General features: G+C 41.1%; 3 protein-coding genes across 3 annotated transcripts; 2 read left to right on the forward strand and 1 right to left on the reverse strand.

Moving 5' to 3' along the window:
• Positions 1-37,541: 37,541 nt before the first annotated feature.
• Positions 37,542-121,264, reverse strand: myg1 (myg1 exonuclease). The gene is made up of 7 exons (XM_039746812.1): positions 120,946-121,264; positions 115,139-115,251; positions 110,377-110,539; positions 96,349-96,498; positions 71,196-71,318; positions 55,381-55,562; positions 37,542-37,786 (listed from the first exon to the last, which is right to left on the reverse strand). The coding sequence occupies exons 1-7, from the start codon at positions 121,207-121,209 to the stop codon at positions 37,597-37,599; spliced, it is 1,185 nt and encodes a 394-aa protein (XP_039602746.1). The 5' UTR covers positions 121,210-121,264; the 3' UTR covers positions 37,542-37,596.
• A 9,887-nt stretch (positions 121,265-131,151) lies between these two features.
• Positions 131,152-141,336, forward strand: LOC120526438 (C-type mannose receptor 2-like; the record flags this gene model as incomplete). Its single annotated transcript, XM_039749609.1, has 4 exons — positions 131,152-131,206; positions 133,842-133,915; positions 138,139-138,492; positions 141,227-141,336. Coding segments are annotated over exons 2-4 (492 nt in total), but the record flags the coding sequence as incomplete, so codon positions are not given.
• Positions 141,337-150,022: 8,686 nt separating this feature from the next.
• LOC120526439 lies at positions 150,023-226,600 on the forward strand. The gene is made up of 13 exons (XM_039749610.1): positions 150,023-150,278; positions 160,317-160,574; positions 167,369-167,716; positions 168,848-169,105; positions 172,059-172,406; positions 177,091-177,348; positions 182,076-182,420; positions 187,285-187,542; positions 192,079-192,429; positions 200,523-200,780; positions 217,924-218,196; positions 221,260-221,339; positions 226,106-226,600. The coding sequence occupies exons 1-13, from the start codon at positions 150,023-150,025 to the stop codon at positions 226,190-226,192; spliced, it is 3,378 nt and encodes a 1,125-aa protein (XP_039605544.1). The 3' UTR covers positions 226,193-226,600.
• Positions 226,601-238,559: the final 11,959 nt, after the last annotated feature.

The raw sequence follows: 238,559 nt of genomic DNA on the forward strand, positions 1-238,559 counted from the left end.
TTGCAGCCTTGTGCTAAAATCGTTAATGTTATTTGTTTCTGTCATCAAACAACATAATACTCCAGTGTGACGAAGCAAAAACAAGATTTTAGAAATGTTTGCACATTTATTAAAAAAAAAAAACAAAAACATATTGACACAAGTATTCAGAACTTTCCCTCCGTACTTTGGCAGCCATTTCAGGCTGGAGTCTTCTTAGATTTGACACTACAAGTTTAACACAACTGGATTTGGAGACTTTCTGCCATTCTTTACTGCAGATCCTCTCAAGCGCTCGGTCAGGCAGGATGGAGACAGTTGGTGGACCGCTCTCGTCAGGCCTTTCAAGAAATGTTTGATTCAGGTTTGGGCTCCAGCCAGGCCACTCAAGAACATTCACAGTGTTGTCCTGAAACCACTTCAGTGTTGTCTTTCCTTTCTGCTTAGGGCCATTGAACCTTCAGCCCAGTTGGATACCTAGAGCTCTCCAGGACAGGTTTTTATTACTGTACTTTGCTCTACTGAGCTTTCCCTCAGTCCTGTCTAGTCCTCCAGCCCCTGATGCTACCATCACCATTCCTCACTTTCGGAATGGCATTGCACAGGTTGATAAGCAGTAAATGGTTTCCACCAAACCTAATGCTAATCTTGCTTTCATGAGACCAGAGAATCTCCTTTCTCACAATCCGAGAGTCCTTTAGGTGCCTTTTTGCAAACTCCAAGGGGGCTTCCATTTGTCATCTGGCCACTCTTCCATAAGTCCCAAACTGGTAGAGTGTTGCAGTGATGGTTGTCCCTCTGGACGTTTCTTCCATCTCCACACAGGTCTTCTGGAGCTTAGCCAGAGTGTCAAGCTTGCACAGGTTGGATGGGGACCGTCAATGGACAGGTGTTTTCAGGTCTCTCCAGAGATGTTTGTTTGGTTTCAAGTCCAGACACTGGGCCATTCAAGGAGATTCATTCACAGAGTTGTCACTAAGAGACTCCCTATGTTGTCTTTTCTCTGTGAACCTTTGGTCCAGTCTGAGGTCCAGAGTGCTGTGGAGCAGGTTTTCATTAAGGCTATCTTTGTATTTTGCTCCTTTCAGCTTTCTCTTAACCTTGTCTAGTTTCTCAGTTCCTAATGTGTCCACCACCAACCTTCTCAAGTTAAGGTATGGTATTGCGCAGGTGATGAGTGGTGCCTGGTTTCTTCTAAACATGATACTCAGAACTGAGGCCAAACAGTTTAATCTTGGTTTCATCAGACTAGGCCCTTTTTGCAAACTCCAAGAGGGGTTTCATGTTCCATGCGTCTTTTATTGATGAGATGACTCTGCTTGGCCAGTCTGCCTTAAAGTCAAGATCAGTGGAGTGTTGCACTGGTGGGTGCCCTACTAGAAGTTTCTACCACTCCACACAGATCTGGAGGTCAGCCAGATCAGTTTCCTAGTCACCTCTCTTACTAAGGACGTTCACTGCTGATAGCTCAGTTGGTCTGAGTGGAAAGCTCTAGGAGTCCTGGTTGCTTCAGAAGAGTTTTGTAGCCTTGTCCAGATCCATGACTTGACAGAATCCTGTCTCTATAAACTCTGCAGGCAATTCCTTCGACCTCATGGCTTGGTTTGTGGTCAACTGTGGACCTTCTGTAGACAGATGTGTGTTTTTACTAAGCGAGCCACAGGTAGACTGAACACAAAGGTGATGATCAACAGAATGGGTGGCAGCTGAGCCAAAGTAAGGGGTCTGAATACTTGTGTCCTTTTATTACTTTTTACAAATTGCACCCTTATCCAACCTTGTTTTCACTTGGCCATTCTGGGATATTAAGTGCTGTTTGATGAGGTAAACCATTAATGTAACAGTTTTATCGCAAGGCTGCGACATATTAAAATGTGAAAGAGTCTGAAGACTTTCTGAATTCACCGTACACACATACAGTAAATAAGTCAATTAGCAAGCAGTCGACGGGTCTTACATACACACATGGAGATTAGGCAGTACGGTAATAACCACAGAAGACAGTTGATTTATTCTCAGATGGGATGACTTAACAAGGTTTTATTATGTTATAGATTTATATGCTAAATACAATAATAATACAAATTTTATCATGGAGGATGTTCTATCAGGCTAAAAAAGGACATAACAGCACTAGAAAAGGTCCAGAGAAGAGCAACAAGGCTCATTGCAGGACGACAGGGGATGAGTTATGAGGAAAGATGAAAAGAGTGGAGCCTTTACAGATTAAGAAAAAGAAGATTCGGAGGAGACCTGATTGAAGTGTTTAAAGTTATGAAGGGAATTAGTCCAGTGGATCGAGCTGGTGACTTTAAAATGAGCTCATCAAGAACACGGGGACACAGTTGGAAACTTGTGAAGGGGAAATTTCACACAAACATTAGGAAGTTTTTCTTTACATAGAGAACCACAGACACTTGGAATACATGAGCAAGTAGTGTGGTGGACAGGAGGACTTCAGGGACCTTCAAAGCTCAACTTGATGTTATTGTGGAACAATTAAGTGGATAGCACTGGTGAGCTTTTTCGGCAGAGTGGCCTGTCCTCGTCTAGGTTGTTCTAATGTTTGCTTTTCATAGGGTGCAGAGTACCACTTTCCAAAAATACTTTTTGCCTGGAGGATCCATGCGGACGTATCCCAAACTTTTGTCAGTCAGTCAACCGTTGAGTAATTTTCCTCCCTTAATCCAAATCAGGAAGTTAATCCCATCTCAGAATCATTAGGCATCAGTCACACTCTTAAAAATAAAGGTCGCAAAGTGGCTCAGAACGATGCCATAAGGAAATCTACTTTGGTTTCCAAAAGAACCATCCACATGGAGATTCTGGAAAGAATCTTTATGTATTTAGATCTCTAACAAGTTTGAAAACTAGCCAGGAATAGATGATATCAGATTTGTAAAATGACTGAGTTTCTGATTTTAAAACGACTCTCGCTGTATACAGTCACACAAGCTACGTTTGGGTTTTCTTGATCTTTTATATACTCTCAGGTTGCCGGCTAGACATTAAAGACGTCTATTTTGCCCACAGAAGTAGGAATCTTTTCAAAACCCAAGTAACCAACTTCATATGCAGAGGAGCCTTCCCAGACTGTTATGGTAGTTTGAAGAACCACACAACCCAGTAAAGTGTCATTAAAGAGCCATCATTGTTAAGAATGCTGGTACACTACTGAGCCAAGATGGGATGCAGGCCCATGACAGGTCACGTTTGCTGCATCCGGTACTGATTGATTAAGAACACCTTACCCGCCCTGTAAGTGGGGCGCTGCCTGTCTTGCTGGACACTGCCACTAAGGTCTGCTTTCTGACGGATGAGCCTCATTTACAGGCCTGTCGGCTCTGATGAATTAGCAGGCAGGTGAGTAATGGTCGAGGATTTACTCAGCAGCCGCCTGCTTGCCTGTTTGCTCCTTGTCGCGTGTGACTCACAATGTCGGCCAGCTTTCTGCTCCGTTATTTTCTTTTCGATGATTCAGCCTTTGAGGCGATACTACTGCTATTAAGAATCGGGAGTGGTCTCCCCTGGACTTTCTCATCTACTCAGATATGGGGATGGATATTTGAGGAGTAAACTGCAAGACAATGATTATATTTTTATATTATGTACATATTATATTATCTACAGGACAGTAGTGAGACCAGCTATGTTACAGTATATGGGTTGGAGACGGTGGCACTGACCAGAAAGCAGGAGACAGAGTTAGAGGTGGCAGAGTTAAAGATGGTAAGATTTGCATTGGGTGTGACGAGGATGGACAGAATTAGAAATGAGGACATTAGAGGGTCAGCTCAGGTGGGACGAGTCAGATAGACAAAGTCAGAGAGGCGAGATTGTGTTGGTTTGGACATGTGCAGAGGAGAGATGCTAAGGATAGAGGTGCCAGGGAAGAGGAAAAGAGGAAGGCCTAAGAGAAGATTTATGGTTGTGGTGAGAGAGGACATGCAGGTGATGGGGGTGACAGAGTAAGATGGAGAGGACAGGAAGATACAGTATGGGAGAAGATGATCTGCTGTGGCGACCCCTAACGGGAGCAGCCGAAAGAAGAAGAAGATTATGTACATTAAAGGGCCATCAACAACAAATCAAATTATATAATATTATATTGAACACTTTTTAGAAAAGTTCAGTTGAAAAAATGCAGCTGCATGAATAAAAAAACAATCGAGTATGTGTTCAGGTAAAGTACCACTTCTGGTCAGTGGAAATTGCTCAAAAATTGATAGAAATCTACGTTTTGTAACTAATACTTGTATGCAAAATTTGGTTGACCTCAGTGAAAGCGAACTCACACAGACAGACAGACATACAGTAATTCCAAAAATGGTATTTCCGGACTCAGGGATGTCTAAAACATCGGAATTCAGCAAAATCTCGATCTTTTGGACGATTACAATGCTTTTCCCTACACTTCATATACGAGAAAGAAATAATAATTTACTTCCCATCACATTTGTTTTTTATAGCCGCTACTGCACATGGTCTCACAGGAATTTGGATTATAAAAGCAGAATACATTTTTAATGAGAAGAAAAGCGACAAAGTCGCTGTATTACTGACATTAGAAGAGTCGATAATAACAATAATGGGATGGTGCCGCTGAAGGGGGTGGCACGATAGCACAGTGGTGGCAGTGCTGCCTCGCAGCAGGGAGATCAGGGTTCACGTTCCAGAGTTCTCCTCCGACAAACCAAAGACATGCAGGTTAGGTGGGCTGGCAACACTAATGTGGCCTTTGTGTGTGTGTGTTCACCTTGGCACCCTGTCCAGAGATTGTTCCTACCTTGCCCCTTATGCTTGCTGTGATAGGCTCCAGCCCCCCAGAACACTGCTGAGAATTAAGTGGGTTTAAAAGACGTTATGATATGATATGGTGTGGCTCAGTTACTACTGCTAGTTTAATGTCACTCATAACATCCATCCATTACAGAACCTGCTTTGCAAGGCACATTCGAGCGCATGCCCACACTATTTCATGTGGGGTCTGCTTCAAGTAATACAGCACATAAGGATGTGAGCAGAACATGAGAGGGAGCGGGCTCTCACGTGTCAAGTCAATGGACCACCCTGCATCAATAACAGCAGTAATACAAAGAACAGCGAGCTGCACAGGGTGGCGCGGGGACGCAGAGGCTCGAATGGCACCTAATTACAGCACTCGCTTGTTTGTTTGAATTCCCCCCCACAGTCAAAAGACAAGCCGGCATCCTGACTGCAGACTTGATACTGTCTCGGCGTGAGCGAGCTTGTGCCCGTCATCTCCTCCGTTGGGTCAGCCTGTCATCCTTATCTGAATCTGAAGGAGCAGATGACTGATGTTGGTCCGGAGTTGGGAGCTGGTCTGGGCTTTGTGACTGATACAGCCGAGATAGGCCTGGGTCTGAAGTGCCCCTAAAGTAGTGGGTGAAAGCTACCAAGGTCGTGTTTAGATGTTCTTAGGAGATAATAGTCAGTTGGCGCTGTACTACCAAGAGATTGTGAGAAGTGCCGGTACTGAATATACCCTGACGAGTACAAGCCCACCTCAAACACTGCCCTGGACTGAATAAGTGGGTTCATAAAACATAATAAAAAGGGTACCCAGTCCTGGGATTGCCCCTTCATTGCACCTGATGCTTCGGGGGTAGACATCAATCTCTAACAACCCTGGTCTTAACAAAGCACTTAAAGCGATGAATTATTAATCAGATCATTTGCTGCGCTCGCTTAACTCTCTGATGGACACTGTGAGCCCGATTCTGGTAGAACAGACAGGCATACTCTAGACGGGATGCCGGCGGACCCATTACAGTCTACATTGGCACGTACCCTGGTAATAGCTGTGATGTCATCGCAGTGGTAACCGTGACTGGAGTGTTCAAGTAGTCTTTGTTCTGTAGATCCCAGCAATGAGCTCATGGCGTATCATTAGTGTCTTTTGTTAATACGAGGGCCGTTTCTGCACTTTTATATTTGCGTTGGTAACGGTGAAGGCGAGAGGAGGAGTGATTGGGGGCGTCTACCAGCTCTGTCTGGCAAGCCGGCTGCCCTTGCAGTTTACTTTAAGAGTGTGTCTGTGAAGATTCTCAGTCATCCAGGTGAAATTATCTGGTAGCTGAGTCGTGGCAACTGGACTTCTTTCTTGTTAGGTAATAGCGAATGCAGCAGTGCAGCGAGGAGTGTCCTGAACTGTACGTTGGAGAGACCAAACAGCCGCTACACAGGAGGATGGCCCAGCAACAGGAGGAGGAGTAACACCTCGGGGCCGGAATCAGCTGTGTACCTCCATTTGAAGGACATGGGACACTCATTTGAGGACATTAACGCCCAGACATCGGATAGAGAAGACAAGTGGTTTGAGAGAGGGGTGAGGGAAGTCAACAACCCCTCACTCAACAGAGGTGGAGGCCTTGGGCATAACCTGTCTTCAATTTATCAGGCTGCCCTTTCCTCCATCCCCAGGAAAATCAGGCCTAATTTACACCTCCACCAGGTGGACCACTAGGAGGGGCTGTCAAAAGGTGTGACGGTTCCATCGACCCTAATCAGGGCATGTGTGAAGTGAAACTAAGTTGGAGGATGAAATTGTGCCCTCTAACAACATTCCTCAGACCGATGAAGCTGCTTGGATGAGCAGTGAAACGTATCTACCTAACAAGAAAGAAGTCCAGTTGCCATGACTCAAAAACCAGACTTACTATAAGAGCTGTCACCCTGTGGTGAAGATGGCTGCGATTGCACCAAAGAGGAACAACATTCTGTCATACGCTTTTTTTGTGGGCAGAAGGTGTGCCGGGAGGACCAATTCATCTCCGCATGTGTGTTCAGTGTGCGGGATAAAGTTCTCTCTCGTAGAGTCGTCCAGGAGTGGATTGAAATGTTCGAAAATGGCCGGACTAGTGTGACGGATGCAGAGCGCTCCGGACATCCAGCTACAGCCATGACCACCTGGAATGAAGAAAGAACCCTGATGTGAAAGCAGCGACGCATCAGTCGCTATGTGTCCAACCAAAAAAATGTTTTTTGATGGTATTAAAAAGTTATGATGATGCTGGGAAGATGGCATCATAAAGGAAGGTGACGATGTAGAAAAGTGATGTCATCCATCCATCCATTATCCAACCTGCTGTATCTCAACTACATGGTCACGGGGGTCTGCTGGAGCCAATCCCAGCCCACACAGGGCGCAAGGCAGGAAACAAGCCCACCGCAAAAGTCATGTCATTTGTTTTTGAAATTCTTAAATAAAGTGAAAAAAAAAAGTGCTGAAACTTTTTGAACATCTCCCGTAGAAAAACCACGGCCACATTTGGGTTTTCTTGATCTGTTGTATCCTGTTAGGTCACGTAACAGACATTTGTCCACAGATTTGGAACCTTTTCAAAATCCAAAGAACTAATTGAATATGCAAAGACGCTTTCCCAGAATGAAATGGTTCTCTGTCAAACAATGGTTTTTAAAGGAACCACCAACCCAACGAAGTGCCAGTTTAGAAACCAGTATGTTCAACAGTGCATCCATTGTCTATACCCACTTTTCCAGAGCCTCCAGGGAAGCTGAAGCCTATCCTAGCAACAATTAGGGTGCAAGGCAGGAACAATCCCTGGACGGGGCCCAAACCCCAATCTTTGAACTATGGGAGAGAATCTCAAGTGGACACGTGGAGAACGTGCAAACTCCACACATGAAGCAACCAGGATGTGAACCCAATTAGTGCGGCACCATGCCACCTCCAGGATTCAGAAGCATTCTTTGTGGAGTTTGAAGGTTCTCCTCTTGGCTCTGTTCATACTCTTTACATTAATTACATGACATTATCTCTGCCTTGACCTCATAGGAGTGAGTCTGAGTGAGTGATTTCTATGGTGGCCTTCTTCATGATGGGCACCGACCATAAAGTGGATAATCAGGTTGAAAAAAACAGAATAGATGGGTCTTCTTTCATACAGTATTGCTGTTGTTTTACATTGCAGTAGATAGATAGATAGATAGATAGAAATGAAAGGCACTATATACAGTAGATAGATAGATAGATAGATAAGGCACTATATAATAGATAGATAGATAGATAGATAGATAGATGTGAAAGGCACTATATGATAGATAGATAGATAGATAGATAGATAGATAGATAGATAGATAGATAGGAAAAACACTATATGATAGATAGATAGATAGATAGATAGATAGATAGATAGATAGATAGATAGATAGATAGGAAAAACACTATATGATAGATAGATAGATAGATAGATAGATAGATAGATAGATAGATAGATAGATAGATAGATAGATGACACATGGATTGCTGTCAGTTTCATTACATTAATAGTATGCATCGTTTTCATTTTTTTCTTCTCAGGGTAGTCTGTTTGTTTTTATATAACTCCCATTTTATGTGTGACAGCAACAGGAGATGTAAAATATGTCAAACTTCAAAAAGAGTAAGCATATCACAAGAGATAAAAACATAATGACAGTCACGGCACCGCTGTGGTTAGCTTTGCTGCTTCACGCATACAGCGTCCAGGGTCCATATGGCGTTTGTGTGTTCTCACCGGGAATGTGTAGATTTTCCCACACAGGGGTGCAGGTTAGGGTTAACTGGTAATCCTGAACTGGCCCAGTGTGAATAGACTGGCACCCGGTCTAGCACTCTTAATTAATATTGGTTCCTTAATGGCATTCTACTGAGTTATGTGGTTCCTAGTAGCTCCATTGCTTGACAAAGAACCATTTCATACTGGGAAGAAAACTTTGCATTTGAATTTGGTTCGTTGGGCTTTGCGGACAAAACACATCTTTACTGTACATAATAGACAAGAAGGCTAAACTGAACAGAGCCTGAACGTGGCCTGTGTTGTTGTAGGCAGTAAAAGTCCTTCCCCACGATCCTGCTCTAGAGAAGTGCATTTAGAAAATGGATGCGCTGTTGAATATGCTGGTTCTAAACTGGCACTTTATTGGGTTGTGTGATTCCTCAAAGAACCAGTCAGTCATTTTCCAACCCACAGGGTCACGGGGGTCTGCTGGAGCCAATCCCAGCCAACACAGGGTGCAAGGCAGGAACGAACCCTGGGCAGGGTGCCAGCCCACCACAGACAAGCTATACAGATAATGAAAAAAGGACATTGTGTGGGCCCAATTAATAAGATTTACACATTTCAGTTGTATGACAAATTTCCATCATAATGAATTTCAGGTCAAAATTCAGATGCATACAGAAGCAGAAACATCAAAACAAGAATGAAGACACACAGGACAAATAATACAGCCAATCAATCAATCAGTCATTGTCCAACCCGCTGTATCCTAACACAGGGTCACGGGGGTCTGCTGGAGCCAATCCCAGCCAGCACAGGGTGCAAGGCAGGAACAAATCCCAGGGAGGGTGCCAGCCCACCGCAGGGCAAACACACTAGGGACATTTTAGGATTGCCAATTCACCTAACCTGCATGTCTTTGGACTGACACGGGGAGAACCCAGGAAGCAAACCCCGGTCTCCTGACTGCGAGGCAGCAGCACTACTACTGCGCCACCGTGCCACCCCTCAAAGAACCATTGCTTGACAAAGTAGCATTTCATTCAGGAAGGCATCTTTGCATATTCATTTGGGTCACTGACCTTTGAAAAGGTTTCCTAATCTGAGGACAAAACAGAAATCTTTAATGTCTAGTGGGCGACCAAGCAGGACACAACAGATCGAGACAACTTGAACTTGTCTGCGTGATTGTACGCAGCGAGGGTCCTTTGAAATTCAGGAAGCCATCGGGTTTTCACAAATCTGTCACCATCTATTTATGGACATAGCTACAAATAAAATCAATATATTTTCTTTCTGGAACCTTCAAGTGGATGGCTTTTTGGCATTCAGAAATGCTTCCCCTAGGGCATCACTCTGAAGAACCAGTCTGGCACCTTTTCTTTTAAGAGTGTAATGTTTGTTCCTGCCTTGTGCGACGTGCTGCCCAAATAGACCCCCATGCCCATGTGACCCTGTACTGGCTTAAATGGTTCTGAGAATATCATTTACAGGTCACATACAGCAATGGGCAGAGTTTAAGGGAAGGTCAGGGACTGGGGGGGGTCTGCCAACGGATCCACTATGTTGCTAAAGTTCGTCTCGAATAAAAGGCATTTTTTCCTTGTGTTTTGTAAAGGCCACAGTTAATGAAAAAAATGTTACTAATCTATGAACATGGAGATGCAGTGGTAGCCTTGGAGTAAGGGGTCTGGGGACCACTCCCTGGGTGCTCCTTACTGAATGGGGGTCTGTGTGGGTTTGCCCTGCTTTCCTCCCACAATCCAAAGACATGTAGGTGAGGTGAATTGCTTAATGGTCCCCAGATATGTGTGTGTGTGTGTGTGTGTGTGGTCACACTGTGATCAGCAGGCACCTGGATTGTTCCTGCATGTGCCCATTGCTTGCTGGGATAGGCTCCAGCTGCCCTCCTGACCTGGATTAGCGAATTTAGTGGCTGCCTGGATGGATGGATACAATAAACCATTCCAACCAAAGCAACTCTCTCTTGCATGTCGCTTATCCTTCAAACAGATTGAGGAATATTCTGAACGATTCCACTTACAGATTAGCTTGCTGCTTCCAGTTTAGCTCAAGAGAGGTCACTTCAGCCTGTACATTTTGGCTTCAGTAGTTTTATTCTTTCACAGTCTGATAGCTGTCCCTGTTGGCACAACATAATGATTGAAACGTTAGTGTGCCAGCGCCCAGCACTTATGCCTGCCAGTATAAACAGCGGCGGGGGGTGGCGGTCTGAGCAAATCTCCATCACACTGCACACTCACCGCCGTGACAACTGTGGATGTTTTAAAAAACAAAAATGCGAAATCGGTCTCTTTGGTGAAGCAAATAAATTACAGAAAACGCTCCGACTTTCAAATCAGTTCACTACATTGTTCCCAATTTTACGCTACAAGAACATATTCCTAATTTGATAAAATAAGGAAGTGATTATGTAGTCACAAAATAGATCTTGTCATAATAAAAATACGTTGGCCAAAATTTAAAGGCGTTTCCTGTCGTTTAGATATCATTAATGGTATTTGTGTACTTTTTTGTAAAGTTTTCCACGTGTTAATGTGAGACTTGCTTCCTATTGAAAATTTATATTACGAACAATTTTGTATATTTGACGTGCATTGTGATGTAAATATGTTGCAGTACAGCTGATACTTTATAAAAATTTATTTTTTTATGGCTCGGCCCCTGATCCAAAATGTCAGGAGTTAATCAAGTAGAAATCCAGTTTATCGGGATAACCTCGCCAATGCACTATAAACGTCACAAATAAAACTCGATTTATTTAATCAAGTGGCTTCCTGTTCGGTTTTACATACCTGCGACACTGGAAATCCGACGCGGGCGTCACATTTAATGAGGTCTTTTACGCCTTACGCATCCTCTTCTCGCTTTTATTGGGGCTTATTAGTGCTACCCAATTAGCGCGATTTGAGTTCGCCTGAAGGCGGCCCGTCCAGGACTGGGTCCTATCACGTGCATGCCAGGAGGTCAGTGGTCCTCCGAGTCTGAGACTAAAGACGGACGTGCGGGGCAGTGTGTGTGTGTGTGCCCGCGGTCAGCGCTCCTCACATATTTACTCGCTGGAGCATAATCAGCTGCCAAAATGACATCAGGCGTTTCAAACGGCGATGGGAAGAGAATGCAGGAGAAGAAAAAAATCCCTGGGAGACACGGAAAGGTTTAGTATGGAGTTCCAAAAATGGAAACGCTAATCCTGTTTATTTATTTGTTTACTGATGCTTCATTGCTGGATGTGTTTAGCGATTGAATGAATATGAAATCCCACCCATCTGTCTACCCGCCTTCATTCCACCGAACTGGGAAAGGAAAGGCATCACCCACGAATAAAAATAAATAAACAATGTTATTCTTTTTTTTTTTTACTCAACGCCACACCAATGAATTCATATTTAATAATGAATATGTTGTCAAAAAATGTTGCGTGCAAGCGGCGCTTTTCAGACTTGCGTGGAGCCTTCACCGATGGCCACGCGTCATTTTTGTGACAGTCGATGCCATCCTCTTTAAACACTTGAACATCAATAGAAACAGGACAGATAGATCATCATTCACACTTACTCTCCGTCCATTATCGAACCGGTTTAATCCAGTACACGGTCGCGGGGTTAAGGGATCATTTTTGGGCATAACATTGCTCGGAGCGGCAGCCGGCCTAATTACTCGTCGCCAATTAAGGTAACAACGGGCATATAAAAGGGGGAAAGCGCACGGAGACATGGGGAGAAGACGCAGACTCCACACAAAACACCCAGGAGACAACAGGGCTAGTCACCGAACAGCATCATTAAACACAATGGGACGTTAAATAAACCGGCCCGGTGTGCGTTACAGTGCGTTACAGTATTTGAGGGTCTTCATGTATAGGGCCTATTAAAGATAACGGCTCGTCGGTTTAGTGTAGTGCACAAGGCTCCTCGCTGTGACTGTTAATACGTTTCTGCCATTCTCATTGACACTGAAACGGATCCGCATAACAGATGACCCAACATCAGATTTTTATTAACATTTAAGACGCCAGCGCCCTGCATGGCCCATAATAAAGACGGAGCAGTGGGCGGCCGGTCTGTTCAGGTCACGTCCCCGGTCTGCATTCTCAAATTATCGTGGGGTATGGGAGGTCTGCTAAGGGTTTTGTCTTCCTCTCTTGACTTACCAGCAGGCCTTCTACCTTATTACACGATACATTACCGTTTACGCAGATATTGATCAAAACTGGAACCTTTAGGAAACAATTTTTAAATAAAGAGATAATAAAGGGTGACGCAGAAAGTAGTGCAGATCCTGCTTTCTTTGTGTCCGCGTTTGTTGACTATCTGCATGTAAGGTATGAACGTTTTCCCATTGTCTTCACGGGTTTTCCTGCTATATAGATCTCACTGTTGGATTATTAATCAGGCAGACCAGGCAGCAAGGGACCTTGTGGTTTACTGCAGAAAGGTTCGGCGCTGTTAAGTCAACTCAAGAGTTGCAGGAGTGACTTGATGTAACACCTGTCATTTCCAATAAGTTTGAAATAATAAATTCACAACTGAGAAACTATTCCGACTGGTTATTGGAATACTACACCCACCCCTGACTGTGCGTTAATTTGCGCGGCGAATAAAAAAGAGGTAGAATGTGAGTGTATGGAGGAATATTTCGGACAAATTAAATACGCAAACAAATAAAAGTACTGTGAAATGTGACAATAAATAAATAATATGAGAAATGTGGGTATAAATAATTAAATGTGTCAACGAAATATATGTATTGTTTTATGCGTTTATTTATTTAACTGTTTCTTCATTTATTTACTTCTGTGATACGCACGCAACATGAAATAAAATCAATCAATCAATCAACATTTATTTATATAGCACATATTCATACAAAAAAATGTAGCTCAAAGTGCTTTACAAAATGAATAGAGAAATAGAAGACACAATAAAAAATAAACATAAGTCAACATTAATTAACATAGAATAAGAGTAAGGTCCGATGGCCAGGGTGGACAGAAAAAACAAAAAAAACTCCAAAAGCTGGAGAAAAAAATAAAATCTGTAGGGGTTCCAGACCAAGAGACCGCCCAGTCCCCTCTGGGCAATCTACCTAACGTAAATCAAACAGTCCTCTTTGTATTTAGGGTTTTCATGGAAGGACCTGATGATGATGGTCACGAAGACTTCTGGCTTTCAGTCCATCAATGTTGGTGCATCATGATGCTTTGAGTAGGTGGTGGAAATGAAATGAAAATGAAAAATGAAATGCAAGTTGTTACTGTCAAGGACTAAAGCCGAGTGGGCGGGCGTTAGCGAGTACGATGTTTTGATTGGTGAATCGTCGGCAGAGTGGACGAATGCGCTTTGCTTAATTAGCGAGTTTTGTGGGTGAGCGTGAATGAAGTCGAAGACGTCCTGCTGCGGAGCGCTGCTGCCTCGCAGTTAGGAGACCTGGGTTCGCTTCCCGGGTCCTCCCTGCGTGGAGTTTGCATGTTCTCCCCGTGTCTGCGTGGGTTTCCTCCGGGCGCTCCGGTTTCCTCCCACATTCCAAAGACATGCAGGTTAGGTGGATTGGCGATTCTAAATTGGCCCTAGTGTGTGCTTGGTGTGTCCTGCAGTGGGTTGGCACCCTGCCCAGGATTGGTTCCTGCCTTGTGCCCTGTGTTGGCTGGGATTGGCTCCAGCAGACCCCCGTGACCCTGTATTCGGAATCAGCGGGTTAGAAAATGGATGGATGGATGGACGTCCTGCTGCCCTGCCCAGGGATTGTAGACACCCATACGTGTAGAGACACACATACTGTACAGTATATTACATGAAGATGTAGTGGCTCAGTGGTTAGCACTGCTATCCTTCAGCTCCCGAGTGTTGTGTCCGAAGTTCCAGTCTCGACCTGGTCAGTGTGGAGTTTCTATGTTGTCAGCGTGTTGCAATCTCACACATCCCAAAATTGTGTGCACTAACTGGTGACTCTAAACTGGCTCGGAGTGAGTGACGACTACCCTGTACTGCTGACCTGTTTGGGTTGACCCCCACCTTGAAGACCACCAAATACTGTAATATACTGTATAACACACTTCCTTTGTGCTCCATTTAGAAATAATAAGGATGAAGGGCGCTGTATTCAAGGCTGATTGACAGTGTGAAATAACTAGGATTTCCTTTTAATAACCTTCATTATTTTTAATGCACTTTGTGATAATTATGACTGTGAAAGCCCCTCCATAAGGTCCGAGGTCTGGATTATTATAGTCAAGGTAGGCTGACAGTATACAATACATAGGGTGCCTTTTCTTGGTCATCATTTTTTTAAGGCACTAATTATGACTGTGAAAGGCACTTTATAAAATCTGTGGTCAGGATTATGTACACTTAGAGTTATTAACTCAAACAAGTTACTATATATCAGGCTAACTGACCAAGTGCAATACATTGGAATACTCCTCAGTGATCGTCATTGTTTTCAATGCACTCTGTGAAAGGCACTTTATAAAATCTGAGGTCAGGATTGTGTACATCTCATTTAGCGTTATTAACTATGAATGGCGCCTCCTTATGCAGGATGACTCCTTAGTGATCATCATTGCTTTTTAATGTACTTGGTGATAGAGTTATATTCTGGATATCTGTGCTAAGGTCACTTAGTGTAATAGCTATGAAGGGCGCTATATAAAGGATTGACTGAGTTTTTGGAAGAACTCAGGGTGCAATCATTAAGGTTCAAATTCTCTGTAGACTCTGGTAATGTTTCCAAACAATACTAAGAAAAGCAGAAAACAAGCAAATTATTTGAATACAAAAATATTGAATAACAATAATATTTCTGCAACATGATTTTTATTGCTGTTGATTCATTATTATAAATATGAAATGACTTACCAAAGCCCTGCAGTGGGCTGTTGCCCTGCCCGGAGTTTGTTTCCTGCCTTGCGCCTTGTGCTGGCTGGGATTGGCTCCAGCAGACCCCGTGACCCTGTAGTTAGGCTATAGCGGGTTGGAAAATGACTGAGTGACTTACCAAATCCATTCATCTTCGTGCTTTTAGTTGTTTTGTGGGTCTCTTTTAACATGATGCAGATTGTGTATGCATCTGTGTATTCACAGCAAGCCTCTTGTTATGATCACATGAAAGGCGCTATATAGCATTGCCCAACTTCTCTTGATTTTTCTGTGGGTCACTTGTAGTGCATCTGAGCCTATCGGTAGATGAACTGACATGATCACTTTTGATGCTCGCCATGTAAGGCACTACATAGAGCTGATCGACCTGCATGCCGCCCACCCCGCCGTTCTTCTAACGTATTAACTGCTTGTTTATAGCTGATTGATTGGGCCTGATCGATCTGCTCAGTGACTGATGGATTGATTCATCAAGCGTGAAGACATGCAGACGGCTCCGCTCATCGCCGCCATCGCGCCTGCTCATTTGTTTGCATGCTTGCCTTGCTGACTGACGAGGTGACTGATTTTTCGACGGGATGAGAAATCCTTGCTGTCGAGTCTCCGCCGCCATGACACATTTCACAATAATTCCGTGTGGCACCCCGTGAAGAGACAGACAGCTGGCAGAGTCTCCAAGGCGTCAGCGCGGACGTTTGTACCGCAGCAGGCAGCCGCCTAATGAATGCGCATTCTGAGTGGCTGGAATTAAATGTTTGCGTATAGCGCCTTTATGAGATGCAGCATCTCAGACTAGACACTCATTACAAAAACATATGAAAGAAAGACAATTAAAAGCAGACATAAAAAGAGCCGGATGAATGCAACCAGATTTGAAAACTTTATGAATGAGCAATAGGAGCTCATTATCTGCCAGAGGTCTACAGCGGCCTCATTTGCTTTCAGCCCAGGGAAGCGACACGTCTGCTAATCTCGTACTCTTAGTCACCGGAGACACGTGCCATGGCCAGTGGGATCTCCATCCATCCATCCATTATCCAACCCGCTATATCCTAACTACATGGTCACGGGGGCCTGCTGGAGCCAATCCCAGCCAACACAGGGCGCAAGGCAGGAACCAAACCACGGGCAGGGCGCCACACACACACACACACACACACACACTAGGGACAATTTAGGATCGCCAATGCACCCAACCTGCATGTCTTTGGACTGTGGGAGGAAACCCACGCAGACACGGAGAGAACATGCAAACTCCACACAGGGAGGACCCGGGAAGCAAACTCAGGTCTCCTAACTGCGAGGCAGCAACGCTACCCACTGCGCCACTGTGCCGCCCCCCAGTGGGATCTGAGACCCCAAAACATTAAGGGGGTCGGCTACAGTGGATTCAGAAAGTATTCAGACCCTTGTGTTTCTGCACACTTTTATTGTGTTGTAGATTTCATTTTAAAAGGATACATTTGCCGATTTTGCTCCATTTATCTACAATCAATAACCCATAATGACAAACTGTGAAAACTTGTTTACAGAAAGATTTATTACAAACTCATTAAAAAATCAAAAACTGATTCAGTCCTTGAATTCAGCAGCACTTCTAGCTTTTAATCCTTGTGGCTAAGACTCTAGAAGCTTTGCATACCCGCATCCTCTCAGGTTCCATTACATTGGATGGGAAGCCCCCCGCCGTGTTCTGTGGGGTTTAAGGCTGGGCTTTGGTTGACCTGTTTTGAGGACAGACGCAGACTTGTCCTGAATGCACTCCAGCGTTGTCTTGGCTGTATGCTTTGGGTCATTGTGGTGCTCAAAGGTGAACTGTCACCCCATTCTGAGGTGGCACGCACTCTGGAGCAGGTTCTCCTCAATGACATCTCTGTATTTGGCTGCATTCAGTCTCCCTTTCCCTGCACCCCCATAATATAATGCTGCTCCACCTTAGAGATGGTATTAGGGGGGTGATGAGCAGAGCCTGGTCTTCATCGGACATAGTGCTTGATGTTCTGCCCAGATCATCAAACCAAAGTCTTGACTCTTGGAGTCCTTTAAGCTCTCATGTATGCTCTTTACTGAAGCAGGGCCATCAGAGTCCTTTTAATGATATTTGGCAAACCTAAAGCAGGTGGGCCACTCTACCATAAACACCTGATTCATGGAGTGCCGCTGAGATGATTGCCCTTCCAACAAGTTCTCCAATCTCAGCAGAGCTCCATTGGAGTGACCACTGGATGTTTGGTCACCTCCCTAACCAAGACCCTCCATGCCTGGTTACTCACTTTGGCCAGATAGTCAACTCTAGGAAGAGTCCAGGTGGTTCCAAACTTCTTTCATTCCATAATTCTGATGGCCGCTGTGCTTCTGGGAACACTCTGAACTTTAGAAATCCCCAAGCCGTGATCTTAATAGCGGAGGTCTACAGAGAGTTCCTTGGACTTCATGACTCGGGCTTGCAGTGTGAATTGTGTGGACCTTCCATACGCAGGTAGACGTGTGCCTTTCTAAACAAAGTGGCCACAGGTGGACTCCAATTAAGTTCGAGGCGCATCTCAAGGAGAAATAAAGCGAACGGGACCACCTGAGCACAAGCTGGAGCAGGGCTTGAATAGTTTCAGCCTTTCTGAAAATATGTTTTCACTTTGTCATTATGGGTTATTGAGAGCTGATTGGTGGGCTGTGGACGCTAGAGGCGCTGTTGCCCCGTTGAACCCACCAGACAGATGTCCAAGATGCACTTGTAAAAGCACCAAGAACATTCTTTAATAATATTCTTCAACAATAGAGCACAAAGCACCGCACACTCCACAATTCTTTAATAAATCAATAGTACAAATAAACAATAACCAATCCTCCACTCCCAGCAGCTCCCTCCCAACTCCGGCTCTGCTTGCTGGTATTCCCAGAATCCTTTTATAGTCCATGACCCAGAGGTATTCCTTCTCCGGGTCAAACGCCATATCCTCCTTCATCAAGTAACCCGGAAGTACTGCGGGCTTCCGTCCTCGTGACTTTGAAGTACATCCGGGTTGCAGTAATGATGTAAATCCCCATGTTCTTTGTGAGCTCCCCCTGGTGGCACCCACAGCATCCAACATGGCTGAGGAAATGGACTCCATGTCCCATGATGCCCTGAGGGAATACGGGGAACCGTTGCCATCCAGGGGGGCTGCCATCTAGCGTCCCAAGGGGATGTAGTGCCCTGAAAAGGCTACTCTTTCTCCTTTTTCTGCTGAGGGACGTCCCGGCCAGAATGAAACACCGGCTGTCCATCACAGGGCAAAATCCAGCAAAGGTATCCATTTCAAATGAAATCCACAACACAATAAAGTGTGTGGAAAGTGAAGGGGGTCTGAACGCTTTCTCAATCGGCCGTATCATGGCAAGGCGGTGGGGACGGATCAGAAGAGAATCAGAAAGGAAGAGTCTGTGAAGGGACGCCATTAAGGCTAAATAATCTGCGGACTTTGCCATTGCAGGCTGTGTTTTTAAACAAAAAACCGGGAGTGCTCTCCCCTCGACATTCTCGTATATTCAGATATGGGGATGGATATTTGAGGAGTAAACCACAAGACTGATTACATTTTTATATTATGTATTTTAAAGAACCATTAGCAACAAATCAAATGAAATTGATCATATATTGAACAATTATTATAAAAGTACAGTTGAATAAATCGGACTCTGCAGCTGTCTGAATAAAAAGTTGTGGCGGACGGCTGGGGGTGATTCCCAGCCGGGACGCCAGGAGGACCGGAGGAGGGCTTGCGCCTCCTCCAGACCACGAGGGGGCCACCACCCTGGTTGTGTTGGGGGCCACGGGTAGAGGGCTTGGAAGCCCAACCCTGTAGGGGCCTGTGGTCACCGCCAGGGGGCGCCCCAATGCCCTGGGAACCCTGGACCTCCACACTTCTGCCACACCAGGAAGTGCTGGGGGTAGAGGAGCAGGGACACCCGGAGGACTTCCGGCTACACAGCTGGTGCTTCCGCCACGCAGGGGGTGTGTCGGCGGAGGCTCCTCAGGAAGCACCTGGAGCCCATCCGGGGGTGCATAAAAGGGGCCGCCTCCCTCCATTGGTGCTGAGGCATTGGGTAGTGCACTGTAAATAGTATTGTAAATAAACGTGTGTGGTGAACCAACATGTCTACCTGTCTGTGTCCGGGCTGTACCTCACAAAGTAAAGTGCAACTTCTGGTTAAAGGAAACAACCCAAACGTTAATAGAAATCTACGTTTTGTACCTAATACTACAAAATTTGGTTGACCTAAATGAGAGCCTACTCAGGTTGTCGTGTTTATACACACACATACACACAAACAGACATAACTCCAAAAACAGTGTTTGTGGACTCAGGGAGGTCTAAAACGTCGGGACGATTACAATACTTGCCCTATACTTCGTATACAAGAAAGTAAAGAGCCCACAAACATGTCACCCTTTGTCACAGGGCTACTCCATGACAGTCATGGTGGTCCTCAGCGGCTGCAGGTTTTCACTTCATCCAGTTTCTACAGTGGTGTGAAAAACTATTTGCCCCCTTCCTGATTTCTTATTCTTTTGCATGTTTGTCACACAAAATGTTTCTGACCATCAAACACATTTAACCATTAGTCAAATATAACACAAGTAAACACAAAATGCAGTTTTTAAATGATTGTTTTTATTATTTAGGGAGAAAAAAAAATCCAAACCTACATGGCCCTGTGTGAAAAAGTAATTGCCCCCTGAACCTAATAACTGGTTGGGCCACCCTTAGCAGCAATAACTGCAATCAAGCGTTTGCGATAACTTGCAATGAGTCTTTTACAGCGCTCTGGAGGAATTTTGGCCCACTCATCTTTGCAGAATTGTTGTAATTCAGCTTGATTTGAGGGTTTTCTAGCATGAACCGCCTTTTTAAGGTCATGCCATAGCATCTCAATTGGATTCAGGTCAGGACTTTGACTAGGCCACTCCAAAGTCTTCATTTTGTTTTCTTCAGCCATTCAGAGGTGGATTTGCTGGTGTGTTTTGGGTCATTGTCCTGTTGCAGCACCCAAGATCGCTTCAGCTTGAGTTGACGAACAGATGGCCGGACATTCTCCTTCAGGATTTTTTGGTAGACAGTAGAATTCATGGTTCCATCTATCACAGCAAGCCTTCCAGGTCCTGAAGCAGCAAAACAACCCCAGACCATCACACTACCACCACCATATTTTACTGTTGGTATGATGTTCTTTTTCTGAAATGCTGTGTTCCTTTTACACCAGATGTAATGGGACATTTGCCTTCCAAAAAGTTCAACTTTTGTCTCATCAGTCCACAAGGTATTTTCCCAAAAGTCTTGGCAATCATTGAGATGTTTCTTTGCAAAATTGAGACGAGCCCTAATGTTCTTTTTGCTTAACAGTGGTTTGCGTCTTGGAAATCTGCCATGCAGGCCGTTTTTGCAGGCCAGTCTCTTTCTTATGGTGGAGTCGTGAACACTGACCTTAATTGAGGCAAGTGAGGCCTGCAGTTTTTTAGATGTTGTCCTGGGGTCTTTGTGACCTCTCGGATGAGTCGTCTCTGCGCTCTTGGGGTAATTTTGGTCGGCGGCCACTCCTGGGAAGGTTCACCACTGTTCCATGTTTTTGCCATTTGTGGATAATGGCTCTCACTGTGGTTCGCTGGAGTCCCAAAGCTTTAGAAATGGCTTTATAACCTTTACCAGACTGATAGATCTCAATTACTTCTGTTCTCATTTGTTCCTGAATTTCTTTAGATCTTGGCATGATGTTTAGCTTTTGAGGTGCTTTTGGTCTACTTCTCTGTGTCAGGCAGCTCCTATTGAAGTGATTTCTTGATTGAAACAGGTGTGGCAGTAATCAGGCCTGGGGGTGGCTACGGAAATTGAACTCAGGTGTGATACACCACAGTTAGGTTCTTTTTGAACAAGGGGGCAATTACTTTTTCACACAGGGCCATGTAGGTTTGGATTTTTTTTCTCCCTAAATAATAAAAACTATCATTTAAAAACTGCATTTTGTGTTTACTTGTGTTATATTTGACTAATGGTTAAATGTGTTTGATGGTCAGAAACATTTTGTGTGACAAACATGCAAAAGAATAAGAAATCCGGAAGGGGGCAAATAGTTTTTCACACCACTGTAAATTAGAACTTATGTACTTATTGACAACACAATATGGTTTTTGGGCTTACATTTAATTCATTTGTTTGTGAAGCTTCAGACATCTTTACACAGCTGCATTAACATTTGAATCGTTGCCTGTTTTCTTCACTGGCCTTCAGTTAATAATGAGGTGCAGCTCTCCCGCTAACGTGCTCCCCTTTAAACTTGTAAAGCATCATGAAGTATCCGTTTTAATGCAATGTTTTGAAAGAAATGTGGGAGAAGGAAGGACCAAGGAGCAGGAGTCCGTCCCGGACCACAAAACATACGGATAAAGTCCTCGGGATACAGAAATCCTTCTTGTTTAGGAAGAGTGAAAGCACGAACAAGCCACATGATTCATGGGAAAGGCGCTATATAAATAAAATGTATTATTGTTATTAGTATTGCGGTGGGCTGGCGCCCTGCCTGGGGTTTGGCTTCAGCAGACCCCCGTGACCCTGTGGTTAGGATATAGCGGGTTGGATAATGGAGGGATGGATGGATGTTATTAGTATGATTTGCTAGGCCTAGTGCCTAATTGTGAAACTACCATGTATGACGCTAGGGGGCGCTGTTACCCCTTTAAACCCAACAGACAGACATGCAGGACACTGGGTAAAAGCACTGACAAGTATTTTTATTATTATTATTATTACCACACTTTATATTAACTTCACCTGTTTGTTGTCTGGTACAAATCTTGTAATCGATATTTAGCCCACTTCCTATTGTTCAAATGATTTGAGATTTTGCACACTTAACTCACTTCTAATGACAATACACGACTCAATAATCAGTTTCACTAGTTGATCAATTAATCCATGTTAATTAAGAAACCAAATTTTCATATGAAGAATAGTTCAAGATTTCACCAAAATCCCGAACCCAAGACAAAAAAGTTGAAAGTAATATACATATATATAAAAAAAATACTTTTTAAAAACCACACTTATATTAAGTTAAAAAGGACACTAAAAAGTAAGTCTCTGATACATCACTCGTAAAATAAAAGGTGGGCGCTTTTCATCAATCAATATTCAAAAAACGCTTCTTAAAATCTTAGAAAAAGCGGCCACCTTTTATTTTACGAGTGATGTATGAGAGACTTAATTTTTTTACTTTTTAGTAAACTTTTTAACCTAATATACCGTATATGCTCCAATAAACGCAGAGTCTCTTATTGTTGCCGGTCTCTAACAGTAGCCGGGTCTTTGATATTTGCCTACTAGCGTACATTGTAAGCGTCTGTATCTTTGCGTGTGTAATACATGCGCATGTCAGCACATTGCATAAGTAAGAAATACGGATAGACTGGTTTCTAAAACTGCTTCATTTTCATGCCAGGTTGACCAAAATACGGACAAACCGGAAAGAAGAGGAAGACGATAGTGAACTGGACAACAACGAAGCCGTCACTGCGGATTTGGACGATGAATAGCAGCGAAAGGTACGGAAAGACATTGCCATTTATCTTTAACAGTCCTATGCAGCATATGAAATTCAAATAAAGTAGCTGTTTGTAATATTAGCCAATATTTCTGTGTACCTACCTGTACCGACACGCGCGAAAAAAATATTGCGTCCTGAAGGTTTTTTATTTTTAATAATGGCCGGTCTCTAAGAGCAACCGGTCTCTATTAAGCGCTGGGAGCCGAGGCTAGTTTTGCAAATAAACGCCGGGGCCACTGTTGGAGCTTATACGGTAAGTGTGGTTTTTAAAAAAGTATTTTTATATATATCATTTTCAACTTTTTACTATCATTTCTTCTCAATAATGGTGCCCTAAGCACCACAGCCACCAATAAACAGGCAAGTAATAAGTACAGTAATAAATACAATTCTCTTCTCCTCCACCCGACTCGGGCTCCCTTGCTGGGTTCCCAGCACTCCTTTAAATAGTCCTTGACCCGGAAGTGCTTCTGTTCTTCCTCCCATGTGACTTGCCGGCACTTCCGGGTCAGCTGGAGAATTCAAGTTCTTTAATCAGTACTTTGGGGCTCCCGTCCTCGTGACTTCCTACTACTTCCGAGCTATAAGAGAAAGCGCGAGTCCCCAGCTCCCCCCCTGGCGGCACCCAACAGGGCTGAGAAACCGAACTCCAAGTCCCAGGATGCCCTGTGGGAATTACTAAAGTATCTATCTATCTATCTATCTATCTATCTATCTATCTATCTATCTATCTATCTATCTATCTATCTATCTATCTATCTATCTATCTATCATTTATATAGTACCTTACATATCTATCTATCTATCTATCATTTATATAGTACCTTACATATCTATCTATCTATCTATCATTTATATAACACCTTATCTATCTATCTATCTATCATTTATATAGTACCTTATCGATCTATCTATCTATCTATCATTTATATAGTACCTTACATATCTATCTATCTATCTATCATTTATATAACACCTTATATATCGATCTATCTATCTATCTATCATTTATATAACACCTTATATATCTATCTATCTATCATTTATATAGCACCTTACATATCTATCTATCTATCTATCTATCATTTATATAGTACCTTATCTATCTATCTATCATTTATATAGTACCTTACATATCTATCTATCTATCATTTATATAGTACCTTATCTATCTATCTATCTATCATTTATATAGTACCTTACATATCTATCTATCTATCATTTATATAGTACCTTACATATCTATCTATCATTTATATAGTACCTTACATATCTATCTATCTATCTATCTATCATTTATATAACACCTTATATATCTATCTATCTATCATTTATATAGCACCTTACATATCTATCTATCTATCTATCATTTATATAGTACCTTACATATCTATCTATCTATCATTTATATAGTACCTTATCTATCTATCTATCATTTATATAGTACCTTACATATCTATCTATCTATCTATCTATCATTTATATAGCACCTTACATATCTATCTATCTATCTATCATTTATATAGCACCTTATATATCTATCTATCATTTATATAGTACCTTACATATCTATCTATCATTTATATAGTACCTTACATATCTATCTATCTATCATTTATATAGTACCTTACATATCTATCTATCTATCTATCATTTATATAGCACCTTACATATCTATCTATCTATCTATCATTTATATAACACCTTATATATCTATCTATCTATCTATCATTTATATAGCACCTTATATATCTATCTATCTATCATTTATATAGCACCTTACATATCTATCTATCTATCTATCATTTATATAGCACCTTATATATCTATCTATCTATCTATCTATCATTTATATAGCACCTTACATATCAATCTATCTATCTATCTATCATTTATATAGTACCTTACATATCTATCTATCTATCTATCTATCTATCTATCTATCATTTATATAGTACCATATCTATCTATCTATCTATCTAGACTCCAGGGAAGTGTTTTGGGGGAGGCAGTGTCGCACAAGTAGCTGCCTTCCTCCATTCTTCCATTTTAGGGGTGTCTATCACAGCCTGGGATTAAAACCTGCAGCCACTGCAGACCTCCAGGACCAGAGTTGAGGACTTCGGCTTTATCAGATCAGTTTGACAGCAGCAGTAGGGAATTTGTCACTCTGCCTAGCCTGTTACTACTGTGACTCTCTTGGCTGTTTTACACAGTGCCCCTTATACTTTTTTTTACACAGTGCCCCCTTTAAAGACGGGGCTTCATAGCTCACTCGCCAAAGGCTTGGCTATACGACCCTTGACTCGAATGCGGTTCAGCCATTACTACGAGTGGAGTGGGATTCTGGGCAGGCAGGGTTGACCACTGGCCAAGCAGCTGACCTTCAGGCAACAAGTTTTAATCTCCGCCACCACAACATGGAGGCGAGCTGGGCATTCGCTAGCAAGTGGCAGAGCGCCAGATGCCGCTGCCTCCTGTGCGCCTGGCAGGAATACCAAACACCTTCAGGCCAGACAGAGAAGAAATGAATGAATGAATGCGGCCCACGGCTGACCTCTGCGGCCTCCCCGATGGTTTATTCACAGGGTTACCGTGTTGGGAAATGAGTGTCACCATGAAAGCAGCCATTAGTGAAAGTAAAGAGATGTGACCGCAAACACGCACCCTGCTTGATGTCTGAGCTAAAGGATACAAACATACACACCAAAGAGGAGCCGCGTCTCGACAGGGACACAGCCGGGTTAGAAGAGTTCATTTCTAATTACTTCTACTAGTTTGTATTAATGGTGATATTAAAACAGGCTTAGTTGTTTTTAATTTATTAGGTTAGATAAACCTAAGGGGAAATTCAGATTCAAATTATGTTCGGTATCCACGGACTACCTTCACTTTGTACACATTTGGTTATGTTGCAGCCTTGTGCTAAAATCATTTAAATCCAAAGTGAAGACCGGAATTTTAGAACGGTTTGCAAATTTATAAAAAATAATAAGAAAGAAACCAACAGAAGTATCATATTGACAGAAGTATTCAGACCCTTTGCAGTTTGGCTCAGGAATGTCCCATTTTGTTGAGATGTTTCTGCACCTGGTTTTGAAGTCCACCGGTGATCAATTGAACTGACTGGTCGCATTACGGAAAAAAACACACACCTGTCTATAGGAGGGCAACAGGTGGGCAAAGAGACAGGATTATGGTGAGGCTCAGATCGGGGGGAAGGCTACAACGACATGTCTGCAGCAGTGAATGCTCTCCATAATTCTTAAATGAAGGAAGATGTTTGGAACAGCCATGACTCTTTCTAGAGCTGACCACCCAGCCAAACAGAGTCATTTGTGGGTAAGAGAGGTGACCAAGAACATGATGGACACTCTGGCTGCGCTCCACAAAACCTGTGTGGAGATGGGAGAAACTTGCTGTGGGACAACCATCACTGTGACACTCCACCGATCTGCGATTTATGGAAGAGTGGCCAGGCGACAAATGAAAGCCCCCTCGGAGTCTGCAAAAAGGCACTTAAGGGACACTCCTCAGGATGTGAGAAATGAGACTCTCTGGTCTCATGAAAGCAAGATTAGCATTAGGTTTGGTGGAAACCATTTACTGTTCACCACCTGTGCAATACTGGAGGACCACACAGGACTGAGGGACACCTCACTGGAGCAAAGTACAGTAATGGAAACCTGCCCAGAGTGATCTGGACCTCCAACTGGGCTGAAGGTTCAATGGCCCTAAGCAGAAAGCAAAGACATCACAGAAGTGGCTTCAGGACAACACTGTGAATGTTCTTGAGTGGCCCGGCCAGAGCCCAAATCTAAACCCTCCCTGGATAGGCCTGACGAGAGCCATCCACCAACAGTGTCTCAGTCAGTCATTATCCAACCCTCTGTATCCTAACACAGAGTCAGCCAATCCCAGCCAGCACTGGGCCCTCCAACAGGGTTTCCTACCTGTTATGCAGTCCTTCCTTTCACACCTCTCTGTGTGTCCTCCTCGTTTGAGACCCTCTGTACCAGGGGATGCCCACACTTTTTTGGCTTGCGAGCTACTTTTAAAATGACCAGGACAAAATGATCTACCTACAATAGAAATGAGATTATATAAATGATAAATATATATACTGAGTATCAGAGGTGGGTAGTAACGAGTTACATTTACTTGAGTAACTTTTTAAAACAATTGTACTTCTAAGAGTAGTTTTACTGCACCATACTTTTTACTTTTACTTGAGTACATTTGTGAAGAAGAAGCGCTACTCTTACTCCGCTACTTTGGGCAACACTCAAATCGTTACTTTTTTTTCCATTAGATAAAGTCTGACAGACAATTTTCAATCTGCTCTGTGTAGCTCACACTGTCAAGTTGCACACACGCCTTCCATTGCGTCTCCAGCTCTGACGTGAGGTTTTGGATGTTCCCCAAGTCAAGGCGCTGCAGCTTTGAGGACAGATGTTGCATTTTTCATTTGAAAGCATTAACTGAGCTAATCATATTGATCGTGGTTTTCTATTAACCTTGCAGCTGTAAATTAAACTCATTCAACATGTTGGTCAGATCGGAAAAAATGCCAAGTCTAGCGGCCATTGACCGTCATTAAGTTGCTTGTATTCTGCATTTTAATGACAAGGAGAAACTCCTTTTTCTCCGGCCAGGGGTCTTGAAATCTCAGCAGGAATTTCTCCCTAGCCATCTACCTCAACGAAGGCATCTTGTATCATCTCTCCATCCTGGAAGGACTTCTTATGCTTAATGATCGAGTGACTCACCCGGAACGATGCTTCGGTGTGTCTACCTTTTGCTTTTGAAATCAGCCGAGTGAAAAATGACGGCTGTCCGATTAACTGCGATTTTAGTTCCCTCTCCTTTTTCTTTCTCAGATCGCTTTTCGGAAGGAAGTCAGTTTCGTAGATTTTATGAACAGTTCAAAAGTGCCTTTCCACATTTTCCTTCTTTGTAATAGCACTGATAGATTGACAGATCAGACAAACGCACTTCGATTCTGATATTATGAGAGGAAAAAAATCCTCTTCCAATTCCACATCCAGCCCATAAACAGCATTTTTTTAAAATCCCTTCTTTAGTCGATATAAATTGGAAGGCTAACTAGATTACAGTAGCTCGCGCGTTTGATCGTGCGTGCAGGATGACCAGTGTGTTAGAAGAAAAGAGATCTCAGACTGGCCACCCTGTATGTCAATCAAGTGGCAAATGCCATAGGAAGGAAATATGATAGACTAACGTTTAAAAAAATTATTTTGAATGCAACGCGATCTACCTGCACTACCTTTCCGATCTACCGGTCGATCGCGATCGACGCATTGGGCACCCCTGCTCTATACAGATGTGCCTCTGTTAACCTGGCAGTTCTGTTCTGTGAATGCCACCGTAAGTATGGACCTCCTCAGTCGTTCACCTGCGCTCCTGAACATGGACGCTCCAATGGCGCTGCGATCTTCTAGGATGTGCCGATACCCTGAACACCCCATCTGTGAAGTCAGGCCATGCTTTGCAGACTTGGGGTCTCCGCGGTGTTACTAGGTATGGTCGATTCTTGGCGCTGTCTGAGACAAAGTGATCTCTGAGCCTCGCACAGCCTTCTCCATCAAACAGATTCCTGTAACGTCTCCCTCAGTTATTCTGAGTGACAGACGGGTCCTTCAGGTTGATTTAGACATTAGGAGGGGCTAGAGGTGACCCCACCCCCCCACCCGAGTCCAGTTCGTAACACTCGATCGACCCCTTGCCAGGAGGTGAGCCCCCATCATTTCTCTTGTCTTTTTCTTTCTTTTTTTCCCCTCCCAGCTGTTTAGAAAAACCAAATCAATCAAGCGGCTCCTATGGAGGGGAGCGCAGGCGGGCCGCCCGAAAGCCGCTCGTTTGATGATTTTAGCTTGAAAACGTGGCTGTGTGTGCAGGAGACCAGGCTTGTAATCGCAGAAGGACAAAGCCTCGCCGTTTGGCAGCCCCCGAGTCTGTTGTTTTTTTTTTTGCTGGGGGGGTCGGACAATATTCATTAACGCCGAACTGGAAAGCGCAGCGTGCGCCATTCACTAATTTGTAGAGGATGATTGTTAATTAAAAAGCAGTTCGGCAGATGCAGAGTTTTGCTCAAGCCGGAGTTAATGAGATAAAAACGCGGCTGTCTCTGGATCTGCCGCTAATTATCCCGCTTTTAAGAAGGAAAATCCTTTTTTGTCTCTGTAACTTAATGCTGTTTTTGCCCCCGCGCCTGGCAGTAATCTACAGAGCAGCAGATTGATCAAATTCATTTTCACCGTCCGTCCTGATGTCGCTTAATTCCCGTTAGTTTTAATTTACTAAATTGTGTTTGTTAATATGGAACAAAAGCAGAAATAAACGATGAGTTTTGACGAGGAGCAGCCACGGAGCCCACCATAGCCAATCATTCCTAATGCACGTAACGTTTTCAAGATCAACACCGTGAACTGCTTACCTCCATCTTGTGTGCCTGCTGTTCTGTGTGTACAGATAGATATGAAAGGCACTATATGATAGATAGATGAAACTTTATTAATCCCAAGGGGAAATTCACATACTCCAGCAGCAGCATACTAATAAAAAAAAAATTAAATTAAATTAAAGAGTGATAACAATGCTGGTAAAACAGACAATAACTTTGTATAATGTTAACGTTTACCCCCATGGGTGGAACTGATGAGTCGCATAGTGTGGGGTCTCCTCAGTCTGTCAGTGGAGCAGGATGGTGACAGCAGTCTGTCTGTCGCTGAAGTTGCTCCTCTGTCTGGAGATGATCCTGTTTAGTGGATTCTCCATGATTGGCAGGAGTCTGCTCAGCGCCCGTCGCTCTGCCACGGATGTCAAACTGTCCAGCTCCATGCCTACAATAGAGCCTGCCTTCCTCACCAGTTTGTCCAGGCGTGAGGCGTCCTTCTTTATGCTGCATCCCCAGCACACCACCGTGTAGAAGAGGGCACTCGCCACAACCGTCTGATAGAACATCTGCAGCATCTTACTACAGATGTCGAAGGATGCCAACCTTCTCAGAAAGTATATTCTGCTCTGACCTTTCTTACATAGAGCATCAGTATTGGCAGTCCAGTCCAATTTGTCATCTAGCTGCACTCCCAGGTATTTATAGGTCTGCACCCTCTGCACAGTCACCTCTGATGATCACGGGGTCCATGAGGGGCCTGGGCCTCCTAAAATCCACCACCAGCTCCTTGGTCTTGTTGGTGTTAAGGTGTAAGTGGTTTGAGTCGCACCATTTAACAAAGTCTTTGATTAGCTTCCTATACTCCTCCTGCCCACTCCTGATGCAGCCCACCATAGCAGTGTCGTCAGCAAACTTTTCCACGTGACAGGACTCCGAGTTGTATTGGAAGTCTGATGTATATAGATTGAACAGGACCGGAGAAAGTACAGTCTCCTTACAGTACATGTGCCTTCAGGTGGTCTCCAGACCCCGTCACTTTGGTCACATTTTGTTACGTTACCAGCTTGTGCTAAAATCATTTCAATTCTTTTGGTTTTTTTTCCCTCATTAAACAACACCCAACACCACAGAATGAAAAAGTGAAAGCAGGATTTCAGATCTTTATACAGAGTTCTCTTTATAACGTCCTTAAAATTATGCCAGCCTAATGGAGTGACCTGTTATTACCTGGTTTCTGTGTTTTGGAGTCAAGGTACAAATTACGAAGCTAAGTTTGGTAAGCTTTTGTTAAAATGTACTAAGCAGTTATATGGTTTTTTTTGTACTTTTTAACAGTATTTTCATTGTTCTTTTCCAGGTTTTCTTGTTATTTTATCCATTATTTATTAATCAGTGGGTCTGATGCTATGGTAGTTGCAGCCTTTCATCATTCAATGTGGTTTTCTCAAGTGTCTGCACGGCTTCTATTTTAATTGTCATTATTAGGATACAACAAAAGAAGGAAGCTACACAGACAAAGGTCAAAAGAACAGAAAACAAATAAGTATTCAAAGATATTGAAAAAACAGAAATGCTTCTAAATAAAAGGGTGAGGCAAAATGAAGTAGCACATTTCTCAACGTCATTGTGCCAGGTAGAGGCAGTCGAGCGGGTTAAGGTGCGGGGGGTCCTTCGATAGGCTGATCCCTTGTAGTTTTCAGTCGGCCACACGCCTTGGTCAGGTGCACACGGTGCTTTCGCTGTCAAAGTGTTCTTCAAAAACAACGAATCCATCATCACTACACAACTTGCCTTCCAAACGCACTTCAGCTTTCCTCCTAATGGTGACGTCCCAAATCGGAAAGACAATTCTTCAGCGGGTGGCTAAATTTAGACATACGGGTACAACAACATTGAACAGAAAACCTCCAGGCTGCCCTCGGACTGCACAAGAACATCTAAGCTGGAAGGCCATCAATTCTGCAGTCTCCTTCTGCCTTGGGCATTCCCAACCCGTGTCTGAGGAGGACTTTGCACGAGGACCTTAACTTCCATCGATACAAAATGATGGCAGTGCAGGAACTCGCTGAGAGAGGCTGGGAGAGTCGTAGAGAGTTGTGGGCGGACATTCTGCAAACCGCTCATCGAGATGTCATCGTCATAATTCCATTTGAATGGTTGTATAAATATGCAAAACTTTCACCACTGAGCTCAAACCAACCCTTGTGAACTTCATCAGAGACCCCCGCCCAGTGAGTGTGTTACAGTTTGGTGCGCCGCTGCAGAATTTGGCACTGTAGGCCCTTACTTTGTTGAGGAGGTGGTGGGCAACGGTCACCATCACTTCAGAATGTTACACTGAAATGCTAGAGAACTGGAAGAAATGGATGTGGTGGAGGCCTGGTGTCAGCAGGATGGAGCAACAGCTCATGCGGCGTGGACATCCATGCAAGTTTTATGGGAAATGTTTTCCGGGGAAGCTGATCTCCGTGTGCGGCGATGTCAGGTGGCCTTCACGTTCACCTGATCTCGCTCCGTGCGATTTCTGCTCAAGTTGAAGGTACATTGTGTGCACAATTATTAGGCAAGTTGTATTTTTGAGGATTAATTTTAATATGGAACAAACACAGTGCTATCAGTCAATCCAAAATGTTAATAAACCTGAAACCTGAATGTTTCACAACGGAAATGTGAGTGTGAACATCATCAGGGGAATACATATGTGCACACAATTATTAGGCAACTATTAGTGTGCAGATTTATTATGCAACTAAAGGAAAAATGAAAATTTTCCCATCTCACTTGTTTATTTTCATCTGTTATAGTGAGAATAATAAACAAACACCTCAAAATTTACAAATAAACATCTCTGACATTTCAAAAAAAAATCAATCAATCAATCAATGACCAATATAGCCACCCTTCTTTCCAATAACAGTCATAAGCCTTTCCATTCATGGAGTCTGTCAGTTTCTTGATCTGTTGACGATCAGCTTTTTGTGGAGCAGTGACTACAGCCTCCCAGACACTCTTCAGAGAGGTGTATTGTTTTTCTCCCCCGTAAATCTAGCGTTTAAGAAGTGCCCACAAGTTCTCGATAGGGTTTAGGTCAGATGAGGAAGGGGGCCATGTCATTATTCCTTCATCTTTAAGGCCTTTACTGGCTGGCCACGCAGTGGAGAACTTCGATGCAAGTGATGGAGCATTGGCCTGCATAAAAATCATGGTCTTCTTCTTGTATCACTGTTTGAAGAAAGCGTCTTCGAAAAACTGGCAGTAGGTTTGGGAGTTGATTTTGAGTTCATCTTCAATGCAAAAGGTCCAACTAGCTCATCTTTAAAAATACCAGCTCATACCAGTACCCCACCTCCACGTTGGAGTGGAGCTCTGTGCCCATTACTGATCCACAGGTCCATCCATCTGGTCCATCAAGAGTCACTCTCATCTCATCGGTCCATAAAACCTTTGAAAAAAATCTGTCTTCAGATATTTCTTGGCCCAGTTTTGACGTTTCAACTTATGTTTCTTGTTCAGTGGTGGTTGGGTTTCAGCCCTCCTTACCTTGGCCATGTCTTTGAGCACTGAACACCTTGTACTTCTGGGCACTCCAGGTAGGTTGCAGCTCTGGAATATGAAAGTACTGGAGGATAATGGGTTCCTGGTAGCTTCACGTTTGATTCTTCTCAAATCTTTGGCAGCTAATTTGCGTCTTTTGTTCTCAACACGTTTCTTGCGACCCTGTTGACTATTTGCAACAAAATGTTTGATGGTTCTGTGATCACACACCAATATCTTAGCAATTCCAAAAGTGCTGCATCCCTCTGAAAGACTTTTTACAATTTTTGACTTTTCAGAGTCAGTTAAATCTCTTTTTGGCCCGTTTTGCCTGAGGAAAACTAGCTGCCTAATAATTCTGCACACCTTGATATAGGGTGTTGATCTCCTTAGGCCACACCCTCCCTCATTACACAAATACACATCACCTGACGTGCTTAAATCCAATAAGCATTCAAGTTAATACAGCTTGGAGTTGGAATATACGCATTAAAAATGATGATATGGTCAAAATACTCACTTGCCTAATAATTGTGCACACAGTGTATACACACTGACCTCAAAACCTTGAAGCCCTCAAGGACGCTATTCCCCTTGAAATGGCCGAACGAGTCACGCGCGCATTCAGAAATCGTCTCAAAGAGTGGATCGCTAATGATGGCCACCACCTTGAAGACATCATTTTTAAAACACAATGGAAAAAAATAATCTATTTTGTATACCCTTAGCTTGTGTCATAATGAAATGTTTTTGATCTTGTAACATTTTTGTGGAACTTCTTTTTGGCTCACGCTGTACTTTATAGATGTAAACATCATTCTAGTGTGCTTTTCTGAATGTAGGAGAAGAGAGGTTAGGCGCATGTGCTGACACAGCGTGTTGCTACACCCACCTCAGGATCTCAGATTAGGAGCCAAGAGCTGCTGTACACCACGCTGCAACGGGGTGAGGTTTTAATGGTGACTGGAGTGCCAATCCTGCCACCAACCCCCAAGTGCTCCCTGTACGTTGGAGGACCTGCCGATGTGGCTGGATGCAGATTATCATCATACCCAGGACAGAGCAATTGCAGGTTAAGGGCCGTGCTCAAGGGCCAAAATGGAGTGAAATCACTACTGGCATTTACGGGATTTGAACTGGCAACCTTCTGATTGCTGGCACAGATCCTCAGACTCAGAGCCATCACTCCACCTGGAGAATAGAAGAGGAGAAAAAAGCCCGGCTAATTAAATTAGAACAATTATTATCACCGAGTGTGAAGCTGATTGGAACAAAAGCTTGCAGCCATAGAGGGTCCCTAGGACTGAGTTGGAGACCCCCGATTTACTGCATAGGTAACCACTAGTGGGCATAAAAGGAAGTTCACAAAAACCTTTCTGGAAAGGAGCTCTGCTTTCAGATTTCACAGCCAGCCTTCCACACACTGTCAGCTGGCAGTGACAATACAGGTGACGACACAATAGTGACAGCAGCACGGAGGTCTTGAAAGCTCAAAACACTACGTGAAGATCATTAGTTGCCATGGAGTACCGAGTGCAGGATCAGTATGAATGACAAGGGGAAAACTTGCAAACATGAAACTTGTTTTAAATTGTTACAGAAACTCCTGCTGGGCGGAGGTCTCAAAGCACACAAGACTAATCTCCAACGTTTCAGAATCTGCAACACATTTGGTGGAGCAAGACCTCATGATCCTTGCCTATGGTGGGTGGTCATTTCAAAGCGAAAAGTACACCCTGTGACATGATTCTTTGTTTAACCCTTTCTTAACATATAAAGATCGGACCTTCACCTTTATTTAAAGGTAATGTTTAAATGATGGAATTGAAAAAAAAAAAAGTTAAATAAATCATTGCAAAGTTAAATTAACAACCAAAAAAAAAAAGTCCTTCCTTGGCTCTCATATCGGGTGTTCCCACCTCAAGTCTGTCCAGAGGACTCGGACATCGACTGGAAGAAAGTTCTTCCCACTCCTCAATTCAGAATTGTTCCAGCCGTGTGATGTTTGAGGGGTGTCTTGTGGGTGCAGCCCACTTCAAATCCCCCTACAGCAGGGGTGTCGAACTCCAGGCCTGGAGGGCCGCAGTGGCTGCAGGTTTTCATTCTAACAGTTTTCACTGCTGATTAACTTCTTTTCCCTTCATTTTAGTAGCCCTGTTTTTAAGGATTCAGTCCTCTCAATTGATTCTTTTCTTCATTAAATGGCAGCCAAACAGAAATGAGATGTGAAACGAGCCGACAGATGACCAGCTAAACTGGGATTTCAAACTCCAACCAGTTTCTTAATGAGAAGCCAATTCTTGCTGTTCATTAAACCGGTTATTTAATTCCACGACTTATTGCTGCTCTCATTCTGCCACAGCAGACATTTCCAAAATGGTTGATTTTCTGTTTCTGATTATTGACCTGAGAGATCAACCTTACCAAGACCATCCATCACCTTTCTTTATGTTCGGATAATGTGGTTAGCTGGTCACCTGTTTGTTTGTTTGTTTTGTGTCACATTACTGTTTGGCTGCTAATTAAGGAAAAAGAAGGAACTAAGGGGCCTGAGCGGAGTTAATTAAAACTAAGGCAAAAGTTAATTAGCAGCAAAAACAGGTCACTAATTAAGAAGGTGGTTAGAATGAAAACCTGCAGCCACTGCGGCCCACCAGGACCAGAGTTTGACACTCCTGCCCTACAGCATGTTAATGGGTTTCAGATCCGGGCCTTGACTTGGCCATTCCACAACCCTCCATTTCCTTAAAACTACTTCTTGATGTGTTTACTGGTTTGCTTAGGGTCACTGTTGTATTGCAAGGTCCACTTTCAGGCGAGCTGTAATCTTCTTTAAAATGGCCTCACAGTATCCTTAAGCACCACTGTGTACAATGAAGAACTGATGGTGGATTCTGTGATGGTGAGCTGCCCGGGCTCTGATGCAGCCACAAACCAGAACATTTCTTCCACCACACTTTACAGATGTTGTCAGGTTCTTCTACTCAAATGGCGTCTTTGCTTTTGCCATACACGTCTTCTGGTACTGTAGCCAAATAACTCGTATCTTTGCCTCATCTGGCCAGAGCACATTGCTCCAGTCCTGGCCTTTACCTCAGGTATTTCAAAGACAAACTATTACTTTGGCCCTGATGCTCTCTCCATGTTCTCCGTGTGCACTTCCCATCTTATTCTAATTTGTTAACGTGGAGAGTCGTGCAAAATTCTGGGGTTCTTAGAGACTCGTTTCAGTGTCTCCTGTTCTGCTCTTGGGGTGAACTGGCTGGTGCGGCCCGGCCTTGGAAAAGCTGGCATCAGTTTGAAATCTTCTCTACTTGTAGATGATCTTCTGGACAGTAGAATGGTTGATCATTGGAGATATTTTTAAATCCCTTGCAGGGAGGTCATGGAGAGCTCGTTTGACTAAAGGCACGGTAAAAACAACACACTTGAACAACAAACTACATGTCTGAAGTTTAAATAAGACCGAGTCACACATAATCCTCTCTCATCACTTATTCTTATCCACATACAAAATGTGCATTCATACAGTGGACTACAAAATGTAATTGTGGCATGACGATTGTAGTATAACCGTTAACAGTTAAATCTTGATATAAATCCACCAAAGTTAACAAAGACAAAACATCTTATGGGGTGTACTTGCTATTTTATATGACTACACAGGCTGCATCAGAAAGCACATAATAGGTTGAGAAAAAGTGAACGGCGCAGACATTGAGGAGGGGACACCAGCAAGGCAGCTTCTGTGTTTGTCAGGCGAGACTGAACTACAAGACAGAGGTGTGTATGAATGTCCCACGGCCCCGTTGCATTTCAAAGTAAAGCTGGTGGATGCTTAAGAGGCAAGGAGATTGGGTTCAATTCCTGGCCAGGTCACTACCTTGGTGGAGTCTGCATATTCTCCACACGTCCAGATGCTCTGGTTTTCCCCAAAGGAAATGGATGTTAGGTTATTCACTCGTTATGGGGCCAGTCGGCTATCCCATCCCAGGCCGGTCCATGCCAAGGCAGTTTCGTGCTCCGCTGGGACCCTTTACTGAATCTCTGAATCACACAGAAGAACACCCGTGCCAGCTTAAAGTGGTGTGTTCTGAGCAGCACCGTATATACAGAGAGACAAGAAGTTTGAAAATGACCACAAACTACTTACGGCACCGTCAATGTATTTGCAAGATGTCCACCTGTCAGTCTTGTGCTGCCAGGAACTCGGCTTATTGTTACAGTTGTTTAAATTTTTATCTCTCAGCTCCATTAAATCAAAGACATGATGGGAAGCATACAGGAGTTAAACCTTCATGATTAGTAACCATTTTTTTTTAGTTGTACTGCAGAAGTTTTGTGAAGCGATTTTTGTTTAAAAATTAAATCTAAAACAAACAGCTCAGCCGAGGGCATCCCACATAGTGAAGCCAGTTGGGATGAAGTGCTAAAGTAAAAGCAGGGACACATTCAGCCTCACAACACAATACTTCAGGTGCTCAATACTATGTAACACATTCATATTTCAGTGTACTTGCAGTAAGTGTAAAAGGAAATCAAACAAAGAGCACTTCTGTGGCTCACATGCCCTCGACACGACTATACAAATGATGTTTAACACACACCTGCTTCGTCTTTTCTTAGAGTTTTATTATAAAAGTCAAGTCCACAAGGCGGCACAAGGCTAGCTCAAGTTGGTGCCGTTGGAGACCGCTGCTTCCTTCAGGGCTCTGCGTGCCATCTCCAAAGCCCCTTCCTTGGTTTGGTTACCACCGATGAAGCCACCAGAGTGAACAAAAATGCAGCCTGGGATTCCGCTGATGGTGGATAGTTTTTCATCACGCAAGCCGCGCCAAGCCTCTGGCAGAGAGAGTCTAAGGGAGAGAAGACATATGGAGACACAGTGGATCAAAACCTCCTACTCTCTAGCGCCTTCACTTGACCAAGACAAGCCTTCATCTTACCATTCTGGCCTTCCTACTAGGAAAACTCCGTTGACGCCTCCAGTCGATTCCTTCCCCGCTAGAGGAGACAATCAACTGTTTCCTTTAATGGCCATCCCAAGCACTTCACAACAATTTTAATAACAACTTTCTCACAAGGTCAAAGGTAGGAAGATGAAATGACTTGGTCAGGCTCACGCGCTCAGGCAGGGTGCAATCTGAACCCATAAACGTGGGGGGTTTTAAACCAAGGCCACAAAAAACAGTGCAGGGACAATGAGGAACCTTTTTACTGGTAGATAGGGGGCTAAAAGGGGGCTTTTGGGCACATCCTATTTCTGCCTACATGGAATGGGAATCTAAGCGTCATCTATGTAAAAAGAAAAAAAAAGATAAATGCTTGTGTGGGGAGTTAAAGACAGGCAGAGGGCAGCACTGAGGTCAAGCGCCATTAAAAATATGAGTGGGGAGCAAGAAAAACACCGGGGGTCTTACAACAATGGATACACCAAAACTATCTGGTGAGCTACCTGGAAGATACAGGAAGTGTAGCAGATACAGAGCGGCTGAAGAGACGTGTGAAACAATCCCAGCAGACACTGGGTGAGCAAACTGCAGATTACTACAGTGTTGTGAAGCCAAGGGGGAACAATTTAAACCCAGGGTCACAACAATTACTATAAGCACCTAAATTAAAATATTATAACCTAAAAAACAAGTGACATTGGTGTAGACACTGAAAAAGACATGCGTGTTCATGGTCATCAATGTGTGTATAATTTATATAAATATATAAGTGTGCACACACACACACACACACATATATATATACACATTATATGTACACTTACCCATACTTACACTGTGGGTTAGGTGTGTGTATTATTTATGTATATATATAAAACATACAGTGCATCCAGAAAGTATTCACAAGTGCATCACTTTTTCCACATTTTGTTATGTTACAGCCTTATTCCAAAATGGATTAAATTAATTTTTTCCTCAGAATTCTACACACAACACCCCATAATGACAACGTGAAAATAGTTTACTTGAGGTTTTTGCAAATTTATTAAAAATAACAAAACTGAAAAATCACATGTACATAAGTATTCACAGCCTTTGCTCAATACTTTGTCGATGCACCTTTGGCAGCAATTCCAGCCTCAAGTCTTTTTGAATATGATGCCACAAGCTTGGCACACCTATCCTTGGCCAGTTTCGCCCATTCCTCTTTGCAGCACCTCTCAAGCTCCATCAGGTTGGATGGGAAGCGTCAGGGCACAGCCATTTTAAGATCTCTCCAGAGATGTTCAATCGGATTCAAGTCTGGGCTCTGGCTGGGCCACTCAAGGACATTCACAGAGTTGTCCTGAAGCCACTCCTTTGATATCTTGGCTGTGTGCTTAGGGTCGTTGTCCTGCTGAAAGATGAACCGTCGCCCAGTCTGAGGTCAAGAGCACTCTGGAGCAGGTTTTTATCCAGGATGTCTCTGTATATTGCTGCAGTCATCTTTCCCTTTATCCTGACTAGTCTCCCAGTTCCTGTTGCTGAAAAACATCCCCACAGCATGATGCTGCCACCACCATGCTTTACTGTAGGGATGGTATTGGCGTGGTGATGAGCGGTGCCTGGTTTCCTCCAAACGTGATGCCTGGCATTCACACCAAAGAGTTTAATCTTTGTCTCGTCAGACCAGAGAATCTTATTTCTCACCATCTCAGAGTTCTTCAGGTGTCTTTTAGCAAACTCCATGCAGGCTGTCACGTGTCTTGCCTCTCCTCAGTGTGTGGAGAGAACCAGGCACTGCTCATCACTTGTCCAATACAGCCCCCACAGTGAGCATGGCGATGGCAGCATCATGCTGTGGGGTTGTTTTTCAGCTGCAGGGACAGGACGACTGGTTGCAATCGAGGGAAAGATGAATGCGGCCAAGTACAGGGATATCCTGGACAAAAACCTTCTCCAGAGTGCTAAGGACCTCAGACTGGGCCGAAGGTTTACCTTCCAACAAGACAATGACCCTAAGCACACAGCTAAAATAACGAAGGAGTGGCGTCACAACAACTCTGTGACTGTTCTTGAATGGCCCAGCCAGAGCCCTGACTTAAACCCAATTGAGCATCTCTGGAGAGACCTAAAATGGCTGTCCACCAACGTTTACCATCCAACCTGACAGAACTGGAGAGGATCTGCAAGGAGGAATGGCAGAGGATCCCCAAATCCAGGTGTGAAAAACTTGCATCTTTCCCAAGAAGACTCATGGCTGTATTAGCTCGAAAGGGTGCTTCTACTAAATACTGAGCAAAGGGTCTGAATACTTAGGACCATGTGATATTTCTATTTTTCTTTAATAAATCTGCAACAATTTCAAAAATTATTTTTTTTATTTGTCAATATGGGGTGCTGTGTGTACATTAATGAGGGAAAAAATTAATTTAAATCATTTTAGCAAATGGCTGCAATATAACAAAGAGTGAAAAATTGAAGGGGGTCTTAATACTTTCCGTACCCACTGTACGTAGACAGGGCACCATCACTCCTTCCCCAGCAAGTCCCTTGCAGTTTATGGGAACTTTTACTTTGCCTTCCTACACAGTAGATGAGCTCTTCTGTCTGTCAGTTTTCATGGTCCTCCTGATCTTGTCTTAACCTGCATGGTTCCCCCTAACTGCCATTTCTTAAAGACATTTCAGAATGTGGAAAATGCTAACAGGAAGCACTCCAATATCTTTTTATTGCCTTGGTCTGCTTTGTAGGCATCAGTTAAGTTTAATTTTCAGATCCTCAGAAGAACCAATGGCTGTTGAGTGTTGCACAAAAAAAGTTTGGGCTGAACTAGAATATGTTAAAATATTTATCTATGTATGCATGACACTTGTAAATATAATACACACACTGCATCAACTGACTAGTGATTAGAAATGAACCTTCTACCAAGGGGACTTGCACTCCGATTTCTCAAATGTATGATGCTTTTTTGGCACTTATTTAAATGTTCTTAATACACAGTGCTCTTTTGTGCTCTGTGTCCACATTTATCAAGAAACGGAAAACAGTACTAAAAAGTATTTTATCAATCTTCGTAATTTAGAAAACTACTTCCACCTTCACCAGGATTTAGGAGAGCTTGTGAGTTGTCCTAAGATACAAGAAGCTGCCAGGAGACGGCATTGCTAATGATGGCCACCACCTTGAAGACATCATTTTTAAAACAAAGTGAAATAAATTTATTTTGTATCGCCTTTCTTGTGCCGTAATGAAATTTATTTTATCTTGTAGCATTTTTGTTAGAGTAAGTGTTTGAAATGTGGTACTTTTTTTGGCTCACCCAGTATTCCTCCCTTAATCCTGGCATTCTTAACATTAAACGATTTAGTTGCTTCAGTTTTTTCTCTCTTAAACCCTGCAATCCTGAAATTAATCTAGCAGCTCTTTTTTGTTAAACTTCCGTTTACTGTCACATGTCTACAGTATAATAAGATTCTTAAATGTACGTTTCCCATAGAGTTGTGACAGGAGAAGAATAACAGCAGACAATGAATACTAAACTAAAGATCATAGATCTAAGAAATGCTCAGGCAGTTGTCAGTCAAGTGGCTGTAGAGGAGCCTTATAACCAGACTGCGCTGGTGCGAGTGGCAATGGTCCTGAAAAGTGCCTGTGCAGGATGGGTGTGCTCTTCAATAATCCCGTTTGCCTTTCTGAGGTAGTGTGCGTTACAGATATCCTAAAGTGAAGATGGCTGCCTGCCAGTAGTTTCCTAAGTTACTTTCACAGTCCGTAGTGACCTCCTTCCCTGGCTTGGTGCAATACCTGGATGTTAAGCAACAAGTCAGGATGTACAGGATGGCACCAACACTATATGGCCAAACATATGTGGACAACCCTCCAAACGATTGAGTTCAGGTGTTTCTTTGGAAGCAAGTGCACAAAATCAAGCACAGAGCTATGCAATCTGCACTGGCACTACAAAGGGTCGTACTGAAGAGCTTAGTGACTTTAAACGTGGCACTGTCATAGGATGCCACTTTTACCATAAGTCGGTATGTGAAATTTCTGCGCTGTTAGACCTGCCCCTGTCCACCATAATTGCTACTATTGTGAGCTGGAAGCATCAAGAATCAACAACATCTCAGCCACAAAGTGGTAGGCCATGCAAATATGGCCTATCATCTGTTGTATCGCTCACCAGAGTTCCAGACTGCCAATGGAAGCAGCATCAGCACAAGAACCACGCATTGGGAGCTTCACAAAATGGGGTTCTATAACCGAGCAGCTGCACACAAGCACTGGATCACCATGTGCAATGCCAAGCATCGGTTGGAGTGGTGTAAGGTATGTTGTCATTGGACTCTGGGGCAGTGGAAACGCGCTCTCTGGAGTGATCAATCAATCACACTTCATTATCTGGCAGTGTGATGAATGAATCTGGGTTTGGCAGATGCCAGAAGAACAGTACTTTCCCAACTGCATACTGCCTACCATCAAGTTTGGTGAAAGAGAGATGATGGTCTGGGGCAGTATTTCAGGTTTAGGCAAGGCAATTTTGTTCCAGTGTAGAGTACTGTTAATGCTACAGCAAACTAAGACATTTTAGACAATTGTGCACTTTCAACAGTTTGTTGAAGGCCCTTTTTGTGATCCACCATGACTCTGTCCCTGTGCAGAAACCCTGGTCCATAAAAACATTGGAACACTCAAGTGGCCTGCCCTGACCGTAACCTACTGAACACCTGTGGAGATGAATTAGAATGGTGACAGCAAGCCAGGTCTTCTTGTCCAACATCAGACCTTACAAATACTCTAGTGGCTGAACGGGCACCAATTTCCACAGACAAGTTCCAAAATAGGCTGTTATGGCTGCAAAGGGGGCGGCAACAACATAATAATAGTAATGGCAAGCTCATATAGGTGTGATGAGCAGATGTCTGCCATATAGTGTATTACAGCTGGTGATCATAGATGGAGACAGAAAAGGTGCAGGTGATCCTTTTTAATAAAAGTCAAGATGTGTTGTGTCCACTTCAGGTCAGCAGAAATGGTAACTCTAAGAAACTGAAATCTGCTCAAGCCTCTCTGGATAGCCTCCATCTTCCTCAAGTCTACATTTCTATGGCTTTTCTGATATTGTTATCCTGGGACCACAATGTCAACAGGCAGACCTCTTCTCTGTAAGCTATCAGGCCTATGATGCCTATGTTGTGAAATGACACTACCAGTCCACAAATGCAATTTCAATTTTCAATTTCACTTCTTTATTGTCATGTGGTGTGTACAAGTACCATGTACAATGAAATGCTTGCTTGCATGTGCCCCTGCAGACAGTCCACATAGACAAAAAAAAAAAAAAAAAGGTTACTGATTTTTCATGAATTGCAGTTGGGTAGAAACTGTTCCTGCACCTGGAGGTGCGCGTCCAAATGGACTTCAGTCACTTCCCAGATGTGAGGTGGGTGAAAAGTGACAGTGCAGGGTGGCTGGAGTCCCGCCTGATACGGTTCACTTTCCTGAGGCAGTGTGTAGTGTGAATGTCATGGATCGCAGGGAGCTGTGCGCCCGTGATCTGCTGTGCTCTGTTCACCATTAAGAGGCCCAAAATCTGGCTGTAGAGAGTGACTGTTGTTTGTCTTCATACACTGTGTGCACAATTATTAGGCAAGTGAGTATTTTGACCATATCATCATTTTTATGCGCATATTCCAACTCCAAGCTGTATTAACTTGAATGCTAATTGGATTGAAGCACGTCAGGTGATGTGTATTTGTGTAATGAGGGAGGGTGTGGCCTAAGGAGATCAACACCCTATATCAAGGTGTGCAGAATTATTAGGCAGCTAGTTTTCCTCAGGCAAAACGGGCCAAAAAGAGATTTAACTGACTCTGAAAAGTCAAAAATTGTAAAAAGTCTTTCAGAGGGATGCAGCACTTTTGGAATTGCTAAGATATTGGTGTGTGATCACAGAACCATCAAACATTTTGTTGAAAATAGTCAACAGGGTTGCAAGAAACGTGTTGAGAACAAAAGACGCAAATTAGCTGCCAAAGATTTGAGAAGAATCAAACGTGAAGCTACCAGGAACCCATTATCCTCCAGTACTTTCATATTCCAGAGCTGCAACCTACCTGGAGTGCCCAGAAGTACAAGGTGTTCAGTGCTCAAAGACATGGCCAAGGTAAGGAGGGCTGAAACCCAACCACCACTGAACAAGAAACATAAGTTGAAACGTCAAAACTGGGCCAAGAAATATCTGAAGACAGATTTTTTCAAAGGTTGTATGGACCGATGAGATGAGTAATGGGCACAGAGCTCCACTCCAACGTGGAGGTGGGGTACTGGTATGAGCTGGTATTTTTAAAGATGAGCTAGTTTTTGCATTGAAGATGAACTCAAAATCAACTCCCAAACCTACTGCCAGTTTTTCGAAGACACTTTCTTCAAACAGTGATACAGGAAAAGACCATGATTTTTATGCAGGCCAATGCTCCATCACTTGCATCGAAGTTCTCACTGCGTGGCCAGCCAGTAAAGGCCTTAAAGATGAAGGAATAATGACATGGCCCCCCTTCCTCATCTGACCTAAACCCTATCGAGAACTTGTGGGCACTTCTTAAACGCTAGATTTACGGGGAGAAAAACAATACACCTCTCTGAAGAGTGTCTGGGAGGCTGTAGTCACTGCTCCACAAAAAGCTGATCGTCAACAGATCAAGAAACTGACAGACTCCATGAATGGAAAGGCTTATGACTGTTATTGGAAAGAAGGGTGGCTATATTGGTCATTGATTGATTTTTTTTGAAATGTCAGAGATGTTTATTTGTAAATTTTGAGGTGTTTGTTTATTATTCTCACTATAAAAGATGAAAATAAACAAGTGAGATGGGAAAATTTTCATTTTTCCTTTAGTTGCATAATAAATCTGCACACTAATAGTTGCCTAATAATTGTGCGCACATATGTATTCCCCTGATGATGTTCACACTCACATTTCCGTTGTGAAACATTCAGGTTTCAGGTTTATTAACATTTTGGATTGACTGATAGCACTGTGTTTGTTCCATATTAAAATTAATCCTCAAAAATACAACTTGCCTAATAATTCTGCACTCCCTGTATACAGAAACCAAAACTGTACTCAATATTCCACACTGGTGCCCCATTCAGGGCTGACTACAGAGTTAACACAATGCTATCAGGATTGGCTCCGGCTTAGCTCCCCTTAACCATGAAATAATTTAAGTTGATTTAGGAATTTAAACCTATGTTATTTTCAATAAAGCCTGGTTCCACAAGGTTTCATGAACTGTGAGTATAACCAAACATCAGGTGAGTTGAGGTGCGCTTTTTATTCAATAAATTGAAGTTTCTCATGGTTTCAGAGGGTGGCGACTTCCTTAAGCATTGAGATGACGGAACTCTATAGGGTATTAGTCTTTTTAACTCCTCCCTCTATAAAGTCTGGTTGATGTCAGTGATTAGTCCACTAGGACCCCAAGTTTTTCTCATGAAGTGTAGTTTCTAGCTAGTCTGTTATTTTTTCAGCTTGCCTCATACTTCTGTTTCTTTTGTGAAGCACTTTGAGCCTGAGAACTGTCCTTTATATTACAATTAGCCACCTCCTGGAAAAGCAGCTCCACCTGCATAGTCGTGAAACAGGACAAACATTAAAAATCAATAAACAAGAACATATCGCTAGCTAAGCAGAGGCAAGGTGCACTCCATAACACCAAGGTAGACCGACTCCCCACTCCGGATGTCACGCTTTCCCCTCTCCTTGGCTTGCGGCCTCTGTCTTGGATTAGCGTGAATATATCACTCCAGCAAGCTAACTATGATACTATGACGAGAGAAGTCGCAAAATCAACCGGAATGTTCAAGCAAATTCTAGAAAAAAAAAAAAACCAGATCTAAATCCGTTAAGTAGTTCTCTTGTGAAAAGCAAACAGACAGACAGACAGACGTATTTCATATATATGGAGATTATTACTAACATGCCTCACCAAAACACCACACAATTCTACCTGATAATTCTACATGTGCAACACTTGGGTGGCATAGTAGAGATTAACACTCCTGCCTCACAGATAGAGTGTTGTGACTTTGAATGGTCCTCCTGGTCATCGCCTTTGTGATCTCCCATTGTCTGCAGAAGCTTTTCTCTGGTTTTACTATGGCACTTCTAAAAGATGTGCATGTTAGGTTAATGGATGTCTCTAAAGTGGTGCCTCCTGTGTGCGCAAGTATGGTAAATGCGATTCTGGAGGGATTGCTGGCTTAAACATATTACTGCTGGCATAAGCTTAATCTCCTCAAGACATTGACCATCTGAACTAGAGTAAAGAAAAATGAAAGAATTGAGTTGGGAAAAGTTTTTATCAGGTTCCCGCAAAATAAAACAGCAATTTGGCTCCTACAAAGCATCTCACTGAAAGGGTTAAGTTAAAAATGATATTCAGTGCCAACACACCAGGAGGCAGACAAATTGCTTATGTCATATTGCCTTAATAATCCCCATCCACAAAGAAAATCTGTTCCGCGGGATTTAATATTGCATCTACTTTAATCAAAATGCAGTAAAGCAGTTTGAGGTCATATCAAGCAAAATCTGTGCTAAAATAACCAAAAAGAAACTTTAATACATATCGTCATCAGAATAAACAGCTACTTAACACACAACTAATTGGGGAAACAAAGCTTTACTGTGGCCTGTGTCAGAGTGGGCATGGCCTTGGCACAGTGGGGTGCAGATCTTTCTTTTCTACCTTGAACGTCCTAATACCACAGATTGCTTAAGGTTCTTTCACAGCCAGGCATAATCACAGGCTTTTAAAGTCAATTTCCTCCTTGTTGCCTGGTCCAGTGTAGATGCCTTTCATTTGCTTATTCTTCTGCCTTGTATGTTGGGAGCTGGGCATCTATGTGGTAGCTTAGCAGTGTCCTTCTAACTTTGTGATCACCAGAGGCCATCCGGTGCTGCAGGCTCCAGTTTTGAAGTTTGTCCTTGACAGGGATTTAGCGTTAAGCAAAGTGTAGAAGAAGAGCCTTGCAGGGAATTTACTTTACAAAATGGGCAGAATGCCATCTCCCACCACGTCTTTTTTTGTTACTTGCAGTGCTTTACTTGTATAGTTAACTGTTGTTCAGCCTGGCTGAATAACAGCTGATAGAGTGCTTTTCTATTTTTCCAATTATAATCATCCAATAAATAATAATTTTTAGATATTTGACTGATCCTTCAAACTTCTGTCTGAAACTTGAAACTACTCCCTTATGAGAAGGGCCTAGGAGTCCTAGTGGACTCATCACGATCAAACTCCTGACAGTTTGGGCTTTAGACACTAGCGAGGCCTCATCTTGAGTCCTGTGTGCAGTTTTGGTGTCCATTATTACATAAAGACACAGCAGTGCTGGAGCAAGTCTAGGGAAGAGCAACTAGGCTGATTCAGGACTGCAGGGGATGAGTTAGGAGGAAAGATTCAAAGAGCTGAGCCTTTACAGTTTAAGCAAAAGGAGATGAAGAGGAGACCTGACTGAAGTGTTTAAAATGATGAAGGGAATTAGTCCAGTGAGTCCAGGCTCTTACTTAGAAATGAGCTCAATAGGAACACAGGGGAATAGCTGGAAACTTCTTAGTGGTAAAATTTGTACAAACTTTAGGAAGTTTTTCTTCATGTAGAGAACCTCAGACACATGGAATAAGTGACCAAGCAGTGGGCTAGACAGTAGGACTTTAAGTTGAGTTTTGAAGGCCTCTAATGTTATTTTGGAAGAGTTAAGTGGATAGGACGGGCGAACTTTGTTGAGACGAATGGCCTGTTCTTGTTGAGATTGTTCTAATGTTTTGCTTGGGATGCAGGGCACAATTTTCCAAAGTAAATGGGCTTTGTTGGTGGATGGTCTGTTTTCATTACATTTTTCTGATGTTTTAGTTAATTTAATAATGTCAAGCATAATTTGCATAACATTGTCATGGTGCCAACTGCCTTGTGAAAGGGCTGCTTTAGTGCTTCAAACGGGAAACACATTTGAGGGGCTGAAGTCCACAAACTGTGTATACAGGTAGTCCCCAGGTTATGGACATCCGACCTACGACTTACGAACAGGGCCGCAGCTGCGATGCATGCGCCTCAGTAACTGCCACTCTGTCACCTTTGGCCTGGGGACGCTGCAAGTGGTGGCTGGAGGGGTGGTGATTTCGCTGCTCGCACAGTGTAGTGTCCCTCGGGTGGCTCCCGGCGGCAAGCAGTGACCCGTGGTCCATAGTCACCGGGGCCACAGCTATCGCTTGTGTGCAGGATGGAGGCTTCCGTAGCTACTGCTCCTGACTGGACGCAGGCTGGATGAAGTGGAGGGGGGGACGTTTCACTGCCCGCCCATCACACACGGCTGCCCCGTTCGTTCTCGGTGGGCGGCTGGTAATGCTGCAAGCGGTGACCCGGTTGTGGCTGAACGGAGGCCATTGAGGGTGAACAGGGCGGCGGGTGGTAGCATTGAAGTGTGCTTCAGATGGCTGCCTGTTGAATGGGGGTGGTGGTGGTGGGCGATTCACTGCTCGCCTTTGGCTGCACTGTGTTCATTTTCGGGCAGCATACTGTAGTGGAGGTGACTGTGAGGTGGACTGGTGATGAACCGTCCCTAGATGCCCCCATTCATTCTCAACAGCAAGCCTGCTTGTACCTTTACGCACATAGCAGGAAGTTGTCTCTCATTCAGTACACCAGGCGTATTGACGACGGGTGCCTTCCTGCTGTGATAGCGTGGACAGTGCTGTGCAGAAGAGCTCATCTTAACCTTCTGACTTCACCCTTCATGAATGTCTCTGAAACACAAATCTGATGCAAGTGCTAGTAATACAGTAAAGAAGAGATAAAACAGCACCATTAAAAATAAAGTAGAAATAATAAAAAGGTCAGAGAGAAGTGACACTCCATCATTCATTGGCAGAGCACTTGGTTACAGTCAGTCAACAATAGCATTTATTAAAATAATGGACCTGTTCTGACTTACCTACAAATTCAACTTAAGTACAAACCTACAGTCCCTATCTCGTACGTAACCTGGGGACTGCCTGTGGTTTGAAATATCTTCAAAGGGGATGCAGAGTTATCGAAAACACCTATGGTAAAGGTCCTAAAGTCTGACCTAGAAGGCCACCATGGCTACAGGTTTTTGCTTCAATCCTATTACCTAATCTTATGCCAATTATTGCTGCTGATGTCATGTATTACACAAGCAAAATGTTTGCACCTAGTTTCACGTAACTTGCCTTTTAAGACTCCCTTAATTGCTTTTTTAATCTTAAAATAGCTCTCTTCTTCTTCTTTCTCCTGCTCCTGTTAGGGGCTGCCACAGTGGATCATCTTCCATACCTTTCTGTCCTCTGCATCTTGTTCTGTTACACCCATCACCTGCATGTCCTCTCTCACCACATCCATAAACCTTCTCTTAGGCCTTCCTCTTTTCTTCTTCCCTGGCAGCTCTATCCTTAGCATCTCTCCTCTGTCCAAACCAATCTTGCCTCTCTGACTTTGTCTCCTAACTGTCCAACTTGAGCTGACCCTGTAATGTCCTCATTTCTAATCTTAGTCATCCTCATCACACTCAGTGTAAATCTTAGCATCTGTAACTCTGCCACCTCCAGCTCTGTCTCCTGCTTTCTGGTCAGTGCCACCGTCTCCAACCCATATAACATAGCTGGTCTCACTACCGTCCTGTAGTCTTAAAACAGCTCATTCTGCATTATTGATTGCTTCTTTTCTTAACCAGCTGCAAATTAAAAACTAGACAAAACTGACAAAGGGGTCAGCATCTCGCCCTCTGACTTGGTCTCGTTTATTCCTTTGTGTTTGTACTGGTGGTTTTTTTTCTTCTTTATCAAGAATCTTTTCAAATAAAATATCTGAAAAGATACAGAAAAATGGACAACTGAAATTCGGTAATCTGCGCCAAGCATCAAGTCACTTGGATGATATCTTTAGAATGGAAAAAGTCTACAAGATGTTAAGAATGACCTTTTGTGTCAGCATGAAAGTCACAGAATTGAACAAGTTCTGTTATCAACCATGCTTGGCTTCTAATTAAGAAAATTGGTTGGCCCGGGCTTATAGGTGCTGCAACTTAGATATCCCTGGTCCAGCCTTTTTAGACCCAGAAAATCATCCAGGCCCTGCTGGTCTTGGTTCATGTATGCACAAAAAAGGGAACTATTGGACAAGGAGTCACAGCTGAGTATTGCAATGATGGCCGAAGCTACCATGAAGCAGCAGTTCTAGGGTACCTTCTGAATCAACTGGAGTTGTAAGAATTGCCAATTATTAGCTGAACTGGGAGAATAACAAAGGTTACTATTAGGAAGGACATGCAAACTGTACCTTTGAGGAGCAGAGTTAGAAAAGCTCAAGAAAAGTGAATGTTCCATAGTGGTTTAAGGAGGCCAAGTGGATAAGCCACTCCACCATCACAAAGAGGGCAAGTCCCATAGTCCAGGGGTCCTCAATCCCAGTCCTGGAGAGCCGCAGTGGCTGCAGGTTTTTGTTCTGACCTGGTTGCATAATTAGAAAGCAATTCTTGCCAATAAAGCACTAACAAGCTATGAAATTAAATTAACTCTGCTATGTCAGGTCATTCTCATATCCTAGATTTTCTTTCCCTTTCTATCATGCAAATGATTTGAAGGCTAAAATGGACGAGTAATTCTCAGTCCTTCACTTTTTTCTCTTCATTTTTCTTCCAAGTATTTAATTAAACCCAATAGTGCAGATAAATACACACAGGTGTAAATGTAAATAAGCTAAATGGAGAAATGCTGCTCTCTCTTGTCATTTGCTTGTTATTGATAATAAGGAGCAATTAAAATAGCTGTTTAAGACAAAATTAAGCAATAAGGGCTCAAAATCACTAAAGTGAAGCAGAAGTGTTACTTTAGCAATAAGTGCTTTTATTAAGCAACTGGGTTGGAGCAAAAACCTGCAGCCACTGCGGCTCTCCAGGACCGTGATTGAGGACCCCTGCCATAGTCCACAGCAGTTAGTCTTACACTATTATCCACACTACTAGATTTTCATTTAAAAACTGTGTTTTTAAACAAAAAAACAATCCTGTCCATACTAGAGTTTTCACATCATTTAGGAAAGCGTCTCTCTCTACACTAAAACAACTAAAAATGCATATGATGTACTCACATTCACCCACACTGGGCCTGTGCACATCAGTGGAAACATTGCCAGCCACAGGATCTGCTCATTCTATGCAGCATTCAAACTGTACAAAACACAATTTAGATACACACAGGTGATCAACTCAACAAGCACCATGGAAAGCAACTCTTCTATGCCCAATATGTTTCAAAATGGTTTTCTTTTGTGAAGGGTGAAGAATTGGAGGAAAGACCTTGGAATGAGCAGAATCCAATCAGGGAAGGGAAGTGTGGTAAGCAGGAATCCATCAGAGAGTCTGCATTGTCAAAAGTCTGCATTTTTGCTGATCCACTTTACAACACTGAGGCCGTGTTATTCGAGGTATACGCTGTGGAGAGCATTTTCAAAAGTTTTGGTTTACAGGGGTTGAAAATGCCAGGGCAGTGTGGCAGAACAGCAAAAACTGGAGACTAATGTCTGTATTTTTAAATGAAAATGGACTCGTGTGAATGGGGCTCTAGTTTCTCTAATCTCAGTTTAGAGCTTTGGTTGCTATTTATTTTTGGTCCCTGCAAGGTTATTATGATAAATAAAAATGAAAATGAAGACTAAAACTATTAATGAAAAAAACATTTTCGTAAATTGAAATAAAATAATTCACAAAACTGAGATGAAAAAACAAAATGATACAAAACTATTACAGTATCTGAAAAGACCAACTTAAATAACATAATAAATCACAAAACTATTTTCAGTTTTAATGACCATATCTGTAAGAATACAGTAGAGCCCACTTTTGCATTTTTCATAAAATTTGCAGGCCTGACTTGTGGTTGGGGAATTTTTTATCTAAAGTGACTAAGACAACATCAGCAATCAAAACGGCTACAAGAAAATGAGAGTTTTTCAAATATAACATTGAAAGTGACAATAGCAAGTGTATGATATTAGATCAGGTTACATTGTCCTCTGTTCAGATTAAGGGTAAAAACACAACAAACCTTAAAGTTCACCTAATAGCCATCACAGATTAACCTACGATATATTTCTGGGCAGAGAAAAAGAAAGGCTGAAAAGTGCAAACAATCAGAGCGCACTCACAGTTTCAATGCCACATAATACAAGACGGCAGACATTAACATCGAGTTTGCATAGGGCAGCAGCTTGGGGAGCAACACCAAAAGTGCGAAGAAGCCCAGGTAAACCCGTGTATCGAATCTGGCATGTCTACTGAGGGGGGCCCAGAGGGGACTGGGCGGTCTCATGGCCTGGAATCCCTAAAGATTTTATTTTTTCTCCAGCCGTCTGGAGTTGTTTTTTTGTTTGTTTTTTCTGTCCACCCTGGCCATTGGACTTTACTCTTATTCTATGTTAATTAATGTTGATTTTTCTTACTGTGTCTTTTATTTTTCTATTCTTCATTATGTAAAGCACTTTGAGCTACTTTTTGTATGTATTGCTATATAAATACATGTTGTTGTTGTTACTGGTCTATGTGACAAGCTGTTGTTCAGAAAACTGATTTTTTCTCTTGACCACAAATTTAACAAGGCTTGTGCTATGATCATAAAAAAATATAAAACACTTTATAAAAAAAAATGTTCCTATTAAGTATCTGATTTTAGTATGGTTCTTATACTTATAGGCATCTACTGACATTAAACAAATATTTCCAAACTAGTGATGAGTGAACCCTGTTGAATTCGCTTCGCCTCAAGTTTGGTGAAATCACAGAAATGTTATTGAAGTTTGACAAACTCTGCTAACTGCTTTAAAGTCAATGGGGAAGGATGAGCTAAACTAGTTTTGAGTGGATTCTAATGGTGCAGTGGCTTCTTAAGTGTCCTTGAGGGCTGGGAAAGCATCTGACAAATATGCTGGACCGATTTTCATGCCCAAATGTGTGATCTGAGCTGTGAGGCATAAGTGACAAGCACTGCGACACCAGGCCTCAGACATCAAAAGACGCAGATGGAATGAATACCACAAATGAAACACAATAAACAGCCACAAATTAGCAATAAGTAAATATAAAGATCATTGAGCTCATGGAGTTCCAGTTTTGGGCTGTCCCAATGGGCCACAACATGTGACTGGCTTGTTGTTCCACTGTTTGAAGTCGCAGTTCCAGGCACAGTGGGAACACATGTTTTTGCTTCCCATATACCTGTACAGATGCTTTACACTTTCTGCTTCCATTAAGGACAACAAAACATCTTGTAAATAGTAATACATCTTTTATTTTTATTATTTAACAGTAGGTGCTACATTTTCTGATATAGGGAGGGGCAGGGCACCTTTAAGGCTTATTTATTGCTGGGAACATGGTTAACTTGCATGAATAATTAGCCATTGGGTGCTAGCGCATAGGGATCAGTGTTGTTATTCTAGTGGCAGTTGTAATACTGAGAGTTTACTATTTACTTTTTTGAACTGAAATCTGGCAGCGTTTCTCAGCCTTGGTTGATGACGTACGTACAGTAATTGGAGAGCTCTTGGGGATGAAACAACCGCAAGTGGCAAAGACTAGTGCAGTTACAAACTGGTAAAATCATCGCACCATAGTGTCAAGCGCTTCAGTGGAAAGAAGTTGCGCACCTCAATAGCTGAAACAACATTTTTTTTCCCTCTTGTGCTTGAGATCCAGCTATGACCATGTCGGCAATGATCTTACAGTAGGCATGCGTGAAAGTTCTGTGTATGACTGCTACTGCTCTGGGATGTCACAATGGCCTCACAAGGCATCACAGGGCACTTGGGGGAAAAAAAAAAAAACAATTGCCTAAAGCTGGCTGCATGGTGAATTTCCAGGGAAATATTTGGCGAACACAATATATTAGCTGTGAAAAACAAATTCCAACGATCAACACTATTCCAGACCTATGAAGAATACAGTCCTCTCATAATAACACAAAATTAATCTCCATAACATCACTTTAACCATACTATGATTACAAAAAATGAAACTAATATAAATAAAAATAAAATGAATACATGTCTTTGTGAAATAAAAACTAAACCAAAACTACCGATACAACATGAAGGCTAACTAAAACTAAGATCAGAAGTGATATAAAAGTAAAAACTAGTATAGAAAGGCAAACCTATAACAACTTTGGGTCCCTGGCCTTCTGTGCTGCTGCTGCTGCTCGCCAAGCCAGATCCTTTCAGCTCACGTTACTCAAAAATGAATGCAAGTGGTGCTAGAGACGCCTTGTCGGTTTAGTATACGGTACATGCAGTGGGCTCCAGTGCCTTGTATTTTCACCACGTGTTTGGATATTTGCGCCATTTCTGTTTACTAAATTGATGCCTAATTGTTCTATGCATGCTTGGCCTCCGCTTTTTGGGCAAACCCCTGATATTGTGCCCACTGTACCTGTGATGATGGTCAGCTCCTTCTTCTGTACCCTTAGAGTTAACATATGTACATAGTATTGATGGTTGACAAATGTATCTTCTCTGGTTATAAATTTCTCGAAATTTGGACTGACAGCCAGGGATAAGATGGACAGCTGGCAATTGCAGGCAAACATGGGGAGCGTGTGTAGCTGGCGATAAGCTCAGATGGAAATGTAATCTTTCATTTTCTTCTGTTGTGGTAGGATTTTACCATCTACTGACTGTATACAGGGGAAATCCTGCTTGACAGAGATAAAAATGAAGCAAACTGATATTAGGCCCCTGAGATTCAGCATCTCTGGAGAAGTGTAAAAGGAATGAAGGAAAAAAAAAAAAAAAAAGGTGAAACCAGTGAAGCTCACGCGCTCACACACACTCACTCACTCACACACACTCACTCACACACACACACACACACACACACACACACACACACACACACAGTAACAACACATGACATAGGCTTGCATCTTTAATCATCTTGTGCTCTGCCACCCTTCCCCCAATGAGCAATTAGAGAACAGCAAGTATGCAGTGCAAAATTGACATTAATTAGGCAGGGAAATGACTTTTAGAGCCTTGTCGTTAAGGTCTTCTAGGGTCCTTTCAACCGACACACTTGGGTCCCCATGGAACTGGCAGTCTGGTTTCCATAGAGAAGACATGAAGTGCATTACACCTCTCGACACCATTGAAGTCAGTGAGGCTCTGGGCTACTGGGACTAATTGCCAGGACTGGGGGGTGGCCACCCTCCACCTTTCTGTTGTCTGTTGCCTTTAGCCAGCTGCAGCAGTTAATGAAAGACTAGCTGACCTACGATTGTACTTAAAATGGTCAAGTGATAAAAGGAAACAATGCCAATAACTGGATTAGCCCAAGGGTCCTAAAGATAGAAAAGCTCATCATTTATTCAAAGCTAAGGTCTCTTTTATTAGCAAGAAAAGTTTCCAAGGATAAAGCAGTATTGGGGGATGTGGCAGCTTACCTGTTCTCAAAAGTGTTCAGTCCATCAGGTACGCACTGCACTCTCCACTGCCCATTCTGGTCTGCAAACAGCACATACTTGATAGGCGGCTCGACCACCAACTCTTTCTCCAGGTTCAACAGGTGCTCCTTCCATGGACACCCACCTTTGGAAAAGACGACAATCTCGCCACTGGCATCCACCTAAAACATAACAGGCCATCATGAATAAGAAACACAGAAAACACCACCAGTTGTGCTAATTTAGTTGGCTAATTGATGTCACATAAATATCTCATCCAGCATATTTCAAGTCTTAATTTTCTCTTAATTATACAGTGCATCCGGAAAGTATTCACAGTGTATCACTTTTTCCACATTTTGTTATGTTACAGCCTTACTCCTAAATGTATTAAATTAATTTTTTCTTCAGAATTCTACACACAACACCCCATAATGACAACGTGAAAAAAGTTTACTTGAGGTTTTTGCAAATTTATTAAAAAGCAAAAAACTGAGAAATCACATGTCCATAAGTATTCACAGCCTTTGCTCAATACTTTGTCGATGCACCTTTGGCAGCAATTCCAGCCTCAAGTCTTTTTGAATATGATGCCACAAGCTTGGCACACCTATCCTTGGCCAGTTTCGCCCATTCCTCTTTGCAGCACCTCTCAAGCTCCATCAGGTTGGATGGGAAGCATTGGTGCACAGCCATTTTAAGATCTCTCCAGAGATGTTCAATCAAATTCAAGTCTGGGCTCTGGCTGGGCCACTCAAGGACACTCCTTTGATATCTTGGCTGTGTGCTTAGGGTCGTTGTCCTGCTGAAAGATGAACCGTCGCCCCAGTCTGAGGTCAAGAACGCTCTGGAGCAGGTTTTTATCCAGGATGTCTCTGTACCTTGCTGCAGTCATCTTTCCCTTTATCCTGACTAGTCTCCCAGTTCCTGCCGCTAAAAAACATCCCCACCGCATGATGCTGCCACCACCATGCTTCACTGTAGGGATGGTATTGGCCTGGTGATGAGCGGGGCCTGGTTTCCTGCAAACGTGACGTGAGAATTTTGTTTCTCATGGTCTGAGAGTCCTTCAGGTGCCTTTTGGCAAACTCCAGACGGGCTGCCATGTGCCTTTACTAAGGAGTGGATTCCATTTGGCCACTCTACAATACAGGCCTGATTGGTGGATTGCTGCAGAGATGGTTGTCCTTCAGGAAGGTACTCCTCTCTCCACAGAGGACTTCTGGAGCTCTGACAGAGTGACCATCAGGTTCTTGGTCACCTCCCTGACTAAGGCCCTTCTCCCCCGATCGCTCAGTTTAGATGGCTGGCCAGCTCTAGGAAGAGTCCGGGTGGTTTCGAACTTCTTCCACTTTGGGATGATGGAGGCCACTGTGCTCATTGGGACCTTCAAAGCAGCAGCAATTTTTCTGAAACCTTCCCCAGATTTGTGCCTAGAGACAATCCTGTCTCGGAGGTCTACAGACAATTACTTTGACTTCATGCTTGGTTTGTGCTCTGACATGAACTGTTAACTGTGGGACCTTATATAGACAGGTGTGTGCCTTTCAAATCATGTCCAATCAACTGAATTTACCACAGGTGGACTCCAATTAAGCTGCAGAAACATCTCAAGGATGATCAGCGGAAACAGGATGCACCTTCATGGCAAAGGCTGTGAATACTTATGTACATGTGCTTTCTCAATTTTTAAATTTTTAATAAATTTGCAAAAATCTCAAGTAAACTTTTTTCACGTTGTCATTATGGGGTGTTGTGTGTAGAATTCTGAGGAAAAAATAAATTTAATCCATTTTGGAATAAGGCTGTAACATAACAAAATGTGGAAAAAGTGATGAGCTGTGAATACTTTCCGGACGCACTGTATATAAGGGGAATCAGAAAGTTCTCAGACCCCGTCACTTTTTGCACACTTAATTGTGCTATAAATTTAATTTTAAAAGCACAAATTTACCATTTGTGCCCATCATTCTACACTCAGGGTGGCATGGTGGTAGAACTGCTGCCTTGCAACAGTAAAGAGACCAGGGTTTGCATCCTGGGTCCTCCCTGTGTGGAGTTTGCATGTTCTCCCCATGTCTGTATAGGTTTCCTCCCACTGTCCACAGACATGCAGGTCAGGTGAAATGGAGATGTTAAATTGGACCTAGTGTGTGGCTGGTGTGTAGGTGTGTTTATTTGCCCTGTGATGGACTGGCGCCGTGTCCAGGGTTTGTACCTACCTTGCACCCTATGCTACTTGGGATAGGCTCCAGAAGCCACCACAACCTTGGTCAAGATTGTGGGTAAGGAAATGAAATGACAAACTACATTCAATAACACATAATTATTGACTTACCCAAGAAGACTCAACGATGGAATTGCTGCCAAAGGGACTTTTACAAAGGACTGAATTAAAAGGTATGAATGTTTATATAAATGATAGATTTCAGTTTTTGATTTTTAGTAAATTTGTAAGCCTTTCTGCACAAAAATCTTTTTCCCTTGTTGTTACAGGTTATTGAGTGCAGACTGCTAGGCAAAAATGGTAAAATGTATTCACTACAAATGAATTCTGCAGGACAACAAAGTGTACAGAAAGTGAACTTGTCTGAATATCTGCTGACTCCATTGTAACTCTAAAATTTCTTCTGTACCTAACTTTTTCAATACTTTCATTAATTTTTTTAAAGACGTCAATGTTGGAATTTATAAAAAAAATATCTTGACGGGGGAACTTGTTTATTTGAGGTAACTGTGACCAATCCATATACAACATTTCAGAGAAACTTGGGAAATGACACCACCCTTGGTGGAATGCAGGCAAATGAGGACTCATGCACACAATAATTCATATCACTGCGCTGTTATTATAATGTGTATTGACGTGACAAACATATTAAACCTTAAAAGTGATGACTATGATACACAGACTGCATTTTAGTTCCTTTTGAAGAGGTTCAGGGCGGCACGGTGGCGCAGTGGGTAGCGCTGCTGCCTCGCAGTTAGGAGACCCGGGTTCTCTTCCCGGGTCCTCCCTGCGTGGAGTTTGTATGTTCTCCCCATGTCTGCGTGGGTTTCCTCCGGGCGCTCAAGTTTCCTCCCACAGTCTAAAGGCATGTGCTTGGTGTGTGGGTGTGTTTGTGTGTGTCCTGCGGTGGGTTGGCACCCTGCCCAGGATTGGTTCCTGTGTTGCCTGGGATTGGCTCCAGCGGACCCCCGTGACCCAGTGTTTGGATTCAACGGGTTGAAAAATGGAGGAAGAGGTTCATTGCTGCGTATTTGAGCTGAAGAACTTTTTTGGTTTTCACTCAGTTTATATCAGCTCCCTGGTGTCACTTCTCAGGGAACTAGCCAACATGTCAGGAATCTCTCAGCCAACTGAGCTTCACTCCATCACGTCCACTGTGCTGGAAGCCATTAAATGACCAATAAGACACTACATCTAGCTTTTGCATGATGTGGGTGCACATACATAAAACATAAGAGGTTTTTGACAAAATAAAAAGCCAATTTGCAGCAGTGTCCGGTTCTCCTAATGTAATCTGAATAATTTACTGCACTCGCAGTGCAAAAAGGGCACCTAGTGAATATGAACCATGAACAGTGACAATCAATTAATGCACAAGTCATCTGTGATGCCAAGATGAGACTGACAAACGTTGTGGCTTGGTGGCCTGGGCCAACCCACGATTTGTTTATTTCGAAGCAAAGTAGCTTTAGTAGACATGATGGTGCTGTACATGGTGGTTGGCTTGTGGTAAGGGAACTGGCTGAACCCATCATTTTTCACATGTCCTCTACTATTCACTGTAACAGCAATCATGTCATTACATGTGCCAGGTGATGATGGGTACCCGCTTAGATGCTGGCACCTTATGCATTTCTGAACTCAAGTGTGCAGAGGAGAGGGGCTACAATGCCAGGCATGACATTGGCACACCCACTTGCAGAGCGCAGCATGATTCGTCAGGAGGGAGGCTGCTCTACCAGGACTAATGTGCCGTGACTGCACATGTAGGAGGTTCATTATGCAAACTCCATATATGAACATGCCACCCTGAAACAAAATGTGCCTGAACACTTGACAGAGAAAGCAGAGATTTACTGCAATATTTGTAAATTGAAATGTGAATCCCCTTTAATACATTTCAAATGAGCATGCAGCTGAATCCAGCGAATTGCATAGTGTTATCTGTCTTATTACAATACATTTTTAATGGGCAAATCACAATGCAGTTAAATTGCTACAGGGTTGTATGTATTTACTTTTCTGATTGAGTAAGAAAAGTTTGAGGCGGGTAGTACGTTCCAACTTCCCAGACCAGCTGCATTTCAGTCAGATGTACGGAATTTTTGTAAATGGAGACCGTGATCTCTATGACACATAGTGAAGTATGCAGACATTTTGAACAACTTGACCAAAGCACTGTTCAGTGTAAGTTGTGCCAAATAAATGTCAGATACCATAACATGAAGAGCACAATGTGTCACCAACTTTCCTTTACACATAAAACGTCAATATATTCGGATATGACTAAGCCTATGACTAGCCAAAAGAGTACACGGCTAGTAGTGGAAACAGTTGCTAAAGACATGCTATTACTTCGCTTTGTAGAGGTTGAAGGTTTTAAGGAACGAGCCATACACTACATTGCACCCCAATCAGTGTGCTCTGCCAAAAAGCCACAACTGCTAGAATAGATGAGCGTCAAGAAAACAGCGCATCCTCTCTTAAACCTAGACTTTCACAGGCTGCTCAGCTGCTGAATTAACTGTCGGTCACCAGAGCACGCGGACAGAATATGAACCTGTAGTATAAACACGATTCCTCTTTCTTTTCCGAATTTTGAGACAGCATACCCAATTCAATGTTAAGTAGCCAGGTAGTTTTACTTTTTTCTCAAACCATAATGTGCACACTGATGTTCAGCAAATAAACAAGCAGTTTATTCAGGAAGTAAACAAACAGTAAATGAATACATGAACATTCAAAAAAAAAATTTAAAATATACTTAATATTTGTTTTTTTAACCATGTTATTAAACCTCCCATCTCTCTCTCTCTCTGCAACCCCACCTTAACCTCTGTGTGTGTGTGTACTAAAAATGACTATAATCTTCTTCTTCTTTCGGCTGCTCCCGTTAGGGGTTGCCACAGCAGATCATCTTGTTCCATCTCTTCCTGTCCTCTCCATCTTGCTCTGTCACACCCATCACCTGCATGTCTTCTCTCACCACATCCATAAACCTTCTCTTAGGCCTTCCTCTTATCCTCTTCCCTGGCAGCTCTATCCTTTGCACCTTTCTCTCATTCTACCCAGCATCTCTCCTCTGCACGTGTCCAAACCAATGTAATCTCTCCTCTCTAACTTGGTCTCCCAACCGGAGCCAACCTGCACCCATTCCTAATCCTGTCCATCCTCATCACACCCAATGCAAATCTTAGCATCTTTAACTATGTCACCTTCAGTTCTGTCTCCTGCTTTCCGGTCAGTGGCACTGTCTCCAAGCCATATACAGTCAAAGTAAAAAGTATGTGAACCCCTAGGAATTCTCTATATTTATGTCTAATTCCCATATAAAAAATGGTTGTATCTTCATGTCAGTCACAATAATGAACAAAGAAACAGTCTCCTATAACTAAAGATACACAGATTTTCAGAGATTTTTGACCATATCGAATAAATCATTCAAACTGTAAAACTGAAGGTTGGAAAAAGTAAGTGAACCCTAAGCTAATGACTTTTTAAAATGCTCATTGCAGTCCGAATTTCACACACCTGGAGTCCATTTAATGAAACGAGTTCAGAGGGGTGGCCTAGAATGACTTTGATTGATCAAAAACACTATAAAGTTTGAGCTTTTGACAAGAAATATATCCAGATGGGAATCATGCCTCGCACAAAAGAGCTGTCTGAAGAGCTACGATGGAGAATTGTTAATCTACCTAAGGCTGGAAAGGGTTACAAAGTCATCTCAAAGATTTTAGATATTCATCAGTCTACTGTTAGGCAAATTGTCTATAAAATCAAGACAATTTGGTATTGTGGCTACTTTGCCTAGAAGTGGGCGGGCGCCCTGCCAAGATGATCCTAAGAGCACAACGCAAAGTCAGCAATGAGGTAAAGAAGAACCCTAGAGTGACAGCAAAGGACTTGGAAAAAGTCATTAGAACTGGCTACCATCTTTGTTCATGAGTCAACTATACGCAAAACATTGAACAAGAAACGAGTTCATGGCAGGACACCAAAAAGGAAGCCACTGCTAAACGTCTGAAGTTTGCGAAAGAGCACTTGGACACTACACAATGGTGCGGAAAAATAATGTTTTATGCAGTGATGAAACCAAAATTGAACTTTATTTGGCATAAAAAGGCCACTGCATATCAACATCAAAACATAATCCCTACAGTAAAGTATGGTGGAGGGTACATCATGATTTGGGCCTGTTTTGCTCCATCAGGGCCTGGACAGCTTGCCATCATTGAGACATGAATTCATAAGCTCATCAACAAATTCTCCAGGATAATGTGAGGGTGTCTGTCCGTCAACTTAAGCTCAGAAGAGGCTGGGTGATGCAACAGGACAATGATCTCAAACATCACAGCAAATCCACAGCACAATGGCTTCCGAAGAACAAACTCCACCTTTTGGAGTGGCCCAGTCAGAGCCTAGATCTCAATCCTATAACTTGAGGAGAGCCATACACAGAAGACAACCAAAGAATATGGAAGAGTTAAGGCAGCTCTGCAGGGAAGAATGGGCTCAAATCCCCCCCCCCACCACGATGTGCAGGTCTGATCAGCAGTTACAGGAAGCGCCTGGTTGAGGTCATTGCTGCCAAAGGAGGGTCGACCAGTTATTAAATCCCAAGGTTCATTTACTTTTTCCACTACCACTGTGAACGTTGAATGCGTTTGTAAAATAAAGACATGAAAGAGTAGAATTTTGTGTGTGTCATTGGCTTAAGCTCACTGTGTATATCAGTACCTGTGACTCAGATGAAGATCAGATTACTTTTTATGACCAATTCATGCAGTAAACCAGATCATTCCAAAGGGTTCACATACTTTTTACTTTGACTGTAACTGTTTGTTATCAACTAATACCTGACACTACAAGGCTTCATATTTAAAACGGGCATTTGTTTCAATATATGTGAGAGAGTGTTTTTAAATAGCCGGTTCAGTTTTGAATGCTCAGACTTTAATACACATTCAGTTACTTGCAAAATTTCAAGGCAAACATGACAGTCCGAGTTTATAGTGTGAACAAGTATCTGATTTTTATATGACAATGCATGCAGATGGCATGTTTTACATGAAGATCTTTCTTTCCATGTGCAACTTAAATACATTCAGATTTTTGTATCCAAATCTTAGAAGTTATGCTAGTGTTAGCAGTTGTCATTGCTCCTCATATACCAATAAATACAAATTGTTCACAGGCTTTTTTACTCTCGCAACAGAGAAGAAAGCTCAGTGTGCCATCTAGGGGGATTTTAGAAGCAATACATTTTGTTATGCAAGTAGCAAGAGACATATTTTGCATAAAATAAAAAAGAAACTCCTTATACTTCTCCTTAGTGTTTCAATAACATGCTGTGCTATATTGAATTTTCCTTCACTGCTACTTGACCCTTTGCAGTCCCCTCCAAGTTAAAGCTAGATGGCTTCAGTTCTTTGAGCCTCTCAGAACAGGATAGGTCCTTCAATCCTTTTTGCAATTTCTAGTAAATTTTGGAACATGGAAGCCAAATATGTACACCATACTCTTGATGTCTTCTCACTAACACAGAAGATGGTTTGAGCAGAACCTATCATTTGCCACTCTTTAAGCAATGGCATTTTTCTCATCACTCTTCCATAAAGCCCCACTCTGAAGAGTATGTGGTTTAAAGTGAATTTCCCCTTGTGATTAATAAAGTATCTATCTATCTAAAGTGGTTCTATGGACAGATACTCCCATCTCTGCTGTGAATCTTTACAGCAACTTCAGTATAATCCTTGCTGTCTTTGTTGCATCTCTGATTAATGCCTTTCTTGCTCTGGTCTGTGACTTTTGGGCGTGTGGCCTTCTCTTGCCAGGTTTGTAGTAGGCCTGTGCGATATATCGAGTGGCACGATATGAACAATATTTTTTAATGCATCGTTTGAAAACAAACCTATCGTGATATATTATGTAATATGTTTTATTAAACACTAAAATTGTGTAGTGCATTATTTCTACTAATTGGAGCACATCCTAAATGCAGTCACTGCGATTAAACCCCGCCTCCTGCTTATCTTAAACAGTAACAACAATGGCTGACACGGAGGCTATCAGCGATGATTTAGTGCCAAAAAAAGGTACAAATGTGACCTCTGTTGTTTGGAAATGGTTTGGCTTTAGACAAAATGATACAGAACAAAAGACTGTTATATGTAAACTTTGTATGAGAGAAGTAGGAACGAAGAGCGGCAACACCTCGAACCTCTTCAATCATTTGAAAACAAAACATGCTATGAAGTACGAAGAATGTTTTAAACTTTGCGAGAACTCTGCTCAAAACGCAACGAAACACATCCCTGCTGCAAAACAAATCACGCTGGCGGCAACATTCTCTCGTTGCATACCATATGAAAAAACAATCCCCAAATGGAAGGAAAACACGTATTTCAGAAACTACTGAGAACGATTGATCCCAAATATGTAATTCCCAGTCGGAAATACTTTGCCGAAGAAGAGCTGCCCAAATTATACAACAAAGTAAAGAAGAAAATTCTGAATCAGCTTCAGAATGTTCGCCACCTCCACCACATCCGATCTGTGGACTAATCGTACCATGTAACCATACATGAGCCTAATGGTTCATTTTATTGAAAACTGGGAGATAAGAAGCGTTTGTCTTCAGACAGGATTTGCACCAGATGACCATACCGGAGAAACGATTGTGCTGGGGCTCAAAGATGCGCTTAAATTGTGGAAATTAGACGGCAAGCGACAAGTGTGCATTACCATGGATAACGCTGCAAATGTGATTAAAGCCGTTGATCTGAACAAATGGAAGAGACTGCAGTGCTTTGGTCACCGGCTGAATCTGGCGATTGGTATGACATGTGTGTGCGTGCTAGTAATGTGTCGATCACGAACGAAACAGTTCTTTGAGCCGCCTCTTTTTAGTGAACAGTGGGAGCCGATTCCCGTTTTTTGGAACCGAGGTCTGTGTAGTGTTTGTAGCGAAACACTAAGTGCAAACATCTAATCATGGGTCAGAACACTGCTAAATTTGGCTGAATTATAAAAGACTGGAGTGGGAGAATGAAGAGGCATTTGGGAACCGAAAGAGCCGATTCTTAGTGAGCTGGGCAAAATGATCGGGCTCACTAAAAAGAGCTGAAATGCCCATCACTAGTGCGTACGTGTAGGAGAAATGTTTGAAAATAAATAATAACACATAATAAATATAAGAAATTTGTAATAATAAATGTAAACTGTGTGTGTGCACATATGAGAAATATGTTAAATTAAATAATAAATATGCTAAGAAATAGTAAACAAACATAAATAGTGTGTATGAGAAATATTATTAATTAATAATAATGTAAATTAATAAGACTGTAATTTGTGTTTGGTTTTAGAGAGAAATATGAGAGATCTCCGCATTGAACGGGCAATTGGTGTATGGAAAAGAAAAAAGGGATTTGACCGCAACACAGAAAGAACTCAATCTGCCTTCCCATCAGCTCATAACAGAATCCCCTACAAGATGGGGGTCAAGGGCATCAATGATACAGAGAGTGCTGGAACAAGAGAGGGCCACCACCCAAGTTCTCTCATCTGACAAGAAAACCAGACATCTGGCACTTACATGGCAGGACATAGATGTACTAGAGTCCTGGAATTTACAGATGCACTCTCAGCTCAGTCCTATGTTACAGTCTCCTATGTTAAGCCACTGCTACACCTTTTTCAAAACAGCATCTTGGCTCAGCAGCCAGAAGACACAGAGCTTACTATGTCAATTAAGAACAAAATTCTTGATTATCTGAGAGAGAAATTAGCAACTACTAGACATTGCTTCTTTTTTGGATCCACGTTTCAAAAGTTCATACATTCCTGAGGAAAAGTATGAAGAGGTCAAACACAGAGTTGTGTCTGAAGTGGAGACCCTTCAACATGATGAGACCAGTGCCCAGCCTGACTTAGCTGGGGAACTTTCAGAAGCAGCTGAAGCATCACCACCACCAGCCAAAAAGGAGAAGCGAAGCCTTGGTAGCTTCTTTAAGAGGCCAACATCTTTATCGCCATTGTCTGACAGAGATAAAATTGAAGCTGAACTTTCAACCTACCAACAAGCAGCTGAAATTGACACTGAGACAAACCCACTTGCATGGCGGAAAGAGCCTGAACCAATCTTTCCAACTTTCAGACACCTTGCAAAAAAATCTCTCTGCATACAGGCCACTAGTTCGCCCTCAGTAAGGGCATTTAGCACAAGTGGCAACATGGTGAACTGCCACAGGGCATCTTTAAAGCCAGAGGCAGTTGACAGACTTGTCTTTCTTGCACAAAATTTGTGAAATTGTGTTACCTGAATGCATGTTCTTGCCATATTATATATAATAATATATATATAGTGGATCTATATTAGTTCACAATTTGGACTATATTGTTAAGTCCATTACATAAAATCCAAATGAAAAATCCATTTTTATTTCCAGATTGTAATGTGACAAAACAGGACACGAATACTTTTGCAAGACATCGATGAGGTCTTCAGCTCAACTTCATATTTTTTAAAGTGTATCCAGTACTTCAAAATTCTCACCAGGTTGTGTCTCACAGACTAGTGACAGCAGAATACTAGCAAAAGAATGAATATACAACCATACATTAAATACAATATGTTGTCTGAAAGAAACAATCATACAGTCGCCAGAAGGAGAGGCTGCTGAATGGCCTTGTGGGTAAAACTGTCACCAAATCTAGTGTTGCAAATGCTAATGGTCCTGAATGAAGGAGGAAAAAAATGACAGTGCAGAACGCATGACATGTTTTTTAACAATACTTTTTGTCTGTCTTTGTGATGAAACATACATGAAACATGTGTTTGTCCAGGGAAGAAGGGAGTTGTGTGCCTGTATAGTGCCCTGTGGCATTGGGCTGTGAAGGTGCCACATCAGAATGTTACGTAGCGAGGAAGTTCAGATTCCAATGTGCACCAATAGGAGTATTAATGGAGACATCTAAGTAAGTCTGAATGAACTGGTGTGCCTTCTTGATGACAGCTGAGATGTGTTTTCCTGGCTTTACACAGCACAGTTATACAGAGTTATAGCCAACTGGTCTCTGGTTACTCTCACCCATTCTGCTTCCGTTCTTGTGAGCCAGAATTACAGCTGCAGCTTTCCAGTCATCAGGCTTTAACCTTCTGATGTGATTACTGGGGAAAACTTACCTAGGACTTTAGGAGTAAGAAGCCGCCTTTGTGGGTTTGCTATTCTATGCCCAGTTGGTAATTTCATTTTTAATCAATACCTGAAACTAATCCTCTGCTAATTGAGGCAATCTGTTGACGAATGATGACCTTCTGTTGCTGTGGTTTTCCTACCGGGGAATCAACAGGGAGGCCCCATTCCCTGTTACAGTGACACAAGCCTGCCAACTACTGCAGTCCTTTCACTTGTTGAAATTGGCTTGCATGCATAACTGAGAGCCCCTCATCCCCTGACTGTATCTGCTTTTGCCTGAGGATTGTGAATGACTGTTTACAATACTTGGCTCTCACAAAAAGCTCCACCACCCCTTTGACTTTTTCATTTTTTTACTTGACTGCAATACACAATCTAAATGTATGTAAATGGGCGTTTTCTGGCACTAATCAACACAAAGAACTTCATAGTGTCCAAGTGAAAATAAGTCTGAAAGTTTTATGAAATTAAGTATTAATAAAAACAAAGACAATGACTGATTCCACAAGTATTCATCCCCTTGGCTTCAACCACAGGCCTCTTGTGCCACCCAAGCACCTGTCCTAAGTTAGATGGAGACCACACTTATGTCTCAATAGCACAGTTCAAGTAAAAACAAATGCATACTATCTGTTAATAATCATTAATTAATTAAGCTCCCAAGTACTACTGTATATTTGACTAATGCCTTTATCCAATGCAACTTCCAGCAGCAGCATTCATTAAAAATCTTTACAAATACAGTATATTTATTACAGCTAAAGCATGGGCAGGTTAAGCGACTTGGTCAGGGTCACACTATGAAATAGAAATGTGACAGTGAACCAGCAATATTCTGGTTTAAAGTCCATTGCCTTAGCCTATACACCATGTTGCCAGCTAAGAAAGAAGAAACAGACAAAGAAAAACCAAAGAATTTATTAAAAAGCACCAACCATAAAAAGGAAATTATACAAGAATGCACTGAAGCACAGTATAGTCCAATTAAAACAAAAAATAAAAACTGAGTATCTGGATAAAGCAAGCATCAGGAGACCGCAGACACAGAAACTACAAAGTCAAGGTCGAAAAAACATTAGCCAGTTTTACACAAGCAAAAGGCAAAATTCAGCAAGCAAAATCTTCACTGTCCAGTGTAAACAACAACAACAACATTTATTTACATAGCACATTTTCATACAAAGAGTAGCTCAAAGTGCTTTACATAATGAAGAATAGAAAAATATAAGATACAGTAATAAATTAAGTCAACATTAATTAGCATAGAATAAGAGTAAGGTCCAATGGCCAGGGTGGACAGAAAAAAAAAACCTCCAGACGGCTGGAGTAAAAAATAAAATCTGTAGGGATTCCAGACCATTAGACTGCCCAGTCCCCTCTGGGCATTCCACCTAACATAAATGAAACAGTCCTCTTTGGATTTAGGGTTCTCACGGAAGGACTTGATGATGATGGTCACGTGGACTTCAGGCTTTTGATCCATTCATCATTGTTGGAGCATCATGATGCTTTGAGTAGGTGGTGGTGGCGCAGGCAGTAAATGCTACTACTTCATTAAAGCTCAGTTTCCACAAGATAGGTCACTGCTTCCTGTGGCTATCCTGCCTCTTTATTGGGTAGGTATGACCCAATGAACAATGTGGCCCTTGGCAGCACCTTACTGCGGTAGTGCATGACAATCATCTCTTTTAGAACATTAGAACAATCTAGGCAAGAACAGGCCATTCAGCCCAACAAAGCTTGCCACTCCAATCTACTTAGTTTTGAAAGTCCCTAAAGTCTTACTGTCTACCACACTACTTGGTAGCTTATTCCAAGTGTCTATCGTTCTTTGTGTAAAGAAAAACTTCCTAATGTTTGTGCGAAATTTACCCTTAACAAGTTTCCAACTGTGTCCATGTGTTCTTGATGAATTCATTTTAAAATAACAGTCTTGATTCACTGTACTAATTCCCTTCATAATTTTAAACAATTCAAAGTCACCTCTTAATCTTCTTTTGCTTAAACTGTTCAGGCCCAGCTCTTTAAATCTTTCCTAATAATTCATCCCCTGTAGCCCTGGAATCAGCCTAGTTGCTCTTCTTTGGACCTTTTCTAGCGCTGCCATGTCCTTTTTGTAACCTTGAGACCAAAACTGCACACAGTACTCCAGATGAGACCTCATCAGTGCATTATAAAGCTTGAGCATAACCTCCTTGGACTTGTACTCCATACATCGTGCTTTATAACCTAACATTCTGTTTGTCTTCTTAATGGCTTCTGAACACTGTCGGGAAGTCAATAGCTTAGAGTCCACTATGACTCCTAAATCCTTCTCATAAGGTGTACTTTTGATTTTCCCACCATCTATTATGTATTCAAACCTAACATTTTTACTTCCTATGTGTAATACTTTACATTTACCGACATTAAATTTCATTTGCCACAAATCTGCCCATGCCTGTATGCTATGCAACTCCTTCTGTAATGATATAACAGATATCAAATTATCTGCTAATTCACCTATCTTGGCATATTTGCAAACTTAACCAGCTTGTTACTTATATTCCTATCTAAATCATTTATATATATTAAAATAGAAGCAGCCCTAGCACTGACCCCTGTGGAACACCACTCTTAACATCGGCCAGTGCTGATGAGGTTCCTCGCACCATCACACTCTGCTTCCTGTGTCTGAGCCAATTCTGCACCCATCTAAAAACATCACCCTGAACTTCCACTTCTTTTGGTTTGATGCCCAACCTCTTATGTGGCATCTTATCAAATTCTTTCTGAAAGTCAAGATAAATAATACCATAAGCTCCACTTTGATCATATCCTTTTGTTGCCTTCTCTTTGACTAGGAAGGACTCAAACCGCCTTCTCTAATTCCATACAGCCACATTTCAAACAGTGTGCCTAAGAAATTTCCACAAAACAATCAGACAATACTTTTATAAATGGTTTACTAGCGTCAACATCATCTTATATAGCTGGGAATGCTGTGACACTTGGTTCAGAATTTTACAGTTTTTTCAAACAAATAGTTCCCGGGAATTATAATTTCCAGTAAGGCAATCTGTCAAGATTTACAGCCAAATCCACAGTAAAAAAAGTCAACAGTCTGGACTGGTCCCAAAGGTTTGGGCCTCAGCTCAATTCAATAACACATGGTCAGAGTTGAAAAGCAGTGTTTATGAACAGTACTCATTAAATGAGAAACATAAGCAATAAACTTTAGAGGTCATAAACTTTAGAGTCCAGATGTAAAAGCACATACAGATCTTCTAAAAGACACATGGCTATAATTTTTTGCTTCTGCCAGACATTGAGAGGTGGATTTGGCAGGAGACGATTGCTTATATAATCACTTGTTTTTCTACATGTTTATTAATAAAATTCTATTCATTTCAACAGCAGAGCTTTTTTTGTGATACTACCATAATCCCAATTACAATAATGATGCCTAACTTGCTCTCATCGGGCACAAGGAGGGACTTAGCCTAAAATACAACTAAAAAACACAAAATGACTGATTGTGCAAGTATTCACCCCCTTCAGGTCAGTATTTAGTGGATGGCAGCCATGATAGCCTTATGTCTGTTTGCACAGATCTCTATCAGGTTTGCAAATCTGGATACTGCAGTTTTCACCCTTTGTCCTTTGCAAAACTTCTCAAGCTCGGTCAACCTGCATGGCGACTGTGAGTGAACAGCCTTTGTCACATCATGCCACAAATTCTCAATCAGATTGAAATCTGGACTCTGAACATTGAATACTCACATTGTTGTTTTTAGGCCTTCCCGCTTCACAGGAAATGACTTCTCCAGTGATGATTTAAGGGAATCATATTAAAGAAAGCAGATACTTATGCAATCAATTATTTTGTGTTTTAATATTTGTAATTAATTTAGATCACTTGTCAGATTTTTGTTTTCACTTTCACATTAAATAGTCTTTCTCTGCTAATCCCCGTCAATGCAGCCAAAATTAATTGCATTATGAATTAATACTGTATAACATTGAAGTGTGAAAATTTCCAAGGAGATGAATACTTTTTATAGTCACTGTATAAATAATATTCTCAAACTCGCTTAATTCTATTTTGGGTTGCTAGTGGCCAAGACCCTATCTTGGAAGCATCAGACATAGGGCAAGAAAAATGGCCCGCTCCACTTCACACTCACAATTGACCAATTTAGCATTACCAAATATCCTAACACAATAACATTTGTTAGGTTATTGCAAAAAACAGAAGTGGGAGGTCATAATTTAAAACATATTCAAAGTATTATTCTGCGTGATGGAATAACTGCTTGTATTTCCAACCCCATACCCACAACTGCTGGGGTGCTGTGACCCAAAACTATGGATACATGGGGGGAATGCTGTTGCAAACATACCTCAGTCCTCTTGCGGATTGCTTCTTCCACAAGTGAGCGCGCTGGAAGCCAGGACTTGAAGTAAAAGTCAAGCCGATCGCGGAACTCCTTTCCTACCATTTCCATGGCCTTCTGGAATCCACTCTACAAAGAAAATATTAGCATGTTAGCATTGTGCTCTGCAAGAAATGCTCTCTCTAATATCATATTTTTCATTGCTGTTAAGAGCATAATTACTGTATGCTTCAGTGAGGTGACGGTACCCCCCCAGGCAAATAACACCCTTTCCAATCTAATGTCATATTACAAACTTTAAATCAATACAAGTCAAATTAAGGCAAGGTCTCCCAGATTCCAGATTCATGCCAGACTAGTGATTTGTAAACAAATAAGAAGACCTCTCAAATTTTCAAATCTACTGACCTTGTATGTCTAAACCAAGGTTATATCTACGGTAGCAAGGCCACGTTTTAGGTAGGAGTGTATAACAGAAACTTGTTTATAGCTACTGTTAGGAAGAAAGCACAACTTTTATTTAGGAATACACTTGGTGTCCATTATATCAGGGCCTTTCAGCAGCCAGTCCTGTGGCTACAAGTCCATCAATAACCCATACAGAAAAAGCCAAGTAGGTTTCAGTATTGTTCTGCCAAATGTTAGAATGGACAAGAAGCATGATTGGAGCCAGTTTGACTGTGGTATGATGGTATGACAGGAGGTGTCAGATGTGGGATGTTCAAGCACTACAGTCTCTAGAAGTTATGGAGAATGGGTTGGGGGGAACCCATCATCGAGTGAGCAGCAGTTCTGTTAATAAGAGAGGTCGGAAGAGATTTGCTGGACTGGTTCAAGGTAACAAAAAGGCCACAAATCCTCAAATTATAGCTCTTTACTGCAACAATATTGGATGCTGGAAAGACATCTGTGGACACACAACAAGTTTGACCTTGAAAGCAGATGGGCTATGGCAGTAGAAGACCATAATGTGTTCCATTTTTGTTAGCAAGGTGCAGCGGGTATGTGATCATAAAAGCTCATCAATTGGTAAAACTTTCACTGCAACATGGTAACGAAGGGTCTGAATTTGACCTAAATATGAATTCATGAATCCATGCTGTCTTGTGTCAACAGTACAAGTGAGATGGTGGTGAAAGGGAAATGGTGCAGCAACTTGTTTCTTTGCACACATTAATTCTAATAATTGCCAACTATATTTACATTTATTTGCCTGGCAGACACTTTTATCCAAAGCGACTTACAAAACAGGTAAACATAATTGAGTAACACTATGCTAGAGCCTGTTTGCTCAGCAAGTGCCCAGGTAACACAAGTTGATTGCCACAAGTGAAAGATGTAGTAACTAGTAAGTTTACAATCATAAACTAAAAATCGCTAAAGTAATTAAACTTAATGTAACATTAAATCAAGTATCAAATATGACAGAGCACAGAGCATTTTTTCAATCAATTAGACAGATATTCACAGAACAGATGGGTGTTCAATTGCTTCTTAGATACACCGAGGTAGTCAGCAGTTCGGATGGAGGTGGGCAGCTCATTCCACCAAGTAGGAATTACACAGGAAGAGTTTGGATTGAGACTTCATACTCCACAGAGACCCTCAGACACCATCACCAGACCCTATTCACTGGCAGACCCGAGTGGGTGAGAAGGAGCATAGCACCTCTCCAGTGACTCCATATATGCAGGTGTTGATCCATTGACTAGTCTGTAGGCAAGCATCACGGATATGAACTTAATGTGTGTTGCTACAGGGAGCCAATGTAGTGACCTGCAGAGAGCAACTAAGCATCATCTGAATGCCATAGTTTACCCGAGGGTTGCTGCTGATTGTAACACCCCTTTATGACCACCATCTAGCATTTTCAAATGACTAATGTACCAGGTCACTAGTGAACAGTCAGTTCATGGAAGATTTACTCTTTTGAAAGACAATTTTCATTGAGTTTTATGAATCAATTTGAAAGAGTGCAACAGGAGTGCTGTAGTGCATGTGTGATGCCGTCAGCGACTCATTTCACAGGTAGATGTTTAAAGTGCATGTGCAAGTACCACTCATCTGATTCATACCATACCGTATTTATTTGTTGAGCTCTTAAAAACACAGCATTACAACTGACCGAAGTGCTGTACAGTTACAACAAGCAGGACTAAAAGCAAAATATTAAAAACAAACATTAAGAGAGAATTAAAACAGAGATACTAAAAACAGGTCAGGGGACCAAATAAAATAGAGAAAACAGCAAAAGGCAAGTGGAAAATGAAACAGGTTAAGAATTAAAAGCCAATGTGAAGAAGTGCGTTTTTAGGCGAGATTTGAATGTGGCGACTGAGGCGGCTTGCCTAACCACTAAGGGCAGGGAGTTCCAGAGCCTGGGTGCACAGACGGAGAAAGCCCTTTCACCACGAGCTTTAAAACGTGCCTTGGGAACGGTTAGGAGCAGCTGATCTGCGGATCTAAGAACACGAGGGGGATTGTGACAATGGAGCAAGACACTCAAATAGTCGGGGGCTAGACCGTTTAATGCCTTATAGGTGAGGAGGAGAATCTTAAAATCGATTCTGAATCTAGCCGGCAGCCAGTGTAGGGTTTTTAAAATCGGTGAAATGTGTTGGATTCTGAATCATTACTGGCAAATTAGAACTCGGTGTCACTGATTATTCCCTTTTTCATTATATAAATGCAGTACATAAAGTAACAACACATTTATATTACAATATACTGTACATTTACTCTGTACAATTTGTTATTATAGTGGTCTTAAAGAGAATATACAGGCATAATATTAAACTAATATGTTCATTCAAGAGAGTTTAGTCACACAAAATTCAACTTTATAAACATATAATTCTAATTTCTCAATTACAGTATTTGCTTTCAACCTTACTTTGATGCATATTTCTTTATTTAAAAATAGCTCATTGACTGGGCAAGTGTCATTCATGGATTCTTTCGAGTTCAACCCGAATCATTACTAGAAAACAAGGTTCACGATTCTCCTTCTTTTTAACCATGAACTGAATCATTACTCACAAACACCTCATATAATTCTCATTCACTTATGATTATGACTAATGTATCGTCAGCCAGTCAGTCAGTGTCCAACCCGCTAGATCCTAACACTGGGTCACGGGGGTCTGCTGGAGCCAATCCCAGCCAACACAGGGTGCAAGGCAGAAACAAACCCCGGGCAGGGTGCCAGCCCACTGCAGGGCACACACACACCAAGCACATGCTAGGGGCAATTTAGGATCACCAATGCACCTAACCTGCATGTCTTTGGACTGTGGGAGGAAACCCACGCAGAGACAGGAAGAACATGCAAACTCCACGCAGGGAGGACCTGGGAAGCAAACCCAAGTCTCCTTACTGCGAGGCACTAATGTATCGTCTTATTTTAATTATGTATTTTAACTATGTTGTCAAGATTTGTGCTTTCAAACAGAATAAATGATCAGCATGTTCAATATATAATGTATAAATTATTTGATCATATATTTCCAATGCAGTATTTTATTTTTACTGCTGCTGGCTCCTGACTCTATTTATGAATCAAACAAATTTCAAGAAACGAATCACTCAAAATTGAATCAGTAGAGTGAAATGAAACGCGTATTAGTATATGTCATAAAGCACACATTGTCTCAAGGTGGTTCCATGAACATGACACCAACTACAGATTAATCCAAGGGCCTGAACAGTCCACAGGTCCACTCTACAGTGGGTATACCAAGTCTACACAAATCTGTTAAAATGGGAGGTTTTTGTAATATAAAAGACGAAACCAGATTAAAAATGTCAGAACTTTTTCCATCTTTATTCTGAAATTGCAATTTATACAAAGAAGGCGAAAACTACTCAGAAACGGTCTAGGAAAAAATCTAAATCAAAAACTTATTGCTTAAGTATGCACACCCTGTAATAATTAAAAGATGTGGCTGTGTCCAGAATCACGAACAGCATGTCCTCCCAGAACTGAAGACAAGGAACTGCATTCTTTGTCTGGTTTGGTAACTCCAGTGTATCTGACTTGTAAGGTCCGACAATGAATAGTATGCGCAGCAGAAAAGATCACTGTGGCCTCTCCACCCTACATCTTTATGAAGTGTTACATCCACAAAGCCTACATCAATTTGAAGGACTGTTCCACCCGTCCAATGGTCTCTTTGTCCAGCTATCAGACAGTTCTGTATCTTTCATATGTCTTGGTTATGAGGTAGGGTAGCAAGACAGAAGCATTTTCTCATGAAGAACAACATTCAAACAGACCTAGATTTTGAAAAGAGATGCGTTTTGTCCAGAAAGATGTGTGTTAGGTTCATCTAAACGAGTCCCTTCTGAGTTTGTGCAGATATCTGTGAGTGCCCTGTGATGGCCTGAGGATCTGTCCATAGTTGGTTCCGGTATCATGCTTTGCATTAAATAACAGATACAATTCAAAATTTTAACGTTAATTTTTAAATATTAACATGTTAGTTCACCAATCCAGTTAGCTGATCTAACCATTTAACCATAAGGTCCGGCTTACTTGTCTGAACTTATCATGACTTACAAACCTGAGCGCACATTAAGATCTCAAGATGCCGGTCTTAGGATTCCAAGGATTAATAAAATAACAGTGGGAGGTCGAGCTTTTAGTTACAGAGCCCCTAAACTGTGGAATGGTCTTCCTGCTTCTATAAGAGAGATGCCCCTTCAGTCTCAGCCTTTAAATCCCAGCTGAAAACTCACTACTTCAGTTTAGCATATCCTGACTAGAGCTGCTGATTAACTGTACAGACTGCATCTCTGTTGTTAGTTGTTAGCACTAAAACATAAGTAACATGATAGATAGAATTGAATACTAACCCTCACCTATTCTGTTTCTGTTCTCGGTACCCAAATGTGGCAATTGGTGCCACAGCCCACCTGCCAAGTTGTTTGCCTGCCTATGGTAAAGTTATCCCTGATGGAGGATCACAGGAATCATGGGAAAGAGGGGTCCTTTCATCGGAGCAACGTTTCAGCCGTGGAATGGCCAAATGGGGAGGCAGCTTGATGGATGAGGTCTCCAGAACTCTAAAAATATCCAAATCTTATTATGTGATATCATCTACTGTTAAATTCTGCTCCGTACTTCTAAACTTTTTATTATTATGCTGTATTAAGGATTTGTTCTGTTCTGTGTATTGTGTTGTATTGACCCCCTTCTTTTGACACCCACTGCACGCCCAACCTACCTGGAAAGGGGTCTCTCTTTGAACCGCCTTCCCCAAGGTTTCTCCCATTTTTCCCTACAAGGTTTTTTTGGAAGTTTTTCTTGTCTTCTCAGAGAGTCAAGGCTGGGGGGGATGTTAAGAGGCAAGTCCTGTTAAAGCCCATTGCGGCACTTCCTGTGTGATTTTGGGCTATACAAAAATAAACTGTATTGTATTGTATTGTATTTACATTTAAATCCCAGATGTATTTACTTTATCAAGCTTTTTAATTGTTTCTCCCTGATGCATTCCTGATTTTTTATATATGTTTTAGTATATTGATTACGGTCTTGTTTTATGCTATTTTTACACATTGGCATAATGTTATTTATACCTAATGTATAGTTCCAAACATACTCTTGTGTAAATGGAGCACTTAAATAAAATCCTTGAATCCTTCACTTCATATATTTGAACCCAGCCTCTTAAAAATGAGAAGCAGCAACACTAACAGCTGTGCCACCACATATTCATGATACTTCCTGTTGCTGGGTTTACCAAATTAAAGGATGAAAAAAATGATATACGATAGTTTACGTTTTTTTGACAGTATTGCCATATAGACTGACGCCAGTTCTGAGACAAACTTTGCAACCTTAGCTGCAAGCTGGCGAACAGCAGTGTGTTTAGCAAACGGGTGACATTACTGGCAGAATTCCAAAGCAAGGCCGTTTGATGTTTGCTGTTTAATAATCAGGATGTATGGCTATGTGATAAACTTCTCCAGATAGTGTTCTCTGCTTTGCTTTGGGTATTTTAGTCCACCATTTGATTGGCTTTCAACTCTGCCTCTCTCTTTTGCGAAGCACGTAGGAGGCAGGCAGCAGGAGATCTCATATTCACCTGCTATTACATCTGACATTATCCTCTGCTGTGCACAGTTAGATTGTGGGCAGCAATAAAATTTTTCTGCGGGACTTCACTCTACCAGATATGCTGCTTCTGAAATGCAGATTCACAGTGGAGAACAGATTTTTCTATTGACCCTGGATTTGTAATAGACACAGTGTGAGATGGACTTAAATGGGATTGTCACTGTTCTGCACACTCAATAAGTTCAGCTAAACTTTGGTCTCTGACAGTTTCTTCAGTGCACAAGTAATGTCAATACTATTCAGGCCAAGGGTGTTACTGTGCACCTGGATTGGAAATATAGGTAAGTTCATGTGAAAAAGTAAGTAACGTCATGTGGACAAATCAAGATTTGATCTTCATGTAAACAGAATCTATAGATAAAGGTGGAATACCATAAAAATCACAATGCCACATTTGCATTTTGTAGTCAACTGTATAATTTAAATAAACATAAATGCAAATTTTACTTGTGGGAAAATTAAGTCCACCCCCACATTTATCACTATCTCAAATTAGAATCAGGAGCTCCAGATCAGGTGAAAATAATTAGAATATCATCACACCCTGTTCAGGGATTGGCCCTGCCTGGTGCCCTGTGCTTGCTGGGATAGGATTCAATTTCTCTGTGACCCTGCCCTGGATAAGAGGGATGTGGAGATGGAGAAGTTCTTTTCTGAACTTGTCGTATTTAAACCTCAGACATTTAGCTATATTTGCTCTCTGTTGCTGAGGTGTGTTTTATCACCACACCTAGATCAAAGGAGTTCTCAAAAGCCTTCAGAAAAAGGTTACAGATGGAAGGAATTTAAAAAAAAAAGCTTCAAATAACTGGAAATCAGCCATTCTAACGTCCAGAAGATTATATACAAATGTAGAAGATTTGAAAAAAGGCTGTCAACCTGTCCAAGTCGGTCTGCCCCAGCAAGTTCAGCCCGAGAGGAGTTCACAAGATGCTGACAGAGTGCCACTTGGTAATCTAAGAATACTGAATGCTTAACGTGAACAAAGTCATATTATTGTTGCTTTCCTAATATTTGTATTCTGCTTTCTTACACATTGGGCATATGTATCCAGCAGGGGGCGGTAGCTCCCTTGTTGGAATAAGTTCTTTTGTAAATTGCGGCATGTTACATAAACCAAAACTACAGTATATAGATATGATATTAAAAGGCGATATCCCTCCCTTAGTGATATGTCGGTAAGAAATCACATAGGAGAAATAACTTAGCATTCTTTAATGACGGTTTATGCGGCATAACAGATGAGGAAGCCATGACAAGAACCCAGTTCAGGAGTGGGGGCCTGATGTGTAGAGTCTGTCATTTCCGGATCAGATGATGGTATCTCCCATCCGTCCATCGGCTTCAAAGGTTTGCCGCGCAATGTTCCAAGGATTTATACTCATTCTTCACATGCAGGCTCCACTTAGGTAAATCATGCCATTCCAAACAAGGAAAAGAAGATCCAATATCATGCTGACTTTGACACACAGAAATGCCCATTTCGCAGTTAGTCCTTAACTTGTCTTGTCTTAAAAAGCTTACCTAGCAGTTCTTATATGGTGAACTCCTGTGAGCTAAATCTGGCTTTGTGTTAGCTGTACATGTGATTAGAAAGGAAAAGTAGATTTAAAATATTTGCACAGAGCACAGTGATATATTAAACTTGTATTCGGATTACAGCATATTATCTACAACACATCAATAGATGTGGAAGTGTCTAGATACCTGGTTACAGGTGTAAGAGAAAGAGGGAAGTATTGATCTAAAATTGCATCAGCCCTGACAGTGTGGTAAGAGTATGGGATTTGGGTCATTCTGTTATGGTCCATATAATAATGAGTGTAAAGAGGAGAATAGGATCACTCTAGGTCTCTACCACAACAAAACACTTGCATTTAGATTTCCTTACAGGACAGAATGACTCATGAAGCCTTTCCTATTCTTTGCAGTGGTTAACAGGATGAAACAAATTGGGTTATTGAACGGTTTTTAGCTGCCAATTGTTAGGTGCCAATTGCTCACTGACAATTATTTTATTTTCCATTGCCTTTCCTACTGATCTTTTATGGGCCATCTCGTGAATTTAGATCTATTAATCACATCTAGAATGGTGGTTTTTTTTTTGTAGTAGTATTTTCGTTTTTATAAGTTTCTCTTGTGGAACATGACCCGGACATAGACAGGTGGACACGTTAAAATCACCCCACACACGTTTATTATAGTGCTCCATATATACAAAGTGCTCAAACCCCCAACGTCCTGGCCAACACACACAATGCCTTCACTTCGTCAGGCCGCCTCTTTTCCTACTCCTAGACCTCGTCCTGCTTCCACCCGACTCAAGTCTCTGAATGAAGGGAGGCGGCCCCTTTTATACAAACCCGGATGTGTTCCAGGTGCTTCCCGGCAATCTTCCATCAGCACTTCCCAGTGTGGCGGAAGTACTGGCTGCGTACCTGGAAGCACTCCGGGTGTCCCTGCACGTCTTCCCCCCAGCACTTCTGGGTGTGGCAGAAGTGCAGAGGTCCAGGGCTCCTAAGGCATCGGGGCGACCCCTGGTGGTGACCACGGGCCCCTACAGGGTCGAGCTTCAAAGCTCTGTACCCATGGTCACCATAGCAACCAGGGTGTCCCGGCTGGGTCGCCCCCCCAGGCATCTGCCACACTCTATAGCATTCCCAGTGATACTCTTTTTTTGTGGTGAGTACTGCCATTTTGTGAGATTTTGTTTAACTGTTGCCATGGATACTCTGGGTAACATGTCACTTGGGATGTCACTATCTGATGGAATAAAAGCCAACTGCTGCCATCAGTACCCTATCAGAGATTGTGGATAACCAACTGAAAGATAACCTCCAAGACAAAAAAAGAAAAAAAACATGAATTCAAAGTCTCTGGCTTTTAAACCTTTGACATGTCTTTGACTTTGTATTTCTTCCCTTGTATGGGCACTGCTTGGTTCTCGTAGTATCAGAATTGATCTTTGCTTTGCTTCACTACTACTCTTGTTCTCCAGATATATGTGCAGCACATGTAGCACACCACTGACTTTCAACATATTTTACAAATCACAGTTTCATGGTAAATATTTCTTTTAACTGAAACCAACCCACCTCAATAGGAGCAAAGTTAAGCCATGTTGGCCAATTAAATCTACAGTAGTGCATTCGAAGCTAGAGAGTATTTCTGTGTCTTTATCTGATCTCTTGTCACCCAATATTTCTAATCATTAACCGTTAATGTTAGTTATAGTGTAATAATGTATTACAGGTACTGCATCAAAACATTGAACACCAAATAAATCATTTGACAGGCTTTGGTATTGTAAGAAAATTCTGACTTGCTTATGCAGATGTGTACTTGATAATTCAAGGTGGCGTTCCGTAAGCATAACAATACTGAGGTCATCACAAACTATATATCACATCACCCACTCCTACTTGCCACAGATCTGCCCCTATTTGACAAGGATTATGGCAATGTCATATGCCAGCATGAGTGTGCCGAATACACAAGAACAACTAGATACACCCAAGAGGTCACAGCAGGCACAATCCCGACACTGAGCTAATGCTACCAGAGGTACTTGCGGCAGCAGGCAAGTGTGGATTGTATATAATCAGTAACAAAAACTATACAAATAATAAAATTCTTGGTAAAAGTTGCCAGCTATACATCAGCCTTACATATATTGTACACTTTGTAAAGCAACATGTTTCCCAAAGCAATGAACAGGCCCACTGCATCAGCAGTTGGATTAAGACATATTTTTGAGAGGAAATAATACCTTCAGAGACCAAGTGATGTTCTGCCACTGTAAATGAACAGTTTTCATTGAGGTCTGGATATTTTATCTTGATGATATTCTCATTTTTTTTTTTTTATTGTCGCAAGCTAGGATTATGGTGAATAATAATTCAAAATCAATAATGCTTATTAAAATATAGAAATGCTTAACTCAATAAAGGGAAGTCTACTAATGCAGTGTTGGTCAATGCATAGTGTTTTAATAGTGTGGCTCTATTGTATTTATAAATAATTAATATTTTTTATTACAAAAGAATTAAATATGATCCTAACTAATTTCATTTTCTATATATTATTCTAGATAATAATTTTAATCATATTTTAAAAGATATTTCGAGTCAATAATTATTGATTTTAAGGGACTTAGAATCTCAGGTGTAATTTCCTTTTTTAATATAGTCCATTAGTTTTCTGATTAGCCAGCTCAAGGTCATGAGAGCCAGTGACTAATCTGATAGCAATGGTTGCCAGGTGGAAATCATCTCTGAAAAAGGTGCCAGTTCACACTAGGGCACACTTGCTTATAAAAAGCCAGTTTTAATTTGCCAAATGTTTAACAGGCACATCTTTAGGAAATGGGAAGAAAACACACAATGTCAGAGAGAACGTGAAAACTCCATTCCCACAGATGGAACAGTTCACCTACATTACATAACATCAAGTGGCTACCATTGTCATAGCGGTAGGGATGCATTCAAAGCACTGACAGTGTCTGTTTTGAATTTTAAGTATTTTATAAAACACTAGCCAACCCATGGCGTAGCATACGCCGCATAGTTATGTATTGATGGGTGAACACCTCCTGAAAGACACAGTTGTCCAAATGGGGTTGGTTTTGAGGATACGACTATAGGTGAATGAAAAGATGCAAGTCTGGAGAAGGCAACATACAATACAGCGTTTTACACGCCGCATACAGTGATTCACATCACCGACAAATATGATTCTTCTTAGATGGTGCTGTTGCGTCCACCCGCGCTTCGAAGCACACACACTGCCTGGTAATGTGCCCGCTCGCAAAAGCAACCAACAGAGACCCACCCACCAACTGTAAGACCATGGGACACCCCTCGCAAACTGTTCTACACGCCACATACAGCGATTCAAATCTGCGAAAAACAAACTGTTTTACACACTGCATACAGCGATTCACAGCCATGACATGATTTTTCCTAGATGGTCCTATCGCGTCCACCCTTGCACTCGAAGCATACACACTGCCTGGTCATGTGTCCGGTTGCATGCCACGTCCACCCTCGTTCTCGAAGCATACACACCGCCTGGTCATGTGTCCGCTTGCAAGAGAAACTCACGGAAAGCCGCCCACCAGCTGCCTGTGTGTGTGCCTCTGTCTGTCTCTGGCGCTGCCTGTATGTGTGCGCGGCTTTTTCTTGTGGTGTCTCTGTGTGAACTGGTCAGGAACAGAGAAGGTCAGCTGCTGAGAGAGCGTCTCGACTGTTGCAGGGCCTGCATTGGTGAAGCAGGTGAGACGGTAATGAAAAAGAGGCACAGGGCTTATTGGTTTTTAAAGACTGCTTCCTTCATTGTGTTTTAACTTCAGTTTTAAAGGATTGTTTTAAGGATCCCATGGGATACCCCTCGCAAACTGTTTTACACGCTGCATATAGCGATTCACCTCTATGAACATGTCAACATGTGGCTCAGAGGTGCATGTGGACTCTATGACAGACGAACATAAATGACGCCGTTTTTCCTGTGTCGTCGTGTCCAAGTTGGTGGGCATGGTTCTGCAAGTTGTTGTCGTATCCAATGGTCTTAGAGTTGGTGGGCGTGGCTCCTTCCTGTGTGCGCCATGGGTGTCTTACTTGTCGGCGGCTTAGGGAATCCACGCCCCTTCCGGTGTGCTTTCCATGGGTGTCTTGTCTTAGTGAATTATATATATAGATGCTTTTCAAATGCAATTTTGCTGAAAGCTGTAACCAGAATGTCATTGTGTTATTAAACATAAGAGGGTCATTTGACTTGATCAGGCACCAGCTACAGTGCATATTGTGTCCTACGTAAAGGACTTGTTTTTCTGCTTCTCATCATAAAAGTTGGTATGTTTTGAAAGGAGCTCATTGCTATTGTTCTTTGAAACATACGGCGTTTTGATTCACCACCTTAATGTTAACATATTTTCAGTGCCAAAATTACTTGTCTTAAATAAAACATGCAACTCCCAACACCATACGGTATATACAAAAATTACTTTTGTGCGTTTAATTTACACAAATATACATTACATCACCTGGTTATACGGTACACATGTCCTGTGTTATTTTAGTAATGTAGGAAGGAGGCCACAGTCAGGACGCAATCCTATGACCCTACTCTATCATGCTTCTCCTCTCAACTCCATCCCATTAGTAACAAAGTACTGTACATATGAGTAGATTTAAAGAGTGAAGAGTCTTCCAGCTTACACTATAATAAGAAATATTATAGAATTTTAATTGCTTCTCAAAGTGCACTTGCACTTCAGTTCTTAGAGCACTACACAATAATTACAAATACAAAATGACTAAAAGACATGTAACCCACACAGAAACGCATCATGCAAAATATATGTCTTTAATCTATTGTTTTTTTTTATCAGTATGCTGCTGTTGAAGTATGTGAATTTCCCCTTGGGATTAATAAAGTATCTATCTACAGTATCTATATAAATAAATATCACAGGAAATCACTTTCTCAAGCCCGCTTATTAGATTTCAGGATTAATGAGAGATGGAGCCTATCTGGAATGGGCACATGGCAGGGAACAGCCCTGGATGGGGTGACAGTCACCTAGGTCCAACATTTGTAATGACACATTCAAAAGTAGAGAAATAAAATGGAAAAAACTTTGAAATAGTCAGTCAATTACTATAAAGAAAACAGGAGGATGAAATAGGTTCAGCTTCAACAGCAACAATAACAAGGGTATGCTTTGTTAAAATAAGTCTTCGGTCATGATTAAAATGTTTGGAGCAGCAATGGAAAAATTCAGTTTTATTTTACTGAAACACAAAAAAGATCAAACATTTGAATTGATTACATTGCTGCCTGGGGGGGGGGGCTCAGTTGTCTTGCAAGCTTGCATATTATAATCGTTTCAGTTAGTCAATAAAAGGTGTCACTTTGCTTAACTTCTCATTGCATCCATAATGGCTAACACTGTACAACAACCTACTACTTCTAAGAAGGCTTTAAAGAACAAGACAAGTGTTACTAGGCCTTTGGACTAAATGCTGAGCGCACACTTTGTCATGTATTGCTAGACAGCTAATGGCTATGAGAAACAATAGAAATATAAGAATGATAGTGGAAAATCTGACATAAACATCTTCCAGATAGATAGAACTTTTTTATTGTCCCTGGGGAAAATTTGGCTTTTTACAGAAGCTCTTTAAATAAATAAATAAATACACACCGCTCTAAACACACACACCAGTATGACTATAAAGTAAGGAAATTCAAAACAAAGAAAGAAAAGTTCAGACTTAGCTGTCACAGTCATGCATTATGCAGGAGTTGTATAGTTGGTATAAAGGAGCCCCATTGTGTTTTCTTGATACATTTCTGAATGGCTGAAAATCCTCAGTGTGTCACTCAATTTTGTTCAAAGTCTCTCCTTCGCTACGACCTCTAGGGGGTCCAGAGTGTGTCTTATAACTGAGCTTACCCTTTTAATTAACTTGTTGATCTGACAGGCCTCTCTTGAAGTGATGTTACCAACCCAGCATAACACAGTGTAAAAATGGCTATCATCTTACATGAACGTAGTATCCTAAGGAAAAAGAGCCTCTTCTACTCTTTTTATATCTCTTTTCCAAGACCAGTTCAGCCTGTCATTAATGTGGATCCCCAAGTACTTGTAGGAGTGGATTACCTCTACGCCAAACTCTTTGAATAGTGACCAGACATAGAGGCTCTTGGGTATGGCGAAAGTCAATAACCAGTTTCTTGGTTTTGCTGATGTTAAGATGCAGATAATTCACTTTGCACCAAGAAATGAACTTTTCCACCGACTCCTCTCCTCTGCCTTATTCCCTTTATCAATGCACCCCAAAAGTGCAGAATCATCTGAGAAGGTCTGCAAGTGGCAGGAAATTGGTGTTACAGTTAAGAGTGTGAGGATACATAGTAAAAATAAAAGGAGACAGGCCTATTCCTTGTGGTGCTTCAGTGTTGCTCCCACTGTCCTCGAGTCTCACAAACTGCGTCAGCCCGATAGATAGCCCATTATCCTTAAGCTCATCCATCTGCATATCTCACAGTTTACTCCTTAACAGGGATGGCTGAATGTTACTGAAGGCAATGGAGAAATCAAAAAACACAATCCTCACAGTGCTGCCAGCTTTATCCAGGTGAGAGGAGGAAGCTCTTCATTAAACAATTTTAGGATTACTTTCTAAACTGCTGTTAAGAGGATAAACTTTGTCACTCCATGGCCATGAAAAAAGAAGGTTTCCAGAATGGATATAGGTATACGGAGATGGCACGGGGATTCTATGGTGTTTAGTTTTACTGGCTCATTGTTAAGTGTTCTTTTTTTAGTTCAATAACTCTTGTAAGTTATGGTCCAGCTTCAGAAAGAGAGTTACACAACACAAACCTTTTACCTAGAGGATGGGTTCTGAAATTTTTAATCTGATGACTCAAATAAGAAAACCAGTACCATACTGGGAACCAAGAAGATAATTACTACCATTAACGACAGATGAGCCCTACATATACAAATAACAATTGCCCTACAATAAAAATATCTTGCATTTAGATTGGCACAAATTTCTCACATGAATATTACTAAAAGAATAATGAAGAATGCAAACATATCTATACTAATAAAAGGCAAAGCCCTCACTGACTGACTGACTCATCACTAATTCTCCAACTTCCCATGTAGGTAGAAGGCTGACATTTGGCAGGCTCATTCCTTACAGCTTACTTACAAAAGCTAGGCAGGTTTGATTTTGAAATTCTACGCAACGGTCATAACTGGAACCTACTTATGCACATATATACGGCCATAGCCTGCAGCTCGGTCGCTGTGTGAGGCGGAGTTGCGTCCCCCATCGTCACGCCTCCCACATAATTGAGTGCCTGCCCATATAAGGCCATCCGTCAGCAGCTATCCAATAGACACGCAGCCGTGAAATATTCGCAGATGAAGGACTGTGCTTATGCAAACGAAGATGAGATGGTCAGGGATAGACTAGTGTTTGGCACAAACTCAGCGAAAGTGCGAGAGAAACTTTTAAGGGCCGGGTCTGAGCTAACATTAAATAAAGCCATGGACATCGCAAGGTTGCACGAGATAGCACAAGCACAGCTGAGAACCTTCAATGCATGTACTCCGAGCGGCTCACGTGAACTGACTTTGCAGGACTGGGAAAGGTAAACCTGTGCATGCAGTGTGTGATGTCTCAGATAAAGAGGAAGACGAGCTGTTTATTGATGCAGTAAGACAAGGAACAACCCTCTGAAGCTCAAGAAGCCTTTGTAGACATATCAATAGGAAAGCAAGGTGTAAAGCTTAACTTTAAATTGCGTTCATAGACACGCTGCCGCTAAATATTCGCAGGCAAATCCACAACTTAATACCGGGAATGCCTGTTAAACATCTTAGATTCACGAGTACCGATTTGGGTGGTGAACATTTCGATGAATGAAACCTGTTATCTTTACAACGGTTAACAAACACGGAATGTAACTTGAACACAACACATCCTCCAAATACGAACCTGATTGAAAGAAATAATGATAATCAAATCCTTGATGACAGCAACACTCATAACAGTGACAAAACAATTACATTGACAATCATGTTACGTTATTTTTAAAATGTTTCCTTTTCTTTTTCATAATTTCTTTAACACACTACTTCTCCGCTACGAAGCGCGGGTATTTTGCTAGTATTTAATAAGCCTATAACTATCTTTCAAAACTGAGAATAAAAACTGAGAATTCTTAAGGTATATCACTGCCAGTGGGGGGGAAAAAAAAAAATATATGGAATGAAAAGCGTAAGTAGCATCAATACTCCAAATTTAACCCCATGTTATGATAGCAACTTCCTGTGAACCCCATAAGCGGGTACCATTCCTTCCTTCAATCTTATGGCTCACTGATTCAAACTGCTGTTGAGGAAGGTCAACCCCAATTTTCTGCAGTGCTGTAAAATGGTGCCCACAGTTGTTTAGTGGCAGCCTCAGTAAAACATTTCATTAGTGTTCATCACACAATGCAACATGAAGCTGCAAAGACCCTCATTCTCTCAGTCTGGCAGGTCCTTTGACAAACGTGCATGCACACAATGTACTCCCAGAATTCCATAAGCAACAATTTAGACATTCATTTTGCCTTGTCAATGGAGTGACCGTGATCCTATTTACAAGACAAATAAATAGAATACCAGTCTAAAAAGACCTGGGTCTTTGACCACTGCCTTCTTGCCAATTAAATTTTCATTATTGGATGGGTTTGTGGTGGTGACAAGGTGGCTAGGGCTACAGCTACTATTTCTAATTTTCTAACCTCCATTCACTGTGACACACAGGTCGTGCCTCTTTGGAGAAAGGCTTTCAAATAATTGGCAAGGCACCTGCAACTGAAACGTGCCAGGAAGTTAGCTGAGCAGCAAGCTGCAGGATAATTAGCTTCATACGTGCTGTTTGATCGTCTTGATTCCGGCTGGGCTCAGTTTATGTGGATGCCGTGATGTTTTGCTAGTGTCAGATGGCGAGATTGCCTGGCTGTATTTTGGTTTCAATATAAATCATATTTTTATACATTGAACATCCTCTGGTTTGACCTTCAGACTAGTGTTGTGGGGACTTCTGTAGGAAACATTCATATTACACTGATTAGGTGTAATAAAGTATGCAATGAGGAAGATTTAACACAAGTGAGCTAACTCTCACATTTTAATTCAGTAATTACATTTTTAGAAGTCTTTATTTGTGTCTGTTTCTGACTGTTCTGTATTATCATCTTACATCATCTAACTTTACTTACATATACTTACTGTAAGTATATATTGAATCATCTTTGATGTTTTGAAATATACTCCTATTTTCTTGGTAGAACACCAAGGGAGCTATATAATATACACTTTGAATGGGAAGTGTCCTTGGCTACAGCTAATCATTCCAGCCAATCTGACAACAAACCTCTAAATTTATATCTTTAAAAGAAAGCCTGTTACTTAATTGCACAACTTATTTTACATTTGGTCTTCCGAGCGGTTTATTTTGTTGTTTAACTCTATTCTATTTTAGTCTTTCTGAAAGGTCCCTCTAAAGTAGTAAATTTCGGTGCAGCAGACTCCCAGGCTGATATGTATTAATTAGTACCTGTCAATTGCCTCAGCGTCAGCTCATCAAAAGCGACCTACCTTTCAGAAAATACATCTTTCGCTTGAAACTCTGAATAAACACGGTCCTATGATCTCAAAAGCAATGTTATGGAAAAGAGGAAAATTCACCCTGCAGTGATCTTTCAAAAGCGGGAATAGGCAATCAAGAAGCACATTTAGGCAATAGGCTCAAGCTGATTGTCAGAATGGCTGCAGAAAAAAAACTTCATGGATTGCTGCCTTTATTTAATTTAGAGCAAACATAGATTTGTAGTAATAAGTGTCAGGTTCAAATAAAGCAAATGTCTGAATTTGGGTCCCAGAGCAGTCCTCTGACATAACTGGCTAGCAGTGCAATTTTAAGGACAGCTGCATGCTGTCAAATTATGAGTAGCTCTTTTAAGGCTATACTAGCATAAACAGAATATTTTAATTTATAATAAAGCTCTAATAGCTTGGGACTTGTTTAACGAGAAGAATGTTTACGAATAAATAAAACAATAATGGGAAGCTATGCTTTTAGCTACAAGGCCTTAAGGCTGTGGAATAATCTGCCTGGTTTTGTGCGGGATACCCCCATCAGTCTCAGGCTGAAGACTTGCTACTTCAGTCTGGCATACCACAATCGTAGCAGCTGATTAGCTCTTCATACTGCAATTCCATCTGTTAGTTATTTGCACAAAAATGATAGCTTGGCAATCATTTTAAACAGTTACTGCTACCCCCACCCTTATTCTGTTGCTCTTCTCTATACCCTTTTGTGGCACATGGTTCCACTGTCTTATTGCAAAGCTACTTCTCCTAACTATATGGAAGACCTTAAGATTAAACAGTAAAATGATTTTACTATGCATACTTCTTAATTCTTAACTTCTTCTGAAGCACTTTCTAAAGATGCTGTTGATGGACTATGTTATCACAACTGTGTCTAACTCTGACTATGACTTTGTCCACTATTGTTGATCATGGACTACCAGATAATTATTTTGCATAATAATATTGTTGAGTGAAATTTTTCTTTTTCACTTTCAAGGAAAACAGCCTATATCCGAATGATAACGTTAATACACATGATCAAATTTCTTCATAATATCCCTAATGCAAATGTTTTACATAAAGAATCGGAAGCATGTAAACATTTATACTGAAATCTGAACTTACTGACTCAAAACAGACAGATTTAATGTTAGTTTTACTTTTGGCAAATTCTACTAAGCATTGGAAGGTCATGTGGATTGTACTGTGCCTATCTGCCAGCATGACACAAAGGCTCTGCAATTTTTACCATGTTTTATGCTTATGTAGGCGTGTGAGGGAAAACTTTCTGTGTGGGTTTATGAAGTGTTTCTGACTATGCCTGCCTATGTAACTAAGAAATTCGGTACCATTTGTTTCCAGCACATTTACTATGGTGATGATGAGATAAATATAATTAACTCCTTTTAATTTTGTTCCCTACAAGAATGTATATGTAAGAAGTTTATATTTAATGATGAGATGCTTGCCAATGTGTTTTAATCAGTTAAACTATTTTGGATTCTTTGTATAACTAAAGATACAGGGTGTGTTTGAGATTATACCATTTATCTGTATGCTGATTGGTACAACTGATGTATTTACCTGTGTTAGGCAAATTAATCTTGCTAACCTAAGATACTCGTCAGTAAGCTCACAGAACTTACCTGTTGATATGCAGGCTCCATTGGATTCAATGTTATAATAAAGGATTTCCATTTTGTACTCAGTTATTTAAGAGTATTTTATAAGGGAATTTCCACAACAAGGTGGTTGGTAATTTAATATTAAGATGTGCAGAATGCAATGTCCTGTTTGCTAATGGGATATCTTTTTCTTTTTCCTGTTCTTTCCCTCTGTCTTGTTTGCTCACTCTATGTCACAGCTTATTGGAAATGGGTTACACAGTAGCTTGTTACACATGGTGGCTTCTACCTGTTTTGTTTGTTTTTACTTGTTTCAATTCAATATGTGAAAAGGGGAATAGAGTAAAAGGGAATTGGAACAGTGTGACAGTTGTTAGTTTACATGTGTGACTCTCACCTCCTATTTCGGCAAACACCAAGAATTAAGTGACCAATGTTAGGAAGGACAATGGTTACAAATATTGATCATTCTTTTGTAGAGGGATTCTGCAAACTCTGAAACAGAAGGTACACTTCTGTGCACAACGTACAATGCATTTAAGACAGCAGTGACTGTGGTCACAATAAGTCACTAGAATATGAAAGTGTAGATTTAATTTACTCTGTAAAAGAAAACTACAGTACTAAACACAAAAAGCCCTTATGCTTACAGTTGGAAAGCCACAACTATGTTGGCACTTTAGTGGGAACAAAGAGAAAATACTGTAAGAGCACAAAACCTTAAATTTTTTTTTTTTTTTTAAAAATCACAATCTTCATGGCAAAATACAAAACTGAACAGCATATCACTCTGTGTCCAACCAGCCTACCAATACACCTGCAGGCAGACTAAGCAGCTCAGCAGCATGTAACACCATCAATGCTTATAATGGGTAAAGCAGCAGGAGCCCACGGACACCAGCTGTTGTCATATATGTTGATAAATGCTGCTTGTTCTTGTTACAGACACCATAGTGTCCTGAATCTGAAAGAGTTCTGACATGTTTTATCTTAGAATCGAAGACCTATCTCCTTCAATTATTGGTCAAGAGTGCGATCTTCAGTTCAAAAGTGTGATCTTGTTTGAGGGGGCTTACTGTCATGGCCAACTTTCATTTTCTGTATTTACCAACCAATATTTTAGCAAAAAATGCATGTGTTTTTCACATTGGGAGTATAACACTAGAGGACTTGACATGTGGATTATGCAACTCAAATAATGGGATAACTTGTTTTTTATATTGTTTGCTATTGTCTAACGCTGGTCACCAATAGGCTCTTGTTCTATCATTATTCTCCAGGAAAACATGACATTATTTTTTTTGTCACAGAAATCACAACAAACACAGGGAGTATGTAACACATAAAAAATATCATTTTTGGGTGGATCATTCCTTTTAGGACCAGTTCTACCAGTGTATCACATTTTAATCTACAGCATTTTCAGACAAAGAATCAATTAGTATTTCCGCATTCTATTTAAACAGTCTGTACTGATCACCATTTCTATTTCTTATTGGCAAATAAAAAATTGTTAGTGTTATTAATCCTGCAACATATTTATTCTTTACTACCATAAAATGTTTAGGTATGCATAAACAAGAACCAAGACCTCTTCTGAACTGAAGATTAAAGTAAAATATTATGAAATTTTACAAATGAGAAATGATTCATTTCTTCAAACTTGACTGGTTAGATAATAGAAAAAATGCCATGACATTTTATTCTGGCAGTCCTTAAATCATTAGGGTTTATAATTCACCAACATAACTTGTGCCAAAAACTCTCCGCATTAATCTACTTTTTCAAATTTCAACAAGTGTACACCAAAAGAATCCTGCTATATCGGCTTTAGAATTGTCTAGGCCAGAGTCACCAAGTGCATCCCAATAATACATGACAAGTCCTACGCGGAGGGGCTCATAGCCCTTTTTATCGTGATCAAAACAGCTGCATGGAGACATAAACCAGGATTTCAAAATTCTCAAAGGTTTCAAAAAAGTTGACCAAGCAGGATTCTGTCAATTAAACAGTGTATCGCGTACTTGAAGGCACCTAGTGGAGACTAAGAAAAGTGCATTTAAGACTAGAACCACTATGCAAAAACACAACACCGCAAAAATTCATAGGAGTCTGAAACAACGTAACGAACCAAGGAAGTGAAGCAAAAACATCGGCAACTCTTTAAATGTATCTGGATGAGAAATGTGGACCACCTAGTTGTTAGCTAAGCAAAGGATGTTGATTATCTCCTGTCATTTATTAAAGGTCTAACAAGAGTGTAAAGCCTTTGAGCAAGTATGATACATTGTAGCAGTGCTACCACGGGAAGAACTCCATTTCCCAGCAGCCCCAAAAGGGATTACCCTCACTGGATGACTGAAGTGAGAACAGGGGCTGCTGGGGGTGAGGCCAGCGGGAAAGTTGAAAAGGGAGTCCAGCGGAACAATGAGAGGGCTGTGTAGCCTGTCTGACGTGTCAACTTAAAAATCAATTGTGCCCTGGATTGTTTCCTGTTAGGATGAATGAACTGTCTCGTGTCTGCTTTTTGTGTATAGTGGTGAATTGTGCATCTTCAAAAGAAGCATTTGAGAAAATCTCACCCCTTGCTGCTCAGGACTACTGGTAGGATGGTTTCATTCATTCATTTATTACAGAAGCTGTTCCTGAGATTGTCATCTTCCACCAAACCATTTCATCTGCTTTTCCCGCATCAGACTGTTTAAGGACATTGTCGTGAGTGTTTATTGTGGTGGTTCATTATTTTTTTCAAATTGTATCGCCGTAATGGAAAAGGAAGGGTTCCAGTTATTCATTTGTTAGTTTCTTGTCTCTGCCAGTGATAATGTGTGGGTCAGGCCAAGGCTGGGTGCGCTCCTGGAATCCCCAAAAAAAAAAAAAATTAAATCGACAGTGTGAATCTTAGAGGCAACGGACCGCTACAACATGTTACACATAAGGAAGCAGGAGCTTGGGATGTTTGTTTTTCTTTCTTTTCATGAAATTTTATATTCTATTCTAAAGCCCCTGCAAATGCAGTCATAAATTACAAATGTGAGTACTATAAGAACACAACAGCATTTGTCAGCAACACTTACTGTTTTAGTCCTTATTTTCTTTTAAATTACAAATTATGATTAATCGACTCACCTCTTATAAATATTCAGTTTCAAAATTTGTTTTTAAGAAAATTCAGACTTAAGAATCTATGGATGTGTTCTTGACTGTTTCTAAAGACAGTTATGTTTGGCTTTTGCTTTGTTAGTCTTTGTTTTAGCACTTACAGCGTCAACACCATTGCCATCGGGAGTGCCATGGACTGTGCCACTAATATGCTGTACTAAGCATGCGCACTGGCTTGTGACATTATGGGCATTATTTTCTATTTAAGCACAGGGACAACATAGCTTCAGAATTTTCCTCAATTTCTGTAGGGCAGGATTGCCAGGTTGTGGTGAGTTTTAGGACTAAAATGAAGTTCAGGGTTAAGATAGAAAAAAATGAAGGAGCAGAAAATCATAGGTTTTATGAACACAATGAAGAAACTTGTAATTAGAAAGACTTTAGTTGCATCTAGAGTTCATTGACATTCTAGCATACATTCTAGCATCTAAAGGAATCAACAGAAACCTAGCATGGGGTAGCAGGAGAAAAGACATTTTAAACTAGTGCCCACAACAGCTCATGGGAACCTTGTGAATGATTAACTGTACAGTTTTGTTACACTAATGTTGATATGGCCATTCCTCAGTTTATGATTTTACTGCTTCTTTAATGGTTTGGATCCCTAATGGATTTCCTGATTGTGCTTTTGAGCTTGTCAAGCATTTCTTTTAACACTTAAAAAATAAAATACTGACCTAACAACTGAGCAACTATTTAACTGTATTAAAATCATCCAGATCCCAGCACAAATGGAGATATCAGTTAAAATAAAAATAAATGGTTCACTGTGAAAGGATTTCCACTTAAAAACTTGAGTTAAAGAAAAAAAATCCTGTCTGGAAGCTCCTCTCCCAACCAAGAAATTAACCACAAAACCCAATTAATAAATTTAGTTCCACTGAGAATGAGAAGTACCAGGATTGTCTGGCAATTAGACTGCAAAATGTACACAAAAGGGGGCAAAGGTCAGCATCTCCAGTATAACACTGTATTTTATTTATTGTGTTTTGTGAAGTGTGCTGTGAAACTGGAAAAAGTCTGATGGACACATGCCTGCTATTAATACGAGGCTATAGATCCAAGTGGTGTTTTTTGTATTCCTCTGAATACATTAAGCATACTGTAGTTTATCTCCTATACAAAGACCACCAAACATATATAAAAGAGATTTATATATAGATGGAAGATCATATATTTTATAATTTTATATATTATACTGCTTAATGCTAAAATTTCATAATAGGTGTAAAATTCTAGGTGCTGAAATGAGAACTACTTGTGCTTTGTAGGGTGACATGGTGGCTTACTAGTTAGCCCCAATCACTTCCTTGGGAATTTAGTGTTCTGTTTGCATGCACGTAAACCACCAGCTGCCACCCATGTAAAGTTTCTGTATTCACTTCATGTTCATTTGGATTTTCCTGCTACACCTCAAACATGTGCAGGTTAGGTTCAATGATGGCTATAAATTGTCCTTATCTAGGTATATGCATGTGAATGTGCTCTGTGATGCAGCGTCACTTCCTCCAAGGTTTGTCCCAACCTTGCACCAGTGCTACCAGGATAAACACTGACTCCCTGTGATCCTGAACTGAATAGGTAGGATATAAAAAAGGTTAGATGGATGGATGACCAAGTGTTGTTCATGGAATTCAGAGGATAAACATGAATATTCTCTATTCTATCGCTAGGACTATGCATGATGCTTTTATCGATCAGAGATCCATCTCACTATCATTTCTATTTTCCTCTTTCAACTGTGAGACACTGCCACTTAAACTACTGAAACCTCACAGCTCATTGATCACATCACCGCTCTACTGAAACATGCATGAATCATAAATTTTAATTCTGAAATGGTAATGGTATAAAACTGTTAATAATTAAAACTTTTCTTTCTTGTGTATTAAAAGAACACCTGGATTTTCCTACTTTTTATATTAACCCGAGTAGCATTTTTAAACAAAAGGTATGATCCCAGCTGTTTTGAAGGAAATGAAGGACCAAATTCCTATTCCTTAGATATTATTTACCACCTACCTATTTGGGGTCTATATTTTTAATTTTTTTTTTATTATCTGCACACATACACACAAGATCATAACAAAATGTAGAAAGAATGTTTTGCATTTGGTCTATATGTTACGTTTACACACAGTCTTAATGATCCAACTTCCTAATATTTGGCCTTGCATGTTGATAAGTCTTTCACCATTGTGATAGTCAACATGATGCATGCTGTACAATAACAGTATAGTGATTCCACTCATGTAAGATTAATTAACATGCAAGAGAAAAATTAAGTAAACTAACATTAGTACAGTAACATGAAAACAGTTTGCTGCCATGTTCCAAGTACAAATTAGTTAAGGCTGGCAAAATAAAAGTAAGTAGGTTATCAGGGAGGTGAAGAGGTTAGCACTGATCATTCACAGATCTAATGTCCAGAATTCGAATCCCACATTGAATGCTGTCCAGGGAGCGGAATTTGCACATTTGCCCTATGTCTTTGCAACTTCCCTCAACATCTGCCCCAAACATGTGCAAGTTATGTTAATTAGAAATTCCAAACTGGTCCTGTCCGAGTGTGGGCCTTGTAATGGATTAGTGTTTTCTTACCCGACGACCCTGAACTGAACTAAGCAGGTTTCAGAAGGTTATATTTATGTTGCAACCTAATAAAGATGTGTCACGTCAAATGCAGACAAGTCACCATGCTGCCAATGTGGCTCTTTAGAGACTTGTGATTGAAAATATGTTCAGTAGAACTTTTCATCCCAATTACATCAGATTTCTGACTTTTCAATATTGTTTAAATTTCCCAACAAATACAAATTTTCATATATGGGTAAAAATATACCTGCCAAGAGTTTTAAATATTCTGTCTTTAGCTAAAAACAGGGTAAACAAAGTTATACAATTTTTCAGAACACACTTGAGTTGATAAATATTACACCTAGCATGGAATAACACACAAATGTTTGTGCTAACACACTGTATAAAAATAAGGAGTCAGGTTTCTGAAGTGTTTTGAATATTTTCCAATTAATTATACTGCGCCATGTTACACAAAAAGTACTGCATGTTTTAAATACACCAGCTTACCTCGGTATCCTGGTCCATGTCATTCCAGCGAGGATTGAGGTGTCCAACTCTGGCACTGAGGTTTGTAGTCATGGCATAGCGAGGCTCCCCATCAAACTGTGAGATTCCATTGTCAATTGCATCAATCTCCTCAACAAAATTCTCATAAAGCTGGGAAACAAGAGGACAATAGTCAAAAATGGCATTTCTCATTAAACATCTCAGGGCTACTAAAGTGAAAAATTTCTGTTCAGTTTTATTTCATTCGTGCCCACCGAGCACCTCATTCAATTTCTTCATGGTGGATTGCCTCACAGCAGTTATTTTGCTTCTTGGTCACATCTCTTTCAATGAAGGTCACAAGCTTCAATTATTGACAGATTTCATTCTTTATCAAATTTACTAATCTATTTTTAGCTTTTTTTTCCACCTCAACAACTTTTAAATTCTGGCAAGGTACTTTTTTTGTACAACACTACAGTACATAAATTGAAAAAGCCAAGAGATGGTTATGATAGAAAAATTAATAGGCTTGAGGTTAGCCATAAAAGTGCCACATTAGATCAGGCAAAGTTAAGACAATGTCAATCTTCATTCCAGTGCTTTATTTCTTTGAATTACATGCAGTATACTGTAGTGGATTAAAAAGGTTTCCATAAATCACCTATATCATCAGGATTACAAAACTATGGTGGTTTCTTAAGCTGCAGAATACTGAAATGACTGCTTATTCATGTATCTTGAGCATAACTTACTATTAGAATGCTTTACAGTTAAGCTGTTCAAATCATTCACTTACTGATTTAAAAAAAAAAAAACTGAAAACACATTGAATCATAACTAGAATTAAGAATGATGCTTGGTTCCTGTATCTCTTCACTGGCGTCCAGTTAGGTGTACAACATTTTTCAACATGTTCCTTATCGAATATGTAGCCATTAATCTTTTGTCTTCCATTACCTTACAAAACCTACTGGTGCTGTTACCCCAGTGTGTACACTGTAATCTCAAGATACTGGCCACCTTAATGTTCCAATTATAAATAAAACAAGTGTATGTGGCAGAGTTTTTAATTATAAAGGAACACAAACCTAGGAATGATCTGATTATTAATATTACTGTTAAATCAAGACCCAAGATTCATTACTTTAACACAGCATACAACGCTCAGAGCTGGGGCTAATGTTATTTCAAATCAATTGGTTATATTGTATACATTTGTTTTTGAATTGCCATTATAAAAACTCTTTTCCAGTTGTTTTCATTGTCTATGGCTGCACTTGGCATAACAGCAGTGGATGAGTTCTCATTTATGAAGTATCCTTTTTCAGACTTCTATCCAAATTAAATGGTCATCATTTGCCTACAGAATGAGACTGAGCTGATACAATTTTGATCTAAAAAAATCTCTTTTAAGTGGTTGTTGGCTTAATAAGAATAAAATGGGAAAAAACATGCAGTCTAATTTGCTCCCTGCTAACTCCCCCCTTCTTCTAACAACAACCTTCTAAATATGAATTAAAATGTAATGGGTTTTCTCCACAGATTGACTTTCTGGTGCTAATTTGTTTTTCTCACTTGAAATTACTGCCAGTTTCTTCTTGCATATTACACATCACCACTGATATTTCTTATTTTGTCACTCCACTCCCTCCGCTCATATGACTAGAAGGGCCCTTATGTTATGCACAGCTTTGAAGGATTCACAGCTCAATTTGATGAGACAAACTGGACAATAATATGAAAATGTGCAAACATGCAATATGGACAATGAATGGATCGGTTTCCAAATTGTTTTGTAATGCTTACAGAAAAACCAGTGGCAGTCTACCTCAAATTTGGGCTGCCTCATACCAAGACGCTTTAATTCTTACTGGTGACCCAGCAGTAATCAGAGAGAAAGCAGTTTTGCGGAGTCAAACTCCACCTTTACTTGTGTGTACCTTTTTTTTAAAAATTTTGCATTGATAACTGAACTGTAAATTTCACATATAAAATGAATTATACCACCTACATCCATACCCTAAACCCAGTTTCAATGGACTTTGTGACAAACTTAATTATACCACCTGCACCATACATTCTTAACCGTATCAATAGATATTTATTGACCGGGACAGTCTAATTACTAAATGTGATTACAGAGGAAATAAAATCTAACTAAAACATAATTAAGACATTATAGACCAATTTCAAATTTACCTTTAGAATGAAACATACATAAAAAATATTTTCCTGTGTAGCTTCAGTCTTATTGTAATCTTTTCAGATAAGTTGTCATGTTTCCCCCTGGTTTTCTCACCAATCCCGAAATGGCCTTTACAGATTTTATAAACTTCATTTGAATATTTTCTGGTGGTGGAAATACTGCACACATTATGCAATTAGATTCACATGCAGGTTTTGACATGCTTAAGCACATTATTTAGTTACACAGCACTGGTAATTATGGTCACATCTTAGTTTTATACTATACCTACCAAGTACCTTTCAGAATTGATAATAGTACTGTGCCATTAAGTTCAGAAGTGGGCTAAGTACAGAGATTGTAATGGTTTTCGTCTTAGATGCTCACTCTGGGATTGTGGTATAGTGGGTATGAGGCTTAGATGGCAGATTTTTAATAAATGAATAATTAATTGCCCAGATCAATCCCCGTGGGTGTGTGTGCTCGCATTGCTGAGGGACGTTGGTGAGTAATTATGGTGAAATGTACCTGCATATGAGGGTGCGGTCTGTCTCAATTGCTTCATCAGCTTCCTGCAGTGCACGATTGAGATGCTGCGCCCAAAGGCATATAAAGGATGAGCTGGCACAAGAAAAGGAGGAGGAGAAAAGAAGAACGATAAAAAAAGCCATGAGACCAGCATCGGAACGAGACAGCCAGCTAGTGTGGGAATGCAGTATGGTCTTTGGTCCTGCATAGGAGTGAAGGATCAGCGCTGGATAGACTGCTCACTCCACTGAATATTTGTAAAGGAGTGGGTACAAGCATTGTGGATTCCTCCACCAGGGATCCGAGGCACGCCAGGGGAGTGAGAATTAAGACGGGAGGACACCAACCCTGAGTGGTCTAGCCGACACCGCTCAAGGCAGTCAAGACAGAGGTTAGGTTAGGGTGGACAGCAGCCACTTGCGCCTCCACTGTCTGTGCAAGCATTGGGAGAACCGGAGAGATGAAGTGGGAGTTGCGCTGGGCTGACTGATTTTTTATAATAGTTTTAAGTTCAGGACTTTAATTGTACAGATGTTCACCGTTTTAATGGATTATTTATTGGAGATTCTGCACGGCACTTTTGGACACTTTGATTTGAAATGTTTTAATAAAAGCACTGAAGCACTTTAATGCACCTACTCCCTTGTTATATGCATGTTGTGTCCTCATTCACTAGCTCATCTTCGGGTACGTTATAGGCAGTCACGGGATTTAACAGGCTCCTGGGATGCAACCGGTAGTGTGGGGCCGGCCTGCACCGTTACAGGTGAAGCCGCAGACATTGTGCCATGACGGCAGGTTTGCATTTGACAGAATGTAGATCACAGTATTATATCCATAGGTCTGAATCACAATCTGATTATTTGGGTGGTCAAGTGCCAGATAACGCTTGCAGTTGGTCGGCAAACATCCACCACACCCTCTCAGTTGCGAGAAGCAGATCATAGGCATGTTATAGAGTACCTGTCAAATAATATAAAGAATACACAACAAAGATACATCTGTTTTAATTATCAGTGTGAGAAAAATAAAGAAGAAACTGACCATGAGGTCTATACGGAAAATCACTTATTTTTTAAAAATGTGTGAATTAAATTTGAATTAATTCCCTGCCAATGGCTGGTAACACCGATAGAAAGACATTAACAGCTACCAACTTGAGAGCAACAAAAAGCTCTTCTCAGTTCAACTCAACTCCATTGAATTCTCCAAAACTAACTTTTTGTTCAAAGATGGTGCCTTGCATAGGAAAGATTCAAATCCCCAGAACAATGAACATCTGCCCAGGTGTTCCTCCTCCAAGGATGCCAAAACAAATTATGAACCTTCCTGTCTCTAGCTTTGACAAGGTAAGGAGTTATATTCATTTATACAGTCTAGTGTTAAATTGTTATTAAAAATTTGACCGATATTGATACCAGCTTTCAGACTTCTGTACTTTCATTAAAGTAATTCTGAAGCAAATAATGGATACCCTCAAAACCCTCAGTCTTACTCCAAAGCAACTGGCAAGGGAATGTGGTGAATGTGGTTGTGGTTTTGACAGGAAAGCTGACGTTTACTTCCAGGACCAAAAATCCCTAAATGCTGGCACCATGTCGTTTTTTTCTCCCCACTACTTTTCCAGTACTTGTATACTGTGCATCACTAACACAGGCATTACATTTTTGTGGCAAGAACATAAATATAACAGATCTCTGGGGTGGCACTACACAGGTTATAGTGACATTTCTCCTATGGTGTTTTTAATGGGATAAAAACTGGGTGAGTGATAATTACTTTTAAGTATGGAAAGGGACAAATTGTATTATGTGGTGGCAATGCCATGGACAGTGACATGGTATGGTCATTATTTCATTCCAAGGGCCTTCATTTTGCTGAATTAGTTTGCCACTTATGCATTATCTTTGACACTAATACACTATCTTTTAGCACCCATATTACTGCACTACTGATTACCTTCTTTTGTAGCAAAGAAACATAGGACAGTAAAGGCATTTTCTCACTTGGCAGAATACAGAGGACTTAAATTATGTATTTATTTCAAGCGGAGTTGAAAATTGCCTTATTCACAGGCTGTTCAAATCATTCTATTTCTAGACTTAACGTTAATTCAAAATGCTGTCACAGAGATCATTACCAGGACTGTAACTTCCATTCTTAAGTTTATAAATCTTCCTTCTAAAGTATAACCTTTAGATGGCTTTGGCCCCGTTTACTTTACAGAACTTATTAATATGCAGATCCCACAGCATGCATTGTGATTACAAGAGGCCGCTATTCTAAAAATGTCAAGGACAGATAAAACCACTACAAGAGCCTGAGCCTTTAGCTACAGGCCCCAAAATTGGGATCTACCTGGCAGTGTAAAGGATGTTCCTTTGGGGTCTGATGAAGACTTACTTGTTGTGTTCCTGTATTAGCGCTGCTGAATAGGCTGCTTATATTGCAACTATGGCTGTTAAGTTATTTGTTCAAGAGTAGAAGCCTGGCAATCAATATAAATTATGAATTGGTGCCATTCTTACTTTTCTAAGATACTGCTTCTGGACATGGAATGAGACATCAGTCATTAGGAGTTTCAGGATTCAATAATTAGTGACACAACACCAGGCCGTTAAATGCTACAGTTTATACATTTTTGGACTTCAGCATTTTCTTATAAAATTATAGAATGTTTGAAAAGAAGAGGTGTCAAGTTGATTGGTAAAACTACATTTATGCCTGTAAATGACTTACGATCTTCAAAGTAGGGGTACAACGTATGCTTGTGAAATGCCAGTGGGCATTATCGACAATGTATTTGCATAAGCCAATCAGAAATTTCCATTCTATACCAAAGCAAACCAGAAAGACCACAATAGCTAAACAACTTGTTGATGCAGAATGTCTGATATGGACATCATGCTTGTGGCACTACTGTATAACTAACATGATGTTTGGAAAATGATGTAAAACAATATGATCAAACAAAAGATCAGATGAAGACACATATGTCCTCAGGATCTGAAACCAGAAGTACAGATTGTATCACCCAATGCCATTCAACTTTGGCCTAGAAGAAGCGTACTAGTTATGAAAAAGCGGATATTAAACAAGAAATTCAGATTTGGGAAATATGCTGAAAATCTGTCGCAGTTAAAGAATTGATTTTTTTAATTATCTTCTTGTTACCCAATACAAAGACTATGAAAGACTTTGTGAGTCACCTCACTCCATGAAGCAGCCCAGTTTGACCACTCAAAAAATGTACTCAGCCAGCATTAGCAAACTGTTTAAAAATAGGAAAATGTTCAGTGACAAGAAAAGCAGCCGATGGCAGAACAATAAATGTTGTCACCAACTGCATTGCAGAAGACCAAATACCACCAATGTCATCGAGAGGGATGATTTCAAACAACTGCTGAATATTTTAGAGTAGGATCTGAATTTTTTCTTTAATGAAAGTTTGAAGTGCATTACACTTGCACTATGCAACATTTAAAGCAGCATGCACAACATCCCATGGTATTTGGGGATCCCATCAATTCTCATTTGTTGGCTAAATTCATAAATATTACTCTGGTAATGTGTACATTGATAGCACTAGTGTTGGATCATCTCTCTGTCTAGACACTCTACAGTTCCCCTTTGAATTTTGCAGCACTTCAACAAGAGGGAGGTTTGGTCAGGAGTGTGTGTTCGTAGCAGCATGGTGTTTCTTCCCCCGCAGACTCAGCAGTGCGTCAATGAGGGGGACCATCCCAGTGAAGTCTTCAGTACATCATTGACCTGTGGGGTATCAAGTGCGTCGAGGAGAGGAAGAAAGAATTGCTGAGCACAAGGTCCAATAAACCTCATGTTCACGTCCAGTACTGAAAGTTCCTGTTCTAAAAATGGATTTTAAGGTATCCCAACAATTTCTTGTGTCTGAAGAATTATTTCTAACCTTTATATAAAATGGTGGCTACATTTTTTGTTTCTGATAATTTTAAACATTAAGTCATCCAATTGGTGCTTTCATTTATTTATGACCAGCATACTTCAACGCAGGGAAAGGCTTGCTGATAACTCATTTTAAAGTTAAAGACTACATTGCAGTTGTGTGTATTTCCGAATTATCAATATTGTCAAAAAGCCAAAAAACATCAAACTTTTTTTTGCCTAGATTGTCCAGCCACACTATGCTATCAAGAGGAGTTTGATTTTTCTCTTTTCCATTGCTAAAATATGGCACCTCTTAATTCCTTCGTTAAAAAGACCTTGAATTAATGTGACATAACCAATATGATCGATTTCTCTCTGTTTGTTTACCTTGATTTGTGAGTTTATGTATGTAAATATTGTAAGGGCTTGCACTTTATTTTTACCATACCATATCTGCATACATTTGCAAGTAAGCACTGAGACAGAAGACTGCTACTTAAAACGACAATGAATTGAATATGTGAAGAGCCCAGTTTAAAGTTTACTGATGGCTTTGATTATGATATTTCTTAATTAGAATGACTGTATGTTTAATGGATTGAGATTACCTTTCTAACTTGGTACAAAAAGTAAAGAAATAATTGTTAGAGAGAGATTAATTTTATTGAATAATTATTTTCAGTTCAGATTTTATGTGCACACAGTGAAAAGAAACACAGGCTATGTCCACATTACTGTTTTTCTTTGAAAATGGCTTTTTCAAATGAAAACAATATCCGTTCACTCGTTTTTACATCAGTAATGAAAGTATCTCTGTCTACGCTAAAATGACCGAAAGCATTTATGTTGTAGGCATTCGCCTACACTGAACATGTTAGCATTAATGGAAAAATCTGTTCCTGGCTACAGGATTTACCACAGAAATATAGTGACCACAGTACCACGACAACTCTGAAGGCAAAATGCAAGAATAGATTATAGCACTCACTAAATAAAGAATTACCACATAAGGATACAGATTTGCTCAAATACATCAAAAACAAGGTAGAAACTAATTAAAATAAATGAAAAACAACAATATCTGCCCATCGGTTAACTGTAGAACCACAGCAAGGTTGTAGAAAAGGATTTGGACAAGCCAGACACAGACAGAGTCCTGGAGACCTCAGCCAACTCAAATAATGGCCATTCTACAGCTGTCGGGGCTGGGTTTGCCAGTCTGATGAAAGGATCCTTCTACCCGATGATTCCAGTGCTCCTTTAATATGTAATATGTAGTTATCTCTGCATATCAAAATTGATCGGAGAAAACAAGCTCAAGATTGAAAAGCTTCTATCACTTTACAATGCTAATAATTCTGTCAAGTTTCATTAGGATTGAGCAATTTGTTTATCCAACTTGTGTTCATTTTACCACTGTTAGAGACTCAATTAAGGAGGAGATAAGGAGACAGCATTTGCCGATATACAGAGAGTCAGGTGTCTATCTTCCTGCTATAGTCTGAAAGTAGCCAATGTGGAAGAGCCATGATCACGACTGAGCTCTGCTTATTTATCTGCCTCTTCTGAATACAAGTAGATGTAAACTTCCTCAGATCCACATCCGATTTGCCTGGGACTTGATGGACTTACTGTATTACTAAAACAGACTGCACAGGCAATGCCCGGAGGCCATTTGTACCTAGTCCATAACCACTACGTGCACTTGAAAAGGATTTTTCCTGCTCAGGCCACAACCCTCTTTTGATTTCTATTCTTCTTTATTTTATAACACCTTCATGCTCACATCCTGACACAAACATGGACATTACTTTAAAAGTGGTGAAATTGTGTTAAGGTATGTCCAAATACACTGCCTTTTATATATGCCTAAGGCTTATCCAAGGAAGGTAAAAATGTATACTATATTTCAAACTTAACCTTCATTTCTGAATGACCTTTATCTATAACACAATCATACAGCACCTATACAAAGCTCATGCCCACTGACATGATAGCATCATACAGTTGTTGCAGATTTGTCGACTGCACATTGATAATGTGAATCTCTCACTCCACCACATCCCAAAAGTGCTCTGTTGGATTGAGATCTGGTAACTGCGGAGACATCTGAGTCCAGTGAACTCATTGTCATTTTCAAGAAACCAGTTAGAGATGATTTGAGCTTTGTGACATGGCGCATTATCCTGCTAGAAGCAGCCATCAGAAGATGGGCACACTGCGGTCTTAAAGGGATGGACATGGCCAGCTACAATACTTAGTAATCATTTAAATGCCACAGCCTACCTATTTGGTACTATGGGGCCCAAAGTGTGCAAAGAATATCTCCCCACACTGTTACACCACCACCACCACCAGCCTGAACCATTAGTACAAGGCAGGATGGATCTATGCTTTTGTTATTAATGGCAAATTCTGACCCTAGCATCTAAATGCAGAAATCGAGACTCATCAAATCAGACAACATTCTTTTCCAATCTGCTATTGTCCAATTTTAGTGAGCCTGTGCAAATTGCAGCCTTGGTTGCCTTTTCTTGGCTGTCAGGAGTGTCATCTGGTGTGGTCTACTGCTGCTATAGCCCTTCTGCTTTGACATGTCAAAGTATCAAGTTAACGTGTTGTGCATTCAGAGATGTTCTTCTGCATACCTTGGTTGTAAAAAGTGGTTATTTGAGTTACTGTTCCTTTCTATCAGCTTAAAACCAGTTTCACCAATCTCCTCTGAACTCTGGCATCAACAAGGCATTTTCGCCCAGAGAACTGCTGCTCACTGGATGTTTTCCCTTTTTTGGACCATTCCCTATAAACCCCAGAGATGGCTACACATGAAAATTCCAGTAGATCTGCAATTTCTTAAATACTCAGACCAGCCTGTCTGGCACCAACAACCATGGCGCATTCAAAATCACCATTCTTCCCCATTCTGATGCTCAGTTTGAACTTCTGCAAGTCATCTTGACATATCTGCATGCCTAAATGTATTCAGTTGCTGCCATGCAATTGGCAGATAAGATATAAGCAATGGCCCGTTAGTTTACATTACAACCAGTGAACTTGTACATGAGCTTTAATGAAGCTAACAATTTTAAAACCGCAAAAAATCAGTACAGATTGAGTATCCTTAATCTGAAATTCCAAAATTCAAAACTTTTTGAGCACCAACATGATGGCTTAAGTGGAAAATTCCACACCTATCCTCATTTGTCCATGTGGAGCTCTGACTAATGTCCTCTTACTGATCAGTGGATGTGATTTCCTCAATCTTCCTTTCAATTTTTAAATATGGTAGACTCTTACACTTGGTTGCCACCAGTTTGTTATCAACCATTGCCACCACCAGACCTACATGGATTAGTCTCAGAGCTTTTTTTTTTTTTTTGCTTATTCTCTGTGTAGAGTAACCTTTTAATTAAAAAACAGTATCAAAGGTGGAGACTGAAAGCCTACCATTGTTTGCTGTTGGCTTTGTTTAACAGCTGAAATAAGGGGTATGATACATAAACAAATTGTGTTTAGACTTGGGTCCCATTCTTAGGATATCTCAGTAGGTACACCCAAAAATTCCAACATATGAAAATATCTAAAATTAAAAATACTACTGGCCCCAATCATTTCAGATGAGGGATGTTCAGCCTGTAGTACATAAATAAATTAATTGTTCTGATAAAATTCTGAATTACCTAGAGTACTTTTTAAGTGAATTCATAATCCAATTCAATACAATGCAGCCAACTTTGTGCTGTCTGATGGAGTCGGCGCTGTATGAAGGGTTAACGGGTACAATCTCAACCCCTTTTTTCTTTTTCCATTCTGCTGTGGTATGTAAAACACAAAACATCAGGATGACGAGCACCTCATCTGTTTTGAGAGGTTCAAATCACCAACGATCTTAATTCCTCATCACTGCATTCATTATATGCGCTGCACTTTCAGATATGCATTTATTGATTGTCAGCTTTCATGTACACAGTGCGTGCCTCTGCGACTAAAAACAAAATGAAATTTGTTTGATTTTGTTGGCATGAGTCATGGACTATCTGAACTAAGCCACTGGTACATCAGATGATCACCTCTGAATGGTGGAGATTATGTAAATGAAGACTACGACTGAAAATCACTGAAAAACTTGTCAATTGTGACATGGCCTTTAGTCAGCAGCTCATCTAAACTGACTAAGTAAGAACCGATCACTTACTACTGCAATCTTGTTACCGTGTGGTATTCAGTACATATCCCTAATACAGAAATTTTTATCAAGTTTTCCTTCTTATTTTTACTCAGAACTGTTTCTTTATCAGTATGCTGCTGCTGGAGTATGTGAATTTCTCCTTGGGATTAATAAAGTATCTATCTATCTATGTTGCATCACATTTTGACAGAAGTACTACTAAATGCCATATTGTAAGTGCAGGATAGTTAGGTTTAGTTACATTTTATGTTTCATTCTTTTTTTTTTTTTTTTAAACTATATCTGATTGTAAATTAAACTTTAATTATGAATAAAATGTGAATTGAATAAACTCATAGAGGGATAGCACCTCGACCTCGAGTTGTCCTCTTGAAAAAAACTGTGCTTCTGTTAAGCAAAGTACAACTACTATGGCTTTAAAAAATATTTTTTCAGATATTACAGTATTGCATTTTACTATACTACAACAAAGAATCTTAATTGATTTTAAGCTGTTGTTTCTTTAATACCACAGCCACTACAAAATTCATGAGGTCCTTTAAAATGATTGGAAGAATAATAATAATCTTGAGCATTAAGTTCTATGCGTCTGGAATTTAGTTCCATTAGCTCTAATTGATACTTTATATTAAAAAACAACAATAAAAATCATGAACCAAATCAATCTCAAATGAGAAGGAGGTGTGTCCTGTTAATTAAGCACTCTCATCTTTTATGCAGTATAATTACCTCCTAATGAAATCACTAAGCATGCAAGAGCAAGGTCAATGTCTTAATTGCTGAAAGTTTCGAAATGGCACAATTTAAAACCACACTTTCCACATTTGTGTGGAGTCTGCACGTTCTCCTTGTGTCTGCATAGGTTTTCTCCAGGTGCTCCAGTTTCCTCCCTCAGTCCAAAGACATGCAGGTTAGGTGAATTGGTGATTCTAAATAGGCCTTAGCGTATGTGTGTGTGTATGTGTGTGTGTGTGTGTGTGTGTGTGTGTGTGTGTGTGTGCGTGCACGCACGTTTGGCCCGCAACAGAGAAGCACCCTGTCTAAGGTTTCTTCTTGCCTTGCGCCTTATGCTAGCTGGTATAGGCTCCAACACCCCCTGCAACCCTGTTAAGGAATAAGCGTGTTAGAGAATATAACCGACTGGCTCTCCACATTTTGACAGTCAGCTATCTAATATTGCTTAGACATTGATGCTCAACATTCTGTTCAGTACTGATTTTTTTGTTTATACACAGTAACATCTGAGTAACATGACGGAAAGCATTTCTCACTGCATGCATCATTTAAAATTTACTTTGTGTAACTATAATGAATAACACAAGCTTTTCAGGCTAAATGGCTACTATTCAAAGCTGCTAGCTACTTAATAGCTTGCAGGACAAACAGTCTGATATAATCTGCTCTGCTGTTAACAAATAATAATAAAGCTTCTCTAAATCAGAATGCCATAAAGAAATAAAAAGTTGTAACCCTACAAAAATAAATAAAAAACTAGAGTTGTTTAGACAAGTCTGGCCCCTGCTGGCCAATAGTGGTACTGACCCTATTGTATTAAACTACTTGTCATAACACAAAGTTAAATGCTTAACATATAGCCTAAAATTCCTAGGCCTCCTTATTCCAGGTCAGGGTCACAGGGTGAGCGTGGTGTCTAACTTAGCAGAACTGTGGGCAATGAAGTAATCAGCCCAGGATCAGGCCCAATACAGTGATGACAATCAACCAATCTTGCATGTCTTTGGGAATTTGTGAGAAAAACTGGAGTTCCCATAGGAAAAACTAAAAACCTAGGCTGACCCTAGAAAAAATGTGCAAATTATACAGACATGGCATACGAATACAGAAAGTGGGTGTCCAAAAAACATAAGTTCTAACGACTATAAGCTGTTTCTTTTAACCAATCAACATAATGCAAACGAAAGCCAAATAGTGTATTTTATTACATTTTTAAGAAGCTGCCCACTCAGAATATACTTTACTTGTGAAAAGCCCATTTAGTAAGACAGACAAAATGGTACAATGGTAGAACTGGAAGAGACTGCAAGTAAAATATACAGGAAAAGAGAGAATCAATTACCTATTGTGATAGGATTGTGGAATATACCATTAATACTAAAGGTAGAAACGTTTGACACAGCAGAAAATGTGTGTATATTATTGGAAGTGTCAAGTGAAAATATCTTTATATTATATTTAATTCTTTACTTTATGTATTAGGGTTGTATAAAACTAAACCTATAGTGTTTTGAATGGATACTAAAGACATGAACAAGATGAATCCATACTGCAAAGAATTGCACTAGTACCACGCGTTATTGCACCTACCACATGACAAAACAGCTAGGGATTCTGGTTGACAATGCCCCAGGCAGACACGTAGTGCAGTCCCACCCTCTGGAAATGGCTGTCTATCTACCCCAGCCAGCTGTTACATAGGCCTTGGCCTGGTCCAGCCACTTGAATCCTCAACAATGAGCATCATGCAAGCCAGATCATGCTCAGGGAATCACACCACATGTCTGTAGTGCCATAACTGATGCACCCTCACAATGCAGGTAATGTGCCTCTCTCGTTCGAAAGACAGTCAAACCAGCATTACCCAAGGATTCTCCGAAGACACACAGTACTGAAGGAGTCCAGTCTTCGTTTCAGGTCACTGGATAGCGTTCATGTCTCACAATCATATAGCAAAACAGGAAGCACCGGAACCCTAAAGACTTGGGCCTTTGTCCTTTTCCAGAGATATCGGAAGTGCCACAAGCCCCTTCCCAGCAACCTCATTACCCCCCAAGCTCTCCCAATCAGTCTACTGACTTCACAGGAAGAGTCACCAGAGACATGAATGTCGCTGCAGAGGTAAGTAAACCTCTCGATATGGTTGACACTCTCACTGCAGACAGACAAACATTTGATGGATCTGCACAAGAGGTCATTAAAGGCCTGGACCATGGATTTTATCCAGACACTCAGCCTCCTCGCTCAGTCTCTCGAGAGCCCCGATCAGAGGCTCCATTGACTCCGCGAACATCACAGAAGTGTCAGCAAAGTCAAGATCAGTGGGCTCCATGACTCTGCCCAATACCCAGTCCATGCAAGCTCTGACGAACCCCAGAATCAGCTGAGAAAAATGCAGAGGTTCTGCATCCACTCTGCACAGCACCAGTGTATAGGCCGGCTGCTAAACATTAAATTAAATTGCTAATACTTCTTTTTAACCTTTCACATAAACACTGCTCACCTTGTCATAAAGCACCTGCACTGCCTGGTCATCTGCCGCAGTACCTTCCAGGAGCTGAGTCAAAATACGGTGTCCAAAATGAAGGTATACCAGTCCAGCACTGCTCAGCTTGGTGACCCACCGCTTCTCTGGGCACAGGCTTTGAAAAGTTTCATTAAAGGACCTGCAGACATTCAAAACATGGAAAATTAGTATAATTGAGAAGATGGTTTATTTTGTATTACTTCTGTTTCAACAAGACTAATATTAATTGGATTGGTACTGGAATTGAAAGCAGGCTTTTGTGAGCCTCAGACCTTGGACTTAAAACGCCTTATACAAAACAGGGAATTGGCAATCGAATTGATGAGCCAGTTTCATCCCTGGCTTGGATACAGAAGAACTTCCTTGGCTGTTTTCTTTGAAAGCTAAATCACAGAAAATTTCCATGGGATAATCAAATTAGTGGTAGATTTTCCTTAATTGTTAAAGCCTGTCTTGATTGCTTTGTCTGCATTAAGATTATGCTGTCTTATGTGTTACCATTCTGTTTCATAACCTGGAAGTTTTCTGGGTTTGTTCATAAGCATAAACTTCAAACTCACACATTAAAACATAGTAAGACAGCATTCTTTCACTTAAGTATCACTGCACTAGTTAGATCTAATATTGCTTCAAAATTCTGGAAAGTTAATACTACAAGCTTTTATCTTAAACTGTCTAGATTTTTGTAATGCATGCCTGGCAGGAAAAAAAAAAAAACCAAAAAAAAACACAACAACAACAACAACATAAATCACCTTCAATTTATTCAAAATGCACCAAGAAGAAACTGCACCAGTCTTAGTATCATTACACTGTCTGGCTATGCCCTTTAGGACTGATCTTGAAATACTGTATCTTTAATTGAATATAAGACTCTGAAAAAATTAACACCTTCTTATGTATTGGAGTATTGTAATTGTAATCTTACATTCTATAAAACTGATTTGTGCAGTACTCCAAGAGTGAAATATAAAATAACTGGCTAGGAACCATTTTGTTTTTATGGACCAACGATCTTGAGTAGGTTACACATATGCCAGGCTATTAGAGTTGAACAGTTAATTACTAACATAACACTTAAAACTGGTCCAAGAATTTGGCCATAGACACATCCTACCCTGTGCAAAACATCTCTATCTTGGACTTTTGATGCATCTTTGTGGATGTCAAATCCTTGATTCAGCAAGCGTCAAACATCCCAATTTTGTTTTTCCCAGTTCAGGCTGGCCACTATAAAAATATGTTATGCTTTGGAATAAATTGTCTTTTTTGAGGAGTTTTTAATTGTGCTGAAATGAACTGCAATGAACTATAAAGGAAATTTACCTATAGACATCAACATTCTTTCTTTCCTGTGACAAATAATTTGTATTCTTTCTTTCATGATTATTTGACTACATTTGTACATTCTCTCTTTCTTGTAATTTATCATGTGTTTAGTTTAAAATGGTAAATGAATGGGAGACAAGATATCGCACAGGTAATTACAAGGATTTAAGCTTCAAGGCAGAGCCATCAATTACCACGATAGCATCATATGTTTGTAATATTACATGTCTAAAACCAGACTTATATTTTTGACAATAAATAACATCAACTGTGAAAGATCCAGGAGCGACGTCACAGAAAGATACCATTTCACCCGGATATTGGAGAATGAAAGTCATGCATCAGCCCAACTGCTGAATCAAAAAACGCACCCAAGTCAACATCTAACTTGCTGCCGAATATAGAGACTATATACAATACATCCAGTTTTTGCTATCTAATTACAATTTCTATTATACTTTCTTCTACTAGCATTATATTACTTTAATAAATAACTAATTTATTTTGGGGATTATAAACAATGCTGGATGACATTTAATGCATTTAGTCCCTAAATTCCAGTTGAGCAGAAATATTGGAAAAAATGAATCTGACGCAAAATTAAGCTGGTTACATACTTCTATCGTGCAATAGCTGCATCAAGTCTATAAGCCACTGGAATTATCAGACTCTTGATAAATTAATTTGGCATGCCCTGCCAAGCCTGCATGGCAGCTCATTACAGTTAGTACTCATTTTCGGGCTATTCTGACTTCAGTTTCCTCTTCAATAGATGAAATGCATTCTTAGTTGGATTTAAATAAGGAGATTTGGCCAGTCTAACTTTCCACTTTTTCATTCTGATAAACTCCATGGGTGGGTGGGCTTTATGTTTCAGGTCTGTGTCTTACTGTGTTACAAACCTCTTTCTAGCGTGCTTGGAGGCATTTGTAGAAGAGAACATTTTTTATATTAGCATAAAATAGCAAATTAACATAAAGAGACATAAAAAGTAATTAAAAGCTTCTAAAACAATAGATTAAGCATAAAATAGAATTTTAAGCAATTAAGATAGGTCCAGTAAATAGTTAACTAAAAATCAGTCATTTTGCATTTTTTTTAAGCTTACAGCAAAATTTCTAGTGTGGGAAAGAACAGAAAAAGAACAAAAATGGTGTGTAGAAAGCAGCTTAGAACAGGATAAGAAGATTGAGAACACTTGTGTCCAAGGCTGGGAAGCTAAAGGAATGATATCACAGAGAGAAGATGGCTCTGGTAGGCACGTAAGAGACCAGCTGGACTGGTGAATCAGCCTAAAGGCAACAAATGGCTTTTGCTGTAAGCAAGGTCACAATGATGTAATGCATGAAAGAAACATTAGTAAATTCAGGAATTAGCAATAAATATAGAAGAATGTATTAGAAAATAACTTTAGCGTAGAAATTAAGGCAAATCAAGCATGCCAAGCAAATGATTAAATAAAAGCATATACCATATTTATTTTAGTTAAAAGCTTAGCTTTGGGCATTAGACAAACCAGCTTAAAAGTCCAAGAAAGAGGAAGTGATGAAAGCCCATATAAGGAAGATGACTGTATGTACCAGCCTTGGCCAGTGAAAGAAATAAGCAAAAACAGAAACTAGAAAGGAACAATAGATAGTGAAATACTAGGGGCCCAGCTGCAGTGAGACGAGAAATTGGCTGGACAGGAGTAGAAGGGAGGTCAGAGGAAAACAGCAAATGAGCTAATTGAACGAGGTCAAAGTGATAAGAAATTGTTATATAAACTTCGATTGCTGAACCGTTCGGGGCTCAGCTCAATTTGGCCATATTGGGTTGGGTCCGTGTTGTTTTATTGCAATAAAGCTTTAAAACTCTTTCTGTCTATCTCGAGTCCTGATAGCCTTTATTTTCAGGTAAAAAGCCTTCTGGTGACCAATTTTTTGCCACAACACATTCAATTTGAGGAGAGAAGATATTTCTATATACTTCAAAATTCATCCTGTTGCTACCATCATCACTAAAGCCCTGTTCTGGAATCTGCCATGCCTGCTCAAGCCATGACGCTGCCTTCTCCATGCTTCACAAATGAACTGGTGTGCTGAAAATCATTTGCAGACCCTCTCTTTTTCTCCACACTTTTCTCATCACTCTGGTAAAGGTAAATCTGTACCTCATCTGTCGATAAAACTTTGCTCCAGAATTCTTCTGGCTTATATTTGTACTTCTTTTTAAATTACAGTCAGGCCTCTCTGCTTTTGAGGTTGATGTGAAGTCTCTTTAATTCTTCTGCAAACGGTGAATATTCTAACACTTCACCCCAGCACCCTGTAGACTGTGTTTTATTTTTTTGGATGTTATTTTTGGGTTTCTTTTCACAGCTTTAACAATACTCCTGTCATCAGCTACTATGATCTAACTGGGATGGCCTACTTGTTGCAAATAGCTTGTGCCTCCAGTGGTTTCTTTCTTTTTCAAAATATTCCATACTATTGATTTTAAAATTCCCTGCTGTTCACAAGTGGTATTTGCTTTAATCTCATTTTCAAAACTGACTGACTATCATATCACTGCTACCATTGACTATCTTGTATTGTACCAACAACAGTCATTAAAGGCAAGCTCATTTTATATATACAGTGCTCTCCACTATTATTGGCACTCCTTGTAAAAGTTAGTAAGAAGGGTTAGAGAAAGAAAAAAAAAAAAAATCACTGTTTACTGGAACTTTTGCACTGTAAAAATGAGAAGCATCTGACTTTTAACTGAAATAGACAGATAGACAGACAGACAGATAGATAGAGATACTTTAGAAATAAGTTCATTCAAAGAAAAACAAAGCCCTCATCAAGAAATAAATATTTAATCATATGAATTGGGCAATAATTGAGAAACAGGCTAAAACAAAAACCTGTGGCAAATGATGCACATAGTGGAGAATTCCAGTAAATTGTAGAGTATTAAAGACATCAAACTGCTAACAATCATTTTAAACAGCACACACATTCAGCACAGAAAATTTGCTAGTGAAGAATGAGAAATTAATGAAAGACTGTAGGCATACACAAAATTTGTTTGTGAGAGAGACTGACAGGGACTGGCACAGCACTCTTATTTAAAATCTCACACATTTTCTCAGTCTGTGTAGAGTCTGCATTTTGTCTCCATATATTTAAGGGTTCATCTCAAGGTACCCTGGTCTTCATCCCACATGTCAAACACATGTGTTATTAGATTGGAGAATCTAAAATGATACAAGTGTGGCGGTGTGTCTGAGTGGGGTCCAGAGTTTGTTTCTTCCTTTTGTTCAATATTATTTAAATATACTTGGGCTCAACAGGACTCTAAAGCAGACTTAGAGAATCTGAGAATGTTTTGTAAAAACTGACTAGTTACTTCACCAGCTATTTAGAAATCCTCACTGTCTTACCTTTGGTGGTGATCGTAACGGTGCTTCTCAGATTCAAACTCTCCGCCAACATCCACTACAACATCACACTCTGCCAGCAGTTTAGGGTCCCGGGTACGAATGATCTTTGCATCCTGTAAAGAAGCAGAAGCAGGACATAAATTGTTCTGTTATTTGGAGGGCAGTGAAAAAAGTGTCCACTGACTGTAATTTTAATAGGGGAGAGAGAAAAATACAAGACGGTCCACACGCTGTACATTTCTAAAACAAAAGAACAGAAATACAATGTGTTCTCTGTCATTGCCCTTATTGTTTTGTTTTTCCTTCTCCAAGGTAAACCAGAAGCCTGTATGCCTGCATTTACCAGGGTGAAGGACAGCTTTTACCCCAAAGCTATCAGCCTATTAAATACACAACGATCCCCGCCAATTCCTCTACAGAACCACCACTGACTGAACAGAACTTCTGCACCAACTACATATATTGACACACTTATACATGACCCATGTAGAACTCATGACCATTGCATTGACTGTAATCTCCACTGTGGCTTCATTTATTGTTTCTCTATTAATGCTTACATGTTTAACTGTACTACTCTTTACCTTTACTCTGTGTATATTTGGAACTGGTAATGGTAACTGTGCTTCTCCTTGTATAATGTTTATTTAACAATTGTCTACTCTTATATGAGGACTGATCATTTATATTAGGTAGAATGCCTAGAGGGGGCTGGGAGGTCTCATGGCCTGGAACCCCTGCAGATTTTCTTTTTTTTTTTTTTCTCCAGCCGTCCGGAGTTTTGTTTTTTTTTTTGTCCTCCCTGGCCCTAGTGTTCTCTTATTTTAAATTCTTACTTTGTCTTTTTTTCTCTTTCTTCATCATGTAAAGCACTTTGAGCTACATTATTTGTATGAAAATGTGCTATATAAATAAATGTTGTTGTTGTTGTTGTTGGATCTGACACCACCAGATTTCTTCCTTTGGGGTTTGCTCAAAGTTGTTGTTATATACTTTTATCTAAGGCATCTACAGGCTTGCTCTAAATGATATTTCATTACTATACAGTGACAAAAAAGGTATCTTGAATCTTGCAGTATCCACACAATACTCGCCTTTTAACAAGCTGCTACCCCTCAATTTGATTCTCCACTGGAATCTGTTGGGAGGTCAATCAGTTTTAAGTAGGCCCTTTGTGTTTGATAATACCTCTTTCCCACTATCCACATTTCCTTCAGTGCTTCATTAAGGAACATACACATCCCAATGCCTTGCCAGATGTCACTTTTGATCGCTGTAGAGGAGGAAACAAGACACTTGGCTATGATTTTTCTGTTTTTATGTATTAGTTAGTTGGGTTTTGCGTGAGTTAACATCAATGCAAATAAAAGAGACATTTTTCTAGTTAAAAAAAACCCAAAATGTTTAAATTACAACACTGGTGCCTCGCGGATCCAGGATCCTCAATTCAATGTCTGGTCTTGATCCATGGGGAGTTTGCATGTTCTCCCTTGTGAATTTGTGGCTTTTTGCACACATATAAATTCCCAGGATTAGAAATAAAATACTATTTCTTGCTGATGATTTACTTAATCTCCTTGATAAAAGCATTTATAACAATGAAGTATGCTAAAGTATTATAATATTTGTTATTATGATTGGCCGTTTGGTAGCATAAAAACACTGTGTGCATACATATGTTGAATACAATATGTACTTGTACAACTGTGTGTTTTTGTTATTATTGTGATATATTCTGAAGAGACATGCCAGTAAGACATTTTTTATACTTTATATACCATGTACACATACACAATAAATATGAGCTTGAAATTGAATATTAATTACATTTTGCCTTTATAATGGGTTGCTTACTGTATATGAATAACTTAGAATTTTACCAAGGCAGTGTATCTATTATGTACTAATGCACCATCTACATGCTTTCAAAATAACTATATTAAAGACTGGGCACAAGATCGGTTGCTAGGCTACAGTACCCTCCAAAGGTATTAGAATGGCAAGGGCAATTCTTTAGTTTTTCTAATACATTGAACACATCTGTATTGTTTACACATCTAGATATCAATACCAGGTAAAAAAAGCTAAAAATCTTTTAATCTCCATAACAGAAGATGGTGCCTTTTGTAGCAGACCACCCATTTTTTAGGACCACATGACTGGAAGTGTTTCTTGCTCCTAGGTGTGTTCTTGTTAGTCGGATTGTTTAAACTCAGCTCATTAAGTATTTCATTTTGTAAACGCTAAGGGGCTCTGCCCCTATTTCTGACCCCGATTGGAACTACGAGGTTTTCAATTCCACTTGGTCCAGGCTTATTATTACTTTCCTTATTTTCTGAATTTGCACATAGATTATTATTGTTCTTTACTGAATTCTTTTTTGCCTTCTTTTCTCTCCAACACTTCTGTGTCTCTTTTCGACTCACTGCTCTTTCTTCTTGGCTTAGTCATTGACGTGCCATCTAGAACATATTAAATTTCTAAGAGCTGGAAGGACATGAAGTGTGTCTACCAAAAGCATTCCAACAACTGAGAGGTTAGATGTCCATAACCTTGTTTTAAATTGGTAAAGTAGGGCGTGACGTACAAAAGTCACAGGTCTTGCTTCCAAAGGTTGCAAGGTCTAGTCTCGTAGGACGTTAAGTGTCTCTCCAAGATGATCAGACCTCAACCCAAGATTTTTTTTATTATAATAGAGAGATGTAGAAAAAATATAAAAATATTTTTGAAGATACTCCCGATTTAAAACAATTGATTACTTAAGTTCTTTAAGACAATATGAAGGGTAAAGCCTGTGGCATAGTTGGCAATTCTTTCTTATTTGACTGTACATTTATAATAATGCTGTTAAAATGTTTATGTATTTGGTAGCTTCTTTCTATTAAAAGAATGGGTCATGTCTGAACGAAATGTGTTGAATTCCACCAGGATGTTTGCAATTATGTTGGTTTAGCAGTGCTTTATCTTACTAATAAGGAAAAAAAACTGTTTAGAAGATTATATCCAGATGGACCATGAAAGAAAGTTAAAAGACAAAATTTCTCGGTGATACATCCGATGAAGGCTGTATAGCGGAAATGTTGTGATTGCTACCTTCCTTCTTGTACGGCGTGGAAATTACCTTCTAACTTTTTTCCTTTGTGGATGCACATTTCATTGTAATGTTTTACCAGAAAAAATAAAAATAAAAAAAAGGCAAAACACATAGCCAAATGGGCTCTCTTCAAAATTTTTTGTTCTACCATTCATATTATTTATTCAAACAAATCCATTTAAAAGCATTGCTCTTTGAGTTGTACCCATGGACGTGAATTATTTGGGGAAAATAATCTTAAAATTGAACTCTGGTCCTTCCTACCTATGCAAACAAAGGGCCCAATCGGCCAATCAGAGGAACAACGTGAACAGAAGTTTGCAGCTTGGGGGAAGGAAAGTGTATTTGGGTGGCAAATTGCTTGCTTGAAATGACCTAATCAGTATTGGTCTAGATTTTGTAGGAGTGGGTGGGATTTTGACTGTGATTGGGCTGTAAATATCTGTCTATCCAAATGATTAATGATTTTAAATATAAACCTGTGCTATAATCTGAGAAGGTCTGACCTTATCTTACTGCCACCTACAAGCCTATCATTGAAGCCAAAGGTATCTGTGTGTGTTTGGGGGTAGAGGTGGGTCTAGAAGGAGTTTGTTGTTTGCTTTTATTAGATTTATTTGTGACCTTCTGTAAAGTTTTAATTTCCCCTCTGGGACAAATAAACTATAATCTAACCTAAAGTGCCTGTCACATCTGACAATCCCTTCCCGACAGCACATACTCTGCCAGTGTTGCCAACTTGGCAATTTTGTTGCTATATCTACTGACTTTTTAAACCCCTTTGGGGACTTTTCTTTAAAAAAGAGCCAAGCAATAAATAGAGCGACATTTTCAGTTGATGTGACTTTTTTTTCATAAGTTGCTGACAACAGTTCATGTAAAAACTGACTGCTATGCGGTTCAGTAGAAAACTGCCCACAGTGTGTTTGTTTGGAGTCACAAATGAGCCGCACTTGCACAAGACAGACCATTAAATACAACCGTCGTTCCACCCTAGAAGGCGCGTTTTTTCTCCGTCTTGAACCTGAAATGATTTAACGAACAACAAGGCTATATTTTTAAGTGCTTGAAAAGCTTATTTTACATTTATGCTTATTGTGCGTCAAGTCAATAACAAAATTTTGTTAAACATAGTAGGTTCTTAATGCACAGCACATAACCAAAACATTAAAAAAAAGGGTATTTGTCTGAAGTTGACTGAAGATGTACCAATCAGTTACATTTGCAAATGTATTAAAAAAAGAATAGGAGTCAAACCTCGATTTCAAAGGATGGCTGAAGCCCTGCATTGGTAATGATTCTAGACCATACTGTCTTTACTGCAAGACAGACTTGCATGTTAAATTGTGTGCCCGTTGAAAAATCAAAACCATATAACTCTTCAAAACAATCCACACTACCATTCAAAACTTCTAAAAAATTCTATTTTACTATTATTTAATTTGTACTGAAACTTGTTTTTACAACATTTCCAATAAATGAAGAGTGCACAAGCTTAATTTGAAAATATTTTTAATTTGTGGTCTGTAATCTACACTGTTTATTTCACTATACATCTTACGTAATGAACAAAGCAAATTATTATTGCTCACTTTACTTCACTGCTAGCACGGAGACTTGTCTTGCTCAACTGGAAGGATCCTAGCCCACCTCTTAAGTCAGTGGATAACTGATATTATATACTGTTTGAAATTGGAAAAAATCAAATTCTCACTTAGAGGATATGTGAAAAACTTTTTTTTAAACCTGACAGGATCTAATCAATAACATTATAGAATAAGCATTTATATTGGAGAAAAAAAAAAAGACTCCTTTCTCTCTTTACTACTATCTACTGTTTTGCTAGGGTTGTTGGTCTTTGTCTCTCATGTGTGGGGGTTGATTGGATTTTAGTTTTGTTATGTTTGACTTGATTTCAATGGAATGTTATATGCTTTATAATAAATTCAATAAAAGATCCAAAAAAAATTCTTGATCAAAGCTCACAAAAACTACACTTTCTCTTATAAACGAATTACTACGGTATTGTCTTATTTTAAAGTACATTTTATTTACACAGAACAATTATAAGCTTCTGGTACATACATGTGTGCCATTTTTTCTAGTCTTATTAGAATGGATAATTTCTTATATACGTTAACATAACGTTAGGATTTTAATTTCCTTTCACTGCATTGTATAACACAATGTAGTATAATCTATTTTAATTAATTTCATGTAATTATACTTGTGTGAACTATGGTTTATTGAAGTTTCAGTAAAACCTTTTTTAGTTAGTCAATTTAGTATGCTATGCAAATGACACGATTACGATTTTCTATTGAAATTAACATGACGTTATAATCTGTTACAATTGTTAGCTATCTCGTATGGCTGCAATGCATGACATTTTCCCCGGGTAGCCGAGAATGAGATCCTACCTACGATTTCTCCTGCACTCTGTTACGGACACGCAACCGTCCATAAACCTCCGGCAGCACACATTTTTTCAGCGCAGCCCTTCACACAGTGCTAAGCTCGTTTCCCTTTCCTGTCTGCGATTACCTTGCGGTTAAAACAAGCGTGATTTCTTAGAACTCCCGTTAGATTTGTCTTTCCACAGCACGGCCTTTCCACCCCGAGTCACGTAACTTTTATATTTTAATTTTTGTACTGTAGTCGGGATCACCGCTATCTGCCACACTCAAACAATCACCAACGCACGGCTTCTCACCTGGTACTCCGGCAGCTGCTTCAAGAGAAAACACGCCAACACTTCGTCGCAATGAAACGTGCCGTTGTGCGTCCCAATCTTCTTCATCGGCTCCATGACCTTCTCGCAACAAGCCCGTTTGGCCTTAGGGGAAAGCATGCGTCCCAAATCAGCTCCGCTAAAAATGAGCGGGACCCGTCGTATTGTCCGAAAGGGCACGCGGGTAGCGAAAGCCACGGCTTTAAAAGTGAGCACAAGCGGCCAACTGTGGCGCCAAAAAAACATGCGGAACTACAGTCGTTACCACGTGCGCTCGGCCGGACATCGGAACACTGCATCGGTGGATGTTGCATTCAGGAATGATTTATAGCGCGCTCCAATTCTGAGCGGAGTCTGTCACTACATGCAGAGGTTAACGTTGAGTCTTTGACTACCTTGTTACATCGAAAATAAAAGTTCCAAACGGAAAGTTTAATGTATCTCATTTGTCATAGCCTGACGAGAAACCACAGAAAATATTTTTGTTTAGTAACAACACGGGTCTGTAGAATTAATTTAATAATTCTTTTTTAATTATGGATAGCCATTTGTATATGTGTTCATGAACAGACTAAAAAATTGAGATGTTTTCTCCGCGTCATGCTAAAGTACGAACTTGAAAATGAATTTAATTAAAACCGAACAATATACAATATATATCTTTGTACGTAGTATTGTTTAGTGATGGGCGCACAAGGCTTTTAGATAGATAGATACTTTATTAATCCCAAGGGGAAATTCACATAATCCAGCAGCAGTATACTGATGCAAAGAAACAATATTAAATTAAATAGTAATAAAAATGAAAAAAATAATAATAAATAAAAAAAGCAGACAATAACTGAGTAATGTTCGCATTTACTCCCCCGGATGGAATTGAAGAGTCGCATAGTGTGGGGGAGGAACGATCTCCTCAGTCTGTCAGTGGAGCAGGACGGTGACAAAAGTCTGTCACTGAAGCTGCTCCTCTGCCTGGAGATGATCCTGTTAAGTGAATGCAGTGGATTCTCCATGATTGATAGGAGTTTGCTTAGTGCCCGTCGCTCTGCCACAGATGTTAAACTGTCCAACTTTACTCCTACAATAGAGCCTGCCTTCTTAACAAGTTTGTCCAGGCGTGAGGCGTCTTTCATCTTTATGCTGCATTTTTATAGCTTCTTGATGATTGTGCCGGAAAAAAGATCAGCAGCTTCGAAACTAGTGACATCTGGTGGGTTGCAGAAATAGCAGCTGTATGAGCTCGACACAGCCCAAGTATTTCTCGCTCTTGTTGATGGTATAGTTATTATCGGACAGGTGCACTAAAAACTGAAGAACACTCTGTGTGTTCATTTTGATTTTATGACAATCATGTTATCATTAGTCCTAAAGATGCAGTTTGATGCCATTCTGAACATTGTACTTGTAGCACTGCACAGTGCTCGCCTGTGCCAATGGCGTCCCCCTCATCACATTGCTCTTTTACAGTATGTAGCTCACTATCCTTAGAATCCCAGATGATTCTGCACGTATGGAGGGTATTGATAAAGGGGATGAGAGAGAGGAGAGGAGTTACGATGGAGAACTTGTTTTCTTGGTGCAAAGAGAATTGTCTGCATCTTAACATCAGCTAAACCAAGGAACTGCCTATTGACTTTTGCCTCACCAGAGAGCCTCCATGTCCTGTCAGTATTCAAGGAGTGGCTGTAGAGGTGGTCCACTCCTACAAGTACTTGTGGTCCACATTAATGGCAGGTTCGACTGGTCTGAGAACACAGAGCAGCTATACAGGTATAGGAAAGGTCAGAACAGACTTTTTTTTCATACTGTGTTCCTTTAAAGTGGGAAGTGACAACATTTACTTGTTCTGTAATGTTGTGACGGCCAGTATGGTGTGCTGGGCTGGTAACATCACTTCAAGAGAGGCCCACCTAATGAACAAGGTGATTATTAAGGCCGGCTCACTTATGGGATGCACTCTGGACCCCCTGGAGGTAGTAGAGAAGGAAAGAATCAAGACAAAACTGAGTGTCCTTATGAACAATGCTGCACATCCTCTTTCTGACATGATGATACAACAAATTATTCAGCAGAAGCGTGTCAAGAAACGTCACTGTGGCTCCTTCATACTGACTGCAGTACACCTGCATAATGACTCACTGTGATAGCCAAATCAAAAGTTTTCTTTTCTTTGCTTTTAGTCATTCTGATATTTACGTATTTATTTACTGAGCCTATGTAAAAAAAGATATCCCTTGGAGACAAATCTATCTATCACATACTACCTGCTTCTATCTATCTATCTATCTATCTATCTATCTATCTATCTATCTATCTATCTATCTATCTATCTATCTATCTATCTATCTATCTATCTATCTATCTATCTATTGTCACACACATGCGAATAGGGGGCAGTCAACAGGCCCAATGCTGTGTGAAAATAACAACTGAAGGGAGTTGATACAGAATGTTTATGCCTCTCTCTCTTATCCTCCAGGAAAAAAGGAGACAAATAAACCGCGTACCTTTTGGAATTCGGCCACAACTACAGCGTCCACTTAAAACAATCCTCTTCTGGGTTCCAAAGATTAGATGCTACTAGATGAATTCACTTCCGCCTCCCGTCCGTATCATTATCTCCGGTATATGTCTTTCACTGTAAATGTCATTTATTGTCCGTCTGATATAAAAGTCCCCCCTGTTCCACTCATCAATGTCTCATGAAAAGTTTGTTTATGTACTTGGATTACGGTGTAGTAAGACAATTAAAAAGACCTACAGTATAAGAAATGGCATCCCAAACCTTCACAAGAGTCTCTTGTGAAGGTCTTCACACTATCTATCTATCTATCTATCTATCTATCTATCTATCTATCTATCTATCTATCTATCTATCTATCTATCTATCTATCTATCTATCTATCTATCTATCTATCTATCTATCTATCTACTCCCAGTCCCTTTAGGCTTCTTTTGGATAAGTCTTTAATCTCCATTCTTCTGCACTGTAAGATGGGGTGCACAAATAACAAGAGACATAATAGAACACTACATAACACATTGAAACACAATAGTTATAAATTAATAATTAAAGAAAATATGCTCAAGGAAAATATTAAAAAAAGTGAACCAGAAACAGAACTAATAGAACAATGCAATATAATAGACAATAATGGCAAAAACATTAATTACATCAAGCATAAGCATAAGTCAAAGCTATACCCCTGCCTGAAACCATAACAGTTATAATAAATCTTCAAATAAACAAGGGGAAAATGTGTGCACTCCAGAAGAACATTAGCCAGGCAGGGATCTGAACTCAGGGTTCTGGTGCTGGGGTGTTACAGTACTGGCCTACGTTAATGAAAATGAACTAAAAGGAAAACAAAGTAGACGTAAGCAGGAGGAAGAGAAAACAACAGTTCAAATTCACCTCTGCCTCAATGGCAACTACATTTTCTACGTTGACCTCAGACAGTGAGGCGAGAGTTCCTTAACATCCTGTCAAAATCCCCTTCTACAATATTACTGTGATGCTGTGTCTGTTGCCACATCAATTTTGTACAAATCTTGTTTCTAATAAAAGGGAGATTCCTCAGGCATGACTTGGAGCAATCAGCTCTTACACGTTAATCATGGTAAGCAGCAGTGTAATCGCCCCTCCCAAAACCCCCCGATTGTAATTGTGCAAGTAAGATGTGGCTCAGGGATGACCTGTTTGGATAAAACATTTGTCTTTATTTGCATGTCACCTTGGATCACTGGTAATGTTAGATGGAGCTGAGATCACAGGCAGCTCTGCTCTCAAACGCAAATTTATGACTCTACTGTAAGGCTATAATCCTTCTGAATCAAATGTGAAAATTAAACTTGCATAATAATTATCTATCTATTATATAGTGACTTTTACATCTATCTATCTATCTATCTATCTATCTATCTATCTATCTATCTATCTATCTATCTATCTATCTATCTATCTGTCTGTCTGTCTGTCTGTTTGAACAAAGGCAGGTGTCTCAGCTGTCCAGAAGACCAACTCCATAGCTTTGTTGGGCTGAATGGCCTGGTCTCGTCTAGAGTGTTCCATCAAATCCCATCGTGTGAATCAGGAAATCTACAAGGTTTGATTTAGGAATATTATGTTAGGTAGAATGCCCAATGGGGGGCAGGCAGACAATTGGCCTTGGACCCCCTGCAGATATTTTTTTCTCCAACCTAATTTTGTTTGTTTTTTTCTGTCCTCCAGGCCATCTGACTTTATCTTGTTGTGTTGTTATTTATTCTGTAATATTACTGCTTATTTATCATTATTTTCTCTTCTTTAACTTTCTTTTTGTCATCTTGTAAACATCTCGTATAGTGCCTTTCATATCTATCTATCTATCTATCTATCTATCTATCTATCTATCTATCTATCTATCTATCTATCTATCTATCTATCTATCTATCTATCTATCTATCTATCTATCTATCTATATTTCAAACCACTATCCAAAATCATTCTCTGTTATCCAAGATCATGCCCAGCTTTAGATCATTGTGTTTATATTAGTTGACAAGCTGGTAAACGTTTTGGGGGACCTTAGTATAGATGAATGAAACAGCTGTGGACATGCGACCTGCTTTTGGATCCTACAACTAAATTTGTGATGTCTGTCTGGAGATGCCATTTTCTGCCTGTGTTTTCTTTGGCAGCTCTGGTTTCTTCTTAGATAAAAGGTGTGCCCACAAGTCATCTGATGTTGTTACATTACTCAGTTGTAGAAAAGGATTTGAATGTGACATAACAGAATTTTGTTTTGTGGTCTAATGTTTGAGGCTTAATTTGTCTAATAAACAAGGCTGTTGGTTTAGTCCCAGCCTGTCATGTGGATAGAATTGCTGTGCCGGCCTAAGATCCAGTAATATAATTATATAGCTTTTTGCTTGGAAAGTATTCTTTGTTAAATACCTACAGTGAATTTTTGCCCTTCAGTCTATACTCAATTACCCTTCATGTCCAAATGAGAACATGTTTTCAGAAACGTTTGCAAATTTTTTTTAAATCAAATTAAAAACAGAAATCTCTCATTGTTACAAGTGTTAGGACCCTAAATTCAGTACCTTGTAGAAGCCTCTTTTGCAGCAATTCCATCTCTGAGTCTTCTTGTGTAAGTCATATCTGGATTTGGGCAGTTTATTCCATTCTTCTTGCCAGATCCTGTCAAGATCCATTAATTTGGATGGGAAGCTTCAGGTCTCTCCCCAGATGTTCTATGGGGTTTATATCTGGACTTTGGCTGGGCCACTCAAGAATGGTCTGAGACTTTTCCCAAAGCCACTCCAGCATTGTCCTGACTGTATGCTTCAGGTCATTATCATTCTGAAAGATGGACCATCACCCCTGTCTGGTGTCACATTCTCTCTGGAGCAGGTTTTCTCCATTTGGCAGCATTCATATCTCCCTCAGTTCTCACCAGTCTCCCTGTCCATGCCATTGAGAAGCGCCCCATAGCATAATGATGTAGAGCTGGTATTGGGCAGGTGATGAGCAGAGCTTGGTCTTTGCTAGACATATCACTTGGTGTTCTGCCCAAAGAGTTCAATGTTTGCCTAAAGAATCCAAATCTTTAAATGCCGTTTGGCAAACTCCAAGTGAGCTGTCATATGCCTTTTCCTCTAGAGTTACTTCCCACTAGCCACTGTACTATAATCGTGTGATTGATGAAGTAATGTTGAGTTAGTCGTCCTTTCAACAGGTTCACTCATCTCAGCAGAGGATTTCTAAAGCTCTGTTAGAGTGATCATTGGGTTCATTGTCTCTTCTCTGACCAAGACCATTCTTGCCTGGTTTCTCAGTTTGGCTAGAAAGATGACCCTTGAAGGAGTCCTGATGGCTCCAAACATCCTCCATTGCACAATTATTGAGTTATTATAACACCTAAATAAGCCAAAATAGAGGGATGGAATGTGTGAAAATGCTAGATCTTTTAAAATACTGAAGATATTGAAGCAATCCAGAACAACAGCAACAATGTATTTCATGCACTGCTCAAAATTGCAGACAAAATGCCTCAACAGGCTTTCACAGGTCCAGTTTTTTGATAGCCCCCCAACCTCGACTCCCTAAAAAGAGAAGAAATAGGTCATTTATAATACTTTTTGTTGTATGTGTTATATGTATACTTTTAAAATATTGATTAATTAATTTTAATATAGTGATGTTTGTTCTTGTTATATTTTTTGTTTCAATAAAGTACTTTTAAAATCTCAAAAAGAAGAGAAGGAAAAAACTCCCAAAAAAAAAAGTTTGTAAAAAAAATGGAAGAAATCTTGGGAAGGGCCATTCAGAGACAGACCCCCTTTCCAGGTAAGTTATGTGTACAATGGGTGTCAAAAAATGGGGCAAATCTTCTTTTATACTATGCTACCCTGGCTGTTTGTTTGTCTGTCCAGGATTTTAAATCACCTGTACCTCCCAAACTATTTGACCTATTGACCTAAAATTGGGTACACATAAAGTACATGACATCTACTGTCCGCTTTCGGGGAGATAATTTTTATTACTCTTTTTATTTTAATTTATTGTAGAATCAACTCTCAGCAGCGGGTAGCCGTGTGGCACATGTGTATGGGTGCCGATCTCATCCCTACCACCTTCACCATCACTTCTCCTACCTCTTCATATCTTAAATCATTCTTGAGGCAGATTGAAGACTTAAGTGGCATCTTAAGTGAAAAATTAAAGAAAACGTACTAAGTAATTGCAACACAAAAACTGACTTAATCAGTTTTAACGCAAAAAGATGCCGAAGAAAGAAGAGAAGAAGCGGGCCGCTAGGGTGGAGAAAAGAAAAGCTGCTCAGGAAGCAGCAAGCACATCAACCTCTGAGCAAACGAATGCTAAACGTACAGAGAAAGAGGATGACAACTAGGAATGCTCAAGTCAAGTGGAATCACTGCACATTATCATGCAGTCCTTCATCACTGATGTTATATATTATCTGAAATTGGAAAAAATCTAATTCTCACTTAGAGGATCTGTACAAAACAGGATCTGATAAATAACACTTTAGAATAAGCATTTAAATTGAGGAAGCTGATTCTCTTCATTTTTTATTCTATTTATTTATTTATCCTACTATTCAAATTTTATTCTGTTGGCCTAGCTCTCTTTCTCAGGGTTGCGTATGATTTGTTTCAAACCTAGTTTTGTAAAACATGACTTGCTTGTATGGAATGTTATTCGATTTTGATAAATTCAATAACATTAAAAAAAAAAATGGGGCAGATACACACGACACACAAAACAGAACACATTAATCCTCTTCACAGAGCCTGATGGCCAATCTGTCATGGCCACCTCAGAAATTTAACACAACAGTACAAACAACTTTGATCTTGTGCAGCACTCCTTACCAAGTGCAGGCGCAGAGCACCACAACAACTCTCAAGGCAAAATGCAAGAACAGATGAACCCACTCACTAATTACAGAAATGTCAAATATAATGATATCAGATATGTTCTAGAACACCAAAAACAAAATACAAACTAATCAACTTATTGTCAGTGCCACATGGGTTGGATGGGCATCCCGGCTAGAGGAGGGGATGGTTCCTTACCCAAACGGGAGGCTCTAAGCAAGCAGATAGGCATCGCGGCCAGGAGAAAGGAAGGAAGAGATGGTCAGAAGGGATGGACGGGCAGCCCATCGGATATGTTATTCCCCCAGGACACAAGATGGCAGCAGCCCTCCATATTGACACCCATTTGGGAATCAGCAGTGAATGCTGGGAGATCACCCTACTGGGGACCACGGGTGCCACAAGGGGGTGCTGTCATGAGATGCACTCCCCAATTTATGGACCTTCCGTATGACCCAGAAGTACAGGGAGATTCACTCGAAAGATGCCCTGAATATTCTGTAATAACTCTCACCAGGACGAAGCAATCTAAATGAGACAATGTGCAGTGTGCTTCTCAGTACAGGGAGCTTCAAACAAACAAGCCGGGATGCCCAAGCATCAGAGTGATGAGGTAGGCGCCGGACAGCCATTGCGACGTTTAACCTCCATTTGCAACTACTGAGTGCATACTGCATGCCCATACCCCTTCACTCAGTCACTCGACTTCTCATCAGGATGGTGGTGTACAGTATTGAGCAGTGCGTCTTCATGGTGCGAACCTATTGGGTCAACAATTCGTTTAAGCAATGTCAGAATCAACTATATAATCGTGAAGGTTACTTCCAGCAAGATGGAGCAACATGTCACACATTGGCAAGGAGCATGGTAGAAATTGAGTCCTTCTTCAGCAACGGGGTGATTTCAAAGGGGCTTTGGCCACCACAGTCGCTGGATCTATGTTCAATTTATGTTCAATTCATCATAACAACTATTCATGGTGGCTCTAAAATCGGTACTGACCCCTACTCTCTTTTCTGTTTCTTTTTCCGGTTTCTTTGTGGTGGTGGCCTGCGCCACCTCCACCTACTCAAAGCTTCATGATGCTCCAACAATGATGGACGGATTAAAAGGAAGAAGTCTACGTGACCATCATCATCATCAAGCCCTTCCGTGAGAACCCTAAATCCAAAGAGGACTGTTTCATTTATGTTAGGTAGAATGCCCAGAGGGGACTGGGCGGTCTCATGGTCTGGAATCCCTACAGATTTTATTTTTCTCCAGCCGTCTGGAGTTTTTTTTGTTTTTTCTGTCCCCCCTGGCCATTGAACCTTACTCTTATTCGATGTTAATGTTGATTTATTTTTTTATAATTATGTCTTTCATTTTTCTATTCTTTAATATGTAAAGCACTTTGAGCTACTGTTTGTATGAAAATGTGCTATATAAATAAATGTTGTTGTTGTTGTTGTTGGATCTGACACCACCAGATTTCTTCCTTTGGGGTTTGCTCAAAGGAAAAGTCTATCAGAACAATCCTCACACTATGGAAGATTTGAAGGAAAACATCCAACGTGAAATGACTTCTATTCCCCCAACTTGCCGATATGTTCAGGAAAATGGAAGGCCGTGTCAAAACGTGTCTGGCAGAAAATGGAAATCACTTCCAGCATCGCATGTAATACAACTGATTACACATACGTCAAGGTATAGAGCGTATTGTTTTGGTTCATCCTAACAGGACTTACAACAGAATATTGGGGACCACTTTCGAGTGAATCTTCCTGTACTTCAATTGGGCATTGGTACTGGCGCCAGAACTAATAAAAGGTACCCCACTTCCTTATCCAGGCAATCCAGAGTCGGGAGGAGATGGACAAAGCTTGCTGGAGGAGGAGTGGAGGCAAAGACAGAAAGAAAGAGAAAGGAAGAACTGAGGATTGTGACTGCTTGGTGCATCGTACTGTGCTGCTGTGGGGAGTGAAGGAAAGGCGCTTCCCTACTATAATAAACGCTGTGCTTGGACTTGTGTCTCTGCCTGTCTACTGTATGTTGGGGTTGGGGCAGCTGGAGCACTCCTGATTTCCACAATATGCAAAACAACACCATCTGTCCATCAGCTAATTGTAGAACCACCGGCAGATTACAGAAAATGAGTCAGACAAGCCAGATGCAGTCAGTGCGAGCCCTGGAGACCTCGGCCAACAAGTCGCCTTCCCTTGCACTTTTTATTTTTAGTGACTTGCATACTGCTGTGTTGGATGAGGATTAATTAAAAAATAAATCACAACACCAAGAAAAATGTGACGGCTCCAGTGAATATAAGAAATCTGGCAACCCTATGGCTTAGCACAGCTCACCTCCAAGCTAACGCGTAAATGGAAGCTCCAGAACAGTGAAGCAGACACAGATTTTGTTTAGGAATGGCAGTGAATAAAGCATACAGAACTGCGACTAGACTGTAACACAAAACATTGCAAAGAAATAAATATAAATACAGACCATAATGTGTGAATCTCTTGTGTTGCACTTCCTTGAACCTTTATCATCTCAGTAGCTATACAGTTTTGGAAATATCAAAGAAACGTAACTACCGCTATTCTGAAATGACCTCCCATAGAGACCCATATGGTCAATTTAGCATAAGTCAAAACAGGTAAAAGTTCAGAGAAAAAAATGATTGGACTCACCTTCATGGAAATATGAAAATGAAATGCTAAGTTAGCAGAACGTCAGACACCATGGGTAATTATAGATGCAAAGTATAGGCAGGGATGCAATTTGAAGACATACAATCACACCAGATGTGCCAGAGAGCAGCAGCAGAGAGCTCAGCAGAGCTGGTGAACACCTGGGCCAGGAAGACCAACTGAAGGTACGTGAGAAACCGGCTTTGGAGATACTTGAAAGGTGGCGGTGCGGAACGGTTGGGGGCGCATTAGGGTGTTTTGGGTTGGACTGTAAGTGAACATTGAAAGCACATGCTGCTGAATTAAATAAATATTTTTTTTTTTTTTTTAGCAAAACAACTGCACCAGTGCTTTGGGCAAATGAAAGCTTGGTTCCTAGCTTGTGTATGTCAGGATAGAAGACCTGAAATGGAATAGATAGATAGATAGATAGATAGATAGATAGATAGATAGATAGATAGATAGATAGATAGATAGATAGATAGATAGACCCCTTAACTTTCTGCACACTTTATAATGTTGTATGTTTAATTCTAAATGGATACATTTGCTATTTCTGCCATTCAATCTGCATTCAATAACCCATATTGACAAAGTAAAAACATTTTTCCTGGATGCTTTGCAAACCTTTTTATTCATAGAAGTATTCAGACCCTTAGTTCAGTAATTTGTAGAAGCCCCTTTGGCAGCTTTTCCACTATCGAGCCTCCTTTGTAAGTCTCTACAAGCTTAGCATGCGTGTTTTTGGGTAGTTAATCCTGTCCTTTCTGGCAGATCCCCTTAGGCTCCATGAGATGGGATGGGAAGCTTTTGTAAACTTCAGGTCTCTCCACAGATGTTCTATGGGGTTTAAATCTGGGCTTTGGCTGGGCCACTCAAGAACAGTTAGAGAATTATCCCAAAGTCCCTCCATGTTCAATGTATGTATTGTTACGCTGACTGGTGAACTGTTGGCCCAGTCTGAGGCAGTGAACACTTTGGAACAGGTTTTTCCCAAAGACCTCTCTGCATTTGGCTATGCTCATCCTTCCCTGAAATCTGACCAGTCTCCTTTACCCTGCAGCTCAGGTGCACTTTAAACTTTCATATGTCTTTTTTCTTCAAGCGTGTCTGTCCACTCTATCTTAAATGCTCGATTGATGGAGTGCTGCTGAGATGGCTGTCCTTCCAAAAGATTCTCCCATATCAGCAGAGGACATCTGGAGCTCTGCTAGAGTGACCACTTGTTTTTTGGTCACTGCTTTGACCAAGAACCTTCTTTCCCAGTATGGTTATCTGAGAGAATGACAGGCTTGACTAAAAAATTTTCAAGCGTTACTCTGGCACTCCCCATTTACTTAAAGGACCAAACAGAAACAAGCGCTTTATAGCCTGAAAATGAAACAAAAACAGTTGCCAACAAAATAATGTAGCATGACAATTTCTAAGTGTTTCTCCATCTGTGTGATTGAGGAGCTCCTTTGCTCTGCTCACTTGGGTGAGAAGGTGAGAAGTGTTGCCACCTTCCGGGAAGTCATGCTTTTATGGCTCAGAGACCAGAAGGGGTGAAGTCAGTTGCCCTCACTGGACAGTTTCTCTGAACTGTGTAAGACAAGACAAGACAGTTAATGGCAGTGGCCTCTCTCAGTCCGAGTTGGAACAATATATGTGCGGAGGAACTTCGAAGGTGACCTTCTGATGACACTGGTGTTACTTAGTTGGGTTGGATGGATAACTCTAGGAAGAGTCCTGGTGGTTCTACTTCTTCCATTTCACAATTCTTGAGGGAATACTCTAAACTTTACCAACGTTTAGATCTGCTTGCCTTAAACTATGCCTATTCAGTCGCCACAGTTGGATTCAAATCAAATTATAAAAACTTCTCAAAGAGAATCAAAGCAAACTGGATGCACATGAACACAATTTGGAGTGCCACTGCAAAGGGTCTAAATACTTTTATAAATGAGAGATTTCAGTTTAAGATTTTTTAAGAATTTTTCAAACCTTTCTGAAAGCATGTTTTCTCTTTGTCTTTCTGGGTTATTGAGTGTTAGTTGGTGTATCACTTCAAGAAAGCAGTGTACCCTGTTGCCACTTGTGCTTTTCTAGCAGGATGCTACTGTATGCCATGTGGGTAACAAGGTCCTGGAATGGCTGAGTGATCAGATACTAAAGAGACCTTAAAGCAATGGCTTTCCAGCTCATTAGATCTCAATCCAGAGATGAACTGGAACAAGCTGTAAGAATAGAGAGGTACAATAATGGGGCAGCACAGTGGTGCAGTGGTAGCGCTCACTGTAAGGGTGGCCAGGTTAGCATCCCCAGCCCTCCCTGTGTGAAGTTTGCATGTTCTCCCCGTATCTGTGTGGGTTTCCTCTGGGTACTTCTGTGTCCTCCCACAGTCCAAAGACATAAAGGTTACGTGGATTGATGATACTAAATTAACCCGTGTGTGTGGTTGGGGTGTGTTTGTTCACCCCATGATGGACTGGCACCCTCTCCTGGGTTTGTTCCTGCCTTGTGCCCAATGCTAGCTGGGAAAGGCTCCAGCAGACCCCCACAACCCTCTTCAGGACTAAGCAGGTTGGAAGATGACTAACCAGAAGATAAATGTACAATAACTCTGGGGCAATATGGATTCAGTACAGGCCAGCATTTCAAAGTCTGGCAGAGCAGCAAGCTCTTAGGCTGGGGTATCTAAGACTATGGTGGTAATTCTGTGTCACTTTCAGACTTTTCAGAATATGGATTTTTCTTTTAATCACAAAAGAGTATATTTCATTTTGTTCAATGGTTCCCAGGAGAACATCTGCAGCCTTACAGTGTCTTGTACTTTTTCAGAGACGACTCCCCTTCTATCTGTCCAGCTCCTCTGGAAGGCCCTGCCATGAGGAAGAGTCTCTTCATCTTGCTCGGTGAGTGCCTGCCCTTTCCTCTGGATGTTTCTGGCACCATTCTGTTTCAACCTATCAGAGTGAATATGGACAAAAGTGAATTAGATTGGAAAATGAATGTTTTCAGGTGAATATGGGCCTTCATCATGGACAGTTTTGGGTCTGTTGCCATTGATGATGGAGACAGAGGGTGTGACTTGTTGTCGGTGATTGTCACAGTACGGTGTATTGTGAGAGACTGGGCTTTAAACCATAGGGTTACTGGTTTATTTGATGTCTAACTCACATTATGGTTCTGAATATCTGTAGTTTTAAAATGCTTTGGGATACTAGAATATGAGAAGAATTTTATGCTGATGGTGAAAAGAAGAAAGATATAATAAAACTGTAAAACTGCAATAGAAATAAATGGCATGGAAGAAAATGATGGTGGTTGGAGGCCCAGTAGTGTGGCAGAAGCTTGTCCTTACAGACTTTGTGGTAAAGGTAGTGGGCACCTAACAATAAAAAATGTAGTGGGCTCATAAAATGTTTACTGTCAAGGCCGTCTCTACAAAGTGTGTGTGTGATGACATCCAGATTAGGTTAGATTGGATAAACTTTTTAACCCCAAGGGGAAATTTACATGTATACAGCAGCAGAAACCTACAGCCAATCAATAGATAGATCAATAAATACATAATAAATAAAATGAATGTATATTGTGCAGAAATTGCAAAGTAAGCTTAAAGGGTATAAACATTTAGTTTGGGGCGTTGGGAGGATGCGTTAAATTGCCTGATAGCAATGGGCAGAAAAGACCCCTGTGTAGGATTGGGCGTATAGCTAAAAGTGCTCCAAGAGAGTGCGTGACAGTCTGGGTTGGCTTCCCGCTCCATTGTCCATTACTGGAGCTTCTTCAGCCTGAAACTGTTAACAGTCATGAACCGAGATGAGCCAAGCAAATGAGGACACACACATTCAGCAAGTGGCTGGTGCCTGTGCCAAGTGCTTTTATTTAAATTCCAACTAGAACCACATAGTGTTCAAAAAGTACAGACAGACCTGGTTCTCGGATTTTTGCTGCCTTAGAGTGAAGTTGTAAATGGAACCCTGCCACCCCAGTTGCTTTGAGGGGAATCATCACTGCCAGGCCTGTACATTGAGACTTGGAGATAGGACTGGGTCAGGTCAGCTCAGGTTGGGGAGCGTGCACTGGTACAGCACATTGCTACAACCACCACACAATGAAACAGCTTGGAATCCCGGTTGGCAACCCCCCAGTCAGAAACACGGTCCAGTTCCACCCACTGGAAATGACCATCTATCTGCTGCAGCCAGGTGTTACGTTGGCATCCCCTTGGCCTGGTCTAGCTGCTTGGGTCCTCAACAATGAGGATTCTGCAAGTTGTATCACTCTTGGGGAACCACATGGTTGTTGTGCCGTAACTGACGCTCCCTGACAATGCAGGTAACGTGCCTCGTTCGGGACTCCACGAACAACACAAAGTCAAACCAGTGGTACCAAAGAATTCTCTGAAGAGACACAGTAGCAAAGGAGTCCAGTCTTCATTTCATGTCACCAGATAACGTCCATGTCTCACAAACAGGAAGCACCAGGACTCTAAAGACTTGGACCTTCGTCCTTTTGCAGAGACACACACCCCTTTCTAGTGACCTCATGACCCCCCATGCTCTCCCAATCATTCTACTGACTTCATAGGAAGAGTCGTCATTGACATGAATGTCACTGTTGAGGTAAGTAAATCTCTCGATGAAGTCGACACTCTCTCCACAGACAGACACACTGCTGATGGCCATGCTCAAGAGGTCATTAAAGGCCTGGATGTTGGTTTTTATCAGGACACTCACAAGCCCAGACCCTCAGACTCCTCACTTAGTCTCTCGAGAGCCCTGATCAGAGCCTTCAATGACTCAGCGACTGAGGACAGTGAAGTATTTAGGACCCTGAATTCAAAATTTGAGAATGTTGAGTTATAGCAACGTCTGTTACAAGACTGTCTCAGAAAAATACGCTCTTGAGGGGTTGCCATTTCAAAAGATAAGCAGGAATCTGGCTGTATTAGCAGTCTTTACTGATTGATTGCAATACTCTAAATATTATGAGAAGTGAAACGCTTATTGTTACTAAAACCTTACATTATTTCAATAGTTATCTATTTAAACCACCAACTAAAGATGTGCCTTTTGATGATGGTGACATTCTGCATATAAAATATAAACTGCTCAAAAAAATTAAAGGAACACTTTGAAAACACATCAGATCACAATGGGAAAAATAAATCCTGCTGGCTATCTCTAATGCTATGGACTGACAATGTGTTAGGAACAAAAAGATGGCACATCGTTTGATGGAAATGAAAATGATCAACCTACAGAGGGCTGAATTCAAAGACACCCGAAAATCAAAGTGAAAAAATGATGCAGTAGGCAGGCAGGCAGGCTCGTCCATTTTGCCGAAATTTAATAGCAGCAACTCCAAATCGTGCTCAGTAGTTTGTATTACCTCCCCTCCCCCCCACGTGCTTTTATGCTCGACCAGAGCAATGAGCTCCCGTACAGTCTGAGGTCCAACCTGGTGGCGTCGGATGGACCAAAACATAACATTCCAGAGGTGTTTTACTGGATTGAGGTCAGGTGAGCAGAGCGTGGGGGCCAGTCAATGGTATCAATTCCTTCATCCTCCAGGAACTGCCTGCATACTCTCTCCACATGAGGCCGGGGCATTGGGTGTGACAATGGGTCCAAGGATTTCATCATGATACCTAATGGCAGTCAAGGTGCTGTTTTCTAGCCTGTAGAGGTCTGTGTGTCCCTCCATGGATATGCCTCCCCAGATATACCATCACTGACCCACCACCAAACCGGTCATGCTGAACGATGTTACAGGCAGCATAACGTTCTCCACGGTTTCTCCAGACCCTTTCACGTCTGTCACATGTGCTCAGGGTGAACCTCCTCTCATCTGTGAAAAGCACAGAGCACCAGTGGTGGACCTGCCAATTCTGGTATTCTATGGCAAATACCAATCGAGCTCCATGGTGCCAGGCAGTCAGCACAGGGCCCACTAGAGGACATCGGGCCCTCAGGCCACCCTCATGAAGTCTGTTTCTGATTGTTTGCTCAGAGACATTCACACCAGTGGCCTGCCAGCTGGAGGTCATTTTGTAGGCTCTGGCAGTGCTCATCCTGTTCCTCCTTGCCCAAAAGAGCAGATACCGGTCAGTCCTGCTGATGGGTTAAGGACCTTCTACTAGGGGCCTGTCCAGCTCTCCGAGAGCAACTGCCTGTCTCCTGGAATCTCCTCCTTGCCCTTGAGACTGTGCTGGGAGACACAGCAAACCTTCTGGCAATGCCACGTATTGATGTGCCTACCATCCTGGAGAAGTTGGACTACCTGTGCCAGTTTCTGTAGGGTCCAGGTATGGCCTCATGCTACCAGTAGTGACACTGACCGTAGCCAAATGCAAAACGAGTGAAAGGACAGATAAGGAGGGAAAAATGTCAGTGGCCTCCCTCCACCTGTTACACCATTCATTCCTGTTTTGGGGGTCTTCTCATTGTTGCCCCTCTAGTGCACTTGTTGTTAATTTCATTAACATCAAAGCAGCTAAAAACTGATGAATAACCTCCTCTGCTACTTAACTGACAAGACGTTTCATTGACTTGATGCTATACTCTCATTAAAATGGGGTCCTTTACATTTTTTGAGGGGTATATGTAGATATATATATTTTACTAAGACATTACCATTCATCCATTACCCAACCCGCTATATCCTAACTACAGGTTCACGGCGTCTGCTGGAGCCAATCCCAGCCAACACAGGGTGCAAGGCAGGAAACAAACCCCGGGCAGGGCGCGCACACACACACACACACACACACACACACACACACTAGGAAAAATTTAGGATCGCCAATGCACCTAACCTGCATGCCTTTGGACTGTGGGAGGAAACTGGAGCAAACCCACGCAGGCACGGGGAGAACATACAAACTCCACACAGGGAGGACCCTGGAAGCGAACTGGCGTCTCCTAACTGCGAGGCAGCAGCGCTACCCACTGCACCACCGTGCTGCCCCTATCTATGTCTGTTTATCTAATACATAGGGTTGCTCTGAAACGATGCCATATCTGTCAGCACTCTGTTCTAAGGTGGTGCCCCGTTGTCTCTATGTTTCACCACCTGCCTCATGATCAACACTACTTATTCTTATATTCATTTATTTTATTTTTTCCAGGTCTGATTGCATCTGTAGACCCAGACAATGCCAGGAAACGCTTTTATATGCAAAGCCAAAGTCTGACCTGGAGTGCAGCTAGAAGCTCCTGCATGTCTTGCTTTGAAGATCTGGCCGTCATTAAATCATCCCTGAAAACACAATCCATTCCTGCCACGGGTCTCACTCTCTGGGTCGGCGCGAGCCGCCCTTCAGGTGGTAGCTTTACGTGGGTGGATGGAAGTCTATTGACGTACACAAATTGGTGTCCAGGGGAGCCAAACTTTGCCAATGAAAACTGTGTGTCAGTCTATCCTGACAGAACATGGAACAATTATCTCTGCACAAATCTCCTGCCATTCTTGTGCCAAGAAGGTATTCACCGTCTATTACTCTTAAAGTTCAAGCTCAAGTTTTATTTGCCATATACAACTAGTATATCAAAATCCTGCTTATGATTATTTTCTCATTCACAATGCAATCAATGAAAAGAATTAAAAGGAAAATATGAAAAATACAGAAAAGCAATAAAAATCTGAGTTTATGGAGGCAAAATGCCTTTGATAAAGGTAAAAGATGTGCCAAGTAAGATGGAACAAATGCTTGTGATCCAATTCAAGGCAGAAAAGCAGGAATTTTCTAATTTATTTCAAGCCAAAGTCTAAAAGGTTCTATTGTATGTTTGCCCTGTCGATTCCAGGAAGTGGAGATGACTTGCTCTTGGTGACCTGACTTATAGTCCCCATGGAATATAATTAGAGAATTCTGGATTCAGTTCCAGACTGGCATAAATAAGTTTATGAAAGGCTAATTTATAGTTGATTGAAAGAAGCCTAAAGATCTCCTAGATTCCCAAACTTTGTTTACAGGGGAGGACTTATTAGTTTTATCACTTTTGGTTCCTGTGTTGATTCCCCAGTGTATTTTTTTTGTATAATTTGGTGTCACCAGTTTGGCTGGAAGGGAGCTTTTGAGTTTACCAAGGAAGCCAAAGAGTATAAATAAATGTTTATTTATTACCAAAATAATAGTAGACACAGAGAGGTACAAAATATTAAAATAAAGAGATAAAACAATCCTCCAGCTGGCCCACTGGACCTGGCTTAAATGATCTTTGACAGATGAGGGGCTTGGAGCGCTGGCACACCTCTTCTCTTACACGTATTATTAGTATTACAAATAGGAGGTAAAAATGTGAGGTTTGAATACACAAAGGATGGTCGGAAAATCGAGAGTTCACCTTATGAGTAGGATTTAGGAGTCATAGTGGACTCTAAGCTATCAACTTCCCGACAGTCTTCAGAAGCCATTAAGAAGGCTAACAGAATGTCAGGTTATATAGCGCCTTGATGTGTGGAGTACAAGTCACAGGAGGTTCTGCTCAAGCTTTATAACACACTGGTGAGGCCTCATCTGGAGTCCCGGGTGAAGTTTTGGTCTCCAGTGCTGCAAAAAGTCCAGAGAAGAGCGACTAGGCTGATTCAGGGCTACAGAGGATGAGTTATGAGGAAAGATTAAAAGAGCTGAGCCTTTACAGTTTAAGGAAAAGGAGATTAAGAGGAGACCTGACTGAAGTGTTTAAAATGATGAAGGGAATTAGTCCAGTGGATCGTGACGGTGACTTTAAAATTAGTTCATCAAGAATACAGGGACACAGTTGGAAACTTGTGAACGGTAAATTTCACACAAATATTAGGAAGGCTTTCTTTACAAAAAAGAACGATAGACACTTGAAATAAGCAAGCAAGTAGTGTGGTAGACAGGAGGACATTAGGGACTTTCAAAACTCGACTTGATGTTTTTTTGGAAGAAATAAGTGGATAGGACTGGCAAGCTTATTTGGGCTGAATGGCCTGTTCTCATCTAGAGTGTTCTAATGTTCTAACTTCCTATATATTCCTTATGACATTATGGCCTTCTCTTAAAGGATAAGGAAACCCACCAGTTACATTAAACTATTACCCAATGGGGAAATTTAGATGCATACAGCAGAAGAAACCTAAAAAAAATAAGGATATAGACTCACAGGGCCAAAAATACAGCCAATCAATCAATCAATTAGTAAATAAACAAAAATAAACTTAGTGAGTACATTGGGTGGGAACATTGAATTGCCTGATAGCAGTGGGCACAAAAGACCCCCATAGCTGCTTCTTAGCACATTGTAGTCGAATGAGTCTGTGGCTAAAAGTGCTCCAAGAGAACATTTCCTTGGAGGGATGGAGGTGATTTTTCATGATGGTAATCTATTTTGCCTTTATCCCCTTTTCCCCAATAACTTAATGATTGTGATATGCCATCTGTCTGAAAGACAAATGCAATGTCTGTCTCTCTGTTTTTTGCTATTAATGTTTGTGCTATGCCATCTGTTGGAATGGCAAATGCAATACATATGTCTCTATTTTGCTATTTGGTATGGGATGTGTAAAAGCAATATTAAAATTTGTGAGGCACCATCTGTTGGAATGACACATGCAATGCATATGTCCCTGTTATTTTCCATTTGGTATGGGATTTGTAAAGGCAGTATTAATGACTGTGATGTGTCATCTTTTGGAATGACAAATGCAATGCAACGTCATCTGATGAATTGACAGAGACATAGCAACCAGACAGACACGCTGACAGACACACAGGCACTTGTCCTTTTATTAAAGTGGATATAATAGATAAATTATTTGTAAATTTTTCACTGCCCACCCATCCCTGGCAACTGTGGCACAAAAAATTTACTATGCTCTTTTAGTGTATGTAACAATAAAGATCTAATCTAATCTAATCTAATGTAAATGGTGTTCATGGGGTTTTCAGTTTTAGAGCTCTGCACACTACAGAAAAACATTTTTGGCAGCCCCGTCCTCCCAGCATATCAGTTCATACTGGTGTTCTTCTTCCTAAAAAATACTTCTGAAGTACATTTTTTTCCTGCCAGAGTGGTGGCAAGTATATGCCAATAACCAATTCCTGCCAGCTGAGCAACCCTACACAAGGTCAGACTGCACAGAAGTTTAACTCTGGCTGAATGCTGAAAAACATATAATGGTAAATATTACTTGAGTTTTTAATGAACATTTCCTTTTTTGGGATTTCCCTTTCATATCTTCTCCAGATGCATATTCAGGAGTTTTGACCTTCTCTGATGTCACTTGTTCTTCATTAACACTTAACTGGACTCAAGCTCCCGGACCAGTGGTCTCCTACACAGTAACAGCAAGAGGACCCACAAGTCAAATTAAGACTATTATCACGGGCAATGTCACAGGAACTGTTGTGATGGATATGATCCCAGACAGTGTCTACAATTTTACAGTGGTCCCCACAAAGTGCAACATCCAACTTGACATGGCCACTGGTTCAGTAGTCACAGGTCAGTGAATGTCTTTTAATTTCATAGCCATTTAAGTTCAGCTGGGTGTCATTTTCTATGGAAATTAATAATTTCAAATAATTTCATGTTTGGGAGTCTGATCCTACAAAGAAACACAAAAAAGTTGAAGGGTCATAGAATATATAAAAGGACCTCTGAATACATCCGGATAAAAGGGGATGAAGATAAGAACTGTTTAAATTAGGGAATCTGAGGTAGAGAGTTTAGTTTAAGCCATTTCTGAAAATTCATGTAAGGTAACTGACTATCTTCTTACTATATAAAAGCGGTCGGGATGTCCTTCCGTCCCGTGAGTGCTACGCAGGCACGGAGTTTCACACACGCCCTGTCCATTTTGCAATGCACGATGGGATTTGTAGTTTCGTTATTTCCAGGTAAAAGATGATTTTCTACTCCAGACTGTGCGATATCTTCTTCTTTCTTATTATATAAAAGCGGATGGGATTGTCCTTCCATCCCGTGGGTGGAAAGCGTAGCGGTATTCCGCTTATCACAGACTTACTACTTGCAGCTTGCGGTACGAAGCGACATGATGTGAGCAGAGTTCTGGTGCTCAATCGTTCCCTTGCTTTTGTGCGCGATGCGCTGGAAAAATAGACAAAATGATGTCTCTGGAAATAATTAATGTTGATGGAGTACAAATGCATCACCGCGTAGTAAATATCAGGGAGTTCAAAAGGGCGACCTCAATATAAAAAAAAAATTAAATTTCATCACAAAAATAACAGAAACTACGAGTATTAAAGTAATACCGCTCAAATGCAATATAACCAAATTAATGAGTTTGTATAAAATATCAAATTGATGTACATATTGAATTGCCTTAAGAAGTGGTCAACTTAAAAGTCGGTCGACTTGAAAGGCGGGTGAGCCTAGTAGTTATTATAAAATCTAGAAAACACATGTACCTCCAGTCCTCCCAGTATCAATGTTCCAGTCCCAATAGTAAATAGATCTGGAAGTATCCGACACGGACCTTTATACAGAATGATCGACAACGTCACACATCACACACCTCTGTCCTATGGCTACACATTAGCAAGTGTGGTATCAGCCACTTTCATATGTATGTTCTTGTCTGTTTTCGAGGTTTTTATTCGTGAGGATTTCATTTTTGACTTTAGTTTAATGTTTTATTAAAATTTCTTAGGTAATCAGGGCTAGAGGCTGTCAAAAAGCAGACCCCGTTAAAGCCCATTGAGGCATTCCTTGTGTGATTTTGGGCTACACAAGAAATAAATTTTGTTATTCTTGCTGGTGTACAAATGTGAGTCTGTGGCTTGTTTTCTGTGGTTGATTCCCCAAGAGGCAGGCCCACTTCTGAGACCTCCATCTAGCTTTTGAAGGGGTAAAATTGAGGCCTTCAGGAGGGGTGTGTTGAGTTTAGGGGAGTTGTCTGTCAGGATTATATTTCTTGATTTGTCTGTTTAGTTGGATTATTTCTTGCTTTGCTTTGTGGATTGGCTCCTGAATTTGTGTTTGGGATTTGTTGCCTTTTTTAGGCAGGTCCTTTTTTTTGTTCATTTTTTGCCGTTTACTCCATTTACTCTTTCCTTGATGGAGGGAACTCTGGGCATCTCTGCTCAAGCTGCTGCCCCCGCAACCCGGTCTTGGATAATCGAAAGAGGATGGATGGATGGATGGATTGATTTGTGTGAAAAACAGTTCATTTATAAAAATTCTTTGTTGCCTTTATTGTTTAAGGATCACCTTTTCACTTGTAGAGTATTTTGATGTAGTTTGAAAATTTAAAGCCAGTCCCCCATTTTAGGGATTGAGTAGAACGATGCCAGCAGCTAGTAGCTGGGAGAACTAGCTCTACTCATTTGAGCCTCTTCCACGCTGGCCAGTGAGGATCCTTTGGCATTTCTTCTGCTCTGTTAAGCATTTTTTCTAAATTCCTTTTTTCATAAATTTTTAATTCATAAAGATTTACAAAGCCTACAACAATGTGAGAGGCTCTCCACATGGTCTCTTTGTCCCACTTGCATTTGGCAGAAGGTTCTGTACAACAACATCAATATTTATTTCTATAGCATACAAATGATGTAGCGTAAAGTGCTTTGCAGGATGAAGAAAGAAAAAAGAAAAAAATATATACAAATTTGGAAATGCTAATTAACAAAGAATACAGTATGGTCCGATGGCCAGGGAAGACAGAAAAAACAAAAAAAAAAACTCCAGATGGTTGGAGAAAAAAACTAAATCTGTGGTGGTCCCAAAGCTACAAGACCACCCAGCCACCCCCGGGCATTCTACCTGACATAAAGGATCTCAATCAGTCCTCATGGTTTACAGGCTTCACGTGGAAGAATTAGATGATGCTGGTCATGCGGACCTCTGGCCTTCAATCCATCAATGGAGGGACTGCACGGTGTCCTGATCAGGTGGTGGGGGCACAGATCACCAGCACAGAGAACCGGAAAAAGAACAGAAGAGAAAGTAGGGGTCAGTATGGATTGTAGAGATATGATAAAAATGATAATTCAATACATATACAGAATAACAGGGTTACACTAAAATGAAGCTCTGAGAAAGTCTTGTTACAATAAGGGGTTTTTAGCAGTTTTTTTTAAAGTGCTCCACCGTATCAGCCCTGGTGAATTTCGGTCGGTCAGCTCTTCCAGATTTTAGGTGCATAACAGCAGAAGGCGGCCTCAGCACTTCTTTCAAGTTTAGCTCTTGGAATTCTAAGCAGACAGACATTCTGAAATATAGGATGGAGCAGATTATTTAAGGCTTTGTAAACCATAAGCAGTATTTTAAAGTGAATTCTAAATGGCACAGGTAACCAGTGTAATGACGCTAAGACTGGTGTGATGTGCTCAGATATTCTCTTTTTAGTTAAGATTATGGCAGCTGCATTCTGCACTCATTGTAACTGATTGATGTATTTTTTCTGTAGTCCAGAGAGGAGTGCATTACAGTAATCTAGCCAACTAAAAACAAAAGCGTGAACTAATTTTTCAGCATCTTGCAAAGTTATAAGGGGTCTAATTTTGGCATATTTCTTAAGTGAAAAAATGCTGTCCAAGTACTCTGATTAATATGTGATTTAAAATTCAGGTCAGAGTCAATAGTTACCCCTAAATTCTTTACCTCCGTCTTGACTTTTAATCCTAATGCATCAAGTTTATTTCTAATACCCTCATTATATCCATTTTTGCCAATCACTAAGATTTCCGATTTCTCCTCATTTAGTTTGAGAAAATTACTACTCATCCATTTAGAAACACAAGTAACATCTGAAGTAGCTCTGGAAGGTTCTCTAACAGCTTCTACTACTTGACTGTCTGACACTGAACTCTATGCTGCCCTCTTCCTCAGATCTGCTCCTAGTACTCTGACTATATACATGATAGCTGCTGCTCATCAGAAAAAAAATGAAATGTAGAGATGTCAGGTAATTGAAAGAAATGATTCTGGGCATCTCTCTCCTAGGAGGATTCATGTTGCCAATGTGCTTGCATCATTTGTGCATTAGTGGCTAAGCAGCTGTCTTTGTTCAGAGGTTTCCCTTTGCCAGCGTGCTTTACTCGCTTCTGTATTCACGGCGGGAGGACAGGAGAAAAAGGAGTACTGTTTTGCCGATGTGATCACCTCACTTCTGTATTAGCCGCTAAGCGAGTGACTCTTTCTTCAGAAGTTTCGCTTTGCCGACATGCTCGCTTTGAGCTACATTTTTTTGTATGAATATGTGCTATATAAATAAAAGTTGATTGATTGATTGATTGTGTATCCTCGGAGGTGGAGCTCTTACCCCGACTCCACCTCTCACTTCCGGGCTGGACGAACACACACACTTCCACGTGTAGATGTTTATATATAAGATTACTACCGTATCTTGTTTACTTTATCACTATCCATTCAGATACCTGTCATTTACTTATTTATGTCTGATCTATTACAGTATGATATCATTCTTTACCTGTCTTGCACCTGTCCTGTAGTTATGTGTATGGTGCATTGGGGTGCAGGGGAACTTTATTTTGTGGCATTGTTGGCTACAATAGGGTGTATGGATGGTCTGATAATAAAACCACTTGACTTGATTCCTTGTTGCCCTTTTTGTTCACAAGCCAGGAGTTGATGGTTATCCTCCCTCTTGTGGGGCTTTTTGATTTATTTGTGGACATTTTGGTTTGTTTTGCCAGCTCCTCATATTTGCAGCAGGTAGTATTTGGTGCCTGGCTGAGCTTAAGGTTGCCCTCTCCTAGGCAGGTTAGTGAAGGTCCGGATTATTTTTGGAGATCTCACACCCATTGTTGTTGAAGAACGTTGACATTTCTGTCCTACTAGTTGTAATTATTGTACATACAGGGATTCATAGACCTAATGTAATTGAAATTATGATGCTGCTGACTTACTGTGGCACGGGTATGACTGTTGTTTTTCTTTTATGGAATTTATTAAAAACATGTAACATTCCATACAATCAAGTCATGATGTAACAAAACTAAATTTAAATTAACCCCCAACCATGAGAAAGAGAGGACGGCCAACAGCCAGAGTAAAACTGGTGAGAGTAGGAAGTCCATCCATTGATTATCCAACCCGCTATATACTAACTACAGGGTCATGGGGGTCTGCTGGAGACAATCCCAGCCAACACAGGGTGCAAGGCAGGAAACAAACCCTGGGCAGGGCGCCAGCCCACCATAGGGTGTGCACACATACTTTAGAATTGCCAATGCTCCTGACTTGCATGTCTTTGGACTGTGGGAGGAAACCCATGCAGACACAGGGAGAACATGCAAACTGCACGCAGGGAGGACCCAGGTAGCGAACCCAGGTCTCCTTACTGCAAGGCAGCAGTGCTACCCACTGCACCACTGATCTGCCCTGGATGTCCTAATCTCTAATATAAATGCTTATTCTAAAATGTTACTGATTAGGTCCTGCCGGGTTTAAAAAAAAGTTTTGCTCAGATCCTCTAAGTGAGAATTTCATTTTTTTCCAGTTTCAAATAGCATATAACATCAGTTACTCTCTGACTTAACAGAGGTGGGTTAGGATTTTTCCAATTGACTAAGATAAGGCCACGTGCCAATAGTGAAGTAAAGGCAATCACAGTTTGTTTGTCCTTCTCCACTGTAAGTCCCTCTGTGACACAGCTGTTAGTGGATTAGGAGGGATTGTTACACCAAGACTGTCTGATAGGCAGAGCTGGACTGACGTTTACAATCAGCTGGAGCTTTTCTGGTGGCCTGGCCTGGCATTCAGAGTAACCAGTGAAATAAACTAATGGTGAAATTATATAATGTTGCTATACTGGGAAAACGAGTAGTGGTGTCCAGGATTTGTTACAAAACAAAGTTGGTAAGTACATTCCATATGTACACTGCTACAACCACCAGCTACATTTAGCAGTGATACATGCAATGGAATCAGAATTTCTGGCTAAGAAGTTCTTTGACTGGTCAAATTCATTGAACACATTTTGTCACAGACATTATGTTTCACACACATACAATACACACACACACTGAAAAGACTTCTAGAAATACGGTGGACCAGTCATTATGATGTCACAAAGTCCATTGTCAACAATGAGGAAGCTATAAGGGGGCTTCTTTCAGAGGTAGCAGAGGCTGACACTGCCCCTTTTGACATTTGCATAGAGGGCATGTGGTCTTTTGACCCAATTAAAAAAGCAGAATTTCTTCAATACAGGAAAATTCCTCTTTCATGTGCTCGTTGTGCTGAAACCAGCCAATGCAATTCTACAGGCGCATGCGGTGGATTTGTGCACTGCTGTGGAGGTGGTAACAGCTTCACTTGCCACACTGAAGGAGATGAGATGCGACTCATTCTGGGAGGAGCATTTCTCTCAGCGTTCAAGCAGGCCTACCAATTCGTTCAAAAGGAAACAGAAAGTTAATTTACAGCTTGATGATAGTATTGTCGTGTCTACGCTTGGGCATGGTGACTCTGATGAACAAATTGCTCCTAATCAGACTTTTAAAAGGCCTATGTTCAGCATTCTTGATAGAGCTATTGTGGAAATGGAGACAAGAGTCTCTCAGAGAAATTTTGAATTATTGAGGGCCACATCGCTTCTCTTGCCAAAATCAGAATTATTTCTTGATTATTCTCTCCTGAAACCACTTCAGGCACTTGCAGGCACAGAGCAAAATAGCATGAGCTTGCAAAATGAAACTGCTGTGGCAAAAGCAATGTTGATCAATAAACTGCCAGCTGATAATAATCTCTTTGAAGCATACAAATGCATTCAGCAGTACAAAGAGGCCTTCCCTATGTTGCATTCGCTATATGTCACATCACTCATCATTGGTGTGTCTTCAGCTGCATGCAAAAGCTCTTTCTCTACTTTGAACCGCATTCTCACTCCACTCCGCTGAACAATGCTGCATTCTAGGAAGAGAAATTTAGTCATTCTGGTACATGAGAAAAACATCACAGAAAATCTAGACATGAATGAATTTATTTCAGAATTTGCGAAGAGTAACCGCAGACTGATCCTGTAGATAATATCCAGGTTAAACACTGGAAACTGATATCCTATAGCCTCTCTAATGACTACAATGAGCCACGTTTCTGTTCTTGCTCTCATATGTTGTATACATTTGACTCTATTGATATTTACCTTGTAGATGTGTTCTATATTTGTTCACAAAGAATCATAATACAAGTTCCATTGCCTCTGTTAATTTTATTGAACAATAGGTTATGATTTATGCCACAATTTTTGCTTTTATATTTTATATAAAACTATGTTGTTATTATTATTTGACCCCCCCTACAAAAATGGGAATGGATGGATGGATGGATATTTTTTGCCCAGCCCCCCCCAGACAATCCAAATGCCCACCCACACATGAAATTCTGGTCACACCTCTGTGTAGTGGGCACACATCCTTTCGGTTTAGTGTTGGTGGATTTCTCTGCTGGTTTCTGGTTAGAGGGTATCTAGTTTTTGTTCAAGTCAAGTTTTGACTTTCCGTGCGTCTCTCACTCTGACAGTTAAACGGGAGTGCTATGATGACAGGTGTGTACATCTGGTGATTTTGTGATTAAAGTTATATATGAAGATTTTTAAAGGTTTATAATATACTTTCAATTATATTAGGGTGTTCTATGGGTTTTGGTATTTGTTACTGAGTATTTATTTTGTTTTATTTTTGTTTCAAATTTTAAAGAAGTGTAGCGTATGGTCACATTTTTAACTTTGTTTTTCCTTTTTCCCTCAAAGTGACTGAATAGAAATTTTAATTTTAATTGTTTTATTAATGAAACAAGTATGTGAGTGGAATGATTTGTCTTTTTTAAATGTACTAAATGTTCTTTATTTTGTGATAAGTTTGTTAATGAACGTGTCTTGTTTTTACTTTATTTTAAGATTTTTAAAGTGCATCTCTCACGCTTTGACAGTTAAACCTCAGCACTATGATGATAAGAGTGACTGAATATACTACACGAAATGTCTGTAAAGATCAAAAAATTATAGAAAAGATCAGATTAGCACAAACTAACAGGAAATATTACTCAGTGAAATAACAACAGCGAAAAGAGATCAAATATATTGTTCGGATTTAAACTTTAAGTCAGAGACTTGAAGATCGTCTAATTCAGTGGTTCTTAAACTTTGGGGCGGGCCCCCCTAGGGGGGCGCGAAGTAACAAAAAGGGTGATGCGAAGATGTGAAAAAAGAAAACAAGAATCAAAAATATAAAAAATACATCTATTGAAACCAAAACAAATTAACTTAAACTATATTCTGATACTAGAAAAATAAATATAGAGTTAGATAAATATCGATAAAAGTTAAGTAGGTATAATGAAATATGCAACTATGATATATCATTAATTAAAAAAGAACAAATTGGTATTAGTGGGCTCCATTCAAAAAACGTTAGGGGGGCGCGATTAAAACTATTATGAAAACTCGGGTCGCAAATACTTAATGGTTGAGAAACGCTGGTCTAATTCGTGTTGCCATCAGGGAGTGTTTCTTCCCAATGAAGAGGCCTATCCAAGAGAATTAAAAGATTTGTTGTTTGTTGAAAGTGAAATCCACATACGCAAGTGACAGAGATGCGAAGTTGCTGGTGCGTAGCGCAGGCAGGGTGGGTTGGCGAGCGAAGCCCCCTAGTGAGGTTTAAAATAAAAACAAGAGGGTCCGAGGAGATCACAAAATGATTCCTCTGAAGAACAAAAACAAAATCTGCTGTGGGCCTAACAGAAAATCAGAATTGTTTAGGTTAAGGCACAAGACACATTACAGATTACGATTTTAGTTTTTTTAGTTTGTCCCTTGTGGACAACTGAGTGTCACTTGATTTTGCTTGTGAAGAATAACCCTGCATCCCTGTAACATTTATTACTCAGAATTCTAAACCTGCATGGCTGGCTTGAAACTTGCAGGACATCCTTCATAAACTACAATCTTATGTTTGTTTTACAGGAGCAGCTCCAACAGTGGATCCAAGCCAACCAGGGAAAAACTATTACATCCTAAAAAACAGCCTAACATGGAGCAGTGCTCAACAGGCCTGCATGACCTGCTTTGAAGATCTGGCAGTGATCAACTCTGCGGAACTCACCCGGGCTATTCCCAGTCCTTCTTATGCCACTTGGATTGGACTTAGTAGATCCAGTGCTGGGGATTTTGTGTGGGTCATTGATAATCAAACAGTTTATGGAAACTGGGCTTCCGGAGAGCCAACTAATAACAACTGCGTATACCTGCAAACTAACAAAATGTGGAGCAGTTATCCCTGCAGCAATGTCCTCTGGTATATGTGTCAGGAAGGTAAGGTTTATCTCAATTTTACAGCCGTCACTCATATTTGTTACTATTGTAGATTTCTTGTTTCCAAATAAAGCATACGCTCTAGACAGATGTTACCCAGGGCTTCATGCTGAACCTCTACCTCCATGTGCTGTTTGCCTCTATCTCCACCTTTTTGGGATTTGGGTATACATTTTGTCATGATGGTCTCCAAGGGTGACCCTGTTTTCCCTTTCAGACTCTTTACTATGTTGACCTGAACAGAATGGCGTAAATCCCAACTCTAGCCCTTGTATGCTTACTTTTAATACCCTGGTCATTCAGAATTATCTGCTATTGCCTTCCTTTCTTTTAAATTTGTAATCCTGGGCAATTAGACTGAGTACCAGAAGAGACAGGAAAGAAAGAAAGTTATACCTTTAATTATACTGTGGCGGCCACAGTATTTTCAAGATCCCTGTATTTTCTCCCCAGACCGACAGATGGCATCCCCTTGGTTTTCAGCGGGGCCACGGGTTGTGGGCATGCAAGCTCAACCCTGCTGGGGCCCGTGGCCACTGCCAGGGGATGCCTGGCAGGGCCCTATTTAGCAGCAATTCCACCACATCCAGAAGTACTGCCAGAAGAAGCTCGTTGGGCGACTGGACTCCGTCTGGGTGCCCTATAAAAAGAGCCAGTTACCACCATTCAACAGGAGGAAGTGCATGGAGCTCTTGAGGAGGAAAGGAGGTGGAAGGACTGGAGGCAAAGGGACTGTGTTTGTTTTGCTCTCTGAATTGTGTGCCGGACTGCAAATAAACAGAGTGCTGTGTGGCAAAATTGTTTTCTGCCTGTCTGTGTCAGGGATAGGGTGGCTGTATGCGCCCAGGCTTCACAATTTATCATAGATAATTCCCAAAATATAAGCATAGTAAAGAATAAGGTTTGGCAAAATAATATTAATACAACCTGAATAATAATCACTTCATTTTGCTTAGACTACCAGGTGGCTCTCAAGTTCAAGTTCAAGCACTTTATTGTCACCGTGTAACACAACAAAATTACTTTTTGTGACAGCCCCAAGGTGCATTTAAAGAAAAGCCAAATAATTCCAAATGTGTCATATACAGTGTTAAGTGATCAAGTAACCAGAGCAAATTATTATTGCTCAAAGTACAGCAGCATAAATTGTTATTGCACCTGTTAATGAGTAGTACATTACATAGATAGATATGAATGGAACTATATAATAGATAGATAGAGTGAAAGACGCTATATAGTACCCGCCCCGGCATAGACTATGCAGAGGCACGTGTAAAAGTCAGATAGATAGATAGATAGATAGATATGAAAGGCACTATATAATAGATAGCAGCGGACCCCCGTGACCCTGTGTTCAGATTCAGCGGGTTGGAAAATGGATGGATGGATGGATAGATAGATAGTTAGATAGATAGATAGATATGAAAGGCACTATATAACAGATAGATAGATAGATAGATAGATAGATAGATAGATAGATAGATAGATAGATAGATAGATAGATACTTTATTAATCACAAGGGGAAATTCACATACTCCAGCAGCAGCATAATGATAAAAAACAATATTAAATTAAAGAGTGATAACAATGAAGGTATAACAGACAATAACTTTGTATAATGTTAACATTTACTCCCCCTGGTGGAACTGAAGAGTCACATAGTGTGGGGTCTCCTCAGTCTGTCAGTGGAGTAGGATGGTGATAGCAGTCTGTCGCTGAAGCTGCTCCTCTGTCTGGAGATGATCCTGTTCAGTAGATTCTCCATGATTGACAGGAGTCTGCTCAGCGCCCATCGCTTTGCCACGGATGTCAAACTGTTCAGTTCTGTGCCTTCCTCACCAGTTTGTCCAGGCTTGAGACGTCCCTCTTCTTTATGCTGCCTCTCCATCACAGGGCGCTCGCCACAACCGTCTGATAGAACATCTGCAGCATCTTATTGCAGATGTTGAAGGATACCAGTCTTCTAAGGAAGTATAGTCGGCTCTGACCTGTCTTACACAGAGCATCAGTATTGGCAGTCCAGTCCAATATATCATCCAGCTGTACTCCCAGGTATTTATAGATCTGTACCCTCTGCACACAGTCACCTCTGATGATCACGGGGTCCATGAGGGGCCTGGGCCTCCTAAAATCAACCACCAGCTCCTTGGTTTTGCTGGTGTTCAGGTGTAGGTGGTTTGAGTCGCACCATTTAACAAAGTCCTTGATTAGGTTCCTATACTCCTCCTGCCCACTCCTGCTGCAGCCCACATATTCTATATTGTAATACATTAGTATATTGCACATTACCAATATAGCTTATTGCACATGTTCAATTAAAAATGATCATAGACTGATGAGATTCAGAGTTCAGAAAGTTTATGGCAGATGGGAAAAAGCTATTTTTTAATCTTTTTGTGTATACTCTGTCTTAGTATGCTGAATAATTCTACATAATCTGGCATAGCTCTTAGTTGGAGTGGCTTTCTGCATGAATGCAACTGCTTAGAGATGTTATGCCTCTCTCTCAGTCCTTCATTTAAGTCCAGTTTTGGACTAGCGAGGGGTCTGTTCATGATTCAGCTCTTCAGCGTGTCTTTCTCCACGCCAAATCCAGCTACCAGCCCACACAGACCCATTCATGTCCTTTCATCTCAGCCACTTGTATTCCACCAGGCTGTCTTCAAAGAAGGGGAAGAGGTGTAGAACTTCTCTTCCTTCCGTAGACTTATGAAATTGACCTATCCTTTACACTCCAGGCTTTCTCCCGGGACGCACAAGATTTAAAATGTCTTTGTCTCTGGTACCAGATTTCCTACAAACTAAAACCAAAATGGGAGGCCTGAAGATTGATAGTACCCCTTATGAGAAGGATTTAGTAGTCATACTGGATTTGACACTATCAACTGCCAGACAGTGTTTAGAAGCCATTAAGAAGGCTAACAGACTGTCAGGTTATATAGCGCCTTGATATGTGGAGTACAAGTCACAGGAGGTTCTGCTCAAGCTTTATAACATACTGGTGAGACCTCATCTGGAGTCCTGGGTGAAGTTTTGGTCTCCAGTCTACAAAAAGGACACAGCAGAACTAGAAAAGGTCCAGAGAAGGGCAACTAGGCTGATTCAGGGGCTACAGTGGATGACTTATGAGGGAAGATTAAAAGAGCTGAGCCTTTACAGTTTAAGCAAAAGAAGATTAAGAGGAGATATGATTTTAAGAGGAATTAGTCAAGTGGATTGAGGGTGTTACTTTAAAATGAGTTAATCAAGAACATGGGGTAAATTTCGTACAAACATTAGGAAGTTTTTTCTTTTCACTGAGACTAACAGACACTTGGAATAAGATGATAGGCCAGGTAAGCTGTGATGGGCTGAATGGCCTGCTGTTGTCTGGATTGTTGTAATGTTCTGATGTTCTAAAAACAATGCTTCTGATGTGTCTGCACAAGTTTATAGCAAAGCATGCTTGTGAAACCAGTTATAAGCAGACCAATGCCCAAGAACGATTTATCTGATTTAGTGGGATCATAGATGTGCCAGGGAAACTGTACCACCATAGTATCACTGTACAAGAGGGTACAGAAGAATTTCAGATCAGAACACACGGAAAAAGAAGAAGCAATGGCTGAAGCTTGAGTTCCCCCTGAATGCTAGAGGGTGGCATTAGCAATATGTGTGAAATGAATTTGCAGTGAAACCCAGTGTTTCACTTTGCAGAAAAAATATTCCACTTCCAGTGAATTTCGTCCCATTCACATCAGAAAAAAGGCTTTTAGCGTTGTGACTGGTGAGTTCCAAAGTTCCAAAAAGCACTACAAAGGTTGCCCTTGGGGATTACAGTCAAAACCCCAACTCGACACCAAAAAGGGTCTTGGAAAATCTTTATGAAATAAAAGTTTTATTTTATCAAAAAGCTCTGCAATAGATAAAGCTCCGAATAGCTCAAGGGAATTGCCAGCAAAGGTTAGGCAATCACAGCAAACGAAGTCCAATACAGAATCAAAAGACGTAGTCAATAAACAGAGCACAGGATCAAAATACCAGAAAATCACAAATGCAATAGCAGAAGCACAATAAATGCACAAGAACTCTCCACTCCCTTTCACATTCAAAATGAACTGCCTGGAACTATGGAAGGCCCTCCCATAAAGACAGTGGAGGGCCGTTCCTGGTGGTGATTGGCAGGTGGCCACTCCTCTTGGGGAAAAACCCACAAAACCACATGGGACATGATATGGGCCATTTCTCTTTACAAATAAGCACAAAAGAAAATGTACATCTCTCTATTATATTAAAAAATCCTTCGACGCGATGAGACTTTTTGGAGATGAGATTTTTTGGAAAGCCGACACGGTGGCGCAGTAGTAACGCTGCTGCCTTGCAGTTAGGAGACCCGGGTTTGCTTTCTGGGTCCTCCCTGTGTGGAGTTTGCATGTTCTCCCTGTGTCTGCGTGGGTTTCCTCCCACAGTCCAAAGACATGGTGGATTGGTGTTTCTTAATTGGCCCGTGTTTGTGTGTGTCCTGCAGCGGGTTGGCACACTGCCTAGGATTGGTTCCTGCCCTGTGTTGGCTGAGATTGGCTTCAGCGGACCCCGTGACCCTGTGTTCGGATTCAGCGGATTGGAGGATGGATGGATTTTTTGGAAAAGAGATTTTTTCAGGCCCTGCGAGATGAGACTTTTGCCTTGACATTTTTTCAAGTCACGCTCTCCTCTCAAACATCCTCTCATTCATGTGAATGCTTTTGTCAGACACACTTCCTGTGCTCTCAGCTCTTATACATTTTACCGTTTTCCTCACTTTAAATTCCCAATAAAGAATACATATTATGTCTAAATTGTATTGGAGAATTTCATCACGAAGGGTTTTCAACAGAAAAAATGAGTACAGGGGCAATCCTAGCACAGAGAAATGAGAAAGTCAAACAAATTAATGCCAACAATGTCGATCGGTTAGACATCAAATTAGTTAAATGTGTCCAAAATTGTCGATCTATTACACAGCAAATTGGTTAAATGTGTATCATAGACTATGCTGAAACAGTTGGTGGTGATCGTGTGGAAGATGAAAACATCAACTTACAATTTCCCAAAGAATATCTACTACCATTAACACCGTCCGGTCTTCCACCACATGAATTATTGTAGAAAGAAGGATGTATCCAAGAAAGGTAATGTAGTGCATCTTTCGCAGATAACATTAGACAACAAAGGAGATCTTGATATGCCATTCATATTAAAACATTAACAGTTTAATGTTAGAATAGCTTTTGCAAAGACAATTAGCAAATCTCAGAGCCAAACATTCAAAAAAGTTGTTGTATATAACAGAGAGAAAGAAATGAAATTCACTCACGGGAAGTTATACAGTACATTGTGTTGTCACGATGAAAGGCCAAACACAGAATCACAATTCATTGCGATATTGAAGATAATTTAATTCAAAAACTGCTTAAAATTCAAAAGTTTTACAGTAAAAATGTAAGTTTAAAAAGTATTTGTGTGTTAATTTCAAAGCCAAACAGAACAAAATCGTATTACACAACAAATAACTCTAATGCAACATGAAACATAATTTACTTTCAAATTATTACGTCTTACTCTTTTTTTAATATAGTTAATTACTTGCTGTAATGTAAAACAGTTCTATTATGCATATGTAACAATTCTCATGAAAATAAAAATCTGTTTAAAGTGTACATCCGCATCCCCATACATGAGCGGCAGAACCGCAAAGAGGCTAGCGTGTAGCGAGAGAGTGAAGCGAGCAGGGGAATAAATAAAATAAACATTAATACAAATAAATGACATAAGTTTAAACAATGCAAACAAACTACACAACTGTGAACTCCAGGCAGGAGAGAAAGGCTGGCTGAGACATAATGTTTGTTTCCTGTCTGCAAGTGCTTTCATTAATTAATTCCGCGTGTGTCTGCCTTTCCTTTAGTACTAAAATAAAGATCTCTAGTGAAAGAGAAACAATCACTGGAAACGTGCATATCCTCAACTAGGTTAAGGCTGAGGTTAATGGTTAATGGCAGGGGTTTAGCAGCAGCAACTTTCCATGTAGTGAGTTTTCTTGTGGACAAAACACAGCAAAGTTTATAAAGGTGTGTTTTTAGAATGACTTTGTATGGAAAATATGCAGCACGTCACATTAACACTTTTTTAAAATGAATTAATCTTACCAATGTGTTACTGACTATATGCTGTGAGACTTGCCCGGACAGCACCAGTCGGAAACCACATCTTTATCAAAAGTCACACGTTTATTAATCACCTTCAAATACAGGATTAAAGTCCTGAACACCACACAATGCATTCAGCAATTAAATCTCCCCAATAAACCTTCTCTTCGTCAATCTTTAGCCTCCTCTATTCTTCTCCTCTTCGTCCAACTCCCACTCCCGACTCAAGCTCCCCGACTGTTAGGAGGCGGCGCCTTTTATTTCCCGCCCAGATGTGCTCCAGGTGGCTGATAATGAACTTCCGGAAGTACTTCCTGGTGTGGCGGAAGTGCTACCCTTTGCACCGGAAGCACTCTGGGCGCCCCTAGCAGGTTCCTCCGCCATCTTGCAGAGTGTGGCGGAAGTAACTAATTCCGGGTCCCACGAGGTTTAAGGTGCCCTCTGGTGGTGGCCACGGGTTCCAACGAGTTATAATCTTCTCTCTCTTTTCCTGTGGTCTTCTCCTGCTACAGGGTGGTTGTCCCCTCGTGGCCCGGAAGCAATTTATGCCACCTTCCGGTCCTTTTAGGTGTCCCGGCCGGGTCAAAACCCCAGCCGTCTGTGACAATACTTTACCCTTCAGAAAAGAACACAGGTAAATACGAAAGTGTGAAGGAGGCTTTATGGGGCAATGTTCTTTGTTCTTCACCCAAAAAAGTCCTTTCAAATCTAAAAAAATCTCTGTCTAATTTCATGTTATGCAATTAGAAAATTGGCTACGAAACAAACTTTAGTGTCAGGTTTGTGAAACTGAATGCTCATCACATTGGTCAGCACGTAATCCTGAGCTTGGTGAATGAGGGCCAGATTGGCCTCTTAAGAGGACAGGCAGTTGGAGGACTACCTGGACATATGGGCCATTTAAGGTTTAGGGACAGCGGGGGCTATTACAGGAGGCTCAATCCTGGAGTTTCTGTTGTGAAATGAGTGCCACCCCAATTCCAAAAGTGATCACTCATTGAGGCCAAAGGCTTAATAAGGGAATGAAACTTGGGGCAAAGACTCAATCGGCCAGACATAGTTAGGTGAGGTAGTGACGGGAGGTGAAAGTTGGAAAAGGAAGTACCTGTTTGTGGTTCTTTGTGGTGGGCAAGTGGGTGACCCATCCCACCATATAGACAGTGGTTCGAACATACTTAGAAAGACCCAAAGAGGTACCAGGGCTTGTCCTATATGTGTTTATATTGGTACTTTTGACTTCTCTTTGCTTATCCCACCATTACGGATTTTTTGGACCTTTTGGACTGGTTGGATCATGAGACATGCAGAAATGACATATAGTTAAAAAACATTTAGAAACAAGCCAGGTGGCATTTTTTTTAACATATAGGGTGCTACTTCCACAGACAAAAGGCAAAAAAGTAGTGTGAGTCATCCAAAACGATCAGGAAAGCAGGCCAGCATTTCCACTGGTCTACCCTAAAGCAGCCTGAGATCAATTAAGAGAGTCTGACTTCAGCCTACAGCAGGGGAAAAGTATGTTTCCACATCAATGTTCAAAAAATATATTTGAGAATGCCCTCAATGTATAAAAAATGCCCAACTAGACTGCAAACCCTTGCATAGGAGACAAAATGGGCAAACAAATAGTTTTAATAAATATGTTTTATTTGTTTTATTGATTTTAATTAAAAGCAAATAACATTCCATACAATCAAATCAAACTTAATAAACCAAAATTCCACCCCAACCCAAAAGGAAGAGAGGAGAGCCAACCAACAAAGCAAATCTTTAAAAGCAGCAAGGAAGGAAGAGTATCCTTTTCCCCATTAGAGAAGCTTAATCTAAAATATTATTGATTACATCCTGCCAGTTTTGAAGAGATCATTTAAGTCAGAATTAATTTTTTTCCAATTTGAAGTAGTATAGGATGTCAGTGACCCACTGACTTAAAAGTGGTGGGGTGGGATTCTTCCAGTTGAGCAAGACAAGTCTACGTGCTAGTAGTGAGGTAAAGGCAATTACAAATTGCTTGTCCTTCACCATTTTAAGCCCATCTGAGAGTACTTGAGTGCCCCCAATATGTCAAAAATGCCCAACTAGAGAAGGGATGACTGCAAAACCCTTGCGTAGGAGACAAAAAAGGGCAAACAAAGTATTTTTATAAATAAATGATTATTTTACAAAATTGTTCTGTAAGAAAGTAAAACTCCACAGTGCATAAGTGGCAAAAGGAGTTGCCTGAAAAGGCAAAGGCAATCCAAGGCAAACAAATTCTGAATATGGGATCCAGAAATCATAAACCGAAAACAGAAGTGCATAACATCAAAAAGCCAGTTAACTCAAAGAATAAGCAACAGCAAAAAGTAGACACTTACCAACCACCAAGTGCATACAAATACACTGCAATTCCCATGATTCTTTAGAGGGTTGGGGGCAGTCCTTCAATGGAGATTGACAGGTGGCCCACCTCTTGGGAACCACCCACAAAACTCAAGGAACATGGCAGAAAATTGGTCTTAAACATAGAAGCCAATTAACACAAGTGACAAAAATAATTATATGATGAATAAAAAGAAATAGCAATAATAATTAAAGATTTAAAAATGAATAAAAAAGACATAAAAAGGGGATTTAAATCAGCCAACACATAACTCTAATTGTTAAACCTAAGGAGCCCATGGAGACACATTAAGAGAAAATAACTCAAAGACAGGTAGACAGCCAGTGAATGTAACTTGTCAGGACAAATTCACAGCTCTGTTTATTACTAAAATGCCGATTAAAAATACAAATCACACCGTGAGTGACTAATAAATGTAAAAGAAAACATTTAAAGAGCTAGAACACATCAGAAGCCTTGGTGTCGGTCTTGATTCTGCTAATTGCACCTCTGTGTCAGGAGCCTGAGAGTGATGCACGCCATCAGGGCTGTAGGCCACAAGTTGGAGGCAAACTGAGTGTCCAGGCTGGATGGATAGAAGATTAAGGAATTATTCAGAATAAAGTGTGTAGCTGGACAGCATGCTTCTTGTCATCTCCTAAGTCTGCATGTCCTTTTAGTAGCTTGTGTAATAAGGAATAAATCAGAGGCACAAAAAGGTTTGGGGATGACCACCCTGTATACTGAAAAAAGTCTACAAATAAAGAAAATACATCTTTACATGAGGAGTTCAAAATGGAACTGACTAACAATGGAGTCCTGTCATATATATATATATTGAAGAAGCAGGAAGAGGTGGAGTCATGAAGGCCGGAAAAGGAAGTGATGTCTGGAGACTGGGGTGATTGGTCACCTTTCATCACAATGACCTGGATTATACTGCGAAAACAATGCTGGAGTGGCTTTGGGACAATTCTCTCAGTGTCCTTGAGTGGGTCAGCCAAAGCCCAGACTTAAATCCCATAGATTATCTGTGAAGAGACCCCATGATGGCAGTTTACAGAATCCCCCATCTGACCTTGAGAGGATCTGCCAGGGGATCAACTGTTCAAATCCAGGTGTGGATTTATAGAGATTTACCAAGCAGACTCAAAGCTGGAATTACTCCCAAAGTACCAATTTAAGGGTCTGGATACTTAAATGATTGTGAGATTTCAGTTTTTGAGTTTTAATAAATTTGCAAACCTTTCTGCAGACGTGATTTAAATCAACAATGCAATAATGTATGTAGAAGGTGATGGGGTCTGAATACTTTCTAAATCCACCATATTTATTCATTGGTTTATACAGTATTTTGAAGACTCTAGTTATGAATTAAGGAAAGTTTTGGACAATCAGATTTAATTTCAGGCCACAGGTAGATGCAGCTTTCTGAATGTAGACTGGGTCTTTGAGTGTCATTATTAACAAATTTCTCTGCTTTCTTTTACCCCTTTAAATCACTGTAGACCCCTATCAGGGAACCTTGACAGCTTCCAGTATCACCAGCTATTCAGTCATGCTGAACTGGACTCAGGCACCAGGGCCGGTGACCTCCTATACCCTGAAAGTGACCGGACCTACAAATCAGACGCAAACCCTCACGCTGGGCAACGTCACCGGGACCGTTCTGCAGAACCTGATCCCGGCCAGCTTGTACACATTCGAAGTGATCCCAAATAAATGCCAACAAAGCCTGAACTCAGTCACGGGCTCCGCTTACACGAGTAAGTAACTTCTTAATTATGGGGGGATTCCGATAGGATTGGTGCCTTTAATAAGGATCAGCTGGGAATGGAACAGAAATATCAGAGTTAAGACTTGTGAGTCAATGACGCAGACCCTGATGAGAGAAGTTTAGACTTTATGTGAAGTTTGTAGCGGATCTTGTCTTCATAGACATGGCAGTGAAGGGTGATCCAAGAGGAAGTGAACCCTCTAAATGTCAGGATGGATTGCCTTCACTTTAGATTGTAGCCTTGCATCTTCTTGGCTGCCATTTGGATTCTGCTTTTCCTTTACTGGTTATTTTGGATACCACTTTATGTTCCTATACTTTGATTGGTTTATCGGTAGACTTGAATTAAATATATTGGTTTTCCTCCCACATGCTGATGACAGGTTAATTAAGTATTGTAAATTGGCCCTACGTGGGGTGGTGGGCGATTGTGCCTTGCCCCTCATTCATTACTACAGTCATGGCCAAAAGTTTTGAGAATGACACAAATATTAATTTTCACAAAGTTTGCTGCCTCAGCTTTTATTATGGCAATTTACATATACTCCAGAATGTTATGAAGAGAGCTCAGATGAATTGCAATTTATTGCAAAGTCCCTCTTTGCCATGAAAATGAACTGAATCCCAAAAAAACATTTCCACTGCTGTTGTGAAGAAGGCTTCAGGGCACCCAAGAAAGTCCAGCAAGTGTCAAGATGGTCTCCTAAAGTTGATTCAGCTGTGGGCACCACCATTGCAGAGCTTGCTCAGGAATGGCAGCAGGTTTGCGTGAGTACATCTGCACGCACAGTGAGACGAAGACTTTTGGAGGATGGCCTGGTGGGTGTCAAGAAGGGCAGCAAAGAAGCCAAGAAAAATATCGGGGACAGACTGATATTCTGGGATTGGACTGCTGGGGTCAAGTCATTTTCTCTGATGAATCCCCTCTCCGATTATTTGGGGCATCTGGAAAAAAGAAAAGGTGTGTGGTACTACCATCAGTCCTGCGTCATGCCAACAGTAAAGCATCCTGAGACCATTCATGTCAGCCAAGGCAGTGGGCTCAATAACAATTTTGCCTAAGAAAGAAAGAATGGGAGCAAAACATCCTCTGAGAGCAACTTCTCCAAACCATCCCAGAAAAGGTGACCAACAACAGCATGATGGCGCACCGGGCCATAAGGGAAAATTGATAACCAAGTGGCTCAGGGAACAAAACATGGAAATTTAGGGTCCATGGCCCCATTGAGAACTTGTGGTCAATCCTCAAGAGGCAGGTGGACAAACAAAAACCCACCAATTCTGACAAACTTCAAGCATTGATTATGCAGGAATGGGCAGCCATCAGTCAGGATTTGGCCCAGAAGTTGATTAACAGCATGCCAGGGAGAATAAAAAGAAGGGCTAACACTGCAAATATTGTCTCTTTGCATAAACTTAAAGTAATTGTCAATAAAAGTCTTTAAAACTTATGAAATGCTTGTAATTCTACTTCAGTATACCATAGAACTATCTGACAAAAAGATCTAAAAAGACTGAAGTAGCAAATTTTGTGAAAACCAACACTTGTCTCATTCTCAAAACTTTCGGCCACGACTGTAGTTCTTGCTATGTGCAACTCATTCTGTTGGGTTAGGTTGTAGCCTTCCAAGACTCTGAATCTGATCAAACAGGTATGAAATTCTTATGTTACACTTGTGAAGAAACAAACACAGGTACAAGGTTAAGAACTGGGGAAATGTCAGTAAAATGCCAGTAAAATGTCTTCCTGAGGTCAATATTTTCAATAAAGACTTTTAACAATCAGGAGCTTGAATGTGGATCTTTTTATATGGTGATGAAAAGAAATGATACAGAAAGGCACTGAAAGTGAGCTGGCAGGAAATGATATCATCATGAAAGGAGAGGAAGTGAAGTCATTATGGAGGGATGGAAGTGTAGTCATCAACATCAGAGGGAGCCACAAGTGATATTTGTGCTTGGGATTGAGGTAAAAGTGGTTTATTGTTCTGATGGTCTGACAAAAGACGGAAAAAAGCATTAGCTCTCTGTTTCAAACCCCTAACCTTCATTGTTTCACGCTCATATAGGCACTTTGGCTACCCCCTAAGCGCGCATGTGTGACATACTGCATGGCCAAATGTTTGTGGACACCTGACCATCACACCTACAGTTACATGAGCTTGTGGGACATCCCATTCCAAATCCATGAGCATTAATATAGAGTTGTCTCCCCAAAAGAGCCTCCATTCTTCTGATAAGACTTTCCACAAGATTTTGGAGTATGTCTGTGAGAATGTGTGCCCATTCAGTCAAAAGAGTATTTGGGAGGTCAAGTACTGATGGTGGATGAGGAGATGTGGCTCAAAACTCGTGTTCCAGTTCATCCCTTAGGTCTTTAATAGGGTTGAGGTCGCAGCTCTGTGCAGGCCACTCAAGTTCTTTCATGTCTTTGTGAGTCTGGCTTTGTGCACAGGAGCACAGTTAAGCTGGAGCAGAAAAGTACCTTCCACAAACTGCTGCCACAAAGCTGGAAGTGCACAACTGTCTCAAATATCTTTATATGCTGTATCATTAACATTATCCCTCAATGGAGCCAAGGGCCCTAATGTAAGCCCTGAATAAACAGCCCCAGAATAGTATCTGTCCTTCATCAGACAATACAGTAGGCACCATACAGTCTAGAAGTTAGCATCCTTCTGGCATCAGCCAAGCCCAGGTACATCCATCAGACTGCTGCATAGTAAAGTGTGATTCATCACTCCAGAGATCACATCTCCACTGCTCCAGAGTGCACTTGGCATTGCATATGTTGATCTTAGGCTTGAGTGCAGCTGCTCGGCCGTAGAAACCCATTTCATGGAGCTTCCAGCTCATAGTTTTTATTGCTGATGTTGCTTCCACCAGCAGTTTGGAACTCTGTGGTGAGTGATGGAGCAGTTGATGGGTGATTTTTACACACTATGAACTCCAGAACTGTGCGACCCCACTCTATGAGTCTACCGCTTCGTAGCTGAGCTGTTGTTGATCCTCGGCACTTCCACTTTATAATAATGGCACTTACAGTTGACCGGGGCAGACCTAGCAGAGCAGAAATTTCACATACTGACTTGTGTCAATGTGGCATCCCATGTCAGTGCCACATTTAAAGTCATTGAAAGGATCATTCCACAGAGACAGCCCTACTAAGAATCTCAAATATCTTACTAATGGCTGCAGACGCTGGCAAGTGCTCTGTACCGGTGCTGCTTTTGATATGGTTGACTATAAGATCCTTTTTGATAGGTTGTCTCACTCTGTAGGTATCACTGGCTCTGCTTTATCCTGGTTTTCATCTTATTTAGCTGATAGGAGTTTTTCAGTTCGTGTGAGTGAGTTCACGCCAGTCAGTGCGCCACTGTTTGGTGGGGTGCCTCGGGGTTCTGTCCTTGGGCCTATTCTTTTTTTTTTTTGTTTAATACACCGTGGAAGAAAACTCCTCCACACAAGAAAGAGGTTTGGGGCAGCGACATGTATACTTGAAATAAGGCTTCGGGTTTTTAAGGTTGGTTAGGAGAAGTGATGTCATCTGGCCTGGAACGGGAAAGTGATGTCCTGTGGCCCAGAACCAGAAGTGATGTCATTGAGCCTGGAATCAGAAATGGCATTTTCAGGTCCAGGAAGAACTTCCCATGTTTGGTCTGCAGGGATAAAAGAGAAATGATTATTGCACTCTGCCACCCCCTGGCCTGGTGTGGAATTACCTTCTTTTGAGCCCTTTAGCTTTCTCCCATGCACACATGTGTGACAATATGCTACCAATCACTCATATCAGTTCTTTTAAGGATATTTCTTATGAGTTTTATGGCGATGACATCCAACTCTATTGTTCTTTTACAAACTAACAAAATGCAATCTCTGCATGGCTCACTAATAAATCCAGCTCAATATTGCAAAAATGGGCCTTATTGTTATCCAAGCTAAACCATCTATTCAACACCCCATCCCTCTTCAACTTGGCTGATTATTTACTAACACCAGCCAAGTTGGTATGCAACCTTGGGGTGGTGATTGATGACCAGCTGTCCTTCACTGACCATGTTGCAACTGTCAACAAGCTTGGATCATATCTGATGGAGAATGCAGCACAACTCCTTGTCCAGGCTTTGGTCCTACCATGTGCAGACTACTGCAACATCATGCAGAAACTCCACTAAGCCTCTGCAAATGATTCAAAATGCAGGAGCAGGTCTGGTGTTCAACCAGCCAAGGCAGGCTTACTGTATGTTACTCTTCCTTTCAGGTCACTACATTGGCTCCCTGTAGCAGAACGTATTAAGTTCAAATCCCCACTACTGGCCAACTATACAAGTTTGCTTTTCTTTTTGATTGTCTGACGAAGACTAATAAATGGCTTTTACCCAAAAACTTAAAGCTAAACTCTCAGAAAACAGAGCTTCTCATTTTTGCCCCTCCGGACCTATACACGGCAATCAGTTAAAAGCTTTCGTCACTTTCTAGCTTCTCTCAGGTCTCTCTGTACAATTAACGTGTTGTTCGATTGATCGATCCCTGAATTTGATGCCCAAGTGAGGTCTCTTAGTCGCTCCTGCTTTTTTCATGTGAGAATCTTATCCAAGTTAAGGACTATTGTTTCTAAGGCCGAAATGGAAATGCTTATTCACGCTTTAATCTCATCTCACAATAATTTTTGCATCTCTTGTTTTACCTGTTGTGGAAGACAGACAGACAGACATACAGACAGACAGACAGACAGACAGACAGACAGACAGACAGACAGACAGACACAGAAGTCCAAAAAACGCACACGGTTATTTTGCCTTCCAATCCTCAGCACAACACAAATGCAAAAACCCCCACGGTGCTCACAGTCTTTTTCTTCTTCTTCTTTATTATATCCTCCTCCACTCCTCTCTTGTAAGCTCTGTCCTCTGCCTTCCGACTCCAGCTCCATGAATGGAGTGAGGCGGCCCCTTTTAAAATGCGCCCGGATGTGCTCCTGGTGTCTCCCTTCCTGGTGTGGTGGAAGTGCAGCATGGGCACCAAGAAGCAGTCCGGGTGTACCTGGTTCCTGTTGCGGTAGCACTTCCTGGTGTGGTGGAAGTGTTGCACTCCATGACTCCGAAACCATCTAGGTGCCCTCTGGCGGTTGCCACGGCCCCTCACAGATCTGAGCTTCCAAGCTCCGTGGTCCCCAAACAATCCAAGGAGGGCTGCCCTCTTGTGCCCAGGGGAAGATACTGCCCCTCTCCCAGTCCTTGCCTTCTCCAGGCATCCAGGTGGGGCAAGGTCCCTGGTCGTCTGTCACACTGTCTAAGCAAATCTGGTGTAACTCACCTTCAGACCATACAAAACATAGCTACCAGGCTTAACACTCTCCCATAAGTGAACTCCCATTTCTCCTATCTGATTCTCTTTGCATTGGCTTTCAGTAGAATTCAGGATTCAACATCAAATTCTCATACTCACTTATAGACCCTTGCATGGTGTGGAAGTAACCCAGAGGAAGACAGGAATAGTTCAATCAATCAGTGTTTATTCAGGCACCAGTGAGTACATGGATTCATGTGTTGCAAGGCAGAAGAAGGCATGAAGATCTCCTTTGTTGTCTAATGTTATCCCCTGAAGATGCACTACATTACCTTTCTTGGATACATCCTTCCTACTACAATAATTTGTGCGATGGAAGACCGGACGGTGTTAACGGTTGTAGATATCCTTTGTGATAATGTAAGTTGATGTTTTCATCTTCTGCACCATCACCACCAACTGTTTCAGTATAGTCTATTGATACGCATTTAATCAATTTGCCGTGTAACCGATCGTCATTTTTGGTGTTAATTTGCGTGACTTCATCGATTCTCTGTGTTAGGATTGCTCATTCATTTTTCCTGTTGATAACCCTTTCTGATGAAATTCTTCAAAAAGATTTGGACATAATACGTCTTCTTTAATTGGGAACTTAAAGTGAGGAAAACGTTGAAATTTATAAAAGCTGAGAGAGCAGAAACTGTGTCTGTCAAAAGCATTCACACAAATGAGAAGTGAGATTACCGTGTACGTGGTTGAAAATGTTTGAGAGAAGGGCGGGACTTGAAAAAAATCTTATGGCCAAAGTCTCATCTCGCGGGACTTGAAAAAACCTTCCAAAAAGTTTTGTCTCATCACTGGATTTTTTTTATTATAATAGAGAGATTTTATTTTTTATTATGACCTCTTTGCTCTTTTATTTTATTCTACAGCACTTTGCGATGCTTGTCTGAGAAAAGTGCATCATAAATAAATTTTGCTACTCCTACTTACTGAGGTCGTCAATATGACCCAATGTTTGTCCTGGAGATCCCATGGCTTTCTGCTTGACTTCATGGACCGGTCAACAGTGAAACACCTGAATTCAGTAAAATGGAGGGGTGTCCACATACATTTGGTCATATAATGTATGAGGAAACGTTGAAGGAGTTGAATTGTCTCAGCTTAAGGAATGGAGGATTAAGAAGTGATATGTCAAATATGTTCTAAATTATAAAGGAGTTTTTCAATTAGAACACAGGGACACAGATGGATTTTTGTTAAGGGGAAATCCCATGGGGAATAGCAAATACAGTACGTGGAAAACGTTACTAAGCAGTGTATTAGATGGTGACACTTTGAGGACCTTGTTATCTCAATATGAATAAATATTGATGGGCAACATTTATGGTGATAGGCCCATTTCTGCTCAATATGTTCTCATGGAGAGAAGAAATTCCTACAACATATTTGTTGTCTCTTGTATTAATGGTTTCTCCCAATCTTTCCTTCTAGGTCCACCCCCCAGCCCAAGCCCATTTGAGAAACGGTTTTACGTTCCTTCAGGTTCTCTCACCTGGGATGCCGCCAGGAGTACTTGTCAGTCCTGCTTTGAAGATCTGGCAGTCATAAATTCAGCAGCACGAACGCTGAATGTCCCCAACTCTGGAATTTCTATGTGGATTGGATATCGGAGGGCAAGCGATAACTTCTTTGCATGGGTTGATGGGAACCAGACACTGTACAGCAACTGGGTCACAGGAGCAGACAGCATTACTAGCTACGATTGTGCTTACCTGCAGACAAATATGATGTGGAAGAGCTACGTGTGTTACGGTTCCTTGGGCTTTCTCTGCCAGGAAGGTACAGATATTTATTTATTTATTTTAAATGAAAGCAATAGCAATAAATCACTCCTAATGTACAAGAAGGGTGGCACGGTGGTGCGTTGGGTAGCGCTGCTGTCACGCAGTAAGGAGACCTGGGTTCGCTTCTCAGGTCCTCCCTGCGTGGAGTTTGCATGTTCTCCCCATGTCTGCGTGGGTTTCCTCCAAAAGTCCAAAGACAAGCAGGTTAGGTGCATTGGCAATTCTAAATTGTACCTTGTGGGTGTGTGTGCGCCCTGCACGGGGTTTGTTTTCTGCCTTGCGCCCTGTGCTGGCTGGGATTGGCTCCAGCAGACCCCCGAGACCCTGTAGTTAGGATATAGCGAGTTGGATAATGGATGGATGGATGCACAGGATGTAAGTAACACAAGGCCCTGATCTAAATGCTAATTTGCTGATAGATTAAAAGTTTTATTGCTGTTGCTTACAAAGATTGCTTTACCAAGGCTGCCATGCAACAAAATAGCAATCAATGAAATAAAATCAAAATGTTCAGAATAGGTAGTATGATGATGCCATCATAACAATGATAACAATACGTCATACGTATAAAAAAATAAATAACACATCACTCCTGGAAAATAAACTTTAAGAGGCAAAAAGAACCCAAGAACATAGCAGCAGTGAGTTGACATGTTTGTTTGGAAGGTGATGGGGTCTGAATACTTTCTAAATCCACCATATTTATTCATTGGTTTATACAGTATTTTGAATAAATTACAATCAAGACTCTAGTTATGAATTAAGGAAAGTGTCGGAGGAAACTGGAGCACCAGGAGGATATCCACGCAGACACAGGGAGAACATGCAAGCTCTACACAGGGAGGATGCGGGATGCAAACCCAGGTCTCCCAATTGCGAGGCAGCAGTGCTACCACTGCGCCACCATGCTGCCCCTTTCTAAATAGACCATATTTATTCATTGGTTTATACAGTATTTTGAATAAATTACAATCAAAGACACTAGTCATGAATTAAGGAAAGTTTTGGACAATAAGAGTTAATTTCTGGCCCCAGGTAGATGCAGCTTTCTGAATGTAGACTGGGTCTTTGAGTGTCATTATTAACAATTTTCTCTGTTTTCCTTTATCCCTTTAAATCACTGTAGACCCCTATCAGGGAACCTTGACAGCTTCCAGTATCACCAGCTATTCAGTCACACTGAACTGGACTCAGGCACCAGGGCCAGTGACCTCCTATACCCTGAAAGTGACCGGACCTACAAATCAGACGCAAACCCTCACGCTGGGCAACGTCACCGGGACCGTTCTGCAGAACCTGATCCCGGCCAGCTTGTACACATTCGAAGTGATCCCAAATAAATGCCAACAAAGCCTGAACTCAGTCACGGGCTCCGCTTACACGAGTAAGTAACTTCTTAATTATGGGGGGATTCTGATGGGATTGGTGCCTTTAATAAGGATCAGCTGGGAATGGAACAGAAATATCAGAGTTAAGACTTGTGAGTCAATGACGTAGACCCTGATGAGAGAAAGTTAGATTTTGTGTGAAGTTTGTAGCGGATCTTGTCTTCATAGACATGGCAGTGAAGGGTGATCCAAGAGGAAGTGAACCCTCTAAATGTCAGGATGGGTTGCCTTGACTTTAGATTGTAGTCTTGAAGCTTCTTGGCTGCCATTTGGATTCTCTTTATCCTTGTGTTTTTCAGTCGACTTTTTTTATATTTTCCTCCCTCCCCTTTCCCCTTACTTATCAAAAACCATAATATTGTTTACCTAAGCATTTCATCTTATATTACGTAAATCGGCAAACTATTTCTGTTTTGTTTACGTGTCAGAGGGGCCCTAAAGAAGGAAAGGTCATCTTTCCTGTGTTTAACAGACATGTTCCTAAATAGGAAGTTGTCCTCGGTCAGCTTACTGCACCCTGTCTTATGACAGACGCCTGAATGAATAACCTGCCATTATAGCAAAACAGCTTTGTCAGCTTTGAACCCTTAGTAGCTCTCAAGCAGTTCATTTTTCTTTCTCAATCATTGGGCTCCTCAGTACATTGTGGATCTCTTGCACCCTTATACTACTAGTCAAGCCCTGAGATCCAGCCAACAAGGCCTTCTTTCTGTCCCTCACTTTAGGCTGAAGACGTGTGGGGATTCAGCATTTCAATCCATTTGCCCCAGATAGTGGAGCAGTTCTTCCTCCTGCACTGAGATCTGTGCAATCAGTTGAACAGTTTAAAGCCCATCTTAAGACTTTCCTTTGTAGACAAGTTTTTGAGTAGTTTTTGTTAGTATATATTGCTTCTCTCGCCAACCCCTGTGCCTGTGCTGAGCGCTAGCTTCTTTGCGGTTCTGCCGCTCGCATATGGAGATGCTGTTGTACAATTTAAACAGATGTTTATTTTCATGGGAATTGTTACATATGCATAATAGACCTAACTATTTCACATTACAGTGAATAATTAACCATTTTAAAAAAGAGTAAAACGTAATAATTTGAAAGTAAATTATGTTTCATGTTGTGTTAGAGTTATTCGTTGAGTAATACGATTTTGTTATGTTTGCCTTTGAAATTGACACGCAAATACTTTTTAAATGTACACTTTCTGTAAAACTTCAGTAAAAACAATTTTTTGAATTAAATTTGCGACAATATCACATTGAATTTTGGTTTTGTGTTTGGACATTCACCATGGGCGGCACAGTGGCGCAGTGGTAGCGCTGCTGCCTCGCAGTTAGGAGACCCGGGTTCACTTCCTGGGTCCTCCCTGCGTGGAGTTTGCATGTTCTCCCCGTGTCTGTGTGGGTTTCCTCCGGCGCTCGGTTTCCTCCCACAATCCAAAGACATGCAGGTTAGGTGGATTGGCGATTCTAAATTGGCCCTAGTGTGTGCTTGGTGTTTGTGTGTGTCCTGCGGTGGGTTGGCACCCTGCCCGGGATTGGTTCCTGCCTTGTGCCCTGTGTTGGCTGGGAATGGCTCCAGCAGACCCCCGTGACCCGATTCAGCGGGTTAGAAACTGGATGGACATTCACCATGACAGTGCAATGAATAGCTGCCCTTGAGTGAATTTTGTTTCTTTCTCTCTGATAAATAAACCAACTCTTTTTCAAATGTTTGGCCCTGAAATTTGTTAATTGTCTTTGCAAAAGCTATTCTAGTGAGAAACTGTTAACATTTGAATATGAATGGTATATCACGATCTCCTTTGTTGTCTAATGTTATCCCCTGAAGATGTACTACATTACCTTTCTTGGATACATCCTTCTTTGAACAGTAATATGGCTGGTGGAAGACCGGACAATGTTAACAGTTGCAGATATTCTTTGTGATATTATAAGTTGATGTTTTCATCTTCTGCACCATCAGCACCAACTGTTTCAGCACAGTCTATTGATACACATTTAATCAATCTGCCGTGTAACCAATTGACATTCACGTGATTGCCCATGTACTCATTTTTTTCTGTTGATAACCATCGTGATGAAATTCTTCAATAAGATTTGAACATAATACGTCTTCTTTAATTGGGAACCTAAGGTGAGGAAAACGTTAAAATTTATAAAAGCTGAGAGAGCAGAAAATGTGTCTGTCAAAAGCATTCACACGAATGAGAAGTGAGATTACCGTGTACGTGGTTGAATATGGTTGAGAGAAGGGCTGGACTTGAAAAAATCTCATGGCCAAAGTCTCATCTCGCGGGAGTTGAAAAAATCTTCCAAAAAGTCTTGTCTAGTCGCAGGATTTTTTTTATTATAATAGAGAGATTTTATTTTTTATTATAACCTCTTTGCTCTTTTATTTTTTTCTAAAGCACTTTGCGATGCTTGTCTGAGAAAAGCGCTTCATAAATAAATTTATGTTGCTCCTACTTACTGAGGTCGTCAGTTCGACCCGATGTTTGTCAGTGGAGATCCCATGGCTTTCTGCTTGACTTCATGGACCGGTTAACAGTGAAACACCTGAATTCAGTAATTTGGAGGGGTGTCCACATACTTTTGGCCATATAGTGTATGAGGAAACGTTGAAGGAGTTGAATTGTCTCAGCTTAAAGAATGGAGGATTAAGTGATATGTCGAATATGTTCTAAAGTATAAAGGAGTTTTTCAATTAGAACACAGGGACACAGATGGATTTTAGTTAAGGGCAAATCCCATGTAAATACGTGGAATACGTTTTTAAGCAGTGTATTAGATAGTGACACTTTGAGGACCTTGTTATCTCAATATGAATAGATATTGATGGGCAACATTTATGGTGATAGGCCCATTTCTGCTCAATATGTTCTCATGGAGAGAAGAAATTCCTACAACATATTTGTTGTCTCTTGTATTAATGGTTTCTCCCAATCTTTCCTTCTAGGTCCACCCCCCAGCCCAAGCCCATTTGAGAAACAGTTTTACGTTCCTTCAGGTTCTCTCACCTGGGATGCCGCCAGGAGTACTTGTCAGTCCTGCTTTGAAGATCTGGCAGTCATAAATTCAGCAGCACGAACGCTGAATGTCCCCAACTCTGGAATTTCCATGTGGATTGGATATCGGAGGGCAAGCGATAACTTCTTTGCATGGGTTGATGGGAACCAGACACTGTACAGCAACTGGGTCACAGGAGCAGACAGCATTACTAGCTACGATTGTGCTTACCTGCAGACAAATATGCTGTGGAAGAGCTACGTGTGTTACGGTTCCTTGGGCTTTCTCTGCCAGGAAGGTACAGATATTTATTTATTTATTTTAAATGAAAGCAATAGCAATAAATCACTCCTGATGTACAGGAACCTCATTTTGTAAGGAACACAAGGCCCTGGTCTAAATGGTAATTTGCTGATAGATAAAATTTTTTATTGTTGTTGCTAACAAAGATTGCTGCGCCATGGCTGCCATGCAACAAAATAGCAATTAATGAAATAAAATCAAAATGTGCAGAATAGGTAGTATGATGATGCCATCAGAACAATGATAACAATACATCATAAATATAAAAACATAAACAACACATCACTCCTGGAAAATACATATATATATTTTTTTCCTTTATTAATTTTATTGCAATCCATACAAAGCAATCAAGTTTTTACAAAAAGAAGAATTGAGTTAAGAACAGATCGATCCCCACCCCTGAGAGAGAGAGCAAACCAAACGGCGTTAAATTTAAGGCTTGTAAACATACCTAAATTAATAAATTCTCTGTGCTTTATGAACTTATTTTAAAATATTACTGATTTGATCCTGCCATGGTTTGAAAAAAATCTGTACAGATCCTCTAACTGAGTATTTGAATTTTTCCAATTTCAAATAGTATAATACATCGTTTTATCACTAACTTAAAAGAGGAGAGTTTGGGTTCTTCCAGTTTAGCAAAATTAGTCTGCGTGCCAAGAGTGTAGCGAATGCAATCACGGTTTGTTTGTCTTTCTCCACTTTTAACCCATCTGGAAGAACACCAGACACAGCTGTTAATGGGCTAGGAGGGATTGTGACCCCAAGGCTACCTGAAAGGTAATTCAAAATTTTGGTCCAGAATGATGTTAATTTGGTGCAGGCCCAAAACATGTGACCCAGTGAGGCTGGGACTTGGTTGCAACGTTCACAGGTTGGATCATGCCCTGGAAACATTTTGGAGAGTTTTAGTCGAGACAGATGTGCTCGATATATAATTTTGAGTTGTATAATTGTATGCTTTGCGCATATGGAGCTTGAGTGAATTCTCTGCATTGCTACTTTCCACTCCTTTTCTGATATATTAATTGAGAGATCTTTTTCCCAGTGTCCTATTGGATCTTTGAAAGGGAGGGATTGAAAAATGATTTTATATATTGTAGAGATGGAGTCTAACTCCTTGAAATTGAGCAATATTTTTTCCAGCATGGATGAGGGTTCAAGATGAGGAAAATCTGGAAGGTTCTGTTTAACAAAGTTCCTGATTTGAAGATAGTGAAAGAAATGTGTAGCTGGAATGTTAAATTTGGAGTGTAATTGTTCATACGATGCAAAGACGTTGTCTATATAAAGATCTCTAAGCAAGTTAATTCCAAATTTTTTCCAGATATTAAAAACTGCATATGTTTGTGAAGGTTGAAAGAGGTGGTTCTCTTGCAGAGGTGCCACAGATAGAAGCTTCTCCGTCTTAAAATGATTTCTACATTGGTTCCAGATTCTAAGTGAGTGGAGCACAATTGGGTTATTTGTATATTTGTATATAACGTGTATTTATTGGAGCACAGAGCAAGGAATACAAGGAGATTCCTGGAAAATAAACCCTAAAAGGAAAGAAATAACCCAAGAATATAGCAACAGTGAGTTGACATGTTTGTTTCAAACAGGCCTAAAACTGTTGGGGTCTCAAGGGTCAGCAAGCCACCAGCTGTTTGTTGGCAAACACCACCACTAGGCTTGGCTCCAATGTTGAGTCCAACTGAGGTTCTGATGATGTTTACACAACTCATAGAAGTTGGATTTTGGAAGGCTCTCCATTTGATCCATTCTGTTTGACCAAACTACTAAGGGTACTCTTACAGGGAGAAGAAGAATCCCAACAGCAAAACTCTAAGGACCCCTGAGATACGCAATGTCATGTTTAACTCCTTGCTGGTGGAATGAGCTACCTACCTTCATTTAAAGTGCTGACTCCATCAATATGTTCAAGGAGTGTTTGAAAACTTTTTTTTTTGGGAATTTCTGTCTAAATGATATGAGCTGTTAGGTTATGTAAATAAAGAAGTGTAGCTAGCGACCATTTTGTTCTGAGCTCTTCACTTGCTTGTGATGGTCAATTGTGTCACCTTGTCCTGAAACACAAATTCCTAAACAGTCCGCCAGACTGATACTTACTCGTTTACATTGACCTCTTTTGTAAGTTGCTAAGCAAATTAATGTCAATGTATTGACCAGACACATGTGATGAGCTTTGGAGTTCTAAGAAGCTCAGACACAACCCCTTTCTCTATCTGATTTGCAATGAAATCTGGTTAGCAGGACTGACTAAAAAAAAGAGAAAATACACATTTAGCAGGATTGTGCTGAGTGTGTGAACACCACTGAAATTATTGATAAAGTCACCTTTCAATGGGTAAGAAAGCGGCAGAGCAGGGGTACTTAAGCATTTTCATCTGGGGACTCAAATTACAAGGCTGATACCATACTGGGACCCAAGAAGAGGATTATGACCGTAATGATCGCCAAGCCATACATAGACAAATATCAGACCTTGAAAGTTAACGTTAACAGTAAATTTACATCAGTTTTTACTTAATTTGTGTAGAACATAAGACTATATATAAGACAAGTAACTCCACTGTAAATCATAGGGCATATGAGAACATGAGAGCAACCATTAAGATCAATATTACAGAAGCTAAAATGCAGTTAGAGAGGAATATAGCAAATAAGGTGAAAGATGGCCAAAAGAGATTCTTTCAGTATTTTAGTAGTAAAAGAACAGTCAAGGAGGAGGTGAAGTGCTTCAGGAATAGTAAAGGGGAATTAAAAGATACAGACAGTGAAATAGCAGATGCCCTAAACTCACATTTTTCTGAGGTTTTCACATGGAGGAAAGTAGATAACCTCTCAGTGGTAAAAGAGACTAATAAGGAGGTACTGAGTGATTTGGAAATTGCAGAGAGAGAAGAGCTGCTCAGATTAAAAAGGCTGAAATCAAACAAATCACCAGGACCAGATCATATTTACACTTGAGTTCTTAAGGAGGTTAGCGAGTACAAACATAAACCCTTGACACATATTTTTAGGGAATCCCCGCATACTGGGGAAATTATGAAGGACTGGAAAATGGCAAATATTATTCCATTCTATAAAAAAGAGGACCGGGCAGATGCAAGCAATTACAGGGCAGTAAGCTTAACCTGAATAACAGGTAAATTAATGAAAGGAACTATTAAGGGAAAGACTGAGCAGCACATGGCAAGGACAGGAGTTTTACTGAACAATCAGCATGGGCTCAGAAGAGGGAGGTCATGTCTTACTAACATGATGGAATTCTATGAGAAAACAACATAAAGATTTGGTATTATTTATTTTGTCTTTCAGGAAGCATTTCATAAGGTGCTACGTGAGAGGTTGGGCATCAAATTAAAAGAAGTGGGAATTCAGGGTGATGTTTTTAGATGGGTGCCGAATTGGCTCAGACACAGGAAGCAGAGGGTGAGGTTGTGATTGTGAGGAACCCCATCAGAATTGGGTTATGTTAAGAGTGGTGTCCAGCAGGGGTCAGTGCTAGGGCCGCTGCTTTTTTAATATACATAAATGATTTGGATATTTATATAAATAACAAGCTGGTTAAGTTTGGAAATGATACCAAGATAGGTAGATTGGCAGATAATCATAAATCCATTGAATCATCACAGAGGGACTTGGACAGCAGACAATAATACATTAAATATCAGTAAATTTAAAGTATTACATGTAGAAAGTAAAAATGTGAGGATAGATTCCACTATGGGAGGTCTTAAAATCGAGAGAACATCTTATGAGAAGGTATAGTGGACTAGTCATTGTCAACTACCAGACAGTGTTCAGAAGCCATTGAGAAGGCTAACAGAATGTCAGGTTATATAGCGCCTTGATGTGAGGAGTACAAGTCACAGGACTTCAGTTCTGCTCAAGCTTTATAACACACTGGTGAGGTGCTCATCTGGAGTCCTGTGTGTAGTTTTGGTCTCCAGGCTACAAAAAGGACATAGCAACGCTAGAAAAGGTCCAGAGAAGAGCAACGAGGCTGATTCAGGGCTACAGGGGATGAGTTATGAGGAAAGATTAAAAGAGCTGAGCCTTTACAGTTTAAGAAAAAGGAGATTCAGAGTAGACATGATTGGAGTGTTTCAGATTATGAAGGGAGTTAGTCTAGTAGATTAAGACTATGACTTGATGAAATGAGTTCATCAGGAACATGGGGAAACAGTTGGAAAGTTTTTAAGGATAAATTTCACACAAACATTGCTTTTCTTTTCACTGAGATCCAGAGACGTATAGAATAAGTAGATAGGCATGGTGAGCTGTATTGGGCTGAATGGCCCGTTGTCTGGTTTATAATTCTCTAGTTAGACCTCATCACCAGTAAAGAGCTCCAAACCAAATGGAACATCAAAATCTATCTATCTATCTATCTATCTATCTATCTATCTATCTATCTATCTATCTATCTATCTATCTATCTATCTATCTATCTATCTATCTATCTATCTATCTATTATATAGTGCCTTTCACATCTATCTATCTATCTATCTATCTATCTATCTATCTATCTATCTATCTGTCTGTCTGTCTGTCTGTCTGTCTGTCATATACAGTAACATATTTTTTGATCTATGTACTTAACTCTCTGTATGTGACACTTGCTGGACTCAGTTCCTCTCTGTTTTTTCTCTTTATGACTTTGCAGACCCCTATTATGGAACAGTAACTTTCTCTAACATCACCACCTCCTCGATTACTGTGAACTGGACACAAGCACCAGGGCCAGTTGACTCCTACACGGTTACTGTGAGTGGACCGATGGGCTGGAGTCGATCCATCTCCGTGGGCAACGTCACAGGAACAGTTTTGAATTACCTGATCCCTAATTCCAATTATACTTTTCAAATTGTCCCTACAAAGTGCAGCATTGAGCTCAACCCTGCTGTCGGATATGCTAGTACAAGTAAGTAGAAGAGAGAAGAAAATGTCCAAAAATAACTTAATGGGTCATCTAGGAAATGACTTTGAAGACATGGGTTTTATTTTTAGTCAGTTGGCTTGTTAATTGTTTCTTCAGTTGCATCTCTTGATTTTTGTTTCTTTTAAATACAGAAAGATGTTGTAAATCATGATTTAGAATTGTTGCGAGGGCCCATTTTTGAAAAGGATGGTGTCAGCGTTTAACAAAACCCAATAATACACAAAAGGCATAAAAAAAAACCTACTTTGATAGTCTTTTTCTTCTCTGGGTCATGTTTGTATGTACAATACAATACAATATAATACAATACAATAAAATGCAATACAATACAATACAATGTATTTTGTATAGCCCAAACTCACACAAGAAGTGCCGCATGGGCTTTAACAGGCCCTGCATTTTGACAGCCCCCCAGCCTTGACTCTCTAAGAAGACAAGGAAAAACTCCCAAAAAATCCCTAGTAGGGAGAAAATGGAAGAAACCTTGGGAAAGGCTGTTCAAAGACAAACCCATTTCCAGGTAGGCTGGTCGTGCAGTGGGTGTCAAAAAGAAGGGGGTAATCTATTTATTTTCATTAAGGTCTCCCAGATTTTCTGACCCATTGTTGTGTCATTGTAGGGTCCTAGGGTGACCACTTTTTCTCTTTCAGGCTCTTTATTATATAGATCTGAATAGAAAGACCAAAATCCCACCCAAAGCCCATGTATGTTTGCTCTTACTTTACTTTACTTAACTTTATTTGTCCCCAAAGGGAAATTAAAAATTTTACAGAAGATCCAAAAATTAATAAATAAATATAATTTAAAACAAACAACACCTCCTCCCAACACACATAAAAAAATAAACTTGTGACATGGATAACAGAGAGCGGCTGTCGCCAGTGCCAGGCTTATCGGTGGCAGTTACAATAGATGAGGTCAGATCTGCTCAGATTGTACCACAGGTTTATATTTAAAGGTATTAATATTTGCATACAGCTGGTCCAGCTTGTAGTGTTCATGAACAGAACATGCCTGATAGACATTGGTCCCCTTGTTTGAAGTAACCAGCAGTCAGAATGATTCATCATTGACATATTGGTAATAGAGTGAATTATTTTTGCTGTTGAGTCAGCCAGGATGTTGAAAGTTACTGTCTGGACAAATTTAGTCTGCATTTCAATGTCTTGGTCACACATTTTAGCTTTAATTGAATTGTAGTTCCTTTTTCACCATTGCACATTCAGGAAACTTTTCAGTCCCCCTCTGACTTTTTCCACTCAGTCTGAAGAAACCCATCCAGCATTAAAATGGCATCTGAAATAAAGAGGTGTATGCCGGTTCTCTGCGTTACCCAAAATCTGAAACAGTACCTGAACTTACCGTAACTCGCTATGAGACACAAAAGTTCAAACAACTTATGTGAAAACAATAAAACAATTCTTATTATATTGTATGAAGTCAGGCCAAGCCTGAATCCTATCCACTTGACTTTTATCCTTACTTCGGATCTTCACCTCTTCCACCCCCAGACAAGCTTGTGACTTTTATCCTTGCTCCTGACATTTTCACCCTTTTTATTTTCAAAACGTAGCTCTTCCATTAGGGTGGGAAGGGTCTCTTTAGGTTGTGGTGATTGAATGTGCTATTAGATGAATGTGGAAATGTTTAATAGACCCCACTTTACATTTCTCAGAGTTTCTTATATTCTCAGACTAGTCGTCCCCTGCGGCTCCATCAATAAACAAACAGGTATCTCTAGCTAAGCGGAGGCAAGGTACACTCCAAAACACAGAGGTACACCAACTCAAATGTTGGTCCACTCCTGATGTCACATTTCCCCCTCCCCTCGGCCCGCAGCCTCTGTCTCGGATTAGTGATCACTCCTGCAAGCAAACTATGATTCTTAGCACGATGAAAGAAGTCCCAAATTCAACCGGAATGTTCAAGCAAATTATAGAAAAAAACCCGATCTAAATCTGTTAAATAGTTCTTTCGTTCGCTAGCTAAGCAGAGGTAAGGTACACGCCTTGAGGCTGGCACGTGAGTGAGGAAGGCCCCTCCTCTCCTCGGCCCACTGCTCCTCTCTCAGATTCATCCAAATAAATCGATATGATACTTAGCGCAATGAGAGAAGTCGCAAAATCAACTGGAATGTTCAGGCAAATTATGGAAAAAAAACCCAATCTAAATCTGTTAAGTAGTTCTCTCGTGAAAGTGGATAGAAAGAAAGACAGACGTTGGATTTTATATATAGAGAGATGTTGTAGACGTACACAACCATTAGATCTTTTGCGCTCACTGTGTGACACTTCTCCAGTTCGCAGCTTGTCTGAGAGGCAGTTGAGAAGTTCCGGCTCACAGGGCTGCGTTGACAACAGCATCTCTTTAGTTAAGTTTGAAATCTTACCCCTTTTTCTTACATTTATAACCCATGAAATTAGTCAGAGTGCTAGAACAGACATGAGAGAAATGTACGCTTTTTCCATACATAGTTTCATATTAAGATTTTCCATTGGTTCCCAAAATATAAGTCGAATAAAATTAATGTTGGCAGTCGTTTGTCTTGTTTGCTTTAGCTCACCAGGTGGCTCTCTGCCTTAGTATGTTGATTGGCTTCAGAACAGCACTTAACTAAAGGCCATAAATGCGCCCAAGGAACAACAGGTTTATCCAGCTTCCCTGCCAGGTTAGACATTTTAAAATCAGGTATTGTTAAACATTAAAAAAAACTATATATATATATATTAGCCTAAATGTTAGAGATGTACGGAAGCGTATTAGGGCCACGGGTAAAAAAAAAAATACGGACACAGTGAAGAAAAAAAAAATCTAAATGTCGAGATTAAAGTCGACATGTTGACTTTATTCTCGACATTTCCACTTTATTCTCCCCATTTATGTCAAGATTAAAGTCGACATGTTGACTTTATTCTCGACATTTCCACTTTATTCTCGACATTTAAACTAAACATCTTAAAATGAATGTTCAATTTACTAGATTTTCTCAAACCCCTTCATTAATTAATGTAGCACATTAAATGCTTTATATTAAGTGTTCCCCGACCCAGTTTTTAATCTCTATGCGCTTCTTCAACTGACTTCCTCTTGCGCTATGAGGCGCAGACAGCGATTGCCGCACATTGACTTCATGATGTTCCTGCTCTAAGAACATTCAGAATACTAAGAGAAATACTTGATATCTTCTTCACGATGAAATGCATTAAAGCATGTATTAAACATGGGTGGCGGGGGGCACGGTGGCATTGCTATAGAGCTGCTCCCTTGCATTAAGGGGTCCCCAGTTGTATGTTCAGTGTAATGCAAAGTCCCAAAAACTGGATATATGAATGGGTATCGCACAGGTTTAACTTAAATATTGTGTAAATATTGGGCTTGGAGGTTTACAATACTTTACCTACACTTCGTATACGAAAAAGTCAGAGAGGTCTAAAATGACAAGATTCATCAAAATCTCGACATCAAATCTTTGGACGATTACAATACTTTCCCTACACTTCATATTTGAGAAAGCAAAAATGACTAAAACCTGTAAATGCAAGTATATTTACATTGTTTAATTGACAAATACCAATTAATTTAGGGTGTACTCACACTAGGCCCGTTTGTTCAGTACCATGTCCAAGTGTGATTGTCCCCACTCCCTACTCACCCACTGGCCTGCACTTACACTGTGCTTAACGTTCTAGGCCCGGGCCCACTTTCGCCATGACCGTGCGACATCATGTAAAGCCAAAACAAGATCCGAACATGGAGTGGCAGCACACATGTTTGAACGATTTTACTTATTTTGTGGTTGTGTTGGAGTTGTTTAGGATGGTACTCTGCCCTCTTACAGATTTAGTGAGTGTACAGCGCAGCGCTTTGCTGTTAATCGTGCTGCACGTACGAGAAGATTTTTACAGTGACAAATTACGTTAAGGGAGGAGTTTGCAGCTTTTCTTGCCAACTACAATTTACGTTCATGTGCAAGATGATAAAAAAACGTTTTTAACTCAAATGGTATTGAATGAAATGAGAATCTGACTTGTCGCATCATTGACGTCATGTCTGTTTTCCATGCTTGGGCATGTTTAGTGATCACACGGTCCCCGAATGCTATTGAATCGTGCTCTGGTCCACTTCTTCCAAGCAGGCCAGAGCACAGCATGGTTTGTCCAGCACCAAGCGATCACCCTAGTCAAATGAACTAGACTTTGTGGATTTATATGTGGACAAATGTGCTCAGGCATGTATGAAACTGCCAGTATGAGTACACCCATAGTTTAATTATATTTAATTTAATTATATTTAAATATATTTAGAATTAAATTTTATTTAAATACATATATTTAGTTTAAAATCAATGTTTGAACTTTTGTGTCTCATAGCGAGTTACAGTAAGTTCAGGTACTGTGTCAGATTTTGGGTATCGCAGAGAACCAGCATACACCTTATTATTTCAGTTCTAAAAATACACTTTTAATATAGGACATAAGGCTTCTATGTGTCTGGTTATGCAGGTGCTTAGCGTAAAAAGTTTTTTAAAGGAATAAAGAACAAAAAAGCAGAATCAGCATCGGAACCGGCCATTCAAGTAACATGAATATCAATGAACGGTATGAGGCTTAAAATACCCGATTGGAGCATCCCTACTATATGTTAGATATTACTTTCGATTATATCTTACTGTAGTCTCCTCATTTGTATTTGTTTATTTCAAACTCCAGGCCAGATGTTCATCCCCAGCCAACCAGAAAAAAGGTTTTATGTTAAGAAATCACCTCTGAGTTGGAATGACGCCCGACAAGCATGCATGTCTTGTTTCCAAGATCTGGCTGTCCTGAACTCTGCAGAAAAGATGCAAGCTGTTCCCATCACTGGTCTGAACTTGTGGATGGGATACTACCAAGTGGTCAATGGGATCTATCTGTGGGTTGATGGAAATGAGACGTTTTATAACAACTGGGCAGCTAGCCAGCCTAACATTGCTGGCAACTGTGCATACATGGCAACCACCAAACTTTGGTACAGTTATTCATGCAGCTACGCCATGCCATACATCTGCCAAGAAGGTAAGGTTATTGCAGAAATTTCATTCTGTGTGTCTACCTAGTGTTTTATAAACTCCTGTTGGGTGTTAGGGGTGGGAATGAGGGACAAATCAGGAAAATGTCCGCTAAAAATGTCGACTCAACTTACAGCCAGTTATTCACTAACATTTACATCCAGAGAAATATCTCTCAGGTCGACCGTCACAATTTGAATATAATTTGAGTTTATTTAAACGTGGTCTTGTTTGAAGGCAAAAGTTGACATTCGACTGTAAAGGAAGGATTGGTTGTTTCACCTGCACTGATTTTGGTATTGAGTTACTCCAGACGTGCTACTGTATGTGCTTCACTGGTCTGTTTTTGCGTTTCACTTCCACGATCTACACTTTGCTGAGTTTGCTTGTTATCTTCTTTAGTAAAATTATTTTGTGGCAGTAGCATATAACTACAGGAATGTATGTATGTATTTTTTAATTATCCATCCATCCATCTACCCTCTTCCACTTATCCGAGATCGGGTCGCGGGGGCAGAAGCTTGAGCTTGAGACATAGTCCCTCCAGCGTGTCCTGGGTCTTCCCTAGGACCTCCTCCCGCTTAGATGTGCCCGGAACACCTCACCAGGGAGGTGTCCAGGAGGCACCCTGATCAGATGCCTGAGCCACCTCATCTGACTCCTCTCGATGCGGAGGAGCAGTGGCTCTGCTCTGAGCCCCTCCCGGATGACTGAGGTTCCCACCCTATCTTTAAGGGAAAGCCCAGACACCCTGCGGAGGAAACTCATTTCAGCCGCTTGTATTATTTTGGTGGGCTCAGGATTGGGGCACTGCTTTTTGCAGATGATGTTGTCCTGTTTGCTTCATCAGGCCGTGATCTTCAGCTCTCTCTGGAGCGGTTTGCAGCTGAGTGTGAAGCGGCTGGGATGAGAATCAGCACCTCCAAATCCGAGACCATGGTCCTCAGCCGGAAAAGGGTGGAGTGCCCTCTCAGGTTTGGGAACGAGATCCTGCCCCAAGTGGAGGAGTTCAAGTATCTCGAGGTCTTGTTCACGAGTGAGGGAAGGATGGAGTGGGAGATCGGTGTGGCTCTGCATCGGTCTGTTGTGGTGAAAAAGGAGCTGAGCCATAAGACAAAACTCTTAATCTACCGGCCGATCTACGTTCCTACCCTCACCTATGGTCATGAGTTGTGGGTAGTGACAGAAAGAACGAGATCGTGAATACAAGCGGCTGAAATGAGTATTTTTTTTTCAGTTATTATAACATCAGCTATAATAAATCGGTTATAATAACATTTTTTTCAGTCAGCTGAAGCAAAACTAAAGCAGTACCATAAAAATGTACTGTCTGCATGGCACTTGCTGTTTGCTATACAGTTAAGGCTTCAAGCTTCAAGCTGAGACATGCGATTGACAGAAACTAAAGACACTGGACAGGGAAGGACGTGTGCGAGTGCATGTGTATGCGTGTGTGTGCACATCTGTGTGCGTGTGCAATAAGCTGTTGACCATGAAAAGTGGGAAAGACCCTGTCACGACCATCCCCAAGCGCAAAAGTTGGGGAGGGGGAGACGTGGCATTCGCCACCGCCCTCTCCCGACGTCTTTAGAAAAAAGCATGGGATGTGCGTGTGCGCGTTTGTCGTTTGAAACATTCTTCTTCTGTGGAGGATTTTTGTAATTTAGATCATTTTCAATTTTCTGATACTAACACAGCATTCAACAGCAAAACGCAGGCCATTCTTGATAATTTTTTAACACACGACTGATTACCTTTCTCATACTGAATGTTGTATTACTGCGTTACTGCATAGGTGTCTGTTGTCATCTGAACGCTACAAAGAAATTGAGCTAAATTGTCACTTCAGTTAGTGTTACGCTTGGATTGCATGGGTCGATTATAGCAGTGGGAAGAATTCAGTACAGCTGCGTAAAGCGTGCAGTTTTTAAAGACAGGGCCTATGCATTGCGTTTAATTTTTGAAAAATCGACTATAATAAAACCCAGTTTTAATAACATTTTTTTCTGGCAAAAGAGGTTTTATTATTTCCGGAAGTTACTGTATTCAAATATTTACTTAATCTTTTAATTTCAGTATTCTGACCTTAATTTTTGGCCACTTTGACAGCCCTGGTCTCAGCATAGGTACTGTTCGGCCTGGGCAGCTTCACAGACCACTGTGCAACTGTGCTTCCTAACAACTATTAGCATATACAGAAATGGAGTGTACATGTAATTTATACTGTCAGGAGAGGAAGCTTAGCAAAAACAATCAATCCTGCTATGCTTTATGTGATGCATTTCTAGGCAGGAAGTACAGAAGTTGCCATTAATTGGTATAGTGGACACAATTGTTATAATACAATGTTATACAGTATATATTATATACATTATATATATATAAATATTGTATATATATTTAAATATATTTACAGTATATATATATATATATATATTATATTATATTATAAAAGAAAATCTTGAAACAAGAATTTTGCCAAGAGATTTTTTCACGCCCACAGTCCTCTCACTTCTCATTCCTGTGAATGTTTTTGTCAGACACACTTCCTGCGCTCTCAACTCTTATACATATTTTACGTTTTCCTCACTTTAAGTTCCCAGAAAAAGAAGAATTATTATGTCCAAATCTTATGGAAGAATTTCATCCTGGTTATCAACAGAACAAATGAATATACAGACAATCCGAGCACCGAAAAATGATGAAGTCAAATGAATTAATGCAAAAATTGTTGATCAGTTACACAGCAAATTAGCTAAATGCATTTCAATAGACTATGCTGTTGAACAATTCTGACATGTAAAATTTTAACAGGCGACAAGAAAGGTAATGTGGTACATCTTCAGGGCATAACATTTGACACCAAAGGAGATCTTGATATGCCATTAAAACATTTACAGATTCCTGTTAGGATAGCTTTTGCAGAGACAATTAAATCACAGGAACAAGCATTCGAAAAAGTGATTTTATTTATTAGAGAGAAAGAAACGAAATTCAGTCACAGGCAGTTATACGTTGCATTGTCACAATGTAAGTCCAGACACGGAATCAAAATTCCATGCAATATTGATGAAAAGTTAATTCAAAAAATTGTTTTTACTGAAGTTCTACAGTAAAAGTGTAAGTTTAAAAAGTATTTGCATATTAATGTCAAAGCCAAACATAACAAAAACGTATAACGCAAAAAATACCTGTAACACAATATGAAACAAAATTTTCTTTCAATTTAATAAGTTTTACTATTTTTTTAATATGGTTAATTACTCACTGTAATGTAAAATAGTTAGTTCTTTTATGCATATGTAACAATTCCTATGAAAATAACAATCTGTGTAAATTAAACATCCGCTTCCCCATTCATGAGCAGCAGATGGGGCTGGCGAGTGAAGCGAGCAGGGGGTAGAGCTCTCTAGTGTGTGTTGTGTGTATATATATATACATATATATTGTCACAGACAGCTGGGGTTCTTACCTGGCCGGGATGCCTAAAAGGACAGGAAGGGGGCAAGAATAGCTTCTGGGCCACGAGGGGGTAACCGACCTGGAATAGGAAAGGACCACGAGAAAAGATTATAACCCATTGGGACCCGTGGCCACCGCCAGAGGGCGCCTTAAACCTCGTGTGACCTGGAAATAGTTACTTCCGCCACACTCGACAAGATGGCGGAGGAACCTGCCAAGGACGCCCGGAGTGCTTCCGGTGCAAAGGGCAGCACTTCCGCCACACCAGGAAGTGCTGCCGGATGGACGTCATCAGCCACATGGAGCACATCCGGGCAGGAATAAAAGGGGCCGCCTTCCAGCGAGCGGGGAGCTAGAGTCGGGAGAGGGAGCAGGACGAAGCTCCTTGGTGGGCAAGGACAGAGATTTCAAGTCTAATTGTGGTGATTATTGCTGTGTGCATTGTGTGGTGTTTTGGGACTGTGTTTATTTATGGAAAATAAATGTGTGACTTTTATAAAGATGTGGTTTCCGACTGGTGGTGTCCGGGCAAGTCTCACAATATATATATATATATATATATATATATATATATATATATATATATATATATATATATATATATATATATATATATATATATATTTATTTATTTATTTATTTATTTATTTTAATGTAGCAACTTAACAAAACTGCAAACTTATTCTAATAGAGCCTTATTGTAATGAATGCTTTGGGGTCATTACTCGCAGAAAAAAAGCCCTGGACAGGGCAACAGTGCCTACTTACACCCACACTCACACATACAAAACGAAATGACAATTTATTTATTTTTTTACAGTAGGTTAAGTGGCTTGGTCAGGGTCACACAGTGAGTGTCATCACTAAGGGCTGTACAAAGGAAACGAGAGTGACGTAAAATTATGTACCCACCCTGTCTTGTCATCTCCTATGGTGACCCTCTTTTTCTTTTTGCAGTATATTCTTAATAAAATGTCTTAAATCCCATACACTTACCACTCTGTGATCAGAAGTCACCCAAAATAACCCCTTTAATTGGCTAACTAAAAATATTACAATATGCAAGCTTTCGAGGCAACTCAAGCCTCTTTTTCAGGCAAGATGTATTTCCCGTGTTTGGTCTGGAGAGGGAAACGAGAAAGGATCAGTGCACTCTGCCATCCCCTGGTCCGGCGTGAAATTATCCATTTTTGAACCCTTTATCTTCCTTCCATCCACACATGTGTGACACACCTTATATGAAACATATCACTGCACCACACAGCCATTTTCTTCTAACCTTTCTACATTAAGCGGAATAAGCAGGAGCCTCTCGTACTGCTGTTACTCCTGGTGGAGGTGTCACCTCCAGCAAGCCTCTAAATGCAGAAGTCAGTTGTGATCCTCTGTTAAACTTTGTTTCTTTGAAGACAGGTACTATGGAATCATCACATTCTCAGATATAAATAGTTCTTCAGTCACCCTGAATTGGACACAAGTGCCTGGGCCTGTTGACTCCTATAAGCTGACAATAATTGGACCCACCACTCCGACCTGGACCCTGACGCTGAGCAACCTAACAGGAACTGTGGTGAACTATTTGATCCCTGGCAGCTTGTACACATTTGTCGTCATTCCCAATAAATGTGGGTTTCAGCTGGACAATGCCACCAGTTCAATATATACATGTGAGTTTGAACTTCACAGTTTCTCGTCCACAGTAAGTGTTACGTTTGTTGTTTATTGGATGTTGTGGACAGTGATGACTGACTCCTTTTGTTGTATGTTTGTGTTGAAACAACTGACATTTCTATGACAATAAAGTATTTAGAGTGGATTCAAAAGGTCTTCAGTCCCTTTCACTTTTTACACATTTTGTTATGTTGCAGTCTTGTGATAAAGTCATTTACATTCATTTTATCCACAGAAAGATACACTTAGTCTCCGGAATGACAAAACGAAAACAGAATTTTAGGAAGTTTTGCAAATTTATTACATATAAAAAAACTGAAATGTCACCTTATAGCAAGTATTCAAACTCTACTTAGTACATTGGCAGTAAGTTCAACCTGGCGTGTCTTTGGGTGTAACACGACAAGCTTCACACACCTGAATCTGGGGACTTGTCAGCTATTCTTCTCTGCAGATCTTCTCAAGCTTCATCAGGTTGGTTGGAGACCATCAGTGGACCATTGTTCTCAGGTCTCCCCAGAGATGTTTGATTGAGTCACTCAAGGACATTCCCAGAGTTGTCCTTCAGCCTCTCCTGTGTTGTCTTTGCTTTGTGCTTGGGGTCATTAAACCTTTGGCCTGGTCTGGGGTCCAGAGAGCTCTGTAGCAGATTTCCATTGAAGATACGTCTGTACTTTCCTTCATCCAGCTTTCCCTCAACTCTGTCTAGTTTTTTAGCCCCTGCCACCGAAAAACAATCTCAAAGCCTGATGTTGCCACCACCATTCTTCACCTTTGGAATGGTATTTCACTGGTGATGAGGTGTGTCTGGTTTCCTCCAGACATGATGCTTAGAGTTGAGGCTAAACAGTTCAATCTTGGTTTCATCAGACCAGTGTGAAGGACAGCTGGGACCCTTGCCCAGCTGGGACGCCCTCATTGAAGAAAGACATTAGGAGACAGCATGCACAGGGCATTGTATCCCCAGACATGCTAGATGGCAGCCCCCCAGATTCCCACAGAGAGTCATGGGAAGTGGAATTGTTTGGCGCAGCCCTTTTGGGTTTTGTGGGTGCTGCCGGGGGTGCTGTAGGGACTTTGTGGGGTTGGAAGTGCACCCAGGCCAAGCTTTTGGAACACCGGAAATACTTCTGGGGATAACATAAAAGGAGTTGCCTGTCAGGAGTCGAGAGGATGGAGACAAAGCTTACTGGGAGGAGCAGAATATTACTATAATTATAATTTGCTAATATGTCTAAAATCCTGTTTTCGCTTTGTCATTCTGGGGTTTTGAGTATTGCTTGATGTGGGAAAAAAAAAGGATTGAAATGATTTAGTACAAGGCTGCAACATAGGTTGGGACAGTGGTGAGTGGTAGTACTGTGCCTGTGATATAGCGGGTCCGTGATTTATAATAAATAATAAATTATTAATTGGCCAGCTTGATCACAGAGGGTGTACATTCTCACGCAGGAGTTTGGTGAGGTAGTTGAGGCGAGATGTGCCTGCACGTGAGAGTGCGGCCTGCCTCAATTGCTTCATCGGCTTCCAGCGGTGCACGAATGGGACGCTGCGCCCATGGAGGCATGTAAGTAATAGCCGGCACAAGAAAATGATAAGAGAATCGAGAGAAAAGGAATGAAAAACAAAAGAAAAGAAAGGAAGGATGATAAGAAAAGAAGGCAGAGAAGGCAGGAGGCAGAAAGAGCCACGGCAAGTGAATGAGAGAGTGAGAAGGAACGCTCAGGGGCTTAAGGAGGCCACTTCAGTCGAGCGATCAGGGAGCTGGAGGGACTAAGGTGCTGCTCGGTTGGAGCAACACCACATAACATCGTGAGAAAGGCAACAGGAACTGTAGGGGTATTGAAGGCTTGGCGAGACGTCCCGCTGGGAAGGCCATGAACTGTAGGGATGTGAGCCTAGCAGTGGGAGCTGGAAGCTTGGTGTATTGCCCTGCTGGGGGCCACAGATGGCAGCAGGGGTCCACGCCTAGGAGCAGCATAGAAGATTGGCTGAACTACAGATTAGGCACCTCCTTGGCCGCAAGAACCCTTATTGGGTGAAGCTAAAGAGTTGTCCGTTTTTAAAGGATTGCACAAGGACTCATATTTTTATGGCCAGTGTGTTGGGTTTTAACCTCGCTTTTAAAGGATTATTTATTTGATTGTTTTTAACCTCCACCTTCACTTTTTATTGGATTTTTTATTTATTATTTGAACTTTTGCACTGCACTTTTGAACACTGTTTGGTTTTTGACCACTTTAACAAAAGCACCTTTGCACTTTTATGTACCTACCCCTTGCTTTCTGTAAGTGTCCTTATCCGCTGGCTCATTCCTCTGGTATGTTATCGATGGTAGCGGGTTCATGAGGCTCCCCAGAAAGACCCGGTAGCGTGGGGCTGACCCACACCATCACACTGCCTCACAGTTAGGAAACCCAGTGTTCACACCTTGGGTTCTCCCTATGTGGAGTTTGCATTTTCTGCCCATGCCTGTGTGGGTTTCCTCTGGGCGCTGTGCTTTTGCCCCACAATCCTTAAGATCATGGGTGTCGAACTCCAGGCCTGGAGGGCCACAGTGGCTGCAGGTTATTGTTCTAACCCTTTTCCTAATCTATGTCCAGTTTTGACTGCTAATTTTTCTCTCTCTATTTTAATAGCCCTGTTTTTAAGGATTAAGTCTTCTGAAATGATTCTTTTCTTCATTAAATGACAACCAAACAGAAATGAGATGTGAAATGAGCCAACAGTTGATCAGCTAAATTTGGGGCTTCACACTCCAAGAAATTTCACTCCCACCAGTTTCTGAATGAGAAGCCGATTATTCTTGCAGTTAATTAGATAGATAAATACTTTATTAATCCCAAGGGGAAATTCACATACTCCAGCAGCAGCATACTGATAAAAAACAATATTTAATTTAAGAGTGATAACAATGAAGGTATAACAGACAGACAATAACTTTGTATAATGTTAAAGTTTACCCCGAGGTGGAATTGAAGAGTCGCATAGTGTGGGGTCTCCTCAGTCTGTCAGTGGGGCAGGATGGTGACAGCAGTCTGTCTGTCGCTGAAGCTGCTCCTCTGTCTGGAGATGATCCTGTTCAGTGGATGCAGTGGATTCTCCATAATTGACAGGAGTCTGCTCAGCGCTCTTCGCTCTGCCACGGATGTCAAACTGTCCAGCTCCGTGCCTAAAATAGAGCCTGCCTTCCTCACCAGTTTGTTCAGGCGTGAGGCGTCCCTCTTCTTTATGCTGCCTCCCCAGCACACCACCGCATAGAAGAGGACACTCACCACAACCGTCTGATAGAACATCTGCAGCATCTTATTGCAGATGTTGAAGGACGCCAGCCTTCTAAGGAACTATAGTTGGCTCTGTCCTCTCTTGCACAGAGCATCAGTATTGGCAGTCCAGTCCAATATATCGTCCAGCTGCACTCCCAGGTATTTATAGGTCTGTACCCTCTGCACACATTGACCTCTGACAATCACGGGGTCCATGAAGGGTCTGAGCCTCCTAAAATCCACCACCAGCTCCTTGGTTTTAGTGGTGTTCAGTAGTAGGTGGTTCGAGTCGCACCATTTAACAAAGTCCTTGATTGGGATCCTATACTCCTCCTCCTAAACCCGTTATTTAATTCCATGGTCTGTTGTTGGTCTCATTCTGCCACAGCAGACATTTCCAAAACTGTTGATATTCTGTTATTTTCTAAGAACAGCAAGAAAATGTTTTGGTGACCTGAGAGATCAGCCTTACTGAGACCTTCACCTTTCTTTATTGTCAGATATTGTGTGATGAGCACAGGAGAGCTGTCATGTTGCAGCTTGTTTTGTGTCTCATTATTGTTTGGCTGCTAATTAAGGAAAAAGAGACAACTGAGGAGCCTCAGTCAAGTTATTTAAATCTAAGGCTAAAGAAGTTAATTACAATCAAAAACTGGTCACTAATTAAGAAGATGGTTAGAATGAAAACCTGCAGCCACTGTGGCCCTTCACGACCGGAGTTCGACACCACTGCTTTAAGTCATGCAGGATTAGTGACGCTAAATTGACCCTGGCGTGTGTAGATGTGTTTGCCTTGCAATGGACTGGCACCCGGCCCAGGGGTTTGTTCCTGCCTTGCGCCCTGTGCTTGCTGGGATAGGCTCCAGCCCCCTGTGATTCAGGTCAGGGTTTGGAAAATGGTATAGCCACAATGTAACAAAATGTCTAAGAAGTGGAGGGGTCTAAATGCTTTCTAAAGACACTGTATTCACTTTCTCTTTTGACTTAATGCAATATGGAAGCTGCTGTCAGTTTCTGTTATTCCAAAATTCTTGGTTAACTTGGGAACCTTTAACATGGTGATGGCTCATACTTCTACACATCAATATACCTGCCTAGGAAGACACAACGCATCAATGGTGGGATTCTGTGGTCTCTTAACTGCAGTTCTTCATTAGTCAGGAATGTTCTTATTTTGTCATTCATGAACCCTACGCAGCTTCTTTTCTTTCTAACGTGCTCTTCCTGATCGCTCCACTAAAATGCACCCTTCTGTTGTCCCACCAGCTCCTTCGTCATCTGCCAGTTCCAACCAAAGAGAGAAAAGGTTTTACGTTTCAACAGACGTTCAAACCTGGTTCAACGCCAGACTCACTTGTATGTCCTGCTTTGAAGACCTGGCTGTCATAAACTCTGCAGAAAAGGCCTTGTCAGTTCCCTCCAGGAGTTTTACCATGTGGATTGGCTACCGGCTCCTAGCAGATGGACCCTATGTGTGGGTCGATGAAAACCAGACGGCATATGAGAGCTGGGCACAAGGACAGCCAGATTCTAACAACGTCTGTGTGTTCATTACGTCAAATAAGAAGTGGAACACTTATAACTGTCAGTACTCCATGCAGTATCTGTGCCAAGAAGGTAAGGACTTTGCTTTTTCCCTCAGTTAGACTAGGAGCAGCTCTTAATGCAAAATGGAAGCTGCTCTCAGTTTTTGTTATTTCAAAAATTCTCAGTTTACTCAGGAACCTTTAACATGGGAATGGACTCTAGATACGCTTTGTGGCCAAAAGCAGGGCCGTCTTAATGTATGGGCACTGGCTGGGGACCCCAGGGGCCCACAATGTTTCTGATACCTATTTATGCTTCTGTTTTTCTACCAAAGCAGGGGCCGCAGTGCACTGCTTTGCCTGAGGGGTCTATTATGCTATTAAGACAAATAATTGCGTTAAGGTGTTTCTTTCTTAACACTTGCATGAGATCAATAACGTCATTATAATTCTTTACATTTATATACAGTGATCCCTCGCTATATCGCGCTTCGACTTTCGCGCCTTCAATCCATCGCGGATTTTAAATGTAAGCATATCTAAATATATATCACAGATTTTTCGCTGGTTTTGCGGATTTCTGCGGACAATGGGTCTTTTAATTTATGGTACACGCTTCCTCAGTTTATTTGCTCGTATGATTTCATACAAGGGACGCTATTGGCGGATGGCTTAGAAGATACCCAATCAGAGCATGTATTACGTATTAACTAAAACTCCTCAATGATATACGATATGCTTCCTGTGCGGTGCTTGATTGTTTGCTTTTCTCTGTCTCTCTCACCCTCTCTGACATTCTTTGCGGCTGACGGAGGGGGTGTGAGCAGAGGGGCTGTTTGCCCAGAGGCTGTTTGCCTAAAGGATACGGACGCTCCTCTAAAAAATGCCGCTTTATCGCGGTGCTTCGGCATACTTAAAAGCCCAAAAGCACGTATTGATTTTTTGATTGTTTGCTTTTCTCTCAGGCGCGTTCTCTCTCTTTCTGACATTCTCTGCTCCTGACACGTATTCTTTGAAGAGGAACATATGTTTGCATTCTTTTAATTGTGAGAAAGAACTGTCAGCTCTGTCTTGTCATGGAGGACAGTTTAAACTTTTGACTAAAGGGTGTTATTTCATGTCTAGAGGGCTCTAATAATGTTAACAGTGTGGGAGAGTTTCTAAGGGCTTAAAATATATAAAAATAACTACACAAACATATGGTTTCTACTTCGTGGATTTTCATCTATCGCGGGGGGTTCTGGAACGCAACCCCCACGATCGAGGAAGGATTACTGTAGTGCTTTTCTCACTACTCAAAGTGCTCTCCACTCAGGAGGTGAACCCACTGTCTCCTTACTGCAAAGCAGCAGTGTAGCCAAATACTCTTCTTCTGGCTGCTCCCGTTAGGGGTCGCCACAGCAGATCATCTTCTTCCATATCTTTCTGTCCTCTGCATCTTGTTCTGTTACACCCATCACCTGCATGTCCTCTCTAACCACATCCATCTTCTTTGCCCAGCAGTAGCCCAATTTCCATCAGCACCCTGTTGACTAACAGTACTGCTGGTGGTCATTGTCTTACTGTTTTTCCAAAAAAGATCAAGTTGAGTTTTGAAAGTCCTTAAAGTCTTACTGTCTACCACACTACTTGGTCTCTTATTCCAAGTGTTTATCGTTCTTTGTGTAAAGAAAAACTTCCTAATGTAAAGAAATTTACCCTTAACAAGTTTCCAACAGTGTCCCCGTGTTCTTCATGAACTCATTTTAAAGTCACTCTCTCGATTCACTGGACTAATTCACTTCATAATTTTAAACACTTCAGTCATGTCTCCTCTTCATCTTCTTTTTCTTAAACTGTAAAGGCTCAACTCTTTTAATCTTTCCTCATAACTCGTTCCCTGTAGCCCTGAGTCAGCCTAGTCGCTCTTCTCTGGACCTTCTCTAGTGCTGTTGTGTACTTTTTGTAGCCTGCAGACCAAAACTGCACCAAGAACTCCAGATGAGGCCTCACCAGTGTGTTATAAAGCTTGAGCAGAACCTCCTGTGACTTGAACTCCACACATCAAGGCGCTATATAACCTGACATTCTGTTCGCCTTCTTAATGGCTTCTGAACTCTGTTGGGAAGTTGATAGCTCAGAGTCCACTATGACTCCTAAATCCTTCTCATAAGGTGGACTCTCGATTTCCCGACCGCCCATTGTGTATTCAGACCTCACATTTTTACTTCCTATGTGTAATTCTTTACATTTACTGACATTAAATTTCATCTGCCACAAATCTGCCCAAGCCTGTCTGCTATGCAAGTCCTTCTGTGATGATATAACGGATTCCAAATTATCTGCCAATCCACCTATCTTGGTATCATCTGCAAACTTAACCAGCTTGTTACTTATATTCCTATCTAAATCATTTATATATATTAAAAATAGCAGTGGCCCTAGCACTGACCCCTGCTGGTCACCACTCTTAACATGAGTTCCTCACACCATCACCCTCTACTTCCTGTGTCTGAGCCAATTCTGCACCCATCTAAAAACATCAACCTGAACTCCCACTTCTTTTAATTTGATGCCCAACCTCTCATGTGGCACCTTATCAAATGCTTTCTGAAAGTCCAGATAAATAATATCATCTGCTCCACTTTGATCATATCCTTTTGTTGCCTCCTCATAGAATTCCAACATGTTAGTAAAACAAGACCTCCCTCTTCTGAGCCCATGCTGACTGTTCAGTAAAACTCCTGTTCTTGCCATGTGCTGCTCAGACTTTCCCTTAATAGTTCCTTTCATTAATTTACCTGTTATTCAGGTTAAGCTTACTGCCCTGTAATTGCTTGCATCTGCCCGGTCCTCTTTTTTATAGAATGGAATAATATTTGCCATTTTCCAGTCCTTCATAATTTCCCCAGTATGTGGGGATTCCCTAAAAATATGTGTCAAAGGTTTATATTTGTACTCGCTAACCTCCTTAAGAACTCAAGTGTAAATATTATCTGGTCCTGGTGATTTGTTTGATTTCAGCCTATTTAATCTGAGCAGCTCTTCTCTCTCTGCAATTTCCAAATCACTCCGTACCTCCTTATTAGTCTCTTTTACCGTTGAGAGGTTATCTACTTCCTTACATGTGAAAACCTCAGAAAATTGTGAGTTTAGAGCATCTGCTATTTCACCATTCCTGATGCACTTCACCTCTTCCTTCTTTTACTACTAAAATACTGAAAGAATCCCTTTGGGTCATCTTTTGCCTTATCTGCTATATTCCTCTCTAACCTCCTTTTAGCTTCTGTAATATCCATCTTAATGGTTGCCCTCATGTTCTCACATGCCCTATAATTCACAGTGGAGTTACTTGTCTTATATATAGTCTTATATTCTACCTATAATTAAGTAAACACTCATGTAAATGTACTGTTAACATTAACTTTCTAAGTCTGGTGTTTGGTGTTTGTCTATGTATGGTTTGGTGATCATTACGGTCATAATCCTCTTCTTGGGTCCCAGTATGGTATCAGCCTTCTAATTTGAGTCCTCAGATGAAAATGCTTAAGTACCCCTGCTCTGCCACTTTCTTACCCATTGAAAGCTAACTTTATCAATAATTTCGGTGGTGTTCACTCACTCAGTACAATCCTGCTAAATGTGTATTTCCTTTTTTCCTGTCTTTGCCATGTGTTACTCAGTCTTTCCCTTAATGATCCATCCATCCATTATCCAACCCACTTTATCCTATCTACAGGGTCACAGGGGTCTGCTTGAGCCAATCCCAGCTAACACAGGGCGCAAGGCAGTAAACAAACCCCAGGCGGGGTGTCAGCCCATCGCAGCCCTTATTAATTCCTTCCATTAATTTTCCTGTGATGCATATTAAGCTTACTGGCCTACAGTTGCTTGGATCTGCCCTGTCACCCTTTTTATATAGTGGGATGATATTTTGCCATTTTCCAGTCCTTCGGAATCTCTCCAGTGTGCAATGACACCCAAAAATTACGTGTCAAGGGTTTGTACTCACTAACCTCCTGAAGAACTCAAGGGTAAATATTATCTGGGCCTGGTGATTTGTTTGATTTCATCTTATTTAATCTGAGCAGCACTTCTCCCTCTACAATTTACAAATCCCTCAGTCCCTCCTTAGTAAATCCAAAGAGGACTGTTTCATTTATGTTAGGTAGAATGCCCAGAGGGGACTGGACGGTCTCATGGTCTGGAATCCCTACAGATTTTATTTTTTTCCAGCCGTCTGGAGTTTTTTTGTTTTTTCTGTCCCCCCTGGCCATTGAACCTTACTTTTATTCGATGTTAATTAATGTTGATTTATTTTGTTTTCTTATTGTGTCTTTTATTTTTCTATTCTTTATTATGTAAAGCACTTTGAGCTACTGTTTGTATGAAAATGTGCTATATAAATAAATGTTGTTGTTGTTGTTGTTGTAGTAGTCGCATTTACCTCCACTTGTCCACTTGCTCACTTGTAAACACCTCAGAAAAAATATAAGTTTAGGGCATCTGCTATTTCACTGTCTGTATCTTTTAATTCCCCTTTACTATCCCTGATGCACTTGACCTCCTCCTTGACTGTTCTTTTACTACCAAAATACTAAAAGAATCTCTTAGGGTCTTCTTTCGCCTTATCTGCTGTATTCCTCTCCAACTGCCTTTTAGCCTCCCTGATATCCTTCTTAATGGTTGCCCTCATGTTTTCATACGCGCTACGGTTCTCTTTGCAGTCATTAGTCTTATATGCCTTATTCATGTTTTTTCCTTTGCAACTTCTTTTTTCAATCTTTATTAATCCACCGTGGAGTTTTTTGTAGTTTCCTATTAATTCCAAATTTAGGTATGTATCTGTCCTGCATTACATGTAAAACATTTTTAAACCTGTTCCACTGCTCCTCGACTGTCTCCACATTTAAAAGCTTATCCCAGTCTATCCTACTTAGACTTTGTCGCATCTGCTCAAAATTAGCCCTACCATGAGTTTAACTTAACAATTTTAAACTTGCCATCTGCACTCTTACAAAACACAGAGAATTGTATTACATTATGGTCACTTGACCCTAGTGGTTCAATCAGCTCTACACCCTCAATTCTATCCTGATTATTACAGAATCCTAAATCCAGACAGGCTTCACCCCTTGTTGGTGCTTTAACATGCTGTGTTAAAAAACAGTCGCTGATTACTTCTAAGAACTCCTGCTCTTGTGCTCCTCCATCTGCAAGGCTATCCCAGTTAATATTTGGATACATAAAGTCCCCCATGGCTATAATAGCCCCCTGTAAACTTGACTTTTTGATATTACTAAAAAGATGTGTATTGAAATTACTGTCTGAATTGGGTGGTCTATAATAAACTTCTAAAATAAGACCTCTTTCCCTAATATTTTCCGGGTGAAGCCACGTGTCCTCACTAAGATGTTAATTAAGGTGATTTGTTGATTTTTGAAAATATTCATCTATTCAGTCTAATTCTCATATAGCTCCTTTCACTGAAAATACGCTCAGATGGCTTACACAGTGTGACCACAAGTGGACACCACCAAGCCCTGAACACCAGACACAACTGCCATGGACACACACAGTTTCAAGTTAAAACAAAGTCATTTCATTTGATGACAGTACCTTTATGGGTTTTTAAAGTCAGATAAGCACAGTTTGAAACCACCAGAATGCTCCCTCATCTCCTTCCACTCCTCCTCAATGAGTGTTGCCCTCTTACTACCAACTCTGAGGTGAGATGCCTCCTTTCATGACAGAATGTTTGGCTTATGGTAATAATTCTAATCCCAAAAACAAAGAATAAATTATTTATTCTTATTAAATTTTTTTTATGTAAAGAAACGATTAAATATGTTTACATTTTTAAAAATCTCATAAACGAGGACACCGATAAAGTCAAACTGCACGAGACGAACGTATTTTCGCCCGACAAATATTATACCGCTGTTAATTGTATCATTAAAATAACCCAATACACAGTGTGGTCCCCAGCCGGGACGCCCAGGAGGACCAGAGGAGGACTTGTGCCTCCTCCAGACTGAGAGGGGGCGTCCGTCCTGGTTATACTGGAGGCCTCGGGTAGAGGGCTTGGAAGCCCAGCCCTGTAGGGACCCGTGGCCACCGCCAGGCGGCGCCCCAGTGCCTGATTATCCCAGGAGCCCGGCACTTCCGCCACGCCAGGAAGTGCGGGGGGATAGACGACAGGGGACACCCGGACAGCTTCTGGGTGCGCAGCCGGCACTTCCGCCACACGGGGGTGTGTCCGTGGGAGATTGCCGGGAAGCAGCTGGAGCCCATCCGGGTTCCTATAAAAGGCCGCCTCCCTCCAGTCATTGACAAGAGTCTGGTGGAAGAGTGGCAACGTCTGGAGGAGGAAGGAGGCGGTCAGAAGAAAAGAGAGAGAGAGAAAAAGAGAAGAAGAAAAGAGAAGGCATTGGAGTGGCCTGGACTGAGGGGGGTTTGGTGAGCTGAATTGTAAAAGAGATGGAAAATAAACCAGTGATTGTGGGTGACATTAACGTTTCTGCCTGTCTGTGTCCGGGGCGAGGTTCACAACAGTAAATTATTGAACTCAATTTGGCAATATTGGCTATGCTGCCAATGTGGTGCAGTCGCGCTGCATTATCACCTGATCTACTGTTACCCGAATGTTCACGACAGATCCTGATACGTCTCGAACTTTCTGGATTAAAAATAGGCGACTATAAAAGCAGCAGCAGTGGCGCCGCTCATCATAGAAACAAATTTCATATAGAAAAGGAGCTCAGAGTCTCTATCCAGGGCCGGATTAAGGTGGGTGCTATTGATGCTGCAGCATTAGGTCCATTCCTGAAATAGGCCCAGATGAAAACAGATGAGAATTTTCCGGAAGCTGAACTGTTTTCCTTTGCTATATTAACCTCAAAATAATTCTTAGAATGAAATTTGGAGTCCGACTTTTGGACCCAATGTCTCTACAAATTCATTTTTTCTTACTCTGTTTCGTAAGAGAATTGCGAAATTTTGTGTATTTCATTGTTAGGTTTTCTGCATTAAGTGCACTTTTCAGACAATTGCTATTGAATGTTGATGTTACATAGTTTGATGTTAATCTCGAGTTGTTACGATACTACGTCGTTAGTATTATTCATGGTCAATAAATGCTGGGTGGTTGTGTCGCAAACAATTAAGGCTCCTTGGTCGGTCTGAGTGCGCATGTACGGTGAGTGTCGAATGCGCAGGCACCAATGGCGAGAAAAAATAGGCCTTTTTTGCGCTGCAGCATCAGACCCAATTTCGTCTTAATCCGGCCCTGTGTCGTATCTCGAATATCAAACCAAACCTGGACAGGCTGTGTACTTTTAAGCAGGCACATATTAGTCATTAGATCTATGCCTTAAAAATGTTTTATTTTAATTTTAGTTATGATGCATTTGTTGTGATTATATGCTTGCAAATTTAAATTTGAAATAAAAATGTAAAAAATTAATATTGCTGTCTTGTTCATTTATTCGACGCCCCCCTTGTACAGCTTTAGTGCCCCTTCCCGTGTGGGGAGCGCCCCACAGTTTGAGAACCGCTGCATAATAACCCGTAATGACAAAGTGGAAACATGTTTTCAGAAAGGTTTGCAAATACAATAATGGCACGTTTGCCCATTTCAAGTGAAACCTACAACCCAATAAAGTGTGCAGAAAGTGAAGGGGTCTGAATGCTTCCTGAAATCACTGAATACTACAAACTGTCACTGACTTTGGTTCATATCTTGGTGAAATACTGAAGTGACTCTTACTGAACATTTGACTGAACATTTCATCTATTATCCAACCCGCTATATCCTAACACAGGGTCACGGGGGTCAACTGGAGCCAATCCCAGGCAACACACAGTTGCTTTCAAAACTTGTTCTTCTTTTTCATGTTCTTAAGTTATGGCTAGGTAATTGTGTGGTCAAGGCATTAAACAAAAATGGAATATTTCTGTAACAAAGTAAGACTTGATCTTCAATCAGAGAGCTCACTGCTCTATCTTTGAATGCACCTTTCAGTAACAGAATTGGAGCTTCTGTCGCAATATGTCACCAAGTTCACGTTTACTGTCACATGTTCAGTACTGCACACACTGAACGTCTTCCTGGTATAACAGAATAACTTTGTTTTACATTCATTTCTCTGTTTTCTTGTTGCTGTAAATTTGCTATATCTCATTGTCTTTTTTTTATCTCTAAAGACAGATATTATGGAAACTTGTCTTTTTACAACATCACCAGTACATCCATGGCCTTCAACTGGACACAAGCTTCTGGGCCTATTGACTCCTATTCAGTGGTGGTGACAAGTCCAGCAGGTTTCTCTCGGACAATCACAGTGGGCAATGTGACTGAAACGGTTGTGACTGGTCTAAGTTCAAGCAGCGTCTACACAGTTCAGGTCTTTCCCACTAAGTGCAATATTCAGCTGGACCCGGCCAATGGCTCTGCTTGCACAGGTAGGCACTTGTCAATGGTTGTGGGGGACACTGGGAATCTTCTTCTTGTTCAGAATGGCAAATGCAGCTTCTCAGTATTGAGCGGAATTGTGTCCAGTCTCATTTGGGGCCGCATCCCTGGCCTCACCACCTATCTGCTACTTGAGTCGCAACTCCAGCTACTCTGAGAAGACCTGAATGAGTTGGTCAACTTTTTTATTTAAATGATATACTCCACCAAAAATAATTATTTATATGTTATTTACCCCATGTATCTTGTAAAGATGGCCAAGAATGGAGATGACAAACTTTCTGATGGGACAAATGTCAATGACGACCAACACTGGACCACAGAATTCATTAATAAAAAGGGTCTTCAGTTCCAAACCTCAGTCCAGTATGATCTGGCAGAAAAATTCACTTAACAATATTTTAGCAAAGAATGCATGTGTTTGGTCCGCTGTAAGCATACGGCTGGATGACCTGTGGCTTATGACTTTTTTATGGACGTTCTTATATTGTTTGCTGTGGTCCAGCATTGGTCATATAGACCTCCTTAACATCAGAAAACCTTGTCATTTCTGTTCTCCATGAAAATACAAGATCATTTTATTTTCTTAGCAATCACAAACACATGTTTTTTTTGGTGGAGAATTCCTTTAACACTTTCAGGGTGGATGATGACATTTATTCTCTGTGCTGGTGATCTGCGCCCCCACCACCTGATCAGGGCACCATGCAGTCCCTACATTGATGGAGTGAAGGCCAGAGGTCCACATGACCATCATCAGCTAATTCTTCCACATGAAACCTGAAGACCATGAGGACAGCTTGAGATCATTTATGCTAGGTAGAATGCCCAGTAGCGGCTGGATGGTCTCGTGGCCTTGGTACCCCTGCAGATTTTGTTTTTTTTTTTTCTCCAGCCCTCCTGGAGTTTTTTTTGTTTTGTTTGTTTTTTCTGTTCCCCCAGCCATCAGACCTTACTGTATTCTTTGTTAATTAGTGTTGCCTAATTTTATGTGTATTTTTCTTTTTTCATCTTCTAAAGCACTTTGAGCTACATCATTTGTATGAAAATGTGCTATGGAAATAAATGTTGTCCGACTAAAGTCAACATCCAGGGGCACAGAGAGAAAAAAAAAAGCTGTAAATGTCAATAAAACTCACCGTTACGTTTTAGGTAGACTCTCTTTGCTAGGAGGACTGTTAGACTTGTTGACTTGATGTTGAATCCCTGTGTGTGTGAGAGTAGCGTAGAACAAACAGCATCTAGAATGGCACTGACGAGTGAGCCAAGTGAATAATCAAAGCAAAATACTCTATAGGTATTATTTATTTTTCCCGTATTATTGCTGAATCGGATTCTGATTTATCGAACTCCAATTTTGATGTAAGTGATCTGGAGATTGAAAACGAAAGTCAGGTACCTGCATAAGCTGATTGGTCCCCTGCTGATCGTGCAGCTGACACACCTACGGAAACGTTCGCCTGGTTGGACTACACAGTCACTTATTGAACTCTGATTTTGATGCAAAGGATCTGGAAATCGAAAACAAAAGACAGGTACCTGCATCAACTGATTGGTCCTCGGCTGATCATAGTGATGAACAGCTGACCCGCGCTACGGCAACATTCATTTGGGAGGACTACATAAACATAAATCTGTGGGAGACAAGCTGACAACTAGACTTCATCAAATGACACGGCATGCTAGTGGACACTGTGGATTACCAGCCACTGGACTGTTATTTACCAGAAAGTGCCTTTCAGATTATGAGTGATGAGTAAAACAGGTTCTTTAATAAGTATGCAGATTTACTGTACATACTGTAGGGGCACATGCAACATAAAACAGAGTGACATATGCCATAAATAAGTATTTTATGTTGATTTATATGTGAAATCATTGCTTTCTTTGCTTTTCAGAGTCTTTTAGAAAAATATTCGGCCCTGGAACAAAACAGAAAAAAAATAATTGGCCCTAAAAGAGTAAAGTAGTGTCCTTGCTCTTGTGAGCTTCAGGCTTGATTGGAGTTTGGAAAGGAAAGTGCTTCATTTTTCTCACATTTTACAAACTTTTTATTACATTTTATCATATATTTATGTTTTTTATAGATATTCTTTTTCAGATTTCTATATATTTTTTCTTTTATTTTGTAATTGGGTACTGTCTTTTAAAATGTGCCTCTATTCCTTGTGTTTTGTGGGTGGAGCCTCAAGAGGCAGAGCCATCCTGATATCTACATTTGCTGGCTCCTCCCACTGCCTTTATCTGGAGGCCAGAGTGTGAGATCCAGCCAGTGGTTCACTTGGTTTGTTTTAGGAGTCTTTTGTTAAGTACTATTATTATTATTTTTTGTTTAGCAGGTTGCTATATTCTTGCCTGTTTATATAGATTTGCCTTTGGAAGTTGTGTATTAGGACATGGTTGCTTTTTTGCTCATTTGAACATTTTGCAAAATGTTTCAAATAATTTTCCCCTTTTAACTTTCTCGTATATGAAGTTTAGGGAAAGTATTGTAATTGTCCAAAGATTCGATGTCGAGATTTTGATGAATCTGGACATGTTAGACCTCCCTGACTTTCTTGTATATGACGTTTAGGGAAAGAATTGGAATCCTCTAAAAATCCAATTTTGAGATTTTGATGAATCTCAACATTTTAGGCCTCCCTAAGTCTGAAAATACCATTTTTGGAATTATGTCTTCGTGGCTTTCTGTGTGTGAGTGTGTGTGTATAAACACAATAACCTGAGTGTGCTTTCACTTAGTTCATTCAAAATTTTGCATACAAGTATTAGGTACAAAACATAGATTTCTAACAACTTTTAGGCTATTCCCAGTAACCGGAAGTGGTACTTTACCTTTTATTCATGCAGCTGCAGAGTCTGATTTATTCAACTTTACTTTTATAATAATTGTTCAAAATATTATTAATTTAATTTGATATGTTGTTGATGGTTCTTTAAGGTACATAATATAAAAATATAATCATTGTCTTGCAGGTTATTCGTCAAATATCCATCCCCATATCTAAGTATACGAGAAGGTCTAGGGGAGACCACTCCCGATATTTTACTGTGTATATTCTTCCTTTATAAAAACTCCTTGTTGCCCATCTTTTTACAAGCCAGGGTTTTGCAGTTGTCCCCTCCCTTGTAGGACATTTTGATCCATTTTGGGACATTTCCTTATATCTTGAATTGTTAAACCAGTTGTTCCCTCTTTGGGTCTAGCCAGACAAAACCCCAGAGGTAGTGTGGAGCAAGTTGGACTAATTGTGTCTCATCTGGGCTTTCTAGGGAAGATACCGGCCTACGTTTATGGGTCTTTTAGGAGGCCTCAATGCCTTTTTATGTTTATGATTTCTTCACACGAGATAATGTTCCACAGGCTGGATCTCTCGCTCTGGCCTACAGATAAAGACAGAGGAAGGAGCTATCAGCAGTGACAGTGGGTGTTGCGATCAGGGCTGAATTTTGGGGTTTCTATGGTGGACGACATTTTGCCTAACTGTTGTTGAGGTTGTGCGCTGCGTTTCTAGGGGTGTGGCCTCCAGGGGGCGTGACCTCGAGTTCATTAGCAAGAAGGCATAAGAGGTCAGCAGCTGGACTAACGTATAGCCTTCAAAACCCTTATACTAATTCTCTTTGTGATTGATTCTTGTGTCTTGTCTAGTTTTGGACTTCTTGCCTGATTTTTGCCTCTCATCTGCGTTTCAGTCGCTTTGTTTTTATTTTATTTGTTTTATTTTGCATTTTGCACACATCTCCCACTTCAACTCAAAAAATGAGTCAGGATAATGGGGATCCACACACAATATACATGGTACAAAAGCTTATGTAAAATAGACAGCACACATTTACAAAAATAACAAAACATATAAAAATATGAAAAATAATAACTGAAAATAACCAAAGATGCATAGGGTCAATTGCAGTGTTCTTTCAGTTAGGGATGATCCTGTACCCGTACCACTTTAACCTTCTTTCCTGTAGTTAACTCTAACTCTGATTCTCTCCTTCCTGATCTCATCAAGCTTTGTTACTCCACACACCCACCTCAATGTCCCCATTTCTATTTCCTTTCATGCACCTTTGCGACTGCCCAGGCCTCTGATCCGTACAACAATGCTGGTCTGATCACTTGTTTTAAATGCTTTACTCTCTACCTTTGCACTGACTCGTCAGTCACATTACACTCCTGATACCTTTGTCCAATGTTTCTACTTCACTTCATAAAATACTCATTATTTCTATGTACTATTTTTTTTTTCCAAATGAGAAACACGAGTTCGAGTTCAAGCACTTTATTGTCATCGTGTAACACAACGAAATTACTTTTTGTGACAGCCCCAAGGAGCATTTAAAGAAACGTCAAATAATTTCAAATATGTCGTATACAGTGTTAAGTGATCAAGTAACCAGAGCAAATTATTATTGCTCAAAGTACAGCAGTATAAATTGTTATTGCACCTGTTAATGAATAGCACATTACATATTCTATATTGTAATACACCAGCCAACCCGCGATTTTCGAAAGAATCGCAAATCCAAGAATGACAATCACTTTCTGTTCCCTCTGATATTTGGAGTGAAGAAAAATCAAGGAGGGTGGGTGCGTCCTGGAAAAGGTCTCATTTAATTAAATAAATATATTTGTACCTTTTTGGAGTCGTGACTCATCTGGTTCTGGTGTTTCAGAAGCGCATTGTAGTCGCCTGCGTTCGTTGTTTTTATCCATGCGGTCTCGTTTATGTTTTTCTATGGCTGTGTCGTTAGCTAGAAGTCGTTTGCCGACGGAGGCGGATTCGCGTGCTGAAGTAATCATGGCGGCGGATCCGGGCTTGGAGGGCTACATTACTAAATGAAGGTAGTATATGCGGTGGTGTGCGCGGTTGCGTTCGGGCGGTGGTTGGGCTTGCTTACTCTTATTCCTTACTCTTATTCTATGTTAATTAATGTTGACTTATTCTATTTTCTTACTGTGTCTTTTATTTTTCTATTCTTCATTATGTAAAGCACTTTGAGCTACATTTTTCGTATGAAAATGTGCTATATAAATAAATGTTGTTGTTGCTTGTGGCCTCTGGCATCTGTGCATATTTACAACCTGGCGTGCACGCTTTACCTCAAGTTTAGTTTACAGGTCGTGTTGTGTTGTTTGGGCGCCACCTACTGACTCTGGGAAGCCGCTGGGTTTGACTCTGGGGCGCTGAGGCGCAGTGCGCGTGCGCTTTCGGTGCGTCTGGCATCCGTGCATATATACAACCTTCGTTTAGTAATATAGATTAGTATACAGTATTGCACATTAGTAATATAGCTTATTTCACATGTTCAATCAAAAATGATCACAGATTGAGGAGATTCAGACTTCAGACAGTTTATGGTAGTTTGTTGCGCAGGTCTGTGCGTACACGGATTGACCTAAAGCGTCTTTCTGGCGGGAGGAGCTCAAACAAAGAATTTCCAGGATGAGTTTTGTCCTTGAGAATGTTTCTGGCCCTTCTCACACAGCGAGTCTTATACAAGAGTTCAAGTGATGGCAGTTCAGTCCCAATAATGGCCTCTGCTGTTTTTACGACCCGCTGCAGGGCTTCTTTAGCAGCCTTGATGCAGCTGTTTTACCAGGCCATCATGCAGTTAGTTAAGATGCTCTCTATGGTGCAGCTATAGAAATGAACCAACAGTTTCTGGGGGAGGTCAGCTCTCCTTAGCTTCCTGAGAAAATAGAGGCGTTGTTGCGCTTTGCCTATTCTAGCCAAGTTGTTGTCAGCCCAGGACAGGTCCTCTGAGATGGTGACTCCTAGAAACTTAAAGCTGGAATCTCTCTCTACAGCATCTGCATTGATTGTTATCGGACTGTGATTGGTCTTTTTAGTGGTTCTAAAGTCCAGAATAACTTCTTTGGTCTTTTTGGTATTTAAGACCAGGTTGTTGGTGTTGCACCATGCTGTCAGATTCTGAACCTCTTCCCTATATGCAGCTTCATTGTTCTCTGTTACAAGCCCAATGACAGTTGTATCATTCGCATATTTAACAATAATGTTTGATTGGTGGATGGGTTGGCAGTCATGGGTGAAGAGTGCATAGAAAAGGGGACTTAGTACACATCCTTGTGGCACACCGGTGCTCAGGGCAAGGGTGGAGGATGTGTGTTTGCCCATTCTGACAGGCTGGGGGCGGTTGGTGAGAAAATCCAGTAACCAGTTGCATATGGACGGAGTAAGTCCTAGTGCATAGAGTTTTTGGATCAGCTGGTTAGGTATGATGGTATTAAATGCAGAGCTGTAGTCAATGAAGAGCATCCTAACATAGGTGTTGGGCTTTTCTAGGTGCGAGAGGGCAGCATGTTGATCTGTTTGACCGATAGGCAAACTGGTGTTGGTCTAGATCAGCTGGGATGGAGGATTTAATGTGGGTGATTACCAGTCGTTCAAAGCACTTTGCGATGACAGGCGTGAGAGCGACTGGTTGATAGTTGAGAAGATGACTACATATAAAGAAGCGAGTCTCATTGCCCACTTCAGTACACTTGAACTGTTTCCAGGTAATCTGAACAAAGCACGAGTATTTACTCTGTAAACAAACTGAGTGCTTTGCTGATTTAAGATGGCGTGCAAATGAGAAATGGATCCAGAATGCTTGACCACGTTTTGCAAATAACAATTTCATTTGCATCAATGCAATCGTTACCTCCACATGCAATGCAAATGTCTCTGGGGAATTCTCCTTCTGTGTTCTTTGCTTCAGAGTCTTAAAGGAGCAGCTCAATATGGTTAGAATCCAACCTAATGAAATTACCTTAGGAAAACTTACAGAAAAGGAAATAGTTGATTTGTTGAAAACTGAAGGGAAGATTACAAAACTATAAATCAAAAAATGTTACCTACACTGCCACCCTTTGTTCTGAATATCAAAGTACATGCCTTTTTTTACAATCCAAAAAGAAGACGGTGCTTTGACTGTGGAATAAATAAAACATTAGAAAGGTTTAGATGAGAACAGGCCATTCAGCCTAACAAAGCTTACCAGGCCATGTCCTTTTTGTAGCCTGGAGACCAAAACTGCACCCAGAACTCCAGATGAGGCCTCACCAATGTGTTATAAAGCTTGAGCAGAACCTCCCATGACTTGTACTCCACACATCAAGGCGCTATATAACCTGACATTCGGTTAGCCTTCTTAATGGCTTCTGAACACTGTTGGGAAGTTGATAGCTTAGAGTCCATTATGACTCCCAAGATCTTCTCCACTTTTGATTTCCAGACCTCCACTTGTGTATTCAAACCTAACATTTTTCCTTCCTATGTGTAATTCTTTACATTTACTGACATTAAATTTCATCTGCCACAAATCTGCCCAAGCCTTTCTGCTGTCCAAGTCCTTCTGTGATGATATAACGGATTCCAAATTATCTGCTAATCCATCTATCTTGGTATCATCTGCAAACTTAACCAGCTTGTTAGTTATATTCCTATCCAAATCATTTATATTGTGACGCGTGAGTCCCCGTCTTGCACCCCAAAACTGAGTCTAACTAACAGAATGTCAGTCCTGTGTCAAAGGATGAGTCTCAGTACTTTAGCAAAACCAACTTTTAATCCGCTTGAAACAGGAACAGCACGGTTATTTAATGTAGTGGATCTGCCACTCTCCTATACACAGAGACAGCAAACAGGCAGGGTCAGGCAAAGTAATCCTGTTCCTTGCATCACCCATCGATGACAAGTGCTTATAACGTGACTGCGATTGGCTGGGTTTTGCTTTTGCGGTGAGCCGCTGCAGTGCTGGGAGCCTGCGGTTGCCCTGGCGACGGATAAACTGTCTTCCGCATATTCAGTGATCTTCGGCATGTCCTCCCTTTGGGGGGAGTCTCAAAAGAGTTTAAAAACCTTACAATATATATATTAAAAATAGCAGCACCCCCCACACTGCCCCCTGCTGGACACCACTCTTAACATCGGCCATTTCTGATGAGGTTCCTCGCACCATCACCCTCTGCTTCCTGTGTCTGAGTCAATTCTGCACCCATCTAAAAACATCACCCTGAACTCCCACTTCTTTTAATTTGATGCCCAACCTCTCATGTGGCACCTCATCAAATGCTTTCTGAAAGTCCAGATAAATAATATCATCTGCTCCACTTTGATCAGATCCTTTTGTTGCCTCCTCATAGAATTCCAACATCTTAGTAAAACACGACCTCCCTCTTCTGAACCCATGCTGACTATTCAGTTAAACTCCAGTCCTTGCCATGTGTTGCTCAATCTTTTCCTTAATAATTTCTTCTACTTCTTGTAACATCTTGGATATACACAAGTACCAGAGTGACACTCTTCTTGATGCTTTTCTTTAACATTTCATCTTAATTTGTACTTGATACTCAAAGAGCGTGAAGGGTATTGTTAACCAGTGACTATGTTGTTACTGCAATGGACTCCTAACTAATGAATGAGGTGGAGAGGCAGGTCTTAAATTCAAATTCTTATTCAAGCCTGACCAGGTTCCATGTTTGTTCACAAGAGTGATTTCCAGAAGTGGTTTATTTGACAATATTTTAGTTAAACTACATGGGCTTGGGGTATTGTGAGCATATGACTGGATGACTTGACATTGTCATGAAATGGAGTCTCAAACATGGTAAATACCGAAATGGTATTACCCGATTGGTCCGAACCCTGAAGATGATCCTCACGCACCCATGCAGAACAATGACTAACTTTGTTATCCATCCATTATCCAGCCAGCTATATTCTAACTACAGGGTCACGGGGGTCTGCTGGAGCCAATCTCAGCCAACACAGGGCGTAAGGCAGGAAACAAACCCTGGGTAGGGTGCCAGCCCATCGCAGGGTGCACACACACACACACACACAGACCCACACACCGGGCACACATTAGGGACAATTTAGAATCGCCAATTCACCTAACCTGCATGTCTTTGGACTGTGGGAGGAAACCCATGCAGACACGGGGAGAACATGCAAACTCCACGCAGGGAGGACCTGGGAAGCAAACCCGGGTCTCCTAACTGGGAGGCAGCAGAGCTACCACTGTGCCACTGTGCCGCCCCCAACTTTGTTAGCTTCGTTATTTATGAAAGCACAAGGAAAAAAAAAAGTCTCGCCCAGTATCACATGCTGCATGGGGTAAGTAACATATAAAAAAAAATGTATTGTGAGAACCAGCCTCGACGGGGACAGACACCAAAACAGCTTATGTCCAAAATACACACGTTTATTTTCTGTTTTATCAAACACAGTGCACTAAACTCACAGTCCTTCACTCTTTTAGTCTTTTCTTGCCACCTCCACTCCTCTCTCGTAAGCTTCGTCTCACTCCCTCCCAACTCCGGCTCCTTGACTGGAGTGAGGCGGCCCCTTTTATGCAGTACCCAGATGTGCTCCAGGCACTTCTTGATGATCATCTTCCTGCTGCCTGAGAACCCGGAAGCACACTGGGTATATTTGACTCCAGGCCTAGCAGCAGTTCCTGTTGTGGCGGAAGTGCTGCCGTCCATGACTCTGGGAATGTCTGGGCGGACCCTGGTGGTGGCCACGTGCCCCAACCGGGTGGAGCTTCCCAGTTCCAAATGTGTGGCCCACCTGTGAACCAGGGCGGTTGCCCTCTCGTGTCCCGGGGGAGGTATTGGTCCTCTCCCGGTCCAGGCATCCCAGTTGCGCATATGCCCCAGCCGTCTGTCACAGCATTATTTTTGGGTGGAATATTCTTTTCATTTAGAGACCTCCATTAATCTAAAATGCATCCCTTTAGCTTATGGAAGAATATCTGAGTCCCCAACAAAAACTGATGTCATTTTTATAACTCTTGTCCCTCAATGCCATGCCATCATACTGGTGAAAATCTTCTAAAATAAAGAAAAAAGACTAGAAGAGTCAGGATTAGGGTCAGCCACAGTTAGCCATTCATCTACAGCCTGGGAAATGAGGTGCTTAACAAATCAGAGAGGTGAATGTGCCGAACGTTCTGATGTGAGGTGGAAGCTTATGGAGAGTGGCAAGAGAAAAAACAGGATGGGGTTAAACTAAAATATGGACAAAAAGAGTATATATTGAATGAAAAATGAATGGAGGAGGCACCTGAAGGCAGGGAACAAATAAAAAGTTAAGAGCTCCAAAGGGGGGCACCACAACTCTGAATGAGCTTCACCAAGGTTCAAGCACCAGTCCTGGATTAACCATTAAGCAAAATAAGTACCAGTTTAGGGTACCCAGGGAGAGGAGGCACCACGGAGATTTGACCCCTAGCTATCCAGCTCTTTTACTGGCCCACTTGGCTTTAATCAAATGTAACATTAATGGTCACAAAGCTCAAGCGTACTAAAAATCCCACTATGTGACAAGCCAGGCCTTGTCTCTGCTGAGCATACAAGTGGAATTGTTGTGCCAGATTAGGTTTGAGGAGTTCATCAAAGACTTTGCAATTAAAGAAGTAGAGGAAAACCTTTTAAAGAATAACTAAAGTTTTTAATGGGCAACAATAGGCCTCATTTTGTATCTTTTCATCCATGTATGCGTCACGTTTAAGGCAGCGTTCTTCCCTTGGCTTTTGTTTCAATTCCTTAATTATATATTTTTGATGCTCTAGATACTTTTGTTTATTTAAATATTGTTATGTATTGTGGCCTGCAGGGGGTACACCAACTGCCCAAACCCGACACAGGAAGACACCAGGCACAAGTTCAGCAAACAACACACGTTCATTAAGTGGGGAAGCGCGTCTCCTTCACTCCCTGCAGCAGCACAATACCCTAAAGTACAAAACACACAGTACTTTCGTTTCGTTTCTTCCTTCTGTCTCTCTCTTGTTTTTCCACTCCTCTTCCGGCAAGTGTCTTCCTCTCCCTCCTGACTCTGGCTCCAGGAGTAGTGACAGCTGGCTCCTTTTAAGCCACACTTGGGAGTACTCCAGGTTGCTCATTAAGGAGATCTGATTCACTCTTAGGTGTGGTGAAAGCCCAAAGTAAGGCTCTGTAGCTCCCCCTGGCGGCTGCCACAGAAACCAACAGGGCTGCAGTGAACTCCAACACCCCAGCATTCCCTGTGGGAATCCATGGTGCTACAGTAACCCAGGTGGGGCTGCCTTCTTTTGTCCCAAGGGAGATAATGCCCTGAGCCTGCTGTCTCTCCTTTGATCATTCCATCCAGCTGGCATCCTGGCCATATGTGACAGTATTTATATTATTTGTCTTGATGTGTATTATATATCAATATTATTTTATTTCTTGAATATTTACTCCACTCTATTTAATCCACTCTATTTAATCCACTCTTTTACAGACGTGGACAAATTTGTCAGTACCCTCACACAAAAAAAAGAACCCATAATTGTCTCCAACATCACTTGAAACTGACAAAAGTAATTGGCAACTCATTATCGTTAATTCAATATTTAAAAACAATCAGACTTTGATTTAGAGTTTTGGTTCAACAGTATAGTTCAAACAATAACACAACTGAAACTGATTAAATTGATAAAAATGATGGCACCCTTCAGTTAATATTATGTTGCATGACCTTTAGAGTTTGCAATCCCTGGTGACAAGCGATTCCTGGAGCTCTCTGTGAGATGTCTGCTCCTGTCCATGGGTCATTTGGCTCACTGTTGTTGAGAAAACTGCTCCAGCTGGGTCAGGGTTGAAGGGGGCTTCTCCAGACTCCATATTTCAGTTCTTTCCTTAGATGTACGATGGGATTCAGATCAGGGCTCATAGAAGGCCACTTCTTTGTCCACATCCATTATAAAGATTATTTGTTTTCATGAGTTTTCATGGTCCTCCCTTTGTTAAGACTGTAGACGCCCCAGAGGATGAGTGGACGTCCCACCCAGGATGGAGGTGAATTCCTTACCCGGCTGGGATGCCATAATGGAAGAATGGAATTAGTGGGGGCAATACCCAGCCAAGACACATTATGATTCCCATTCTGAGTGAAAAGCCCAAAGACGTCAGGAACCAGCAAGGGAGCAATTCATCCCCCACAGTTCTAGGTGGCAGTGTCCCCCATATAGGGTCCCAATCTGGATACCCTCAGGGCAACATGGGAGTTGGAGTCCAGAAGTGCAGCCCTGTAGGGTTCCCTGGGGGACGGCAGAGGGTGCTGCTGGGGGATGACCTCCCAGGATTTCCTGTAGTCTGGAAGTGCTTCCAACTGGCCATGTAACATCACCAGAAGTACTCCTGGGTTTGTCTTTAAAGGAGCCTGCTTACGTAGCTCTTGGTGTCAGAGTTGGGAGGATGTGGGCAACTCTCAGCTGGAGGACAGAAGTTTTATCACAGTTGTAATTATATTTGTGACTTGTTATTGGAAGGAGAGTTGGAGAGGTGCTTTGGAAAAGAATCAAAATCCTTTATTTTATCCTAACAACGTGTGCTGCTTTACTGTGTCTGGGGTGTGGGGCTCTCTGGCGCCCCCTTGTGGTAATAAGACATATTTCAACCTTTTTTTGGAACTTTTGGCCAATGCTTGGAATTTAAAAGCCTGACGTTTCTTCTTGGACCTACCAAGGTCTAAAGCCTTTCATTTTCTTGGGGTCAGGCTTGCTATGAGATGAAATCTGTTTTATGAACTATTTTGGAGGCGCACCCTTTGTCTTTGTTGTTTTGTGCTCCCAGTCATAAGAGTGTGTTGAAATGCTAAATATCTTCAAGCAATGGAATACTTTTTTTTTTGGTTTTATACAAATAATGATATCTCTCCTTTAGAATATCCCCTTTTAAAAAAATGTCAACCACCATTGATTTCTGTAGAAAGAGTCTTTTCAAAATTGCAGCTTACGCTCTTGTGATTCAGTAGAAATAAAATCGGATCTTATTTTGTCTCATCACCTTTGAAAGTGCACTTTAAAAACCTTTGTATAAAAATGAATATTGATATTTTCCCTTATAACAATTTTATTTAAAAAATACTAGGGGGCTTTGCCCCCTGCTCGCTTCACTCGCCAACCCCCCTGCCTGCTCTACGTGCCAGCCACTTCACGTCTCTGCTTCTCGTGTATGTGGATTTCAACTTTCACCAGACAACAAATCTCTTCATTGGGAAGAAACACTACTTTTCTCTGATGGCAACACAAATTAGACGACTCTGACTTAAAGTATAAAGCCAAACAATATCTCCATACTTCTGTCATATCACCTGTGTCCATATATTCAACCTCTTTTTGCTTTTACATTTTCGTCAATATCGCATTGAATTTTGATTCCGTGTTTGGAATTACATCGTGACATCACAACGTTTAACTTCCCGTGAGTGAATATCGATTCTTTCTCTCTACATGAACTGTGTCTGACAATAGCATTCACACAAATGAGAAATGATTGAACTGTGTGCGTGGTTGTAATGTTGTAGATGTGGAATGTGTAAAGTCTTGTCTCACGGGGCTTGAAATTTTCTCTCATGGGATTTCACTTTCACCAAACAACAAATCTCGTCGATACACCTCTTCATTGGGAAGAAACACTACTTTTCCCTGATGGCAACGTGAGTTAGATGATCTACAAGTCTCCGACTTAAAGTTTAAATCCGAACAATATATTCGATCTCTTTTTGCTGTTTTTTTTCCGTTTGTTTGCGCTAATGCGATCTTTACTATCATTTTTTTCAGACAATCGAATTTTCGTACTCCCATTATTTCTAACCTGCTCTGCACGTGTATCGTACCAACGTTTTTGAATCCTTTACGATGCTCTACTTTGTCATCTACTCTTTGTCTTTTATTTCTGTCCCTGGATGTGGTTAAATCTCTTGGCACAAAGTCTCATCTCGCAGGACGTAAAAGTGTCTCTCTGAGAAAGTCACGTCTCGTCCCAGCATTTTTTATTATAATTGAGAGACATACAAAGTGTTGTAAATGTGCATTTTTTGTTGCCCCAGTTATGACAACAACATGTATTTTTGAGCACATTTTCATACACATGGTGTAGCTCAAAGTGCTTTACAAAATGAAGAAAGAAAAGTGTATATGAAACAAAAATAAAATTAGGCAATACTAGATAACAAAGAATAAAGTAAGGTCTGATGGTCAGGAGGACAGAAAAAACAAACAAACAAAAAAAAAAATCAAAATCTGCAGGGGTTCTGAAGGCCACAAGACCACCCAGCTCCCACAGGGCATTGTAACTAAAATAAATGATCTCAATCAGTCCTCATGGTGTTCAGGCTTCACGTGAAAGACAGTAATGCAAGTAAATAGATTGCTTGTATTGCTTACTGTTATTTAGGGCTGTGGTGGGCTGGCGCCCTGTCCGGGGTTTGTTTCCTGCCTTGTGCCCTTTGTTGGCTGGGATTGGCTCCAGCAGACCCCCATGACCCTGTAGTTAGGATATAGTGGGTTGGATAATGGATGGATGGATGGATGGATATTATATTATATTATATTATATTATATTATATTATATTATATTATATTATATTATTATTATATTAGATTAGATTAGATTAGATTAGATTAGATTAGATTAGATTATCTGCGGTGGGCTGGCGCCCTGCCCGGGGTTTGTTTACTGCCTTGCACCCTGTGTTGGCTGGGATTGGCTCCAACAGACCCCCGTGACCCTGTAGTTAGGGTATAGCGGGTTGGATAATGGATGGATGGATGGATATTATATTATATTATATTATATTATATTATATTATATTATATTATATTATATTATATTATATTATATTATATTATATGCGGTGGGCTGGCACCCTGCCCGGGGTTTGTTTCCTGCCTTGTGCCCTGTGTTGGCTGGGATTGGCTCCAGCAGACCCTGTGACCCTGTAGTTAGGATATAGCGGGTTGGATAATGGATGGATGGACAAACAGAATAAATAATGTGACACCAGTAGAGGGCGTGCCAGCCACTCAACCCAACACAGACAGTTTCAGGAGGCACACTTATAAAAGCACAAGCTTTTTTATTTTGTTCTTCACTTGTGGGCAACGTCTTCCTCGTTCCCACAAGTACAAACACACCTAAACACAATACTTAATCCTTTTCATTTCTTCTGTCTCTTTTCTTTCTCCTCCACTCCTCTGGTCAAGCTTTGTCTCCCTCCTCCTGACTCTGGCTCCCCGAGTACTGTCTGCTGCCTCCTTTTATAAATTACCCAGAAGTGCTCCAGGTGCTTGATGACCTTCTTCCAGCAGCAATTCCGGGTGTAATGAAAGAATTGCACATATGGGCGAAGGAGCAGCTGTAGCACCCCCTGGTGGTGCCCACGGATCCCTACAGGACTGCACCAAACTCCAACTCCCATGAAGCCCTGCGGGAGTCCTAGGCTGCTAGCACTCCAGGGGAGGTAATGTTCTGGCCACTCTTGCTCCCCCTGGTCCTTCCAGCTTGGAGGCGTCCACGACAATCACTAAACAAGTCCCGAAGACTGTATCAGCCCCCTTATGCCATTATGCCGCTCCTTTCTGTATTTCAGCAAAACTGTTTTCAAATATTTTTAAAATGAGTGTAACTGAGAGAGGTCAGATGCTTATTGAAAATTAATGTACATACAGTTAGGTCCATAAATATTTGGGCAGAGACAACTTTTTTCTCATTTTGGTTCAGTACATTACCACAATGAATTTTAACTGAAACAACTCAGATGCAGTTGAAGTGCAGACTTTCAGCTTTAATTCAGTGGGTTGAACAAAACGATTGCATAAAAATGTGAGGCAACTAAAGTATTTTTTTAACACAATCCCTTTTAGGGGCTCAAAAGTAATTGGACAAATTAAATAACTAGAAATAAAATGTTCATTTCTAATACTTGGTTGAAAACCCTTTGCTGGCAATGACAGCCTGAAGTCTTGAACTCCTGGACATCACCAGATGCTGGGTTTCCTCCTTTTTAATGCTCTGCCAGGCCTTTACTGCAGCGGCTCTCAGTTGCTGTTTGTTTGTGGGCCTTTCTGTCTGAAGTTTAGTCTTCAACAAGTGAAATGCCTGCTCAGTTGTGTTAAGATCAGGTGACTGACTTGGCCATTCAAGAATTTTCCACTTCTTTGCTTTAATAAACTCCTGGGTTGCTTTGGCTGTATGTTTTGGGTCATTGTCCATCTGTATCATGAAATGCCGCCCAATCAATTTGACGTCATTTAGCTGGATTTGAGCAGACAGTATGTCTCTGAACACCTCAGAATTCATTCGGCTGCTTCTGTCCTGTGTCACATCATCAATAAACACGAGTGTCCCAGTGCAACTGGCAGCCATCACACTGCCTGACTCCACCGTGTTTTACAGATGATGTGGTGTGCTTTGGATAATGAGCTGTTCCACGCCTTCTCCATACTTTTTTCTTGCCATCATTCTGGTAGAGGTTGATCTTGGTCTCATCTGTCCAAAGAATGTTTCTCCAGAACTGTGCTGGCTTTTTTAGATGTTCTTTAGCAAAGTCCAATCTAGCCTTTCTATTCTTGAGGCTTATGAGTGGCTTGACCTTGCAGTGCACCCTCTGTATTTACTTTCATGGAGTCTTCTCTTTATGGTAGACTTGGATATCGATACGCCAACCCCCTGGAGAGTGTTGTTCACTTGGTTGGCTGTTGTGAAGGGGTTTCTCTTCACCATGGAAATGATTCTGCGATCATCCACCACTGTTGTCTTCTGTGGACGTCCAGGTCTTTTTGCGTTGCTGAGTTCACCAGTGCTTGCTTGCTTTCTCAGGATGTACCAAACTGTAGATTTTGCCACTCGTAATATTGTAGCAATTTCTCAGATGATGGCTTCTTTCACCTGCATGGAGAGCTCCTTTGACCGCATGTTGTCTGTTCACAGCAAAATCTTCCACATGCAAGCACCACACCTCAAATCAACTCCAGGCCTTTTATCTGCTTAACTGATAAGACATAACGACGGACTTGAACACACCTGCCCATGAAATAGCCTTTGAGTCAATTGTCCAATTACTTTTGAGCCCCTGAAATGAAGGGATTGTGTTCAAAAATACTTTAGTTGCCTCACATTTTATGCAATCTTTTGTTCAACCCACTGAATTAAAGCTGAAAGTCTGCACTTCAACTGCATCTGAGTTGTTTAATTTAAAATTCATTGTGGTAATGTACAGAACCAAAATTAGAAAAAAATTGTCTCTGTCCAAATATTTATGGACCTAACTGTAGATTATTAATCTGTCTCTTCTCTGCCTCTTCAAATTTTTTAAGCTCCACCTTCACCCGGAGGGATTACTGTTACAAATGTGGGAACCAATTTCGTGTCTCTTGTTTGGGACGCCCCGTCGGATATGTCCATGAAGTCCTACAGCTTTATCATCACCTACTTCAGCAGCTACTGGGGACAAAGCGGCTCCACCAATTCAAGTTCCCTCTCTGCCACGGTGACGAATCTAAGAGCAGGCAGCATGTACATCTTCAATGTGACAACAGTACATACGACCTGTGGCCACAGCGCCCCTTCATCCATTGCCGTCTACACAAGTAAGCCTCATTCTGAATGGCCTTCTGTTAGTCCAGTTTTGCACTGTGTGTTATTTACACTAAACTGAAGGTTTTCCTTCCTCACCCCCCAAAGGATTGTTGGTTAGATGGACTGGCGTGATTCCAGATTGACTCTGTGTGTGTGTCCAAAAGTGGGTATGTCTGCAGGTTCAGGTTCAGATTTATTAGTTAGAAGTTAATTTTTCTCCAGAGGGATATGTGGCTGTTTACTGAAGCTCTTTAAATAAAAAAATAAATAGATTAATAGACAGATCAATTAATAAATACACACATAAACACACAATATTATGACTAAAATGGAAGGAGATTAAAAACAAAATAAAACTTCTGACTTGGCATTCCCAGTCCCAGTGAGGTGCTATGCAGGCATATTGCCGTTGTTATAAAGGAGCCCCCATCGCGTTTCTTGACACACTTCTGCTGAATGATTTGTTGTCTGAAAGTCTTCACTGTTAGTGTGTCGCAGAGAAGATGTACAGCATTATTTATCATGGCGCTCAGTTCTGCTTTAATTCTCTCCTTCACAGCTACCTCCGGGGGTCCAGAGTGTGGCCCGTTAACTGACCCTGCCCTATTAATTAGCTGGTTGATTTGGTGGGCCCCTCTTGAAGTGATGCACACCACACTGGCCATCACTGAGTTATAGAAGATGTGAAGGATGTCACTTCCCACATTAAAGCAATGCAGCATCCTAAAGAAGAAGAGCCTGCTCTGCCCTTTCTTATCTAGTTTCTCTGTGTTACGAAGCCAATCCACCCTGTCATTGACGTGGACCCCAAATACTTTTAGGAGTGGACCACCTCTACATCCGCTCCCTGAAAACTGACATGGTGTAACAAAAGTCAATAAGGAGTTCCTTGGTTTTGCTGATTTTTTAGATATTTTTTCTGCACAAAGAAACAAACGTCTCCACCTGACTCCTCTCCTCTGTCTCGTCCCCCCTTATCAATATACTCCATAAGTGCAGAACCATCTGAGATCTTCTGCAAGTGGCACAACCTGGTGTTATCTTTAAAGTCAGCGGCGTACAGAATGAAGAGAATAGGAGATAGGACTGATCTTTGCGGTGCTCCAGTGTTGTTGCCACAGTCCTTGAGCCTCACAAACTGTTTGGTGTCGTATCTCGAATATCAAACCAAACCTGGACAGGCTGTGTACTTTAAAGCAGGCACACATTAGTCATTAGATCTATGCCTTGTTTTATTTTAATTTTAGTTGTAATGCATTCGTTGTGATTATATGCTTGCAAATTTAAATTTGAAACAAAAATGTAAAAAATTACTGCGGTGGGTTGGCACCCTGCCCGGGATTGGTTCCTGCCTTGAGCCCTGTGTTGGCTGGGATTGGCTCCAGCAGACCCCCGTGACCCTATTCGGATTCAGCGGGTTAGAAAATGGATGGATGGATGGAGGTAAAAAATTAATTTTGATGTCTTGTTCATTTATTCGACACCCCCCTTGTACAGCTTCAGCTGAGGCGTGCCCCAAAGTTTGAGAACTGCTGCCATAAAGCCTGCTTTCCTCAAGTTAAAGTCTTCGTTTTGCTGTACATTTGAGTGTTTTCAAAGTCTGTTGATTAAACTATCAATAACTTCTGTTCTTGCTACCCTGTCTTTATTGAGTGAAGAGATGAGACCTGGACAGGCTTCACCACGTGTTGGGCATGAGCCATCTGCTCCACTGCAGTTGCTTGACAGGCCTTCTCATTTCAACAATTTGAGCTCAGACTGTTAACATGAGTCACTCAGGTTCACCCGGTGATTAGGAGGTGTGCATTTAAACTTCTTATTTTAATATAGCCACTTTCCACCCTTCTCAATGGAGGCTCTGATCAGGGGTATCAAGAGACTGAGCGAGGAGTCTGAGTGTCTGGGCTTGTAAGGGTCCTGGTAAAAACCAACATCCAGGCCTTTAATGACCTCTTGGGCACGGCCATCAGCAGTGTGTCTGTTTGCAGAGAGATTGTCGACTTCGTTGAGAGGTTTACTTACCTTGGCAGTGACATTCATGTCTCTGGTGACTCTTCCTATGAAGTCAGTAGACGGATTGGGAGAGCATTGGGGGTCATGAGGTCACCAGAAAGGGGAGTGTGACACTCCTGATATCTCTACGAAAGGCGAAGGTCTAAGTCTTTAGAGTCCTGGAGCTTCCTCTTTGTGAGACATGGACGCTATCCAGTGACCTGAGATGAAGACTGGACTTCTTCAGTGCTGAGTCTCTCCGGAAAATCCTTGGGTCCCGCTGGATTGATTTTGTGTTGCTCATGGAGCACATGAGGCACATGACCTGCATTGTGAGGGAGCGTCAGTTACGGCATTACGGTCATGTGATGTGATTCCCTGAGTGTGATCCGGCTCATAAGATCCTCATTGTTGGGGACCCGAGTGGCTGGACCAGGCCAAGGGGTCACCCACATAACGCCTGGCTGTGGCAGATAGAGGGTCATTTCCGGAAGGTGGGACAGGACCGCGTGTCTGCCTGGGGGGTTGCCTACCGGGATCCCGAGCTGTTTCATCGTGTGGTGGGGTCGGCAACGCACTGGACCAGTGCCTGATCCCCAACTTGACTTGACTTGACTTGATGAGCTGAGCTCTGTCAGCACCTACTACTGCCATACTGACCACCTTGCGGCTCAATGTCTGAGGCCACAGCCCTTATGTTACATGGCCCCACTCTTGCCACTTGACGAAAGAAGACTTTCTGATGATTGTGTTGTTAAGCATCCAAATACAGAAACATTTTTAGGTTTATAGTGCGTGTAACTCCAAAAGTATAATGTAAAGCTGACAGAATGCCAATGATTTTTTATTGAGAGCTTAGGCATATGTGAGCTGAAAAAAAAATGTCTGAATGCCTTGGAAAAGAAAGAATTTGAAGCCCACAAAGTCCAACATTAGGTAACAAAAAATTAAATCAGAGGATATAAAAACAGTACGGATAATCAAGAGACAAAAATTCACATTTGGGCACACATGTAAATGGCTTCTCCTTGCAATGCCAATCTGTGAACCGTTTAAACTTTTATTTCTGCTCTTTTTAACAGATGCCACCACAAAAATCCTGCTTCTAAAAGTCAGAGTGAGCTCCATCAGTCCTTGCACTGAAGAGATGATGCAAACTTTGGTAAGACAACAATACAACTCTAACTGTGCCGCACTGCTGCTTGGGCTTTCCTAGGCCTGGCTGAAATGCCCCCTGCTGCTGGCTGCATGCTCTTCCTCACCCCCACAGCAACTGTGATGTACATCTATATTATTCTAAATCATCTTCTTCTTCAAAGTTCTCCAGTGTCTTTTCATGCCATTGATTTCTCTATTAGTATTGAAGTGAAATGACCATACAGAGAGAATCCATGACTCACCTATGAATCGGGGCCCCTGGCATTGTGCCAGTCTTTGACACCCTCAAAAATGTGCCACTCGTCAGACTGTTTCCCCGGCCTCTCCTTCTGCTGTCCACCTCAATGTTCAAACTGGCACCCGGGACAATCAGCCCTATGATAGAAAACTCATACTTATAAAATGAATAGAAGGAGACATAAACAGAAATGTCTCATATAAAACAAATCTACTTTCGTGTATATACAGTGGATTCAGACAGCATTTCGAAGACTTCGCTTCCTGCACAGTTTATTATGTTGTAATATTAAATGGATAAATTTGCCAATTTTGCTCATCAATTTTCAGTCAATAACCCATAATGGCAAAGTTAAAACATGTTTTCTGAAAGGTCTGCAAATTTATTTAAAACCAATTATGCAGGACCTAACTTGTCGATAACCCTGAGTTTTGCTCGATAACAAAATGAATTTAATAAAAAGTGTCTGTTTATCTGTATGTCCATCCAGTTGCTATGTCTCTGTCATTGTAAAAGATGGCGTATCACAAAAAGTTTTAGTAATAAAATGCGTTGCCTTTGTCTTTTTAACAGATGGCGTATCAAAAACATTAACATTGCTTTTATGAATCCAAAAGCAATGCATTTGTCATTCCAACAGTTGGTGCATCACAAACACTAACACTGTTCTTACAAATCTCATACCAAATGGTACATAACAGAGACATACAGTTGTGCTTGAATGTTTGTGAACCCTTTAGAATTTTCTATATTTCTGCACAAATATGACCTAAAACATCATTAGATTTTCACTCAAGTCCTAAAAGTAGATAAAGAGAAACCAGTTAAACAAATGAGACAAAAATATTATACTTGGTCATTTATTTATTGAGGAAAATGATCAAATATTACATATTTGTGAGTGGCAAAAGTATGTGAACCTTTGCTTTCAGTATCTGGTGTGACCCCCCTTTGCAGCAATAACTGCAACTAAACGTTTCTGGTAACTTCTGATCATTCCTGCACACCGGCTTGGAGGAATTTTAGCCCATTCCTTCATACAGAACAGCTTCAACTCTGGGATGTTGGTGGGTTTCCTCACATGAACTGCTCGCTTCAGGTCCTTCCACAACATTTCGATTGGATTAAGGTCAGGACTTTGACTTGGCCATTCCAAAACATTCACTTTATTCTTCTTTAACCATTCTTTGGTAGAACGACTTGTGTGCTTAGGGTCGTTGTCTTGCTGCATGACCCACCTTCTCTTGAGATTCAGTTCATGGACAGATGTCCTGACATTTTCCTTTAGAATTCTCTGATATAATTCAGAATTCATTGTTCCATCAATGAAGGCAAGCCGTCCTGGCCCAGATGCAGCAAAACAGGCCCAAACCATGATACTACCACCACCATGTTTCACAGATGGGATAAGGTTCTTATGCTGGAATGCAGTGTTTTCCTTTCTCCAAACATAACTCTTTTCATTTAAACCAGAAAGTTCTATTTTGGTCTCATCCATCCACAAAACATTCTTCCAATAGCCTTCTGGTTTGTCCACGTGATCTTCAGCAAACTGCAGATGAGCAGCAATGTTTTTTTTGGAGAGCAGTGGCTTTCTCCTTGCAACCCTGCCATGCACACCATTGTTGTTCAGTGTTCTCCTGATGGTGGACTCATGAACATGAACATTAGCCAATGTGAGAGAGGCCTTCAGTTGCTTAGAAGTTACCCTGGGGTCCTTTGTGACCTCACCACTATTACACGCCTTGCTCTTGGAGTGATCTTTGTTGGTCGACCACTCCTGGGGAGGGTAACAATGGTCTTGAATTTCCTCCATTTGTACACAATCTGTCTGACTGTGGATTGGTGGAGTCCAAACTCTTTAGAGATGGTTTTGTAACCTTTTTCAGCCTGATGAGCATCAACAACTCTTTTTGTGAGGTCCTCAGAAATCTCCTTTCTTCGTGCCATGATACACTTCCACAAACATGTGTTTTTGAAGAGCAGACTTTGATAGATCCTGTTCTTTAAATAACACAGGGTGCCCACTCACACCTGATTGTCACCCCATTGATTGAAAACACCGGACTCGAATTTCACCTTCAAACTAACTGATCATCCTAGAGGTTCACATACTTTTGCCACTCACAAATATGTAATATTCAATCATTTTCCTCAATAAATAAATGACCAAGTATAATATTTTTGTCTCATTTGTTTAACTGGTTTCTCTTTATCTACTTTTAGGACTTGAGTGAAAATCTGATGATGTTTTAGGTCATATTTATGCAGAAATATCGAAAATTCTAAAGGGTTCACAAACTTTCAAGCACGACTGTATACATTGCATTTGTCATTCCAACAGTTGGTGCATCACAAACACTAACACTGCTTTTATAAATCTCATTCCAAACATTAGTAGGAATATTGGTAACAATCTGGTTGAGTTTGCAAATGATACAAAGTGCGGACACCAGGGGTGCACACAGCTCCCCAAACACCTGACACAACAGGCACTGACATAAGATCAAGCACAAGACATGTTTTTATTCGTGTGGGAAGCACTTCTTCCTCACTCCCTATCAGTAAGTACAGTACAATAAGCACCACAACTTGGCCTGGTTCAGCCACTTGGGTCCCCAACAATGAGGATCTTATGAGCCGGATCACCCTCGGGGAATCGCATCACATGGCCATAGTGCTGTAACTGACACCCCCCCACAATGCAGGTAATGACCCTCTTCTACCTTTTATGCTCTTTATTAAGTAGACCTGATCACAATGCCCCAAATCCGTGATCGAATCTACCTTTTATATCTACGTATGTGCTTAGGTCGGGTTTATGTTTCACGTGATGCGACGTGTGCTCCAGCAGATGCTACTGCTACGTAAGCATTGTGCTGTTTATACTTACACGCGTATTTTACATAAATCTGGAAGATTCCAGCAGGTGGCAGTGAGAGATATCATCACATGTATGCATTGCATTTGTCATTCCAACAGATGGTGCATCACAAACATTAACACTGCTTTTATAAATCTCATTCCAACTATTAGTAGGAATATTGGTAACAATCTGGTTTAGTTTGCAAATGATACAAAGTGCGGATACCAGGGGTGCACACAACTCCCCAAACACCTGACACAACAGGCACTGACACAAGATCAAGCACAAGACATGTTTTTATTCGTGTGGGAAGCACTTCTTCCTCACTCCCCAGCAGCAAGTACAGTACAATAAGCACCAACACAACCCACAGTACTTTCCTCTCTGCTCTTGTCTTTTCCATCTCCACTCCTCCCTCAAGTCTTCTTTGCTTCCTCCCGACCGGCTCTGGCTCTCTGAATGCAGTGAATTGGCCCCTTTAGCAGAGCACTCGGAAGTGCTGCAGGTGTTCCACAATCTCTTTCTGGCCGCACTTCCGGGTGTGGCTGCTACCCTGCAGAGGCCATGGGCCCTAGGAGTGTTGATGTTCCATGCTCCAACCCTGTGGCACCACAGTCAACCAAAGGGGGTGCCCTCTGTCATCCCAGGGGTGGTATTGCCCCATGCAAGCTCCTTCCCCCGATCCTTGCATTATGAAGGCGTCCCAGCCAGGTAATAGTCCCGGCTGTCCATCACACAAGATAGGTGGATTGGCAGATAATCTGAAATCCATTAAATCATTACAGAAGGACTTGGACTGTGGTGCACACAGGTTTGGGCAGATTAGAAATTTAATATCAGTAAATGTAAAGTAAAAAGTAAAAATGTGAGGTTTGAATACAAAATGGGAGGTCTGAAAATCAAAAGTACACCTTATGAGAAGGACATAGGAGTCGTAGTGGGCTCTAAGCTATCGACTTCCAGACAGTGTTCAGAAGCCATTAAGAAGTCTAACAGACTGCCAGGTTATATAGCGCCTTGATGTGTGGAGTACAAGTCACAGGAGGTTCTGCTCAAGTTTTATAACACACTGGTGAGGCCTCATCTGGAGTCCGGGGTGCAGTTTTGGTCTCCAGGCTAAAGAGCGACGAGGCTGATTCAGGGCTACAGGGGATGAGTTATGAGGAAAGATTAAAAGAGCTGAGCCTTTACAGTTTAAGACAAAGAAGATTAAGAGGATTACTGATTGAAGTGTTTTAAAAGATGAACGGAATTAGTCCAGTGGATCGAGACGGTGACTTTAAAATGAATTCATCAAGAACACGGGGACACAGATATAAACTTGTGAAGTGGAAATTTCCCACAAACATTAGGAAGTTTTTTTTTTTTTACACAGAGAACCACAAACACTTGAAATAATTGACCAAGTATTGTGGTAGACAGGAGGACTTTAGGGACTTTCAAAACTCGACTTGATGTTTTTTAGAAGAATTAAATAGATAGGACTGGCTTTGTTGGGCTGAATGGCCTGTTCTCGTCCAGATTGTTAGAATGCTCTAATGTTTTTTTTTTTTTTTAAGAGTGCTGCAGTCCCCTTTGTGAACCACAGATCAGAATTACAAAACCTTTTCCGTATGAAAGCCTTTCAGAAGGTGTCAGACTCACCTGCTTGTTCCTGTCTTTTCAGATCGGGAACAGACTGAACTTGCTGTTTGCTGACATCTACTGGACACTTGGGAATATGGAACAGAAATGTTATGGAACTCCGCCCTGAAGAGGGAATAAACAGGATTGGCTTCGAGAGACATTTGCCTGGCTTGCTGCTATTAAAAGAGAGTCAGCTAATTTACCAGAATCCCTTTGCACCATCATGTATGAAGGACGCCGTCTTTGAAACCCTTTAATCCTTCCCTCAGATCTGTCACAGACGTCTCTTTATGATTCTTAGAAGGTCCTTATTGAAATCAATGTAACACTGTAGTGAAAGCAGCCACAGCCACGCCCCTGTCTTATGACATCACTACACACAAATGGCTCCGATTGGTGTATCACAAAGGACAGCTCTACCTTTGGACTGCTACCTTGCTCCCTATGAAGCTGATTTTCTGCTGTCCTTTTTGGTAAATGATCATTTCTACCCACAGAGATAGAATTTTGAAATAAACACTTGAATTAAAAAAAAGCAGAGACTGCTCAATTTGTATATTTTAAGTGTTTGTCTATTGTGAACTTGGCCCGGACACAGACAGGCGGACATCTTGTTTCAAACCACCACATGTTTATTTACACTATTTACAATATTAATTTGGTCACAAAGACCCAGTTCAATGGTCACTCAGACCTAACCACGTGCACAAACAAACCTCAAACAGTCCTGGCCACAATGTCTTTCTTCGGGCCGCCTCCACTCTCTTCTGCCTCGACCTTCTTCTATCCGACTCTAGCCTCGAATGAATGGAGACGGCCCCTTTTATACAGGACCCGGATGAGCCCCAGGTGTTCCCGGCAATCCTCTTCTGGCCACGCCCCAGCGTGGCGGAAGTGCCGGCTGTCCTCGTGGCTGCTCTCCGGGCGCCGTCATAAATCTTCCCCCCAGCACTTCCTGGTGTGGCGGAAGTGCTGGGGTAACAGGTCCCCAAGACACTGGGGTGCCTCCTGGCGGTGACCACGGGCCCCGACAGGGAAAGGCTTCCATGCCCTTGACCCGTGGCCCCAAAGCAACCCAGAAGGCAAACCCCACGTGATCCAGGCAGGGCTCTGACCCTCTTACGGTCCCTCCTGGCGTCCCGGCCGGGTCATGGCCCCTGGCATCCCTGACACTATATAATAATTTATTTATATCACTTCAAGGCACCCTTCTTCCATAATTTCTGTCTGCACTGCTTATTGTGTATAGTGGTAGATATCGACTGTGGCCAGTAGGTGGCCATCTGGCCCTTGAGCTGAGCACACAGCCGAGTCAGAAATGGAGTCCGGGCTCAAGACTGCACTTGGTGAGGTCCTCAGGTTTGGTCCTGGTGAGCCACAGTGGCGGCAGGTTGTTGCTCCAAGCCCATTGCTTATTTTATTTAGTTATACATTTTATTTAATAGGCACCTCTCTTAACACCAAAGGTCACCTTACAATGAAATTAAACAGCAGTAATAAAAATACAAAAGGCAAATAGAATAATAAAATGAAATAACAATAAGGGTACAGAGGTAGTAATAATCATCAAAGAAAGCAGGCAGTAACAGCGTTAAATTCATAATTGGTGTGCCAGTTTGAAGAGATACGTTTTCAAGTTGAGGTTCAGGTTGGGGAGCAGACACTGGTACAGCGCGTTGCCGCACCCACCACATGATGAAACAGCTCAGGATCTCAGTCGGCACCCCCCTAGGCAGACATGCAGTCCAGTCTCACCCTCTGGACATTACCCTCTTTCTGCCGCAGCCGGGTGTTATGTGGGTGCCCCCTTGGCCTGGTTCAGCCACTCAGGTCCCCAACAATGAAGATCTTATGAGCCGGATCACCGTCGGGGAATCGCATCACATGGCCGTAGTTCTGTAACTGACGCCCCACAATGCAGGTAATGACCCTCTTCTACCTTTTATGCTCTTTATTATGTAGACCTGATCACAATGCCCCAAATCCGTGATCGAATCTACCTTTTATATCTACGTATGTGCTTAGGTCGGGTTTATGTTTCACGTGATGCGACGTGTGCTCCAGCAGATGCTACTGCTACGTAAGCATTGTACTGTTTATACTTACACGCGTATTTTACATAAATCTGGAAGATTCCAGCAGGTGGCAGTGAGAAATATCATCACGGTGAGAAATCGTTCGGCTTCCCTGTGTTGTGAATTGACTGAAACATCCATTAAATTCCGAGCACACCGTGCCACAATATCTCTGAAAAGGGTGGATGTTTAATGATTAAATCCATAAATCCACCGATGCGCCCATTCTACCAAGAATTGGGGATGAGTCACAAACAATCCCTGGACGGGGCATCAGCTTATCGCAAGGTGAATACAAGCACACACTCACACACACCAGCGTCATTTTAGCGTCACTAAATCCCCATATCTGCATGTCTTTGGAAGGAAACTGGAGCACAGTGTGGAAACCCAGCAGGAAAACATCTAAACTCCAGGCAGGGAATACGAGGGTTGTGACTCCCTGCAAGACAGCAGCACTACCACTCTGCCACCATATTAACCCCATGTGCAATTATTAACCTTATTTATTATTTAAATGAAAGGTTTATCTGTAAAATGTAATGTACATAGTTTAATGCATTTCATCATGAAAGTGATATCAAGTATCAAACTCCAGGCAGGGAATACGAGGGACGAGACTCCTTACTGTGAGACAGCAGTACTACCGCTCTCCCACCGTGCCGACCCTAAATGTAACTTTTATAGACAGTATACATTACAGTAGAGTCTCGCTTATCCAACATAAACGGGCCGGCAGAACGTCGGATAAGCGAACATTTCGGATAATGGGAGGTGTTAAGAAAAAGCCTATTAAACGTCAAACTATGTTATAATTTTACACATTACGAACCTCGGTTCACGAACGTCTCTGGACACGTACAAATCGGGTTATGACCAAAAAATTCGCCAAACTTTTGCATCTGTTCACGACCACACACTCGGTATACGAACCAACCAGTTTCCCTTTCGGTTTGTGCGCTGATGATTTCCGAACATGTTCAGTCTCTCCCTGTGCATTCCCTGTGAAGCAAGAGAGAGAGAGCGAGTGAGAGAGAGACACACACACACACACGTGCGCGCGAGAGAGACACACGTGCGAGAGAAAGAGAGACACACGCGTACACACGCGTGCGAGAGAGAGACACACACAGGAGCACACGTGCGAGAGAGACACAGGCGCGCGCACACACACACACCAGAGAGGGCAGGCCACATAATCCACTATTATCATGTTTTACAACAAAACAACAGAAAAATTTAACTGAAAAAATGAACTTAGCAGCTAAAAATAGACTACTTGCAGTTCTTGTTGCCGATTGATGCGTTTTTGTTTTTTTTGTTGCGGTGGGACGTCGGATAATACAGAATGTTGGATAAGCAAAGGTTGGATAAGCGAGACTCTACTGTATTTCAATGAAGTTAGCGATTTATCTGTAAATTGTAACATACATACTTTAATGTATTTCATAATGAAAGTGAGGATTGTAAACGTGCAGAGAGCTGGAATATCATACATTTAATGTATTCAGTGTGTGGTGTGGACGAAAACTCAGACCAGACAGCAGGTGCGGTTATAAAGCAGCTTTATTTTCAGAGTCACGGTGAGAAGAGTTTCAGAAAAGCAGACAATCAAATATACATGACAGCGTCAGGGCTCTTCTGAACCCCGTCTGTTGGGTGGGCTCCAGTTTTATACCCCTAGAATGCGTGATTTAATATCATTATAAAATGCAACAGTCAACACATTTATTATACACAAACCTTGAGCCCCTTTAACATCCCTTGTAAAACTTGATTTCTTGGCTCCTTTTGTTATGGCGTTCATATGTAAGCTGAGGGAAACGTGATAAGGCAGACTCATGTGTGGAATGCTCAGACCTTGAGTCCTTTGCACAAATATTTTTCTGTTTGCTAAAACAAAGCATGCTTTTACATGGTTTTGTAAAACTTACTTCTCAGACATGAATTAGTACAAGGGAACGAAGAGAACATTTGTCTTCCACAGTGGCCATTGCTGCTTGCCCCTGCTGTCAGTTTACAAGGAAGCTCCAGAAGCAGGTAGCGATTAACAACATGGTTGGTTTTAAGATGAGGTTTACGACGGTCTACTTTAATGATAAAATAAACTATGAGAATAAAGTGGACAGTTTGAGATTAAAGATGAAATTTCCACTTTAATCACAAAACAGACCTTTTCACTGTGTCCCTAACTTTCTTTTTCCTCTCTGGCTCAAATACCCTGCCGTAATGCACCTTTATAATGTATCTTGTCATTACAATCTGGAATATGCGACACTTGAATATAAAAGCACCACGAATGCATCTGTATGTTGGCATTTTGCTTCACCACATCGAACCATTCATCAAACATCGAAGTGCGCACACCGATCTCGTAAGATCCTCAAAGCAGCCCTCTGTCACATGTAGATAGCAAACAGAGACTCTGACATCACATTCCAACGTGAACACACTGGGTACTGCAACTCGCGCACGTGTCATGTGACCTGCTCAGAGGACGTGTCAAATGAACGCTGGAAACACGTGACAGTCATGATGTGTGGCCCTTAGGCAACAAGAGTACCAGAAGAGGCAGGAGAAAAAGTAAAAAAGGTAGTCATCACGTATTAAATATCATATGCCCAAAATATAAGTAGACTACAAATGTGAATGTTGCAAAAATAATATTAATACCACCTGGGTACTAATCAGTTCATCTTGCTTAGACTACCAGGTGGCTCTCTGTCTTATCATGATGACTTGTTTTTGGCTCAGCTTGACCTTTGTTCGTGCAGGTTTTTGAATGAGTGACAGAAGCAGGCGGCATGGCCTGTCTGAGTATGGCAGCAGACATGGAGAGTGAGTTCCTTTTTTTACTCTGTCTTTATGTTAGGCCTTCCTTGATGTGCCTCCCTGACCAATGGGATATCATATCACAGTGTCAGCTGATTCCTCTGCTTCATTCCAGTCGTATTTAGGCATGACTTGGCCCTCATCCATTCCAGTCCAGAACAGTCCAGCTGCGTCCTCTTCAGGTCCTTTTATCTGAGCTACCTTTATTCCCCCAGGCTAGCTGGTCAGTCAGTTACAACCACACCAATGCAGAGCCTCCAGTCCCCCAGTCCAGCACCTTACCTGATCTATTAGGCTCACAAATGTGTCTGAACAACGACTGGCTAATCATCTTTGCTGCATTTTATCCATCTTAAGATATGGGCACAATGGGCACTGGCCGGGTGCCCCACAAACACAGGGGTCCATGATGTTTCTGATGCCCATGTATGTTTCTGTTTTTCTATCAAAACAGGGGCCTCAGTGCACTGCTTTCCCCGGGGCCCTATGATGCTGTTAAGACAGCCCTGATTAAGTGTTAGACATTTACTTCCGACTATATCGGAAGTCGGAAGACCTCCTCAATCCCAATAACATGCCTTCCAATGAGGAAGCAGAGCCTGGGGACTCTGAGGTGGGCTCTCCCATCTCTGGGACTGAAGTCACCGAGGTGGTCAAAAAACTCCTTGGTGGCCGGGCCCCGGGGGTGGATGAGATACATCCGGAGTTCCTTAAGGCTCTGGATGGTGTTGGTTGACACGTCTCTGCAACATCGCATGGACATCGGGGACAGTGCCTCTGGATTGGCAGACCGGGGTGGTGGTCCCCCTCTTTAAAAAGGGGGACCGGAGGGTGTGTTCCAACTATAGAGGGATCACACTCCTCAGCCTCCCTGGAAAAGTCTATTCGGGGGTTCTGGAGAGGAGGGTCCGTCAGATAGTTGAACCTCGGATTCAGGAGGAACAGTGTGGTTTTCGTCCTGGTCGCGGAACAGTGGACCAGCTCTTCACCCTTAGCAGAGTCCTGGAGGGTGAATGGGAGTTTGCCCGACCGGTCTACATGTGTTTTGTGGACTTGGAAAAGGCATTCGACCGTGTCCCTCGGGAATCCTGTGGGGGTGCTCGGGAGTATGGGGTACGGACCCCTGATAAGAGCTGTTCGGTCTCTGTACAACCGTGTCAGAGCTTGGTCCGCATTGCCGGCAGTAAGTCGAGCCCGTTTCCAGTGAGAGTTGGACTCCGCCAGGGCTGCCCTTTGTCACCGATTCTGTTCATAACTTTTATGGACAGAATTTCTAGGCGCAGCCAGGGTGTTGAAGGGGTCCGGTTTGGTGGACTCAGGATTGGGTCACTGCTTTTTGCAGATGATGTTGTCCTGTTTGCTTCATCAGGCCGTGATCTTCAGCTCTTTTGGATTGGTTCACAGCTGAGTGTGAAGCGGCTGGGATGAGAATCAGCACCTCCAAATCCGAGAGCATGGTCCTCAGCCGGAAAAGGGTGGAGTGCCCTCTCAGGGTTGGGGGAGAGATCCTGCCCCAAGTGGAGGAGTTCAAGTATCTCGGGGTCTTGTTCACGAGTGAGGGAAGAATGGAGCGTGAGATCGACAGGCAGATCGGTGCGGCATCCGCAGTGATGCGGGCTTTGCATCGGTCTGTCGTGGTGAAAAAGGAGCTGAGCCGTAAGGCAAAGCTCTCAATTTACCAGTCGATCTACGCTCCTACCCTCACCTATGGTCATGAGCTATGGGTAGTGACCGAAAGAACGAGATCGCGAATACAAGCGGCTGAAATGAGTTTCCTCCACAGGGTGTCTGGGCTTTCCCTTAAAGATAGGGTGAGGAGCTCAGTCATCCGGGAGGGGCTCAGAGTAGAGCCGCTGCTCCTCCATATCAAGAGGAGTCAGATGAGGTGGCTCGGGCATCTGATCAGGATGCCTCCTTTACGCCTCCCTGGTGAGGTGTTCCGGGCACGTCCAACCGGGAGGAGGCCCCAGGGAAGACCCAGGACACGCTGGACGGACTATGTCTCCCGGCTGGCCTGGGAACGCCTTGGGTTCTCCCGGAAGAGCTGAAAGAAATGGCCGGGGAGAGGGAAGTCTGGGCCTCTCTGCTTAAGCTGCTACCCCCACGACCCGACCTCGGATAAGCGGAAGTGGATGGATGGATGGATGGACATTAACTTCCATGCCACATGAAACATTTTACAATAAAAAAAAAAACATAATCGATGAAGACAATCTACAAAAATATTCATCATACTAGATATTACCAGTTTTTTTTTTCTTTCTACTGCAGGCCACATTTGACTCTGAAGGGGTCACAGTAGACACCATGGCCATGGGTAGCAGCTCCTGTATTAGTTATAACTCCCTCGCCCTGAAAAAGGAATTTTCCAAAATGTATTGGCACTGAAAAGACATTTCCCTTCTGTTTGAACCTTCTATTATGCAGTCTTGAGAAACACATTACATTTTTTGAATTTGGAGTCATAGTACTCTGATGATATACCCGAGATGGTTCGGTGGCAACTGGGCGACAGTCAACTCGGTGAAGAGACAACTCGGCGAAAGACAACTCGGCAAAAAGACAAGTCGGCGAAAGACAATTTGGTAAAGAAACAATTTGGCGAAATACAACTCGGTGGCATCCTTTACCAGTTGGGTAACAGTTCGGTTCAAAGAGATTTTTTAATTATATTTAAATGACAACGTGATTTATAATGTTGAAAATAAAATTATATAATTGACGAACGAACTTTATTCTGCAGATGGAACAAACTCTATCATACATTATCTTCTGCAACCAAAATTACTAATCCTTTATATAAATTGTATTGATTGTAATCGTATGATAACGTTATTTAGAATACAAAAGGTGACCTGTGAGTACGGCTTAAGGAATATCTTTACTCTCATAATAACGTATTGGGACTTTCATAAAGCAGGTGATTCTGGGGATTTTCCAACGCCCTATGTTGTCATTTAAATATTAAAAAATCTCTTTGAACCTAACTATTACCTAACTGGTAAATGATGTCGCCGAGTTGTATTTTCACCGAGTTGCCTGTCGCCCAGTTGCCCCTGAATGACCCGAGACATTGCATGTATTTTACACTTTATCTGCACAAGCCTTTTTTTAGTTTGTTGTTTGTGTGTTAATCTGTCGATGATTTTTCAATTATCTCTTGTTAATGCTTTTTTTTGTGCCTTTTTATATATTTTTGTTTTCTTATTATTTTTAAAACTGTACCATGTGATTTTTTCTATGTATACTAATTTTTGATTATTGTATGTAAATACATTAGTTATAATTATAAACATCTATAAAGAGTTCTATCGTTTTTTATGGATATGCTTTATTGATTGCTGCACACTTTAATACCCTACAGCTATGCTATGTGCCTTCTACTTCACAGCATCCTATTGTAGTCATCATTATTCTTTATTTATTATTATTCTTGGTAATTGTATAGGCAATTAAACATTACGTGGTCTCCTGCTCCGTTTTAATAATTCTGTATTAGGTACAGTGAACATAAAGCGGAGTTTAAAAGCACCAGCGAATCTGAGATTTGAAGCATACATTTGTAACTGTGAAGTGCGTCCTGCGGAGGGGGCCACCAATACGACCAATGACAGCCAAGACCCCTAAGTTTAGTTTCAATGTCAATCTCAGTGAGGACCAAGATCTAGCACAATTTTGGTGCATTCTTCCCAAAAAAACCATCTTGACCTCTGCAGGTATTGAGCCAAGTCCAAATACTCTTCATTTCAAAGGCATACAGTAAGCATGAGTGATTTTGACAGCTATCCGACTATGAAAGATCATTCGTGCCAAAATTAAATGCGATTCAACGTGTTAACTAAGTTGAAATGCAATACATATCCAAGTGAGCTAATTAAACTTTGGAACAGTTTTATCGTGTCATAATGAAAAACATATTAACCAAACGATTGATTGCTTTCCACTACACCATACTATTTCCGTGTCAATTTAACATGCAATACAAAAGCGCATTGCACTTCCATTCATGTCTGTAGATCGCGCGTCATTAACTGAAAGCTTAGCTGCAGCTCGGTGGTATTGCATTACAGTCTGAGACCACGCTTTAATCCCGCCAACATTAAATGTAACCAAATGACCAATCAGCGTCAAAAGGTGGGGCAAGGGGCGCCAGCAGTTGGAGAACGATAGCCCTGCAAAAATATCTGAAGTGCATCTGTTCATCATGTAGATCTCCCACTCGCGAGAATATTTACTTCCCTATATTTCCTTTTAAAGCCAGTAATAACTGGCACAACTCTTCTTCCATCATCAGTGTGTCGCTACCTCTGCTGTGACATTCAGTATACGACATTTACTAACAATTATCACCTACTGACTAAGAGATGTAACGGAAAACAACAACAATGAATGTGTTTTATCCGTTCACCACGTTAATGTCATTCACCTAGTTAAGTCACGTGACAGTATTTGGTCAGTGTCGTTTAGCTAATAATGTTACAGCACACTATGTGAGACTGCTTGTGGATCAATAGTTGCGTCATTTATTACCGGCTTTAAAATGAACAAAATGAGAAGGTGAACTGTCAGACCTGTTGACCAAAAGCAGTGAAGGAAGCCCTACTCTGTTATTCTCGTGATGAATGGATGCATTTCAAATGTTATTGCATGTCTTCCTTTCTGTTTGATCACACGTTGCGTCATATTGAGCTCTTCGCTCAACATTCTGGCACACATATAACCTTGACATTCACCAATCTGTCTACACGCCCGCCGCGTCAGCCAAGTTAGAAAAGTTTACGCGCGCGGCTAAAGGCGAAAACACCGAGAGCGGCTCGTATGTCGGGGCGTGGCTCCAAATCTGATGTCATTTTCGCTTCACGTCGTGACCAGCGCGGACGCATCAATTGGGTACAAACAAGCGATCAGCTTCACCGGAGCGCGCCGACGACTACCTCCTACGAGCTAAGATAATGTAAATGAAGGCCACGACTAAAAATTGCCAGTTAGACCACTGAAAGCTGTAAAATTATCTGATTCCAATTCAACACTTTCGAGTCTGAAAGATTTTCATTCGGAGGCTAGACTAGACATATTGTATGAAACAATACAAGTTCTATTCAGGAGAATAATGATGGGGCATTATGAATGCTTTCTGTGGATTCTTGCACATGTTGGTGTGGGTGGGAATGAGCAAACAGGTATCATGGAAAAAAGCAACAAGAAGTGTGGAAGTGGATAATAATAATAATAATAATAATAATAATAATAATAATAATAATAATAATAATAATAATAATAATAATAATAATAATAATAATGTTTTGGGCGGCACGGTGGCGCAGTGGTAGTGCTGCTGCCTCGCAGTTAGGAGACCCGGGTTCGCTTCCGGGGTCCTCCCTGCGTGGAGTTTGCATGTTCTCCCCGTGTCTGCGTGGGTTTCCTCCGGGCGCTCCGGTTTCCTCCCACAATCCAAAGACATGCAGGTTAGGTGGATTGGCGATTCTAAATTGGCCCTAGTGTGTGGGTGTGTTTGTGTGTGTCTTGCGGTGGGTTGGCACCCTGCCCAGGATTGGTTCCTGCCTTGTGCCCTGTGTTGGCTGGGATTGGCTCCAGCAGACCCCCGTGACCCTATTCGGATTCAGCGGGTTAGATGATGGATGGATAATGTTTTATTTTTGTAGCGGCTTTCATACACTCAAGGACACTTTTAAACACATTAACAAGACAATAGAAATTACATACAAGAAAATGAATAATACTCATCAAAGAGATATGTTTTTAACAGGAGTTTAAAACGAATAATAGTTTGTTCCTCGGGAAGGCTGAGAGGAAGAGCATTCCAAATTTCAGGGGCTATCACACTCAAAGCTCTGCCCCCCATAGTTACTAACCTGTATTTAGGTACAGTGGGTCAGTTAGCGTCCGATGATTTTAATGCAATGGAAGGAGTGTAAGGAAGCAGCAGCTCAAACAGATAATGAGGGGCTAAGGGGTTTAAAGGTGAGAAGAATACTTTTTATATTTAATTCTTGAAGAAACTGGTAACCAATGCAAATCATAGAGGACAGGAGTGATGTGAACAGATTTTTTTAGCTTTTGTAAGTAAATGAGCAGCAGAATCCTGAGCATACTGTAGTGTAATCTATTGATATATTTAGTCGGGAGGTCATAAAACAATATATGGTGGTCCAGATCTAATTTTGCAACTTTTAATGCAATGGAAGAAAACAATACAAGACAAAAGAATTGTTCGAAATATCTTGTAATAAACGAAAATGGACTTACATTAAATCAATTCACTGATTTTCCATGTAATGTTCCACTTGTCCTCCTGTCAGTTGGATAGGCTCGGAGTAAAAAACTTAATAAGTTATAGCGTAATGAAAATTGCATAATTAGATATGGACCACCCTGTACATTGCAATAGTCCAGACAAGTAGTGATGAAAGCATGAATGAGTGTTTCAGTATTTTTCACACGGAGGAAAGATCTGCACATACCCTATGATAAAGGAGAAAAGTAAAGCATATTAAAAACTGAAATGAGAAGAACATGGAAGAGGCATTGGGAAGAAGAGAAAATAGGGAGTCATTTGTATAACATTTAGACTAAAGTGGGATGGTTGAGAACTGCAGGGAATTACAGAAGTGAGGAGGTGATGTTATCAAGATTATGGTTTGGACACCCAAGGCTGACTAATAATTTACATGTGATGTAGACACGTACTGATGTGAGGTGTGTGTATTGTTCTCATGTACTGTCCAAGGTGCACGTATGAGAGTGGTCTTTACAGTTGGAAAGGAGCAAATTGCACAGTCATATTGACAGTTCTCAGGATTATGACTTTAAATATCTAATACACCTCCTCAAGAATACAGGTCTTTTTTGTGGAATATGATACTTGTTTAATTATGGGGGTGTATTGTGTCAGTTAAAATGGATATCCTGACACACTCTGCTTCAGTAATGCACCTGATAGCTACTTGCCAACCACCATAAAACCAAAGAAAATAAGGAATATCACTGGAAAAGCTTATATCTAATGTGAAATAAACTTAACACACTGGTGACCTTTCTATACTGGTGTTCTCATTGCTTTGTTTAAGGATTTGTTTGACACAGAACTAATATTTATACGGCCCTACAGTGGGCTGGCACCCTGCCCGGGGTTTGTTTCCTGCCTCGTTCCCTGTGTTGGCTGGGATTGTCTCCAGAAGACCCCCGTGACCCTGTAGTTAGGATGTAGCAGGTTGGATAATGGATGGATGGATAATACTTATATGAGTGGTGTGGGGTAGTACTGCTGCCTCACCTTAAGGTGACCAGGGTTCGCATCCTGGGGCCTCCCTGTGTGGAGTTTGCATGTTCTCCCCTTGTCTGTGTGGGTGTTCTTCAGACACCAAAGACATGCAGGACTCAGGGCCGTCTTAAGAGCATCATAGCCCCCTGGGTAAAGTAGTGTGCTGAAGCCCCTGTTTAGATAAAATAACAGAAACATAGGCATCAGAAACACTGTGGGCCCCTATGCTCCAGCCAGTGCCCATACATTAAGACGGCCCTGATTATTGCAGGTTAGATAAATTGGTAATGCTGAATTGGCCGTAG

The sequence above is a fragment of the Polypterus senegalus genome, chromosome 3 (genome assembly GCF_016835505.1).
Source record: "Polypterus senegalus isolate Bchr_013 chromosome 3, ASM1683550v1, whole genome shotgun sequence".
In the NCBI taxonomy this organism is placed as follows: Eukaryota; Metazoa; Chordata; class Cladistia; order Polypteriformes; family Polypteridae; genus Polypterus; species Polypterus senegalus.

Excerpts from the sequence above, each read along its gene's own strand:
- myg1 (XM_039746812.1), bottom strand. The coding sequence starts at position 121,209 with ATGTTTTTTTGGCGCCACAGTTGGCCGCTTGTGCTCACTTTTAAAGCC. Across the intron at positions 115,252-120,945 it reads AGCAGCTGCCGGAGTACCAG|GATGCAAAGATCATTCGTAC; the intron begins GTGAGAAGCCGT and ends GCTTCTTTACAG. Across the intron at positions 96,499-110,376 it reads TGCAGGTGCTTTATGACAAG|CTTTATGAGAATTTTGTTGA; the intron begins GTGAGCAGTGTT and ends CTTGTTTCCCAG.
- LOC120526439 (XM_039749610.1), top strand. The coding sequence starts at position 150,023 with ATGACCTGCTTTGAAGATCTGGCAGTGATCAACTCTGCGGAACTCACC. Across the intron at positions 169,106-172,058 it reads CACGGGCTCCGCTTACACGA|GTCCACCCCCCAGCCCAAGC; the intron begins GTAAGTAACTTC and ends CTTTCCTTCTAG. Across the intron at positions 200,781-217,923 it reads CAATGGCTCTGCTTGCACAG|CTCCACCTTCACCCGGAGGG; the intron begins GTAGGCACTTGT and ends AAATTTTTTAAG.